General features: G+C 44.3%; 17 protein-coding genes, 1 long non-coding RNA gene, 2 other non-coding genes and 1 pseudogene across 32 annotated transcripts; 9 read left to right on the forward strand and 12 right to left on the reverse strand.

Moving 5' to 3' along the window:
- The window catches only part of LOC114802087 (protein Jade-3-like), a 5,008-nt pseudogene extending 4,122 nt beyond the window's left edge, over positions 1-886 (forward strand).
- Positions 887-5,507: 4,621 nt separating this feature from the next.
- On the forward strand, positions 5,508-9,379 carry plcxd1.1 (phosphatidylinositol-specific phospholipase C, X domain containing 1, tandem duplicate 1). Its single transcript, XM_029001088.1, has 7 exons — positions 5,508-6,086; positions 6,239-6,356; positions 6,696-6,838; positions 7,345-7,473; positions 7,913-8,068; positions 8,155-8,335; positions 8,423-9,379. The coding sequence occupies exons 2-7, from the start codon at positions 6,248-6,250 to the stop codon at positions 8,665-8,667; spliced, it is 963 nt and encodes a 320-aa protein (XP_028856921.1). The 5' UTR covers positions 5,508-6,086; positions 6,239-6,247; the 3' UTR covers positions 8,668-9,379.
- A 1,877-nt stretch (positions 9,380-11,256) lies between these two features.
- Positions 11,257-14,614, forward strand: plcxd1.2 (phospholipase C, X domain containing 1, tandem duplicate 2). 2 transcript variants are annotated; one of them, XM_029000940.1, is made up of 6 exons: positions 11,257-11,618; positions 11,702-11,838; positions 12,210-12,338; positions 12,425-12,580; positions 12,672-12,852; positions 13,433-14,614. In XM_029000940.1, the coding sequence occupies exons 1-6, from the start codon at positions 11,522-11,524 to the stop codon at positions 13,687-13,689; spliced, it is 957 nt and encodes a 318-aa protein (XP_028856773.1). In that variant the 5' UTR covers positions 11,257-11,521; the 3' UTR covers positions 13,690-14,614. The 2 variants fall into 2 exon arrangements, with proteins under 2 accessions (XP_028856773.1, XP_028856772.1); XM_029000939.1 differs by having other exon boundaries at positions 11,262-11,618; positions 12,669-12,852.
- gtpbp6 (GTP binding protein 6 (putative)) lies at positions 13,791-17,159 on the reverse strand. The gene is made up of 10 exons (XM_029000938.1): positions 16,515-17,159; positions 16,302-16,439; positions 15,749-15,819; positions 15,536-15,666; positions 15,358-15,428; positions 15,120-15,278; positions 14,740-14,948; positions 14,404-14,552; positions 14,162-14,314; positions 13,791-14,093 (listed from the first exon to the last, which is right to left on the reverse strand). Exons 1-10 carry the CDS (start codon positions 16,984-16,986, stop codon positions 13,970-13,972), a joined length of 1,677 nt encoding a protein of 558 aa, XP_028856771.1. The 5' UTR covers positions 16,987-17,159; the 3' UTR covers positions 13,791-13,969.
- Positions 17,160-18,054: 895 nt separating this feature from the next.
- nit2 (nitrilase family, member 2) lies at positions 18,055-20,419 on the reverse strand. Its single transcript, XM_029000941.1, has 10 exons — positions 19,992-20,419; positions 19,747-19,865; positions 19,528-19,648; positions 19,313-19,401; positions 19,132-19,225; positions 18,842-18,916; positions 18,683-18,761; positions 18,506-18,604; positions 18,356-18,411; positions 18,055-18,254 (listed from the first exon to the last, which is right to left on the reverse strand). Exons 1-10 carry the CDS (start codon positions 20,017-20,019, stop codon positions 18,160-18,162), a joined length of 855 nt encoding a protein of 284 aa, XP_028856774.1. The 5' UTR covers positions 20,020-20,419; the 3' UTR covers positions 18,055-18,159.
- Positions 20,420-20,698: 279 nt separating this feature from the next.
- tbc1d23 (TBC1 domain family, member 23) lies at positions 20,699-36,047 on the reverse strand. 3 transcript variants are annotated; one of them, XM_029001483.1, is made up of 20 exons: positions 35,831-35,895; positions 32,566-32,618; positions 31,788-31,899; positions 30,756-30,861; positions 30,088-30,292; positions 29,520-29,643; positions 29,276-29,400; positions 28,034-28,080; positions 26,738-26,841; positions 26,543-26,665; positions 26,300-26,392; positions 25,966-26,136; positions 25,829-25,871; positions 25,623-25,729; positions 25,383-25,525; positions 25,154-25,198; positions 24,428-24,516; positions 23,358-23,493; positions 22,665-22,859; positions 20,699-22,198 (listed from the first exon to the last, which is right to left on the reverse strand). In XM_029001483.1, coding segments are annotated over exons 2-20 (2,055 nt in total). In that variant the 5' UTR covers positions 32,568-32,618; positions 35,831-35,895; the 3' UTR covers positions 20,699-22,113. The 3 variants fall into 3 exon arrangements, with proteins under 3 accessions (XP_028857316.1, XP_028857315.1, XP_028857317.1); XM_029001482.1 differs by lacking the exons at positions 32,566-32,618; positions 35,831-35,895 and adding an exon at positions 35,968-36,047; XM_029001484.1 differs by lacking the exons at positions 25,154-25,198; positions 32,566-32,618; positions 35,831-35,895 and adding an exon at positions 35,968-36,047.
- A 1,127-nt stretch (positions 36,048-37,174) lies between these two features.
- Positions 37,175-42,949, reverse strand: tomm70a (translocase of outer mitochondrial membrane 70 homolog A (S. cerevisiae)). The gene is made up of 12 exons (XM_029000689.1): positions 42,643-42,949; positions 41,206-41,379; positions 40,916-41,042; positions 40,689-40,798; positions 40,315-40,463; positions 39,812-40,019; positions 39,468-39,602; positions 39,097-39,204; positions 38,900-39,016; positions 38,702-38,799; positions 38,469-38,591; positions 37,175-38,334 (listed from the first exon to the last, which is right to left on the reverse strand). The coding sequence occupies exons 1-12, from the start codon at positions 42,874-42,876 to the stop codon at positions 38,181-38,183; spliced, it is 1,737 nt and encodes a 578-aa protein (XP_028856522.1). The 5' UTR covers positions 42,877-42,949; the 3' UTR covers positions 37,175-38,180.
- A 5,278-nt stretch (positions 42,950-48,227) lies between these two features.
- lnp1 (leukemia NUP98 fusion partner 1) lies at positions 48,228-53,248 on the forward strand. The gene is made up of 4 exons (XM_029001032.1): positions 48,228-48,727; positions 50,427-50,660; positions 50,861-50,953; positions 51,799-53,248. The coding sequence occupies exons 1-4, from the start codon at positions 48,572-48,574 to the stop codon at positions 51,940-51,942; spliced, it is 627 nt and encodes a 208-aa protein (XP_028856865.1). The 5' UTR covers positions 48,228-48,571; the 3' UTR covers positions 51,943-53,248.
- A 1,512-nt stretch (positions 53,249-54,760) lies between these two features.
- On the forward strand, positions 54,761-59,792 carry haus5 (HAUS augmin-like complex, subunit 5). Its single transcript, XM_029000327.1, has 19 exons — positions 54,761-54,949; positions 55,033-55,095; positions 55,174-55,206; positions 55,319-55,343; positions 55,475-55,607; positions 55,966-56,125; positions 56,204-56,279; positions 56,359-56,453; positions 56,869-56,923; positions 57,036-57,145; positions 57,243-57,300; positions 57,407-57,546; positions 58,082-58,244; positions 58,323-58,403; positions 58,532-58,677; positions 58,787-58,883; positions 59,090-59,228; positions 59,309-59,441; positions 59,524-59,792. The coding sequence occupies exons 1-19, from the start codon at positions 54,852-54,854 to the stop codon at positions 59,624-59,626; spliced, it is 1,908 nt and encodes a 635-aa protein (XP_028856160.1). The 5' UTR covers positions 54,761-54,851; the 3' UTR covers positions 59,627-59,792.
- A 469-nt stretch (positions 59,793-60,261) lies between these two features.
- On the reverse strand, positions 60,262-64,436 carry fzr1a (fizzy/cell division cycle 20 related 1a). Its single transcript, XM_029000328.1, has 14 exons — positions 64,263-64,436; positions 63,495-63,596; positions 63,237-63,356; positions 62,951-63,017; positions 62,705-62,835; positions 62,540-62,622; positions 62,271-62,454; positions 62,140-62,205; positions 61,954-62,056; positions 61,677-61,861; positions 60,966-61,199; positions 60,778-60,882; positions 60,609-60,701; positions 60,262-60,356 (listed from the first exon to the last, which is right to left on the reverse strand). Exons 2-14 carry the CDS (start codon positions 63,561-63,563, stop codon positions 60,315-60,317), a joined length of 1,482 nt encoding a protein of 493 aa, XP_028856161.1. The 5' UTR covers positions 63,564-63,596; positions 64,263-64,436; the 3' UTR covers positions 60,262-60,314.
- Positions 64,437-64,865: 429 nt separating this feature from the next.
- dohh (deoxyhypusine hydroxylase/monooxygenase) lies at positions 64,866-68,999 on the forward strand. The gene is made up of 5 exons (XM_029001339.1): positions 64,866-64,931; positions 65,382-65,673; positions 65,758-65,834; positions 66,082-66,328; positions 68,015-68,999. The coding sequence occupies exons 2-5, from the start codon at positions 65,400-65,402 to the stop codon at positions 68,329-68,331; spliced, it is 915 nt and encodes a 304-aa protein (XP_028857172.1). The 5' UTR covers positions 64,866-64,931; positions 65,382-65,399; the 3' UTR covers positions 68,332-68,999.
- Positions 69,000-69,112: 113 nt separating this feature from the next.
- On the forward strand, positions 69,113-72,003 carry LOC114802594 (uncharacterized). Its single transcript, XR_003751746.1, has 4 exons — positions 69,113-69,593; positions 69,742-69,816; positions 70,396-70,449; positions 71,711-72,003. It is a non-coding gene; the product is annotated as an uncharacterized LOC114802594 (long non-coding RNA).
- A 9,630-nt stretch (positions 72,004-81,633) lies between these two features.
- nfic (nuclear factor I/C) lies at positions 81,634-164,029 on the reverse strand. Of its 4 annotated transcripts, none has more exons than XM_029000153.1 (11): positions 163,705-164,029; positions 141,251-141,782; positions 116,114-116,182; positions 115,535-115,609; positions 111,916-112,039; positions 111,111-111,235; positions 105,177-105,290; positions 104,057-104,241; positions 102,391-102,550; positions 99,175-99,257; positions 81,634-90,523 (listed from the first exon to the last, which is right to left on the reverse strand). In XM_029000153.1, the coding sequence occupies exons 1-11, from the start codon at positions 163,705-163,707 to the stop codon at positions 90,503-90,505; spliced, it is 1,491 nt and encodes a 496-aa protein (XP_028855986.1). In that variant the 5' UTR covers positions 163,708-164,029; the 3' UTR covers positions 81,634-90,502. The 4 variants fall into 4 exon arrangements, with proteins under 4 accessions (XP_028855986.1, XP_028855984.1, XP_028855988.1 ...); XM_029000151.1 differs by lacking the exon at positions 163,705-164,029 and adding an exon at positions 161,821-162,182; XM_029000155.1 differs by lacking the exons at positions 102,391-102,550; positions 163,705-164,029 and adding an exon at positions 161,821-162,187.
- Positions 164,030-177,501: 13,472 nt separating this feature from the next.
- trnae-uuc (transfer RNA glutamic acid (anticodon UUC)) lies at positions 177,502-177,573 on the reverse strand. Its single transcript has one exon. It is a non-coding gene; the product is annotated as a tRNA-Glu (tRNA).
- A 545-nt stretch (positions 177,574-178,118) lies between these two features.
- Positions 178,119-186,361, reverse strand: mfsd12b (major facilitator superfamily domain containing 12b). 4 transcript variants are annotated; one of them, XM_029000158.1, is made up of 11 exons: positions 186,063-186,361; positions 182,320-182,630; positions 182,012-182,222; positions 181,383-181,506; positions 180,994-181,197; positions 180,186-180,278; positions 180,010-180,102; positions 179,737-179,907; positions 179,565-179,659; positions 179,151-179,275; positions 178,119-178,861 (listed from the first exon to the last, which is right to left on the reverse strand). In XM_029000158.1, exons 2-11 carry the CDS (start codon positions 182,582-182,584, stop codon positions 178,830-178,832), a joined length of 1,413 nt encoding a protein of 470 aa, XP_028855991.1. In that variant the 5' UTR covers positions 182,585-182,630; positions 186,063-186,361; the 3' UTR covers positions 178,119-178,829. The 4 variants fall into 4 exon arrangements, with proteins under 4 accessions (XP_028855991.1, XP_028855990.1, XP_028855992.1 ...); XM_029000157.1 differs by having other exon boundaries at positions 182,320-182,694; XM_029000159.1 differs by lacking the exon at positions 186,063-186,361 and adding an exon at positions 182,721-186,026.
- Positions 186,362-188,288: 1,927 nt separating this feature from the next.
- On the reverse strand, positions 188,289-211,853 carry csnk1g2b (casein kinase 1, gamma 2b). Of its 4 annotated transcripts, XM_029000161.1 has the most exons (13): positions 211,705-211,853; positions 208,494-208,913; positions 208,118-208,382; positions 201,541-201,610; positions 195,766-195,914; positions 195,448-195,682; positions 193,316-193,401; positions 192,369-192,453; positions 192,136-192,284; positions 191,931-192,011; positions 190,811-190,912; positions 189,836-189,942; positions 188,289-189,450 (listed from the first exon to the last, which is right to left on the reverse strand). In XM_029000161.1, the coding sequence occupies exons 3-13, from the start codon at positions 208,343-208,345 to the stop codon at positions 189,396-189,398; spliced, it is 1,347 nt and encodes a 448-aa protein (XP_028855994.1). In that variant the 5' UTR covers positions 208,346-208,382; positions 208,494-208,913; positions 211,705-211,853; the 3' UTR covers positions 188,289-189,395. The 4 variants fall into 4 exon arrangements, with proteins under 4 accessions (XP_028855994.1, XP_028855993.1, XP_028855996.1 ...); XM_029000160.1 differs by having other exon boundaries at positions 208,118-208,913; XM_029000163.1 differs by having other exon boundaries at positions 208,118-208,913; positions 211,681-211,831.
- A 532-nt stretch (positions 211,854-212,385) lies between these two features.
- On the reverse strand, positions 212,386-214,904 carry dmbx2 (diencephalon/mesencephalon homeobox 2). The gene is made up of 4 exons (XM_029001527.1): positions 214,889-214,904; positions 214,327-214,472; positions 213,292-213,467; positions 212,386-213,183 (listed from the first exon to the last, which is right to left on the reverse strand). Exons 2-4 carry the CDS (start codon positions 214,463-214,465, stop codon positions 212,833-212,835), a joined length of 666 nt encoding a protein of 221 aa, XP_028857360.1. The 5' UTR covers positions 214,466-214,472; positions 214,889-214,904; the 3' UTR covers positions 212,386-212,832.
- Positions 214,905-218,819: 3,915 nt separating this feature from the next.
- rexo1 (REX1, RNA exonuclease 1 homolog) lies at positions 218,820-228,145 on the reverse strand. Its single transcript, XM_028999879.1, has 16 exons — positions 227,696-228,145; positions 225,221-226,989; positions 224,458-224,559; positions 224,130-224,337; positions 223,405-223,556; positions 222,971-223,108; positions 222,689-222,830; positions 222,383-222,508; positions 221,762-221,899; positions 221,564-221,677; positions 221,384-221,457; positions 221,010-221,120; positions 220,710-220,825; positions 220,485-220,623; positions 220,262-220,382; positions 218,820-220,056 (listed from the first exon to the last, which is right to left on the reverse strand). The coding sequence occupies exons 1-16, from the start codon at positions 227,880-227,882 to the stop codon at positions 219,968-219,970; spliced, it is 3,726 nt and encodes a 1,241-aa protein (XP_028855712.1). The 5' UTR covers positions 227,883-228,145; the 3' UTR covers positions 218,820-219,967.
- Positions 228,146-229,064: 919 nt separating this feature from the next.
- Positions 229,065-232,444, forward strand: LOC114801685 (60S ribosomal protein L5). The gene is made up of 8 exons (XM_028999881.1): positions 229,065-229,178; positions 229,621-229,690; positions 230,185-230,300; positions 230,389-230,523; positions 230,910-231,112; positions 231,804-231,981; positions 232,112-232,200; positions 232,292-232,444. Exons 1-8 carry the CDS (start codon positions 229,176-229,178, stop codon positions 232,386-232,388), a joined length of 891 nt encoding a protein of 296 aa, XP_028855714.1. The 5' UTR covers positions 229,065-229,175; the 3' UTR covers positions 232,389-232,444.
- LOC114802772 (small nucleolar RNA SNORD21) lies at positions 231,214-231,310 on the forward strand. Its single transcript, XR_003751786.1, has one exon. It is a non-coding gene; the product is annotated as a small nucleolar RNA SNORD21 (small nucleolar RNA).
- Positions 232,445-233,227: 783 nt separating the features above from the next.
- LOC114801684 (divergent protein kinase domain 1A-like) lies at positions 233,228-252,169 on the reverse strand. Its single transcript, XM_028999880.1, has 5 exons — positions 251,912-252,169; positions 235,990-236,124; positions 235,748-235,855; positions 235,280-235,456; positions 233,228-235,206 (listed from the first exon to the last, which is right to left on the reverse strand). The coding sequence occupies exons 1-5, from the start codon at positions 251,963-251,965 to the stop codon at positions 234,391-234,393; spliced, it is 1,290 nt and encodes a 429-aa protein (XP_028855713.1). The 5' UTR covers positions 251,966-252,169; the 3' UTR covers positions 233,228-234,390.
- Positions 252,170-284,832: the final 32,663 nt, after the last annotated feature.

Here is a 284,832-nt window from a genome sequence, read left to right on the forward strand (position 1 = left end):
CCCTGAAACTCAAGATGCCAAAAGTGGGCAATGGGAAAAGCCATCTCCAAATCAGGCAATGGACCCCTGTGCCCAGATAACAGTGGAAATGTTTACGACCGCAGTGGCAGTGGGGAAGCTGGAGGGGTGGGCAAAGGCAAACCTCATCTTCACCAAGGCAGGCGGGCACAGAAAGAGGACCGTACCAACGGCCTGTTGCCCAATTTGGGAAACTACCGTCGAGAAAGCAGCAGCGGTGGTGGCGGCAGCAGCAGCAGCAACCTTGCAGGCCCTGTCAAACAGTCAGGGAAACCTCTGGCACTTCACGCTGCACTCCTCGGGCACTCGTCCAATGGGAAAGCCAAGGTGGAGTCAGAGAAGGTCCGACCTCCGAAGTGTAATGGGGCTTTGGAGAAACCTAATGTGGTGGCCCAGAGAGACACATCGTGCCAAACACCTAGTGCACACGATTCTTGTGATCACATCATTGGGGGGAAGGGGAGTTTGCAGGGGAGTTTCCCAAGAGTCACCCTCGAGAAATTCACCAGGTCATTCAAAGAAGCCACAGTCAGCCTGGTACGGACTACTGGAAACCTCTCTCTCAAAAACTCCACCACCAAAGAGAGGGCGTGGCGCGAACCTGGTGGGGAGAATCAGTCGGGCAACCCCAGGCCCTACCCAGAGAGTGACGGCTACTGCCCGGACCTGGAGCTCAGCGACTCTGAGTCTGAGGTCAAGGTTAATCAGCGCCAGCGGGCTGGGAAAGGTCAACCAACTGGCACCACCTCTGCAAGCTATAACAAAGGAAGCATCCGTGGGAAACTGTCTGTCAGCTCCAGGACTTCAAAAATACAACGGTGACGACCTCGCTCTGTTCCTGCCACTTTGAAGACCCCAAAACTCACTGCCCCCCAGCCTGGCGACTTCTTCCCAAATATGAGCAGCACTAAAGCCAGGCTGGAGTCCCCCTGACTTACATGCAGTAGAGATCAGGTCTTTACGGTGGGGTGCCTGTTTCTCCAATGTTGTGGCTCACACATACCCACAGCCCGAGAAAGTGTAAATTCCCCCACATGGGACGTAACAGGAAATGTATGGCCTTGCGCTGCCTCGCTGTAAAACTGCACAGCAGTGTTTTATTTTTTTGTGGTGACTTATTTTTCTATGTTTAAACTGGTACCAGCAATGCCATACCAGGCTCTTCACGTAGGACAGACGGGCCTTCAGGTTGTGTCTTGGAGATATTGGTTGGGATATATTTTTAAAAGATCTAAATACTGGCTTGAGATAAATGTGTGGGGTTTCCATCTCTTCCTATGACCAACTTATGCAAAAATAAATAAATCTAAATAAATAATCGATGCGGTTTGTGAAATGTCACCTCTGATACTCTGGGTAGTCGGCAGCTTGGTTCTTTGCTTCTTCCTTGCTCCTCCCTGCTTTAGCATGCTTGCAATCCTGTCGCTTTCTTTCCTTGTTTAAAAATGAAACAACACGTCTGCTTATGAAGTCGCAACATTTTAGACTTGTGCTTCCATAAGTGTCTTTGCAGCAGATATTTTTTAATATCTGAGATAATCAGCTTTGACAAATTACAGAACATGCATCTTAGTGTCTTCCTTGTTCATGGAAAGGAGGTATCCAAGGCTTAGAAATTCTAATGTTAAAGCCATAACTGTGCATAACAGCACATTCCTTTTAGGGTGCAGTTCCTTTACGTCTGTACCACACAGATTCTACCACCACAGGGCAGTCTGGCATCATGGATCTTGCACTTTGAAGCAGACACAAAGCATTAAGGCATTAAAGGGTTTTTAATAATGCCATATTAAATGATTTACTACTACAATGTAGTTTTTTTTTTTTTTTCTTCTTCTTGATCCTTCCATTGTCGTATGCTGCCTTCAGTCTAGCTGTTACCTTAATGTTAAGGTGACGTTATACATTGCAGCTGTTCTGTAGTTTTGGTTCCATTTTACACCTCAGTCCAGACTGGGCTCAGGATTTGAACGTGTTGTAAGGGTTGTACGTTGGGAGAAAAGCTTACATAGTTCTTTTATTCACCATGTACTGTACCCATTGTTTTTTTTTTTTTTGGAAGGGAGCTTATTCTGTATCGGTCCTATCAGGTAACATTAGATCTAACAGAGGTTGCCCTGACCATAATTTCAATGCAGTTACAGTAAAGATAAATGTTTGGCCTCAGCTGCAAGGGATTTTTGTTGCACTCCATTATGCCTGTGCAGAAATAAAATAAAAAATGGGGCAGTCCCTGTCCATAGTACTTTAAAAAGTACCCCATGCAAAATGCTGTATGGAAAAAAAAAAAAATTGAACTTGGCATTGTAATCTGTGCTGTGCAGGTTGTGGCGGACATTCTGATTTAGTGTAGTGAAGAACATGCTCTGCAAGAAACCATGAAGAATGTTTCCTGTCTGCATGGCTCTTAACGTGAAGCACGCTCCTCTTCACGTACTGCTGAAGGAAACACTGCTGTTTTGTGCTGTGGGTATACACATGTTCACTCATTTCTGGGCTTTTTTTTTATTACACTGATATGATGTACATTGTGTTATGAACAAAAATGAAGAAGTGCTCTTCTTTTGAGGAGACTTTTGCTTTTACACTAAAATGACGAAATACAAGGAACGGGGAGGGACACACTTGTCCATTTTTTTGTCATTAAAGATATGTTTTTCAATAAACTTGAAGCTGAAATGTGTGCCTTTTCAGAAACTTGTGTGTCATTGTATGTAGGGCTGAAACGATTATTCGAAGGATTTGATTACAAAAAATGTTCGAGGAAAATTCTTTGCCTTGAGCCTTCGTTTAATTCGTCACCAAAGTCCATATTACGCCCACGGAGCTACGCAGTGCAGAGCTGTGCAGCACCGGTATCATTGTTCTACACTGACTGTTTTATCTGATGCGCATTTCAGAGATTTGAGGAGGCGCGATTTATTGGTGGAAAATGAAGATACCGGTGTGCATAAACGGCATACTATTTTATAAGGTGGACAACGTAGTGCAGTGTATACACTGTAAAACAGACCTGGCTTACCATAATAGTACTTCGTCAATACTACAGCACCTTAACCGAAAGAATCTCCAATACGATTAGTTATCGTATTTTTATGATTGCTAACTAACATTAGCGTTTCTTAGAATGTACATTATTTGTAATTATTTGTGTTATGAGTCGATAGTGATGAGGCATGATAAGTAGCAAATACACCACACACACACACACTGATAGGTTACATCTCAAAACACGCCTTCCCCATACATTAGGTAGTAATAATAAGGTCACAGATGGACAAATCTACATTCATTAGCATATAGATTTACTTTTGGGCGAGTTTATTGCATTTGTTGCACATCACAGCGGCGCATGAACTAAGACAAATTCTCTCTCTATTTTGCACATAACATTGCACAAAGACAAACATTCCACCTACTACCTCATCTGGATACAACTGGAAACTGAACTGTATTGTTTAAGTTGGATTATTAGTAATACTTGAATTGTTTATTTATAATTAATATAATTTATTTTTATTAAAATAATAGGCTAACCTACATCATGAATGTTTCACAGAAAGATTGAGTAAAATGGGCTTAGTTCTGGAGCCAGTAACCCAAAGGTTTTAAGCTTTGATCTAATAAAAGTATTGAGTTTGAATAAAAACATTTTGTGAGGAATAACAAGTATGATTATCCGATTAATTGATAAAAAAAAAAAATCAACAGAATACTCTATTCCAAAAATGTTCAATAGTTGCAGCCCTAATTGTAAGTGAGAACTAAGCTGTAACCAAGAGTCCAATGAGACATGCAACAGCAGTACCACAGAATCGAGGAGCAAGAGTTTCGTGGGTGAAAGTATAGTAGCCATTTCAAAAGAATTACAAAAAAGCAAGCTCAAATTTCTGCAATTAGATTATGGATGATCAGATGTATCACTTCACCAGAGTGAATAGAAAGTGCTGTGTATATTCACGCTTCATTGTAAGATTCATAAATGAATAAAGTGCAGTATTTACAGGTTAACCTGAACAACTATCTCTAGGAAGTCTTCAACATAAGTGGACCACCAGCCTGCAGACCATTAAAATAATGTATATTCTGGTTTTGCAAGTTGAATTGTATTAGTTGAATGGGTGTTCAGGGAACTGTAACTGCAACATATGGATTGTGTGTGAGCAATTGGTCAAATACAGTGCAAAAATATGTAATTGCAAAATAATTCACCCTTTTAAGCACATCTCTGTAGACATATTTATCATATAAGCCTTCATTACTATTTATTGAACAGTATTAGCTTGTTTTGAATAGTTACCCTGCATACAAGAGATATTTGAGATATTTAAGATGTAATTTGTCATTATTTCACATTGTTAGTTGTACTATCATGAATATGTTGACTGAAAAGCACATAAAAAACGAATGTAAAGAATAGTAATAGATAGTATCCAATATGTCTAGAAGAGATACTTTCTAGCGTTAGCATGCTAACCAGCTAGCAGCAGGTCTGTTTATTCCCCAGTTTATTCTTTTTTACTCTGTACCTTTAAATCTAAAAAAATATCTTCTGTTTTACTACATGTGTACTTATTTATCAGAAGTGGTAAAAGGCTGTTCCTATCTTGATAATATTTCACATTGCACCTAATGGACACTGGTCCTCTATTATAATACAGGGACATTCCTTCTGGAGACATTGTTAATTGTCTTGCTCAGGGACACTTAGGACTAGTGTTGTGTCGTAGGTTTCGAGCGATTCGTTCAATAGAATCACTTTCTCAAGTGACTCGTTCGTTTCTCAGTTCATTTGAGCTGTCAGCCGGCGCACTGCTGGAGGGATCGAGAGGGACACCTGAATCAACGAATCAATGAACTACACTCTTCTGAATCATTTTTCTCTGAGGGCGATCGTTGTTCTCATCTTTTTAACAGATTTAGTTCCCAGATAAACAAGCCTAAACGTTGGACTGGCAGTAATGAGGCGAGAGTGAGACTAGACAGAAGCGAGGGAGGGAGAGAGTCTGGGTTGAAGTTTCAAGATTTGTCACGTGTATTGTTATAGAAGTACAACACGCAGTGAAATATATTCTGAACCGCTCTGTTTTGACTGTGCATAGTTAAAGTAATAGTTACTTTGAGTGAGGTTTTAAAGAGCTTGGAAAAAACCTGACATGAAATAATGCAAAAATCATACTTCTACTTGGGACACATTTTGCAGACACTGCTGTCAAAACACTTAAATCTGTTTGTGAAAATTTGAAAGGGATGAGTTTCTATTGTAAATTGTCCTTCTATAAATTGAGTTGCTCAGTACTCAATAAAACATCACACAGTTCTCTACCTAGTACTAGTGATCTCATGGCTAATCCCTACCAAAAAACACAGTGCACTGTGCCGTTGTTATTTCTACAAAACTAACGTTGCCTGGAATAATCCCGCCTACATCAGGCGGTGGAAATGAAAGTGCCTCATTTACATATCAGGCCCCGCCCCGGACCGCTAATAATGGCGTCAGGTTAGAAGCGCATCGCCAGTGCAGCAGAACCGGCGTCATCGGCTCTGCGTTGTGCTGCGCTCAGCGTTTCCGGGCGCGGGGTGCGGGGAATTTCTCGCTCCTTTTTCCCTCGGTCCGTGTGTGTGTGTGTGCCGATGGCCGGCCGGCGGGGGAACTTTGCCTTTGGCTCTTTAAAGGGGGAGTTTGACGGCGCATCTGCCGATCGCACGGAGACCGAAACCCCGCCCTCGCCGGACTGACTTCGGCGTGGGGAAGCGACGGAACTCGGCACCCTGCCTCCACCTTTTTTTCCAGGACGGCGTTTGCTGTTTGGAGTATAAATGGAATATTGCGAGTAACACCGGCGCCTGTTTGTCTGCCTGCGTTGGGCGTGTTGACCACGGTTGTGGCTGTGAACATCCTGCCCGGTTCAACCTGACACCGCCGCCAATGGCCGCCGCCGAGATGTATATTAGCGGGTAGTTGTAGTGGACCCTTCTCCCCGAAGTTCGGCTTCTCCAGCGTCTCAGTAAAATGAACTAAGGCTAATCGGACCGGACGCTGCTTTTACCTTTCATACCCTTTATTCGTAAGTGTGGTGATTATGGCGATTTTGCACAGTAAAAAGCCCAGTAAATATCATTATCAGTAAATATCAAAATGAATGAATGAAAAGTTTGGGCCCAATGGCGCCTCTGTGTTGTGGAACGGATCTCATTGACACGCTGAAAATTCCGACAGGTTTTCGAGATGTCTGAAGTCTGCGAGGTGTCGCTGAGAGACCTGCCCCTGGACAACTGGATGGCCCACCTCCCAGATGGCCTGTGGGACGTGCCGCTTAGCAACCTATCCATCCCAGGTACCCGATTCCTAGCACTGACCTGTACCCCCAGGGTGTGTCTGTTTTTCTCAGGTGCGGGCGCGGTTAATAATAATTACACTATTGTCCCCGTCGTGTGCATTCTTGTGCATGAATGAAGACTATGCTGCTAAATGAGGGGAGAACAGCGATGCGTCACTCAGCCAGCGGTAACCCGTGAGGGGTCCGGTTGCATACTTACAGAATTTCCGCTCGGTCCTAAGTCGATACCTCCGCCCCAAAAGAACCTGTCAAACTCGCTGGCATGTGGAGGTGACGCTGACTCCAGCAGCCATTGTGTGGTGTTTGATAATGAGGCGTCTTTTGGTTTGCACGCAGGGAGCCATAATGCAATAACTTACTGCCTGGATAAAAACGACCGCTCCCCAGTGGACCTCACTCAGCCAGATGTGCTGCAGAAGCTGGACAAATACATGAAACCCCTGATTCGTCCATTTGTTTACAAGTGGTCTATTGCTCAGGTAAGCGATATGTGGCATTATCTGTAGATGGATAAGGCAGATCAATCACTTGCTTATTCACGTTCCATAACCACTTAGTCCTGTTACTCAGGGTCATGGCTGCCGGAGCAGGCGGACTCCGCACAAACAAATTCCAAGCCGTGATTCGAAATCACAACCACTACGCCAACCGCAACGCCACCGTACGGCTCCGTATAGTTGATCTTGTTCATTTGCTTAGCTGATCTACACACAGTATGGTTTACTCCCAATGTGCAGTCTTTCCCCTCACTGTGCTCAAAAGTAATCGATGATGGGGAGCATCACTATGGATTTGCTGATGCTAGAGGATTGCAGACACGACTGTGAAACTCTTGCCAAAACACATTTGTGTTGAAAGGTGATTGGCTCGACTCATGTCAGCGTGGACAATATACTTTGTGTGGCTGAAGGTTTTTGTTGGGGTCCAAAACGCGTGTAAAAATTTGTTGCAAAGTGTAAGTTTATCTGTTCTTATCATTTTAAAGGACTCCAGTGTGAAGGAGCAGCTTGACTGTGGCGTGAGGTACTGTGATCTCAGGATCGCCCACAGACCAAACGACAGCTCCACTGATCTCTATTTCTACCATGGAGTGTACAGTACAGTAACAGTTGAGGTACCGTCTGTGTTTGTCAGCGTGATATAAAGAAACAGGCCTAATAATGACTCAAAATGTGTGAACAATATAAGCTAATTTTGGACTGATCTATAAGGTATAATTTCAGTAGGTTCTATTATTTTATTCAATGTATTGAAATTCTTTCTGGTATTTCCAGTTAATATTCAGTATATAACATCCATGTCATGTACACTCACAGGTCATCTTAATGCATTTCACCAATAATCTTTTTTTATTATTAGGACCTTTAATAAACATGCCTAATAGATCTATTTTACAGATACATTATAAGAGGCTGGTGCTAATTTGATTACCCACCCGCTGCTTCATTACTCAGTGGTGGATTGTAGAGCCACTGCTGACCAGAACCCTGTCAGCTAAGTCAGTTGTCTGTAATGGCAAACTTACATGAATGTTGCATTGCCCTCTCCTACAGGCAGTGCTGAAAGAGATCACAGAATGGCTAGATGTCCACCCCAAAGAGGTGGTCATCCTGTCCTTCAGTCACTTCCTGGGATTGACCCAAGACCTCCATACGGTTCTCATCTCTACTATAAAGAACATCTTTGCTGCAAAACTGTGCCCAAAAATGGTATTGAAATGTCAATGGACAAAGCAAACACTTTTCAAATATTTATAAACTGTTATGAAACTGTTATTTTTATTGGACTTTGACAGGAGCTGGTAACCTTGAAGAACCTATGGAGCAAAGGTTATCAAGTTATTGTCTCCTATCAGCACAATGTTGTCAACAGTCATGGGGACCTCTGGTCCCATATTCCTTATTGGTGGGCCAACAAATGCAAAGCTGAAGACTTAATAGAAGAGTTTGAGCGTAGGAAACAAAACGGTCGACCAGGTAAGCTACCTGAATTGAACGCACAATTCCCTAACACGAATAAAGGCATTCTAATCCTTTCAATTTGTTTCAAACACTGTTGAACAGGGGGATTCTTTGTCACCGGTATAAACCTCACTGAGGACCTGAAGTACATTTGTTCTCACCCCACTGAGTCTCTGAAGGACATGGTGATGTCCACGTACCCCACATTGCTGGACTGGGTGATGGAGCAGAGGCCAGGCTCAAACACGGGCTCTGTCAACATCATTGCTGGGGACTTTGTGACCGAGAGCCAGTTCATACCGACTGTCATCGCACTGAATGAAAAACTGCTGAACCAGACCTTGTAATGTTCAGCTTTGCTGCTAGTTTTGCACAATGTGTTGCAGTTTTTTTAATTAGCATGAAGCAGAGGATGTTTGTTGATTCTTGGAATAGACGTGTATCTTATTTGCACTCTCAGTGACTATACTTTATTACATTTTAGGATTAGATAGGTTAATTAATGCACAATTTAAAAAAAAAACCATTGAACTACTGAAATGCCCAGTGAGGTCCTGGTGACCAGTTCATTACTTGTTATTAGTATGTTTACTATGGCACTAAATGTATGATGGGTAAAACCCAATCAGAGGGTTTTAAAGAACCTTGTGCATGTCTCCATGGAGCTGTAGCCGTGTAACAGATACAGATGAGCTGTAACTTGAGAATAGGCAAGTCATTTGGACATCCCCATGGATTTAAGCGGCACAAAAGACTGTTATATGAAGCACATACACACATTATGCACATGTGGCATATGCTCTCAGTTCAGTTCATATGCAACATTGCCTGATTAAAGCGAGCCCCGGGTGCCTAAACGCTTCAGGTTACAAAGCACGTAAAATGAGACCCAGGAACACACTACTACTTTACCACCACTACTGGTAGGTGTTGGATGATAATATTATGCTGCTATACACTCATGCACGATGTAACAAATAGGGAGCAGTGTAAACAGAGAATGCATGCATTTTGTTACAGAATGTTTTAAAGTGTTTCAAATAAACTGAACAAAATTCATTTTGTGCACTGTAAGTAATTACTCGGGGATGGTTTTCATGGCATGTCATGGCCGCTGACTAATTCCATCACTTTTTACAGTGAAGTCCATTTACTGAACACATGGATGACGTGTCTTGTTACAGGCTTACGACGGTTGCTGAGATGGAGCTAGACCCCTGAATCAGCCTTATGAATAAGAGGAATCGTGTAAAATAAGATCAAATAAGATGTAAAATCACACCACGCTTTGAAATCAGGCCTGTTGAACACAGTCATCCTGTGAACACAAGGTCAGGACATCCTTCCAAAAGCTAACTATGACTGTGTTAAAAGATCAGTGACCGTGTGCGGCTTGATCTGAACAAACATTCCCATGTAAACACACACCTCAGAAGGTTTACAGCTACCCCACATTAAAGCCAGCATAATGTTGGTTGTAGGACAGATTTTTTTTACATTCGTGGGCAAAAGTTTTGAAAATGACACAAACTTTCACAAATTTTGCTGCTTCACTATTTTTAGTTTTTGTCAGTTGCTTCTGTGGTTTTATTAACAATTACATCAAGTTTTGCAAAGAGTCAATATTTGCAGAGCTGGCCCTTTTTTTCAAGAGCTCTGCAATTCGCCCTGTCATGCTGTCAATCAAGGTCTGGGCCATAATCATAATCAGTGCTTGGGGTTTGTCAGAATTTGTGGGTTTTTTGTTTGTCCCTTGCCCCTTAAGGATTGACCATGTCTTTAAATCTTATTTATTTCACTTAATTTGATCTTATTGAGCAGTGGTGGCCTAGCGGGTACGGAAACAGACCCTTAATCAGAAGATTGACGAATCCCGAGCCACCAAGGTGCCACTGAGGTGCCACTGAGCAAAGCACTGTCCCCACACACTGCTCACCGGCCGCCTGTCATGGCTGCTCACCCTGGGTGATGGTTAAAAGCAGAGGACACATTTCTTTGTGTCACTGTGTGCTGTGCTACAGTGTTTCACAATGACAACCCCTTCACTGTCAAGTTCTCAATTGGATTAACGTCTGAGGAGTTTACTGGCCATGGACTTTCTTTGGTTTCCTTAGCCACTTAGTTATTTGGCCTTATTGCACGGTGCTCCATCATGCTGAAAAAGGCATTGTTCTTCACCAGACTGTTCTTGGATGTTCTTTATTCATGGCTGTGTTTTTAGGTAAATTTGTGATTGAGGCCACACATGAATGGTCTCAGGATGTTGGCACGAGACAGGACTTATGGTGGCGCTTACCTGTTCTTCTCCGGACAATCGGAAAGGGGCTTCATCAGAGAAAATGACTAGTTCAGCAGTCCACAGCAGTCCAATCCCTGTACTTTTTGAAGAATATCAGTCTGTCCTTGATGGTTTTCTTGAAGTGAAGTGGCTTCTTGACACCAGGCCATCCTCCAAACATCTTAGCCTCACTGTGCATGCAGATACACTCACACTCCTGAGCAAGTTCTGCACTGGTGGCACCCCGATCCTGCAGCTGAGTCATCTTTGGCGCTTGCTGGACTTTCTTGGGCACCCTGAAGTGTTCTTCACAACACTTGAACCTCCTTGAAATTTTTGATGATCTGATAAATGATTGATTTAGGTGCAATCTTAGTAGCAGCAATATCCTTGACTGTGAAGCACACCATTTTATGCAACACAATGTTGACTGCATGTGTTTCCTTGCAGGTAACCATGGTTAACAGAGGAAGAACAACGAAAAAAGTGTGAAGATGGAAGGCAAACTCACATCTCTCCCAAATCCTCATAGTTCTTTTGGGGCAAAGTATTATAAAATAAAAATGCATTCTTTGTAAACGAGTTATTAAATAATCAACCTGCCGGTCTGTGCAGTAACATCAGATGACAGTGGGAGAATCCACACCAGCGGCCCTGTCGCGCTGATCCCAGGTCAGTTGATACGCAGGTGAGCGCCTCTGGTCGGACGCACATTCCTACTCTCGGGTTGCGGAAATCTGCTTATCACATTCCGCTGGTGGGCGAGGCGGATAAAAAAATGCCGAGTGCCGGGAGTAAAGGCAGAGTAAAAGCAGAGTAAAGGCGGAGTAAAGCCGGGAAATAAAAGAACCAGGAAATAGAGCGCTGGTTCTGCGAGGGAACGCCGGGCTTGGAGAACGTCGATCAAACTCGATCAAAAGCAGATGGAACGTTGTGAAAATGAAACGAATTGCGAAGACTGGATGTCCCGTATGCCCGAGGAGCTGTGGGACACGTCCATCTTCAACCTGGCCATTCCTGGTGAGGAAGAAAAAGTCGCTCCATTAACGAGTCCCGTGTTGGTTGGATTTGGCGTATTAAAGTCATTTTATGATGAATTCCAGGAAGCCACGACGCCATGAGCTACTGCCTGGACATCACCTCCCCCCTGGTCCGCTCCGAGTCGGACACCTTCAGGGTCCTGGACAAACTCTTCTACTGCTTCACCCGCCCAGCCATCTACAGATGGGCCACCACGCAGGCACACGCTTTTACTTCTCATTACAAAAGCTCCTTTGGTTTTTACATGCAAGCTTCTTTGCACTTTAATAGGTCTTGTGGCTGTGGGAAGGAAGCGGACCTGCAATCGGAAGGTTGCCGGTTCGAGTCCCGAGCCGCCAAGGTGCCACTGTGCAGAGCACCGTCCCCCCACGCTGGCTGCCCACTGCTCACCAAGGGTGATGGTTAAATACAGAGGAAACATTTCGTAATCACTTCACTTTTTTCATTTCCGTTGTTAAACTGCAGTCGTTGATATACCCGTTTGGACTACAAAGCATTTGCCAAATGCCGTAAATGTGAATAGGACTGCGATGCTGCATGAATTTCACTGGCATGGCTTCCTTCATGCAGGAGAAGTCTGTCGTGGAGCAGCTGAAAGCTGGAATTCGGTACTTCGATTTGAGGATTGCCCACAAACCTAACGACCCTTCTGATGACCTCTACTTCACACACGTCATTTACACATATTTAACAGTGCTGGTGGGTATTTATTTTCATACCTGCATACATTGGTTGACACTCGGATACTATTAATGAACATGGTCGAATCGAATTGCATTTTATAGGACACTTTGCAGGAAATTGCGACATGGCTGGACTCCCACCCGAAGGAAATTGTTATTTTAGCTTGCAGACAGTTTGAGGGGCTGAGTGAAAAACTGCATGAAACATTTATACACTTACTGAAGAGGACATTTGGAAGTAAATTATGCCCTCGTATGGTAAGAAAGGCAGCATCCTGATATCAATATTCTATTTTTCCATAAGTGAATCAGTGCCAAGTGCTTCTGGATCCCTTTTTCCCCCCAGAAGGCCACACTGACCCTCAGAATACTCTGGGCCCTGAAGTACCAAGTGTTCTTGTCCTACGATGACCAGGCAGTGGAGCGCCATGAAGATCTTTGGCCGCCTATTCCTTACTGGTGGGCAAACCAGCGGTCAGCGGAGGGGCTGCTCTGCTACATAGAATGGCAGAAAACAAAGGGGCGTCCAGGTAATTACCTCATGCTAAAAAATATCCCCCCCCCCCCAAAAAAAATGCAAAAAAAGAAGTTTGTCCATCTTTTAGCTTCATTTTGGTGCATTTGGTGCAAGCAGTACATTTATTTATTCACAAATAATATTCACTTTCCGTAACCAAGGCAGCTGGAGCCTGTCCTGGGACACTGAGATCAGATTTCCTTTCAAAGGGGCATTTTGGTCAAAAGACTTAACTGGTACCTGGTATAACAATATTGCAATTACAGCTTAACTGTAACTATAGTGAGGCATAATAATAAAAATAATCACTGTTATTTACTCAATAGTAAAGAATAGTGCCAGGAGGGGACCGTCCCCACACACTGCTTCCTGGGTGCCTTTCATGGCTGCCCAGCTCACCAAGGGTGATGGGTTAAATGCATTACAATGACAATCAATTCACTTTTAGTGTTGTGTAATGGTAATAAATAAGGCTCATTTACCTACAGTACAGGCCAAACGTTTGGACACACCTTCTCATTCAATGTGATTTCTTTATTTTCATGATCATATGTATATATGATCAGATTCTTTTGCAACTTTGTCCCATCCAGGCAGCTTTTTTGTGGCGGGTCTGAACCTCACTGCTGACCGTGGTTACATCACAACACATCCACAAGAGTCTCTCCGCACCCTGAGCTTGAAAAACTGGGAACCGATCAAGTCCTGGCTTCTGGACCAGAGACCTGGAGAAAAACCTGGCTGCCTTAACATCATTGCTGGAGACTTTGTGGGTCTGATTCCGTTCTGCCATATGATCATTGCTCTCAACCATAAACATCTCATTCCTATGATTGTGAGCAAACAGTGAAACATAGGGACTGTACTCTGCAGTAAGAGCAAAAACTGCTGCAAACTTCAAATTTTATGAATTTTCTCTACCTCTTTAAATAACAACTTTGATTCAAAAGCTAAAAAAAATTAATGCTTTAATATATATGGGCATTGTTACAAGCTGCATCCAATATATGGTCAACACACATTATTGCACTAATTGTTATTTTTTTTAAATAATTCATTTTCTGCATAGACCTCAAAAATAACGCATGTTAACTGTATACAGTAGCAGTGTGCAGTAGAGGGTGGTGCCGTCATGTCTCCGGGAACAGCTTCCTGTAGCGGCCATACGCAGCCGCGCTAATGATGACCGTGACCTTGGCAGAGCGGTCATCTACAACTTCCACCTCCTGCACCGTGGCTTCTTTGTACAGCCAACTGTAGAAAAGGTACGACAGCATTCAGAAAGGCACTGCGGCCAAAGTCGTGTGCACAGATCTACTCGCCTCAACTGAGGGCCACCGAGATCCACTTTCAGAGCCAAGACTTGCTTCCCTGTGGATTTCACCACGGCCTCCTCAACCTTCTGCTTCAAATGTTGCAAACCGTGACCTTTCAATGCTGAAATAAGCAATGCGTCGGCCTCCGTGGGCTCATATCTGAAAACAATATCTGGTTTAGTTTGTTCTTTCATTCTTTCACGTGGAAAAAGTCAATCTGCACCCAAAACCATGAAAACATGTCATACCCATCAATCAGGTCAATCTTGTTGTGGACCTCTACAATAGACTGTAAAAGTTTCTCTGGGATCTGGAGGTTCTTCAGGACTTTTAATACATTCGCCTTCTGATTCACGGTTTCTGGGTGGCTTACGTCCCTAACATGAATGATCAGGTCCTGTGGGGGAAAAAAAACACACTTCTGAGAAGTTAAATAAAGTATTTAAGAAAAAGTAAAAAGGTGTAATCGTGTGGTCCATATCAGCTATTTGAAAATGTCAGTGACGCAAAGCTGGGCTCACTTATTCAATGCAAAGTAACAATATATGAAATAAACTATCCTACAAACCACCGGTGGTACGAACAGAGTGCACTACATCCTCCAGGGTGGCAGAATACGAGTCGATGAGTCTGTGGGGTAGCTGGGACAGGAAACCGATTGTGTCCACATAAAGCACAGTCATACGACTCAGTAGCTGCCCGGCATGGACCGTCACATCTAGGGTCGCGAAGAGCTGGTCTTTGGGCTCCAGTGCAGCATCACCGGTCAAAGCTTTTATGAGAGTGGTCTTTCCTGGTCGGGAAAAAAAAACACAAAAGGGACACTGGACCTCCACTTTCCACCAACCTCTGTACACGCTCCAACCGTTACATATTCAGCGAGATCCGGCTGTCCACAGCGGTTCTGACTACGACAGCTGGAGCAGTGTTTAAAAGAGGTGTGAACGTCTGTACCCAGCCCTACCACAGTTGGTGTAGCCCATGACCGAGATGACAGGGAAGTCCCTCTGTTGCCGTTGGGAGCGGAGCATGTGACGTTTCCTCCTCAGACGCTCTAGTGCTGCGCGGATCTTCAGCTCTCTCTCTTTCAGCAGCCTCTGCTGCACCTCCATCTGAGTCTCACCTGGTCACACAGGACAAGTCAGGTTAGCCAGCGGTACAACCCGACTGGCATCAGAGAAAGCGCTTTTCCTCAGACGTACCTGAACCCATGATGTACCTGGAACCTCCACCTTGCTGATCAAGATCTGCAACTTCATTCTTTAATCGGGACCTTAACAGAGTGGCCACAAATCACAGAATCAAGAATTAAGTTCCCTGGATGCATGTGCGGTTTAACATTCTAGCTTACGCTCCTACGTTTGGACGGGGAAAATTCACCTCAGTAATGGGATTTCTGCCAAGGAGATCTGAAGCTTGGCCTCTTTGGTGCATGCATTGCAGCGAAATATGTGGAGTACCACCGAATATCTGTCAAAGACCTTCACACCCCAGGCCTCTTGCAGTTCTTTCTTAGACACAAGTTGAGACAAACATTAAAAAAAGAGACGCGGTATGATGTCACTGCAACAGACGGCAAAGAAACCAGCTCACCTCAGACAAAGGAGACAGACGCTCTACGTTTACGAACACCGCTGTAACGCCAGGGGTTGCCCGCACCTTTTCTGAAAGAGATGATGGGACAGGCACTTAGACTTGCGCATCATGCCATGCCATCTGCTATCCTACCAAGCCCGATGTCCCAAAGGGACAAAACCTGTAATGAATGGTTACAAGTGGATTATTTGTAATATACATGGAGGAATAAACTAGCAATGTGGCCGTACACATGCAGAGGCACGTACCCTAGTTGACTGGGTGACTCCATAGATGAAGTGAAATGACAATCTGGGTGATTGTCATTGTGAGACACTGCAGCACAGCATGCAGTGACATAACGAAATGTGTGCTCTGCTTTTAAGCATCGCCCTTAGTCAGCAGTGGACAGCCATGACAGGAAGCAGTGTGTGGGGACTGTGGTGGTTCAGATTACGGGTTCAATTCCTTACCTGCCAAGCCACCACTGCTGATGAGTGAGTCGGGTTTTCGTGAGTGATGATGGGGTGTGTGTATCAGATGCAAGTGGATGCATGAGAGTCCCCCAAACCTGTGAGCGTCTGAAAATTCCCTTTCCCGAATATCCGCTTCTTCTGTGGTGTCTTAGTGGACATGATGATCTTGTCGACAACAGTCCAGTTCTTCAGGGTAAGGACGAGACCAACAGCCTCAGCCATTTGGAGCTCCGCTACAAACAACAAATGCACATTAGAATAAAATGATTTTTAGAGATTAAAAACGTGTGTCTGCGGATGTAGTTCACCTGTGGTCAGGTACTGCTTCCTGCTCCCCCACTTCACATCCGGGTGAACTATCAACACTCGGTGGTCTCCTTCAATGCCCGCCGGAATCTGCTGCTGGAAAAGCTCATCAACCTCGCCATCCGCGATCAAATCCTCCGCCTCATCTTCATCTGCAAACGTCACCGGGGTGCCTTCTCCGTTCCTGAACGAGCGCGATGACGTCGAAACGCCCTTCGAGCCATGCTGAGCGTTAATGTTATAACATAATGCTTTTCCGCGAACCAAACCTGGAACTAATCGACTGACGCGCGATTTCACACACCACGTGTAAAGCCTGCGCGGAAAACGAAGCCACAACACGCTCATACTGTTCCCGTCCAGCAGTGCACTTCTTCTTCGAGGGTTCAAGGCTGCCACGTCACTGTAGCGCCCTCTACTGGACTGGGGTCTCCTGAGTCTGTATGAACCTGCCCCGTCCAAAAGTTTCCACATAAGCAGGTAACTTGGTGTTCATCTTTCAAAGTATTTTCCTCGTCTGAAAAATGTATTGTGTACAGTTCATTGTCCATAGTTTGTTCATAGTCCATACACGTGCCTGTTGCTTTCGATAAACAAAAACTAAATGTATGAATGATAACAGTACAGTTGAAGACACAGACAAACTGAGTTACATAAAGTGCAAACGGGACACAGGCAGTGCGAGAGTAACATTTAACAAAAAACATGTAGACATAAATGCTACAGACAGCGCTAAACAGTGCAGAGTGTAAAGTCCCTGAGTGTTCAGGTGCCTGAGTGCCTGTGGGATGAAGCTCTGAGGTTCCAAGGTTGCATGCAGTAACAAAAGGATATTCATGTATGATCAGTTAATAAGAACATTCACTTATCACATTTGGTGTTAAGAGTCGAGGTAGATTTAAATTGAGCGACAGAAAGAAAGCTGATGGTGTCTGACATACCTGCAAAGGAAGCTGGGATAACGGGTTTTTTTTTTGTGAAGTGATTGTCACATGTGATACACAGCAGCACAGCACACAGTGCACACAGTGAAATTTGTCCTCTGCATTTAACCCATCACCCTGAGTGAGCAGTGGGCAGCCATGACCAGCGCCCGGGGAGCAGTGTGTGGGGACGGTGCTTTGCTCAGTGGCACCTCAGTGGCACCTTAGCGGATCGGGATTCGAACCGGCAACCTTCTGATTACGGGGCCGCTTCCTTAACCGCTAGGCCACCACTGCCACTGAGAGGTAGTAGCCTAGCGGGTAAGATGCTCTCCTATGAAACAGAAGACCAAAATGTCCCTAGTTCAAAACCCACTTACTACCATTGTGTCACTGAGCAAGACACTTAAACCCTGAGTAGCTCCGGGGGGGACTGTCCCTGTCACTACTGATTGTAGGGCGCTCTGGATAAGGGTGTCTGATAAATGCTGTGAATGTAAATGTCCATTTTGCCAATCGCAAACTGATTCCAGATGGAATGTGGACAGATCACTGCAGCAGATGCCAAATTGGACACCTTAAAGCTTAAAATAATGTCCCATAATTAATAAGACAGCACTAACAAGTAAACCATCTTTTATTGCACAAAGTACAGACCGCTACAGATTTACATTTCAAACTGTTCCACAAGAGGCAAGTCCAGGTCATGATGTAGCCTTCATGTTCAACTGTCCATCACTGCGCTCACTGTGTACAGGTCGTTCCGTCTCTGGGTGGTGATGGGGATCTGCTGACGCACAGCAGCAAGGTACTGCAGGTCTGTAATAAAGATCACAGACTGAGACTAGTTGTCCGTACCTTGACATGAATGAAAGGTGAAATATGCTGTAACAGTTCAAAACCTTTCAAACGAAACTCACCAATATCAGCATAAACAACTTCTTCCTGTGCACCCGCCTTTGTGATAACTTCTCCCCTATAAACAAATCACCCAAAAAAAAAACAAAAAAAAAAAACATATATATATATAAAAAATAATAATAAAACGCCAAATTATACATTAAACTAACCAGGGGTTGACAACTGTGCTGTGACCCCAGGCCACATATGAAGCAGCCTCATCTCTCGCTGGGGAAGCTGTGGCCACGTACACCTGGTTATCGACTGCCCTGGAGATGAAAGAAATGAGAATATTTCTTTATCTTTAATGATGATAACTGCAGACAAGTGATGCCTCTAAGGCTGACCTCCCCCTCTGCAGGAGCTCCCAGTGGGCCGGCCCAGTAGTCATGTTGAAAGCTCCGGGATATACCAACAGCTGGCACCCTGGAATGCACAAAAAGACGTCCAGGTGAAAACGCAAGTTTGCACACTAAATAAAATCTTCCGTCTGTATGTTCACTGACCTTTTTTAGCATAAATTTGCGCAAGCTCCGCAAATCGCATGTCATAGCAGATCCCCACACCAACCTTACAGAACGCTGGAGAGGAACAGAAGAAACTACTCTTTTAAAGAAGTGGAGCAGTGTGTGGGGACGGTGCTTTAGTCAGTGGCACCTTAGCGGTTCAGGATTTGAACCGGCAACCTTCTGATTGCGGGGCCACATTCTTTACCGCTAGGCCACCGTAGCCCCACTCTTAGTGGACCAGACCTGTGGGCAGATTTTAGCAAAAAATCTTTTGATCCAACACTCACGTGTGTCAAACATTGACAGGACACTGCCAGGACTGAGAGTCTCAGACTCTTGGAAGCGTATTTTTCCAGGGACATCTATGTCAAACAGGTGGATCTGCAGCAGACGTGAACAATTGACCACTGCGGCCTACTAATCATCAGACAAAATAACCAAAAATGAATGCAGAGAGGAGAGGAAAACCTTTCTGTGTTTTATCAACAGATTTCCATCTGGACCAAAAACAGAGCAGGTGTTGTACAGCTTCCCCCGGTCCTCCTCGGGGATGGAGCCTGTGTGAATTAACACACACACACACACACACACACACACACACACACAACATAGAGGAGTGTATTCTGCACCACTTCATTTTTAACAAGGAAAACAATTATCTTGTCTCGTGCTGAACGTCTTACCTCCAACCAGGAATATCTTATTTTCCTTGGCAATCTCAGACAGCAACAGAGTAGATTCGCCAGGGATCTTCTCTGCATATTCCGCGAAGAAGCCGGTGCCGTAAGGCGAGTTGAAACACTCCTGCAGATGTAAAGTCAGAAGGTTATTCGTCTGAACGCAGGGAACTCTTTATGAGCTATTGTCTGAACTGAAATGATGTATTCTGGTATCCCACTCACAGGTAAAACCACAATCTTCGCCCCCTGACCTGCTGCCTCGGTCACCAGGTTATGGGCTCTGCTCAGGTTGTCTGCTTTGACCTTTGACACGTGCAACTGAACGACAGCCAAGCGAAATTCTGCAAAGGGTCAGCTTTCATTCAGACCAGCCAACATAAACTACTCTACAGCTACTTAAATTCGTATTATAGGCATTAAACGCATTCGAATCTGCCATTTGCCCAGGCTACGTACGCCGTACTTACTCGACATTGCTTTTGCTATTCCTGACATGAGTCCTCAGCTGGCTGCTCTGTCTGCTGCAGCTCACCTCGCACAGGCTGTCGCGCAAAGTTAATATTTACGGCGTGAAGTTAGCTGCTATAACGTTTAACGCGACCTGAGATCCCGAGGAGCTGATGCACGCAGCCTGTGTAGTTTCTATGAGCCAAAGGTCGATCCAAATCGTCTATTTGTTCTGGTTTTGATGCATAATGAGAACAGAACGACGAAAGCGGCGTGTAAACGTGTTGTATGATACTACTTCCGGTTTCAGGACAACAACGTTTATGAACATGATTATGTTCCGAAAACCCGATCATTCTCACAGGCAGCAGCGCCGATATATTTCCAGAATTCGCCGATCGAGATCTTTGTTAGCGGTTAGTCAGTGTTTCGAGAATAAGCTTCGTTTCTCACAGATGTCAAAATAAAAGTCTTAACACCGCTGTCAAAGTTGAAGTTTCCTTTACGACAAACAGGAAAACGAAAACGACACGGACCGTGCTGCACTCGTCAACATCTGCACAGCACATCTGCACAGCAGAGTTGCCATTTTGGTTTATTATCAGAAAGTTTTTTTGTTCAATTAGAACGTTACATACACCTTGCTTAGTTTAAGCTTAAGATCAAATTGAACATGCCTCATTCTGAAAAAATATGTAATGAATCCAGAATAACAAAATGATTTTTTTTTTTAACCTGATTTCATTTATTTACAAAGAAAATGGGAGTTCATTTGTAAATTTACGAAAATAAAAGTGGTTAGAAAAATAACAACAGTATAAGGTGCACAGAACAGAAAATAAATGTCCAAGCATTTTTACAAAGCAGAACGCAGTTTTGCAAAAGAAAACAAATTCTTCAAACTTCTCCCAAAACCTTCTGCATAATGGAAGCCAGTCACAGGATCAACATATTACAATTTCTAATGGTTAGAGGAAAAAGGGGAGACAACATTTCAGAAACAAGCACGATGGGCAGAAGGAATAATGAAGAATGAGGAAAATGTGTTGAATCACAATTTAATGACAAAACCCGCTTCCCATTTTCCAAGTGCTTCCTGCATTTTTATGTTAGTTCTAAAGTAGCAAAGAAAGATACATTTCAGTAAAGTTACCTGGTCAACCAGGCAACTGGTCAGTTAATTGATAACTGCAACACCACCTCTTTCAAAACTGCTGTCAATTACTACAATGCAGGCAGATTCATTTTACAGTACACACAATACATATTTAATGTTAACCGTTCAAAAATATGCATCTTCCTTAATGCTATTTGCCACTTAACCATTCATGGGAAGAAAAACAAACAAATGAACATTAAATTAAAATAGCACATTTAAGCAAAAGACACGAGAGAGCATGTACATGGCCATCCTTTGACTTGTGCTATTGTTTGGTACTAGTCCTCTTAAATCCCAATCTATTCATTATTTTCTCTGAGTGAAAATAATGTGGGCAAACATTGCATTTGAGGGGAAAAAAGACCCATTAACAGGCCTCCAGCTACCTTTATCATGTTCAATACTGCCCAGATAAATACACATCCAACTCTATACAATCACATAAACATGCTGCTATTTGTGCTGTTTAACAACATGGCTACATGATGGATGAATATATAAATTAAGAGTGAGAATAACGAGAATGTCTGTGAATGCAGCCACCTCAGAGTAGACAGGTCCTCCTCCTGCACCATGGTGACCTTCGTGTTTGATGGCTGAGGAGTTGTCTATAGTTAAGGCTATTAAGACAGGAGCATCACCACTGCACTCAGATTCCACAGCCAATTAGTTGCCACTCTGAGATGAAACATCAAAAGTAAAAAATACCATTACTAGTGTTTATGTTTTCAGCCACGGGTAATCATTACAGAGGAAGCTGGTCTCTGTCTATCATCTGCCGTCAGTTTCAGTGAGGAGGACCCCGCAGGGGTGGGTAAATGTTCAACACTGCCGTTTAGCACACCGTCCAGAGAGTAGGCAGAAAAAGACAACGATAAATAGACAGGGAGCGCTCCAGCCCGTCTGTCCGTCAACTGACACAGTTTGACACATGGCAGTTCCCCATGTGGCCAGCAGAGGCGCTCATGCTCCAGCTGTCCTCATTATGAACTCTCCAGGGCATCAAGCACTTTCATTATCTGCTGCTTGATGGCCTTGGTGGCGTCCCCAGCATTAGGTATCAAATATCTGAAAACAAGGAAGAGTAGAAAAGCCATCAGTGCTCTGTAAACAATCAATTCTGCCAACTCATTTATAGTAACATTAAATCCTGGACATACAGTCAAACTTGATACAAATATTTTAAATGAAAACAAAAATAAACCAATCCACATGTGCCACAAAAGAGATATCAGACCTAACAAAAAATTGAATGGAAATAAAAAATACTTGTAAAAATAAAAGTAAAAAATGTGCTTGTGGGGGTTTTTGTATGGTACTGGGGTCTCTTTATAACGTAGGCAAGGAGTCAGTATTTGAAAATGTGCACACGCACACCTGCACGCAAAATACGCTTTATAAATCGTGCTCTACCTTGGAATGGTTCACACATGGATGTGCCACATATTCCATCCTCTACACGACTCCCCACTTCAAACATACATGGTAATCGCATATCACCTCATGAATCTGGTCTTTGCGTTAGACACAGTACCTCTCTACAGCCACAATCTCCACACCAGACGTGTTGCTGTTGCCAAACTTGAATGTTATGAGCTCTGGATGCTTCTTCTTTGATGTGATCTTCACCACAGAGCTGAGTGCCTGTCTGGACTGGATATAGGCAAACCCCTTGCGTGAGGCAATCTCTCTCAGGCAGTACATGTGCGTAGCTGTGATCAGTACGTGGCTGGAAAAACACAGAGGAGAGAACAACATTAAGGAAAATGGACAGTGCAAGACCAACAGAAATCTGATGTCTCGATTGTTCCGAATGTTTCAGAATGCTCAAGACTGAATCAGAGTCAAGATCCATTGTATAGCTTTATCAATGATGAAAATGTAAAATGTCATTAAAAATCAATTAGAATATGTGGCTATGTTATATTTGGTTAGTTCACCTTAAATTCAAACTTTCAGACACATCTGGAAACTCATAATTCGCCACACATTTCAGGGGTTGTATAACAACTTTCAAAAGGGGGTGAGGAGACAGCGATTCTAACCACTGATGATGATGATGAAAATATCTTATGTTACATTTGGTTAGTTCACCTTGAACCTCTTAAATTCAAACCCAAGACCTCAATTAGAACATTTCTGGGGTAAGAGTAATTATGAATCCAACTGAGTAAGAGATTAGTATTCATTCATCAGAGTTAGGGTTGGGGTTAGCCAGTAGACTCACCTGGGGAACATATGACCTGTCTCTTTCACCTCATTGCATGGAACATGATGCTTCACATCCGGCTTGTTGATCCACGTCTGAATATTGACAATCTCCTTGCGATCATCATCTGACATGGATGAGCTGTCAATTTCATCTAGTAAGAAAATGACAGTAGGATTGAGTAAAATGAAGAGGGATATTATCATGACATGTATATATGATGTACCATATAGGTAGTGTTCTCAAATGTGAGATTTCTTGAATGAAAGTGCTGATAATCTATCTGCCAGTTTAGTCTTGTAGTGGACGTGAAACAGAGAACAAATGACCTTGTGTTGCCAGATTGGGTGCTTCTAAAATTGCACGTTCTAATGAATACTAATGACACTGTTTGGCAGTCTTGATGACACATTTTTAGACAATTCTGGGCTAAAAAAAAACATCACCTAAATTATATAGACTACTCACAATAAGTTAGGGATATTGTTATTTACATAAGTGCTTTTCCTATTTCCTTAAAATTCAGAGCAAATAAGTAAAAGTTCCATTTGATATTACTAATAATGTAGGAGAAGAAACACCATTTTCATTAGCTTAATATTTATTACCCCAAAAATGTAGACAATAACAGGGATAACCCCAAATAACAAAAACAGTAGTGAGTGTGACAGTAGTGAGTTTTTCCACCATTTGCCGCAATGACATCTTGACATCGACGTCTCATGCTCCTCACTAGCCTCCTGACGTTGTTCTGAGGTAATGCGTTCCCCTCTTCCACAAAAATGCTACACACAGCTCTGCCAGGTCAAGTGGGGGTGGGGTTCGATCCTTCAGTCTGGTCCCATACACTTTCACTCATCACTCAGCTTCAGAGGGTACAAAATGCTGCATGATGCATGTCTCCTGCATATGTAAAGCTGCCCCATTTTTTGGGGAAATGGCCTTGCCTAACAGCCTTATAAATCCTTCTTTCTGCTCCTTGTACTGTCTGTCTGTTTTAAATGCCTTTTTTAAACCCTTATGTCTTTTGTACATTGTCTTTCACTGTGGTCCTGTGTTCAGCACTTCTAGTTGTAGTTGATGCTCACCTGTGTCATACTCTTCCTCATCTCCAATGCTGAACACTGGTTTAACACCTCTGTACGGCTTCCCCACACAGTCAGTACTGCTTACATGCCTGAACACGAACAAAATCGCACTTTACACGCATGCGCATCAAAACAAAGGGTCTGTTATACAGAAAAACACAGCAAAAAAAATTATACACTATTGTTGGTTATTTTACTTTTTTTTTTTTAAGCCAAATGTTAGTGCACAACAGTGACCAGGAGAAAGACAGTGAGATGGAGACCTGCTGAGTGAAGATCTCGCTCTGCCAGTATGCACCTGTACTGCACGGGGACATGAGCGTTGTATACATGCGTCTGCACGTGAGGACAGGGTTAGTGTGCTACTGCCGTGGCTATTTCAGCATGTCCTAAGACGTCAGTGTCTGTTTTCAAAGCCATCTGGACCAGCATTGGCTCTAATATGACACCACATTGTTTTTTTTTTTTGTCTTGTGATTTGGTTTTGATCTCGTATTATTAAATCTGAGGCTTCTAAAACAGACGTCAGGTGTCACACTAGATAAGGATGTTGAGAACATACACTGACGCCAGAGGCAGCTCTGTGCACCCCTGAGTGCATGCGGTTTTTAGCTCTATAGAGCTCCACAGTCATCGCTAGAGACAGGCACCCAGGGGCACCAGCACTATCAGTCATGCTGATAGAGGAGCGGTGGACAGACAGACGCTGGGGGTGGGGGGTCTTACCGATCCGGAATCCCCTTCTCTGGCCAGGGCAAATTGAAAGAGAGTCTAGCGTAGGATAACAGGGCAGAGCACATGAGGAGGACAAAGGATTTCTAATGTAACATAATTCAAACTGAAATTAAACCCTACGCATGACTGAATTAATCATGAACAAAGATTAAAAGAAAAAAAGAAACTATAGTGAAAAGATGGAGATGTTTTCTATGATTGGTAGAGATGCAGAACCAACCTGTCCACAGGCGTGGAGGTGTTTTCAATGAAGCTGATCACTTTCTCCTTCACATTGACTGACTTGGACTTGAGGGCAAAGGTCATCTTGTTGACCAAGGATTTGACTCCTTTGCAATCAGCTGTACTGTTCAGAGGATCACCCTTGAGAACAAATGTTGGGAATGTTTTGTTTTTTGTTTTTTTTTTAATCTACACTCGGATCTAAGAAGGTACATTTCCTAAAAGAACCAAGACTCACGTCTACAGAGCTGAGGCTGCAATGCGACCCTGAGGTGCTGACGATCCAGTGCACGTAAACATTATCTGGCCCTTCCACGTTAATGTCAGCAAGGTGCTGCTGCAGAGCTGCAGTCCCAAAACACATCAGATCATTCAAGTTGTGCCGTAAATATGGACTTGTTCACGCTGAGGGACTCTCTCTCTCTCTAAAACACACACACTTACCCATAAAACCCCCTTTAGCAATGCTTACATACTCTTTGTTTTTCTGCAAGAGAGCAAAATAGAAAACGGTGGGCTACGTAAGCAAAGTCGCCTTGAGCTAGTATCATACTGCCTATGAAATGCTTCATGAGACTAACCTGCAGGAAATGCGCCAGCACCATGTTCATGTACATGTCCTCCTCCTCTCGCCCACTGCCCATGAAACAGAGGTGCTCCCCACTGGCGATGGAGCCTGACTCCAGGGACTGCTTCTGCGCCTCCAGCAGAGATTTCACAGACAGCGCAAACTCAGACGGGTTCTGCAGCATCTTTACACACAAAATGAAAAAAGGCAGTCAGTACTGATACAATAGTTACTGAAATGGAGGCTGTCTGGGTCCAAAAACAACTATTGTGTTTTACTTTGACCAGAGTTTTGACCAAAATCTTTATCTGTGTGTACGTCTGGAGGCCGTTCATTCGCAATCATACCAGGTCAGAGTCAAGGTGAAAAGCTGTGGAGAGGTGGCCTGCGTTGTACTGCTCCGCTGGTCGGCAGTCCACCACGAAAAAACGCACTCCCTCCTGCAGGAGACAAACAAGACGTTCAATACACAATTATTAAAGCACACATGCACACAGGAAGCCGCTCCCAAATCTCCCAAATCTCTGTTCTTTTAACACTTGGAAAATTATTTTCGCTGCAGTTTGCTTGAGAAAGACAGGAGGACTCACCGGCTGAAGCTGGTTGGCCTGAAGGATCTCTGGCACAGACACAGGGAGACACAGCGCCTGGCTAAGGTCCATGTCTTCTTCTTTGAGAGCCACTAGACTGCTGCCAAAAAGGTTCTGGTTCTCCTACAGACAAGCAGGCCTTCTGAGTGACAGGGTTAGAGAGATGCATGGGAGATTAAATCAATGGCTTCTTACCTTTCTAAGAGAGATTGGGGTCTTGCTGTAGTAATACTGGGCCAAGGAGAACAGGTCCTCAATATCTTCTGCCTCCAGAAGAGATGGTGAGCCTTTAAGCATTTCTAGTAAACACAAAAACACACATAAAACCGGCAAGAATTAGTGCGGTCAATAGTAGCCTGTTAACACATGGAATTAGTTTGGACGATTCTACATGATATATTTTGTTGTTAGTGGAAATTGTTCATGTAAGATGATTCCAACATTTTCCGAAATAAGAAGACACCCTCCCAAATGATCCTATTATTGAAAAGTGACGTAAACAGTATAAGGAAACGTTCCTGGTGTGCAAACCAAAATGCATTTCCAGTTGGCAGCTGTAGTTGGTTCCTGGGTTGGCAGTTGGTTGATGAATGAGCTGATATTTGCACCACTAGAAACTTTGAATTATATATGAATCTGGACTGCACAATTTGAATTGTTCAATGTCAGTGACGCAAAATAAAAAATGCATACAAATCTGAATATCTTTTAATCTGCTGAGAAGTCAAAATGTTCTTGCAGCATGTTTACGTTCTATTGGGACACAACAATTTTAACTGCACATACCCAAATACATGCATGCAAACATACGATTGTCTGGTGAAAACCTTTTTTAATTCTAAAGTGATTTGGAAAAATGTGTCTATCTAAATTAAACCAGTCAATGACTGGAAAGCAGAGCTTCTTACATTTCAATGAAATGTGTGGCACAATAATCAGGATCGCATCCCAGGACATAGGGTGCAGGGTGTGGCACCAGCCCACTGCAAAGCAATACAAGTCAGTGACTTGTATTGCTTTGACAAGCTTTGACAAGCTCTGACAAGTCAGTGATGCAGGGAGAAGAAGATATATAAAGAGTGTTACATTTTTCAGACAGGATAAATGTAGATTCAAGTTCACTGGAATTCAGAGACAAACAAATATATTCAGACTCGACGGACATTGAACAATTAAAATTCAAATATCAGCCCACACTGGTTGTGCTGTAAGGAGTCAGGTGCTGGATGTAAAAGCATCAAAATTGCTAACTGGTGTGGTGAGGGCAGTTAAATGGAATTCATAAGCTGCATTTGTACTGTTAGTGTAAAATGTGGCCCTCAAGAGCTTCTGTGCCAAGGACACCGCTGTTCCGATATGAATTTTGATGTTACCACATATATACTTGTTTTACACTTGTGATCAAACCCTACTAGTAAGATTATATTATGGTATAGGAGATGGTGAAATAAGAGGAAAGAGTGAAAATGTGTAGGAGGCTTGAGGACATACTGATTATTTCTTCTTTGCTCTCTGCTTCTTGGGTAAGAATGCTATCTCTGAGGAAAAATCAGAACAACATGTGTATACCAGTGATAAGCAATCTTTACAAATCCAAGTACTGTGATAATCTCTTTAATAGACCGATCATCACAGTATACAGTTTTTTTTAGAAACACAACTTGTGGTGAATATTTTCACCAAGGACTAAATCTCACTGCCTTCTGACCATGTGCCTAATGTGAGTTCACAGTTTCACTCAAGTTAAGTCATTCCTGTTAGTTAACAGATTAATTAGGGCTGCACAATTAATTGAATTTAATCACGATCACAATTTTGGCTCCCACGATTAAAGATGCTTGTCGGTTTTATTTACATTTAAATAACCAACCACCAGGGGGCGAACAAAAGCATAGACTTAACAGAAACCTCAAATTGGGACAGCGTGAGACGTGCATAGCTCCACGCACAAGAAAGTGTCCCTAATTTGGGGATGAAAAAGTTGGCAACCCTAATAGATATATACACTAGATGTCACATTTAGCCTCTCAGCATGCATCAATACTGCCATCATATTTGGACAGGGTTCCAAGCTCATTCAATCACTCATTCACGGTACGAGCAAAAATGCTGGATGTAAGTGACACGCACAACTATAATAATGAGCAAACGAAGAATCAATTTTATCATCTTGTATGTTACGAAATTTGTGTTCAACAAATAACGTCTTTCATGTTACAGACCAGAGAATCTGTCTTCCCACCACATAGGAAAGGTGCATGCTTCTCTTCTGTTCTCTATATATTGTATAGTTAGTTCATTGTCTATAGTTCTGGACAAACCTATGCAAAATGCTTATGGTCTATAGTTATAGTTTTCCCAAATAAGCAGGTAAATGGATGTTCATCTTTCATATTAAATATAAAAAAATTAAGTATTGTCATAGTGACCTGCCTTTGGTCATCTCTTAAGCCAGAAAATGTTCACAGGCTGGTTTTTAATCGCTAAAAATCTGAAAGCCTGTTTGTTTAAAATAGAAAGTGCAATAAAATGTGTTTTGCCTAAAACAATGAATAACTATGATTACAATATTGATATAAAATAATTGTGATTATCATTTTGTCCATAATCGTGCAGCCCTAAGATTAATTATATATAAACACAGAATGGTGAAAAATCATAACCTCACAAACCTACTAATTAGTCAGGTCAAAATTTCCAGACACAAACAGAGCTGTAACTCTTGTGACATACTTGGCGTTAACAAGGATGATAAGCATGAGGAAGAAGATGAGGAAGGGGTCAGCCTGCTGGAGGTAAATGTCCCACATGGACTGTGTGACATCAGGAAGGCAGTCGCTGGAGAAGAGGCTGCCCAACTACAAAAGAGTTTATAGTTTATAAGCAGTCTACCTAAATGTACTTTTTTGCATAGTTTTTGATTAAGAATTCAGTGCTGTTGAAGCTTTAATAAAATATGGGTAAAGAGGTGGCCCACCCAGTTGATGGCATAAGAGTCCGGAGTGATCTTTTTGGTGTCAAGGTAGGAACAGAGCTCAGGTTCATGGTACTGCAGAAGCAGCCGGTACAAGTGGAATGGTCGACCCTTCGGCACACAGTCCCTGCAGGAAAAAAAAATTAGGACATTCCAAGGAGGCAACCACCTTGACTAGCATATATTATATATATATATGTTAGTAAATTGCATTTAAACTGCTGTGCTGATGTGACCCAATTCAGATTTCTAAACCACTGTAAACGTCAGAAAATGTACAGAATCCACTGTTTTATCCATTTTGAATCTAGGGATGGTTAAAGTGAGGTATTCAAATTCTAAATCTAACTGTGACTGCTGTAATCTGGTATGAGTTTTAACAGTCAGTATCTCCTGACAGTGGCTTCCTTAGCCAGATTAAGCATTACATGTCTCCCCAAAGCAAATCAAACGTTGCTGTTTGAAATGTAGGATTAGCATGTACCATGGCAATCAATATGGATGACAGAGATGAGAAAGAGTTAGAGAGAAACAGGGAATAAGAACGTAAGACATGTAACTGTGGCCTCACCGTGGGATGTATTTGTTCATGATGGCATAGAAGCAGTTGTAGAGGTCACTGCGCGGCATCCCAAGTCCCAGAAGTGGTTTGAGCAGGTGTGGCCAACTTAGCTCCGGGGTAAAAGTCACATTACGAGACTTACAGTAGAAAGTGATGACTGACTCGACATCTGATACCAAATCTCTTCCCTCCTCTTCCGGCAGCCCCAGCTGATCTGGATGTGAGTGAAACGTCAGGGTTACAACTTAATCGTTATGTTTTTTCTTAATTACAGCATATTTCTTAATATTTTGTAGTACAATGCTGAACACATTGATGGCATAAACTTCCCCAGGTTTAAAAAACCATGAACCAGGACAAAATATGTTATGATATGCTAAAACTAAACTACATGGAAGATGAAAGCGGACAAGCTCAACATGCTCTGAATGCAAGAGGACGGCAGGTTTAAGGGGAGTACTGTCTGCCGCGTCCTCTGACAAGTAGAAACCGGTTCACTGAGGAACAAGCTGGAACTCTTTACAGCTTGGGAGTTCTTATTAAAGACTTGCCAGTACAAAATCAGAGGCACCAGTGACAGTAAATCCAGTGGAATGAAGAGTCAGAGCAGAATAACAGTTCAGCGCTCTCTACAATCGGCATGAAAGCAGTGCAGTGAAAGAGAAAAGGCGAGTCACCGATCAGCTGCTGGCTTCGGCTGTGAATGAGCGTCTGTTCTGGTAGGTCCAGGGTCCCATCCCACGCAGATAGGCTGTTTCCCTTTCCAGACACATTCAGCGCAATCTGACAACAGTACAGACAGGAAGCACAGAATTAAAGCCAGAGCCTCAGTAGCAGAGTGGGGTGGTGAGGAAGAGTGAGAGAGAGAGAGATACATCAGTCAAGAAATACAAAATGACCAAAATAACCTGTAAACATGACCACTGTGTTGCCAACATAATAGAAATCTAAAACAGTGCAGAATCTAATCATTAAAAGTGAAGTGATTGTCACACGTGATACACAGCACACGGTGCACACAGTGAAATTTGTCCTCTGCATTTAACCCATCACCCTGAGTGAGCAGTGGGCAGCCATGACAAGCACCCGGGGAGCAGTGTGTGGGGACGGTGCTTTGCTCAGTGGCACCTTTGCGGCTCGGGATTCGAACCGGCAACCTTCTGATTACGGGGCCGCTTCCTTAACCGCTAGGCCACCACTGCCCCTAACATGCCTGACATCATAATAGCACAGAATAATTATTATGTTTAAAGTCCTTCTACACGTTGCTGGCTAATTGTCAATCAGAAACAAAAACTGGATACAATTGAAAATGAACAAACACCTGATAATGAAATGATATGATAATAGAAACAAATTACTGAATTCTTTGAGAAGAAAACGTAGCACTACATCTGCCGTAAGAGAGTCACTGCAGAGTCATACCTGCTTTGCTGTATCACAGCATGATTAACTTCTGCAGGATAATGTGAGCGTGTAAAAACGCGGTAGAAGTTGGATGATGCAACATGACAATGGACCAAAACATTGAAGCAAGCCCTCAACAGAACCGCTTCTAAACAAAAGTGGCAGAGTCAGAACCCAGACCTCAACCCAGTAGAGGTGGCATGGAATGACTTGAAGAGTTTAAGCAGTCCTGCCAGGAAGAATGGTCTAAGATTCCTCCGGAAGGATTGCAGGTCTGACACGCAGATACACAAAGGTCCTACCTTCCATGTCTTGGCTCTCTCCTGAGGTGACAAGTCCTGTGCCTGAACGATGACCCTCTCAGTGTCCACATCAGAGCCACCAGAATCCAACGCTTCAGCCAAATCCTGGTCCCTACAGAACAGAAAGGAGGAGTCAAACGCACCCAAATGTAGAGCTATAGTTCACATTGACACTGGACTTGAAGCCAGGAAGACCTCAACCCCCCCAGGTTTATAAGGAAAATACATGAAAATACAATGAAATACTGAAGACATGGAAGATAGGGGACATGCAAGCCTTATGAATAGCAGCTATTAGGCAGGCGGATCAGGCGGAATGTTCCACAGAGGCAAGGATGGGTCAAAGTCCCCAACGTGATAGCACGTTCTTGGAAGCTTTATCAACGTGCATCCTTAGCGCCTGTGTAAAATTACAGTGAAATTACACCTTTACTGATCGATCATGGGAGTGTAACAAGGAGGATTATCCAGGTAAAGGAAAATCCTGTCAAGGATTTAAATTTTTTTTTGTCAAAATAACAACATGAACGGTTTCATTTCATACACCCCATACACAGCAACTTGCAATGCACTGTGAATTCAGATATACTTGTACTTATTCAGATATACTTATACAGGAACATTCCTGCTATTTTGGAGATGCTGTGAAATGGTCTTTGTAAAAGATGAGCGGTGTCACTCATTTTACCTGTCAGTGGTTTTAATGTTATTGATTGATTTAATTTCAGATAGTCACTCATCATATTCATACACATTTAGATAAATAATATGCATTTACATTTACATGTTTTTCTCCTCATTGCCCAGTCTGGACAGTCTGGAATTGGCCCACTGATGGATTGTGCCAAAAGAGAAGAAGGAATGTATTTTCATTATTTGTATTTAAATCTAGAAAGAAATACAATGCTCTGATATCTGCTGATATCTTTGTTTAACAGTTGTTCCTCAAATGTCATCATCCCAACTGTTTCATATACTATATACAGTGGGTACAGAAAATATTCAGACTAAATTCTTTGTTCCTAAGAGCACAGTGGCCTCCATAATCCTTAACTGGAAGATGTTTGGGACGACCAGAACCCTTCCTAGAGCTGTTGTCTGTCCAAAGGGGAGAAAAGCCTTGGTGAGAGAGGTAAAGAAGAAACCAGAGAACACTGTGGCTGACATCCAGAGATGCAGTCAGGAGATGGGAGAAAGTCAACCATCACTGCAGCCCTCCACCAGTCAGGGGTTTATGGAAGAGTGGGATGACTGAAGCCTCTTCTCAGTGCAAAACACATGAAAGCCTGCATGGAGTTTGCAAAAAAAAAAAAAAAAAAAACACCTGGAGGAATCCAAGATAGTGAGAAATCCGATTCTCTAATCTGATGAGACCAAGATAGAACTTTTTGCCCTTAATTTTACATGGTACATGTGGAGAAAACCATGCACTGCTCATCACCTGTGCAATACAGTCCCAACAGTGAATCATGCTGTGGTGCGTTTTGCAGCTGTGGGGACAGGACGACTGGTTGCAATCGAGGGAAAGATGATTTCGGCCAAGAACAATGATATATCCTGGATGGAAACCTTCTCCAGAGTGCTCAGGACCTCAGACTGGACCGAAGGTTTACCTTCCAACAAGACAATAACCCTAAGCACACAGCTAAAGTAACAAAGGAGTGGCTTCACACTCCGTTACTGTTCTTGAATGGCCCAGCTGGAGCACTGACAAACCCATTTAAGCATCTCTGTAGAATCCAAAATATGACTGTCCACCAATGTTTACCATCCAACCTGCCAGAACTGGAGAGGATCTGCAAGAAGGAATGGCAGAGGATCCCCAAATCCCCAAAAGTGTTGCATCTTTCCCAAAAAGATCAAAATGAGCTACTACCAAAAACTGAGCAAAGGGTCTGAATACTTAGGACCATGTAATATTTCAGTTTTTCTTTCTTAATTAATCTGCAAAAGTTAACAATTCCGTGTTTTTCTGACAATTTGGGACGCTTTTGTGCACATTAACAAGAGAAAAATTTGACAAATGATTTTAGCAAATGGCAGCAATTTAAGGGGATCTGGATACTTTCCGTACCCACTGTACATCATGAGTTATAAGTAACTGTGCTTTTGACACACCAGATCCTGACTATCTTCAGGGAAATCTAACTAACAGGACACTGACCCTGGTATTCAGGTCTGAAGAAACAGACAGGGTGAGAGTCTTCACACAGCAGACAGACAAAGGATCTTGACCATGAATAAAGCCAGGTTAGCACAAATTATATTTGTGATTATAAGCATTCATCCATCTGCCCATGTATGTATCATGAGGCCACCAGGAGGGAAAAGGGAAGAAGGATGAGATCAGAATTCTGACCTCCATTCTACTGAAATGCAGTGGTGTGTTCTGAGGCCGGCTGATGAAAGCAAGACCTCATAGGACAGGATCTGATTCTGTGCTGCATTTTGCTTTTGCAGTGATTCCTCAAACCTATATCTCAAAAAGAGAGAAATGTTGCTTGCTGAACTCCTGTAGGAGGCACGCAGGATCAGGTGCGAGGAGAGAGCTGTGTCGGGTATCCGGATGCTGGACGGGTAACCCGACACGGCTTTCATGCTCGGGCGGCGGATGCACCGCAACTCTGTCTTTGCAGTGTTCGGCGCCTCTAGGCAGGAGAGAGAAACTGAGACACAGCTATACAGACGGACACGCAGACAGGCATCTGCCTCAGACCCCACCCATCTGCCGTGGAGTGGTGGAAACAAACCAACCTCAAACAAAGAAACAATGACAGACCCGCTCTTTCCTCTAGAAAACATTGTTCTCGGCATCACAACACTGTTGCTATATCCACTTAACCTGCACATGCACTGGGGCGTTTAATGATTGATAATCAATATCTTCTACTGTCAACAATCCGCCCAGAGTGCACTGTGAACGCAACGTCTGCTTTTTAATAGATGGTACAAATATTGTGGAGCCTAGAATTTTTTATTTTTTTGATTTCACGCATTGCATGTCTCAGGGCTCATTCTACATGGAGAGATTAAGCTAAATTCATGTACTGAAGTAAGAGAAAGAAATTTTCATTACACAACATCCTTCTCAGTACGAGCATACTTCTCAGTATGACTCTTACAGCATGACCGTCCTCATTCAGTGTCAGGAAAGCCAGTATTTTATTATAAATAAATAAATAAATAAATGCACACACTTCCTTTTCTTTACACCAGACACTTCAGAAGAGAAATGGCAAAAAGCATTCAATGGCCTGGATGAGCCATACAGACACATTTACTGCACTTTAACATATGAAAATTATAATAAAGAAATATTAAAGCACCTCATTTACATATCTGTCACACACACAGACAATCAGAAGGTTGCCGGTTCGAATACCGAGCCGCCAAGGTGCCACTGAGTAAAGCACAGTCCCCACACACTGCTCCCCGGGCGCCTGTCATGGCTGCCCACTGCTCACCAAGGGTGATGGTTAAAAGCAGGGGACAATTCTTTGTGTCACTGTGTGCTGTGCTGCAGTGTCACAATCTGACAATCACTTCACTTTCACATGGAAAACCCGGTGTTCCTTCATGGTGAAATTCAGTCCAGCAATGTGTGTATGTTTACATAATCCGCATATAGAAACCTAATTATAATATTAGAACAACATTGCATCTCCCACAATACAGGAACCAGAGGAACTGAAGTTCCTCACACACGGCGCTTCAGTCAGCAGAAACCCCCCCACAAGTACTAAAATCCATCCGCTTCCCTAAACACTTTAAAAGAATGTGCTCCGTAGCGTGCTCGTTTAGAAACGATTCTGTATAAAAACCTGGACAGTGGAAGAACATAACCTTGTAAAAGTTTACCAGACGGCCATCAAACCCCCACAAAGATGCCAGCCAGCCCACCATGATTAGATGGGATCTGTCTGCGTGCTCTGGGTGGAAACCTGTTGCTGGCCGGTCAGGTTGGCGTTTATCGACCGCCGTCGTCTGACCGGATTTTCATCAACACGGCGCCAGCAGAACAGAAATCACACCGCTCCATTTACCCAACGCCCTCCACACAGAGCTGGTATAACGCGCCGCACACCGCCGGTAACTCGTCTACAATCACGGTGTCCGCCACGCGCCACAATTTGTTCACTTCCTTAATAGGAAAAAGAACGTATTTCCAAGGTTTCTTTACCAGCTGCCGTGAAGAACTTCCTCCAACGCGTCCGCCATCACTGCGCTGCTGTCCACGTCACAGCTGCCGTAACGCGAGCGGCGTGTCGCAACTACGCTTCACGTCTGTTGCCCTGGCGACCGTGACAGGCGTTTGCAGCAGTGAGCCAGTCAATGAAAATGTACTTTAATTGTCGATTTAAAACAGTACCTTTAAAGATCAAAATGTATATTTTAGACGTCACAATGCAAATACGGAATTAAATAGTCAAATGAGCAAAAATTCGCTGACATTTTTGTAAACAGCCAATAAAATGTGTACCTTCCATCTTTAGAATCTTTTTCGAATTTTATTCTTAACATGACAAAGCGCAAGATAACCATGCATTCAAGGTTTCTTTAAATGTTCTAGTCAGGTCAAGTGCAACTGTTTTTTTAATCACCTCAACAAATGAAAACAGCAAGTCACTTCATTCAGAGCACAGGCAAACAACAACGTTCACCGATCTACATGCTTTTCTCATATTCCTCCTATCTTCTATATAATATTAACAGCTTAATACTACACCTAATGCAACATTAAGACAATGGGGACAGAGTCTCAAAGTTTAAGTTCATAAAAGCAAACATCCGATCAGTGTTTTATTCTAACCAAGGGACTGTTCCTGTTTTTTTTTTTCTAAGAAAAGTTTGCACTTGTACCATCACAGAACGACTGATCAGAAATTTTTACAACAGTAGCAAAGTTTAAAGCTGCATGTCTTTAAATAGTGCTGTTTTATAAAACTTTTTTTACCAGTTTGAACTTGTTACTATGGCAGTATTTCCCATAAATAACTAACTTTTTATGTTAAGTTTAACCTCAAAACTTCAGAAATGAGTTTGTTCCGCAGTTAAATGAAAGGCCTTAAATTAAAAAATGTACCTTAAAGAAATGAAATGCTTAAAACCTCAAACACCTAAACCCTTTGCAAGGATAACGATATAGGGCATCTACATGCTACATTCATAAGACTCTTTGTGTTCAAACATGTTGGCTTTGTCTGACATAACAGTACACTAAGGTGCAGAAAAGTCATGCAAAAGAAAATAAATTCTCCATATATAAAGTTCATGATGCAGGACTTCAAGATAAGATTAATCAGAATGTTGGCTTGTTTTTCTAATAAAAGCCACTGCCTGTGCTAATGGAATATGTTAGAAACACAAAAGGTCTGAGTCTTAAGCGAGTGATGCATAACCTAGTGTTTGGTCATTTATTTTTGACAAAACATGGGGGGGGGGAAAAAAAAAAATTATTCCCTGGGTATACAATGGCCTTCTTGCTCACAGATGGCCAGGACCTCTTTGAACTTAACAAAACAAACCTTTGTTACACTTAGAAGCTTTAATAATCTGGAGTTAAATGTCAATGTTACTAAAGATTCATACAAAGCACTAAACAAGAGGCCACAGAAACCCCTTTTCTTCTTAAACAGTTAGGATTCAGAATAATCTTATTAACATTTATTTATAAAGAAGAGTCTCACACATGCTGTACAGAATATAAAAAGAAAATAAAGCAAATCCCCCAAAACAAAAATGGATATATATATATATATATATATATATATAAAAAGCCCCATCTTTGAACCTTGCCTCAAGTCCCCTTGGCTTTAAACATTTTTAACTCCAGCAATACGCCAAACAAACGTTTACATACATATCTGGACTAATATTTCCCATACCATGAGAGCAGATGCTATGACATGGAGACGTTGAGACAGAACTGCTCTGAACAATACAAAAAAAGACAAGCAGGTCTTAATGTTTTGTTTTAGTTGTGTTGCATGTTTCAATCTGGCACGGCAACATTTCTAAATAGTCTTGGATGATTTCTGAAATCAAGATGTTATGGAATGTGAAACATCTTTAGAAGTAAAGAATCATGACAAGAGAACGTTTAAGCAATAAATGACAAGAGGACGCAGCAAATGACTGTTTCAGAAATAACTTTTAAAAAAAAAAAAAAAAAAAAAAAAAGTGCATTCTCTCGCTAGCTCTCACTCATTTTCTGTCTCTGAACAAACATATTCCACCGAGAATACTGAGGACATCTAAATAAATCACAAGATCGTAGAACATGTTCTGTCTGCCTTCCATCTTTTGACACCTTTTCAAAAATAAAACAAATGAAACATCAGCATTTACAGCAGAGTCAGGCTGAGCAGTGGAGAGGTGGGACGGGAAGGAGCATTAAAGTGTCGGGGGCTTCAGCCCATACTTTCTGGCCACTTCAGTCTGGGCGTAGGCTGCATCGCACAGAGAGTACAGATGAGCCATCTCCATCTCAGACTTGGCCAGGTTTATGGCCTTGTTGAACATGTCTATAGCCTTATCCAGATTTCCTCTGTGGAAACAACAATTTGATTGATGAGACATTTGTTTCATATTATTTCATTAATATGACAAGTCAATGGGTCATTTTTTTTTTTTTAAATAAAAACATTACTAACTAGCCCCTCAAAAATTGATGTAACAGACCTTTGGACTTCAATGGTTCCCATAGTTTCATATGCAAAGTCACACTTGTTGTCAATCTCAATCGCCTTGCTGATGAGCTCCAGGCCTAGGTCCAGGTCCTGTTTCCACTGGAGTTGGAGTAGACTACATGCACATATACATACACACACGATGAAGTGTGGGAAGACGCTGAAATGCTCATTTTAATTCGGTCCACACAAAGTTTAAAATAATGATCCAGAGTGATGACGCACCCTTTGTGGACATATGTGGTGGCGTTGTCAGGCTCCAGCTCAATACACTTGTCATACATTTCATCTGCCTTCCCAAACTGTTGCTGGTCAGTGAGAGCCTACCAAGGAAACATTGAGACGGTCAGATTAAACGCAGAGTAAAAGTATAGTGTCCAAAATGTAGACAAATTTATGGGAATTTTGATGGTAAATTCATACCTGTGCATATAAAGCATAACCCTCAGCACACTTGGGAAACCGTTTGATTACATCCTCAAAGCCATTCATGGCTGTCTGCACTTGGGCAGGGTTGTTTCCAGTATATGCTTGCCTGTACTGGAGAGACATTTTAATTTAATTTTTTTTTTTTACATGACTGTTACAGGAAACTTAAAAAAGGATGTGTATCTCCTCACCAGAGCAAAACACTTCTGCGCCTGAGCCAGGGCCGAATCGGGTCTGAGCTTGATGCACGCATCAAAATCTCCTACAGCCTCCTCCACCTGGTCCAACAAGATCTTCAGCTGGAGGACAGAGGAACATGTATGGGCACTGATGACAGCACAATTACACAGAATGTGAATGACAAAGAAGACTGCTAAAGGCAAGTAGGTGTACATAGTGAAACATGCAACTCAAACTGATATGTACAAGCCTCTGCATCTTTGGAGAAGAACAAAGTGCACAATACAAGAGAGCACTCAGTGCAGAAAACATTTGCAAAAAGATACAACATGTACAAGGAATTCACAAAGATCTGAGGGATCTTCAGATGAGAAGAACCTACCTGTCCCCGGTGGTGGTAAACATCAGCGTTGTGTGAGTCGATCTCAGCAGCACTGTTGAAGTCCTGTGTGGAGAGATGTGGCTGCTGTTGCTGCATGTACATGCTACCCCGCTTAATCAGGGCATTTGCCTGGAGCTGGCATGGCACAGAGAGAAAAACAACAGCATCGTCAGAAAGGAGAAAGCAGTCCAACGCACATAAACACACACACGTTAAGACACTAGCAATGCCAACATGCATTGCTAGTGACATATAGAATTTACTGCAGCTGAGCATCTTTATCACTTTATAGGTGGGTAGTTAGTAACAGGACACGGACGCATTTTGGCAAGTGCCCTGCTCACTTTGACATTTGCGTCCTGCATGTTGATAACGCGGTCAAGATCGGGCTGTGCAGCGGTGGCGTTGCCAATCAGCAGGTAGAAGGTGGCCCTCAGCAACAGGGCCTCCGCTGTATAGCGGCCTTGAGACTCCACCTCTTTGGTGCATTCGCTGATTATTTTGTCGTAGTTCTCCTCTTCCATGTACTGCTTGGCTTTCAGGTAGCTGGAACTGCAGAGAGAAAGCAGTCAACATTAGAAGAGAAATAAAACCCTATAATCAGCAAGAACGCATCCAGAACTTTTTTTTCTTTGAAGACCCTTTGACATGTGATCTGATTTACGCTTGATTCATGTTCTATACAATGTGTTCATTTTACTCAGGAACATTCCATAATGAACATAAATCAATAATTAGAAAAAAGCGATTGAATTAAACTTAACAAAACCTAACAGAAAGGGTAATGTTAGTAATTAGAAGGCACTTAACTTACACCCTCCCCCCACACCCAGAATGTTTTTCTGACCTCTCAGTGACCTCTGCAGCCTCGCCCTCTTTGTCCTTGTCCTCGTCCTTCTTCTCGCCTTTCTGCAGGGGCTGGGAGATGATGTCGTCAGTGAAGGAGCTGAAATAGGACTTAATGAACTGTGGGGAGGGCATCAGGGGCTCACGATTCTAGAGAATATAACAAAAAAAATGTATTCATATCTTGAGTCATAAACATGCTCAATGCAACAAGAGGAATAAAGATTAAGACAAAGTTGGAATATTCCATATGGAATAACAAATATAAAATTATATTTAGGTCTAATTACACTTACAATCTGTCTCACTGACACTCACTCAGAGTCCATTATACCACAAAACATTTTTTTGCTTTCTGAATACATAAGGCGTTACCTTATATTTTTCTTTTGCTTTCTCTTTGCCAAGCTGTTTCAGCACCCTGTCTGCCAGCAGCATGCTCTGCTGGTTCTGGAAGGCCTCGAGGATACAAACAGCAGTTACATCTGCAGGGGAACGTACAGGCATGAAATTCAGGCCGGACAACCAGCTCTGTCCCGCTGCAGGGGGTTTTCCCCTAAAAACCTCCACCAACAGGTAACACACGATTTCCTTAAACAAACCTTCCAGGCACTCCTTCCTGCTGTCCAGTTTCTCCAGCGCTTTGGCACGTCTGAACAAAGCCTTCACATATCGCGGATTAAGCTCAACAGCCTGAGAGCAGTCCTGCACCACTTCAGCCCATCGCATCTGCAAGAGGAGAATGATAAAAGCCATGTTTCGAATTAAGGTCAAATGGCTACTTCTTAACACACAGCCTTAAACTATCTTAACATTTTCAGTGATTCATATAAAACAAACAAAAAAACCCAAGAAAGTATAATCTGTCATTTTGACCTGTGACATCACTGACCTGCTGCTCATAGGCTGCAGCCCTGTTCTGGTAGAACGTGGACAGGTCACTCTTCTGGTCTTTGGGACACAGGTTGATGGCCTCTGTGTAGCACTGGATTGCGTTATCATATTTGCCTGCCTTGAAATATTTGTTGCCCTTACTCTTAGCTGACTGAGCACGGTCCAGCGGGGTCTGAGAGAAGAAAAGTGCAAATAGGTGTCCGACCATTATAAAACATATAAAATATCACAGAATCTTACATTGAGGTCTCTGCATCCAGATGCCCAAAGCAAAACAACCGCACAACAGTAAAAGTACAGTATTAAGGCTACAGCTTAGAAATAATATGTGAACTATTAACATTCAATACATGTATGGAATAAAATGAAACTGAAAATTCAATACAAATGTTTGCATTATGTGTTCATATAGGTGAGGTCTAATGACATCAAAAACATTGTATGATTACATTGGTCAAGTAAATGTTGCGTTTATAATGCTCGTAGTATATTAACCAGCAGTGTTTGATTAGCTCCAGTCATCAGGAGCCCAGCATGGCTCCGTCGTGCATTGGGCGTCTCAGGCTCAGCCAGTGAGGGGTAAATAGGGGGATTACGACCGTGTGAGGACAGTATGATCTCCTCCAGACTCCACCTTAATCCCAACCAGCTGGCTGGAGGTGCAGTAAAATCCCCTCATTGTCATACTCCGATGAAATCGAGCACACGTCCGATTTATATCACAAGCGGTATAAAATTCTGGCAGCGCTTCCCACGCCAAATAGACGAATCTGCTCGGTGCTCTTTGGAGCTCAGACGCTTAGCTGCTCAACTAATCCTCCAAGATAAGACTACGCGTGGTCTGCGGCCAGGCGGCAGCGACGAGCGGCCACTCTTCAGACGATAACGAGGCCGGACGAACCCTGGCCTCTGCACCCAAGTCCACAGAACTACCTTCTCCAGGGCGTCCCTTCTGTGAATGGAAGCCAACACACGTGGCTAACCAATTATCCCACTAATGAAGCCGATACATTATCGAACATTCGTTATAGCGCAGACGCCGCATTTATTTCCCATTTTTAATCCTGCGAAGTGAACCAAGAAAGCTGTCGGTCTGTCTAGGTGGCTAGACGCGGCTAAGGCAGGAGGTGCTAGGCTAAACCCGGCTAGGCCAGGCCGTGATCTGTCAGAACGCTCCGCCACGCAAAAAAAAAAAAAACGTTCACACCGGGACCCGTGGAGCGCAGCCCCGCCGAAGCCGCCTCGGCAGGTGACGCGGATGACAACCTGCGCGGGTTTACCCGGGTCTACAGCCGCACTCCACCCGTGTCCTTGACTTCCGCCCTTTCCCCTCTCCCTGTGCCGCGGCGCAGGTCGGGCTTGGCGGGACCGAAGAGCCGACTTGGCCGTCTTTCTGCCTCACTGCATGGTCAAAGTAACGGGACGGGGCCCCTACCATGTCCGCCGGCTCTTGGTTGGCGGGGCTCCGCTGGCCCTGTACGGGGCTGGCACTGCCTTCCGGCGCCTTCCGCTCCCCTTCGCCTTTACCCCGCTTCTCGTTGGCGCGGCAGCGGCTCCACAGGTACACGGCGCCGAGCCCCAGCGCGATCGGGGCGCCCACCAGGAGCGCCAGCTGCCAGCGTGGGAGACCAGTCCCGGACTGCGGCTCTACGGGCTTCGAAGCGGCCATGATCCACCACGCAACGGGCAGCGAGCACACACTACCACCACCGCCGCCGCCTCCTCTGGCGTCGGTACGCACGGCGGGGTCAAAGGTCTCAGCCCGTTGAATCCTGGGATACTGGCGCCGATAGCGGAACTACAACCGGGGCGTCGACATAGGGCAATTCCTGAGCCATTTGCTGTTTTAAACAATATATGTATAGCTTCCATACTCTAAATATCGCAAACAGTATATTGACATATTGTGGTAACACGAAATAGCGAAAAATTCAGAGTAGTGCCGTAAACAGTAAGTGATACAACAGTGCCGCCTAGTGGTAACTTATACTTACAGCATTCAGGCGCTGCATCAATTAGGAAATGTTGCCTGAATATGAATGACTATTAATTTTTTTAAAGTGCTCAGTCTCCTCTGTCTGTGGCCATAAGTGTCCCATTCTTTGACACGTCAAGGATGAAATCTGTACATGAACTCTCTCACTCAGTTTTTTCCTTGATACTGTACAATACAATGCTGTTGTTTGCAATAAACAGTCAGTGTAATGAAAAACACAAAATGTTCCAGTTCCTCTTGTAGAAAATAATGGTTTAAGGGTCTGTGTAAACAACTTAGATTTCTTGAATGTATTAAATTGTTTTTTTTACAGTGGATTTTGAAAGTCTGTTCATTGATAGCCCTCAAGAGTTCTGACACATAGTGTAAAATATCTATTATTTACGGATCATGCATCCCTAGTTTTGGATGAGCTCTCGGATCAATTTTCGCTGGAAGCTGAATCACACAACAAAATCAATTGGTGCTTGTGTCAGCACCGGCCTGAAACAACAAGGCTGTAGTGGAAGACACATTCTTGTACAACACTGGCGGATGATGGCACATCTTAGATTCGACAGTGTCAACTGTATATTACAAGACTGCTCTTCACCATACACTACAATATACTGTTAATGAACAATGGCTGAAATATGGGCTAAGGATGTGTTGGACTTAGGGCACTAGACATTTCGATCGAGTGAAGTGAGACCAGACTACACACAACTCATGATAAACCTATTAAAACGATGCCTCATGGGAAGGAGTTATGTGACAATCAACTGTGCCATGATTGCTGATTTATTGTGGCATGAGGGCTAATAATCAGATCTAAATCAGAAACACTTTCTTTTTAATTTGGCCTATTTAATTAGACGAATAAAAGTTAAATTGTCAAGATCAACATTTTTTTCTTGGTTGTGTTGCTTAATGTCCATCTACTGACTGTTTTTAACAGTAGCTACGCTGAACAAAGTAAACCATAGCTGACATTTGTTTCATGTTTTTTTTCCTCATTGCAGCAGTTAAAAAATATTAGTTTGCACTTTTAAGCTGTCAAATTTTTGCTCCTAAGTATTTTTTTTACTTTACTATAATGCTACTGATAGCAGGTTTGTTTGGTTTATTCACATTATGGCAATGCTATAATATATTCGGTGTGACAGGTTTATATATATTTTTTTAGTTTAGCCAGTGTTCACATTTGTTGTATTTAAAGAAAAATGGCTTTAATTCTTAATATACATAATATAAATGATACTTTGGAAATAATAAATGGAATAAATGGAATAATTCAGTAAAATGTAAAATATCCTGTTAAATATTAAAATTAACTTGCAAGAACACATAGTACTACAAAAGTCTCAGGTACCAGTACAAGCCATTGAAAACAAAACTGTCACAGCTGTGGTCACCCCGCCGAGCTGAGGTCGCCGTGTTCTGCTTCATTACAGCTTTTGGCAGACACTCTTATCCAGTGTAATGATTAATTAGATCTTTTGTATCAAATATATAATATGATATACAATATGAAGCTCTGCTTTTAACCATCACCCGCAGTGAGCAGCGGGCAGCCATGAAAGGGTGCTCAGTGGCACCTTTGGCGGTTTGGGATTCGAACCCACAACCATCTGATTAAGGGTCTAGCTTCCTTACCCGCTAGGCCACCACTGCCCCAGCTTTGTACCATCTTGTACAGTGAGAGGATGTCTAATGAATGGAGAAGTAAATTGGTACAGATTTTCAAGAAAAGGGGGATAAGCAGTAACTACATGAGACTGAAGTTGATCAGCCACAGCATGAGGTAATAGGAAAGAGTGTTGGGAGCAAGGTGATGATCAGCGAGCAGCAGTATGGTTTCATGCTGGGAGAGAGCACTACAGATGCTCTCAGGGTGTTGATGGAGGAGTACAGTGAAGGTCAGAATGAGCTGCACTGTGTCTTCATGGACGTGGCGAAGTATTATACAATGACAGGGAACTTCGAGAGGAGCTGTGGCTATATGGGGAAGTCAGGAGAAGTATGTAAAAGTGGTACAGGACATGTATGAAGACAGTGTGACAGCGGTGAGTTCTGGACAGATTGACAGATGAGACTAGACAGGAGTCCCCATGGACTATGATGTTTCCTGATTGTGCTCTGCAGTGAGAGTAGGGTGCAGGTGGATGAGACCTGGAGAGGTGGAGATCTGCTCTAGAGAGGAGAGCAATGAAGGTCAGTAGGGCTAAGACAGAGTACATGTGTGTGAATGACCGGGAGGACAGCTGGATGGTCAGGTTATGGGGAGTAGGGCTGGTGAAGGAGTAGGAATTCAGCTACTTGGGTTCAACAGTGCAGAACAATGGGAAGTGTGAAAGAGAGGTGAAGAAGAGAGTGCAGGCTAGAATGGGTGGAGAAGAGAGGCAGGAGCAATTTGTGACAGGCAGTGTGACTGAAAGGGATGGTTTACAGGACAGTAGTGAGACCAGCGATGTTATATGGGTTGGAGATGGTGACTCTGACGAAAAGACAGGAGGCAGAGCTGTACGGGGCTGTTAAAGATGCTGAGATTTATAATGGGGTGACAAAGATGGACAGGATTGAAGAATGCATGCATTAGAGGATCAGTTAGGGTTGGATGTTTTGGAAGTCAGAGAGCCGGGATTGCATTGGTTTGGACAGGTACAGAGGAGAGACAGGGGGGAAAGAGGAAGGCTTAGTAGGAGGTTTATTGATGTGGTGAGAGAGGACATGCAGGTGGTTGGTGTGGAAGAGAAGGACGTAGAGGACCGGGGGAGATGGAGACGGTTGATCCACTGTGGAGACCCCTAACGGGGGCAGGCAAAAGTAAAAGAAGAAAGAATGTAGCTTTGTACATATTTGTGGTGAACACTCATCCACTCAATAGGGTGGCAGTAGCCTAGTGGGTAACACACTTGCCTATGAAGCAGAAGACCCAGGTTCAAATCCCACTTACTACCATTGTGTCCCTGAGCAAGACACTTAACCCTAAGTTGCTCCAGGGGGGACTGTCCCTGTAACTGCTGATTGTAAATCTACAGTTGAAACCAAAAGTTTACATGCACTGTATAAAAATATTTTTTTTTTCTTACTGTCTGATATTAAATCATACAAAACCCTTTTAGTTTTAGGCCCATTTGGATTCCCAAAATAATTTCTATTTGCTAAATGTCTAAATAATGTGTGAGCTATTTTTTATTATGTTCCCCAAAACATTGACTTTGTTGTCTTTTGTAACCAATTTTGCAGTGTGCTTAGGGTCGCTGTCCATGTGGAAGACCCATTTGCGCCCAAGCTTTAACTTTTGCTGAAGCTGAAATCTGGAGATTGTGGAGGTCCACAATTCTCTTCCATATGTCTTGGCTGATTTCTTTAGACTTTCCCATGGTGTCACAAAAGGAAGCAGTGTGTTGAGGCGTGCCTTTAAATACATCCACAGGTGTTCCTCCATTCAACTCAAGTGGTGTCAGTTAACCTATCATACGCTTCCAAAGCCATGACATAATCATCTGGGCTTTCCCAAATAGTTTAAAGGCGCAGTAACCTTGGTGTATGTAAACTTTTGACTTTGAAGAAAGTACTAAAACAATCTCACACATTCTTTTGACATTTAGGAAATAGAAATTATTTTGGGACCTAAAACTGAAAGGGTTTTGTATGATTTAATATCAGACAGTAAGAAAATTAAGTCAAATGTCTTTTTATACAGTGCATGTAAACTTTTGGTTTCAACTGTATATGTTCTGCATACAATGTCAAAAGAAAACATGCCTCCAAACAGGGTTCAAAACATTTGGAAACTCAAAAATGCTTTCAGATCTTTGCCATAGTGTGATCCCTCTTTCTCTCCAGCCTAATTTGGAAACCTGAGAAACCATACATTCACGTAATGTTTTTTTTTACTGAATGCATTTCAAGCCAAATGTCTTACTAATTCCAAGCATTCCCCACCTTCCCATCATTTTTACTGCAAGTAAAATGTCTCATTTTAAATAACATGACATTTTTGTATCCTTCTTGGGAAATGTCATCACATTTTGTGATATGTTAATCAGTCACTGTGGTAAAATCAACTGAAGTGGTTTTATTGGGACGGTTCTTTTTTTTTTTTTTCCACATCGCAGCAACACAGATGGTTACCACTGGAGGCTGTCACAGAAAGAAAAATGTGCATCCCCAACAGGTGCTCTCTGCTCCATTTAATGCAGTGTGTGTGTGTCTGTGTGTGTACAGTATGCAGTGACAGTCTGGAGAACAAATGGAGCGGGCCAGTAGACAGAGCTGGAGGGGTGCGACGCTGTGCCCCAGATCAGGCTTTTATGAAGGGGACTTGTCATATCCCAAATGGGGTCAGCCAGGATACACTCTGTGCCATATGAAAAGAGGTTAATTACAATGTCACTTATCATTGTCTATGTTCAAACATGGGCACATATGCCAGAATTAGCCTATTTGAAAAAGCACTGCACAAGCAATGATTGTTTACAGGGTTTATTACATATTAAATAACTCTAAACTTCCTCATTTACCTTAAAAGAAACAAATTAATATGATTATGATTGATAATACACTGTAGCTTTGTACACGCAGACAGTGTAATATTGTATTGTAACAACCAGAAATGTGATATTATTTCATGTGATAGTCAGTGTAGTGGCTTGGTTTAGATAAATCAAGAAGGATTCAAATCACAATACAACCTCATGTCCACGTCCCCAAGAAGGATTTCTTCACAAGACCACAGTCACATGCAGGGCACACAATAACACACTCTTATATGCAAATATTTTGTCTACAAGTTCTGCCTGCCTTTCTCTTGCTCTCATCCACCCGCACAGAGCCCTCCATAATTATTGACAGGTTTGATGTGCTCAGCCAGCGGAAAGTATGGGAAAATTGGAGTTTCAGTGTGCAGTCGGAGCCCCAGGCCATGGGATCTGTAATGGAAAGATTAAAAGTGCCCATGCTGCCCCCACTCCCATCCCACTCTCCCCTCCTCTGTTCCCTCCCTCTATTCTTCCCCGCCCTCTCTGGTGCTAAATAGATTACAGTGGATTCACTTATTTAAAGACTTGGACTAAAGCTGGGAGTGTGTCTTTTTGGGTCGGCTTTCAGCAGCTAACAACTCGTTGAGGGTACAGACCCAAGGGATCCAATTACGGCAAACGTACCTCTCCGCTCCAGCCTCCAGTGACTGAGTAACACCATCTCCACACAGACACTCATACTCACTCTCTCTCACACGCTCACACAGCAGCCGAACCACCGGACAGGAAGCAGCAGCAGATCCAGCCCGGCTCAACCCCCCTCTTCTGGACCCGAGGAGCCCCGTACTGAGCTCCGCGCTCCAGCCTTCACGCTGTCTCTCCGGCTGCTGCCCGCGATCATCATGGACAATGATGAGGACGACGATGGTAATTTTACCAAGTGGATGAGCAGCTACTGGGGCCACGGTGCAGGGGAGGAGCAGGCCAAAGAGAGGAAACGTAGCTTCAGGAGGCCAACGCGTCCCAAGGCCGATCGCAGGGCATCACTACCCTGCCAGGTAAGGTCCACCCCAGGACAAGCTGAGGAAGCTGGGACACGCTAGCTTTTCGAAAATGTTCAGGGGATGTAAGCTTCTTCACTGAACTTGCATTGTCATGAAACTCTTTGATCTCAACATGACAAATGACCTATAATTAAAAACAGTGTTTCACATGCTTATTCATAACCAACTGTTAACCATTTTAACCATTTTAAACTGAGGTGGCATGGAGAGACAAGCAGTGTGATTTGGTGTGGTGACCTATTATCAACCCCCCAGCTTCAACCTCTCGGTTCCTGCACACACACAACCCTGTTGTCGCACGGAAATTCACACGCACAATACGTTCCCTCTCATATGCACACACCCAGTGATCAATAATTTGTGAACTGTACAAAGCGAGGCCTAGAAAGACATTGAATGGCAGGAGAAAAAATAACTTTCTGCAGCTCACATGCAATGAGCCATTGATAGTCAGAGCCAGAGTAGTTGGCAGGGTGTTGATCTGTCGATATCTCCCCCTACAGAGAATGTTATTACGTCCCAATGTAATTGTCTGCAGGATAAAAGGTCAGGGCCATCCTTCTGGCTTCAGCTTTAAATACCACTGAGGGTCTGTAGAGCTTTAGTCTCTATTTAATCTGGTCACACAACCATAGCTGGTTTAATTATGAGGTATGTAGAATTTGGGAACAAAATAACTTCTGAGAGATCACCACAATGCAGCATTTTGGCTTCGGGCTGCTGCCCGTTTCTCCTCAACTGTGAGAGAGACCAGTGCCAATCAGTGTTAGTGGGTGGAGGTATGCAAATAATTTTATTCCCAATGTAGTTATAGATGATATAGTTGTTTCATACAGGGTCAGCATATGTGTGTATGTACATTTGTATTTGGTCAGATTTCATATTGTCTTTGGTATATATCATTTGGCACTCTTGTTGAAAGTGAAATTTTGGTCAATTCCAAGTTTCTGGTGCCAGACTTATCATTTTATGCTGATGACACCATTCTACTATGATCGTTTGCACTTTAACAAGCTTTTAAGCACGGTTCTGCAATTTATGTAAATCCTGCAAACTACAGATTTTCTGCTAAACAATTTAGTTTATGATGGATTAATATTAATATTAGAGGAAATTAGCCTAGAAGCATTAGAGATACACAATATTGTCCTGAGTGATGAGCACCTTGGCTATATTTTTTGGGGGTAAAAATGGATTTGTTGATTAAGCGAATGTTTGTTCGCTTTTTCCTTCTTCAGTGACTTGAGAACGCATGGACACATGCCTGTGAAATGTGAGATGTTGAGTCTTCCCGCTGGCACCACGTCTTGATTGTTGCTGCCTGAGTAACCAGACCAAATTTAGTTGCATTTAGACATCTTTTAATATAACTGTGTTCATGCAGGCTTGAGAGTGTAATGAATTAAGAGCATTTTGGGTCCAAGACTGGATTCCATCATTCTGTGATCTATCCTGTGCTTAAGAAAAACCTATTTAATTAATGCAGTGGCTAATGAGTGACTAGGGTTTCAGGGGAGTAACCTTCAATTGGTGACCTTCAAGGTTTACAGTGTCACTGAACAAGAGTTTAATTTCAACCCTGTTTATTCAAGCAGTAAAAATTTGTATGAACACAATCATCAAGTTATGATTTTTCTGAATATTATTTTCCAACCATCACATTTTGTAATATTTTTTATTATCTTGTCCTAAGACGCAGTTGGATGCTATGCATCTCCAAAATGCCACCATGCTCCCTACGCTGGTCCACCTCAAAACTCGAGAGGAAAAGGAAGTTAGGTCTCACCCTCGGGCCCGTCGCGTTTCTTCTGATGAGAACAGTCGATCCAAGGCCTCAGCGACAGGTTCTGCAATCACCACCATCCCTGAGCTGGCAGAATCTTTTGAACGAAGGCTACGGATTCGCAACCAGAAACTCGTGTCCCTGGTAGATATATTGTTTTTCCCAAACATGCATGCACATATTATTCAGCAGTGCAATACGCACATCATCCGAAGTTTAACTTTTTAGGTTGAGCTGGCAATGATCATTATGAATCATGCTGTGTTGTGGATCAGCTTGCTTAGTATCAGGGTTGTTGACCCAAGACCCAAGTTCTTTCACTCTGTGCTCTGTGTGTGCTGCAGAGTGATGCAAATAACCACTGTCTGATCTGCCATGAAGACATGAGAAGTGGAGCAGTCCAAGATTCGCACTGCTCACATCGCTTCCACAAAGAGGTGACGCAACACCAAACAATATCTGTGTCTGTGCATGTTAAGCCCTTCTCCCACACAAAACCCCACTGGAATCATGATTAAGTATTACTAGAAAAACCAAGATTCCTCAGTATGTTCAGTGTACTATGTGAAAGTAAAAGTAATCACACAACAAAATGTATCCTCAGCCATGACAGGCGCCTGGGGAGCAGTGTGTGGGGACGGTGCTGTGCTCAGTGGCACCTCAGTGGCACCTGGGCGGTTCGGGATTTGAACCGATTATAGGTCCACTTCCTTACCCGCTGTGCCACCACTGCCCACCACTGTCCTCATGCAAAGTTGTGAGCTCAAATTCTGGATATGATTGGGATTGCATGCCCTCCCAGTGTTTTTCTCAGGATCTCTGGTTTGCTCCAACCACGCCAGGTGAATTGACTGCTCTACATAAATGTGTGAGTGAAAAGTGTAAAATGTGTGCAACTAGTGTGCCAGGATGGGCTCTGGCGGCTGCGAAATTGCATAGAAAACAGCAGTTATGGAAAGTGAGTGTGTGTATAATAGATTTTCAAACACAGAAATACAAAATATGTTGTTAATAAAACCATGTGTCAATGCAGCGCAAATAGAAAAAACATATATTGTCCTGCATATATGTACATAAGATATTTTCAACTACTCACCATCCTTGATCCCAAGCTCATGCTCATTGTTTGTCAATAAAACATAAGGCCAATAATTTAATCTCTAGGCATGTGCTTGTATTAAAATTGCATGACGAATTTATACTGAGCATTCCCCTTAGTAGATCTACAGTAACAAACATGTGGACATATCTAAACTCTGTCTCTAACTGGCTGACCATACAGGCATGGAAGCCCGATCAGGTTCGTCCCCGAAGCAGCTCATCTGCTGCTTGTGAGAGGAGGAAGTCTGGGGAGATGCCGTTTTCACCAGACCATGAAGAGTACTGCGTCCCTCGCCGCCAGCTCTCACTCCGGAGACAACGCTGATCAACACGGCCGAATCAGCCACCTAACCTGCATACTTCATGCCTAATTCTAACCTTTGATCTTACAGAATAGTAACAATACGTTTGTCTTTTAATAGAGCTACTGTGTGAAAGCATGTTTATTACATAGTCAATAGTTTTTTTAGTCCCCAAAAACCATCGTCCATGTGGAAACCTGCATTTCTATTTTGTCAAGACACACCTGTGCACATTTCACTTGAATCACACATTTCACTTCTGATGATAACTGCCTAGCGGACAAGGCTCATGGTTAATAATCATTAATAGGTAACATTTCCATTTTACACATCAGAAGCAACCTTTTAAGCATGTTTCAGCTTTTTTTTCAGAGTTTGAAGTCATCTCTAGGGATATCTAGGGTGAACACTCCTGTTCGATTTGTTGCAAACAAACAAGAATGTTCTAATCTGTTTCACTTCTTTTTTTCCTGTAAATGGTCATCCTGTGTGCCTGGTATCACAATCATGCCTTGCTCCAAAATCCGGGTCCTCTTATGATGTCCTCTGACTCTGGAAGAAGCCTGCAATGGAAATGTCACCATGCCTGAACCCTCCTATTGGCCATCGGCTCATGTCCATTGTCCCTGAAGTCTTCCAGTCCCCCTTGCACAACCCTCTTGTGTCTCTGCATTTACAACAACTCTGTTACAAGATCATGTCCAAAAACAGAAGAAACAATTATGATCTGTAATGAATGACTTAAATTCTGTCGTCATACTGTGGTTTTTGTAAAAGGAAATGACATAAACGTTTGTACAGTACAAAGCAAAAATGTAAAATTGTATGTGCATCTTCTTTATAAATAAAATTTACTTTTGCCAGGGTAAATACCAGCCTATATGTAATCCTGCAGCTGAGTGTGAGGAAACTTCTTTTTAACTATTAAAATTGCCAAAATAATTACCTAGGTGTTTACAGGTATGACATGTTCTTCAATGTGGAATTGTGCATCAATGTAAATTCATCCATTGCAGTTTGTATAATGTTCATTGTTTGATAATTCTGTTCACTATGTCTTGCAAAAAACACAAGTGCTTAGAAATGTCTATTGTAATGTAATGCCATACATCTACAAATTACTACTAATGTACTAATATATACTTCTGAAATATGTCATAAAGATGGCTGTAAGGGCTGTAAGGATGTTTGGGCTGTTTTCCTGTCTTTGTAGCTTCAGATGTGCATGAATGTACAATAGCGCCAGACTATTTCTGTAGCGTGTTTTTGTATTAAATTATTCTGACACACATACATGTAAGTGGAATAAAATTACAGTGAACTTACAAATTATGTGGTATGTATTTTTCACCTTAATGGTTTTACATGAGAAGTCATTTTATGATCAATTACGCATATGCTTCTATACACTACTCACAATAAGTTACTGGATGTCATACATATGGTGTTTGTTTCACTTCAGACATTTTTGGGATAGGGAGGCAATTGTATTGGGGTGACAGACACACCTCATTTTTTGTTTTCCATGTAATGGTCTCATTGTGTACAAGTGTGCCCATAATGGGGCCAATACCAAGAGACAACCTTTCTCAATGTGGCATCAATCTCAACGTTCTGCGGGTATAAAAAGCTGGTATTGTCAGTAGTCATTCCCAGCTCATCATTCAAACAGCCATGAACACACGACGTCATTTAACGGACGAGCAGAGTCACCTGGCCATGGTGAGCCTTCGGGTCGCAGGCAGTCAGATGTTGCTTGTCTCAAAGTGTCATCAGCAGACTTGCATCAAGACACAGAACTACTGACTGTCACAGCCGTCTGGCATGACGAGGCAGGTGAACTGAGACGGTGACAAAACTAGACGAGGAAGAAGGACGTCCGGTAACTGGTGAACATGTAACATAACAAAGACCCGACAGTGAACAGAAACGAACAGGGCAGCTTTATACAATTTGAACACAGGTGAAAACGATTAGGAAACATTACACATGACAAACGTGAAACTCTGGTCCGGACCCAGGAGTGGAGCCCCACTGTGACAGACGCAATGATGACCAGTACCTAAGGACCTATGTATTCAGACATTGTTATGCAACTGGCACATAGCTGCAGGCACATGTGAGGTTACTATGGTTTCCAGACAAACCATTTGCAACTGTTTCCACCACTTTGGCTTGAGTGCCAGACGACCATTGCAGGTGACTCCACTGACACCTGCAGATAACATGGTGCAGTCACTCAGAGATATCATAGAACCCATCATCATCCCATAATTCCACCAGGACACCCCAACTTTCTGTTCATGGATAATAATGCTCCACCACATCGTGGAAGAATTGTCACAGCTTGACTTCAGGAAGTTGGAGTGCCTCATATGGTACGGCCATCAATGTCCCCTGACCTGAACCCCACAGAGCTGTATTCTTACCCGCTAGGCCACCACCACGAATGAGTAGTACCATGAAGACTGCCAGGGTCTTTCAGCTAACATTGCTGGCCTTTTCTGTGGTGTTTGTATTTGCATTGTTCTGCATGTAGTAGGAGTGTAGTTTCAAATGAAAAAATACCTATATGCAGATTACATTTCAACATAAAATGATGCTGTTTTGAAAAACCGCTTCTATATTACATAATTACATACACGTCTGACATTTGAAAGAAACCAAGAGAGTAAAAATCCTTTATTCTGTATTCCACTTGGAAGGTTCATTCATTTAAAAGCAGGGTCTGTTCACGCAGACGCCCCATCCAGTCACATCTATTGTTTACATGTACGAACGTCATCACTGACGGCGGAAGTGACGCGTCTACGTTGGCGGAAGTGGCAGGCGGCGGGAAGTTGAAATGAGACCAGAAATAATCCGACGCTAATATCCGACAATCGCTGCACGCAGTCCACGCAGTCCACGCAGTCCATCTCTTATATTCAGAATGGGGGATAAAAGTCTTCATCGAGAGCTGAGGCGCTGGGCGACAGAAGAATTTAACTTTCCGCCAGAAAGCCTCCCGCACGAAAGCTACATGAAGACGTGAGCAAACACGCTAACTTTACAATTAAACCCTTTATTTCTTTTCCCTGCGTGGTTACGTCATTAGTCTACATTTGACACAGGTTGTGTGTGGGATCTGGTGCACCCATCTGGAAATATGTCATTCGGCATGTTTTTCAAGAAAAGTGAGTGATGTTACAACATCGTATTACCGAAGGGCCTTGTGTTTGAAACCACTACTAACATCTAACCCTTGAATGCAGGAAGGTGCGAGTGATTCGGGGAAATCTGCAGTGGTATCCTTATTCAATGCTTTCTTTGTTTGTGGATGTCACTGTGTGGCAATGGTTGGAGTGACACTGTAGTCATTCCAAAATCATCGTGATGTTCCTTAACCTTACTTCTCAGGTACAGAGTCCTGCAGGATAAAGAGGTAGGATTTTTTGCTGAAGAGAGTGCTACAAGAAATCTGGATCTATAGGGTCAAGCATTGGCGAGCTATGTAATAATATCTATATAATGATCATGTACCTCCATGCCCTGTTGTGCGGTGAAACGGTATAGCTGAAGAAGTTGGAAGGGCAGAGTGAAGCTGTGCGGTGCCAGGAGCTTCAGCAGGAGATCGAGCAGTTGACCGCTGAGTTGGCTCAACTGGACTCTCACATCAACGATGCTGAGGAGCAGCTTGCCGCTGAGGGTGAGGGCATCACACACAACCGCAAATAAATTTCAGATTGTTGCTGCCGCCCACATTCTTCACATGTACTTTGCCACTGAGTTCTTCTTGAGCAAGGAATCGTCCCCACACACTTGGGTGCCTTTCATGGTACTGGTTCTGTATGTCTGAGACTGTATTAAAATCACTATATCACATGCAGAGTTTAGACATATGAGATAAACTGTTTTTCTGAATTATAAAAATTAATTCTGCAATTACAGCTAGCTGTCTTGTTATTTAAAAATGCCTAGTTGATGACTAAAGTGTGCTAGTTGTGTTATATTTATGGCAGTACGTATTATGCATGGTGTGGATCCCGCTCGCCTTGTGTCTGCAGAACAATCAGTTAGCGAGAGTTGGGCTCGGTATGAAGAGAGTCGGAGCAGAGAGCTGCTGCTGCAGGCGTTCAGGCAGCGCTGTGTGGAAGACCGGCACAGGCTCTCTGCAGACACCAACGTATACAGCACGCGCAGACACTTTCTGGAGCAGCTCTCTAGGTAGGTGGCGGCTTCTCAGTATTTCACGATGACTCCGTGTTAAAGCATGTAACCGTTTTGTGTGCTGGTTCTTTGCAGGAGAGCAGAGGTTGAGTTGTCACTTGAGTCCCCAGCCTTGCCCGATGGGCTCAGTGGGGTGGAGCCACTTGTTTTGGTAAATTAGTTATCCGTGCTGTGTTCTTTTATTAGATAATTATGCCTTTAACCTGAGCATTGCCCCTCCTCTCACTCAGCGCGAAGTGAGAGGACTGTGTGAGGAGCGGGTGGCGTTTTATCAGACTCTACAGGCTGACGCTGAAAAGAAAGTGATGTCCACACCATCAGAACAGTATGTTTCATTATTTATGTATTCATTAATTCATAATGAGCCACCATCACCAGCCACCTACACGTTTACCAAGCGGTAAAGGAAGAGGCCCTGTGATCAGAAGGCTGTGGGTTCGAATCCCGAACCACCGAGGTGCCACTGAGCAAAGTACCATCCCCACACACTGCTCCCCGGGCGCCTTTCATGCCAGGATGGGTTTAAAGCGGAGGACACATTTCATTTGCTGAGCTGCAGATTTTCACTACAATGTTTCTTGCTAGAAAAGCAAAAGTGACCGACCCACAATTCAGTTTGACAGCACATGACATAACCCCGACATACCCAAAGTAGGGCATGAAAATATTCTTCCTGACAAGTGGGGAATAGTAGAAAAAGTTTGAGAGCGACTGCCTTAGACGGATCTCATTGCTTACAGGCTGACCCGAGACCAGATGGAAGCTGTGTTCAAGCACTGGATAAGTGCTGTTCAGGTAGGCCTGAGGAAGAAATGGACTGAACCGCCTTTTACATCAACACCGCGCGGCATCTGCTGTAAATTGTGAAATCAAGCTTTAGTCATAGTGATGCGAGTGTCTATTTCAGGATCTGCTGCAGACCCATCCTCCCAGTCACATACTGACAGCTCTGCACACACTGGCGTCCCAGCAGCAGAATGCAGTGCTGCACGAGATAACCAGTACAGATGTCCCGCAGTATGTCGTATTTATTCTACATTTTAATGGTGTTAACCTGCCGGCAATTGTAATGACTGTTCACGATTGATGTCACTAAATCTGTCATTACTGTCAGGCCTCTGAATTCTTTAAAAGTACAGGAAGAAATGCCCCCAGTTAAGAGTCTGTTCCAGGTGTGTATTTTTATTTATTTGTGTGACTTTGCTTCCATCAGTGTGTAGCGCACAACTCTAAAAGAGGACGTGTGTGTGTGTGTGTGTGTGTGTGTGTGTGTTATAGGCAGCTTGGGCAGATGTGGAGCAGTCTCTGATTGAGTTGGCGCAGGTCCGTTTCAGAACCGAGCAGCTGAGGGGAGACGTCTGCACTCTGAGGAATGAGGTTGAGCTGACGCTGTTGGCCCAGCTCACAGACACACAACGGTAGCAGTAATTCCATTTTTATTCTTTTTTTTTTTTTTTTTTTTTTTTTTTTTTGCTGTGTGGCCTGATACTGTCCTGCTGCCTGGTTGCTGATAGTATAGAACGGCGTAGCTCGTGGATCAAAAGAGCAGATAGTCAAGAAGCTATGCAGTCTGATGATCATCTCGCACAACACAGAGAACTTATTATGGAAGTCTTGCTACTAGTATTGTGGCTGAATCTGAAGACCTGTGTGAAGCAGGGACGTGAATAATGGAGCTGAAGCAGTAGGATGGATGTGTAGTTAATAAATGAACGTAACGTGTGGTGTCTCGTGTTTATTTGGGAATGCTAAGCTAATGAGTGACGTGGTCAGAATAAGTGATGTGCACAGACACAACATAACCACATGTACTACAGTTACAAAGTGCACACACTTTTCACAACCTATAAACAAAAGGACAGAGCAATCAAGGCAAGCTTGGGAGATACTCCAAGGATCCATGTGTCCTTCAAAGCACAATGAGATGCAGTGCAGATATTGTCTGGTTCTCAGGGCAGTGTTTGGTGAGGAGATGCAGAGAGTGGCCCAGGCGGCGATGAGATGCAGTGTTGAGGAACAGTGCATTCAGCTGGAACTACGATCCCAGGAGAGACAGGAAGAGCTCCGTAACCTACGGAACCAGTGGAAGAGCGTCGTGGACTTCAGGCAGTTGCTGGTGAGCAATGTCTTTTTTTAAATTACAAAAAAATCCTAATTACAAACACTGAATCTGTTGAAACGTGCTCTGTAATAGGAGAAGAGACAGGAGCAGGTCCAGGGACTGATCCAGATCACCTCTTCAACCAAGTCTGAGCTGATCAGAGTTCATGCTGAGGCACGTCATTTAGTGATGCTGTTAAGTAGTTTAGGCAGAAAACACAGAATAGTACCATGTACTATGGTACCATGCAGACTGAGACAGGCAGTGTTTTTAAGTTTGTTTTTTTTCTTTCTCTGCCCAAGATCAGAAAACTTGTGAAGGATCAGCTGGTCCCTCAGTTAGATGAAGTCATCCAAGCAGCCAGTGTTCTTCACAACTCTGTGTCCCAGGAAGCCAGGCAGTTTGGGAACGTATCAATGGCTTCTCTAGACTGCAGGGTTATTGAGGGGTAATTCTCTCGATGCTGCTTCCATGCTGCCTGCAGATACTGTATGTCACATCAATGTACCATACCATTGCATAAATGAATTAAAATGAATAATGTTGTTGCTTTTCAGGGAGCAGCGAGTTCCAGCAACACAGCTTTCCATTTATCGGCTGAACTCAGCAGAGTTCCGCAATCTCTGCAAATGTCTGGAGTTCCCTATCAACAGGGTGAGCTGTAAACTACACAGTTAGTGAGAGACTACTGTGGGTGGTTTTCCTGAAACGCTAGGTTGACCAGATTCACTGGGGTCTGCTAGGAGTAGGAAAAAAATTAAATAGTAGGAAAAGAGTAAGCGTCTAGTAGAGCTATTTTAACATGTGTGGCTCTGAGTTGTTTAAATGAACTGGTTTTGTCATGTGTTCTATACCTGCAGGCCCCTGAGGACCTCCTGTCCCAGGCAGTGTTCCAGCGCTGGGAGCTGCGCTTCCTCAGAGGTCTCCTGCAGCGTCACTCCTCCTCTCAGGCCCGCCTCCAGAAGCTCAGCTCCCAGCTGCCAGCACCAGACCAGAATGGTGAGAGGAATCAGGATCTTGGTCCGCTTGAATTGTTTGCCCACCACTAACCTCTGCTCCTGCTTCCTTTTATGCACCAGTCCTGCTGCAGCGGGTGCGTTCTGAAGACTCGGCCTTGCTGCAGACTCTGTTACCTCTGGCCAGGGAGCTCCTCCAACGCTGCAGCATGGGCCTGGCTTATGCCGCGCAGGTTAAGGTGGCTGTTCAGCACTGGTAAGCACTGTGTTCGGACCAGATCTGTATAATTTTACTCAGCCATTCAGGTTAACCCCGCCCTACTGTTTTTCATCTGTAGGTGGGAGCAGCCAGCTCAGTTCAGCCTTGGAGAGGTTCGCCAGGATGGACTGACCTTTCAGCAGTGGCTCCAGAGGTGGAAAATGGCTACCAAGGAATTCTAACTCAAGCCTTCTTCTAATGAATGATAGAAACATTTTTTTGTGTGTACATGTATGTGTGTATATAAGACTAACCTTACAGCTATTAAATGAATTCATTATGTACAGTAACGTCATGCTAAAATGTTCATTTAGTCATAGCACAATGCAAACAATATCCCTACTTTCAAACACCTTTCCAAATCTGGTTCATGGGATAATCTGATGATTTGGATCTTGCAGAAATGTTGAAGAAATGCAAAAATAATGTTCTAAATGCATAGACATGATTATTCCCACTCAGTTTAAGATGTATTTTTCAAAACGGTGTGTTTTTGGGAACAAACCCAGCTTTCAAATGATAAATGAAAGTGCGATATTGACTTAATGTGGCAGCCCAAGGAAATAAAATGGGTTAAAGTAGACTTGTGCGTTCACTGTGGTAAAGCAAACTGTTGAATTTTTTGAGGTCGCTGTTCTGTTAAATTCTGTACAGAAACAACAGAACATGATAACGGCACTAGTTAACAGTTTAAGGCGGGTGTTACACAGAGATTTGAATGTTTAAAAAGGTAATTAACATTTTAAAAATCAAAGTCTGTAAACAAATCCAGATCACATTCCCTTCCACCACTCCACAAGGAAGATGAAGCTACGTCTTCTATAGAATATTGTTTATTCCGTGCTGTGTCAGTCTTTTACTCTGCTGTCATCACCGTATTCTGGTAAAAAGGTTTAGAACAGACACCGATTCCTGAAAGTGAAAGGATTATTTAAATTAGTGTGGGTGGACAGATTCATTCTCATAGCACACAGCAATTTTTAAAATTATAATCCAATGATCTTTTTCAGTTTTTGGAACCTTGTGAAATTTGATAATTCAGTGTTTTGATATTTGTAATAAAAATCAGTTAATGTTGATCCGCACAAATATAATTAAAACTAATGGATATCAGTACTATAGGTTAGTTTAAATTCACAGACTGTGTAGCTGCTGCAGCGTTACCTTGGTAGAACGTGTTTTGCTGAAGACGTTCCAAAAGCGCAGAGTCTCATCTCCAGCTCCCGTCACAATGGCCTCCCCATCAGGAGACATCGCCTCGAAACACAGGGAACGGTAAGACCACAAACTTTCGCATTAAATGAAAGGCAAAGCTGCAAGTGAAGCAACGTACCAGGTACAGAACTCTGTAGGAGTGTCCGGTCAGCTTGGCTACTTGAGTGAGTGAAGGGTACTTCCACACTAAGATCTGGTTTTGAGAGTAGCCATGTGTGCTTACCTTACAAAAAGAAAACCACACCCTCTCCATCAGTCTACTGTCATCCACTCAATGCATATTATCTTCATCCTGAGAGAACATACCAGCTCGTTGGCGTGCTTGGACCATGCCAGGTTGCACACTTGGGAACTGGTGTCCACACACTGCAGGGGCTGGGCCGTAAGCGTGTTCCAGAAGCGGATGCAGCGGTCGGCCGTGCCTCCGCCCGAAGCCAGAAGTCCGTGCTGGTGAGGTGACCAGGCGATGGCCTTCACCGCAGCCAGGTGTTCTGTGTATTGCTGCACGGGCAGCATGCTCGAGTGGTTCCACACCAGCAGCTACAGGGAGCGAAATAAAGGATTTGAAGCAGTCCAACCTCAATTCAATCTCGATATTTTCACTCCAATACCAGGAACATATCACTGATTACTACTGCTAAAAAAGTCAAAATAATTACATAGTGATGTAATTTGTCATTGACTGGACAATTCTATGAGCTATCCAGCATGATATACTGATATTAAGTGTATATAAAAATGTAATACATTCCTGTGAAAATGCCAGAGTATAATAAACTGTACTCTGCAGACTGAAGCCCAGTAGATGGGGAAAAAAAGTGGAAGTGAAGTGATTGTCATTGAGAAACACTGCAGCACAGCACACGGTGACACAACGAAATGTGTCCTCTGCATTTAAATATTACCCTTAGTGAGCACTGGGCAGCCATGACAGGTGTCCTAGTAGTGGTCACATGGTTCCACGGTCACATGATTCAGCACCATAAACATCTTAACTGTTAAGCAGTTGTATCTCACCTTGTTGTCATTCCCTCCAGAGGCGAGCAGTTGGTGGTCCGTGCTCCACTTAAGGCCACAGACCTCCTGCCGATGGCCCTGAAGCCGTCGCTCTGACTGCAGTGGGGGCGTGCGGACATCCCTCTGCAGGATCATGCGGTCCCGACTGCCAGAGGACAACTGGTCTGCATTCCAGGCAAGAGCTCCTACAAACAAGAGATGTAATTTAACGGTGAGAACGAGACCTATGAACAAAATGGAAGTCGAACGTGGCTGTGCAATATGTTCTGAGGCCCACCAACTCTTGCTGTATGGCCCTCCAAGGCAAAAAGCTTCTTGCCAGCAGCTGCATCCCATATTTGCACAAAGCCTTTGTGAGTTCCTACAGCCACCAGATTACCCTTGGGAAGATAAATAAATTACAATTCTGAATTATGCCACTCTGACGTTTAACCATATTTAACCATAAAGGGTACAAACTCACTCTTTCTGACCAGCCGACAGATGTGACGGAATCCCCTTCCACAGACAAGTCACACAGGCGTGTTACCTGCACACAAAATCCCAAAATCAGAAGAGCAAGCTACAGAAACGGCAAAATGGTCAGGCAATTACCTGGCTAGTGCACGCACTCCACAGATAAACACACGTTCCAAGTCCAACACTGAGCACGTTCAGAGAAGACCAGTCAACAAGGTTGAGGTAGAAATCATCCTGGAGCTCAGGCGCATCTAGCACTTTGAAAGGGATCTTGGAGATTTTGCGCGTGGGTTTCCTCGGTGACCGTAACAACTTCTGGCTGTGAAGAGAGCAGTGGTGCGAAAGGTCACGTAACCACATGGTAGGCAGGGCACCTGAAGCCCAGCCAGAAATGATCAGTTTACCTCTTGCTACTAACAGGTGACAGGGAGTATGGGGACACGCTGTTGTCATCTTCGGGTGAGGAGCGCTTAGCACTAACAGAGTACTGTGTGTAAAAAGAGGGATTTGAGTAAAGCAGGAAAGAGTCTCGGTGCAGGTTAAACAGCGAGAAAGCACCAGATTCTTACACTGAACAGCCGTCTCCTCTCAGGAGTGGAAGGCTGGAGCCGCCTGTCTTCTGTCTGGGGGTCTTGGACCTTCTCAATGCCCGCCCCCAGCAGCTCATTCTTTAGCAGGGCAGAGTAGGCCAACCCGTCCGCTTTTGAGGTCAATCACGGTCCAAGAAAAGGAGGTGCACAGACATCCACGGGTTTAAACAATCAAACAGGGATTAATATAATTGTCTTATAGTCAAAAATGAAAGTCTCTTTAACCTTTGCTGCTGCTGTCTGATGTTGCGTCTTTTGTTTTTCTGGTCTGGCTTGGGGACTTATCGTTCTCCTGAGAGCAAAATTCAATATTAAATTAACACCATTACTCACAGTTACAGATTATATCTATGAACAGTATGATTAGATTAGATTAAAAAAACAATACTAAAAACTTCCATTTAAATTACACCAGACTGACCCTATACTGCTGCTATATCCCTTTTTTTAACACTGCATTTTATTTTATGAACATTATTTGCTGTGAAAATATGAACTTGCTGACAATCACATTTATTCGATGAAAGTTGATGCTCCAGTTGGCTCCAGCTCTAGATGGGATGAACCTGTCACCATGTTTGCTAGGCGATGACAGCGGGGATGACAGCGGGGACTTGGTGGGTGTCAGGTTCTGTATTGTGGACAACATCATCAAATATGAAACCATCAAAATCACTGGACACATGAGAACTATAAAGTGAAGCAGTAAAAAAAGGAAGAAAAAGAACATGTGATCAGTAAATTGTAATCTGTATATTACAGGCCTCACCAAGGGGCTGCTGTTCTCATTTTGAAAATGGATTTGTCGTAACAGGCGGCGTTCGTAGTCCTGGTCCATCCAGACGACTGGAAGAAGCACTTCGCAGGGACACTGTGGGGGACACAAAACAAACACTAACATATGATCCCCACGTGTTGGATGCGTACGTGGGATGTCACCTCCTCCTGCGCACCGAGTGCACCGTAGGGCACAATGCAGAGGAAAATGAGACATTAAATCAGTCACTTCGCTGTTTGGTTTTTAATAGTGCTTCCATGCTGAAAGCTAAAAAAATTAACCCAATCCACCGCATCTTACAAGTGCAAGGAAATTAGGTGCAGTCAGGAGAGGTGTGTAAAAGAAGACAACTCGCATATATACTGAAATAATACAATATATATAACCAAAGGGTGAGGTAGAAACCTTATAGCACATGAAAAGGTGGATGAAACGACATTAAGTTCCCTAGAAGCTGCTTGTCCTGGTTGTAATGCTCCTGTATCTCTTGCCTGATGGCAGCAGTTCGAACAGGTCGTAATCGGGATGTGACGAGTCCTTTATAATGTTACAGGTCTTAAAGCCAGAGCTGTAGGTTCTTAAAGAAGATGAATGTAAGCAGGGGTAGAAAAATATACACATTTTTACACACGGATCATCCTGCCATCTAATGCTATTACTGTGGAATTTTTACTAATAATGGAAACCAACTAGTTGGCGAGTGAGGCTAGGGTTAGCTTGAAAGCTAGTTTGGCTTGCGATCAAAAACGACCTCCTTACCTTTAAAAAGTAAACGTATAAACCAATCAACCGCTGGTTAGCGCGAAGCGGGTCCAAAGTGTCCTTGAGAACGCTTAATTAACATTTCAACTAATTTTGTCAATAAGATCGTTTACTGCCACCCATTTGAAAAGGAAGCTATTTTTACTGTTATTGATGCTCTCGCACAGTATTGTGGGTAGCGTTCGGGAAGTCTGACGTCACAACTTTCGAAACAAAACAAACCGGCCACGTGAGGGTTGTCGGGAGAAGGGTGCCCTCCTTCGTTGACAGGCTAAATTCGACCCAGACTTTCACCAAACAATAATGGCCAATGTTTGTTTTTTTAATTTTCACAATTTGTTCACAGGAAGAAGTATATTCAAGAGAAATATCTTGTGAGAAATGTTTCAGTAGGACTGCATTATGCTTCCATACGCAATTACTTTTTATATCACTGACTAAAAATGTGGATTTAACTTAAATTTGATAAAAGTCTAAATAATTGAAATATTAAATGCAGAGAAAGAAAGAAAGAAAGAAAGAAAGAAAAATGTGGTTTAGCCTTAATATCTTTGCGACTCCAATTCGCCAGGTGGCGCTGTGGGTTATTTCCTGGTAACAGTGGCGATAGTGGCGAGGAAAAAGGGACTGTCAGCGCTGTCCATGTGACAGACTCTATTTGGTTTAGTAAGTAATTTGCTCGTTGTAGTTTGTTTTATTTTAAGTCTATTTTGGGCCTTAATGGTCCTTTGATCTCAAAGTATGTGAGAGAATGAGTAAATAATGATTTGCTAATACATCACTTTAAATGCTAGCATGCTAAAATCGACTCATAGGCAAAATATGTTAGAAAACATTCAATACACTCGTTCGTTTTGCTACTTGTACCTGCCAAGATAATATTAGATTAAATGTTAGTGGCACTTTGATATAGTTCTACTTCTGAAGGACCAATTGCTGACAAACCTTACAAAATGACAGTGTAGCCACCACCTTTATAACATGCTGTGTTTTTCTGGTGTCATGCTAGCATTTCCTTATTCTCACTATGCTTTGTAATCGGTGTAATCTGTCTTTAGTGGTCAGAATAGAACAGGTAGACAGACAGGTTCATGATGTTTCCATTCTGCACTTCAGGATCTTCAAAGTGCCTCCATGGCCACGGACCAAGACATCACGGCGATTGGCCAGATACTGGTAAATCCAAAGCAGGACTTAACCTCACGGTTCAGAGCACTTTTCACCCTCCGTAACCTGGGAGGGATGGAGGCGATCAAGTGGATAAGCCAGGCATTTGTGGATGAATCAGCTTTGCTGAAACATGAACTAGCTTATTGTCTTGGCCAAATGCAAGATGAGAGAGCAATTCCAGTTCTGGAGGTGGTGCTGAAAGACACCAGTCAAGAGCCAATGGTCCGACATGAAGCAGGTGCCAGACTGAGATTCGATCCTATTAAGTCCTATTAACTATTAATTATTTTATTATATGTGTTTATTTACATTTTGTTTTTAGGTGAGGCTTTGGGAGCTATTGGAAATCCAAAAGTTCTCAGTCTCCTCAAGCAGTACTCAGAAGATCCAGTTATTGAGGTATGGTTACAGAATTAGCAAACATAAACTTAGAAATACACAATATGCATCATCATTCCTCCTCCTCCATCCTTCGGCTGCACCCGTTTGGGGTCGTCACTGCGGATAAGCTGGATTTGGCAAAAGTTTTCCTGGACTCAACCCTTTACCCAGGGTTGGGACCGGTATCAAGGAACACGCTGTCACGTGCTTCCCCAGTGTCTGTAAAATAGTAGTAGATCCTAACATACATGTTGCTATGCTCCAGGTGGCGGAGACATGCCAGCTTGCTGTGAGACGGTTGGAGTGGCTGTGCACTGGAGGGACTGAGGAAGAAGGGGCTGATGGGAACCCATACTGCTCTGTGGACCCCGCCCCACCTGCTCCTAGGAAGGCTGTTAAAGAGCTCAGGGCACAGCTGCTGGATGAGCATCTTCCTCTGTTTGAACGATACCGAGCCATGTTTGCCCTGAGAAACCTAGGGACTGAGGAAGCTGTGCTGGCCTTGGGCGATGGTAAGCCAATCCCTCAGAAAATTGTTGGGAATGGGACACACACATTAATGCAAAGTTGAATATTGTGGCTATATGGAAAGGTCATGTCAGTTCCATAAATATGACACATATTAGTAGACACTATCTAAATGAGGGGCAGTGGTGGCCTAGCGGTTAAGGAAGCGGCCCCGCAATCAGAAGGTTGCCGGTTCGAATCCCGATCTGCCAAGGTGCCACTGAGGTGCCACTGAGCAAAGCACCGTCCCCACACACTGCTCCCCGGGCGCCTGTCATGGCTGCCCACTGCTCACTCAGGGTGATGGGTTAAATGCAGAGGACAAATTTCACTGTGTGCACCGTGTGCTGTGCTGCTGTGTATCACATGTGACAATCACTTCACTTTAAATGGGATGGGGATCGAAAACCGGTTCTTGTTGAGAACCGATTCCCACTGTTTTAATTCTTTGGAATTGTTTGCCTTTTTTGCAAAAGATTCCCCTATTGATTCCAGTTGCCTCGAATGACGTCAGCACGTTGCGTAGCGTCATTTGCCCAACAGGAAACATGCCGCCTAAGTGGCACAAATGCTGAAAAGTTTGGTTATACTTTTTACGAGAAAGGATGACAGCAGGGCAACTTGCAAAGTAGATATTTCATCAAATACTACGAATATGCAAAATAATTTACTCACAAAACACATGATAACGTCAAATGAATGTCGTGTTTCTGATCCGCTCCGGACAAGTGAATCTCAACCCAGCAGCAGCCGTAATACGGCAGGTAACTCAGATGCTGGCAGTTCTGCAGTCTGCTGGTAGCTTTTCCTTTTACAGAGGCAGGGAAAAGTAAAATGACACAGGCCAGGATAGACGAATGTCACCAAGCCGTTTGTGTAAGTTATTAAAGATAATATATAAATTAAAGTTCTAAGCTAATTAACCTTTTTTAAATAACAGAATCGAAAATGAAATTGGAATCGTGAAAATCTTATCAATTCCCATTCCTAGTAGCAATGCTGTGCATGTAAATTGCCAGAGGCGAATTTCCCCAAAAGCCCTCAGACATTTTTATGTGTTTAATGCTAACGAATAAAAAATATATCAATTATAATGTGGAGTATTGAATGGACGCTTATATAGGCTGGTAATAGCCTAGTGGGTAACACACTGTGAACCAGAAGACCCAGGTTCAAATCCCACTCACTACCATTGTGTCCCTGAGCAAGACACTTAACCCTGAGCTGCTCCGGGGGGGACTGTCCCTGTAACTACTGATTGTACGTCGCTCTGGATAAGGGCGTCTTAAAAATGCTGCACATGTAAATGTAAATATATGGTTCTAAGGTGCCAGAGCCTGGAGTTGTAGCTTTCATATAAGCCATTCATCTTCACTACTGTGTTCCAGGCTCTCATATGTCTGCTCAAGATGATACTCTGTCCTGGTAGCTCACTGTAGTATCTGTTCTTAGGTTGACAGCCTTAGTGCCGTAGTCAGAAAGTGGGAGATTATTGTGATCAATACACGTTACAGCACATTGTGCGCACAACAAAATGTGTGTCTCGCATTTCAAGCAGCACCCGTTTAGCTTCATAATTTTACATCATAATGTAATCACAATATTTTCAGTTTCTTGCATTTACCCCCTTAAATCTAACCACTGTCCAATCAGATTTAAGATGTACTCTCTTTCCTCGATCTGCTTCTCAGGCCTTCAGTGCAATAGTGCCTTGTTCCGCCATGAGATTGGTTACGTTCTGGGTCAGATCCAACACGAGGCCAGCATCCCACAGTTGCAGGCGGCTCTGGAGAAGGCAGACGAAAACGCCATGGTTCGGCACGAGTGCGCAGAGGCGCTGGGCTCCATCGGCAAGGACGCCTGCCTCCAGATCCTGCAGCGTCACGTGCAGGACCAGGAGCGGGTGGTGAAGGAGAGCTGTGAGGTCGCGCTGGACATGCTGGAGTACGAGAACAGCTCCGACTTCCAGTATGCTGACGGCCTGCAGCGACTGCAGGGGGTCCAGTAAGAGACAGCCTCCCCCTCCATGTCACCCGGAGGACAACCAAATACGTCTCACTTACATTTGACAAACAGAAAAGCTTCTAATGGCGTTGTTGTCCCGCTGTGGGAAAGATTGTTTCAGTAGAACTACATTACTCGTTCTTCAACAAGCACTGAAGCACTAAAGTTTGGTCAGCGATGGAAAATATTCTAAATATTAATTAAACCACTTTCTTTAATAAGGAATCTGAGAAGCATAAACAAAGCCCTTTTCATCCGATTATGTGTTTTTAAATCCAGATTAAAAGGCAGACTTTGCATTAGTAGTTTTGTTAAGCCCGATGTCCTACAGCACTGAGAGTGATTGGAACCCCCGGACCCAGAGGCTCAACCTCCTTCATTAAGACTTCAGATGCCTGCTGGAGTCCTACCTGCACACTTAGCCAAATGGAGAGGACTGGTAAAGCATGTGCACAAGAGGATCACACGTTCACAGGATTTCCAAAAAATGTGTGCAAATTACATTTATTTTCCACAAAAAAGGTTATATTTTAGCTCTGTCTCTACATTATTTAAGTGGGTGGAATGTATACATTTAGTTATCTTATGTTGTTTCCTGTATACAGGTTATCAGTACCTCATTCTTGTAAAATTGAATAAACAGTCAAATAAAGTTTATTTGCTGGGACATAATTAATTGCTTGTACATGTGGCTCTAATGAATCCAAATATTTTAATGCATAAAATGGAATAGTTGTAGAAGCATTATTCACCATTACGTAATGTACATTTTGGATTGTACTACAGTGGGATTGGCAGCGATGTATGGAGGTGAGGTTAGATTGAGGACAGTGCCCCCTAATTCTGCTGAGGTAAGGCCCTGAACTTGGTTCTACTGATTGTAAGTCGCTCTGGATGAGGGAGTCTGGTAAATGCTGCAAATGGTTGAGGTGTAGTGAGGAGGAGGCGGAACGAGGAGGGGGGGACCACTGTAACCTGTCCGGGTGTCCATCGAACCATTCAAAAGGAGAGGGACGACAGAGACTGGAGCAGGAGCAGGACGAAACTCACATGATGCTGCACCCCATCATGATCGGCATTGTGACCATCAACACCACCATCACCGTTCTCTACTGGTGCTTCATTATCTTTGACGTCTTCTACAAGAAGATGGAAGACGAGTCCAAACCTAAGGACAATCCAGCCTAAACAAACCTCTTAGCTTGTTGGAGTGCTCTTTTTTTTCTTCTTGAAATTCCCGCTTTGCTTTTACCTGTGAGCCTACAGGTAACCTTTCTTAGGGTGTGCTTCCTCTCTAAGGGTCTTTATGCAGAATTTGTTGCTTGTTGTAATTATTATTTTAGTGTATTCCAGCTGTTACTGTAACATGCGACTCTGACTAAATGTGTGAAGTTTGAATTTTATGTGGAAATAGATGTCCTCCTCAACTTTCCAGCATATCTGGAGAACTGCCTGTGCCAACCACCGCATAGGAGATCATCACATTAAGGTAAACAGCAAATCAGTTTTCAGTATGTTATAATTTACCACCTCGGACCTTTATCTCAACGTACCATGACAATGTCACGGTGGTGCATCTCTTATCACATACTATACTTTTTACCACCTGGAGATGCATGATTTCATCAGAGAATCACAAGTCAATAGTAATTATATAATCAAATTATTTATATTAAATGGTAAACAAAATCTCACACATAGTTGTTGTTTATGACTGTTTTTATTATTATTTTACATATTTTATTTCTTTTTTAATATGGGCTCATGCAGACATGTTGATAGCGCTGGGCATCTTTGCCTTAAGCCACCCTGGGGGAATTGGCAGAAGCAGGGGAAAGTGTGTGCACGTACACGCCTGGAATAGGGTCAGATGGGCGTGTGGCGCAGTGGGGTGAACATCTGACACACTGTCTGGTCTGGAAGCCCACTGCTGTCAGATGAGCGTTGACCTGCCTGAACAGCCACAGCCTCGGCTCCAACAGAGGACAGCATGCACCCCATCAGGCTTGGTGTCATAACCACCAATACGTGGTTAACGGTTGTCCTCTGGAATCTCATTTTTTCCCAGATTTTCTTCAGGAAGGTTGAGAAGTCCCCCAAAGATAAAGAAATCCAAGTCTGAGTAAGCAAATCTTTCTTTCATTCTTTTTTTCATTCTGAGCAAAGCGCCGTCCCCACACACTGCTCCCCGGGCGCCTGTCATGGCTGCCCACTGCTCACCAAGGGTGCTGGTTAAATGCAGAGGACACATTTCGTTGTGTAACCGTGTGCTGTGCTGCAGTGTTTCACAATGACAATATTTTAACATAAAAATAATCACTTTTAAGAAAAGATTTTTGATATTATGATATTTTGATATTGTATGTAGGGTGGTAGTAGCCTAGTGGGTAAGACACTCGCCTGTGAACCAGAAGACCCGGGTTCAAATCCCACTTACTACCATTGTGTCCCTGAGCAAGACACTTAACCTTAAGTAGCTCCAGGGAGACTGTCCCTGTAAATACTGATTGTAAGTCGCTCTGGATAAGGGCGTCTGATAAATGCTGTAAATGTAAATGTAAATATTATTGCTTAACAGCGTGATTGTAAAATATTAAAAAAAAAAAGAAAGAATGTACTGTTAATATAATGGCTTGGACATGAATAAGACAGAAGCATATTGTCTGTAGTCCCATTACTTTATGTGTTGGTACATGGAATTAAATAAAAGCACAATCACGCTCACTCGCTTACTGTCCACAGCCTCTGAATCCAGACCAGGGCTGTGGCTTCCTGAACCCATCCTGTTTGGTGGGTGCGGCGGGGTGCCAGCCCTCTGCAGGGTGCAACAGCTATGCTTAACACCTGAATTATTATTCTTATGTCATGGCCATGTTATTCGCTGCAGTTGTTGAAACTGAGAACATGGAGAGTCACAGAGAGTTATAATAACTCAGGAGAGGAATCTGCATCTCTGCCAGAGGGGGAGGATTATGAGGGTCTGAATGACTGCAGAATATTCACTGCTGGTGCACTTTTGCATCAGTTCTGTATCATCTATATTAAAAACATCCATGCCCAGCCCCACACTGAGACGGATAGGCCTGGTTCGATGCAGAGGAACATCTTTGACAGGATTAAGGAGATTAAGACACCCTGCTGCTAACAGCATGGCTAATGCCTGATGCAAAGCTTTCACCTTCACGATAGGCGCTCTCAGTTTAAAGCCATTAAACAGCAGTGTCAGCGTACAGGTTACTAAAAAGAAAGGGCAGGTGAGGTGACATGGCTGAAATTGTTCTACCTTCAAAATGTTCAGCCATCCATTTCTCACCACATTCATGTGAAAAAGATAATGGTACTGTGTAATATCCTAAACGCTGTTTCTTATTGTATTCTTACAGACATGAAGAGGCATTCACATCATTTGAACGGAAGATCGTAATGAGGAAAAATGATTTCTGAGGGAACAAGAGAGACTCAATACTGTGGACAGTCTCCCCAATATAGACATAATAAGTGTTCCTCAGCATTTAATGACTGTAACATATAATATCTCTTCTGTCTCTGTATATTTGCTGTGGAAACCTATAAAAAAAAGACAGCAGTTCCATTCTGTTTTCTTGTGGATGTGTGTTATATTGAATGCCATACTGCATTTAAGGCAACATGTCTTGAATAAAGCCTTTTCTGGTAATTACTGTATCATCTCCTTATTATTATCCTTGTAATTACATGCAGCTAATCTCAGATGCGGGTCTGTTGATAAGAGGAGTAGAATTGCGGTATCGCTTAATCTCTGAAAGAAGTGACCACACAGTCGCCACATGACTGTGAAATCTGGTTAATGTTCACTGAAGTGTAAAATAATTGCACGGAGTGATGGTGAAAAGATCAAGATTGAGAATCTTCATTACTTTTCTGTTCAGAAATCATTATTCATCACAATGTTTTTAAACCACTTAAATGGATTTGTAAAGATTTTAGTTTCCACATTCATATCTCATGTTTGTGACCCCAACTTTGCAAATATAAAAATGATTTTTTTTTCTCAAATGTGACAATGAAACTAAATAAAATCAAACTTTTTTTATGGATTGATCTGATCAAATAAACCTAACATTTAAATTAGACACTGATCATTTCTTGTAAGTGAGCAAACTTACTAAATCAGCAGGGGTTCAAATAGTTCCTTCTCCCACTATAGAAGAGTAAGCAGCTATTATTAAATTTGTCTTAAATAATTGAATTAACCATAAATTTGTTAAATGGGCGTGTGGAACATCTGGGCGATTTTAGGGTATTTAAACATGCCTTTGAGAAGATGGCTTCATCATTCCATCATTAATGCCATTCCATCATTAATGCCTTTTTGAAAGGTCTTAATCCGGGCTCAGCGCCCTGTCCTTGACCCTGTCATATGACACTAAGTACATTAGCTTGTTGGTTTTCTAAAGACTGGCAGTGCCCAATGAATGTGGAACAAGAGCTGTAATTACCTGTGGTGTTGTGCTTAGGCATCAGAACAGCTCTTCCATCATGGACCACAGATTGTTCCTTCAGACGAATCTGCGAGTACCAAGGAAAAGAAAAATGTCAAGGTCTGTAACGTCTAGTTTCATTTCTCCAATTATGCAATTTCAGTAAAAATTCCTTCATGTTACTTGGTGCTTCCTGATTTGCTTTAGATGTAATCACAGAGTCACAATCACTTGTTATTTTCAGAAAGCAAATATATGTTGGATAAGATGAGCTCATCAGGAAAAGTGGCCTGAGAATTTCGCCTGAGAATTGGGAAAACCAAGCGATTTCAGATGCAATGGATTATGAATCCTCACATGAGGATTTTTTTGAGGAGTACAAACCTCCACCACGAGATGCAATCACACTTCCCAACCACATCATCTACTTTCTTCTGGCATCCTCCGCTGCACTGATCGCGCTCTACGCCATCATAAGACACCTCATTAAAGACCTCATTCATGATCTGGCAGGTAAAAAAGTACAGTTTTCTTAAGACCTACCTCAGTCGTAGGTCTCAGTCCGGTCATTAAACGGGCCTGTAATCTTCTTTACTCATTGGATTTTAGAAGGATCAGTACTCTTTGCCTGCAATAAAAACAAGCGACAAACCCAGAATGCATTTAGGTAGTATTATAGTATTACATGAATACATCTTAAATATAGTGAGTGAGTAAGATGCATATCTTGAGAATACACTGACTGCACTGCAGAAATATAAAAGTGTACATTCATTTGTATAAGGATGAAATATAACAATGCAGATTGCATTTGCTTTGTGCGTGAAATCCATGGGGACCTGATGATATGTGGTGACTCTGGAGGTGATTTGTCAGCAATGTGATAGACACAGAACTAGTTAAATCAGTAAATTAGAGCTGGTTATGTGAAGTTCTTATTCAGATTCCAGATCAAGAATATCTTTGATACTGTATCTTTAGATTTCCTGTTTGGGGAGCAGCCTGAGGAAGAACTGTTCAACCCCTGGGAAAACAAAGACAAGTTCCAGGTCGACTGGTGTCCAGAGACAAACCCTGAATTGGAAGCCATGGTGAAGGCAGAAGAGATCCAGGTTCTGCTGGAGGGAAACAGGAGCACTCCTGCCATTTGGATCATCTCAGATGGAAAAGAGCCTAAGGCTCCCCGCTCAGGGCCACGAGTGGCATTTGGGCGATTTAGTTAACCGGCCATAGAGAGGAATTTACATGCTGGACTTGTACCATGGACACTTCTACAAAAAAAATCCCATGCTGCATTCAGATATGCAGTGTAGAGCAGATAAACTGTGCGTGGCTGAAAAAAGGACTAGAACGAATCTTTTGATCGTGTGTTTTCATACAGACACTCTACATTATTAGATGAAGCAGGATTAGAACGTGGTTCACGTCTGTGTGGGTTAGTTGTCTGTAACCGAGCTAGGCTCTATACTTAAACTCACAAATCTGTAGAATCCTCCTCTTTATTATTCAATGACTTCATTTTTAAATGCAGTAACTACACTTATCAGGTCTTACAGATGTTTACATTAAATAATTTGACCTAATTTTGTTTTCAGTTTTCAGCCAGCCCATGTTTATAGATTACTATCATTGTCTGCTCATCATTAAAATGTTAAAAACACTAAAGTTTCTAAAATGTACGTATATCGTGATTTGTTGGCTTAGTCAGAGTCGGGATCTGTGGTGAGGACCCAAAGCGGGAGCCATAAAGCTGGTAATCTTGCACTGGCTCATTGTAAAATGTTGGCTCATTGATTGAGGATGAACTTTGGCCTCCTGGATAGACGTATCATGGTGATATGAGGCAAAACCACACTCAGACGTTACCGAGGAACAAACACAATGTCTCTCCTTAGATATATCCTGCCCTGTTTGCTGTTGGCAAGGTCTCACTGCCAGGCTCAGAGTGGTAAGTTAAACTAGTCCACTTAATTCTGTACCAACTTCTTGTCTTAATAAGGTTTAAAATGCTTTTTGTTAAGCATAAGGCTCAGAACTCAACATGACTAACCAATTTTTTTTTTTTTTCATGCACAAACTGTATTCAAGTAAGTTAAATGGAAACGTTAGGTTTATATTGCATTCATACTTATTCATTTGGCAGCTGAAATATGCCTGACTATGTCCCTGAAATATCTTGCTCAGGTACACAGTAGGAATAAGTTAGAGAGGCACAAAAGAGTGATGGTCTCACTTCTGTCACCCTTGATCTCTCCAGATGGAGGCCGAATTACCACAGCCAAGGGTGGGACTCTGCAGCCATGGCTGGTGGGTCTGGCAGCCGTCACCGGCTTCCTCTTCATCGTTTTTGTGCTGCTCATTGTGAAAAGGGTCTTTTTCAAGAAGGAGAAGTAAGTAAACTCTCTCAAATGTTTTCATCTAGCACAGTGACTGTGTAGATAGATCACGGAATCACCATGTTCACCTTACTGTTTTAGTACTAATGAGGCTGATAATGAGCTAATGGCAATTCTGTGTGTTTTATGACCGTCATAGTATTCATATCAGCACAGGCTATTACTGCTATTTACTGCTGTGCTTTTAATCCATGCAATAGTGCATTGACTAGACCTGTCACGTTAGTCTACGTTTGTCTAAAGAGGAAAATGTATGAAAAATTTACTAATGTATTAACTTAAAATTCATTACCACATTAGCACAGTAGTTGTAAATAAATCTGGGGCTTGTTTGCTAGTGCAAGGTCAAGAAAAAACAAGAAAGAAACACAACGTTTAATGATGTCTGCAGGGAATGTGAAGTGTCATTCCTGAATTGGCCCTGGCAAATATTTCTACCCTGTCGTGACCATGGCCCCCTGCCTGGGCCTTTTTTATTTAACTAAACCAAGTCAGATGAGCAAATTGGATATATGTATGAACTAGGCAACTGATCTCAGCTGGTGGTAGTGTTCACATGTGTCTGCTGTGTGCTTTTTTCAGGAGAAACAGGGAAGCCGAGTGCTATGAAAACAAGGCTATGACTGCAGAGGTGCGTGGCGACAAGCAGACAACAGAAAGGAGTGCCGACAAGCAGACTGCTCTGTAAAAGGGATTCGGAGCACAAATAGCTACTGTAAACCTATTCATTTCCATGACTTTTCTTTTCATGAAATGAATGAACAGGTTTTCAAATCCCCTGCCAGTGCTGGCACGGAGGTACACAGAGGGCTGGATTAAAGGCAAATATTTCTAACCCACTAATGCAGCATGAGGTTTTTCTTGTGTCAGCCACTAGATGGAATAAGACACTTATATCCGTTTGTAAAATTGCTCATTAATCTATATAATCTAGTGACTGTGTCCTTTCTGCTTAAATAAATAGTTAAACACAATTACTTGCTGTCATTGCACATTGGACATCTTAATTAAGAATAGATAGATTTTCAGGTCAGTTTGTAAATCTCCCTGGACCAATCATTTGAGTCGATTCATTATTTAATTATTATTTCCATGTATAAATGCAATACGTCCAGGTTAATTCCTTTTTTTACCCTTAAACATTCCCAGTGCACTGAAGAACTGAAACTAATTAACTAAGCTAATTAACACACTTAATAACACTGGCTGTAAGTTTGGGTTTGTTGTCCATATGCACAATTGATTTGTGGTTCATAATTTGTCTACCTGATGGATAAGCATCTGCCTGTATATTTATGAAACTTGCAAGGAACCTCTACCATGCTGTAGACACTCATTATTGCACCACTCTCCAGGCCTGCTACAGCCAAATATTTCACATTTTTAAAGTAAAGTGATTGTCATTGTGAAATGGTGTGAAATTGTCATCTGTGACACAATGAAATGTGTCCTCTGCTTTTAACCATCACCCTTGGTGAGCAGTGGGCAGCCATGACAGGCGCCCGGGGAGCAGTGTGTGGGGACGGTGCTTTGCTCAGTGGCACCTTGGGGGTTCGGGATTCGAACCAGCAACCATCTTTTGGTGTTTTGATTACGGGACCACCTCCTTAACCCACCAGGCCACCACTGCCCCAGTCCAGGGCACATTTTTCTGCACCACAGTTCCTATGTTTTGGCCTTGTGTCATTGTCGGAGGTATACATTTTTTTGCTCCAACCCTTCCATGATGACTACTTCTGACCAGACTTCCAACCAAGGTGTCTACGACCATCAAGATTGCCTGTTTCTTTGAACCCCAGTCCACTCTGAAATCTTTTTCTGGGAAAGACCTTGCTAAAGAAGAATAACTACCTTGTTTATAGCTGCTCTGTATTGCCATGTCTTTCACAGCCTCGCCTTGGTTGGAAAGTTTTAAGCCTCCTTCACAGCTGTTCTGTTTCATTAAATGACTGTGTTTCAGTTATATGTCAATCTGATGATCATTAGCACCTTTTTGCTATAATTGATTGACCAAATATCTGAACATAGTTCTACAAAATATTCAGTGAGAGTGTACCTAAGAAATAATGCTGGTTTAAAGCCATTCAGATTTGATTTATATTTGCTTGCCCTTTTAAATTGTTAAACAAACTATTATCATTTTTTCCACACCCGCCTAAAATTTTTGCACAGGGCTTCAGTCCTTACCTCATTTTTTTATTAATATACATTAATATGATTCTTAAATGAGATGTGCACCCCATCTTAGTCTGGATCATAGATATGGTTCTAAAGTTAACAATTGATAAAACAGAGCTCTATTTATATAGGCACAGCTGCCATATTATCCCAATTCTTTCTCTTTTGTCTGTGATCAGTAATGAAATATCCTGTGTATGATATAAGAGCGTTCGCCTGCCCGAGACCTCAGATCCACTCCCAGCTGGCTGCCTCGCCTCCGGCTTGGAACCAGCCCTGGTCAATTCACTTCACTTTCATTACTGCTTCCTAGTGACAATGCTGTAATATCTGGACAGTATGCCACTATGTCACCACAGGTATGGGGTGAAATGTTCAATGCAACTCCACCAGCTAATTCCCCCTGCATTTGTATCTTGATTGCTATTACATTGCAGAGAAGGAGTTCAATGCATGTGGTTCCATCTGGAACCATTTACCACAGTTGTTTTTACAAGGCATTCACATTATATACTGTAAATTGAGTTATTAGAAGCTAAGAGCAATATAATCTAAGAGCTACTCTTGTTTAGAGCAGCATCCAGTATACTATTATCTTAGAAGTAAATGAGTGTCTACAGTCCATCCTGAGCAAGAATTAAACCTGCACAGGGGTTAATGCAAAGCTGTTTTCCATGGGCATGTGTGCAGAAGTCCCCACCGTGTTCAGTGCGTTCGCTGGCTTTTAAATCATGCAAGCATGATGAAAAACGGCCTGAGTGAGTGCAAGTTCAGAGCCCAGAGATGAACTATACCATATGCAGCTTTAAACAGCTGGGATGCATCACTTTATCCAATGTATTTTTCCCCAAGTGTCCTAAATTAACATGAAATAATTTAGCCATTCACTGCAGTGGAAATAGTCTACTCACATGCATGACCTTGGTTATTAATACTTCTCATTTTTTATATTCGTGGGAGTATAACATTAACAACGGCAAAAAGAAAATCTATTAAAATATTGGCTAATTAGAAAGGTTTTCAGGTTTATCTTAAAATATGTCACATCCTGTGGAACCCTCAAATGTGGAGGCAGGGCATTCCACAGTCATGGGGTCATGCTGGAAAAGGCTCTGTTTCCTGTGGCCATGCAGACACTGGAACGTAAGCAGGGAGATCTTCTTGGTGGAGGTGGAGCATGGGGGGTGAGGTGCTCGTGTTTCCCCACTCAGGAATCCTGATGAGATGCACGTTACAATAATCCAGTCTTGATGTAACAAGGACATGCAGATAGGGATAGTGATCAGAGTTTAGCAATATTTCTCAGGTGGAAATAGGACGCTTTGCAAATGGGCTTTCAAAGGTGAGTTGAGGCTCAAAGGTAACACCAAGGTTGGTGACTGTTTTAGACAGGGGGATGTTCTGACCAGAGAAAAGGAAGCAGCAGGAAAATACTGTTAATGAGAGAGACCCATTATCAGCAGCAATTAGTCTTTTCTAAAAATAGAAAAACTTTTTCATGATATCTGAGTATTGACCTCATCATTATGTTTAACTTTTTTAATGAATATTTCTTATTCAATTTGGGATGTGCTCTATTCCAAGTTAAAAACAAGGGCATTTTTAAGTGACCGTAAACTTTAAAACAGTAAACTACTTCTTTCTTAAGGTTCTCCATGCTCGTCGGGCCCAGAATTTAAAGATCTAAAGAGTAAAGTATTGACTGAAACTAATGCTATAAATGTGCCCTTTCTGAGCAATTTATGTGCCTGTGTGATGATTAAGGGCCTCGGCTGAAGTGTGAACGGCACTCATCACACAGAGTAATAATCGCAGACCTCCCTTCCCTGGACCACAGACCCGCAGGCCAGAACGAACAGCCAGGGTGAAGCATGGACGGTCGGTGTGCCAGTTATGCCGGCTGCTGGACAGAGACTGAGGCCACGGACGCACTCCTTCAGGTGTCCTATTGATCCCGAAAGTCCCGACGACTGGGCGGAGTCTATGAGCGGTTGCTGGAACAATACATTATGTAGGGCAGCTGCCGCGGAGTCACGCAAGTGCCCTCATTCGCAGGCCAAGCACAACCCCCCCCCCCCCCGTAATTAAAATGTTCCTTTGTAAGTTTATATAGCTTTCATGAATCAGGGCTCAATTCCCTTCTCGCCTCGCCTATATGTAGCAGCTTCTTTTGCAAGAACAACTTCAGCTCGGCAGCATTTTGTTTTCTTTGGAACACAGTGATGTAATTTTCGGTCCAGGAGGAGCCGAGCAAACAGTGCGGTCCTTCAGGGAGTCTCCCCATTAGTCATTCATTCAGTGGCTTTGAATAAAAATGTCATAACACGGCTCACTCCGCGGTGCACTGTTTTCCTTTCGCTCACTTTTATTTTGCTACTCCCAAACATGACATTTTAGCGTCACTTATTGACTGATTTAGCAATGTTGGATCAACACGTGCACGTTTTGGAAAATGCATTTTTATGGAACCATCCTTCTTAAACACAACACCCCTTAATGTCACATTGGGGGGTTGCGTATGTCGGTATTGTGTGTGTGAAGCACTTACTGTTGAAGTTGCACTCGCTCACCTCCGTCAGAGCAAAGGAAAAAGAGAAAAGGGGGGGCGGGTTGGCAGGGCCTCTTTCAATCATTAAAATGAAATAAAACTCGACTTCCTTTTCAGAGCCGAATCTGTATTTTTCCAAACTCCTTTCCAGCAGGCTAATATCTGGGTAATGGATTGGCCAATGATTGGAGACAGGTGCCTTACATTCTGCTGCCAAGCCTAACTGGAAACACACCCGTCCAGTCCAGGCCGCTTCTCCCTTCCACTCGCTGATGTGCTCAACCAGCCTTCCCTTTGTCTCCTTTCAGAGAGCCATGCGAATGCTGCATGGCTGCGGTGTCTGTTTCCCATCACAGGACACTATTATTCTTATGTAAGAAAGAGAGACCAACCCTAGAGTCTTCGTTGTCATTTATGTTAACGCGTAGGCCGTTTTTTGGGGAATGTGCCCTGATAGAGGTGCTCAAGTTAATATTGAAATATTAATATTAAATGTGCCTTTAACTCTCTGAAAATAACTTATTTTTTCCTAATCAAAAGTCTTGATTATGCTAATGTAGTTTACAGTTTGATCCAGATTGGACTGCTGACATGTTGTCATTGGCACTGCTCAGCAGTGTCACCTACTGGCAATGAGAGGAAAATCGAGTTATGTGACATTATGTAGTGCTGCTGCAAATTATTTAAATATATATATTCTGGACAGAAATGAGTCTGATTCTGGGTTATGCTTGAACATATTTATATGTATATATATGTATACACATGCTGGGCAGAAATTAGGCTATATATATATACATACATACATACACACACATATGTTTTCAAAGCATAACCCAGAATGAGCCTCAGTCCAGAATAATTAAATAATTTGCAGTAAGAGCTGTGGGATGTGAATATATATTAAAGAAAATGAGGGCTAGTACAGAGAACCAGTGCACTATAGACCAAGGCCAGATTAACTGGTGTTGTTAACTGGCTTGTGTGAGTATGTGTGGACTGGTGATCTGCTTATGCCTGATGCCTGAAGAATTAGTTCCAGCCACCCTAAACTCAATAAGCAAAATTAGAAAATGTTCATGAGTATAATATGCATGAAACCACTGATATTTAATGTCATAAAATGCTGATATGTATCAGTTTTGTGTTGTTTTGGTCCAATATAAATAATTACATTAAATGCAGAAATAGATTGTTCTATATCATAGTATATTACAATTGAATTTGACGCAACAAACTAAAATGTGAAAAACATTGGAACTCCACGAGTGCCTAAATCAGTGTGTTTTACTGTTTATTGGGACAATTTATATCAGTCTAATAAATTAAATTTCTAATAATATAATAATAATATAATACAAGATTTTAAAAGATATTCTTTTAAAACTGATATATAGTCAGAACTCGGTTTACATAATGAGTGGGTTCCAGTGGCTACACACATCACTACACCTCCAAACCAAATTTGAGCATTTCCAAACGAACTGTTCTAATTTCTCCCACACCACCTTTCAAGCATAGCGGGGAGTGTGGATAATTTGCACCAGTAAGGCAGTGACCCGGCCAGCGGCGCTAAAATTAGCCCGTTGTCAGGCATGTTTTCTCCCTGTTCGCCGATGCTGGACTGGCCTGGGCTGTTGCAGACACCTCGCTGACACACAACTTTCACTAAGTGTTCTGGTTCGGTAACCATGTGATGGAAAGTAACACACACACGATCTGAGTTATAGCATAGCTTGTTTATTTTTATACTTTTTTTTTGCATAGGGAAACATACTCACTTCCAGTAATGTATTCATGAGCATTTTGCTAACCGCAATGGCTGAATATAATGTTATAATGAAATATTGTCAAAGCTGTAAATTTATTCCCCACACCAGTCATAAAACACATGGCATATTTAGTTTATGCATGAGAAATAAGAAGCTCCTTTTTCCCATATACCTAAAAAAATCTTGGAAAAATGATTACCAACTTTTGCTGAAACAAATTTAACCCTACAGTCATATGATCAGTTCAATAAGGAAAGAAAGTGATGAAAAGGTGTGTCCTAACGCCTCGTTCTGCTGGATCAAGTGGATTTATCAGAACTAAATGTCCACATGCTCTGTACTGGTGTGAAGTATGTATGTCTGTGCAGCAAGCAAGCGATAATGAGTAACTACTATGGTAATATTTTTTAAAGAATAATGAAGAATGAAAAAAAAATAAAATCCTTAAAATTTAACACTGCATTAGAATGTTCTCTGAGAAACATCTCAACCTCATCCCTTCTCAACCAAATCAACACATCTTCAAAAACAGCATGCTTAAAAAAACAACAAAAGAACTGAAGGACAATGTGCATCATCATGATGGGGGCACCTTAAATCAGAGCCGATACCAGATCTCAAATTCAATGTCTAATGGCCCACATTCACAATATAAGGTTTTAATAGAGCACATTCTGCAAAAGGAATCACTTACATGGCGAAAAGAAATCAGTATCTGCACTGTTGATGGTTCTTCTTTTGACGGGTGCCTGCCACCCATCATTGAAACCTATTCATTCTACATGGTAAGAAATCTGGGAAACATAAACCAGTCCAATAAAGAGAGAAAGTAAATTTTTTAAAACTCATACTGCTGAGAATGAAAACATTTAACCAGTCAAAAAGAGTAAGAAAGTTAGCAGTAAAATGACAGGCACTGCTTGTTCAAAGAATTTTTGGTATGTATTCACTTACTTATAATTTAGCAATTTCCTGCTGGTTTACTGAAAGAAAACAAAGTTACATTTTGGCCACATTTTTCTTATGTGACTGTACCACTTTATTCCATAAAAAAACATTAAGGGGAACTGACCGCCAGTTTCTGCAACTCTTTAGCGGTTTTCCCTACAGATTGCATAAAAAATGATTAGTTTAAGAATCAAAAAGTTGTGTTACAAAAAAGGAAAGGATGTTTTAAAATTTCCTGCTCTTACTGGCACAGCTCACCATCCACACAGCCAAGTGACCTCACCTGCACACACAAAGAGCCCATGCAAGCCATATATAGCGTTGGCAGAAGACGCCAGTGCCGTGTCCCTAAACAAACCCTGAAGAAACATGGTTGAAGTTTTCCAGTCAATAATAGAATGGCTTAGTCAGAATGGCTTTTGTCATTCATGTTTTTTTTAATTATTGTAACATCAAGTATAATAAAAACAGACGGGTGCGAATGAATATCCAAATGTCTTTTCAAAAGCCTGCAATTTTTTTGTCCTGCATGTTTAGTCCGCATAGCCCTTACTTCAGTTAAAGACCCGGCATCATAAAAAGGATTTTGTCATAAAAATTCTGCTTTTGTGCCCTGCTGCATATTGACTCCTGCAGAACTGGTATAGTGGAAAATGAATTTAGTTAAAATAACATGAATTTATGAGGTCAGTTTAGGGAGCTCACCATATCACCTTATTATAGTGAAGATTTATCAAGCTAAAAATGACAGCGAATGTGAAATGAAATGAGGAAGATGAGGCTCAATGAGGCTCAAACACAAACTAGCATGACACGGTAGCAAAATTCTGCTGGTGAGATTGAGGTAATGAGGATAAGAATGACCTTGACTTCTGAGCACAAGTCCAGCGTTACAGATACTGAATGCCAGCAGAATTAACCAGAAAAAGTTATTAATATTAATAGTTGCTGTGGTTATGCAGGTCAAAATTAAGGGACAGGCCACCTTTTTATTTTACCGGGTCTTTAAGAGATAGATAATTACAAGGTACCATTTGATTCCAGTCTTAGGAGTGTCTGGTATGAACACTGAAAAAGTGATAAGCTCCTTCATTTCGTTGCTGTTGTTTGAATCAAATTTCATAGGCTCTGTCCTGAAGAACTTGTCCAGCCCTTTATGCAAGAAAAACATGGCATCTAAGGAGTTAAACAACGAGGTACACAAATCACAGTAGAAAGCGAGGTGAGGAACACGGTAACACACAGGAACCTCACCACCAAAAAATTCCTCTCCCTCCTCCTCATTCTGTGGCAAACCTGAGTTTTTTTTTTTACTATATAAATCCGTCAGTGTCAGTGGGTGCAAATGCAGTTTCACACCTCCACCATAGCGACTTGTTACAAATCAGCTTTCCTCAAGTTGCCAACACTGTGAGTCTTAAGTTGCCATGCCTCATTGCTGACCAGACATAGTATGCACATCCCCGAAGACACGCTAAACATCACAGAAGGCCTGTTTCGGACAGCGCATCCTCAAGTTACAATATTGGGACATTCACCGTGGGACTGTGATGAAAAAGGCACTCGAGACAGAGCAGGACGTCCAACCTGAACTTACAGTACTATGCTGAATGTCAGCCCTGCCGGTGATTGTCCAAGAGAGGTCAAAGACTGTGGATGTGCCAGATCAAATCTCACTAATCCAAATAAGTACCATTAAAAACTGCCGAGGATGTAATGGGGAATTCATGCCAAAGGCACGACAAAATGAAACAAAAAAGGAGCAGCTATTTTTCCTCTTTCACTTACAATATGCCTTATTAGGTTGAGAAGTAGAAATATTTCCAGAGATGCACATCAAAAACTACTCTTAGACAAAAAACAAAACAAAACAAAACAACAATACCAAGATATCTAGTGCAATCTTCCAAAAAGTTTAAAAACCTTAATAGCTTGCACAACAAAAATAAAATCAAATTATCAAAACTGTTATTTCTGGGAAAAGAATGACAATGGAATTTGCATATCCCCTTGAAGGTGAACATTAGTTTAAAATGACGACAAGTGATGCTGAAGTTACTGGAGCCCACTCTTCAGGCTGAGAGCCCGGAAACAGGTACCTTCTTTAAAAAAGGCTCACACCAACCACAATCAGATCCCTCAGAAGGAATTCGCATTAACTGTGGCTTGGCCACAAGCTTATATCAGCTAAATGGAAACACAGAACGAGAACATAGATTTTTCATACAAAACTCTTTTTTATATGTACATTTATCTTATTAAATCATTCTACATGGTATACTGCAAGAATTTATACACAGGATAATGTGTGCAAAATGTAACAATTAAACAATAAGCACAACACAAAATGACACTATAAAATAGTTAAGGGTTCAGAAGTAAGATTGGATAATATTTTACATGCACCCATTAATGCATATTATTGTCAAAGTAAGTTCAGTCATCACCTGTGGCCATTTTTTAAAAAAAAAGGGGGTTTTAAGGGGCAAAAGGAACCTGCTGTACAAAAAAATGTTTCAATTATTCGGATTCTGTCTTGGGAGAAGGCGGTTACAAAAAAATATATATAAAATGAAAAAAATATAATAATAATAATAATAATAATAATAGAGCGCAGGGGAGAAGATGGCATGCTGCAGACCTATAGCAGGACCACTGTGCTGGGTAGGCTAGGATGGCGTCGGACCCCTGTCCTTGTGTGCCCAGGCCACACCCAGGTTGGAGGATTGGCAGAGTGAGAGAGATGAGAGAGTGTGGAGCAGTGCAAATCTTCACAGAACAGGTGCTGAGGCAACGCAGTCTGCCCTCGGGCAACAAGTGCATCTTTTTTTTTTTTACTTTCCATTCGGGTCTCTAAGTGTTGGAGGGAATTCAGACAAAACATAGGATCAGGTTGGATCAGGTTACGAACTGAGCTTGCAAATGTCACATATCATGATGCACAGAAAGATGTCAAGGATTAGTTTTGCATGGATGTATTATTTATTCCGATTTTCGTGCTCTGAGCCCCTTAATGAACAAATGGTCAAACTCTTGCCCCATCACCTGCCCTGCTTAAAATATAAAATTGCTTGCTGAGTGACAACAGCATCTGGTTTTGTTGCAGGAGAGTTGTATGTGTTTGATGGAATGCTTTTTTTTTTTTTTTGCTTCAGCACTCCACTTCAACCTGGGTCTGCACCGGGGCACATAAACCGTCATTTCCAAGATCTTAAGACGGGCATGTAAACAATACCTCTTGTTCTGCCTTTTTTTTTTTTTTTTTTTTTTTTTACTTAAAATGCTTAATAGCTACCAGCAAACCTTTATAACTACGAGCACTGCAATATCCATTGCTGAAACAATACTGTACACTGCATCACATGGCCATTAGGCCCCGCTGAAAAAAATTACACAATATCTTCTCTTATCCTTAATACTCCGGTTACACTATGCAGTAAGAAATTATAAATTACCATCTAATTTCTCATTTTAAAAAGAATGAAAAAAAAAATGCTATAGAAACACTGGTGACGTTTCTTTTTTTTTTTTAATCAGCATGGCAGCTGTGAATGAGTGAATTTGTCAACTTCCATTCAGATCATGGAGGCACTAATATAAAATTCAGCTACATGTTATCACAAAAAATCATATGACTTAAAAGGGATCATCCACAGTAATGGACGTTGTGCTGTGAAAAGACCACCAGTTTCTGTTTTACTGCCTGGACTTCATCTTTTAGCTCACAGCATGAGAGGAATTCCACAGAAAATTGTTGTAGTCTGGGTTAGACAGATATTGGAATTATGTCTATGGGAGTATCTAGCGTACTAGCATATCACTCTCTGGGAAATTTGAGATGGATGGACACCTCATGCGATATTGCATTTCTCAACAGTTTCTGTGCAAGCCTTCTTCGCAAACACCAAAGATACAAGTAGTGCTCGACTGATGCATTCAAGAAAAAATTCATTTGAATTCTTTGAGTTGACTAAAGTTAGCGTTTTTTCTTTTTTTCTTCCTTCCTTCCTTCCTGTCATTTTTTTTACTCTCCCACTCATCCAAGACTTGCAGCCCTCCCCACATTTCCAGACACATCTGCACTCATATTTACAATCTGGGAGAGACAGCAAAGTGCCATAGTAGATCAGATTATTCAAGTCCTCCTCAGTCAACTGATCACATTCTTTGCTCTCGCTTTCTAACTCATGGTCACTGACGCTCCTAAAGAAATTAAATCAGAGTACAGTCACACACACACACACACACACACACACTCACACATGTGAAGCGCAACACACAGCTTAACAATGGTAAATGCAAGAAGACAGTGTACATTCTACACAATAACTTGTCATGGAAAACTGAAATTATTTCCAGTCATGTTTCCCCCCCCCGCAAAATACTTCAGAATTCAACCTCCGCTCTCTACAAGGAAATACAAAAATCATAAAGTCTACCACAAATTTGAACACATGGCTTCAAACACATTAAGAACATGAACAACAAGGGGGCTTGATTTTCGTTACGGTTAGAGAAGTGCTGAGACAACCATTCCTGTATGAACTACAACAGTCTGAATCTCAGCAGCTCAGTACTTTACAATCCTATTCTGTGCAAAGACTCCTCACACTGTCAGTGACACGACACCTAACTAGCCCTGATCCCCACTACCAGAGCAGCAGCCTACACCACAAGGGGAGAAAATGACATGGCGCTGAATCGGATGTCTTCCTATTTGGGTCACACAGAGGTCGCACAAGATCCACTAAACTCTTCTTCTAAGTGATCAGTACATTCTAATTCCTTCGCAAAAAGTAATGATAAATGGGTAATTCAACTGATGACTACTGGTATTGCATATATCACATAGTATCATAGAAGCAGGAAGACTGCGACATGAGCAGAAAAGCCACAGGAAAACAGAAAAACAGACAATAAAATCATGAAGCTCAACAGGTAAAAAAGAGCACTGGTTTCATGCAATGGAAGGAAAATTACTGTTCTTATAAAAACGGGGCAACAGGTATAAATAACCCAGTTTGCAATTCCAAAAAAAAAAAAAAAAAAACTGCCACTAGTCTTATCTGTTAGATCTAATTGGATAATGGCAAGCAATCAAACATGCAGCATTATTGTTTTTTTTTTCCTTTTTTTGCAGCGACACTGGTTACATCAAAATAAAATAATAATTTACATTTTCAATCATGTATTATTGTTCTTAACTAAAGGCAAGGCACATAATGTGTTATATAAAATATCGTGCAAAGTAGAAGAGGGATAGGGAATAAAAACCAAAGGAAATGTGGTAAAAAGGTAGAACCCATCTGTATAATTGGCTCTCTGTCCCATGGATTTGAGAAAGGTTGGGGGGAAGCTTGAGAAGGGTACTAAGAGTATCTGCCATGCACCTGTGTCTGCTCTAAGGTGGTCTTTTAGCTTAAATCTCACTATTATCTTTTGAAAGCACCATGCATTTTATATATATAGACTGTATATATATAGTTACTATATATATATATAGTAACTATATATATATAGTTAGTTATATAGAAGATCATTTCATATAAGCACCATTTAAAACAAGTCATTGTATGTATTATCTTTACAAATCTGGGTTTAGGTTGCAACTCAACCAATTTTATGCTTGCCATAGCATAGCAAATAAGAGGGAAATTAAAAAGGTTAGGAGAGAGTAACCAGTGTGTCTGGATCTTTGCTGTAATCAATATCTCTATATATAGCTATGATATGTACTGGTTTTATCACGTTGATGCTGATAGCAGGGAAGGGTGTCTGTTCCTTCGCAAGTTCAGGAGGAAACATCTAGAAGGTGCATGTAAGGGTTTTAGGGCTGAGAGCTCTTCTCCATGATGGCTCTCCGCTCTCTATCACAAGCTTCCTGTCCCACCATTTTGTGGCCAACCAAAATTGGATTCAGGTTCATATGACCACAAGGAAAAGAAACAAGCAGTAGAACAAGCCAACAAACTAAAAAAAGGAACTCAAACTCTTGCAATGTCTTAGGCACTTTTCATGGCTTTGAGATTTGGGTTTGGAAGAGGAGTCTGAAGCCTTGATGTTGCTTTAGATCAGCTTCACAGATGCCTGTTGGATCAAGGTGGTAACTGATGCCAGTCAGGTGTCTGGGCATGCACAAGATGGTCCAAAGAAGCTGGTCATTCACTTCCTCCACAATGATTTCTATAAGCCATAATCCAGCCACACACACAAGAACAAGGGGACCCGCAGTGCTGGTGGCCTCCATTCCATCTGTGCTTTGGTGGCACAATTTGCTTTTCACAGTCACTTATCCAGTCAAATCTTGTGCCGTCTGCCTCAGAGATCACAATGCTTTACCATGGTTTCCAACTGGATCAATTATGATGCATGATGGTAAAGATAAATCATTAGAAAAATCATTTTCCAAATCTGCTTTTCTCTCATCTGATTGACATGTGGAGACTGACAGCATGGTTCAATTGTTCTGATCAGTTCAAGAAAGCTGATGCTTAATATTAATGTACCCTGCTGTCAAAAAAAAACAAAAAAAAACAAATAAAAGCTATTTCTAAATTGCAGCACATGATTAGATCAAAATATATCTGCAACATATATAACAAGTAGTGCAATGTGAGTAATTTTCAATGTAATTTAAAGTCAAAATGACACCTTAAAGTAAGACTAATCCTTTTCATGCCCAATACTGTCTTAATGGTGACATAAATGTCAGTTGGTGTTGCCCCGCAGAGTATAGACCAGTGGTTCCCAATCTTTATTCTTTCTCCAGGACCCCCCTTTTGTTGCTAAATTTTCCCCACTGGAATCTATCTGAAACATTGTAATTCATAGAAAACATCAACTTCAACGAAATAAATAATAATGTGACAAATCACCTTTACAGTTTCTGAAAAATGTCATTTGCTTGCTACAGTCCCCTTGGGAACCCCTGGTATATACTATGCCTCATTGTCACTGCTCATCACAAATGGTTAGATAGGCCTAGTCTTAGGTTGAGGGGCTGTAAGATTTTGAAAAAAACACAGTGGGCAACGGACCTACTTGTTTTCCTGTCGGTCAGTGTGTGCATGTGTGTATCTTTGTGCCTGTGTTTAATTGCGGCTCATTGTCACAGATGTAGAAATATAATATGTCAGTGTTTTGTTCTTTTTCTTTTGAAAAGGCCTACGTACACATTGCTGAACAGAACTCTCTCTCTCTCTCTCTCTCAAAAAAGAAAAATAAAAAACCCTAAAACAAAACGACTGACAGATTCATGATTGTCAATAAAACTGGATGAAAAGCTGACTTCCATCAAAATATTGAAGGTTGAAGGGAAGCTGTTCGCCGGTCAGAAATGCTCCACATCGCACCCAGCTACTTTCAAAGAGCAGGGATTGGCCTAATTCCCTATCCCATGGACAAGTGTCATCTCTCTTCCCTGTTGATTACGAAAATAAAGGATACTTATTTTGCATATATGAGAAAGCAGCACCGTAGCAGAGGGAGGGTTGTTGAGGAGGGGCATCCCAGGACATGGGAAAGCTTGCTGGGGTGCGCTGGGGTAGTGTCTCTGCCCCCAAAGTTTGTTTGGCTGCCCCAAAATATCCTCTTCTCTCCTCTTGACAACGTCTGTGTCTTTTCTTCTGCCTCTCTGACGACACTCAAAAAGGTGTACTGAAGCATCTTCTATATTGATATACATATTTAAATATATGTGCATGCATATATTTAAATATATATATAATATATACTTTATGTATATACACATATACTGCATGTATATGTGTATAAAATTCCCTCTCGCATCTTGTTGACTATTTTCTTCTGAGTTCCACAAATCTGATGTATCTCAAATCCAAGTCCATGCCCCTGACGTCTGTTCTTGGGTCGATCAGTTCCCTAGATACCAGGACTGAAAGAAAGGAAAAAACAAGAGAAAATTTGAATGAGTGATTAGCATTAGGATTAAATGTAGAATTTGCTACATGGATATATAAAAATGGCAGGTGACAAAGAACTTATCTCTCATGAGGATGAGTAATGGAACTAATTTATGCAACTCATTAAATATAATTAACATTCACGTTACATGCTTTCTCAGTAGGTGGTAGAGCTTTCTGCCAACATTTTCTCCATATATTAGATAAATTCACAAACATTGCAACTAATATCTAGGCCGTCCTAGTTACCTTTTATGCCCCAACCTCAACATTTTCAAAGAAGGTTTATGTCATTTTATGGAATTCCAGCAGCCTTTGGGACCACTGATGCACTACGACATGTAAGTTATTCTGGACCCTGCAGCCAGTGTAAGACTTACCAAAACAATCAATCAATCTCAATCTCTGAAGCTACAGGTTCGAGTGAAGACTCAGTCTCACTATATGAAGGATTTTACTAATATTTTAGAACCCTGAACCATATTAATTACTTTAATATGAACTATACTGTTGACAAACTGGTTTTGAGCTATATAATAAATAAATGGTGTCTGATCATAATGCAAACTCATAATGCAATATTAGAATTTAGGTTATTTTATGATCTTGAAATATTCACATAAAGAAACACGAAGCCAAAAGTATTCAAAGCAAAAAGTATAATTACACTGAAATACATAAAATGCGTAACATAAACTAGAACTTTGAAAACCTTGAAGAATACAATGCTTAGATATATAAAAACCTAATATATAAATAAAGCCGGACAAATCTGGCCAGGTCAGTGTAGATGGATCGCTCCTTCCAAGTGCTCTGCAATAAGTGTCTCCTCCCTTAATGGGCTCCAAACACTTAGCAGCAGTCAGGGCAGAGAATGAAATGGAGCCATTAAAAATAATATGGAGTAAAGGAGCTGTTAAAGCCAGTGCAGGATCCCAGCAGGAAGACGTCCAAACCTTTTAAAAAGCATAATAGGATTTTGGCTGCAGCCTGCAGACCACTGAAGTGGCTTAAAATTTGACAAGGCTTAAAAAAGAACCAAGAAACAAAGAAAATAAATAAATAAATCAAACTCTAGACCCTTTAAGCCCCCAAACTCAACTTTTCAAAAAAGGTTTACGTCATTTTATGGAATTCCAGCAGACATCTTTAACTACACCCTACTGTATTCATTTAAAAGGCTAAATATTATATACACACACACAGACACATGCACACACACACAGTCTAAAACCAGTCTAAAGAACATGAAACCAAACATCAGAGATCTTGTGGAGTACCCTAATGCCAACTCCAAATGTATTGATTATGATGTGAAATGATGTGTCAACATATGGTAAATAAAAAAATCTAAAGTGAAAAAAGGAAAGGCTATTTAGGTGTCCATGAGAAATGGGCAATGAGAAAACAGGAGTTGCGGGGAAAAGTGCTTGGAAATGGAGATTCAAAAAGAAGTGCTGAGGTCCAGGGAAATGAAACCCAAGCCACATGAAAGCCCTGGCGTCAGTGTTCACAGGGCCTGCCTGGCTTGTTTAATTGGAATTTCAAGTTGGAGTTTGCCAGTTAATAGTGAAGGCCGGGTTCGCCTGCCAAGAGAACAGGCTCTCAGGACCCTACTGTGTGTTGACTTCATTTGGGACAGCAAAGACTAAGACCACAGATTCAAACAGGCTGTGTATATGGCTGAATACAAATAAAAGGAACTATATTGGCTTCGGGAAGATCGAACTGGTCTAATTTTATTCATGTCAATTATTCAACTGCATGCTTTCCAACGGAGCCAGGGAAAATATGAATACCAAAAAACAGATGAGATTATACTTTAATAAATGCTGTGATTGTTGCTCATGCTTTGGCTTCAGAGAGGATATGGAACCAAAGAAAACTTTTATGTAATGTAAAAATGATCATAATAAAAAGGCAAAGGCTAAATTGTCCATAGGTGTGTGTTAGTCAATGGTGCATGACTAGTGTGTGTGCCCAGCCTGCAAGAGTCCCGCCCAAAATGGGCTTCACCAACTCTGACTCTAATATGGACTAAGCAGTCAATTAGTGAGTGAATGAGTATTAAAGTGCTTCCTCTGGCATTCTGTACACTGGTTTTACAATATTTGTGTAGTATATGGCACTTTTGTATACTAATTATACAAATGTGTCATGATGAGGACATTACCTGGTGTCCCGTGTCTAGTCTGCTTAATCTCCTTCGTTCTTATCAGATGTATTATGTTATAAATGTTCCTGTATGTTTCTAGTCCGTGTGCGTGCATTATCTAAATCCTGTCACCCGGTTCTGTGTCATTATTAAATCCCTGTTTTTTCCCCCCCAGAGTCAAGCGTTTGTGTCCCACCATTTTTACCATGGATCACACCAAAAATGGTAAGGACATCAAATGATTCGTGTAGCTATATGGACACGAACAATAGCAATCTGAGGTCTGCAATTGAGCAATAGGTTGTATGTACATTATATTTAGGAAAAATGCAGCTAGAGCTATGAAATTAGTTCATTAAATATTCCTCTCTGCGAAGTGGATCTCTGCTTTCTGTTAAAATTACTACATGCGGTTCTCATTTAGCACATGCTTTTCCCACTTATTCTACTGGAATAAATATATATTTAAGCTCCTCTGGAGCAGCCAGGCATGGCTCAATATATTTTCAGGTTACATTACAGAAACATCATCTTTTCTCATCATCACAGCCTCCAGTGACACACAAATGTTGTGATGACACACAATTTTTTTTATCGTTTACGGTAGCTTACAGATGGTCCACTAATGCAGCTTTTTGCACAGACATGGTCTCGTTGAATGACCCGAGTCACTTTACACCATGTGTATTTTTTGGGGGGGGGGTCACTGTGCTGAGTGCTGTTTAATGAACGCTTGGCTCCATCCAGCCACAGTGCTCATTCTGGCAGCAGCGCTGCAGTTTAATATAACCCTCAGTGACAAGCCTAATCAGAGCACAGCAGTGTGATGGGACAAATGGGGCGGGCTGTCAAAGTAGCCAAACAAACAAGTGTTGACGCTGAACAAGAACTGTCTCATGATATTACTAGTCACGTACATTTACGGCATTTATCAAACGCCCTTATCCAATCAGTAGCTACAGGGACAGTCCCCCTGGAAACACTCAGGGTTTAATATCTTTAGCAGGGACACAATAGCAGTAAGTGGGGTTTGAACCTGGGTCTTCTGGTTCATGGGCAAGTGTTTAAGCCACTAGACTACTTCCACATGGATGGAAACTGGGAGGCTCAAGCTCCAGATGAAATTTGTATAGCGATAGATCATGTCTTGAAATTAACAGATTTTGAGGTGGTGGTAGCTTAGTGAGTTAGATACTCCCCGAGAATCAAAAATGAGAATCAAACCCCACTTACTACCATTGGGCCCCTGAGCAAGACTCTCTCAAGGGGGACTGTAACTACTGAGTATAAGTCGCTCTGGATAAGGGCGTCTGATAAATGCTGTAAATGTAAAATGTATAAATGTATTATTTAACAGCTGTGAATTAGTCACAGTTTATTTCAAGAATCAACCAGCCTGGTTGATCTGCTGTGGCGACCCCTGCCATGGGTGGTCGAGGAAAAATAATTGGCAGGATTAAACACCTCTGTAATTAATATCTTGTTTCCAATGATTAATTATGTACTGGGACATTGAGCATGATGCGGGGACTCACCTTGGGGGGACACCAGCCCAGCGATGGGTGTATGGGATGTATGATGTGTAATAATGCTTGGTTGAAGTGTGGCAATGTCAGCAGTGTCATGAATTTTTTCCTGGACGGGACGGCAGTACGGATAAAATGTTTCCCACGCAGTCAGATTCATTTTGTGGTGGCGCAAGTTTACTTATTCAGCACCATAACTTGGAGCTTTTAGTCTGAAAGCCCATGATGGGAAAACAAGGCAATGTTTTGTGTGCACAATTTATATTTGAAAATTGTGAGTGAATTAGTTATTTTAATAATATGTTAACAGAGCAGGAGACAGCTGAGTGCATACACGTGCTGCATGTAGCACAACAATGAAATTGATTCTACCCAGTTTTTATTACAAAAAAAAGATCTGACTGTTGGGGAATGCTGAAATGGTGACATGGTGCCACAAATAAATATTTGTGATGTTTGGGTCATCCATCCTGTACTGCTGTGCTTTCTATACCTGGTTAAAATGTTTACACCAATCCACATAGTGCATGCCCTTTGACATTTAACACTGGAAAGAATCTGAACCCCACTCCCCCACGACTCCACCTCGTGGCCCAAATGATCCTTCCGAGGAAAACTATTTTGGAACCTATAAACCGTTTTTAATATTTATGGGCAGCTCAAAAAGAGTCTGGGTCTGACAGCCAATGCACGATGATTCATCAATTCATCATTCTAGCTCACCTTATCAACTTCATCCATTTTGTATTTTACTTCCCATCACAAGAAAATCAGTAAAATGATAACTGAAGGAATATTTTGGACCCTGATCTATTAAAAATAAATGAGGCATATTGAAAACAGGAGAGCTTTGGACCTAGAAATCTGTGACATAATAACTTTTTTGCTTGAATATTTTTGTTGCTGATATGGAGACACGTGTCTATTAAATATCTCTCTATTCTTTTCCTTCAGCTGCTCCCGTTAGGGGTCGCCAACCGGTCTGTATATCTTTTTTTTTTTTAGAACTTTGTTATATCGACATAGAATTTTCAGAAATCACAAAATACTCCATTACACAAAACCACTGAGCATACAAAGAAGTCCGAAAATAAAAAAAGAGGTCTATTCATTAAATAAAACTGTATCAGATCATGAGACTGTATCAGATCATTGATTTTAGCGCCAACTTTGATGCTTTGTTTGCATTTGTCACATCGGGCAGAGGTCAAAATAGGTTTATTTCAAGTAACGTCATGCCAAGGTGCGAAATTCATGTGGAGGCTAGGAACTGTATTAGTAATGATCTGCTGCCTGAAAACAGGCAATGTTTTGTGTAGTTTACAACTTCTCTAGTTGTTTGAACCGAGAAAAGGACAAGTGACTCCAAAATGACTCGAAATCGGTACAAAATTGCATTTGTTACCCTAGATTGGTTGGATTGGTTTTCTTTTCCACAAATAGCAGACCGTTGCAGTGTGATGCGCCCCCACCGAGAGCTTGTGCAACACTTAATACTATGTTGGCATAAAAATGTAAACATTGAAAAATTGATAAACATCTGCCATTCTGGTTGTTCCAATTTATGCACATAAATAATTTATATATACATATACAGTGGGTACGGAAAATATTCAGACCCCCTTAAATTTTTCACTCTTTGTTATATTTCAGCCATTGGCTAAAATCATTTAAGTGAATTTTTTCACCACACACAATGTACACACAGCACCCTATATTGACAGAAAAATACAGAATTAATGACATTTTTGCTCATTTATTAACAAAGAAACACTCATATATTTAACCCAGGTGCTGTCTATTTTATGAAGAACTCCAAGATGGTGAGAAAAAAAGATTCTCTGGTCTGATAAGACTTTTGGCCTTTATTCTAAGCAGTATTTGTCGGGAAAACCAGGCACTGCTCATCACCTGTCCAATACAGTCCCAACACTGAAGCATGGTGGTGGCTGCATCATGCTGCGGGGGGGGGGGGGGTGTTTTGCAGCTGCAGGGACAGGATGACTGGTTGCAATCGAGGGAAAGATGAATGCGGCCAAGTAAGGGGATATTAAGGGGAAATTTCGTCCAGTGCTCAGGACCTGAGACTGGACCAAAGGTTTACATCCCAACAAGACACTGACCCTAAGCACACAGCTAAATTAAGGAAGGAGTGGCTTTACAACAACTCTGTTACTGTTCTTGAATGGCTTAGCTAGAGCCCTGGATTAAACTGAGCATCTCTGGAGAATCTAAAAATGGCTGTCCACCAACATTTACCATCCAACCTGCCAGAACTGGAGAGGATCGGCAAGGAGGAATGGCAGAGGATCCCCAAATCCAGGTGTGAAAAACTTGCATCTTTCCCAAAAAGATTCATGGCTAAATTAGTGCTTCTACTAAATACTGAGCAAAGGGTCTGAATACTTAGGACCATGTGATATTTCAGTTTGTTAATAAATCTGCAAAAATATAAATAGAAAAATATAACAAAGAATGAAAAATGTAAGGGCTAAGGGGGTCTGAAAAGTGGCAGTGTTTGCCTAGCCGTTAAGGAAGCAGCCCCGTAATCAGAAGGTTGCCGGTTCGAATCCCAATCCACCAAGGTGCCACTGAGCAAAGCACCATCCCCACACACTGCTCCCCGGGTGCCTGACATGGCTGCACACTGCTCATTCAGGGTGATGGGTTAAACGCAGAGGACAAATTTCACTGTGTGCACCGTGTGCTGTGCTGCTGTGTATCACAATCAATTTACTTTGAGAAAGCATTGCACACAAGAATTCCACTCATTTGCACTATGTCACTCACATTTTTATATCAGCTCGGTCAGCCATGTAAGACAAGAACATGGAGGAGCAATGATTTCTAAACTGGTACACGCAATGCATTTGGTGAAAATATCAGTGATGTATTTAACGAAGGACAGTGTAATATCTGCCTGTATGGAAGTTGTTAAGAGAGAAAACTGGTTGTAACTACAGATCGTAAGTCGCTTTGAATAAGGGTGTCTGATAAATGCTGTAAATGTAAAGAGGAGGTGTTTTTAATATCAACAGTCTGGATCATCTGCAAATCTTTGGGTTCTGTCAAAACCTCACTCACCTCCATGAGATACGGGTCATGGAAAACATTTTTTATATTAATTACCTGTATCGCTGTCTAGACACTGGGTCTAAATTCGGACTCTCTGCAACACTTCATACAACCTCAATAGACGTGTTCTGCATTTGTACTTCCTGTCCTCCATTAGAAAACAGTTGGTTTAAGATTGCAGCGTGGGGCTTGCCGCATTCATTTCATATTCTAGACTGAAAAATTGATCGGAACTAGATCGGCTCTGTGTTTCAGATACCCAGTAAGTAAATTACGTCATTATCCCGACCACCTAGTGGTGCTTCCATTTATGAAACAGAGTGTTATGAATCAAGAGTTTGGAGTTTGTCAATTTATCATGTTTATGAAAAATGCTGATATTCAGTCATGCTGTGAACACATTCCCAAACCAATTTGCATATTAAGTATTGAATTCAGGGTTAGAAAGTCAACACAAAAAAAATGGAAAGGGAAATTTAGAACAAAAAAAAGTCCATGACAGCATGTAGCAACCCAAGCTTTATCTGCAAGTCAATTCCTTACATAGCTAAGGGAACACATTATTCAAATAAAACACACACACACACACACAGATAGAAGAAATCGATTTTCTAGTGCTGCACCACCTGCAAGCCTCTACTGCTACTTTCCTTCTCTGCCCCCTCCCCACCCAAAGTTCAAGTTCATCCTATGATTACATCATGTCTGGTTTCCCTTAGCAACCAGACATCTCTGGACGTGAGCATCCTGGCGAAAGCTCCTCACTAAAGCCTCAACACCACCCTTACAAACAACACATTTCATCTCCCGTGCTCTTGCATCTGTCGGCCCCACTCTGGTGGCGGCGAGGACAGGATTGTCTGAGGCTGTGCCGAGACCGACTGACAGTCCCCCAGACAAAGGAACACCCCCCCACCCCCCAGCCCCATTCAGCTGTTCACCCGGCTACACTAGATTTGCTTTGGCTTCTTTCTCTGTCTCTGGGATACCGTTGAAAGTGCGCAAACTTGGCACGTCCCGGACCCGGATAAGGGGCTGCGCTGTACTGTTTTTGTTGGTAAAAACTTTACTCATTGAACAGACACAGACAGGCGGGAGTCTCTGTTACTGGGTGGTTATCGGAGGTCCAGTGCTACTCACACACTCTCCTTGCTCAGCAGTCTCTCACCCTCCCCTTCTCCTACACCCCTCTGTTCCTCACAGAGGTGCACTTGCACTTTTTTCTTTTTTTAATGGAGCAGCAGGCACTGCAATGCAGCAGGACTCTAAATACCTCGGTTCTGCAGCGCCACAATGGGATGGAGCTAATTGACTGCCTTTCATTCCCTTTCAAATGAGGCTTAATTATAGCCCTTCGTTGAGACCCATAATAAAGCACCACACTCCTTCCACAGCCATCAGGGCAATTACCCAACTTTACATTCAGGGAAGGGATAATGAAAAACTGATGTTCGGTGCATACAACTAAATCAAACCCCAGGAGGCTGAGGAAAAAAAACCTTGCTTGCTGTAAAACGCATGGTCTGATTTTTTCACACTTTGTTTACTTCTATTACTCTTTGGAAAAACAAAGATTCAATTAAAAACCAGTGCAGATGTTTTCACACAAGTTAACAGCTAGGAGAGAAAACTGTAATTAATGTACGTTATGTACTTATTCCTAAGAGCCACTGGGACTGGCTGGCGTGTTCATTCACAGCAAAGCAGCTTCAGTTTGCATCTAATCTATAAATGAAGATGGAGGGAAGGCGCTGACAGTGATAGGTGCAACTACTGGGAGGAAATGACGTACACCTCAGCCGGACATGTGAAATAATGTGGCCTGGCGCAACAAGAGAGTTTCATTATTCTTGGAGTCACCTCATACCTGCGTTTGATACAGACCAGGGTCCCGAGAGCCAATACCTACGAAGGAGCGGTTGGTAGGTGGCGTCCCTGGAGCAGAGTATGCTGGAGAAAGAGAGAGAGAAGGAGAGAAGAGAGAGAGCACTATGAATTTTTTTGCAGCATGCTTTGAAAGCTTTTCCGACATTATGTAATAAAGTCTCTTCATTGGCACCACTCCACTTCCCTCACCAGCGATCAGACGTGAGATGCAGACACAGGCCCATGTGTTTCCAGGGCACGAACCAAGCCAGTGCCAATAAACATCCCCCCATTTTGTTTCTTCTTTGAAGAATCGATAACTGCATAGGCCTGATGAACCAGACCATTGAATACGACTCTGCCGATACAATTATCATATCTGTCCTAGACTCCAGTGGCAGGAATGATCTTCCTTGGCACGCCATCATTCGGAAATACCCTTTACGGCGGCGCCATAACAGCGAGCTAAATTGCCTTGCCTGGTAGGTGTGAACGGAGAGGGAGGGAGGATTCAGCCGAGCGGCGCACCATCTGCAGAGGGTGGGAGGCGCTGTCTGACTGCGCTGCGACGGCCGCAGCAGGCTCAGGGGTGGGTAGACCACAAGAGACGTGGGATGCTCTGCCGGCGTAATGCCTTGTTATGTAAATGGAGCGCCTCGTTAATGAATACATGTCTTAATCACTTGTAAAAGGAGCAAGCTGCCTGCGCCAGATAATTAAGAGGCCAGATGTTTTTTTTTTTTTCACTTCTATTCTCGCTATGGCAGGGAAAGCCCCAGTTCTGTTTATTCATATTTCATTTAGACCACTTACGAACACAGTGCCCACATCACTCAGCTCATTCACACTTCATCCAAAAGCTTTCAAGGGCGTGAAAACGGGCGTAACAGTGGGCAAGAAATGTGACAGCAGCAACAGCAACAATCGGACTCAATCAGTATAACCATTCAACATCTGTCCTAGGGTGTTACAGCAGATCATGGCTTGTAGTGGGACATATCATATGTCCTTTGTGTCACAATATGTCTTGACATGAAGTATACTGATGAAATATGTAATATAGAAATATAGAATTAATATTCCATATTTCTAGAAAACATAATACATATAAAACACAATATACAGAAAATGGCTTTAGAAACTTTTGGGCTTTAGACTGAGCTTTGTGACACCAGTTCGATCTCTGATCAAGTTGTTCTTATGCCAAGTACCACAGACAGCAGCTTGTTATGCGATTTTGTCACTATAAACCATGTAATAATGCTGAATGACACAGTGGCAGTACCACAAGACTTTAGCACTCCTGGGACTCTTCTCAGCCAATCAAAATGCCAGGTCAGAACACCATAAACGACTATGAATAAACTATTTAGCTGCATGAATTCTTTAGTTAGTCAGTGCTGAATGTTATCAGGTGTGTGATAAAGGGGACATTTAACCAATTAATTCAATTTAAAGGAAATTAGACAGCATCACAGATGCCCAAATTGGATGTGAGTGGTACTCTGGATTCCTAAGCATGAACTTTTTCTTTTTGGGGTTTATGTGTTTCATTCATAACAAAATATTAACATATATACAAGCATGCATATGCTGATAGTTCCTTATTTTTCCTGCCTTTATGCTTCGCCTGGTTACATACACTACTGGTCAAATGTTTAAAGAAATATTTCTTATTCGTAGTCAAATTACTTTTTTTAATTTTTAAAATGTACATTATTTTGAATTTAAAAATACCAAAATTATAATCTGTGTTTATAATTATATTGTAAAATAGGGACGCAATACCAGTCTTCTAACCAATGCCTAATCACATTACACCTCATGGGACGGATTCTTTACTGCTCCTCTAGAGTTTATCTTCAGACTCATACTTTTTGGAATTGATGCCCAACGTTCGTCGTTCGTCTAACTGCAGCACTGAAATGGTTTTTTTGAATGATCTTGTTTTTTCTATTTCATCCCAAGCTTGATGATTGCTGTGTCTGACATACATTACTTTTAAATGTAGTCTCAAATGCAAAACCGTATTAGGAAGCCCAATCAGCCACTACATTAGTAAGTCTTTGTAATGGATGTTAATTTCATGCCAACTGAGTGCACATTACCAGCTCATCAACCTGTGGTCTGCATTGCAACTTGACTCAAAGAGACATCTGGGCCTTGGGGTGTTCTTTTTTGGAGCCACTCTTACATTCTGGCCATATGCTAGAGCTCTAATGGGCAGATGCCTAAAGCTATTTTTAACCTTCCATTGCTCCACTTGCAAACAACTGTAATGAATTTATTACCAGACTGATGCACAGTCATCATGCCCACATGTCTTTTATGTGGGCAAAATTCACCAAATGTACCTGGAAACATTCAGAACCCCAAAGTTCAAGAGCCATTAACTGACAAATAATATTTAAAAAAAATCACACAGAATGACCTCAACCACATCTGTGAAATTTATGTAGTCACAGCTACTGTGAAAGCAATGAAAATAGCATGAAAAAATTTTGACAAAATTGAAAACCTTCACATACAAAAACTGACAGAAATTTCACCCTTTCAAATAAGACAACCATGGACAACAAATAATGCTAACTTAAATATTAAGTTATTCAGTGAAGAATAATGGGAGAACAATTGAGATGAGAAGTGACAGAGGACCAAAAGATGGAAGGGGAATTGTTGTTGTGTTCCCCCCAGCTCCACTGCAGTCAGTGAAAATATTGAGCTGTCCTCTATACTTCTTAATTAAATTATCATGATTAATGGCGCAGGGACGGGGACTGGCGCTGAATGTAAAGTACGGCGTTGCACAGAGCTTGGGCTGTTTATCTGCTGTACAGCAAAGACAATGCCTGGCCTCCGAGACACTGAATCATCCCATGTCATCCTTTCAGGGGTAAAAAAAAACGGAGAGAGTGTGTGATGAGTCAATTTACCGGTGTAATCAAAAACAAGAGTAAAACCATTCATATGCACACAGTACACTTACACATACATATACACACTATTCTGGCGGTTATTATTTTTATGGGGTCGTATGAAACTCATCTGGATGGTTCCTTTAACCAGATCACAGATTTTGAGCCAACCATAAATCACCTGCTGCTATTTCGGTTAAGATAAGATGATAGACCTGCTCTGGTGCCAGGGGTCTTTGGCCTGACGGCTAAGTGTCAGCAGAGGGCGGGACGGAGCGGCCTTGGGGTCTGGCCCCACTTACTGGGTGACGTGGGAGAATTGGCTCCTCCTTCAGCGGTGGTGGTGCTGGATTTGGAGTCAGGGGGTAGCGTCAGGCGGGGCATGCCGGGGGGCACTGGGGGTGCCAGCATCTGGGAGGAGATGTAGTGACTGGCCACCTTCACCTGGCCACTGCCGTTCAGCTGCAGATGAGGGGAGAGAGAAAGGGGGGGAGGGGTGAGCTTCAGGGCGAGCGGCACACTCACACCCACGCCGCTGCCGTCCCACTACTAAATGCGGTGCGGCTCGGCTCGGCTTTACTTCTCTCTCGTTCTCCGTCTACTGATCTACACACCAACTTTTAAGCTGCGTCCTGTTCACCCTTTTATGCAGCAGGCAGTAAAAAAGGGTCTCTGGGGGAATCTGAGACCCTCCCCCCGTGTGAGGAAGACTGCAGACTCACTGTCCTGTGATACGACGGCAGGGAGCGAGCCAGCTCCACCACGGCCCCGCCCGCTTGTCCTCTGCCAGGGGCCCAACTGCAGTTGCACTGCAGCACAGGGGGAATTTCAATGACTCTGCAGAACCAGGAGCGCCTGCTGCCCCCCACCCCATCCCCAATAACTGCCTGTCTTGCGTATGGGTGCCTGAGGAGGCGGGTCTGATGAATGGGTCTCGTTCCGTTTGCTGGCCACTGCACCGTGCCAGGCTCAGCGTTGGTGCCAGACAAGACAGGGCAGGGCGGGTGAGGGATCTCCTCCTCCGCCAGCACCGCCCATGCACCCCCGCCACCCAACCAATGGCCCCGCATCAACATGCGCTGTCACACATTTGTCTCTATTGCTGTCTCGGCTGGGGACATGCCCAGGGAACCGTCCTCCCGCCCACCGCAACCAGCAGCGGAAAAACGATTGGTGGAGAGCCGCTGCTGGTGCCGAGAGCCTGCTGACCTGTAGGTATTTATATAAAACATGTGATTGGCTGCATTATTATCAGCCCATGGCCACTGCTGGGATTACTGAGGATGTGTTTGGGGTGCAACACGGCTGGATTTCATGTGTGTCTCGTTCTATTTATGTCTTGGTGAGGGAACAAATTCCCTCATGAAGACCTGAACATCTGAAGTTATGTTTGTCCCCGCTGGAAACATTGAAATTTCATTCTAAGATTTGATTAAGAATGAATAATTTGTGTACCAGCCAGTGTGACCGTTCTCTACAGTATGTGGGTGGTTGCATTGATCTCAGGTTTCAGCGGAGGAACAGAGAGCAGCCGAGCGGGAGAACCGGAGAAAGACGGATTGGGGGATCACAGACCCTCCCCCGGCGTGTCCTGACTCTGAGGTCACCAACTGTAAACCAGCATGACTGAGGCTGAATGCGCCACAGGCTCGACACATACTTTCTACAGCACCCCTATTTTTGTAAGGGCCAATGCTGGCTGGGTTGAAACGGGGCGGCGCTCCGCTGCGGCTGGTGGTGTATTTATGACGAGGCCCTCTGCCATGTTATTTCAGGGCTCCATTAAATCCTCCTGTGTGGCCGGACATTTTTCTCTTCTTTCTTTCATGCCTCTGGTGTGTGCTGGCATGTGAGTTATGGCTGGCTCAGAACCGTTTTCCTGGTCACGCCGTCATAATCGTCTTCACCTCGTGACAGGCTGTGGTTCAGACTTACGGTAAAGAAGCAGTGCTGATGGGTGGAGCTTACCGGGCTGGGCTGTTGGTTGGACGGGTCACAGGCCAGGGAGACCAGGTCTTTGAGGGGATCCTGTGCGCTCAGGTGTGGGGGATAGCGGATGGCCGTGTGGGGGAAGTAGGAGGTGGCCGACTGGGGCAAGATGGGGGTGCTGGGGAAGTGCAACGATGACGAGGGGTGTGGACTTCTGGAGAGGCCTGAAGAAAGCAAAAGGAAAAAAACGAACGCTGCAGACGACCCATAACCTCATTCACATCCAGTTGTTGAGACACAAATTCCCTTCATGTGAGATTTATGAGTTTGAACCTTTACAAAAAAGGGGAAATATGCTGTGTTTATGCTGTGAGCCAAATGCAAAAAGATGAATGTATGAGGCACACAGTCTCTGTCTAACCTTGTTTTCACCTTGGTGTCTGTGGATTAGCTTTACTGCCGTTTTCTGAGAGAAGATAATTCATTTAATTTGGTAAGTCAACTCAGTGTTAATGTAGTAACTTGCTGCGGCTGACATCGCATGGCCAGTCCATTTAAACAGCATCATCTCAAAGACGGTGGAAGAATGCCAGCTGACCCTCCACTGCTAATTGCTCGCTGTAGTCTCTGAATAAATGGACAGCGCTACTTTCTTGCCTACTGATATTCAAACAAGACAACGTTATCTATGCTGATCCTTCATCTCAGCACGATAATCACATTCCGGCACATATGGGATTGCCATGTCCTATCTCTGGTAACAGAGGAAATGGCAGAAACACATAAACTGAGGTGGCTATCAAACAGAATGTGATTATTGCACTGGGTGGCCTTATCATATAGCATTTATAATGTGTCAAATGAAATGCATTGTGGTTTGTGTTTATCTGTATACACATATACATAAAAATAAATACACACACACGAATATATAGATATATAGGGGAGCAGTGTGTAGGGCCGGTGCTTTGCTCAGTGGCACCTCAGTGGCATCTTGGCAGATTGGAATTTGAACCACCAACCTTTTGATTACGGGGCCAACACTGACATGCTGATCGATTTGTATATATGATCTGTTACTGATGTGATGCGCATAATACAGGTATGATGACATGTGTGTTTGAGTGTTGTGTGTGTGTGTATGATATTGTCTGCTCACCACTATGTACTGCGATGACGGGCCGGTGGTGCTGTGTGAAGCTGCCGAGTCGAGGGGAGCTCTCCTGAGGAGATGGACTGTCCATCTCTGTTTTCTTCACTGTGGGGGAAATCCCTGCCAGAGGCAAAGTTAGAGAAAGGAAGAAATGGTTTGTTCCACACCCCATATTGCAGTTGATAGTAACAGAAGGCTGCAGAGATAATTACAGAACCAGGCCACAGGGTGGTGCAGTGAATTGGGAGGACATGAACTCATCTTGCTGCAGTGCATTGCAGTGTACATATGAGGTCATAACCAAAAAAATGGATTATGGACATAAACTAATATTTACCCCTGTGATCAGTAAAAAAAAACATTTCCAAGTGACAAAGTGCATTCAGGGCTCACAACAGGACCGGTTTTGTTTTTTTGCCTTCCAGAGTGCACTTATGAACCTCTGTTTCAGTAATCACTCTGAAATATCGAATGAAATAAGCTGTGTTAAATAAAATGCCAGTATCTGACATTGGAACAACAACAAAACTGGCCAAAGCTATTTTGTCACAAAGATCCAATTAGTCTCTTAAACTTTAGTCCATGTTATCTAAAAAACTTAAACAGATGTTCAGAAAATAAATGCATCTTGAAATTAAAGTACATTAAAGTAGCTAATAAACTACTTTAACTTCAGATTCCAGCTGGATTGATTCTTAACTATAAATGTTCAAGCCACACTCAAGACTTCATTTATTCATTTACATTTACAGCATTTACCAGACGGCCTTATCCAGAGCGACTTACAATCAGTAGTTACAGGGACAGTCCCCCCCTGGAGACACTTAGGGTTAAGTGTCTTGCTCAGGGACACAATGGTAGTAAGTGGGATTTCAACCTGGGTCATCTGTTTCTTAGGCAAGTGTGTTACCCACTAGGCTACTACCACCCTATTCATGTGAATATCTTTACTTATTCAAATTAATAGACTATTTAAGAAGTGTAACGATGAATGTAATCATAACACATATACACTGAATACATTATGATAATGAAAAGTCCACATTACCCATTATTAAGACAAACATTACCAGTCAACTGTGTAAGCAGAGAGATAAATACATCATGTCTGGAAGGTACTTAGTTTCAGAACCAGAATACACCTCCAAGCTGTGATGTGGCGCAGTATCAGATAGCCTGACATTAGTGCTAAAAAATGACATTGGGAGGAGTTGCACTGGAGAGTGATGGAAAAGCATATGTGGAAGCTCCGTCAAAACTGCTGGAAACAAACCACAGTCTGCTCATTCCTGAAGGCTAAAGGACCTAAGACAGTAATCATATGTAACCCTCCAAAATATCACATATTTAAATCTGCATAATTCCATACATACCAGAATTCGGATCATATTCATTTTTGAAGCCTATTTCTGCGATCTATGGGTGCAATCAGGCACATTCACAGGAATCCTAGGTTTCTAATGCAGTCCAACCCTGAAAAGTTGCCAGTTGGACTTTTCATAACAGTAATTATGAAAATTACAACATTTTGCTCATAATACTTATTCCTATAACATGTATAGTATAAAATGTATAGTATTACTACAGTGTATACAATTACGCATTTGTTTACATTACAGTTTTGCACTTGTGAAACATTATCTCCACACTCCAAGCCAATAAATCTACAGGACAATAAGGGCAAAAGAGCGGGCTGGGACTCAAAGTAGCTGGACTGAGTTGAGCCACAGCTTGATGCCTTCATGGGCCTGAATAAATGGTAGCTTTGCAGGAATTTCAATGAGGGAAATACACATACGCACAATGCAACATTGTTACCATCACCACAGAGCTCCCGTTTATTCGCTCTCTTTCATCCCCTTTAAAAAAAAAAAAATAAAAAAAAAACTTAATTCCTTACAACACAAATAAAGCACCAAGCAGGCAGGTGCAGCCGAGCTAAAGAGGTTCTAATTTTGCCAATGTTACCTTCTAAGACTGATTTGCTACCGTTTGCTACCGGCAGTGTAGCTCTGATATCATTTCAAATACAAGACTCCTGCCTCCCAAACAAACGCTACCCGTGCTGCTTCTTATCCCTGCATCCACTGGTATGAGGGCCTTCAGCAAATGAGAACATCAGAACCGTCTAGACAGGAAGGCCAGAGGTGGGCTGGGGCATATTCCTGACAGGGAGGTAGGGTTCCGATCCTTGACCTCACAGCTCTGGTGCCAACACCTTTGTTCCAGGCCATGTTGGACAGCCCAAGGGTTGCATTGGCTGATACTTAAATGAAAGGTACTCTATGCTGAATAGGCATGTATGAGAATATGTGATATTCACACCATTAAAAATCTTTTACAAGCATATAATATTAATAGCAGATTTTACTACCTTGTCCTAAGCAGAACTCACCCTGGCTCTATGAACAATTCAGGTACTGACCAAAAACAATGTGAACACACTAAATGTCTTCTGCAAATGTCTTTCATATTTGCATTGTGATTAACAAATTAGATCCAATTATATTTTATATTTTAAAATACTGAGTGAACATCCTGTCACTATTGGCTTCCTAATTTTATATTTACTCTTTACGGAGTGTCACGGTTTGATACAGGTTCAATTTCACAGCACACAAAACCTTACACTAAAACAAAGTTCATATAATAGATCTGCAGTCTTGATCAGTCTTTTCACTCTGAGATAAAAATTAAATATTGTATACTTTTGTGATATTCTATAAAGCCTCATGCCTTTTGCATTCTATATCTGTAAATAACTCCATATAAAGTATGATATAAATTAAGTGAAAGTGAAGTGATTGTCATTGTGAATCACTGCAGCACAGCACACAGTGCACACAACAAAAACGTGTCCTCTGCATTTAACCCATCGGCCTTAGTGAGCAGTGGGCAGCCATGACAGGCGCCCGGGGAGCAGTGTGTGGGGATGGTGCTTTGCTCAGTGGCACCTCAGTAGATCGGGATTCGAACCGGCAACCTTCAGATTACGGGGCCGCTTCCTTTACCAACCACTGCCCCAGTGTGTCCCTATGGTCCCTGTAATGGGAGGAGGTAAGATGTTCTGGATAAGAGCAGCAGCTACGTGAGTGAGCGAATGTAATAAGACATGAAGAGGAACTGGAATGTAAAAATACAGCATTTTAAGTAGGTAATGTCCATCCCGAGCTCCTCCGACTGTTTACTGTATGAGTAACACTGTAAAGGCAGCGTAGGTCTTCAGAGCGACAGGCGATGGGTAATTTCCGACTGCCCACGGAGCTGCAGTGTTATTTATGGCATACACACACAACCTGGGCACTCACACACCCACGCTCACTGACTAACTACAACTGCAACCTTACTTTTTAACACCCGGCCTTCTTACATAACAAAAGGGAGAAATGCAAAGGGGAGGGGGTCAGGGGGATGGCGTGTAAATTAACGGCGCGCCGTGCTCCACTCAGAGCTGCCTCTTTTCCTCTCAGTTAGAGCGCTTTAAACGGCACCGCTAAATCACGGCTCTGCAGCGCCAAGAACGGACGCTGCGCTGCTGAATGAAACCAGCGTAATGACACCAGACCACTGCACTGTTAGCTTTTAAACACATACAGGTGCACCGAAAACAACGTTCCCGAAGCCGAAAAAAATGAACAAATGAGGAAATACATTTAAAAATCTTTGCCGTTATGGCTAGGACTGTGTGGACTAACCTCGCTAAAGCCAAGGTACAGAAAACTAATATTCATACTTTAAAGTATGAATTGTCTATTGTGGGCAGTGGTGGCCTAGCAGTTAAGGAAGTTGACTTGTAACCGAAAGGTTGTGGGTTCGAAGCTGCTCACTGCTCCCCAGGCACCTTTCAAGCTTGGAACAAAGCAAGAAAAAAATATTTTTTTTTAAAAACCAAATGTCATGGACTCAGAAAGTGGGCATGGTTATCCCGCTTTGACGCTTTGTGTCTAGTGGTTGCGTGTTAATGCGTCACAACAGCTGAGGTCAAAGTTCAACGACAGTCAACTTTGACCGCCGTGTCTGCAGAGGCTCGCGGAGCATCGTTGGGTGCAGCGAAAGATGCTCTTCAGGCGTGCAACCCATAGAAAGCGATGGGATTCAGAGTGCTGCGCTGGATGGGTTTGGTCTGTGAAGGTCCTTAGTGGTCTCAGTTCACGAAATCTGTCATAGCAACAGAAAAACTTTAATCCATGAGGTGTGCACACACACACAGCTCCGTGAGACAGATGCCCAGGACAAGACACGCGGGCAAGAGGGGCTGCTGCCGGGAAACTGGCCTACAGGTTCTCTGTGCAGGCGCCACTTGGCTTTTTAAATTTTGCCGACTTTCAGTAAAAAAAAAAAAAAAAAAACACACGGCTTCGTGAATTAATTATGACCTCAGGCTCAGTTTGGGAAACCTGATGCCAAGCACACCACAGAATACTGAGCTGTGGGGTTTTTAGCTTTTGCAGTTTAGGAGAAGAATGGTCTGTTGTTGGCTCTTTTAGGGTAAAGCTCCAGCTTTCACATTCAGGTTAAAATGAATTCAGCCCTGAGGCATTTGTAACTAGAAAATCAAGCTAGACACTCTGCCATTCAGCATCAAACAGTGGATAAACCTTTGGATTTGGACTTTGCAGAAGAGTGTTTGTCCCGCTCAATGATCCTCCCTATCGTCGTTCAGGGAGGGTTTTTTTTGCCACTGTCACCTTTGGCTTGCTCAGTATGCAGGGCTCTAGATTTACTTTTTGCACTGGTTGCACTGCTGTGCATAACTTTTTTTCTTAGGTGCCCCACCGCAAAAGTTAGGTGCACCAAATTTTCTACAGCGTCGTATTTAACAACACAGTTTTACATGTTCACCTTTTATTCAGGCAATATTGCCTTGTAATTGATTAACTCACAACCTGGTTGACGAAATGTTCTTCTTTATTTGAAGCACAATTCTACATTCTACTGAAAATGTGCTTCACAATTAAAACCAAATCAATTAAATAAAAAGAAAATCTAAATTAAAAGTGCAAGTGTTTTAGTGAAAGTAAAGTGATTGTCATTGTGATACACAGCACAGCACACGATGCACACAACGAAACGTGTCCTCTGTATTTAACCCATCACCGCTAGGCCACCACTGCCCCAAATTTTTTATGGGCTTGAACTTGATTATCATCTTGGCCTAATGATCTGTTTGCTGCTGCCCATAGCTGCAAGGCAGCGAGGAGAGGAAACATTGGGCCAGTATATTTATCGCTTGATCTAATGTGTTTTATAGATGCATTGTGCCTTTTCAGGGTTTCAAGTGTGATGTGTGTAAAAAAAACTGACCATTAAAAGTGACATTAAAAAATGGATAAAATACTCATTATACATGCAAATCAGGTCGCAATTGTGACCAAATTTGGGGGTAACAATTTGGGGGCAGTGGTGGCCTAGCGGTTAAGGAATCGGCCCCGTAATCAGAAGGTTGCCGGTTCGAATCCCGATCCGCCAAGGTGCCACTGAGATGCCACTGAGCAAAGCACCGTCCCCACACACTGCTCCCCGGGTGCCTGTCATGGCTGCCCACTGCTCACCAAGGTTGCTGGGTTAAATGCAGAAGACACATTTCTGTGCCCAATGACAATCACTTTATTCAGTTCCTAATCAGGACCTCATTCATTAGGTGGAGTTGCGAGGTTTATTTAGTTATTTACATTCACCTGCAACCTGAAACTGTGATGAAAATAACTCTCTTACTGATCAAATGAAACCTCATGTTTCTGGAAATGTGGCATGGCTTCCGTAGGGCTGAACAACCTCCTTGGCCACCACTGACACCACACCAAGCAAGTTCAGAATGGTAGTGATCACCTGACACCTGAAAACCTCTAACTGAACGTCTATAATGTAGATTTACTAAATAAGGTGTAGGTCCATGTGTGTTTTTGGTGGGAAAGGAGGCTGGCACCAGTTGCCACTCACCTCCCTCCATTTCATCCTGCCAGTTGCGGGAGCTGCTGGCGGGGGAATTTGGTGATGTGTAGTACTCCCCTCCAGGACTGGTGTCAATGTCGTCCTCCATCGACCCAGACTTATGCCTCTTGCTCCTGTGGCCCGAGAGAAAGAAATTTGTGAAATGGATGGAAACCGAGAGCAGAGGGCTACACCCTCCACGGTTTTCTTGGCTGAGCATGAAATAGCTGGGCACCTAGCTAGAGACGGGGCCTTAGCTAACAGGCGCACTTTGTTCCAGCCCTGCTGTACGTTTACAGTCAAAAGCAAGCTAATAAATCACAGCTTGGGCTTTGGCTGAGCTCTCGAGAGAACAGTCAGACAAATCACATCACCCCACGATCACCCGAGGAGCTACTCATGCTGCTCGGGTCTCTCTCTCTCTCGCTCTGACTGAGAGGACTGCACATATAGACCCTGGCATCTACCTGCGGTATTTAGTGCAAACTGCTCTTCAGCCCTGCGCTGAGTATCTGGCTCAGCGAGATGCTATTGTGAAAATGTGTGTGCAGAATAATGCTTCTTGCTGTTTAATGCCTTTATCCTGCAAACACACACACACACTCACATACATATTTATAAGCTTTGTTTGGAGTCATCATTTAGAGGCTCAGTGTGTCACAGTGGTAAGTCATGTGTGAGTTTGAGTGTGTATTTCTGGGCTTGTATGAACATGTATCTGCATGCGTTGTGTACATGTGGGCATGATAATGCATTTGTTAGATAGATATTATCCTACATCCTCTCAAATGTATATGTGTGAGTGTGTGCTGACCCGCTGGAGGAGGTGCTGGGAAGAGTTCTCCTCATGCCCACTCCTGAAGGGTTGAGATCATAGGCCAGGTGTCCCTGCAACTCCCCCAGAGAGAAGTTGGGCCCGGCTCCTGTCACCACTGGGGCTGCAGGGAGAAAAGCAAGACAGCAGCAATGGCTCAATGCACGCCAAGAGAACCGAAACAGACGCACACTCACACAACAGCAATGTATATGAACAAACCATGTTGATTTTCTGCACACTGTCTGCATTAAACACTGCATAAAACACTTGATTTGGGTTTGATTGAAAGTCTGTGTCTGTACCTGCCACTCTAATTAGGGCCTGTGTGAGTCTGTGAACTGGATTAAGGGCACTGCAGTAATTCAGCAGCTTCAGGCCTAAACCACCATAAAGTGGTGTTAATACATGTATTTGCCCACAAGCACTATGGGTAATCTGCTACGCTGCTCCTTCCTATTAAAAGTGCTCATTCTCTAACTGGGATGGGAGGTGGGGTGGGCAGGCTGCACCAACCACTGCCATGCTGCACCGAGCAGCTGGGAAGACAGAGAGAGTGAAAAAGAAAGAGAGAGAGACAATGAGAACAATGGCCCATTTGTTGCGGCAGGTATGCCTATTAACGGCTGTGTGTCGTCACCACAGGTCCCAAGGCGATCAATCTCTGGCTCTCACTGCGCACACAGCCATGCTGGACGAAACAGAGGGAGGATCCATATAATGCATTCATATAGTTTAAAACAAGGAGAGTTTCTTCTGCTCACGTTCGGGCAACAGTCACGTAGGCTTACGTTTATTATAATATTCTTCAGCGCAGGCTTAATTAAAGAGGGTAAACTAGGCCAGCAGAGAATACATCATTCAAAGGAGCAGTGAACGTCTCGCAGGGTAAACATTCCCGTACGAGAGGCAGAACAAACAAAATGAAAGCCTTTAACAGTAAAGCACTAGTTAAATAAAATCATTATGAAATCTCCTGGGTGGGGATGAGCAACCACGTCAGGTTCATGCTGTTCTCTGGGTTAGGCTTAGTTCTGAGAGACAGGTGGTGACGCCCCCCCCACCCCTGAGCAAGCATGATGTCTGGGGGGGAGGAAGCATGGCTTCATCAGGAACAGACAGCACATAACAAATAAGAGATCAAGTTTATCCCCATTTATCAACCATGCCAGCTGTTTTTCTTCTCAAATCTGATCGACAGTGAGCACCAAAACAAATTCATTCTCTCTACAGGGTAGTATGGGATAGATTGGAATTAAAAACACAACAAAAAAGACTGAAATGCAGGGAAATTACAGTCTAGCAACTAGTCTAGTCACAACACTGAAATTTCAAACTCGACACAGATACTACTGACAAACACAGGGACTTTTAAATAATTAAAAAATAGATATATTTTTTTTATAAAGTCAAAACACCATACATACATATATATATGCACACATATACATACGCTACATAAAGAAATGAATAAATAAATGGATGAAAAAACACATGAATAAATAAAAATAAAAAAAAATTTGGAGCCAAACTAAAAAATTCCCTTCCCACTTCTCATGCCGCAGAAGTGAGCATTGAGCAATTAAAATAATTACGAAACACGGTGAGAGAAGCGAAGACACAGTCGTTCTTATAGTTAACTTACTTCAACAGGTAGCCTGTGAGGGGCTGCCCGCTGCAATGCCTGTTAAAAATTGGAGTCTGCCGCCATTTCAGTAACCCGGAAGATGCAAAACTGGAATTTAATTATCGATACCAGTGCTAATTGATGTCAAAATCAATACTAACTTTTAGTATCGATTAGCATCTGAGAATCAAGTTTTTGGACAACATTACTAGCAACAGACATGCCAAGCTTTAAAATCAAATTTTAAACATACCAGCACCATTGCGGATGTAAACAGTGTTCTCATGCACTGTCCTTTCTTTCACTTCAGGAATATTTGGCCTTTTATAACACAGAGAGGAGCAGATGATTCAAAATGATTAAACAACTGGGAATGTTTTCATGGTGCTATAGTGTCCAGAAATGTAGTGTGTTAGATCTCTCAGTTTTCCTAATTGGCTCCTCCCATTTCGAAACTTTCTGGGCGCTTCAGGGCACCCAGCTGGCGCCGGTTAGCCTGATTATGGGGTCCTGATCACTCACAGACACCGCTTATTAGGCTCGAGGACCCTTTAGAATTGTGTATGCCGGAGACAATGGTTGTTCCTGCGTTGATGTGTTTGCACGTTCATGTGCCTTCTGATATCCTGGTCACATGGTTTTGAGTTTTGTTTTCTGTCAGATTTGGCCGTCGTGCCCTTTTCCTTTCTGTGTAATAAATACCATTATTCTTCTAAAATGTCCAGCATCAGTGCCTCATCCCTCCTTCACCCAAGCACCATGACAAGCCAACACTCATTTAATGCTCGGTTTATTTAGACAGTCTTATCTAGCCCAGCATAAGTAGTACAGATTATTTTTTGCAAATAGCTGTCTTAATTATGTGCTGTCTTCCTGAAGGCCAGCTTTTTGCACAATACAGAGCGTAACATCAAGTATTCCTAAGCATGATAGTCGTGATACTCTATCAGCCAGATAATGCGCAGCATTAAAGCTCTGTCTCAATACCTCGAGATCTGTCTTCAAAGATAGCATCTCAATTAATCAGTCAGAAACATCTCAAATATGATGCCAACTCCAATTTTATTGGCCAGTTTACAAGATATGTATCTTTAATCAAAATGGCAATACCTCAACACAACAAATCATGTCAGTTATTTCAACACACTCATACATTTTATCTGCGTTGACAGTTATTTCATAGTTATATTAGTCCACAGACTAGCACACCTATACATGATTGGTTGTGTGCTGGGAGTGGGAATGACAGGTGACATAAACAATGAAGAAATTCATGTCTTCCTGTCTGGCACAGCTTCAGACAACTGATTCAAGGCAGCTCAGAAGCTACTGAGACACAGAACCAGCCGACAGTATATTCAGACATGGTGGCCGGTACACACAGGACATTTAGAGCTTATAAAGGCCAGCTTCAGCGTGGAGCCAGTAAGCATGGTGGTGAATGAAGGTTCGCACTGTGTGTTGCCAGCGATTAAGCCTGTAAGTGGATTGTGTTGGTCTCTGGTACTATAATCCCCAGGTCCATCCCGGTCCATGCCACGCATACACGATTTTGTTTAATAAGTGCATTATGGGGTTGCAGTTTACTGGCCGCAGAGTGCTGCTGGTGTGTAATGGACAGGGCTACTGAATGAGGGGCGGGGGACACCTTCTGTTTACAGGCGTTGCTCTGAGTGCATACATTACATTTTATACTCTATATTCCACTTCACTGGAATCACAAGTTACTAATTTAGACTACTAATACCCCATACCCAATATAATCATTTACATGGGCAGTGGTGGCCTAGTGGGCAAGGACGTGGTACCGTCCCCACACACTGCTCCATGGGCGCCTGTCCTGGCAGCACACTGCTCACTAAGGGGGATGGTTTAAAGCAGTGGTCACAATTCTTTGTCACCGTGTGCTGCAGTGTTTCACAATGACAAAAACTTTTCACTACAGAAGGTTAAACACTCTGAAAGACATCAATAGATAAAAGGAATTCTTACTTCTGGAGACTTGCACCAGTTCTGTTACGTTAAAAACCCCTGATGTCACAAAGCTCTCCTGGAATTCAGGGGCATCTGGAAAAGATGAGGGATTTGGGTGAGGGCGTGAGGAAGAGAGGGAAAACACCATCATATGCTTGTTGAAAACAACTGTGAATAAGAAGGCCATATGAATAAGAAGTATTTGCCACAGCCATAAACGCCCATGCACATGCAGAAAAGGGTATCTACATGCGCTATAGGGGGCGCTGTGTGTTGGGTATACCGCCACCATCAGTGAAGTTAATGTGCAGCGAGTATCTGAAGACGGTGCCCAGACTGTGTGGAATGGGTGGAGGGGTGAGTGGTGGAGAGAAATGCAGCACATTCTCCCCTGGTGTCCTCCAGGCCTCCCTAATAAACCCTGCCTATTACTGACTAATCATCATTCCCAGCCCATAGTGGATTTAACACACATTAAAGTGGGTCATAAATCAGGGCCGTATTACATTTCTCCATTTCGGTTGTTTGCATGTTGCCAGACTGATCAAACCGTACTCATATTGTTATCAGTGATTTGACCACAGTTTCCAGACGTACCCATTGTCGCTCTACTGTCCTCCTGGTCGGAGCCGATGCCGGTGCGTGGGCTGCTGCTCTGTTCTGCCTCTGTTGAGAGGAGCAAGATCAGTTTTTGAAACAATAACCACAAGCCACACTGTAAATATGAACATTTATTCACATAAATATCATTTTTATGACTTTCATTAGTACCTCTTTGGCATGATAAGATGCCAATCAAGAGACAAAATGGAAAAGCACCACCAACTGCATTAATACATTAAAAAGAATAATGACAAAGAAACCCGATCCAACCATTAAACCAAATTTTATTTTATCTTCCTGCAGCTGGCATATGCAGATCAAAAAAGTAAATAAATACGAGGCGTCCCAAGCCAGAGCTGGAACACTGAACAAGGGAACCCGAACATGCAAGGTTCACCACATGGAACCTGGCCCACGTTCAAAGCCAAACAACAGTTAAAAACCCAAAGCAGGATAAATAAATACAACTCGGCTCTATCTGATAGGCCCACCTCCACCGGCAGATCAAAGGTGTGGCAGATCTACCCCACCACACGTGGTTGAGTTTAATGGCCGACGTGGCCGTGCTTCATTACAGGCTTCACTCCTCCATGACCCCTGCCCCAGTCTCCTCCTTCTCCCGGGACGGGAAGCAAGGGTCACCGCCGAGCGGGACCAGTGGTTACAGCCAAACTATTACGGAGCTGCACTGGTCCAGTGGAGCCAAGACTCTCCTGGAATGTGTGTTTGTGTGAGTTTCAAACATTCCTTAATCTCCTGCTCCAATTTTCCCAAACATGCCAGTGGTGGGTTTTTTTTTAAGGAAAGTGGAGATTGGAAACACATTTCCAACAGTTGCTACTGATTTAACCTGGGGGGGGGGGAATGAACGTAGAGCTACCACCAGGAGATGGACAGGTGACTTTAACTGTAAATTACGGATAAGAATAGCTGAATTTTGACCTTCGCTCGGTACTTGGACAGCGTGTGTAAAGCAAAAGGCCCAAGAACAGAACGATAAACAAACATGTCCGTCATAGTCGCAGCTCTGAGCTCGCCAAACGCCGCGGCCTGCCAGCGATACAGAGGGAACGCTCCCAACGGTTCCTCTCGCTTCTCGTGTCTTGGATCTCCAAAGTGTTACTGCCAAGTGTTGCAGTGGTTTCTCGGCAAGCAGCCCTCAGACTAAGACCCTGGCAGGGCTGAGTGGAGGCCGGGAGACCGAGAGAAAGGGAAGCAAAATGGTGGACTGTTGTGGATACTGAAGTGGTGTGGCAGTGGTGGAGGCGGCCCCGTAATCAGAAGTTTGCTGTCCGCCAAGTTGCCACTGAGGTGCCACTGAGCAAAGGACCGTCCCCACACACTGCTCCCCGGGCACCTGTCATGGCTGCCCACTGCTCACTCAGGGTGATGGGTTAAATGCAGAGGACAAATTTCACTGTGTGCACTGTGTGCTGTGCTGCTGTGTATCACATGTGACAATCACTTCACTTTTACTTTTTTTTTTTGAAGGGGTCAATACCAGGACAGAAGCCTGAATAAAGGGATTTAATTCTGTTAATCGGCTATCGAACTACATATCACGTATCGTGTATCATGTATCATGTTCAGGGCTCCGGCATAACCGTCTATCTATGTCTATGGCAGCCCTTTTCAACACCAACGTGATGAGCGCCTGATCAGCTCAACCAAATCTCGTCAAATAAAAGGGTCCCCGCTGCGAAGCTTTTGCTTTGACAACTGGGAATTTGTTCAGGGTGTGGTCATTAGTTTCGTGAAGAAAATAAAGAACATGGCATCTTTTATTTAGAAAGGAAATTGGACATGAATGAAATGTTGCTGCGGTCTTTTAATGCAGACTTACTGGCACATTTGCAGAAAACTGCTGACACCTCAACAATTTGAACACACGAACACAAAATGTTTCAAATAGAAAGCGGTCCGAAGATCCGCTGCAGCGCGTGCATCGTCATTTTCCAGATGAAAACCATGCAGCGAAGGAACGCAGTGGATTTTCCAAGGCGAGACTATCGCCTCCATCTCCACGGCAGACAGGGAGCACCGCCGAGGTCCCCCTCCCGTCCCAACGAGACCTAGACATAAACTGCTTATTCTTGGCCCGGCACCTTGAACGATATTTCCTCTGTTTTGAATGAAAGCAGTGGCGCCCGATCTGAGGGCTGAGAGACGCCTGCGCCTCCCCGCCGCGGTAATGAGCTCGCCCCTTCCAAACTTCTGCTTGCTGTTTCACCGAGACCAAGTTCTTTTCCTGGTCAGCCATCGCTCAACGGCGGGGGCAGTTTCTTTTTTTTTTTTTTTTATTTTGGCAGACATTTCATGTGCAGAGGAGTTTGCTGTTGGCAGCCATTTTAGATTGCGCTTTTTCTCCCGCCTCGCTCTCCCTCTCTCTCCGAGAGCAAGAACAGAGAGAGAGAGAGAGAGAGAGAGAGAGAGAGAAAAGAAAAGTAGAACAAACCCCGCCGATGAGTGCCAGCGTGCCCCCGTGCCAAGCCACCGCGCTCAGCCAGCGAGCGAGAGGGAGGGAGGGAGGGAGGTTCAGGAATGCCCACAAGAGGCTGGCACAGAGCTCAGGGGCACAGAAATGAGGCGGGACGGAGATTACGAGAGACGGGGAGAAGGAGGGAGGGAGAGGGAGGAGGACGGACGGGCGAAATGGAGGGAGAGCGAAAGTTTAGCTGCGGCTATGACCTAATGCTAGAGCCGTTCCTCCGTACCAACTCAGCAATTACGGCGAGCAGCGGCGAAACAACATGGGGGACCGCGACGGCTGGGAAGGAAGGGTGGACGTGTGCCTACCCTCCACCGCGGGCGCCCCCCAAAATGCTCCGAGGCATCTCCCTTCTCCGTAACCAGAACTGCAGACAATAATGAGATTGCAGGGAGGCATCTTTCAGGGCGGCACGTGTTTCTTTACTTTTATTAAGTTAGAAGGAGCCCATTAGGACGCTGACTGAGGCTCGGAGACGCAGGGCGTGCTGCTGGAACGGTCCGTCCTCATTCACAACGTCGCCATGACTGATTCGCAAACGTCCACTTTTACAGCCAGCCAGCCACTGAGGGGAGAAGCACGGTTCCAGGAGCCCCAGAGGCTGCTGGGAAACAGGAAACTGGGCTACGTTGTGACTTGGGATGGCGGCACAATTATGCACAATCCGTCTGTTTCGTTGTGCTGCCACTAGGAATCTTTTGTGAATCAGTCACACCACCGTCGAATGAAGGCTATTAGTCCGTCGGTGCGTCATGATTACTATTTTTCACCATTCAAATGCCGCTGCGTTGGAATATTTCAATAATGACATGTCCCGTCTAGCCGTCTCAGCTCCAGTCAGTGACAACAGCAGAAACTGAAGCAATTTGGTGCTCCCCCGGCCCAGAAAATCAATTGGAAATCCAACTCCAAATGTCTCCGACTGGATTGGAATCGGAGGCTCAATCCAAATCCAATTTAGAACTGATAGCATCTCTGCAGTACGGTACCGGCTGCTGAGAGTAATGTACCTTTTACCAGTATCGACTCTGCAGTGGCAAGGACTTTATCTGGTACTGTGTAGCTTCGGATAGTAGCAAAACGAAAAAATCCCTTACATAAGTACAATTTACAAATGAGAAGAGTGAAGACAATAAAAAAGTGTGCAATACTGTTATGCTGTGGGGGCATACAGACCTCTTTAGAGGGGAAAGGTCACTGCAGATCAATACAAAGTGATTGATCCCTTTGCTATAATGAAAATTTCTTGATTGAATTGTATAATTTTTGTTTTCCAGGATACGTACGAGACCAAGAACCATGATTCTGCAGCTCAGGCCTTGTATCCTAATGAGGAAGTATCTTTCGACCGTATATGTGGTCCGGTCCTCCAGAGTTATGGGGACTGGTGGCTCATGAGACACTTAGCTCGCATTTGACGCGTTGTTAACCATTAAAAGAAACTAGAGTGGGTTTATCTGAGAGGACTGTGGCGTCCTGCGGTGTTTCGGAGAGCCACCCTCCACGCGCTGCGTGCCGTACCAGACCGTAGCCATCTGCTGAATGGTAACCGCGTTTCTGCTACAGCAGCAAGAATCCGCTGCTCTCTCTCCCCCTCGCCCCTGCAGCACCGCTAATCAATTTCTGATCTTCAATTTAATTTCAGATCAGATTTTTTTTGGTGCGGTGCGGATAAAGTGAATGCAGAGGACATTGACTGATTGTTCTTTGTCTCCCTCTGCCATCAATTTGTCTCTCTCGCTGTTTTTCCCCCCAGAGTCTGTGTCTCACACACACACACACACACACACACACACACACACGCACACACGCACACACAGGTTATAAACACCAACTGGACCCCTCCACCCATTCGATGGTCCCTATTTCAAACCCAAATCATTGCAATCATCAGAAAATGCCAAAGCTGTTTTATTCCGTCTAACACAGCAGATAAAGCAGTTCCACCCTTACAGGCATTTTAAATTATTAATCGTTTAATTTTCTGGAATTTATTGATCAATAAGCTCTGAGCTCTGAATCAGCACCCATGTTCTTTTTTTCCTCTGTCCCTTCATTAAGAGGAGGATTAAATCTATAACGTGACACGAATCGCACTTATAAAGTAAACAACTGCTGACGGCGCACATCTTCCCGGGTTCCAAAGTGAAACTTTGCACATCTTAAAGAGCGCTGAAACTCACACACACACACACACACACACACACACACACACAGTGCCGGGGTGCTGCTTACACATCCACGCGAGTCCTTGCAGAATAACGGGGCCCTCGGTCAGCGGCGGAGCCTTCTCCGTTTAATTCATTCGCAAAATCTGCTGAGCAGCGGAGAAACGGGGCGGCCGCTGCAGCGCTGACATTCAATTTATGCAGCCGTCCTTTTAATGCTCGCTGCTGCTGTAGTCGTCTCTGTAAGACCCACTGTGAAAAGTGCGCCGTGGACCACCCCGTCCCGAGTCCTCGCCGTAGTGAGGCAGTAGTGGCCTGGTGGTTGACAAGTCCCTGGATTTACTTGCTTGTTACTGCTTTTAAAAACACTAAAAATGATTTAAAGAAAGAAAAAAAAGAATAAACAAAGCAATTCAAGCAATCATCAAGAACGGAAAAGAAATAAGAGCTGTGCGGCTGCGGCCTGCCTGTAGGGGGCGCTGCACCAGTGACAGGCTGACGCAGCCTCGCCGCTGGTAATTGGGGCTGCTGACCTTCTCCAGCAGATTGCAGCTTCCTGTGGCAGCGTGTCTTTAGTGCGGCAGTAATAACAGAAAAGGGCCGTCAGTCAATCGGAGGCGCCAGAAATAACTAGCAGCTGGGCAGGGTGCAGGTGCGTTGTGCGTACACACACACACACACATACACACATAGTATTAACCCAGAAAGATCTCCAGGTCACTAGATACTGGCAAAAAAAACATATTTCATAAGGTACAGAAACCGAGGGTTTAACTTCCGAAGGGGCCAAGGCTTAATCTCCTGTCTTAGTCTTAGTCCTGTCAGTCCACACCGCACAACAGAAGGTCCGGCGAACTCTGGAGTGGAGGGACATTAACCTACCTCCTCCTTCACAGCCAATGGAAAGGCCCCTCTTGCATTGTGCGTACAGAATTATAAAACTCTATTTTCCCTGCTCCTCCGCAGGCCACAATATAAAAACCAGATGCGAACACTGTGTTCTTTTCAAGTTATTTTTGGATGGATTTCATAGACGTATTAAAATATATATTTATATAAAACTGCTTAAACCACCCACCAGCCCCTTTTGGATTGGTTATAAAGATCTCTCCCTGCAATTTAAGCCTAACATGTCATTTGCAAGGACCCATGCAGTGGTGTGCTCTCGAAAACTTGCACATGAAATAATAAATAATAAAGCTCATATGCACGATGTCGAATGCTTGCGCTCACACACACACACACACACACACACACACAAGTAGAATCACACATTGCAGTCACTGCACATCCCGATGTGGAAAAATGATATGGAACAGTGTGTTGTTCTGAGGTGCCGAACGCTGACCCCAGTTGACTGTGGCAGCTTCCCTGGTACCAGGAACGCGTGATGTTCTCCGACCTGGGTGGGCGGTGGGGCCTGTTTGAGTTGGAAAAAGCAGCCAGGATGGAGCCTGCCCACAGCCAGGACCCTCAACAGCGAGGCATTACCAACGCGCAGACTTTCATGCTCCCCTCATCTCCATTTGCCACAGATTCCATTTCAAATAGGCTTCTCTGGCTTGGCAGCAGCTCCATGTAACCATAACAAATACTAAAATCTATGCCTTTGTGGTCAGAGCCCCGGTTACACCTCTGATCCGTCAGAGTCGGAGACCCGCTGAGTTCAAGTGGACTGTTACTGGAAGGACAGCCCCGAGAGGCAAGGGCATTTCAACGGATGGCAAACAATTCCTATTTATAAAGCCTGGAGTAGTCATTCGACGGATAACAAATAGACTCCGCACAGCCATAAACATCTCACCAAAAAAAAAAAAAACCCAGGCCTATCCCGCTGCCTGGACCCAACAGAGCTCGGGTTCTCAAACAGGGCAATGAAGTGCAGCTTCCTGTTGCTGCAGAAGCTGGAAAATATCTGCACCTGGGTGGCCAAAACTCTTCTGCTTCCACATTTCACTGCTGCCTGAGAGAATAAAACGTGTGAAAGCTGCGGCGCTGCGCTGTAAATATCACGCCACTAGTAGCCGGTGTCACCGCATGGCCACAGGGAACAACGCGAGACACGGTGGTCCACACAGATCTGGTGGGGCGCGAGCAAAACAAGCATGCAGCTTTTTGGGAAATTGTCTGACATGTTCCTGTTTTGTTCAACTGAGGTGAGTTTTTGAAAAAAGAAAAGCGAAAGATCAGCTCGGTGAGCTCTGGGAGGACCGCTAATGCGACTCAGACTGCGCCCGCATGTTTATGTCATATGTGAGCAGAGAGCCCAGGGAGGGACGCCGAGGCTGTTAACTAACCAGAGCGGTTTGTGTTTGAGGGCAAGATTCTTGTCTTTTTTGAACCACATAAATCTGAGGGGTGGGCGGCAGGACAATGGAGGACGTTTATGGTCCAATATGTAGGCTGTGGGAGGCAGTTGTCCAGTGATCAAGCAGATCAGTTATGAATGTCATAACATACAGTGGGAGAAAATAATGGTTTGATCCCCTGCTGGTTTTATAAGTTTGCCCACTAAAACAATAAATGATCAGTCTGTAATTTCAATGGTAGGTTTATTTGAACAGTGAGAAAAAAAAAAATCATGTTAAAATAGTGATAAATTAATTCTCGTTTTCATGAATGAAATAAGTATTTGTTGGTGGCAGATCCTCTCAGAGCAATTTTTAATGTCCTGGCTGAGGGAAGGAGGTTCTCACCCAAGATTTGACAGTACTTGGCCACATCCAGCCTCCCTTAGATTTTGTTGTTTCTTCCATTTGTGAATAATCGCACCAACTGTTGTCACCTTCTCACCCAGCTGCCTGCCGATGGTCTTGTAGCCCAGTGCAGCCTAGCGTAGGTCCACAATCTTGTGCCTGACATCCTTGGAAAGCTCTTTGATCTTGGCTATGGTGCAGAGTTTGTAATCTGGATAGAGTAATTGCTTCTATGATCTGGTGTTTTTTATACAGGTAAAGAGTTGAGGATCTCCCAGTGTCAGCTCCTTATCTGTATAAAACACAACTGGGAGAGAGAAATCTTGCTGATTGATAGGGGTTCAAATACTTATTTTATCCATGAAAATGCTAATTCATTTATAACTTTTTGAAATGCATTATTTTGTATTTTCTGGATCATCTCTCACTGTTTAAATAAACCTACCATTGGTATAAATTAAACTGTCCATTTCTTTGTAAACGGGCATTTATAATGTATTATTTCTGTATTAAGTATTAATCACTGATTGACACATTATGATTAGAGACTTTCAGAATTACCCATAATTTATATTTGATGCCTAATATGAACTGGTTCTTATTCTTTCAGATCCCCATCCATTCATTGGAGCCTGGAATAATCTGGAAAACACAATGGAATAATATAAAATCTATAGGGTGTGTCTGCCTTCGTCAAATTGGGGTGTGTAGATTTTAGAAGGATTGTCCTTCAAATGAGTCCTTTATCTCATCTGGACCATAATTCATTGTGCACATTTTTTCCAGAACATGACAGTTGTATAGAGGAAATGCTGTCCACTGTTCCTTCATATAAAACCATTGACCATTGACCATACAAAAAACCATTGACTTGCTTTTTGTAATGTAGAATCTGACAGGGGTGGTGTTTTATCTGGAGATGTTGACCTGTAGGTTTGACCATTTCATTTAACAAAGCCAGGAGGATGCACCAAGGCTATAGCTCCTCCTAAGGATTCGACAAGCTGCTAAATGTGCATCAAAGATGGAGCAATTTTATTTTGGTAGATTCTCAGTACAGATTTTTGGAGCCGCAAATAAATAAACTGCTTTTCAAGAGCAATTCTACATTCAGTGGGGTGTAGATCTGCTGTATTCCAAAATGTTGGCTCTAAAACCAAGACGTATTTTCCTCCCTTTACACAACTTTTCTTAAGCAGACAACTCACACTCCCAGTGCATTGCGTAATTGCTGTCGGATCAGACAGCAAAATGGGCGCCAGGTTAGGGAGTCTGGGGCGCTCAGCCGGGGACATGTGGCTTGGCTGTGGCAGCTCCAGCGCGAGGAAGTGGGATTCCCCGCTGAGCGGAGTCTACCCCGTTCAGAGTGGCATTTGCCAGGACATGCCTTATAGAAATCTGGGTTTTGGAAGGGGCAGAATATGAGAGGGGAGGGAACGCAGGGCATACAAAACAGGGCAGCAATTAAAAGTGACAAGGCCCACGAGGTAGATTTTCATACGTTGGAGACGAGTCAAAATATCGGCCGTAAAGGAAGAATCCCTGGTGCCAAGTTCAGTTGAGTACATCTTGCGGTCGTGGAGGACGCACAGTTGTCTGTCTTCACCTTGAAGGAGCCGTCTGGGGCCCAGACGGAGGTGTCTCGCTTGTCGCAGGTTGGTGGGCGGGGTGATTATCAGGCCGGACAGTGCATTCCCTCGCAGGGCTGTGCTCGCAGATTACGCGTGGCAGACGTTAGAGCTGAATTCATATCAGATTTAGACGGAATTAGCGGGAAACGGACGTGCATTTATCCCCAACCTCAGCAGAGAAGTCAAGTCAGAGCCTCGAGTAACTTGGGGAAAAAAAAAAAAAAACGATTATTGCTGGAACAGCACCCGGTTTGAACAACGTCTTGCACTGTGCAGCTACTACAGTCATGGCGTAGTAGAAGTGTTATTGCAAACTCTCCCTGTCCCCCTGAACGGAGACCGACCTGCGCTAGAATAACACCAACAACTGGGAGAATATTCGCACGTGTTTGTAGAAAAAACACGGCCTGCGCTGGGACACACGAAGTAGGTGAGGGAGACAGGACGAGGGGGGACGGCGAGGGGGATGGAGAATGTGACGTTGCCCGTGTCCTGAAATGGCCTTTCTTCGATGCGGTGTGCCCCTCCCCTTCCATACTTCCCCTGTAGCTTTACTCCGCTACCCCGTCTTGTTGTAGGTTTGCCGCTACATGTGGATATGTGGCATGCGTTAATGTTAACCTCAAGCCATCTGGACTCCTCATTACATAAAAAAAAAAACTCCCTCGCTCCTTCGCCGCTGCGCGCGGTTCTTTTCCTCCTTGCCAGCGCTGACCCGCTCTGACAGTTTCCTGGGTCTCGTCCAGGCAAGAGACACGACCGGCATGAGGCAAAATGAACTCACCAAGAAAATAAATACTCCGCTCATGTGTCAGGTAACACCGGGTGGAGAGAGGGGGAAAGAGAGAGAGAGAGAGAGAGAGAGAGAGACTTTTGATCACTTTCTCAACAAATCAGCACAACTGTAGCATGCTTGCCCAAACACCACTGGGGTGCGCCTAACAGAGACAAAAATGGGTGTGTTCTCTGCCCATTTCAGATAGCTGAACAAACATTAATCTAGAGCAAGCAAGGTTGGCAAAAAAACGTGATGGGTTCCTTCCGTTTTTTGTACATTTTGCCGGGGCTGAGCACAGACCTACAATAAATACAAGTTCAGAAGGACATATAACCTATAAGGCTAATTTTATTTTTTACATTCAAACAGGATTGAAACAATATTCTTTTTGCAATTTCAACCCGCTCCCATTGGGACTGTGTTAAGGTCAGGAAGGGGCCATTCCAGGACAACGGTGTACCTTGAGTCATTCATTGCTGGGGTTGGCAGTGTGTTTTGTGCCACTGTGCATAAAGGTCAAAGTCTTCCTTTTTGGCAGTCTCCAACATGTCTTGTTTCATAATGATTTTGAAGAAATTCCTTCTGTACGGATCCTCTTCCTCTGGAATTGTGAATGTGCGATAAATTAGACTGTAGTGTCATTAAGCCCTGAGACATTTTTACACATGGTTTCACTGGGCTGAATGGACGTCTCTGTTGTGAAGAATAACTTTTGTCTAGCCACCACAGCTCAGATTTGTGGAAAATATGCTAAATGAATGTTTTCATACCGCGTCCTGATCTTTGCAGAGGTGGTGGCCTTAGAGGAGCTAAGAAACTTACTGGAGAATAAAAAAATGGATCTTTAATCAGTGAAGCTGGTGATAGGTAAATTAAATCAGCAGTGTGAGTCTTTCAATTTGAATTGGTATATACCCCACATCCTTTTTGTTGGTTCCAACAAGATGAGATGAATTATGAGGTGGTCTGTGGCCTTTTCAGCCCTAAATCACCAGCTTCTTGGGACGGTCTGGTAAAGAACTGAGAGCAAACAGAACTGCATCTCTACCCCAAACACTGCGTTCAGTTTCATATTTCACAACATTGATGGGTGATTCAGTGTAAAAAAAAAAAAAAAAAAAAACTGTAAATCAGCAAAATTTAAATTTTTGCAGATTTTGATATACTCACTCTGGTATCCACCTCCAACACACAGGCAACTCTGTCAGTAGCAGAGAGCTTTGAGGCTAACTGTGGGGCTGGCCAGTGCAGCATGGGAGCTAATAATAGCCTGGAAAACCCTGATCAATATGGGAGGGAGGGAGCAAAAGAGCTAAGCAGTCAGACAGACAGCCCGAGAGGCAGCCAGGAAACCCAATCCCCACGCCTCATGCCGTCCGTACGTCTGAGCCAGAGAGGCTGCAGGTATTCTGTTGATCTGGGTCCATTCCAGAGGGTGGGGTGGGAGTAGAGCTGGCCTGATAATGCTGCCTTGGGGCGCTGGCGTGCTCTTACAGAAACACCAACCCGAAATAAAAGTGCTGGAATGGCTGTGGGGCAGGCTTGGCCAGGCAAGAGCTTGTGGCAGGAGATGCAGGAGTGCTGGCCGGGCAGTCGGCCTGTCGGACTCTGATCTGCCTCGTCTGACACGGCAGGGGAAGCTGTTTATACCAGAGCCATAAAATGCACTCACAGTGTAATTGAATTTTTCTGCACACAGTGTTATATGACCCCCAGCCCCCTTTAATTCAGGGCAGTATATTCTCTGGAGATTATGGCCTCTCACTGGGCTCAAAATTGCAGCCAGGGAGATGACAAAATAAATCATCTTTTTCCGCATTGGGCATTACTTGCTCCTGTTTGTGCTTAGATTCTTGGGGTTACAGTAAAATTAATGAATTTAAATGAATTTCCAATTCAGGTATTCAGGTATTAAAAAGCATTTATGATAGGTAGACCACTTCTGCAAAATGGAGGCAGCATATGTTCCTCTGTGTAGGATCGTTTGATGATGAAACCAATCATTCAGGCCACTGGGCTGCATATCTCGCAGGGCGTATGGTCAGTGCCAGGTTCCGTCCACCAGCCAGGTCTTTCAGCTAAACGATGCTGTCGTCACAGCTAGGTGACCTGGAAACAATCCATCATATTCATATATACAACATAAAACAGGACTGCATTTCTTCATTAAAGTAAAAAAAAAAAAAAAACACACACGCACACACACACACACCACTTCTCATTCGCTTATCAATTCTGGGCTATTGATATAGTGTTATGCATATCTCCTGATTGTGTCTATATTTCGTATATGTCTACATGTCTATATTTATGGGGACAAGAACCATGAAAAGGGCTTTGGGCAGAGGGGACTGCATGTGGGAGGTGGAGGGTTTACTGGCGAATGCAGCTGTGTAACTCAACCCCCTCAAACAGCTGGTGCCAGCACTCCTCAAAAGAGTCATCTGACACATGCTTTATATTCCGAATAAACATGCATATGAAATATTTCATATTTTGGGTGGCCTTAAGCATATATGCGAAAGCTTTCCTGTTCTCAATCAGTTTAATAAGGGATGGGACCGAGGGAGGGCTCAGAGCGGGCGTGGTGTGCGGGGCTCCAGATATCCAGCTCAGTCGACTGCAGACCTCAAAGTCTTCATCAGCCCACAGACTGAGGTCACGTGACGTGGGGAGGTCCCACTGCTTCCATTTCACCATAAAATGTGACCCAGACAATATGGGGGAACATATTGAGGGTTTTGAACTTCATTACAAGCAATGAGATATTTGAAAAGTGTAATTTTAACCACAGAGTCCAATAAAAATATGAATTTCGTTTCTGTCATTGTTCATTAATCATTTCCAAAAACCAACACAGTTCACAAAAGTGTTTTTGGGGGGTGTATTTACTAACCAGCTTAAACAATGTATATAAAAAGTTTTGTGTGGATTGCAAATGGTTTGTTAGTTTTGATCTTAAAAAGAATTGTTAAATATCTCAATATCAAAACAAACCTACTGTCCTGTACACTGATAGACACCGATTATAAAGGGACATTTTGACACTTTAAACTCACTTTAAACTGACACTAGTTCCAACAGGTAATTGATCATTTATCATATTTTCTAAATATAAATGCAACTGGATAGATAAATTAATTTTTTTGTCATATTGGTTTTGATACATGGATTTTACTGCTGGTCTACGTCCACTCCGCCTCCCTTCTTTGTCTTCATTCCTCCTCCTCTCCACCAGCTGCTCTGACTGCTTCCAGCACGCGGCTGCTCCTTTAACAGGGACCGATCACCGCGGGGCTTTTCACTGCTGCGTACACCACTGCGTACACCCCCCCCCCAACCACACACACACTCACACACACACACACACACGCTCCAGGACATACAGACTGAACAAATCAGCAGAGCTGCTGGAGCCTGACTGAAGGTGCTTATTCAGCAGCGAGGGAAAGCGCCATCGACCTTCTGTGACCCTCGCTACAGGTACATGACAGGGGCTATACTGCGGGTCCTAGCGCAGGTCTTAAGTTACTTGTCACGTGGTGAGGTGACATTTCATATTCACCTTTTATAAATAAACAGGCAAAACATTACAACGTCAAAACTATCGCAGCTAATGAGGATGAGGCCTGAACCCGGTATTACGTTCCCTACAAGTTCTCACTGTTTGTATTGTGCACTTCACAATGCTCCCTACTGCTGGACAGAGCAGACACGATGTCCTAAAAATGTTCAGAACTTGTTTATGGAACATCATGAAATATTCTGAATAAGGCTCCAAGAATGTTCCAGAACATTTATATCCTTGGTGGAATGTATTGTAATTTAGGCGCAGAAATAAAAGCAAGACGACATGAATCACAGACTGTTATTTTCATTCAGAATATAGTTCATACGTCCAGTTAAAAATAAACATTGTTAGCTGGGATGAGTTTGGGTTTGCGTGATTAACGTCCACATCTTCTTTATCGCACGCTCTCGAGCAGAAGGACTGGTTCAGACTCGCTGCAGCAAGACCAGGGTCATTTCTTGGATTTGGCTTGATGGTTGATGGTGATCTTCACTGAGCCCAACCCACCATGCACGCATGATCCAGGGGTTCCAGTCTGGGCCCCCTCCTGCTCAGTCCTCGGTGCAATCGGTCAAAACCGGTTGCTGACGCTGACGTGGGTGCCATCCCGCCGGTGGCACAGAATCCGAAGCCATCCACAGACAGATGGATGGATGGCACCGGAGTGCGGCTCGACCAGTCTATGCCATTATGAGTTATTATGCGTATGAAGGATTACTTGGTCACAGAGGCTGGCAGACGTACCTGAATTCCCTCAGAGTTCATTTTCTATTCTGTGCCTGTTCTTATTTTATTACAAATTTTTGCATGGCGCTTCAGCACTGCGGGCAAGAACCTCCTCCAGATCCGGCGTCGCTCTTGAAACGCCAACTCGTCACTTCTGTCATCGGCTAACGAGATACAGGACAACAGAGACCAAATCTGAACACGCCCTGGACACGGCGAGCAGGGCTGCAAATGGACTTAACTCCACAGTGGTAATTATTCTCCAACATCAGACAGCTGCTTCTTCACAGCAGATGCAGAAGAGAGGGGACCTTTAATCAAGGCTTAACCAATTACCTGGGGGGTGAGGGGGAGTGAACGAGCCGGGAAAACCTAAACAGCCATATAATAGCCTTTTCTCTCTCTCTCTCTCTCTCTCGCCCCCCCCCTCGCTTAAGCTATTTGTCTCTCCTTTCCGCCCCACCCCCCCCATCACCATTCTCTCATCCCTCAGCAGATGGGCCGGATGCCAAGCATGCCATCAGTGACAGCGTCATTGTCAGTGCCACCGGTGATGCCAGCTGCCACTCTTGGCAACCTACAGACAGCTGGCTCTGTGCTGGCTCTGCGGGGGCCGCGGGGGTTTGGGAGAGGAGCTGAAGGCGGGGACGTTCGGCCGGCACAATAGGGGGCATGCTGCGCCGTGACAAGGGTGCCGTCGGCACGGCCGCCACTCGCGGCGTAACCGCGAGCCGCGCCATCACACAACCTCACCCTTGGTCGGGTGCAGGTGTGTTCTCGCAGTTAACATCTGCTGCCAGTCACCCCACTCTGTCCCTCGGCAGATGGATGGCTGTCGTTGCCGGCGTCACCGGCGCGGCCCCCGCCTGAAGAGATTGTTTACTTGTTTGTCTCGCGCACGGAGCAGGAGGCGCAGAAGGCCTGGCAGCTGCTTGGCATCCCCGTCCCTTTATATTTGATGAATTGATTTTTAAGGGTAACAGGAGAACAACAAAGCAGGTCTCAAATTACCAACCCAAACAAAGCGGCGGGGCCGCGCGCCGATAACGTCCCCTTCTCCCTGTGACCCGGATGAAACAATACAGCACCTAGAGTCACACGGGTGGGGTTTCGCTGGAGGCACTCCATGGCGTACAGCCTTCGCGTGCCTGCCACGGCAACAAGCGTGACAGAGCGGAGTACGACCTGAAGTCTGGTGTGGTAGGCGGCGGTGACCGAGAACCCCCTCAACCGCCCCCTCACTAGGGGTGGTGAAATGAAACTCCTAACGATCCTGCACCGATGCGGTGAAGAACATTATTGGTTACGTCATAATGACGTTTCTCTGTGATTTCCTGGCGGCGGAATAAAAATTCTAGATAAAAAGTTGTGCCGGTAGTGACTATGGCTGCCTGATCTGAGTACAGCACTGCTGTGTTCGATTGAAAAACGCCGGGTTCAGGTGTCCGCGTGAACGAGACCTTTGGCAACGTAATGTGAAGTAACGTCGATGGGATGCATTGTGACGCATGGTTTTTGTAATGAAGGTTCACGCCATTCTGCACTGCGCACCAGTGCCGGATTACCCTATACACCGGTGTATTCTTCACCGCTCATCTGATCCCTCCACTGTGCTGGAAAACGAAGGGGTGGTCTTCACGAAAAGCCGCATGTCCGCATCACAGTTAATGCAGAACGGGCGTGATGGTAATGAGGCTTCAAATACAAACAAAGATCTGCCCGACTGCCTGCTGCAAACTGCGTATTTGCACATGACCACAATGGCTGCGCAACAATATTTTTCTGCATTTTATCATTTGGACTGACTTTATGTGCCTTGCTTTTTGACCGTCTTGGCTAAAATCAATATTTACAATGTATCTACTGGCAATGAAGACCAACACGGAAAAGAACCCGCAAAGATGACCGGAACGACAAAAAGACCTCACTGTGGGCGTGAATGGCAATAAGACTGAGCATAAAGACATAAATACGAAGAGGGAAATGGTCTCTTGTATAAGTGGTGAAAGCGTACTTTGGTATATACTGTATGTAATTATGAAATTTGGAATACATTGTAATCCGGATTTACATCTTTATAGTGCGTATTGATTATGCTAGCATTATACTGACCACTTTACGCGAAAACCACTTTACGTAAATATTAAAACATTTAAGACAGTAGAATAGCACAGTATAAAATGTACTTGGTCCTGTTCAATATATTTTTACCAAAAAATGAAAAAAGAAATGAAATAAGAGTTAAAATATACTTATGGGGTGTCCTCAGAATGATCCTGCAAACCTCAATTCAGGCCCCAGACAACACATTACTCACTGGAATCTGATATTTATTGTTTCTAAAAATAAAAAAAGATAAAAGAATGTAGCATGCTGGGCACCCACGTGAAAAAAGGAAGACTTACGTAGGCACGTGCTTTCTGCTCTACGCGACGCCATGAAGTCAGATGAGGTTAACTCGGCCCTGCCTCGGAGAATGCCTGTAGCTCATATGAGAGCCATTAGGAAGAGAGCGCCATTACTCTGCGCGCAGACGCTGAATTAGTGAGTGCATTTCTTATAAACCGCAGGACCTGCGCAACACCTAAAGGGTTTGATGCGCTGTGTCTTTCGAAGAAACACTAAACATTCAGGCCACGCCGCAAAAACAGATTAATAGACGAGACCACTTCTAGTGGCCCGGTTTCATACGTCAGACCAGACTGCCACGTTTAGAATGCTGCTCATGCAATTAGGGTAAGTAGCTACATGGCTAAACAGCTATAGTGCATGTTCCATTTCAGACGCACGATGAGGTCACCTACAGACATGGAGGGGATAAGATATATGGGCCGAGACAAAGGAGGAAAGAAACCACGACAGAGCAAGAAGAAGGTAGAGCGGGGAGGGAAGATTGCTCCCAGCTGTGGAACCCTGGGAAACCTCCTGGGCCTTGCTGTTACCAGCACACATGCATTCGTCAATGCCTATTTAGTCCATTACGGAACACGTTCAGCAGGTCAGCTCTGCTCGCCCTGTCCAGCCAGTCAACGTTCTGTTCTGCGAAAAACGGGGGCTCGCACGACAGGCCCGGACCCTCCCACACACTGGCGCTTCATCATTAACGGTCCCCGGAGCCGCACCAGGCTACTGTAAACACAGGCCCGGCGAAATGAACGGCTGCCACGGGGTGATGGGTTCAAAACCTGGCCGAAACCTCAGGCAGATGCCGCGCTGCCCGACCTCCGCATGGCTCCGGCCTGCAAAGCAGCCACTTATGGCTCATTTGGCTGTCAAAGCGGTCTGCAGTCTCCCACGTTAACTGCGCGGATTAAAGGAAGGGTCCTAATTGCTTCCTTCGAGGGCAGAAAGGATTAGATCAAGAGAGCTGATGAGGCGATGATGAGCCCGGCTCGAAATTAGGCCGCGACGGAGAGTCTCTGAGGAGTCCCACCCCCCAAATGAGGAAACAGATATTTATGAGCTCCAGGAGATGGTCGGATTTCGAGGTACGGGTTTTCCACGGTGCTGAAACACTTTGAAAAGTAAAAAAAAAAAAAAAAGGATAAGATTCACAATCTACCGATTTAGCACACGGATCTCACGGTGCAGTCAATGTGCACAAAAGAGCGACGGCAGAACGAGTGCGGCTGGGCAGGGTGGGCACCGGGCGAAATGTTTATACTCTCCATCGCTGTCAAGGAAGCCTGACTCATTTTCAAAAAGCCACAACCACAGCACGAGGCTCACCGCAGAGGCGACTTCACTGCCGGGCCGTCCTGCGGGTGGCTTCATCTGCAAAGACCACGTCTGCGGCCCGGGGCGCTCACTTCTCAGCAGCGGGCCGACGAGGGACCGGGAGGACTCGGCAGAGAGACTGACACCAAGGTGAAGGAGTCTGAACAACACCGGAATCTGGAGCACGCGTGTGTATGTGGGTCTCCCACATGCGGCTGAAAAGAGGCCAGAATGTAGGTCTCCCGACATGGGTCCGGTCCGGGAGTCGCAGGTCCGACTCCTTCATGTCTGCCTTTCATCTGCCACTTCCATCCTTCGCCACTTTGATCAGCTGGGCCGCGCTTGAAGCCCTCCCAAACGGCGCCTTCAAACGGGGCCCAGCTCCCTGTTCTCCTTCGCATCGACAGCAGGGGAAGACCGGAAGGTCCAGAAACGGCGGATACGGGTCAGGGCAGAGGGAGAAATGCGGCTGATGAGAGAGCGAGCGCGGAATTTCCCCGCACAGACGGGACAAGCGGCTCGTCTCGTTATGTGTACCAGGGACAGAAACTTTTCGTATGAGTTCGAGCGTGATTTTTTCATACACCACATGAAAGCTGAGAATGAGTGTTGCGGGGGGGAACCTCCGAGCAGCGGAGTCCTGCGTCACCGAGCCCAAAGTGCGTCCCCTGCGCTGCGGCCGTCAACGCATCAGACGTGTCATTTATAGTAAACGCTGCAGATACGAAAGGGCAATGTGTTTCCCCTCTTCGTGAAAGAAATCGTAAACTGTCGTCATGGTGACACAGGAAGTTACAACTTGGAAATGATCACACAAGTCAAGAAAAACATTTTTTGCTTAAAAGTGACAGTGGATGCAGGGAAGCACTTTGTCCTCTGTCACTCCGCCCATATTAGTGACTAATGTGGCAAAGATGTAATTTAGCATGAAGGCAAATATTGTTCTACAGAATGAAAGTCGCGGGAGGTTACGCTCCGGCCCGGACGGGAGAGTGAATAACGAAAGTAAACACTTTTGTGGTCAACCTTCTGACATTTGCGTCACAGTTCAAGCCAAATTGTGACACAAAGGTCCCAGGGGGGACTGCAGGACTCCCCCCCGCTTTCTTCGCCAGGTTATTCTGCAGATATAATTCATCTGTACGTTGCTGTAGTGAAAGACACAGAGAGACATGATGATGACAGCTGTGGGGACACTGACAGGAACCCTGCAGGAGGGTCTGGTCCACAACTGTGCGGTTTTGGGAAAACATTGCATACACACACACACACACACACACACACTCTGTTTTTGCTTATTTCTATGATTTAGGGTTCGATAAACTGGCCCTCGGCTCTGAAAGACAGAGATGACAGGACGGGAGGGGCAGAAACCTGAAACTCCCACCGAGGCTGACCGGCCCATCGCCTCCCCAGAGAGACACGAAGCCACGTCTTCCCTCCGATTAACAGCGGGCCGCGCTGCTCGGTCCCGCTTGGCGCGGGACAATGCGAGGGAACGCGGTGACGTGACGGGGCCGCAGCTGCCGAGCCGCTGAAAGCCCCACGCCGGTGTTACCGCCACACACAGCCTCCACAAGCGTTCATTAGCGGGATATCCTGCTACTAGGCTGGATCCGGCTTTTGACCGGATTCAGACTATTTGAATTCGTCGTTGACAATATCTAATTCCATCTTGCCAACTGATAAGCTGTCAGCATTTAATTCAAATTCTTACTTGAAGCTACATTAGTACAAATCTACGTGTTTTTAATTCTAATTTCCGATGACTTACAGATGGCTGTACGATACTAAAGATACTAAACAATTGGTGGAAAGAAATAGTGAAAAAAGTTGGCTGGAAATGTAGCACCATTCTGTTCCACAAACGTTCTCCATACGTTCATATAAATTACACCTTAGAACGTTAGGTAAAGGGTTTTTCATCAATTCATATTTGAAGGAAGTTTTCTTTAAAATTGTCTCTACTGACAAACTGATAACATGCAGTGTCAATCATGACTATAATTATTAATGGGACTGATTACCTTGATTTGGGTTTAAAATATAACTGGCCAAAATGGATAATATGGATCAGGTAAAACCAGTGCATCAGTGATGTGAGGCCTTTAAAAAATGCTCCATCAGTAATACACCGTATGTAAAATCGTCTAAACTATGTGAAATGTATCCACAATATTACGCATGAAAAAAAATCTGCATTAATAATACAGAGTATGCTGAGCATGCTACAGGATCACAGGGGAAAGCTGAGTAATCTGCACTTCACTTATCAGAAGCAGACACCTTCACCAGGACAGAGCCAGAAGTGCGATCTGGCCAGAGCCGGGCTCCGTGCGGTCAAGCGTACATTTACACGGTAACCCGAAATCAACAAATGAAGAAAATACCAGACAAATGAAGTTTATTTCTTGCAAAGGCCAGGAAATATTCAGAAATGAGAGTGCATGGGGAGCTGCGTGGAGCCTCTGGGCGCCTTTGTTTGTGTCGACTCTGTGGCTCGCGCTGCACACCCATCAGCCAGCCGCATTTCTCCTCCTCCTCCTCCTCCTCCTCCTCCGAGGCTCCCGGCACAGAGCACCATCAGCACAAAGCCCGCTGGCTGCCAGCGCTCGCAGCCCATCGATCCGGCAGCCTGATTACCACACAGCTGCAACGCCTTTGACTTTCACGTGTGACCTCCCTCCTCCCTCCATCTCCACCATACCCTCCTCTTCCTCCCATCTCTCCCTCCCGCAGCAGCGGCGCAAACCGAGCAGTTCTGGCCACGGAGCAACGGAAAAAATGATGACATCATATTGTCTGGAAAAAGGAAAAGGTGGCATGAGGTGATATAGAATTATGGAAAGAAAATAACCGGCGCAATTTTGCAGCGCTTTACTCTTATGTACTGTAACAATAAACTCGAAATGACACAACAGGTCCAGGATGGTGTGTGTAACAATGACTTCAATTTTATGTTGACCGTTTTTATTCCACCTTCACCCAATGAGTCGCAGTAGAAGGGTGGAACAATGCTGTAAAGTGATTGGAGTTCATTTTGCATATTTTATGACTACATTGCTCAGCCCTCGACCAAGCAAGAAGAAGGATGAGCGAGAAGGGCTGAACACGGCCACCGTGGAATCGTTAGGTTACTGAGCGGCGGTGAGGGTCTGCGGCTCAGCACCGTATGGATTTCTCCTCGGCGAGTGCACACAGGCGAGGAACTGGGTTGAAATCCATTCGGATGGCTGCACCATTTGATACAGTAAACCGTAAACTGCTACATTCACCTTCCTCTTTATGTTACAGTTATTTCATTTATTTCAAAACTACACTGAGGTTTCGAGCAAATTTGTGATGATGATATTTATGGCAGCGAGCAGTACAGTAAAACAGTTGTGGAACCGCATATGTAAAAAAAAAAACACTAGTTTTACAATAACAATAGCTAAAGCAGGTTAAAGGAAGCGTGTAACACTTCAGGAGCTCTACAGCAGTATCTTCTCATCGCACCCTTACAGCCTGGCTGTACTTCTAGTCCTTGATCATAATGCTGCGTAGACAGAAAGTGTTTTGTCCCCATCATTGGGAATTCATATTCGCTGCGCTCGGTCTCAGACAGGTCTGGCCTTGTATCAGTGTGCATGCTAGTTAATGTAAATGTAATCATGTAAAGATTTCAGCCAGGACGGTATGATGTTTCTGCATCTATTTCGGTGATGCATCTGTATAAGCTGGTTTTAAAAACGGATATTAATATGACTGAATGACAATAATCAACACCCTGATGCTTTTGATGATATCATTTTCATCTTTTACATTCATCTCATGGGGTGAAGGGGGAGGGGCAGCCCAAACAGCTCTTTACTGTCAATAAAACAGACCACAGCTCTACTGGAAAACCCCGAGCCACAAAATCATCCGATCAACACAGACCACCGATTAAAAAATCTTTATGATGGTTTTGATTCTTGTTTTTTACATCTAGACTTGTAATAAAGTGGTAATTGTAATAAAGTGGAATTTATTAAATTGAGATCAGTTCATTCATGCCCTCATATCCCATGTTGCATATGTGAAATGATATTTTATGGTGCCATATGGCGCAGTTTGTCATTGAACGTGTAAACACATCCTGGACGCTGGCCCTTTAAGGAGATAAGGAAGAACACCTCCCCCTGTTGGAGGTTTCATGAGCGCTGAACTTGACCTAAAGTGACCCTCGTCCTCCCACCCACTCTAAATTTCCGTTGCCGGAGCAGTGGAGCACATTCCTCCACCGTTGAGTTTACTGAACATGTGTGTGTGTGTGTGTGTGTGTGTGTGTGTGTGTGTGTGTTTTCCTCAACACCGACGCTTCCATTGCAGACAAACGTGCACAGACTGAGATATGGTCCACTGGAGACAAAGTCTGTTCTGTGCACCACCGTTGACTGGGGAGCCGGCAGGGAAGGGAGAGTTCAGTGGCGGGTCAAGGCAGACAGGATGAGCTTTTTGGCCTGATCAGTCCTCAGTAGTTTTGGCTTATACCCCCCACCCTTCCTGAGACGTGCATTTTGTCAAATGTGTAAACCCACCACGGAATTTGTTTTGACATACTTTACGGTGTGTATATTTTTACAGCTGCCCCAAAGCCAGAAAAGAAGCCTCAAACAGACCAGCGCAGGGTCACGCGACGAAGCCGGATACGGCCGCGCTCACAGCCCGATCCCCATCGGTGCCGTCGCCTTCCATACGCGTTTATTTCGGAAACATTTACATTTACATTTTACAGCATTTACCAGACGCCCTTATCCAGGACTTACAATCAGTATTTACAGGGACAGTCCCCCCCTGGAGACACTCAGGGTTAAGTGTCTTGCTCAGGGACACAATGGTAGTAAGCGGGATTTGAACCTGGGTCTCCTGGTTCATAGGCGAGTGTGTTACCCACTAGGCTACTACCACGCGGGAAACATTCAAACGAACGTAAACGCCTTTGTCGCTTGTGAAGGCCGACGCTACCATAATCTGAAGTCAGGTTGTTTTCGTGTCCCTAGTTGAACCTGCCAGAGGCGGCGGGGTGGGGAAATGTGGGTGTTGTCCTTGGACTCCGTGCCACGCGGGACTCCTTTCCTGCAGCCTGCCTCATTAGTAGAGACAGTAAAAAAAAAAAAAAGACGTCGGCGAGCTCAAGCCACGTCTCGAGTCCGCGGACGCTTTACGCAGGCGAGCGCGTGTTTTTTTCCTGTGTCAACGAGAGAGAGAGAGAGAGAGAGAGCGCGGAAAAGTGACGCTACGCCTTTAAGAGCAAATGCTGACTGGCTGCCTTCATCCCTCACCCCATGCGCTCCGCCCCGCTCCTCCACCACCCCCCTTCCTCTGCGTGGCTGGCTCTCTGGCTCGCCCCCTCCGCTTGGAGCGAGAGTGAAAAGCCACAACTCCTTATCTGAGGCTTTACAGCCAGGAGTTTGGAGGCTATTAGGCAGGTCAGGTGACAAGCAGGCCGCCCCTCTGAACCAGACGTTTAAGGGGTGAAGGTCGCCGGCGGCATTCCAGCTGCCGCACCGTACTCTCCCCCGTTCACAGGCTGCTCCGTAGTGCTCTGTTGCGTGTTCTCAGGTAATTCTGCACTTCCGGGATGCTGGATTCAAATATTCACAATTCACAGACTTGTATTACCTACAGTGCCGGTGCAGCGATATATTGTCATATGACCAGTGATGTTGAGGAGACTCAAAATATTTTAGATTGCATTACTATATCGAATTTCAAAAAGACAATATTGATTTTAATCAATAGTTTACAGGCTTAATAAGAACTTTATTAAGCAGGACCCCAGAATAAATAGGCTATATAGTTAAGGATTCATATTTGCATCTGCTGGATACATTTCAAGTTATTTCTTTTTGTTCTTCTAGAAATAATGGCTATAAATTAAGATCAGGTAACTCCAGATGCCGCTTGTACACAAATTGGACATGTGAGGGTGTTCCTCTGTAATAAGCATAGGTAATACTCCCAAAAACTATACAGTATAAGGGAAGATGCAGACACTCTGGCAGTGCTCTTGTAATTCTGTATTTCTATTACCCACAAATCAAATTACACAATCATAATAATTGCTATGAAACATATAATGGCCTAAGTAAGACCATATGATATCAAGGTATTTAAAACTAAAAATCTTGTTTTTTTTTAATGTGAGCAATGCAATAAGAATATGATTTTTTACATATATGACAATTTTATATATAAAAATGCAGGCTTACAAAAATCATATTCTTATTGCAAAAAACAAGATTTAAAATTTTAAATCATATTCTTATTAGACACACACACACACACACACACACACACACACACACACACACGCACATAAATGTATATAAAGTCTAGAACAGGAGGGTGTCTGTATTTCTCTGAAGTTGGAGACTAAACACACAAGGATGAAAGCAGGAACACAATGGGAACCCCTGGAGCGGGCGGAGGCGGGTTGGCATTCGGCCCCTGTGACACTGTGGATGCTGAGTCACCGTGCCGGCTTGTTGTCTCACTCTCCATCATCGTGACACAGCGGCCGCTACGCCACGGCACCACCATTAATACTGCGGTGGCGCACTAATGCAACACAGTAGTGCAGCGCTGTACTGCTGCTAAACGCACACACACCTCAGGAGGAGAAAAGGAAACGCAAAAATCATACAAGAAGGGCTCATCTCACGGTGACATGCTCGTACCGACTGTGACAATGGTACAAAGCCCCCTTAGAAGGTCTCTCAGCCGACCCCTTTCACTGCACGTCAACGCAGGCTGTGGCACAGACTCAGGCTCCCAGAACCAGGCCACGCATCAGCTGGCGCCCAGCTTTCCCTGCTAACTACCAGGCTACACCCTTTTATACAACACTGTAAATTTTAACACATCTCTGAGGCTGGCGTTCAAAGCCATGCTCATTTAAAAATGATTTACAGCGTCGGGAGTTGGCTCCGTTCGATCCTTCGCCCCTCCCTCTGTCCTGTTAAACCAATGTTGCACTGTGCTCTGTGCCACTCAGGCCCTGACAGTAAAACTCTTGTTTAGAAAGGTCACTCACGGCACTCTGCAGAGTGTGACTGGATGTGCCGGTACAATAATGCTCTTTCTCGGCCTCGCAGAGCCACTGAGTCAGCAGAAGGTTTTACAAGAGCCCAGCCGTCTCTACTTTTATTTTTATTCAGGCTGGAGCATCTCTCATAACGAAGTCTTCTTCGCACTCTGCTGTTTGTCAGGTGGATGATGGACACGACCGCCACCTCCCTCGTTGCCAAAAAACAAAATGACGGTCATTTTCTCAAATCACGCCCCGATGCAGAAAATAAAGAGTAGAAAAGTGGACCTGCACGCACTCACCTCTCTCCTGCACAAAGTAGGCCAGGTAGAGGTCAAGCTCTTTCACCGATACGCTGATGTGGTGTGGCTGAACGCAGAGGATGGGGTTGCTGCACTGGCCACCTTTGACCAGCCGCTCTCCATCGGTGCTCTCCAACGGGATCCCTTTGAACAAGATGACCATCACCAGGTCCAGCCTCCAAACCTTGTCGGCCTGCCTGAGACAGTCGATCCTCCGCATTTTGCCCTTCTGGTCAGGGTTGGAGAGGACACAGCAGGGCGATTTCTTGCCTGTGATGGATAGCACAAAGTCCTCACGGCACTCCGGGCGGATGTCCTTGCGGAGCTTGGCCAGCAGCCGTGACGCCCACTTCTGCTTGACCTCGGGCTTCTCGCCCAGCAGCTCATCCTTGACCGCGCGTTCTTCATCCTTAGTCATCCTCTTCTCATGCTTCTTGAAGTACTTGCGCTTGCGTGCCTGCAGGTTGAACCAGGTGTAGGCGAAGGCACGCACATGCGGCAGTAGAGCCTCAATGAATGGATGAAACTCATCCTGCAGGAGAAGACAGGACATGTTCGTTTCAATTATATATCGGTCTGTAAAATGAACATTTACAGATAATACTGCTCAAAGGTCAACGGATTCAGCATTAAGGAGACGTATGGTCGGCATACCATGTGACTTGTGGCATTGACCTTTAATATCTAGCACACATCTGTAACATTTTTTGTATTAAACAGTGAATGTTTTGTGTGGAACCAAAAACCGCACAACATTTTGTTGAGTAAAATTTTTTTTTAAAATTCTGTATACATGTCATTACATCTAACCATGTCATTATGAGGAAACTCAATTTCCAAAGAGCTACCACTTGCTTACCAACCTGCTAGCTAGTTCGCTAGCAGAACTAGCTAAGTTGACATTTCAAAAATATCATACTATAAATGTTTGTGTGAGAGAAAATTTTTTTGCAGGTATGTAAATATTTTTCATATAATTCTGTTGTTTAGCTAGTTACAGTGGCCATTCTATATATCGCTAGCTACACTCGTTTTGTTGTGAACTGTATACACTAAATGGGAATTTGTGACTGTCATGGGTGTACTAGTAAATACAGGTAGCATTTGTTTTTATATTGGTTAGATATATATAACCATCCGTTTCTTTTCAGACATTCTGTAAAATGTAATTCACTCACAATACACCAGTGGGACGGTAAAAAATTTCCTACATAAGTATTTTCTCTGCTGCTATACATAAAGTCCTTACTTATCAAACAACCATGGACTTGATTCCATGCTAGAAACCGCATTCATTTGTGCTCAAAATGCCTATTGTAACGTGTAAAGCGAATGCGTAGACATCGTTGTGGACATCAACTCCACACAGTCTGAAAAAAGACAGTTGCATCCGTTCTGGCCCACCGTCCCCGATCTGGAAGATACGCCCCCGTGTGCAGCACTCATTGATCCAGTTATGTTTTGTTGACAATTTTCCCTCTTAGTAGTGAGAATTCAACAACTACAGTATGCATCTGGGTGCCTTTGAGGCAGAACACAAGCCACAGTTACTTTACTCAATAACTGGGTACTGCTCATTTGGAATTGCTAACTATTTCCAGACTGAAAATACAATTCATTATATATTTTTTTGCTTTTATATCGGTCTGCTTTTATTGTTGGTAGCCTAATTCTGAATCTGAAGTCTCCTTCCGAAATTCAGCCTTAGTGCAGAATTACAGCCACTTTCTGCCAGTCATACAATGAGGTTTCCCCAGGATGCATTGTTTCGGTGTCTGTAGCTTTAAATGCTAATGAGGAGGAGAGAGGCGGGACGAGGAGGTGAGAAATGACGTCATCAACACCATTCACCAACCACAAAGTTTGCCGCAACCAGGAAGTCGTGTTGCTGATTTTTCAAGAAAAAATAATAATTTGAGTCTTTGCGTGTCAGAACTAAAAAAACATTTGTACTCATTTTCACATCCACTCAGCGAGCAACTGCAATGCTTCGCATGTTTGCAAGCCATGACAGTTGGTGGACTTACATTTTTAGTGGAGGGATGGAAAATTCTCTAGTCGTGAGAAACGGGAGGTAACCTTTCCCCTTATGATGTCATAAGGGGACAAATTCCAGATCAGACCATCTGAGCTGCCACTCTCTGAACAGTGAAGCAGAATGGCCAAAGCACTCTTTACACCTAGCGCCATTTCTAGCCACTGCAGGACCACAGACTGGCTAGGGCAGATCTTCATGGCTGTGCCTATTCTCAGTGGTGTTGTGGACAAGTCCAGAGGAGCACACCGGACCACAGGAGGTCTTTGGGGACCAGAACGTGTGGGACAAGAGCACCCCACAAACTCCACAGGCCAACCAGCGGAGCCTAATTGGAAATGACTGTGGCACACTGCAGATCTCATGCAATAAACAGCCTGAACTGCTCTCAGCAGCACAACATTTTAAATGCTTCCAGCTGTCCCTGCCAGAGCTGCCGGCTTGCACAGTACAACATCGGTTTTAGATAAACCTTTAAAACCCCATCCTTCCCACACAGAACTTTCACTTGAGCCCGGATAACCAAATGTATTCTTTCCTTTGTTCTTGAAAAGTGACACTACTGCTTGCCAGGGGTAAAAAGAGGACACCTATATTCTACCTGAATAAAATATCACTTTCACACTGCATGGATTCTTGTAAAGAGCCAGCATTTGACATTTCAGCACATCCTAAAAGCATTTTTTTTTTTACCAACCGTTCACATGTAAGAGACACCAAAAGAACCTATGTTGCTCCCTTTATTTTACATGAAATTTACGTTTCACTGATTTGGTCAGGCTCCGTACACTGTACATTTTCAAGGGCAAGAGGCAGGGGACTTCACCCAGAACAGGAAACCAGATTTTCACATCTATTTTTACTCGGCAGCAACAGTCAGGCATAATGTGTTTATAATTCCAGCTTTTCCAACTTCACGTTGCAGAAGAAGTTCAAAGAACAACATTGTGCTGCAATTCTGAGGTCGAGAGTTCCTTGTCTTGGCCTGCAGAATGTACAGTGTGCATACAGATCTGTAATCAGTGGCGGAAGAAGGCCCGTGGAGCAGTGATACAGTTACTGTGTAAACTTTCCAGAGTTTACAAAGAGATTGGTAGAAACTGCGCTGATAGAAACCAGAGAGAGTCTGAAAAAAAAAAGACAATCCAATGAGGTTTTTCCCGAAAAAGTTTTTTCCAATGGGAACCGAACATCCAGACTGCCACTGGTAGAGCAACCAGGCCTTTTTGTTGAACTGAAAGAAGGCTTCAAACAGATTTCTATTCAAACACAAGAAATATAATCTTAATGCAAAAGTACAGTAACAGGAAATTGCTGATCAGCGTGTATTAAACGTTTGTGTGTATGTTTCACAGCCCCCTGGTTAAAGTTGCTCTTTATTATGTGCTCAGTTAGTTGTGGACAAGTCCTCGGGCAAAAATAAACATTAATTAGACTTTCGTTTCCAGTCCTCGTTTTTGAATCAGTTCCACGGGAGCCAGAACTCCAAGACGAACCCACACGGGCCTTTTGTCAGAGCTTGAGAAACTTATATAGCCACCCCTCCCCATTAGGCTCCAATGTTTTCATAGCGGCCCGCCTCCCCCACTACCTGACCAAATCTACAGCTTCCATCTGTGGAAGCCAAACGTTTTACAGGCGTCTCTGGACTGTCACGCAAACCTACGTCTGTCCCACCTGGACACTTAAGTCTCAGCACCTTCTCTAGGAATAAATCATGGAATTCCTCCCACATCGTTATTGCTTCTGCAGGGAAAAAGCTCTGAAAAGAGCCCAGGATCTCTGAAAGATCACCCCAGTACATTTTTACTTCACATTAACGCGGCAAATCATGCACAAGCACCGAACTGCGAACCAAGCGAGCGTCTACCTTCTCCATATTATACCTGGACGCTTTCCAACAGCAGCTCGGTCTGGGATCAATTTCTCAAATGTTATTAATAAACAGAATGGATGAATGGGCTCATTATTCTGGACAAAGAAAAGATCTTTGATCTCTGGCAAGGGGTTGGAGGGTAGATCCCAAGCTCGCTGTGCTATCAGCTCTTAGCGTGCACGGTCCGAGGAGCTCCGGCCAAGCCGGTGGCTACCGGAGTGTCCTGGAAAAACCCAGTCCGGCTAGGCTAGGCTAGGGAGACGTGGCCTACCCAGCTGTATTTATGCAGTAATTGAATCATTTTGTTATTGCTGGACCGAGGGAGATGTGTTTTTATTCCCCTCCGTTGCCTGGAAACCATTTTTATTATGTCTTAAACAGAGGATGTAATTTCTTCGCAAATCTTTTTCCGACCCAAGAGGACTTGGGAGGGGCAGAACCGAGAGGATGACAGAACGGGTGAGTTTTGGTCGGGACACATGGTGTCACCATGGCGATACTTATGCGACCAGCACATGCCATTTCTCTTATCCTCACTGCTCAGAGGCAGACTTGAAAAAGAAAGAACTTTTCTTTAAATGCAACTTTGAGGAAAAAGAACTTTTCAGTAAGTTAAAACCTGGGAAATGTGAGCTCCATGCATACTGAAAGCAGCATGCAGAAATAAAAAATAAATTTTTTTTTGACCCAGGCCAAAATATATGTTACAGAGTTCTGAATTCCAGCAGAGCGGCGATTAATCTGAAATGCCATTCTAAGCTCTAATGGCAGAACACTCTCCCCCCGCCCTGCCTCCATTGTTGCACTGCAGCTGCCAAAGGTTCTGGACAAATACTGAAGATACTTTCCCGCCTTCCTCTTCTCTCCCTCTTTTCTCTGCTCGGCTGGTTAATGGCACCAGAATGCAGAAACAGCTGACTGGCTGCAATCTGAACACTGCGTTCTCCTGCCGTCACATCCTCGCTCCTCTCCTGTCTGCCAACTCTAAGTCAAACAGACCAAAGTCTCCTTAAATCTGTCAAGAGTTTTCTCAGAGCCTGTTGTTCTGTTATCGAATGGCAGTGATATTCCAAAGATGTCTTTCCAAACTCATTGCAAAGAGCAACGTTTTAAACCACATGAGAACAATTAGGTTGAGAAAAAAAGTCAACTCCAGAGCTCAAGTTCATTCAGGATCCATGGCGCTTCTTCAAAGCAGATCAAGTGGAAAATATTATGATGACAATGATGCATAAGTACACAATAGTTCCTTCAGTTTTTCTGACCAGTGCTGACTTACAGAGTTAACTTAAAGTTGGTCTTTGCCATCGTCACTCTTGTACAGGGATTTAAATCTTTTACAGCTAGTGACTGAAAATGTCAGAGAGGAGAGTAGTCATGCTGAAGCGAAAAAAAAAAAAAAACTAAAGTCATCCTTCTCACATCCAGTATTCGATGCATCTCGAGCTTCTCACTCGCTAAACAAAAGTAGCCTCAAGCCCAGAGCCCACGGGACAGACCCCGGCCTGGCCCTCGCTGGGGAGTGGAGGGAATGTACAGCTTACGACACAAACTGGGTCAAAGAGGAGATGGTGTTCAATTCCAGAACTGAGTCACCAACACTGGCTGACTCAGTGCTTTGCCATGCACAATGACGAGAGAGAGAGCGGGTGGGACACAAACCCATCTTCTACAGAAAAAGCAAGATCCCTTCTGATCTCTCCATCTCTCGAAAAACCTTCGAGCAAGTGTTGATGGAACGTTACGCTCCACTCAAGACACCTATGGCAACTTTATCTGTGCACACACAGGACCAAGCAGGACCGGGCATTAAAGCAACATGTCACTGTTGCTGAAAATATGTCTCTGTGTTTCAGAAGAGCCAAATTATTGGTCTGCATCTAACAAACATAAATAAATAAATCGAATTGGGTTAAGAACTGTGTGACACACGACTCTTGGCAGAGACTTTATAATCGATCCAATGTTTCCATTTAACAGAACCACGCAGGAAATTTCCCTCTTCCACAAGTGAAGCGTATGTTTTATGTTTTGCTTTGCTTTTAAGTGTTATTAACACTGTTCTATCCCACCAACAATTAGTACTTTCCACAGATCCAAGCTTAATGAAGTACAGAGCTCCCACCCCTCCACCACAACGATGGTTTTAAGACGGTTTTAAGACGGTTTTAAGATGGTCCCAATGTCCAGGTAACAATGCTGGGATGCTTTGGAGGCCGTAGAGGGGTTCTTCTGAACTCTGAAAAAGCCTGGTGGGAATGTGCAAATGTGGTAAAAGCCAGCGAGCGCAAGGTAAAAAAAAACCTGATTATGTGTGTTTGTGTGTGAGGGATAGCGCCACACATGAAATGGAGATTTAATCTCCAGGGCTCCATTGATGGGCTTTGTAAAGAGCCGTCGTGGAGGCTGGGCCCGTTCAATGTATAATTACAAAAGGCGACCGTGTCATGTGAATGTTAATTAGTGGAAAAAAGAAGACCTTTCATACTCTGGCATGCAGGATAGGAGCAAGAGCACTCATTACGTCTGGCTATGTGGAGCAGCAGCTAGTGATCCCCTATCTTCTGTCTGATTTCCTTTGACATTTTGCGTTCAAATTCAATTGAATTTAGGCTGTTTCACAACCTAATGCTGTTCAACCATTTTCTGTCAAACCCTTTAACATTTGGGATTGCACCCACACACAAGCCTATGCTGCTCCCTTGTTGTGGTGTAGCAGGCTCTTCTGTTTGCTAAATTGACATCATAGCCAGTCATACCTTGTCTATAAATGACTGATGGAAGTGATACAAGTTGCAGATTATGGCTGACACATTCTGAAACAGGCCCTCATACTGCAAGCTGAAACAGTCACAATTTCCTGGAAATGAAATATGTGAATTGCAGGAGTGTATGTAAACAGTAAATGCACACATTGCTGATATGCAACACAAGATGTCATTAAGCTGCTTAAATATATATGTCCAAAGCTGGTATGTTGGGTCCAGTCATACTTCCTTCTGTGCAGACACCTGCAGAAAAGACCCCCAGTCTGAGCCTCTCAGGACAATGACAGTCACATTTTTTGCCAAACTGACTGGTGCCATGCACACACAGACAAACCCAAAAAACGTTCTGCACTACACACCCGCAGCCCTAGCCTCTCTTCACTTGCGCTTTTCAGTTCAAGTGCCCGGCCCCGTCTGCAAATCCGAACGGTATGTTGTTTTGAGAATGCTAAATGGGCCCACTTGAGCTGTGACCTTTGGGGTTGGGGACAATGGACATCCATTATGTAGGATTAGAAGGATTGCTAGTCCACTCACAGAGTCGTGCCGTCAGACAGCATCTCCACCGCGCCACCGTCCTCCCCACTGAGCACAGCTTAAGCTTGGTTCACGTCTGCGCCCCGGCTCAAAGGCCGGGGCACAGAGGTCGTGACCTCGGGGATTCAAAGGATTTCTGGGGTGGTGCACACTCACAATGAGATCACATGGCTGGTGGGGAGCCACTCCTCTTTTACACGGATGAAGTGAAAAAGTTAGCGCTGTTCACCCGTGTTTTCTCGATTCATGTCTTCAGCATGACCAGATCTGACCGAACATCCCGCCAAATTGAACTGAGACTACATTCACATTTGATTCATATTCATTTTATTGTCCAGATAATTAAACGTGACACAAGCACAGACTGTCTGCAAATTAAGACTCTGATCCATAATGGCACAATGGCTGCATTGTATACTGAAGGCACATATTTTAAAGCAAGTTGGCTATTATATAAAATACAATTAATAATAATAGTAATAACTGCAAAACAAAAACCAGCAATAAATAGAAAAAACAGCCAGTGGCGACACTGTAAACTGGTGGGCGTGTGAACATATGATTTCCCACGTGAAAGTCGAGTGAAATAAACCCGCCCAGAAGGGTGGTCTAGCCCATATGCACAGGTGCACACTGGCGTGTGTGGTAAATTAACAAAAAAAAAAAAAAAAGAAGAAGAAAGACGTCTACTGGTTACAGAAACTGCTGAAAACATTTACTGTTGTGCACAGCTAATGACTGTACTTTAATATATTTTATAAATCAGTATTATGACAGCGTCGTCCGTTCTTAATCCCCTCCGAAATTCAAAATTCCGTGCATGTGGCCTGTCCATCTGTTTTCTAGATTATGCAGTTCTTTATTTCATTTCAAACCGGATCTGATGGCATTACAGAGCGCTCGGATGGAATGGAGAATCCCTTTATGACTGACCCATTCTAGAGCTTTGGGGTATAACAATAAAACCATGTTAAAGATCGCACATCACTCATCTACACATTTCTTCCCAGAAATACTTTAGACTTAAAACCTTCACTTCCTTTTCAGATTCCAAAACTAACTGTAATTTGAAAAATAAATAAAACAAAGGTTTGTCCTAATATCTGACTGTTACTACAACTAGTTCAATTTAATCTTATGATCAATTCTGTTTAAATAATTTGCGGCTAAAAGTAAAGTGTTACTGTAGAAAACTGGTAATACTAGATGAATGTGCTCGCTCAAGTTATTGTCTTCCATATGAGACCACCCAAGTGAAAGTATGGTCATGACACCCTTCTTCCTGCCCTGAGGAAGGGTTTCCGTGGAACAGAGGGCCATGCGGCCTTCGGAATAATGAATGGGAGTCAAGCAGCTTCGCAAAGACAAGCCCGCCAGAGGGACGCAAGGAGCAATAAAACCAGGTGGCACCATGAAGACCACCAGCTTCCGAAAGCAACAAGTCCAACCAATAAAATCCATTAGGACCTTGTGACAGGACCAGTTCATCAAACTTCACAACGCCCCAGAAAACTCATATGGAAAATCGTTTAGCAATTACCATAATGATACCAAGATGGCCAAAAACTGTGATTTGACATTTGCTGTAATGTTGACTAATTGGGGGGGTGCTGACAGTGGAAGAGCCAGGCTCTTCGGCCATGACTTTTCTGCCTGTTTAATTACATTAGGACTGAATTGAATTGAATTTAAGCCCTGCTCTGTCTTCCCTAACAGACCACTTCTAATCGGGCCAAATCCTGTGGAAAATTAACTGGGTCCCCTCTTGCCACGGTCCTTTTGCCAGGGAAAGCCACTGAAAAGCTGAAATCACACTAAATATTCTTTCTGTTTGGGATGAATAATTCATCAGCCCAAAAAGATGAGGATATGGGGGCTTTCAATTATTTAAGAATTCAGAAAGACTGAGACCAGTTGACACAAGCATGCCCCAGTTTGGCACTTTGGGATTTTTAAAGACTTTACTCTTGTCCTAAACAAAGATGTATTCAGTACTGAGCCACTATTCACCTCATCAGAGCCATGCAACGTTAATTTGGACGAACGTGTCCCATAATGATAACCCCCTAATAATGATCTGCTTGTTTCGCTCCAGCTGTTGATCCCAGCGGGGATCTGCATCCGTTTGCCTGCTAGGACCGGGCGTGGATGCCTCCCGGCACCTCAAGAGCTGCCTTATTACAAAATAACCAGCGGGGGGAAGAAACAATGGCAGCCCTTTTAATGATGTTTCACAAAAAGCACATGAATAATCACAAATTAGCATGGGGCTTCTGGGAACATTCGTGAGACTGCATTTTCAGCAGGAGCACTGAAGGAGTTTATATCTAGTGTATGTCATCAGGATCCATCAGCACAGCTGGAGTGATCTTTGTAGATCTTTGTACTGATCTTTGAAAGCACGTGTTAACTATCTTCCACGGCATCCCCCTTACTAGCTTGCAGCTCACACCGTAAAGGCCGGCGGCGGAGAAGCGAATAATCCCGACTTCGGGACGGGGTGTCATATGAGAAGAATGTTTTTGGACACAGCGTAGCCAAGGCATCGCAAATTCAGAGCCGGTCTACGCTGTATCCGCATCTGCGGATACATCTGTAATAAGAGGCCCCTCTCACTGACCCTGGCCACGAGCTCCGTTCTTCTGGAACCTTCCGAACACCTCATTACATGGCTCGGAATCGGCAGCTCTCTGATAGTGGTGTCCTTCTCACCGCTCGCCTACCAGTTACATTCAATTACGTAACATACGACCCGGCTAATCTCTATAATCCTGGCCGTGCCACAATGGGGCGGCTCGCTGAGCTTTGAACAAAGCCTTCTTTTTCAAATCCCTTCCTTCTCAATAAGCATCACTTCTTCCTCTCTTTCTCAGAGAGCACTTTTTGCTGGTTCATGCGTGCCTTTTCTGAGAGGCAAATAATAAGCTATAACGATAATTTTTTTTCTAAACCAGCGTATAAATGCTAAATTCTGGCACATCACTTCTCTCTCCCATCGATGGAATGCAGCACTCCGCGAACCTCTGCAGAAACTTCGGTCGAAGCTGAATTTGGTTTTTTTTTTTTGGTGAAACACGCGACCACTAGGAGCAAGGCAGCAAAAGCGGGCTCTCAAACCAAGACGGAGGAGAAAAATGATCACAATACTCTTTCCCATATCAAATGATTTCATTTTCGATCAATTTTTTTATCACAGTTTTTCCTCATGTGGCCAGACTAAAACCAAAGATACCAGCGATCATAAACAGTTTATTGACATACAGAACCATGACCTCCATGACCTGATAGCTTTACATAGTGAACCAAATCACTTATTCCGGTGCCTGAGCAGCCCAGATGTCCCAACCTGCAAAAGCTCATAAAACCTGTAGCCTGAGGTGAAATGCATTTTATATTTTTGTTTTTTGGGGCACTGAAATCTGATTGGCTTATTTTGCTAAGTAAACCAATCAGGATGCACTGTGTCTGTGGAATATCAGATGCCAAAATGACTGAACAAAACTTACCTAATATTAAGCAAAAATAAAATTCTGAAAGAAATAAAATGACTGACATGAGAAAAAGGTCATATGAATGTTAAAACTTCTAAGTTGAATCCAAATTACTTATGTAATTGTGTAAATATTCTTTTTTTTTTATTTCATATCAGAATGCATACGACAACAAATTGATAAATTATATTAACCATGAACTGATACGACAAGGACCTTCATTGTACCTTCATCTTCGAAACTTCTAGGGCTAAACAACCTTTGGGGCACAAAGCTTTTACTGAAATAGCTGCTGGCCAATGATGGGAAGCCACGACGGCGCGAGACGTTTGTGTCAAAACTCAAGCAAAACTTCAGGCAGCGCAAAGACAAGAAACAGAGCGGAGTAAAAGCCAGCATCAAGACAATAAAAGAGCAAGCTGTATGCAAGAAATTAATACAAATGTTCACACGAAAACCTTTCATATGACTTTTTTTCTTGTGTCGTAATTTATTTATCGTATAACTCACCTATAAACCAGAAGACCACAAAGTCACAGGTTCAAAGGCCCTCGACCCTGAGTGTCTCCAAGAGGACTGTCCCTGTAACTACTGGTTGTAAGTCATTCAGGATAAGGGCGTCTGATAAAAGCCTTACATGTAAATGTTTGCTTGCTGTAACTTCTCAGGTATTTTATTCAATTTGCGGGTATCAGCAGACACAATCAATATGAAAGAGACTCCCGAAACCTCCAGGAGACTTCCAATGTCTAGCAGTCATATGTCTTCAAAGTAAGTAGCCAAAATGTAAATACACACACAAAATCTGCAAATGTATTACATTTTTATTGTGATTGTGAAAAATGGCCAATGCTGATCACCAAGTTCAAGCTGAATTTTATCATGACCATCGATTGAGATCGTATAATCAGCAAACCCGAGGTTGATAATAACAGTGATTATAGGTGGATTGTAGCGATTTAATTCGTTTCCAGGATGGGAAGGGGAGTGAAGCTGTCTGCTTTGATGGGCAGAGAAGTGAACCTCGAAAGTGAAGTACATGCTGTCTCTATAACAGTAATATTACTATATTTTTACTCAGTGCTCATGATACTCATGATACTGCATTGCACGTGGAACAAAAAAATATATCAATAACTCAACGAATTAGCACAACACAGCCTTGAGTGTGAATATATATATTAATGATAATTAATTAAAAAAGAGATGAAACTGTAACCCTATCTTGAGCATGTTATAAATGAGAGATTAGCTATATATATTAAAAGCAACTAAATTGAAAGGTGAGCACCAGGGTATGCTTTTTCTGAGGTTAATCATTATGCATTCCAAAAAGTGAAAAAACAAATTTTATTCCAGCGACCCATTCATGAATTTATGGACGTCAAAATTCTTGGATTTCTGCATTTATTACTGCAGGGAATCAGGAAATGTGAAAGTCATTAAAAGGGAAAAGTGTTTTGGAATGCTAGGTGCATGAACAATAAAAACCTGGGGTCTGATTCAGAACCTGGGCTCAGCCTCTCCGGCCGCTTACGAGTCATATTAGGTCAACGGCAAATGTTGACGTGCCCCGTTCATTCCCAGCACCCAGCCTCCTGGCGCGGATCCGAATTCACAGAGATCCCTGTCTGGGCTTGTAACAAATACACCTCTGAGGGTGCACCCCACCTCCCACCCAACTCTGCTTCTGGAGCCTGCTGGCCTGTTCACGAGCTGCACACACACACACACACACACACACACACACACACACACGCAGTGTCACATCTGCAAAGAGAAGAGTTTAAGCAGGCAGCACGATGCTCTTAAAGGCCTGACGTGAAGAAAGGGCCAGAATGAATGGATGCTCTGTGCTTCTGTCCTCAGGTTCTTCCACCCCTCCCGGTGGGGGATGGGTTTGCTAATGAACTGAAAAGCAAAAAAAAAAAAAAAAGCAGAAATATACAGCAGTTTATCCCTGCCAACCGTCCACTAAAGTCCCACTGAGACAGAGAGTGCAGCCCCCACAGGTGTCCATCCTGTGACAGCTCGACCCCCTCAGCCCCTGTCTGAGCCCCAGCCGGCCTCCTCTAAACGACCAGTCATTTCCCGCCGTGCAAAAACACCCACTTGGCTTTTCAGGAAGGAAAGACTGTTATAAAGTAGCCGCCATCGAATGCAAAACAGCCGCTACACCACACTGCTGTGCATCAACAGGATCATCGACATTATATGTTTCTTTTCATCGTTCAATAAGAGCACAGATCAGCATCACCACGTCTCCCCGTGTAACGTGAGCATATCATTTCAATGTTAAATCAACCAAACTCACGTCTGGGACAAGCTGTGAGCGGAGACCTGGGTCCAAATAAGAGCCAGGTCTGGCCCGGCCGCTGAATCGGCACCGGCAGCGTTTTTGTGACGTCATGCAACACATTCTCCACTCCGGCCAGCATGCCAGTTACTTCATTTCATTTCGAAGCACATACAGTTTAGGCTTCGTGTTTAATCAAAGCGCTCCATTTAATACAGTGCAGCGCAAGGCTGGATTGCAGGGCTGTGTGTTGGGAAGGATCTCACGATATGATACATATTCATGGGTCATGATACATTGTGATACTGTATATTTTGCAATATTCTACAGTTCACTGACAATGTAAAAACGGAGCTGATACACAAGATGCTGTGATCGGTCTGTGTGAATCAAATTACAGTAATAATTCAGCCAAAACAATAGAACTCAGAACTGAATTTTGGACTAAAATTGTATATAAAAAAAATCTCGATATTTGATCTCACTGTATCGATACAATATCACAACATAAACCCCTCTCTCTAACACCCCTACTAGATTGAATTGGCAGAACAAACCAAATGGACATTTAGCCAAATTAGAGCAACTAGGAATCATTTGTTTTATTTGTTTTTAAGAACAGAACGATGATGCAGCGTTCTGGTTACGGTAAAATGCAATTACTGTATAAAGGGATCTACTTTTAAACATTGATCTTGCTCTTGGAAAAGCTCAGAAGTAGAACACCAGGCAAGTCTGGCACAGTAACAGAAAGCTGCATATGCTTGCATATTGCAAAATTCCTTTGCTTTAAAAAAAAAAAGAACAACAACGGCATAAGGGTGGTAGTAGCCTAGTGGGTAACACACTCGCCTATGAACCAGAAGACCCAGGTTCAAATCCCACTACCATTGTGTCCCTGAGCAAGACACTTAACCCTAAGTTGCTACAGGGGGGACTGTCCCTGTAACTACTGGTTGTAAGTCGCTCTGGATAAGGGCGTCTGATAAATGCCATAAATGTAAATGTAAATGGCATTTTCAAATGCTGCAGCCTCTGACATGCTAAACAGACCCGAACTGTGGGAAATATATAGAATATATCATGGGAAAGGGTGAACGATTGCACAGGCGTGACTGTAACAATAGTAATAATAATGATAATAATAATAATTATAATAATAGAAATGTGAAATAATTAAATAGTGTTCTTGTGTTTGACTTTAGGGCATAAAAAAACAACAGAATGAAAAAATATATATCTGATATAATAGAACCTTGTAGCCAGTGAAAGAACATCATAATGCGATCCATGATTTTTGGGGCAACAGCATTTTGAGGGTTCATGGGGAGAAAAAATGCACTTGCTGTCATACTTAAGGGAAGACACAGAAGTGACAAGGTTTTTGTGGAGGCTGCTGATGTGGTCCTTAAAAAGGTAAATATGACTAAAGAAGTCTGCACTGCTTCTGTGAAACACTCTTTGAGGTCCATTAATTTACCTGGAAGCCGTTACACCAGCATTCAGAAAGTGAGAGCCCATGCTGCAGAGGGCACCAGCATACAGGCCGACAGTCCAAATGCACAGTCTCATGTTGAGCATATAACCTACTGCATGCATGTTGTATTTTATATACTTTCATATATATACAGTACAGGCCAAAAGTTTGGACACACCTTCTCATTCAACGCGTTTTCTTTATTTTCATGGCCATTTACGTTGGTAGATTCTCACTGAAGGCATCAAAACTATGAATGAACACATGTGGAGTTATGTACTCAACAAAAAGTGGAGACCTGACCTCCACAGTCACCGGACCTGAACCCAATCCAGATGGTTTGGGGTGAGCTGGACCACAGAGTGAAGGCAAAGGGGCCAACAAGTGCTAAACACCTCTGGGAACTCCTTCAAGACTGTTGGAAAACCATTTCAGGTGACGACCTCTTGAAGCTCATCGAGAGAATGCCAAGAGTGTGCAAAGCAGTAATCAGAGCAAAGAAACTACAATATAAAACCTGTTTTCAGTTATTTCACCTTTTTTGTTAAGTACATAACTCCACATGTGTTCATTCATAGTTTTGATGCCTTCAGTGAGAATCTACCAATGTAAATGGTCATGAAAATAAAGAAAACACATTGAATGAGAAGGTGTGTCCAAATTTTTGGCCTGAACTGTATACTAGGGGCGTTAGAAAATATCGATACAGCAATATATCGCAATATTTCATGTGGTGATTGTATGTGGTATTGTATCGCTACAAGGACATCAAATATCTACTCTCTATATACAAATTTAGTCCTCCGGGTGGTGCTGCCGAGCGCTTTCTTTAGTGAGCTCAGCAGAGATTATAATGAGCATGCAAATACAGCCTCCACTCCTGCAGATGGCGCTGTACATCTGCGCACTTTGAATAAGTGCTTGGCCATCCAGGAAGAATGAAATCGCATAACATGACAGGCCGATCACAGCATCTTGTAATTCAGCTCTTTTCCGTTTTCAGTGAAATATAGAATATCGCAATATGTGCAGAATCTCAATATATTGTGATGTAATCATATCGTGACCCATCGTGAGATCCTTGCCAGTACCCCTAATATATATATATATATACACGATTGAAAGAAAGTTGTAAAATCAACTTATTAGCCTCGGCCTTTTCTCTCAGACATGCCTTTTCTGTCATCTCAGTTGGACATGGCTTTCCAAATGTAAGATCTCAAATTCCTGCTGCAGAAAAACAAGGTTTATCTCTACACTAAACCAAGAATAAAAAACATATGGGGAAAGAACACCTGCGGTGCAGCGAGCCAGTGGCGCGTTCGCTCCATTCTCCCGCGCCACATTCGTCCCCACCGCCACTAACAAGGAATTCCTCTGCGCACAGACGTCATCCATTACCGAGTCAAGTGCAGAAGCGAAACAAAACCCAAAAAAAAACCCACAGTTTTAACATACCCCATGCCAACGGAGGAAATACCCCCCCCCAAAAAAAAGAGAGAGACTTAAAGTAACATAAGGAGCGGCACTGCCACCCCGTATAGAATTTTATAAAAGGCCGCGGCGTGAGGAAAAGGCTGCTGCGGACTACCAGAGGTGGGTTTAGATTTACAGATCTCTTAAATAAACACCACACTGTGCCACGCCAGCACTATTTTCTTGATGGCCTTCCAGTTGGAACGTTTCAGGGAGCTTTTCCAGCAGGAGCGGCGTTGCCAAGAGCCGTGGCTCGGCTCACAATGACCCACTACTGAGAAAGCTCTCCAGTCGGACGGCGGGAGCCCTGAAACCAATCCACCCCCGGTCTGCATTAAAGATTCCGTAATTGAATTCTGGCATGCGCCGGAACATATAATGCAGTTTCAAAGTGTCCCGATTCTGGGATAATCAGCTCCAGTTAGGCCATGAGATGTATTTTTTGCGGCTCGATTCCAAATACCCTTAACGTCCCTTCAAATTCCGGCCTTCTAGATCCGCCCGGAGCTTTCCGGACCGGCCAAAGAGCGCTGAAAATCAAAACCATCAAATGGACTCAATCCCGTCGCAAACAGATCACAAGACAGCAAGCAAACGTGCATACGGCGGAGCGCCGGTACCACCCTCGCTGCCTGGCCCAGCCTCCCGTCCGAGAGTCCAGGCGGAATTCAAACAAGGCTTCTCGCACAGCGTAAATATTTGGAGACGCTCACCATGCTCCCGGCCGAGGAACCTGGGTGTGATATGAACTGCAGCCAGCCCTCCGTAGACATCTGCAAGATTGGCCACATGGACTCCGAGAGCATGCCAAGAGTCTGTTGGCTTTTATAAGGGTGCGCCGGAACCCCCGTCCCTCCCCGGTGGACCGGCGCGGGGAAAGTTGCCCGCGCTGCTCTACTTTCGGAAACGTCCCCATTTCTCACTTCGGTGACATGAATAACTGAGGTTCTTTAAGTCGGGTGGATCATCAAAATAACTTCATTAATATGTTGACGGGCACGCAGGGAGCTGGTGCCACGGGGGGGAGTGGGGGCCCGTCCACGCCGCTGCCACTCAGGGCCTGTCAAAGGAAAGTGGGGCAGGCGTGTCTATTCCGCGGCGGCTCCAGCGAGGGCCGGCCCGGCGCTTGGCGGGGGCGCTCTGGGAATTGTGAAGTTTTCAGACCAGAGGTGGACGGGGGGGGGGTCGGGCCACATTTCAGAATTAATTAAAGCCCAGGCTGCTTTGTCTGACGGTCTGGTGGCCGCTCTTAAACCACCGGGGCGGCACCCCACACCGTATTCATGACGCAAGGCATCTTTATCACGTGCCGTTCGTTCAGCCAGACATTTACCAGACGTCCTTATACAGAACGACAATCGGTAGTTACGGTAGTTACAGGGACACTCGGGGACACTATGGTAGTGAGTGGGGTTTGAACCTGGATCTTCTGGTTCACTAGGCGAGTGTGTCACAGTTTTACTTTAATACAGTTGCTACGGTGACTCCTGGTTTAGGACGGGTACATCAGGCAGCGAGCCAACAGTCAGTTCTGGAAGCAGGAAAAACGGGCAAGCTTGAGGACATCAGCGTCTCCCACCCACCAGTGGTGCTGGACGACCGGACCGGGGTGCCCGCCTGGTGCGTTGCTGTGGACGGTGCCCGGCCATAAGTGCCCTACGGAAGGGAGTGTAACCGCGGTTTCTCATTTCACAGAAGTCTGCTGTTGCACAAGCTGCAGGAAGCCCTGACGCCTCGCATTCTGCTGCATGTGGGGACGTGGAGCTACGGACTGGTCAAAGTGCCCACGTTGACCTCTGAAAGGGTCTGCAGCGGACAGGAGCGGCTTATTATGGACTCATGAATCATAGATTATTTTTGACCATGTGGACGATATGGCAGCAGAATGGATGGGATGTTAAAGATGGTCCAGGAAGAACGTGGTGTTGTCTTGTCCTCCAAATCACCTACGCGTCACTCTTGATGCACGGAGGGACAGGATGCAACGGACAGCTGGACGTCTTGGTGCCTGACACCACAGGACACCAGACTAGGCAGGCGGTTTTAATGTTGTGGCGGACTGTTATACGGGAGAATGTTGAGGAAATAATGGGCCTCAGCTGCATTCGGAGCCGTACCGCGGTAACGAAGTACGGAACCCCGGACCGGTCTGACGTGTTTTCGGCACATTTTCAGATGTTAAAGCAGTTTGCGGGTTAGCGGCCGTCTCTGGCCGGGCGCTGGGCTTTCCCGCAGGGGCGCTAATTGCAGCTCCAACAGGACGAATCGATGAGAAACGGGGGCAGGACATCGCACGTCCAGCACTGTGGGAAGCACCGGAGCACGTCGGCAACCACGTTCCAAACTGGGTCTAACCCAACTCTCAACGCTCTGTCCACGCGCAGGTGGTTTTACACAGAAATGTATTTTTCGACACTGTAAAGATTCAAACCACTTTTTTAATGAGGATGATAAAAAAACTGTTTTTTTTTTTCATGAACTAGTAATCCTTGCATGGGCTGCATTTGCGAGTACGTTAAAATTAACACGTTATAGGTCTGACTAAAAAAAAAAATAATTTTTAAAGCTGCCTTTTTAAGTGTAAAAAGTGTAAAGAAAACACGACACAGGCGTACAGGCCCCGCGGTTCAGCCCGGGCAAGTCTGTCAGGCTTGTTTTAACCAACAAATTGCAACATACGGCACCTTAAGAAATTCAGAATCCAAAGAACGACTTTCAGAAGAAGGCCGGGCCTCAGCCCTGCCCTTGGGGAGCGCTGCTGACGGATTCTGAATGCAAATCCGAATTTTCCCACCTCTTGCCGGCGCCGCTTTTTATGTTTTAGGGCCGACAGATTCGAAGCAACTCAAGGAAACGGCTTTTTAAAAAGTGACCAGGTTAATGTCCCGATGCCCGCCTCTGAGCGGGAAAGTGCAAAGGCCCCTCAAGGTTTGTCAGCATAGCTGCAGTGTCTGGCATACACCCAGCCTCACACACACACACACACACACACACACACACACCGCTCCTACTAACTCATCAAATCCCACAGTCGTATGTATCAAGCAGGACAGTAAAATTAGAACGGAGTGTAAACAGAGTCAAAACCTGGCTTCCTCGGGTCCTGGCAAAGAACAAAAGTCAGGGAGAAGGCGAGAGAGAGAGAGAGAGAGAGAGAGAGAGAGAGAGAGAGAGAGGGAGAGAGAGAATGCTTTCCAGATCCAACAGCGTGAACATGGACGGTGCAGAGCCTGTTCTATAAAAACGCTGTTTGGCACATTTGCATACACACTTGTTGGCACAAACGACGGTGTTACTGACGACCCTCCATGATCACCTCACACTGGAGCAGTTCACGGACAGACGTATGCTTAAACTCCACGGCCAAACCATACAGGAACAAAATGATAAAAGAATATCCTTTGTGCTAAATATATTCAAATATCATTCATAAAATGTATGAAACCATGATGTAGTTTTATAAACTGCACATAGTGAAAATAAAGCCGGATTTTAGATTTTATTTTAGCAAAGTGGCAAAAGTATATTTGAGATATATATATACATATAATTTTTTTTTTGTGAATGCAGGATAAATATTACATTTTTTTATACAAAATCCTTATAGAATACAGCCTCACAGTGCAATGCACTGTCTGTGTACACAAGGATAAATAATTTTCACAATTCCCTTATTTATGTTTCAATTTTTATATTTTTTTTACATATTTGAATTTATTAAAATGATCTATAAATATATATATACACACACACATTCACACCAAGAATATTCAATAGATTGTTTTCACCATTATAAATATGCAAAACTATTTATGCAGACACCTTTCCAGCATTTAATGGCAAATATGTCCTTCGTTTTACTGCATGTGTCCATTCCAGTTCAGCACTTCACCAACTTTCTAACGGCACACTTATAATGCACTCGGCTCCACTTTAAACAAACATTAACACCAGGCCAGCAAATGCACCTTTTAAATGAGTTTCCTACGAGCGAACTGCAGCACCGTCATGGACCACGACTATCTACAATATCAGACCATATCTCATGTCAATACACTGTGCCAGACGTTGACCTTAAAAAACCCGGCATTTTTATTTCATTTCTGAAAGGCCAGCAGCGGGGATCCAGCACGAGAACCAGGTTCTGAACAAGGAACGAATTTCACTTTTCATTTAAATGGCAATTATAAAACTTTGGGGGGATACTGACCCATTCATTACTGTATTTAAATATCAGGACGTGTATGACTATACTTGCCTTTTGTATTTAAAATATGTCCATGGAATATAATACAAATATGAATAATGTGAATTATGACGAAAAGTTAATTATATATATATTTTAGTCGATCCAACTGTTTTAATTCACTGCAAATTCTCCTTTTTTTATTAAAATAAAGGAAAGTACCACTGAAGAGCCTTGCAAACAATTAATAAAAATAACGCAGTGAACTTTAGTAAAGTTGCAGATAATTCCAGCGCGCATCCCGCCCTTTTCTAAACCGACATCTCCTGTGCATCTGCGAGCATTAATAACCGCGCACACACACACACACACACACACACACACACACTCACACACACTCACACACACACGCCGAATAAACGCGGTACCTGAGTTAGACAGAGAGGTGAATACATCATGGTGAGGACGCGGCGTGGGACTGGCGGAGGCGGACACGTTACTGGAGCGACGTTCCAGCACTGTTCACGGTCACCATCATCATCATCATCATCATCACTGTCATCATCGCCATCAGCGCTGCCACCATCGCCACCGCCGGCTTACAGTTGACGCTCCGTTAAAACGTGTTGCCCTCCGACGGAAAATAGAAGCGTGACGCTTGGAAAAAGTTAAAGGCAGAAAGTGAGCGCGGCGAAAGTTGAAAAGTTGGAATAAGCCCCGGGAAAGGCAGGACGCGCGGAGGGCCGGGCAATCTGCTCCATTTAGGAAGCGCGGAGGGGGGGCGAGTCCGAATCGAAGAATGAGAAAATGAAAAAGGGGGAGGAATGAGGTGACGTTATGAAAATGGCCCGTCCCAGAAAACGCGTTTAAAGAAGCAGTAACCCCCGATGTCCGCGTGCGTGCGTGCGTGCGTGCGTGCGTGCTGCGCCAAACGCCCCGACCGAAGCTGAGTGGCTGGTTTGAAAGCAAAAGTTTCCAATGAACGCGCCGGGTTGCCAGGTTCGCGGCTCACACCGAACCGGGCCGGCCGCGGGTTCTGCTGATTGGGCTGTGCTCGCACGCATGGCGGCGAATGGAACTGTCCTGCCGGCCGGCTGCTGTCGCTGCTGGACGGCGTCGTCGCCGCGGTGGCCCGAGACACTTCGGTCCAGTTCCGGGCCATTTCGCGCGGCACCAGTGGGCTGAAATGCGCCGCGACCTGGCAACACGGACCACATCATTACAGCGGCGGCTCTTTTTTACTCCAACCAATTTAACACCGAGTTTCAAACCACCAACTCATACAAGATCATGAAGGTACTGGCTCTAAATAGTGCTGAGAAATAGAGCAGATTATTAATAATAATAATAGAAATAGTGCTGAGCAGGAAGGACAGGAAGAAAATCTACACAAATCTGAGATTTTCTCCCTCTTCCCAGCAGGCCAAAATAATACATCAAACCATGCACGTTATTATTATTTTATTCCATCTACACAAAGTGAAACGGTGTGATATAAACCTGGCCTGTGTTAGTATGGCAGCATAGCGCATTACAACGTAATAAGTGTGTAGAAGAGGGACGCAGAAGCGCGGAGATTTAAAGTTCCACCCATCCAGACAGCGAGGAAACCATGAAGCGGCCTTGACGGGTCCCATCAGCCCAGCGGGCTCCACGCGTTTAAAAACGGGGCCCAGAAACAGCCCGACACCGGAACAAAACCAGAATAAAAACCGCCGCTTTAAAATACTCCCACACGAAGGCCGGGGCTCGCACGGTCGCCGGCTCGGTTAATAAATGTCACAAACGCCGCGTTCAAAGTCGTTCTGGCAGCAGATGGATATTAATAAAATAAAACGGGAATATGAGGCAGAGGCGGAAGTTTTTCTCCGGACCCCGCGGTCTCGGCGTGGAACCGCGCCACATCGTCCCGGGGTGAAAGTTGCAGCCGCCCGGCGCGTTCCCAGCGCGGCTCCCGGGGACGGAGCGCCTCTGCCGGCGTGCGTTTCAAATTCAACCCGCGGCCATTTTCTGGCGGACCGGGGAGGCTGCTGGCTGTGAACTTGAACTTGGCCTCCGCCGCGGCGAGCACGCACGTCGGCGTGGCTGCCCGGCCGCGCCACCCCTCTCCCCGGCCCGCCAAAAAACTAACTTTCGCCGCGGGGCGAGGAGCCGACAGACCCGGCGCGGCGCCCCGGTCTCTCCGGACTCCCTCCCGGGGACCTCCGACACCGACTCGGGGGGGAGCGGAGGATGGAAAGTGGCGGACTCCGGTGCTCCGCGCCCCGCGGGATGAACGGCGGAGAAGGAGGAACCGGGACTCGGTAACGTACCATTTCCGAAGCGAAAAGTTACAGCTTTAGGGCGTGTTTTTCGGCCAGAAGCCCGCAGATCAGCGCCTGGCCATCCCGCCGCCGCCGCCGCCGCCGCCGGTGTGTGTGTGTGTGTGTGTGTGTGTTTATCGCTCCGGATCCATTCCTGTCGCGGAGAAGTAATCCCCGCGTCCCGATCCCAGTCCCGGGTGCAGGGCCGAGGGGGACCGAGCCCGAGCGGCCGCCAGGTCAGCCTGGAAACGGCGAGCTGCCGGACGGTGCTGGGTGTCGCGGCGGCGTGTGTGTGTGTGTGTGTGTGTGTGTGTGTGTTTAGGTGACAGCGTCTCAGTGTCCTTGTGTTTGTGACGATGTCACTTCAACCCCTCAGCTCAGCTTCTTTGTGTCTCTTTGGTCCGTTTTTAGACCCACAGACATCTTACAGTCTCATCGGACATGGGGGGCTTCGATTAAACAAGGCGGTGTGTGAGGGTGTGTGTGTGAGAGAGAGAGAGAGAGTGTGTGTGTGTGTGTGTGTGTGTGTGTGTGTGTGTGTGTATAAAGGGGACAGAACTTGACGGCGTAATTAAGAGATGACAGAGAAAGGATCGTTATGATGATGCAGCACTTTCACTGAGATTTACACACACACACACACACACACACACACACACACACACACACACACACACACACACACACAACGCAGGCCTTAATCAATCACGACCATGCTGAGTTGTTGCTGGTGTATGTGTGTGTGTGTGTGTGTATTGAGGTTGTGTATTGGCACGTGTACGTGTGTGTGTGTGTGAGAGGGAGTTGAGTGTATGTGGCGCCCCCTAGGCCATATATCAGGAAAAGCTCGCACCTACACCACTTTTTCCTCGCATGTTCACCACTTTTGTTTTGTACATGCACTATATTTTTCCCCGCACATACACACTATAAAATGTCATGTGTGGTGTGCATGAAAAAAAAGATGTGAAGCAGTGTGTGTGTGAGGAAAAAGTGGGGTTTGTGCAGGTAATATTATAATGAGGACCGTGCAGAGAGCGTTGCCATTGGTCGGCTTGCCCAGCTGGTCCCGCCCACAGGACCACGCCCGTGGACATCCAGATAGAACAGCGACAGTCCCCACCACGCTGTGGGGTTTTTTAAAGAAAAAGTGTGAAGACATTCAATTGACCTGATTTAGGGAATGTTTACAAAAGACAAAACTATTTCTAAAGTTCTGGAAAAAATCTTTAGTTAAAGTAATCTACATAATTTCTCTTTTGCTGATTTGTTTTCTGGATTGGGTTTATTTCTGTGTGGAGTAGTAAATTATTATTTTCAAAGAGACATTTTACTCATTCTTTTTCAGGGAAAAAAGTAGTTTTTTCCGCTAAACGTGATTTATGCCTCCTGGATGGGTCTGTGAGAGCTGCCTGGATTCTCTGGCCAGAACAGCGTGACCCCCGCGCCTTCCTTGGAGCGGTGCGGTGGTGTTATTATTTTCTTTGTGTATGAGCAGCGTTTTATGGTGTATTAAAAGTGCTCAGATGGAAGGACGTCCCTCAGGAGCACGGCGGAACATCAGATTTACTTTCGTAAAAAGCAGCCCATGCCCACGCGTGGATACCTGGTACCTGCTGGTCTGCCTCCGGCCGGGACCGGCATGAGCCAACAGTCCCGAGCCGACTCCAGTGGAAATTGGACACTGCAAAATGCATCTGCATGGAGCTTCTTTAGTCTTATTTATTCTTTTTAATTATCTCTGGATTTTTGTCCAGTGAGGGATTTTTTACTTTCTGGTTAAACTGGTTAAAGTTTGCTACTTATAAAATCTTGATCGAAATAGGATGAAATAGAGTCATGAAAGACATAACATTTCTAGGGAAGGAATTGAAATTCATCCTCTGCAGCGAGACCCGGGAAAGGTCAGTCTGTTGGTGCTTTAACCAAAATGTTGGCTGGAAACATCTGAGGGTTGGCATGAAGACCTCAAGCCTTAAGGAACGGTTCAGCCAGTGCACCGTTGTGCATGTTAAAATTTTATTCAATATTCATCTTTATTCCTTGCCAATAATCAGCAAGCTAAAAGTTAAACAGGAGGAAAGAGAACATGTTTGTTACTTAACCAGAGTATCCTGAGTATCATGTATCCGCTAAATTAACCATATTTTTTACGATTGCCTTTCCATCAGTCAAGATTTTGGAATATTTCACAGCAGCGTATGCGCGCGGAGCCAGGAAGGCTGTGTTGAATTCCGTGGAAAGAAGTGTGTGCCAGTTACCTGGAGACATGCACATTTCAGGGTCTCCTCCAGGGGACGCTGTGAGGGCGGCAACGTGTGGCGTCTCTGCCAAGGAAAGTGCAAAAAAAAAAAAAACCCAAAAAACGTTCTGCTCGAAAGTTCTGCCCGTGACCTTCAAAAAAAACGTATGATCTGGTGCGAACAGCATTTTTGGTCAGAAGAGCTCTAACAAAAAATCCGAATAAAAAGGATGGAAACTAATCAAACGAGTCGTATGAGTCCATCCTGCAACTTTCCTGAAATGTTACAGAAATGAAGCTCGGATGCTCACCCCCGACTTGTGGGGAAATACTCCCGCTGCTGGCCGAACTCTAGTACTTCCAAAGTAGGAAGCCGTCTAAATGTGTTAAACAGGAATAAACATCCTTTATAAAGTAGACGAATAACTCGCCGTGTCTGCATGCCGTACATGGGCCGGTAGTTCCTCCCTTTTCTTAGTCTGAGTGTTAGAAGGTGAAACGCGTGCGGGAAGTTCTCTTTCTGAACAGTTCTGCTCGCGACACACGTCGCAGTATCTGGTGCGGCGTGTAGGATGCCATCCAAGGCGAGACCTGAGAGCCGCGGGGCCTGCCAAGGGCGGCAGGCACACAGGCCGAGCGAGAAAAGGCGATACGTTCTGCTTAACTCCTGCCAAGAGGCAGACAGGCACAATTTCTCCTCTGCTTCTTGCGGGACCCCACGCCCCTAAATATGCTCAACGCCTGAATCCTTACTGAGGATTAATCATGAATGATTTTCCATACCATTGCTGGCATGTTGCCTTCACATTCATGATGGGCCACGCCCTCGCACTACAGACAACTTCAAATCAGACTTCTTTGTGCATTGTAGTAAACGTAAATGAAGATTCATTTCATGACACTTGTTTAAAGATGAATGATTATGAATAATGAATATATGATTATCATTATTATCCACTTCTCAAAAAAAGCTGTGACCGTTGTCATGCATAAATCTTCCAGCACTGGAACACTGAACAATATTGTTCCATATTTCTGTTGTCTGTGTACAGAGACCAGTTGCTACTCTGCGCTTGGAACAATTCACTATAAGCAGCTGGTAATCTTTATATGGCAGCATTAATAAATCCTTTTACAGCCCTTTACTGGGTGAGAAACCACAGAAATAAATATGGACGTCGCCCAGAGCGACTCCAAATCCTAATATCAAACGGAAAAGCCAAAAGTCCAATCCGCCGTGGACGGTCTCACCGCGGAAAACATTACCGGACCAACAGAACAAATCACCAAAGATGGGGCGCTGGGGTACACACAAAAAAAACACAAAACTGTACACTACCGTATAACTCATGTCCCTTTCATATTAGTACGTCCACTTAACAGCACGCTGAACGTGATTTAATAGGAAGTTTCTGGAAAATATTAGAACCACCAGGCTGCGACAGCCCTGACAGCGAAATTACAGGAGGCTGACTATTAAATCATTCATGTTGCTACAATATCAGCGTGTTATACACTTTATAATTGTTTCCATAGTTCATGCTAAATCTATTAATATTAATGTTATTATTAACGTGGCATTTAAAAAAATTTTGAAGCCCACATATGAATTGCAATTCGATCATGCTGAGCCGTACGAAAGCTTGGCCCCTGCCTTCACAAAGGCTGCTTACTCAGCGTTCTCACCGTGTCAATTTGCATAACGTGGGTGTGTGGGGGGGGTTAATTTATCATGATCCAAATGCCCTTTGGGACAGAACTAATGGTAATTAGAAAATGATTACTCTGCAGTAATGTGGCAGTGATTAGGCTGTAATAAGCTAATGTACCTTTACAAAAGAGCCACCACTTCTCATTAGACACCGATAAGCAACCTTCTGTCAAGGTTCCAAAATGTACACGTAAAATGAGCACGTTTCTTTAGCAGTTCTAACATCTACAATGTAGCATTTGTAATAATAATTCAATTTTTTGTGTTCGGACTTCTTTGTGTTCTAGCTCAGCCAATGGCTGTTTTTAAATTCAATTTTATTATCTTCTATTCAAACTCATTTTATTTAAATGGCCCTGAGTTTTGGATTGGTAGCGTAGGCAAGGGGAGCGTAAAATTGAAACCGGCCTGTACAATACGTCCAGGCGTATTTCAGCGGTCCGCCTCCGTGGGATCTCGCAGGTGTTTGAGGATGAGCCGGGGCAGGCTGTGAGGGGGCTGTCATCGGCTCCATCTCTCTGATTTGATGTGCAAGTACGGACCGGCCCGGAGGACACATACGCGCTATAGTATCACCACACACAAGGCCGGCCTTGTCTCATCGAGCATGCAGTCCTTCTTGATGCCGCCTGGGCTGAGGTGAGCATTTCTTGGAGATGTGTGAACTGCCTACAGAAGGTGACAGTTGTATGGTCGAACGCCCTGGTGTTAACGTACAAAACTGTAAAGTTGCATGTCCGTTTAGAATCGGCACAAGAGTGGTGAATGTCTTACCTCATAGCAAGGAAAGAAATTGTGGAATAAACTGGACACATCAGGGCATGAGGCTCATTGTGCAAACTCAACAGGACAGTTATAGCATCGTTACTGCAAAAATGAACGTCTGCTAATGATTGTCTGTAACATTAAATGGTGCTGATGATGAAGCCAGAGCATGTTTGCAGTTAAGCCTATTGCACAGGGTTCTTGGATCCGAAAGTGGGGCAAAGATTGTAATTTGGCACGATCTAACACAGAAATACTGTAGAATGCAGCAAAGCTGACATTATTGGAAGCATAAGAGATCCAGTGCATTCAAATTCCGAAAGCATTGTGTATTTATATATACGCTGTAATGGAAAGTCTATGGTTTCTGACATTTTGTAAGCAAAAATGCCCTTGAAGTCAGCAGTGCAGAGTGAAAATAAATAAAAACTCAACTGTGTGTGTCGACATTTGAATCGAATGCAAATCAGCGTGCAGGTTTGGAAGTGAAACAGAGAACTTTACTTCCATCTAGTGGCAAAAACATAACATTTCATAACTGAGAATCCCTTGGCTCAGATATAGGTGAGAATGCTTTGTAAAAATAGATCAATTATTTTTCAAATGTAAAGGTTGCTTTAAATCTCAATCACCCTTACTGTGTATTTACGATATCTGGGACCATTTACTGTATTCAAAAAAATAAACTAAATTACTTGACATCAATGACTGACATTCTCTAAATGCATAAAGTAAATTAAAAAATGTGTTTATTCCGTTTACTTCAACAATGTCACTTACTTTGATTTCAGAGGTTTACACTCGAAAACAGCAGCACACACAGCAGAGTCCCTAAAATATCGGGAACACAGGCAGGCTGAGCTGAGAACTGAGCTGGTTTGAATGAATTTTAAATACGTTTGTCTAACTGACATCTTCTTCGAGTTGGACACACCCAGATAATGTGCTTCATGGTACAAACTGAGCTTTAAGGCTGTCCAGTTGTTTGTCTATTCTTTTGGTCTGTGGTGTAATAGACCAACTACAAATGTGCAATACTAACAAGCGAATCACCAAGACGGTAGTTCGATTCAGATGTCCAAGTCAAGCGACATATTAGTTTTTATCGAAATAATCACACAGTACACATATTCCAAAATGTAATATTGTCTAACTAGCCTATATTCACCACACATTTTAAACACAGACAAACGTAAAATCAAAGTGAGCGAATGTCAAGCAGCTAAATGCAGCCCCAACGTTGCGTGCATCCTCACAAACCCTTCGCACAGATGGTGTGGGGATTACACAGGGACGGGAGTCAAAAATGTTCGCCCCTTCTAAGGGGAGGGATAATCTGCGCCCTTAAGATTGCCCTTTGAGCGCTGCGGGTCCAGAGCAGGGAGCAGTTCTTGTAGGACGTCTTTAAAGCCAGATGCTCACATCAGGAAGGATATGATTGTTTGGCAGAAACACTTCTGCTTAGCCCTGTCACTGTGGGCACATGTAACCTACTGGAGGACAGAACACTGTTTTTCGCCACAAAGCCTGAATTTATTGAATGTGAGGACCTTTACTGGTGCTTAGCTGGCTGTTCCCTCTCCTAATTTTAGCCTTGTTGCCGTTTCGAGTTCTCGGAATGATTCACGCCGGTTTCCAGACGTCTGAAGTCACGGCCTTGGACCACAAGCCCAGGCCCAACCTGACGCAGCTCCGAACTGCTGAGAAGGGACGGCCGTGCCATTTTCATGGCCTGTGTGTGGTTGGAGGCCAGTAAGAGTCGGAGTGAAATAGGCCGGGCCTATTTCCTCCTCTCGGTGCCCCAGACGCATGATGATGTTCGAATTATGTCCTGCTGGTCGGTGACGAAACAAGTCATATGCACTTCCTGTTTCTGCGTGACCTCAGTGGATGCTCCTTCCAAATTTGTACACATAGGAAGACCACAAGACCAGATGGCCGCCGGTATGAAAGGTCATATGTGAGTGGCCTGCCGCCTGCCAGTTTAGAAGTGCACACTGAGTACTAGATGAACAGAACAAACATTTTATTGTGTGTCACATGTTGTGTCTATTATAACAAGTGTTATATGTGAGCTGCTCCACTGCGCCTTCTAAATTGGCCCTCGGGGACAAATAAAGTTCTTTGAATTAAATTGACAATGTTCATTTAAAAAAATTATGCTTATTGCTAATGGTGACCAAACGTCTCCCAGCAAGGTGACCCATGACTGTGATGCACTTTCTGGCAAATCTCGATGACTTGTGAATGTAGGGTCACTTGTGGGTACCAGAGTTAATAAATACAAATGTAAGAAAGAAAAAAACCCCACCGCAGCACATCCGTCTTAGCCACCAGACCCCTGCCATTATTTAATAATCACTTCTTAGCGATTAACACTTCCTCCAGTGCTTTTAAACGCTGTTAAAGACCTCAGGGGAATCCTGCTGAAGAGGCACAGTAGGGGGCTTTAAATCCCAATCCCGAATTTGGATTTTCACTTGGCCCCGGCCCACAGCGTGCTGCTGCGTGGCCGCAAACTCGTCCAAACATTCGGTCATGTCTAATTTCAAAAAGTCAATTTGGCGTTACAGCCAAATGTAATCTGCTTTTCACAATTTCAGAAAATCCCAAATTCGGCCGCAATGTTTCTTTGATTAAGTTCGTTCTAATGCGTTGAGGACCTCAGATTTGCCTAAATCCTCGTTTTCTTGCGAAGCGGTACACTTTCGGAGTCTGCAGCCTACACACGTTTCATTTCTAACATTTTTTTCACCGTCATGCAGGAAGATTTACAGAAATGACCATTTTTGAATGGGCTCCAATCTGCTGCTAGGATCTTGATACAAGTTCGGAATCATGAACACAACATTCCCGTTGGCTTCCTGTCTCTGCCAGGTCTGTCTCCTCACTTGCAAATGCATTTATGGAAATGCCCCCCTCGACCTCAAAGAAATCCTCATCCTCCGAACCGACAGAGCTGTGCCTCTGGCCCTCGACTGGAATGCCCTCCATAACACCTAAAGGGCTCTACAATCCAGGACTGGACTGAAAACTTTTCTTTTTTTCATAGAGATTTCGGCTTTTAACCTTTTCTTGCACTTTTTAAAAATAAAAAAAAAACACTGTCTATGTCTACACATTTTAGTCTATGTAACAATTCATTTATTTTTTTTATTCAAATTCTGTAGGAACTTTGAGAAGTACAGCATAAATGAAAAGTCTTTTTATTATTATTATTATTATTATTATTACCATAACCATACCTGGTTGATGTCAATGTTAATGTCATAATCCTAATGTAATAGTGTTGTGATTTTCTCTCATCAGTGAGCCCACCACATAACAGCTCCTTCAAAACTGCTTTTCTGGTGTCCCTCCGTGGCACATCTTTTTCCTGTTTCTGTTGCCATTTCGGAATCCGTAACCGCAACAATCACAACATGTGCATCCCTCCCCCATATCCTGGAGTTTGGGAAGCGGAAGAGTAAGTGGTGCACATATGCTCACACACACAAATGCATGCTGGAACAAAACAACGCGCCGTTCACGAGACACAGACTGAAAACGTCTCTGTTCCCTTTATCAGACGGAGGTCTGGCATTCCATGTCAGAATCATTTTATAAATTCATATAAATTCTTCCTATAAACTGCTCCGATCCAGAATCCAGAAATCATTTAAAAAGAGAAGTGTCCGATTAAAGGAATGGGACGTTCTGGCGAGATGTGGCCTTCGGGCAGCAGTGGAGGAGCGGGATGCTTTAACTGGCGAGCAGAGCACATGTGTGAAACACCGGCGCGGCGCGACGCCTCATTTGTCACGCTGGGCCTGACAAACAATCAAAGTCCAGCTTTTTGATTAGTTATTAGTAGAGGTTCATGGCGGGTCTTAATTGCCAAGTGGATTTAAACAAACGCGTGGGTGGCTAATGCGGAAAAGCAGGAGAGACGGAGGATGGCAATCACCTTCGTAACAGAGACGGAGAGAAGGGGAACCAAACAATCCATTACAGGCGAACAAATAAGCAAAATTGGAGACTTGAGCGCTGAGCAAACACAGAGAATGGCAGAGGTAGCTGGCCGAGAGAAGAAAAGAGCTCTCCAGGTCCCTGCACTCGTCTGGAAGAGGACGCAGAGCCCCGTTTGACTGGTTCACCTGCCAGGTCGCGTTCCTCTTCACACAGTGCGGCGTGATCCAGGAAACACTTTCGCGTGACACTTACAAAGCACGGGCGAGTTAGGGATGGGGCAGAATTGTGCATAACTCTGTAGAGTTTTAAACTACAGCCACAGCTAAACTACTAAAGTAAACTACAATGGAGGAGAAATGGAGAAGTGGGACGAAGAACTGATCTGTAATTGTATCAGCATTAATAGAAGAAACTGTTCATTTTGAGTCAGAATGAAATAAATATTGTTTAAATATTGTAACTTTTGGGATGTTTTTAGCTTCGTTTCTGCCGTTTGCTCATAATCCATCATTATCCATTAATGATAAGTGGGTTGTCCTGGTACCCTGCTGCCATACATTAGAATGACAGTGACGCTGTAATTTGATACACTCGATAAGGCGTTGGATCGTGTAAAAATTCGTTGTGTCACTCACTCTGGGTCCCCAGCGCGCCAGCCGCACTCTGCAAACAGCCCCGGGCACCTCGTCCAAGTTAAGAGAAGGAAAAATGACGTTCATCACTCACCATCCACCAGGTCTTGGCCGTCATGTCGTAGCACAGCTGCCATTTGACAGCGCTGTCGGCCGCGCTGCCGCCCATGTGCGTGATGCTGGGGAGCTCCATGGACTGAGCGCCAGCTACGGTGGGCAGTGTCAGCGAGAGCTCCGACTCCGCCACGGCTCCCTCACACACACACACAGGCTCCGGCTCTGTGGCTGAATTTCCTCTCTTTCTCTGCCCCTCTCATCTTCACCTCCCCGTGGGGTTGCTCTGGAGATTGGACAGTCTGGGGAGAGTGGGTAAGGCCGGGAAGGATTACAGCACCAGCACACCAACGCACGGGGGTACGTTGCAGCGCAGGCAAGACCACCACAGTCCCACCACAAGCTGCAAGGCTGTGTCGCTAATGGCAGCTGAACTAACACGACACGAGGACATTTTCACGTGCAAGCGGGCGGGCGAGAGACCGAGGGACCCACGTATGGGAGAGCGGAGGGAGGCAGGGGCAACGTGGAAAAAACACGTTTCATACGTTTCCAGCCTCGCAGAAAAACAAAAATGACTGGGCAGTTTCTCAACGAGAAGAACCCGCCGCGTCGGTTCTAACAGTCCGTCCTACAAAACATGGTGCGGGTGACGGGTGAAGAAAACCCCCACTCAGACGGGCGAGGAGACGCACCGCCTTCAGATCCCGGAACACACAGGTAGAGCTTACAGCCAAGGGAGCCGATCGGGGCAGCAGCATCTCACCCATAATAACCGCACAGCTGGAGTCAGTTAGCAGGGCCGCCTTCCATTCCTCTCCTCCTTCTCCTCCTCCTCCTCGTTTTTTTGTCCAAACAGTGTTTAACTGGAAGAAAGGCCCTTATTACACATTCTTATTGGGCTGAAGGCGTCCTGGAACCTTTTTCGAATTATAATTTTTTTTTTTCTCTCTCTCTCTTCAAAGAGTGTGCAAATTAGATCGTTTCTTCAAGACCTTCCCACTCCCTGGGCTGGATCTAGTTGACCCCATGCCCACACGAACGGCGAAGTGAGGAGGGCCGTTTTTGTTTCTCCTGGAGTGGCACTTTCATGCTTGGTGCCGCTGCTGGTGGTAAAAAATGTAGCTCTGCCAAAGTGAAACGAAACATTACATTAAAGAAGGAACAACGTGGTTGACTTGAACAACTAAGTTCAAGTTCAATTGTCGGTTTTATTGTCGATTCAGCTACGAACAATGTTCTATCTTTAGAACCACGTGCTACATGTAACATTTACAGCATTTATCAGACGCCCTTATCCAGAGCGACTTACAATCAGTAGTTACAGGGACAGTCCCCCCCTGGAGACAGGGTTAAGTGTCTTGCTCAGGGACACAATGGTAGTAAGTGGGATTTGAACCTGGGTCTTCTGGTTCATAGGCGAGTGGGTTACCCACTAGGCCACTACCACCAGCAATCAAAGTTACGAGCTGCCATCCAGTGCACGTGTGCAGACATGGGAGACAGGCATTGCAAGAGTGACGGTTAAGGCAAACAAAACAAGTAGGCAACGGCAAAGACGAACAGCACTAAAAAACGGTGAAATCAATACCGAAGGCGGCAAGTAAAGCAAATAGTGCAAATACGGTTGTAATAGAAACATAGCAGGTTGTTAATATGTTGCAACAACATATTAGAGGAAGCGAAGTAAGCCAACGACACGAAGAGAGCGAGCGTATTAATGCCGAATAAGCGTGCCAGAGCAGGAGACTGGGTGCACTGGGTTAAGACACCTCTGCTAGCGTCCACTCCGAGCAGCAGGAAAGGTTTGGGGATGTTTTCAGCCGACCACAAGCCTGCTCTTTGACTTCACAAAAGGGCACGACAAAAGACAAAGTGCAAACCTCAGACCAGTGTGTCATTTAAAACTAAACCCTCAATGACAATGTGGACACGACAGTGACCACTGCGCACACACCAAAAAAACGGAGAAATGCATTGATTTATAATCTTAAAAGTCATGATGGCCATTTCAACAGCTATGCTGTTCTGGTTGGAAATTGCTGGGAATGTTTGCTTTACTGTAAATGCTGTCCGTAAAACGTAATACAGGCTTTGGAGGTGACGATGATATTTTACGAACGGAGCTCCAGCTTCAGCAGGTTTGATCTGGACCGTCAACAGACAAGCCGGGCTGGCAACGTCCTCCCATCTGCATTCTTTGGTCATCCACAATGACTCACGATCGGTCCCTGCTCTGACAATAATGACATGCTCGCTCCCTGTAACCTTTTCTCTCTCTAATTCTCTTCCCTGCGAACGTCTCGGGGTTCTGATCAAGAGCGTGCGGTGATGGTGCGGCAACACTTTCACCACCCCACCGAGAGGCTGCAGCCTCTTCTCACAAGCGAATGAAAACACATTAAAAAAAAAGATGAAAAGATTCCAGTTGCCCACACAAGAGGCTTTTTACAGTAGTTCATCTTGAGGGCTTTCTGTTGTTTTAGAACACTGAAAATACCCTCCTTGCCAAAAACCCATGCAGAAAACTTGGTGAAGTTACTCCTCTGTTTTGTTTCAACCGCCGGCCTCGGGGGCAGTTTTTTTTTTTAGAGCTGCCAACACTGTAGTGCCAGTTGCATTATGGAGTTACATAGTCTAAAATTGACATTCCACGAGAGCTCAACTATGCCCTTGGGAACGCTGTTCACATAGTTCTAATGGACAGAGATCCAACCAAACCAGTGAAGAAAATTCAAGTGGCTATTTGACCTGGGATCAAACCCAGAGTCTATTTTGATCCATTATATAGGAGGTTCTGTAAATTTGCATTCAACTTCCAGTAAGCAGAAGAACACCATCTAAAAAGACACCATGGCCAGCTCTGTCATTGAGCGTGTGGCCATGCTTTCCAACCCCTCTATTCCTTTCTCCACCTCTCATTGCATCGGGAGAAAGCCTCCTAATGTTTGACCAACAGGCCTATGCATTACAATCCCTTGAGAGGAGGAGGGAGAAAATGGCTGAATTGTATTTTTATAGCAAAACCAGTAAATGTCAAGTTGCTGTTTATAAGCTACACGCTGTATATCAGGCATTTACTGTAATTACACTATTTGTTGGGGCAATGGTTGGTTGGCCTCCTGGGACAGATCATAGAGTAGAGAAAAGAGACAGCTGCAAATAACTTTTGGCTTATGGAATTATTAATAATGTGTTGTTTAACTCTGTTTAACCTCTCTATTGAGTATATTGTTTTGAATACATTTTAATTGTGTCGTTTGGTAATGTTGATTTATCGGTCATTTCCATTGTATGTATGGAAATATCTGACTCCTGATACTTTCTGCCATGCATGTATGTATTCATGTATGTATAACGAATGAAATTTGATTGAATCCAAATTTTCCCAAGCAGAAAACTGTTAAAGGGAACAGTTAATGGCATCTTCATGCACGTTTCAGAGCATCACACAACTATCATCATTATGATATGTTTAAGGGTTAATGTAGACAGGCTTATCTACTTATCTAAAAATATTGCCTTAACTTCAGCTATGATTGTGACCGATCAACAACCAACTAGACATGCTGTAAACTATAAAGAAGGGCCTGAGTCTCCACCTTTCCCTTCTACGCGAGGCAACCCCGAACCACTCACTACACACCACCTCCAGAGAGCTACAATCACCAATTAGTGGCTCCACTAACCAGTGGGGATGACGCCTGTTCTTCAAATTACCCACAACCGCATCTCTAAACACTGTAGTGGGGGTACAGCCGGCCCTCTGTGGGGCTGTCTCACAAGACTCTTTCTGGGGGGAAATAATTAAAGGGCCGCTCTCTATTTGTTTCTGTTGATTATATTTCAGAACGTTCTTCCATATCAAATTAAACTGCCTCCCAAAATGTTGACTCACTGCACTAAAAAGCCCAGAAAACCACATAAGTTCACATTCTGGCATAATGAGGGTGAAGTTGTCAGTTTGTGGGAAAGGCTCTGTCAGAAGGAGCCCACCTGTGGAAGCTAGTTTCCAAAACATGATTCAAATGTTTCTCCCTGGATGCTTTTTAAAAAACCTCCAACCTAATGAGCATAGAAATAAGATTCACAATTCAATGCAATAATACAGGATACAACTTACTTCACTAGTTGTCAATGCAGCCTTTCTTTACCATAATTGTGAAATATAAAAAAAAAAGTAAAAAAAAAAAAAAAAGTGAAGTGATTGTCACATGTGATACACAGCACACAGTGCACACAGTGAAATTTGTCCTCTGCATTTAACCCATCACCCTGACGTAGCAGTGGGCAGCCATGACAGGCGCCCGGGGAGCAGTGTGTGGGGACGGTGCTTTGCTCAGTGACACCTCAGTGGTACCTTGGCAGATCAGGATTCGAACCGGCAACCTTCTGATTACGGGGCCGCTTCCTTAACCACTAGGCCACCACTGCCCCAAATCTTATGAACCTTCCCTGACCGGGATTCGAACCAGGGCCACGGCAGTGAAAGCACCGAATCCTAACCACTAGACCACCAGGGACCTTTTTTTTTTTAGGTATTATTACTGGCTGGCCTGCGTTTTTCATACAGCACAACTACATTTGAACCAAGTTACATACCAGTAAAACAATGACCGGGCTTGTTATAACATAATAAAAGGTACACAGAATTTTGTGGGCATGGTGAAGGAACACCATAAAAGTGTGAGTTGGTAGTAGCCTGGTGGGTTAGGCACTTGCCTCTGAACCAGAAGACCATAAAGTCACAGGTTCAAACCCCACTTATTACCATTGTGTCCCTGAGCAAGACACTTAACCCTCAGTGTCTCCAGGGACTACTGATTGTACGACGCTCCGGAATACAGGCATCTGATAAATGCTATAAGTAATGCGATAACTGTACAAACTGAAAATGAAAACAGTGCACTATGAGGAAGATCTACCTGTTTTGGTTGTCAAATTAATCAGATCTACCAGTATGATACCCTTGTTGAATATACTGTTTCACCTACTGATACACAACACTGTACACAATGTCTATACATGGATAGGTACAGTATATCTTAATAAATGACTCCATATATATTTATTTGGAAGCATAAAAAGACAAAGTTTGCAACACAATCTAAAGTCAAGTACAGTAGATTCACATAAAGTAACCTGAGACAGACACTCCCCGTCAGAACAGTCACTTGGTGTTCTGTAATAATCACCAATCTCTACCACCCCTTACCATGGCCCTCCAAAAACAAACAAGGTGCATATTTCAGTATATACGCATTTAAATAAACCTACACAGAGGATTTTAAGACCGTCGGGTAAAGCAATAACATGCACAGTCACTGCAGAAAAGCCACTGACAGGTGGCTGTAGTGTGACCTGTAGAGTGACCTGTAAGCAGACAACATGGACTCGATAATCAGAACCGGACCATGGAGCTAGATGATTGAAGAATTTGACCAGGTCCTTATTGCATTTCACACTCTGCTAACATCTAACATGTTCGTGGCAGATACCAATGGGAACTTTTAGCGGTATTGTGAAGTCATGGCAGAAGATTTTAATGTTGTGGCTGATCGTGGTATTCATCTACAGGAACGGGCTGCCCTCTTTGTTGTCTGCTTTGCTTGCTTGTTTGTTTTTAACCAGAGACAGGCTCCCTATCCATGTCATTAAAAATGCAGGGTGTCCTCCTCCAAGCCTCCATTCAGGGGACTTCCACAGGCAAGTACAACACAGACAAGTCCGTGTTTAGTCTGTTCGTGTTTGGAATGCCGTAGGAAGGTCCATTCTGTCATCAGTTACAATCCCTGTTTGCAGATGGAAAACCTACAACAGACAAGAGTCGGATTAAAAAAATATTTGATTCATCTTTATAAGCATTACTAAAATGGCAGATTAAGGTTTCATGTGAAGGAGCAGCAATGTCCATAACTTTTCACTTCTTTCATACACTACAAATTCTACAATGTGCCTGTCCCTTGCAGTCGACTGCATAATAGGCATTGTGAGAGACAACAGTGGCTGCCTTCAGAGAGCAAATTCTCTGAATTCAGCCAGAGTGTGATAGTGCTGATGCATGCGCTCTTGTTGGAGGAAATGGATGTGCACAACTCACGGAGTCGTATGGGCCAGACGATGACAATGCACAGGCTCAGGGCCGTGACCAAGCCCACTCCTCCAGTGACAGCCACCATGACAGTGTGGTAAAACCAAACACAGTCAGGGCAGCAGATTTGCGTACTGTCCCCGCAAGGTATTCAGCAGAAATGGAAAAAACATTTAGTAACTTCAGATTAAAAAACTTCAACTAATAAAGATGGTTAACACAACAACACATTACTAGCCACCTACTCAGCTGGCAGAATGAAATGGCAAATTAGAACTGGCATGGCTTGTGTATAAAGAACAACATGACTTAGTTTGAAGGATGATCACTGAATTGAGATGCTGTTATTTTGCAATGAAGATCAACAGATTTAGAACCTCAGGTTCAGAGACACTACACATCATTTAATGGTTTTGAACTCACTCGCAAGGATGAAGACCTTGAATAATCATCACTGCTAGACCATTGGCCACCTTGTCTGTGAAGCTCATTGCGCCGTACACAAAGGCCCCACTTTGCTGTGGAGGAGTAAATATGGTAATAGCTTACACCGTGCGTTACACCAAACAAGTAAAAAACATCAGGCACCACTAACCGTCTGATCACCAATCAGATTCGCTGTCAGAGACAGAGACATGACTAGTATTACGGCACTACCAGCACCCAGCAGCACTGCTGCACCATAAACCATCTTTCCCATGTTCACGTCAATGAGCACCCAACAGGAAAATCCCAGTATGAACAGCAGGCCCACAAGGTAAGTCATCTAGACAAAAAAAAACAAGAGCACCGTGATGCAATTTGTTAAATTCAATGTAGTGTTATGTAAAAATAAATGGGCCTGGGGCAGAACGTGCAAAAGACTCACGGTGATGCCAATCAACTTGCTGGCAGGTTTCATAACAAGAGATGATACAAAGCCACTTAGGTACATGACTAAAGGGATAGTTGCGATGAAGTTCTGGGATTGGGGGAGAACGTCAGGTTAATGCTGCCATTCAAATGATCAGCATCTCCAGAGCATTCGAACCACAGGGCCCTTACCTTAGGAAGCAGCAGGGAATTAGTGAGGTACATGGAGATGTACGTCTGGGACAAGTTCACAATCAGCCTGGTGCACATATACAGGAAAGCCACCTGAAAGCAGAAGAGTGTAAAGATGAGCTGGCTCATGTATCTGTGCCGAAAAACACTGCATCCCAGTTATCTGCATTATTATCTTGCTAAACTGAACATGTTAAGTGTCTCTGAAATTTCATGGTTTATTACTTTTTAAGAAATGGAGTAAATCTCATCGGTAAATTCTCCATATTGGTATAGACAGAACACATCCAATTTACCACTTATTGTGTAGCTGCTATAGGAATTAGGTGACAATGGCCGGACCATGGGGCCACATTCCCACATTCAAGAAAGTGAAAATGACACAGCACAGCACCCAGTGTGGACAGTGAATTGTGGTCTCTGCATTCAACCCATCCCCTGGGGGAGCAGTGTGTGGGGACGCTACATTTCTCTGTGGCAACTCAGACGCACCTTGGAAGCTCGGGATTTGAACCGGCAACCTTTCCTTACCCTCTAGGCCACCACTGCCCTATATAGTAGTTATGTAGTTGCAGTTGGGTGGAAAGAGTTAACAAATGATGAGAAAGCTTATTAGTTGTGTGGTTTTGCTATTCTGATGTAAACTGGACATAAAAATGCCAGAGAGAGTGTTGTAGAGGGGGGATAAGACAGAGCATGAGCCTCAGGGTCCAGAGATTGGAACCACCTTGCCTGTTGGCCTTTTGATACTGGTGGTATTCCACACCTCACAAGACACTGTTCTTCTCGCCTGATAGGACCTGATCACCTGATAAAATGAAGGTTCCTTCAGCCAGTGTTTCCACTGAAGCATTCGGGCTGGGCTCGGTGAAGAGGGCTGCAAAAGGGGCTGGTGTTCAGAAGGCCCATAGCCGTCAACATCACATGGAAACTCTCGCCTTTTCTCACGGGTGCCAAGGTGGAAGATCACTGAGAACACTGCCCCAATGCCCAGGATAATAAAGCCCAGGTTCTAGAGAAGCAGAACATAGAGATAAAGAATATACCATCATATTTTTTCACCAGGTTTCATACTTTGCCAATTAAAAAATGTGTCTCAGTAATCATGTATATTGTCATATACCGTGCAGTTACATTTAATAAATGAATAAATTACCATGCAGTTACATTTAATAAAATGGGTGGAAAATCGCTTACTCGGAATACAGGGACATCTGAAATGCTCAAGTCATCGGTTATTGAGGGATCATCATGTTGAGATTGGAATAGCAACCAAGCCACTGCATAAACCATAATGTTGGCCACGACAGTGCAGGCGTTCCTGAACGTGGAAGCACATAAAGTCATCGTTACACACTTTACTTTACTTTACTTGGCAGACACGCAGGGTGGTAGTAGCCTAGTGTGTAACACACTCGCCTATGAACCAGAAGACCCAGGTTCAAATCCCACTTACTACCATAGTGTCCCTGAGCAAGACACTTAACCCTGAGTGTCTCCAGGGGGGGGGACTGTCCCTGTAACTACTGACTGTAAGTCACTCTGGATAAGGGCGTCTGGTAAATACTGTAAATGTAAATGTATTTAAATCAATATATTTAACTATCTGATAAATGGCATAAATGTAAATGGAAGACGCTTTTATCCACACAGCAACGGCTTTCAAACCGAAGATCGGTGTCACCTTGTCATGTGGACAGGGAGAAGTGTCATTAACCATTTACCATGTGACTACATGACTCATCAGTTCGGGACAGTAGTTCCACTTCCACATTCAGACAGGTAATGAATGACAGCGAGTGGGAATAACAGGACTCTCGGGGCACCTGTAGGCGGTGAGCTCCACCTTGGCGTGCTCGTCCGACACCAGCTCGGGAATGAGCGACAGGTGCGAGATCTGCGTGGCCGCCCAGCCGAACTGGAAGATGACGATGAAGGGGGTGAAGTAGGCGAGTCCCACCCACTGCGGGGTGTCCGCGCTGCACCCCAGACACTGGTTGAATATGAACGGGAAGGACACGAGAACACTTGCCGTGCCTTGGGAGGTAAAAAAAAAAAATCATTTAAATAAAAGACTAGATCCACTAAACATACAACAGGAAAAAAAAACCAGCAGGTCCCAGTACGCCCTCACCCAGTAAATGCCAGCTCTTCCGCTTGCCGTAACCCCCACACCCCGGCGTCCGGTCCGACTCGTAGCCGATGAGCGGCGTGCAGATGCCGTCCGCGACCTGCCCGACGAGCAGCAGGATGCCGGCGTACGTGTCCTGGAAGCCCAGCACCGAGTGGTAGAAGACCAGCAGGTAGGTGAACCACATGGACGCGCACAGGTCGTTCAGGAAGTGTCCCACGGCGTAGCTGGCGCGCCGGTGGAGCGGCAGGGTGGGTGGCTGGTCCATCTTCAACTCGCTCTCAGACCACGGACGTACACGCTGGCCGCGGCGTCTGAGCGGTGACAGAAGAATTCTTTTTACCACCCAGTAACAGCCACTCGACGGATTTGTGTTTGCTGATTGCAGGAGATCAAAACGTGACCAGAGTTGGTTTCTGTCATTGCCAAGTCAGCTGAAGCGGTTTAAACGGGGTAATCCTCACAGCTCGGAAAAAAGGGGAAATGTTTGCAGCGCCCGGCGCAGAAGCTCTTATACGCTTCCTCCTCACAGTCACACCTACAAAATACTGTCCAACACCACTAACACGCCTACAACCTACCGTGTTACACTACAATCACACCTATAATATACTGTCCAACACCACTAACACGCCTACAACCTACCGTGTTACACTACAATCACACCTATAATACACTGTACTACACCACTAACACGCCTACAACCTACCGTGTTACACTACAATCACACCTATAATACACTGTACTACACCACTAACACGCCTACAACCTACCGTGTTACACTACAATCACACCTATAATATACTGTCCAACACCACTAACACGCCTACAACCTACCGTGTTACACTACAATCACACCTATAATATACTGTACTACACCACTAACACGCCTACAACCTACCGTGTTACACTACAATCACACCTATAATATACTGTACTACACCACTAACACGCCTACAACCTACCGTGTTACACTACAATCACACCTATAATATACTGTACTACACCACTAACACGCCTACAACCTACCGTGTTACACTACAATCACACCTATAATATACTGTACTACACCACTAACACGCCTACAACCTACCGTGTTACACTACAATCACACCTATAATATACTGTACTACACCACTAACACGCCTACAACCTACCGTGTTACACTACAATCACACCTATAATATACTGTCCAACACCACTAACACGCCTACAACCTACCGTGTTACACTACAATCACACCTATAATATACTGTACTACACCACTAACACGCCTACAACCTACCGTGTTACACTACAATTACACCTATAATATACTGTACTACACCACTAACACGCCTACAGTCTACCGTGTTACACTACAAACACACCTATAATACACTGTACTACACCACTAGCACGCCTACAACCTACCGTGTTACACTACAATCACACCTATAATACACTGTACTACACCACTAACACGCCTACAACCTACCGTGTTACACTACAATCACACCTATAATATACTGTACTACACCACTAACACGCCTACAACCTACCGTGTTACACTACAATCACACCTATAATATACTGTACTACACCACTAACACGCCTACAACCTACCGTGTTACACTACAATCACACCTATAATATACTGTACTACACCACTAACACGCCTACAACCTACCGTGTTACACTACAATCACACCTATAATATACTGTACTACACCACTAACACGCCTACAACCTACCGTGTTACACTACAATCACACCTATAATATACTGTACTACACCACTAACACGCCTACAACCTACCGTGTTACACTACAATCACACCTATAATATACTGTACTACACCACTAACACGCCTACAACCTACCGTGTTACACTACAATCACACCTATAATATACTGTCCAACACCACTAACACGCCTACAACCTACCGTGTTACACTACAATCACACCTATAATATACTGTACTACACCACTAACACGCCTACAACCTACCGTGTTACACTACAATTACACCTATAATATACTGTACTACACCACTAACACGCCTACAGTCTACCGTGTTACACTACAAACACACCTATAATACACTGTACTACACCACTAGCACGCCTACAACCTACCGTGTTACACTACAATCACACCTATAATATACTGTACTACACCACTAACACGCCTACAACCTACCGTGTTACACTACAATCACACCTATAATATACTGTACTACACCACTAACACACCTAGTCTACCATATTACACTACAAACACACCTATAATATACTCTACTACACCACTAACACACCTACAACCTAACATGTTACACTACAATTACACCTATAATATACTGTACTACACCACTAACACACCTACAACCTACCGTGTTACACTACAATCACACCTATAATATACTGTACTACACCACTAACACGCCTACAACCTACCGTGTTACACTACAATCACACCTATAATATACTGTACTACACCACTAGCACGCCTACAACCTACCGTGTTACACTACAATTACACCTATAATACACTGTACTACACCACTAGCACGCCTACAGTCTACCGTGTTACACTACAAACACACCTATAATATACTGTACTACACTACTAACACGCCTACAACCTACCGTGTTACACTACAATCATACCTATAATATACTGTACTACACCACTAACACACCTGGTCTACCATATTACACTATTAACACACCTATAATATAATGTAGTACACAACTAACACACCTACAACCTACCATATTACACTACAATCACACCTATAATATACTGTACTACACCACTAACACGCCTACAACCTACCGTGTTACACTACAATCACACCTATAATATACTGTACTACACCACTAACACGCCTACAACCTACCATATTACACTACAATCACACCTATAATATACTGTACTACACCACTAACACGCCTACAACCTACCATGTTACACTACAATTACACCTATAATATACTGTACTACACCACTAACACGTTTACAGTCTACTGTGTTACACTATAAACACACCTATAATATACTGTACTACACCACTAACACACCTGGTCTACCATATTACACTACAAACACACCTATAATATAATGTACTACACAACTAACACGCCTACAACCTACCGTGTTACACTACAATCACACCTATAATATACTGTACTACACCACTAACACGCCTACAACCTACCATATTACACTACAATCACACCTATAATATACTGTACTACACCACTAACACACCTAGTCTACCATATTACACTACAAACACACCTATAATATACTCTACTACACCACTAACACACCTACAACCTACCATGTTACACTACAATTACACCTATAATATACTGTACTACACCACTAACACACCTAGTCTACCATTTTACACTAAACACACCTATAATATACTGCACTACACCACTAACAAGGCTACAATGTACCATATTACTCTATGAGTATACCTAGTCCACAAAGAGAAATTACTTCTGCATACTATCAAAATGCATAAAAACCAAAAATACTACTATTACTACTAGTAGCACCGCCACCACTACCACTACTACACACACATATTATGTGATAATTGTAGTTGTGGTACAGTGCACTCCAGTCGACAGACTGCGGTTCACTAACAGAAACCAAAAATGCCGTGGGCAAGCGCGACACAAAATAGTGCCAATAAAACACAAAAAAACAATCCTATCAGGTCAGAGAAGCGAGGCGGTAGTGTAGCATACCTTGTTCACAGTTGTGTACGATGAGATATTACAAGAATAACACAAAAAATAAATAACCATGCGGAGGGGGGAGATAGTGCCCTGGGAGATAAGAACAGCAGGGCTGTGTTGTGTAGCCTTCCACTGCTCGCAAACTGAAAGCAAAACTGCATGCGTTCACTTAACAGAATGACGTGGGGAGAAGGGGGTACAGTGTTTTTTCTGTCCCCGTCAAGCCCACTCGTGGACCACACGCGTCGCTTCAATTCAGCTTGCTCAGCAGCTGTAGCAGGCCAGGTAAAACCACCATGTTCAGGTTTGTTCAGGTTTGTGACCTCACTGCACGACATTATCTTGGACATCCAGTTTAAATGAAATACTTCCCCCATTGGAAGGAGAAAAAAAACCTTGAACTTGATCACAATGTGGTCAGCCAGTAATTTGTGCAAAAGCCTGTGGAAAAAAATTAAAGAGGCTTTGTTTCTAAATCTGTAATATTAATAGGATGAGGATTGAGACCCTGGTGAAAGATATCATGAAAAGTATTAGAAAATATTTGGTAGTGAATTTTTTTGTGTGTTACATATAATGAACCTTTGTCATAATGGTAGCTATGTGGTAAACTAGACATTTTTTAACCTGTTTATGACTGATTTTCCTCAGTCAGGCTAATCCTGGAACCAAAGGTTACTAAAGAAATGGCTAAAAGACCTTTGGACGCGCAGACCTAAACGTTCTTATGCTTCTTGAAGTTTTAGTGTCTTTTAATGGAAGATTGGTGGATTTAAGAGTCGCCTACATTGGCCGTTCTGCAGCAGGGTGTAACAAATTCAGAGCTGCAAGTGTCTTCACAATCACCATCACATTGTTCTTACATTCTTCTCATTATTATGTGAATTCCTTATAATCAAGCTAGCTGATGTAATCCATTTTAATTCATTATGCACCATTATTATAACTGGTTTAAATAACTGTATTATAATATATGATAATAATACTGTATTGAAAAAGTAGATGTTCTTGAATAGCCTTAATCCAGTGGTGGCCTAGCAGGTAATGGAAGGTTGCCGGTTCAAATCCCAAAACACCAAGATGCCACTGAGCAAAGCACCATCCCCACACACTGCTCCCCGGGCGCCTGTCATGGCTGCCCACTGCTCACCAAGGGTGATGGCTTAAAGAAGAGGAACTGTACTGCAGTGTTTCACAATGACAATCACTTAATGGTTGCACCTTAAGAAAGATGGGACAGAATAAAAATAATCCTGATAATTACACAACAAGTCACTACTTTCGGCACATTTTGGCAGAGTCTATTGGCAACAGCAAAGAATGCTATTTGCACTTCAGTTGTGTATGCAATTCACAACCAGACATAGCACTGCACAATTTTTACACCCAGTATTATGGCTTCAATAGAGGTCCATTGTGCTATTGTATAATGCTACATTCTCATTCACAGGGGTGGCAGATTTGCAGATGGTTTTTTTTTTTATTTTATTGTGAATGCAATTGAAATAATGAAATAGAATCAAACAGTGTACATTTGCAACGTAAGCACTCCTGTTTTTACCCAGGTTTTTTTTTTTTGGGGGGGGGTCCCATCTGATTTGTTTCACAAGATGCAGGCCAACAGCGTAACAACGGCATCGGCAGCATTAACTTCAGGCGTCGCCTCAACTGTAAGGAATGAGAGTGGTGCGTTTTGGATTAAAGTGAGTGTTTTAGTGCACATGAAACTTTGTAAAATGTTCTCCCACTTAACGACGTCCACCGTCATCTTCCTCACCGTTGCCTAGAGTTTGAAACCAGCGCGTTATCAGTGCTATAGAGGAATATGAGTGTGCATGTGAAGATGCCATAAAAGATCCATGAGACACAAGTTCTGTCACGACTGTTAAAACAGCTTTGAAGCTTTCTTTAAGGGAGTAACATGAGCTCTTTATGACCACGTTTTAAAAGGTTGTCACATGGAAACATGTGAGTAAAATATAGGTAGTCAAGATGATGATGAGTTTTTCTATGATAGCGAATAAAACACACAAAGATACAGTTTCAGACATTTCTGAAATTAATGTGCGATAAATTTAAAATGAAGCATACAATAACTAACTGTATGTAATGTTTTTTTCCAGTGCCAAGGAAGGAATATGTGTGTGCAAAAAAAAACAAAACAAAAAAAAAAAACAGATCAAATCTGTCACAATCAAAATAAAATTAATATGAAATGTCATAGCGGGACAGTCAATCTTTTCAGCTTTAAATGTTTTACTTGGAAAGGCACAAACTATGATTTTCTGGTAAATTACTCTGAAGTGAGACATAAAACTGAAAGACAATTTGTTTCGGTTCCTTAAAAATTAACATTTCCGGCCCTTGTACAGATACCAGCCTTGTGTAGGAATCTTCCTAAATCAGTCTTTATTTAGTTGCTTTCTCGTCTGTTAATTTCAAACCCAAAATTATCACTGTTATTTTTTTCCAAAAGTGCAATAAGAAGAGAGATAATAACTGCAAGTCTCTCCATGTTCCACAGTACCTGAGGCCAGTGACTGTGCTACAAAGTCCACAATGAAACAGAACAAAAAGAACCAGAAAATGACCAGAAAAGGGGGGAAAAAATGAATTCCAGAACACTATAACATAAAAAGAAAGTTTTGCTTTTCAACCTTTAGGAGTCAACTTTGCAAACAAAAAAAGATTACATTTACAAAAAAAAAGAAAAGAAAAAAAAAAAAAAAAAGAAAAGAAAAATAAAATCTTCCAACTGCTGCTGAGATGAAATGCTTCCTGGTTCTTGATTCTTGGTTATAATTATGTTCATCGTTGCCTCCCAAATTGCCATAATATTCCACAAATAAGGTCTATTTCTAAAAAGGAACTCAATTCTTTCACTTCATCACTGATGTTTTCACTCTGATCAACGACGGCCAAATGTTCTGCATGGAATCTAGAATACAACAACTGTTTCAAACAGTAGGTTTTTTTTTTTTTTTTCCTTTTGTAATATTTCACACCATGGTGTTCGTGTACTGTAGTTATGGTTTTTCTTTTTTTAATGTTTTATACATCTCTTGTTCAATCCCCGTTGTAACACAAGTACTTAAGTTCTTTCTGTATTTTCTCACTGTAAAAGGAACCAGAGTCTGTTGTGTAGCCCACGTTTATAATGGAACAACAAGTTTCCTTCATGCCCCAATAGCAGGGGAGCATGGACGAAAGAAAGTGAAGGAGGGACTGAAAGAGGAAAGGGGGATGCTGGGAAGAAGGAAGGGAAGAGACACAGATACTTTGCTTCCATTTAAAATGTGTCAGTGACCAGAACGTTTTCAAGTTCTCTTCCCCGTTTTGTCATCACTTGTGCCGCTGGAGTGTTTTCCTTTTTCTCCTTTTGAAGAAACAACAGCACCTAAATGGACAGAGAACAAAGGTCACGAGAATGGAAGCACAATACTACAAGCATGATTTAAAAACAAGGCGTGGCTCTTCATGGGAAGGTAGCTAAAGACAAAGAGTGCTAATTCATCCACTGACAACGTTCAAAAGAGCAATTTGAAAAAAGGTCAGCTTTAGACCACACGTTGTCAAATAAATAAAAGAATGGGACTTGTTTTTACAGGTTTTTCTTTTAAATCACTCAGAGTATACACTGTATGTATCACACTGCTGATTCACACACTTGTGCCATTCTGAACTCACGTTTCCCGCCATACTGAAATGGACATGAACTCACATGTTCGACGATCAGGGCTACATTAACTGTGAATGGAAGAGAGACTGGAAGATTTTCTTACTTTGTATCATCAGCCACCTCAACCTCGGTTGGAGCCGTGATGGGGGCATTGGAGTGTCCTGCAGTCGGGTCATCGGTGTTCAGCTCTCCATTTGTAGAGCTCATCACCTGTACCAAACCAGACGGCAGCAGAATCAGCATCAAATAATATATACAAGTACAAAAATGATGAAATGCCTTCCCCTGTATATTTCTATGACATTCGTCATTTCATGTCTGAAAAAACTTTGAACGCCTGACATTTGTTTTTAATGAGTGAATTCCAAGCAAATTTACAGTGTTCACTTATTTCAAACCAATATTTAAGGGGCATTTCTTGTACTACTGACAAACACTTAAGCCCTCCTTAGCCCTTCAGGATTACAGCAAAGATGTCTCTTAATGTCAGTTATTATTAAAGAAAAAAGGTTCCGTATCGTATAAGCACACACACATGCTGGCTTCCTGTTTATGGATGCAGCACACAAAACATTTTAACAGGATAAGAAATTGAAGTCAGAAAATCAGCCATTGATGCTTTCATTTCCAGAATACTCATGTGAAAGAGAAGGAAAAAAAAACCCCAAAAAAAAACCCCACATTCAGCTGCCCAATGTTTTTAGGTACAAACCGCCACAAGGTGGCACTGTGGGCTGTTACTACATAAGACGAAGCCTGCGGTCCATGACGAAAGCAGTTCTCTTTTGAACATGGCAACAGGTGCCAAACGCTGGCGGAGTTGGCCATACGATGTCACTGCGTACAGTAGCAGCAAATGAAACATCTCACACTCCGCAGAGACAGGACTTTCACAGTACGTGCTCAGGACGTTTCCCTTCACTTAATGGCCGTACCATGTAGCTCGCGGAAAAGATCCTGATGTAAAGCAGTGCACTGCTAAACAAACATTGTGCAGGGGAAAGGGAGAAAGAGGAGAAGAGAGAAAAAGTGTGCCAAGGAATGGACAAAGCCATGCATAGCCATACGCAAGCAGTACCTGGACAGAGCCCCCCAGCCTATCAGCTGTGAGATGCGACCCCAGCGTCTCCTTATTGGTCACTGGAGTGGGCTGAGAGTGACTTCCTTTGGCCTCAGGCGACTGGCCAACCGCGCAGTGGATGGGAAATATGAGGACAGGTGGTGGTTTTGACGGTAGGAGTGCAACAAGGGAGTGGGTGGGTGTGATTTAAAAAAGGGGTGAAAAAAAAAAAAAGAAAAGAAAGAAAAACAAAACAAAAAATTACAGGAAATGTCAAACATGCAAAAGCAGGCTTGTTATTAATAACTATGTTAACTAAGAAGTTGAGGAAGAGAACCATGCAGAGAAAATTAGGAAGCCCTGGTCACACCTCTGGCAATCACAAGTGTCAACTAAGACATCTAAAGCCCAACATTTGAGGGAGAAACTGAAATTGTATTCTGTCTCTTGGATTGACCGTGAAAAATAATGGCTTGTATGCGGAGAATGTCATAAATAAACTGAACAATGACACAAAACAAAGGGACAGTCAAATGTCTCTCTCTCTCTCTCTCTCTGACACACACACGTAAATAATCTTGTTTTATCTGTGTAGCTGCCAACAACCGACCACACCATCGTAGGCAGTGTATACCACTCTGCAGTGGGCTACGAGGGGTCCTGCACGGCGTGTAGCCGCAGCAGAGGGAACGAATGCTTTCTGCAGCCCCCTACCAACCTTTGCTTTATGAGTTAATCATGAACAAACTAATGACGCACGTGGAAGGTTGAAGCACCGGCAAACCGCGGAACGCGTGCCGAAGAGCAGCCGTGGTGTGAGCTGCGGGAAGTGTGAGCTGCGGGTGCGGTGCCCCACCTCAGCAAACGTCAAGGGACGCAGCGCACTTCGGTAATCGTGAGTGGGATCAGACTGATGCGGCGGCGCACGATGAGTAACAAAGTGCTGTTAACAAAGAGCCCGTTTGTCATTATGCGGAACAGAACGAGGGACAGTAAAAGAGAAGAAAGAAAACAACTAGAAGGAAGAAGCAGTGGGGCGGACGAACAAGAGAGCCGCGAGTGTGTGTGTGTGTGAGAGAGTGAGAGTGAGAGTGAGAGAGAGAGAGAGAGAGAGTGAGAGAGAGAGAGAGACGCTCACCTGATTTTTGGTCTGCTGTGGTACTTTGTCTCTGTTGCTGGGCTGAGGCGTGTCTGTGGGAATGGGGCCTATCGGAGTGGGCTGGAAAGCGGGGTCAGAGGACGTGGTTACGAACGCAGAGCCATGATCCATCTGTTATTGTATACAATGGATTGCTGTGCAATTTTGTGTGTGTGACAGGAACTCATTCCTGAGTGACACTCACAAGAGGTTTGCCGACCCAGTCATACTCATAATCGAAGACATAGCCGTTGCGGTCGAAAAGGTCGGTGAACAGCTTCCGTAGGTAATCATAGTCCGGCTTCTCAAAAAAGTCCAGCCGCCTGACGTACCTCAGGTAAGTTGCCATCTCCTCTGAAGGAGAACCCAAAAACTACAGTTTAAAAGACTGATCATCAAATCACTGAAATAATAATAATAAAAAAAGCAGACACCAACCTGGGAAACTTTCACACAGCACTTCGATTGGTGTCGCACGCTTGGTATCGCCAATCTTCTGGTAGCGCTCTTTCAGCGTGTCCGCCTTTATACAAAAACCGAAAACACATGAGCTCCCCCAAGGCAACCTGACAGTGACAGTCATTAGTAGCCAATAATTTCATATGTTCTAATCTGCAGATCAAGGATGTGGCAGGTCCTTGGTGAGTGAAAGTGCCAGATTCCGGAGGCACACCGGCTCGCATTTAGGATGTGAAAAATTTCAGTAGTGCATTTCTAACACCTGTGCGTTTTGGGGAAGCTGCCCTCAGCAAAAATCTAAAAGAAAATCTGCAAAAACCAAAGATAGCCGGACATTAAACATACACGCACCACATAAAAGTTAAAATGTCCATATTTGAAGCATGGTCACTGCATAACCTTTGGAGACAGTATGTCCCCTTTGCTGAGAATCAGTTTACTCCTGAAGGCAGGTCCATCCGCAGATCTGCACATTTACTACAGACAGATGGATTGATAAACCTTTCGTACATCAGAATATATTAGCACAAGGTAATTGACCATTTTTTCATTAGTCACTTGTGTATTTTAAATTAGACTAGCTTGCTTATTATATAATCTAAGCCTGTGCTAATGTTTGCTGTAAATTAAAAAAAAAAAAAACTGTTAAAACCATCTTAATACAGCGAGCCAATGACAAACACGGCAAATGCTTTCATTCGTTTGGCTGTCACCAAGCGAGAATGTTCCCCTCAAACCGTGTGTGTTAATAATAGCCAATGGTAACCAGTAAAGTTTGTGGAGGGGCTGGGTCTTAGAATTATAACACACAAAAGCATAACTCTTTTCTGAAATTGGGAACCTCTCAAGGCCACTGGAAGACTGCGACATCTGAACACACGTGACCAATGGCAGAAACTGTACGTGTGGCTTGTAAAGCGGCATACCTTCAGGCCTTGCCAGGGCAGGCTGCCTCGCAGGAAATACATGAACATGTGACCCAGAGCCTCCAGGTCATCCCTTCTGCTTTGTTCTGTGAGAGAAATCAAGCACTGTGTTACACACAGTTCGGAGATTAAACCAGAACAGGTCTCAAGATAGGACACAGTTTGATATTCCCCACATTATCAGACATTTACATTTACAGCATTTATCAGACGCCCTTATCCAGAGCGACTTACAATCAGTAGTTACAGGGACAGTCCCCTTGGAGCAACTTAAGGTTAAGTGTCTTGCTCAGGGACTCAATGGTAGTAAGTGGGATTTGAACCTGGGTCTTCTGGTTCATAGGCAAGTGTGTTACCCACTAGGCTACTACCACCCTAGACAGTGGAGATTGGTGAGGAGCTCACAATACAATACGAATCCCGATAGATAGGTCACATTATATCACGACACACTGTGATATTCTACAGTTCACAGAAAATGTAAAAAAAAAAAAATAAATTGCTGAATCGGGCTGGATCACATAAGATAAGATAGGATGATCTTTTATTAGGTACTCACATCTTATTTACAAATTACATTAATCGTTCAGCCAAAAACAAACCAAGTCTGAATTTAATTTTAACTTGCATTTAAGATACTAGTAGTGGACACCATAAACATTAAAATAAAAAGCATAAGATTGAAAACAAGAAATTAAAGTTCCCAGTCAGTTATCGAAGGCTGGTATGGTGCTTGTAGACAACTGAGCAGAAATGTAAACATACAAAAAATAATGGTTAAAAAAAAAAGTGAGAAATTTATGTTGAGGCAAGTTCAGCAGCTGAAGTGCTGCATGGTAGCTTAAGCATACGCTGTGAAGCTAAATTAAATGGGTGAGTAAAGCATTTAAAATGTGGCATATCGGCAAGCTGCACTGCAATGGCCATGTTTGACTATGGCAGGGTTCCATTGCTCCACCACCCCTCCCTTTCAGCAACCAGGCAATGTTACTGCCAGTCTGGCTCTCATGGGAAATCAGTAGCCAGATTATAACGCAAAGTCCAGCCATCTTATTTTTCAATGCCACTCTTTCTGCAGAGACTTCTCGTACATCCTGGCCACAGCTACCTCTGTAATGTGTTTCCGAGTTGGGATCACATAGTGTGGCTGTAACCTGAACCCCAAGAAAGCACTTCTGGTTCCATCATTTTGAACGTGTAAGGCGAGGTGGATGGGAGTTTGTTTGTGGACTTATGTCGATATGCTTCATTTGTTGCTGTACAGTATTTGGACTGTACCACCCATAAGAATTCAATTTGTATACAAAAATATGGATATTTGATGTCACTGTATCGTTACAATATAGTTATGATGTACTGATTTTATCCCCCACCTCCAATATGTATATATCGGACTTGAGCAAAAAAAGGGGGGGCAGTGGTGGCCTAGCGGTTAAGGAAGTGTCCCCGTAATCAGAAGGTTGCCGGTTCGAATCCCGATCTGCCAAGGCGCCACTGAGCAAAGCACCATCCCCACACACTGCTCCCCGGGCGCCTGTCATGGCTGCCCACTTCTCACTCAGGGTCATGGGTTAAATGCAGAGGACAAATTTCACTGTGTGCACCGTGTGCTGTGCTGCTGTGCATCACACGTGACAATCACTTTTTTTTTTTTTTTTTTAAAAAGGTCTGCAGTCTGACCTGCTTCTCACAGAAATACAGTGTGTGTCAATGGGGTCATTTCATGGATGGGTCAGTATTGATCAAAGTGACCTTATCTGTTCTCATTAACAATGCAGAATTTTAAACTGGTCCATGGAAGACATTGGCTGTATGAGGGATGGAAGATTAATGGCAACTCCAGAGGTAGTCAGACTAATATAACAAATATTTTAAATGGTGAAATACTGTACTGTTTAATACTGGTGTTCATGGGCAACAACAGTCTCCACCACCATAAACTAACAGGGATCCCTGAAATGCAAAAAATGGACCGCCTCATTTTAACATGTCTTTGCGGTAATCCTGCAAACCCGGCCTTCATAGTTCTTTTTAGGAATAGAGCATTGGAAAAATTAGAACATGTATCTTCACTGTAAGCAGAAATTTGAGGTCTCGAGTGATCCCTCGTATTGTGAGGTGGGGAAGCTCACCTTTGCCCAGGTGTGTGTTGATGCTCATGTACCGCGCTGTGCCCGTTAGGCTCTTGTGCTCCCGGTACGGGATGTGTTTTTTGGTCTCAGGGTCGATGTACTCTTTGGCCAGCCCGAAGTCAATGATGTGGATCGTGTGTTGCCTCTTGCTCCCTGGCCGTCCCACCAGAAAGTTCTCGGGTTTGACGTCTCTGTATATCAAGCTCTTGGTATGAACATATTCCATCCGCGTTATCTGGAAGGTGGAAAGAGTGCATTAAAAAAAATAAATCCGGTATGATAGGCCACTTAATTAAATGGTCAATTTTTGTGCCTTACCAGTTGGATGGCTATCATAAGGACGGTCTTGAGAGAGAAAGTCCGGTCACAGAGGTCAAACAGGTCCTCCAGACTGGGCCCCAGAAGCTCCAGGACCATTGCATTGTACTTCCCACATGGTCCAAAATAATAGACCTGAGGAATGCCCTCTGTGAGGAGAAACCATTTGCATCCAATATGACATTTGTAACAACATGATGACAGACACACAAAATACATTATGGAATTAATACACTCAGGACGATGAGATCAATAAGACAAGACAATTTCCCATTCATATTCAGGGGACTGGGGTACACGGACTGAGAAATATTACGATTAACTCAATGTCCAACTAGAACACATGAACACTAAGTGGCCGTAGGGCGTAAGCGGTTACGCATCTACAGTTTGGTGTATGACACCTGGGTTCGATTCTCACTTCGCACAACTTTGTGGGGCAGTGGCGGCCTAGCAGGTAAGGAAACGGACCTATAATCGGAAGGCTGTGGGTTCAAATTGCTCAAACCGCACACATTTTTCGTGTCACTTTCACTGAATGACATGATGACATTAAAATGAACATTTAGTCATTTACTCTGGAACCAACTAGATTACAATTTTTTGGGACGCTCGTTCCAGTCAGGGACTGAGATAGCGCCGCAGGCATAAAACCAGAAGAGGTGTGGAGATGCTGGAAAAAAAACCCCAATCATAACGAACAACTGTACTGTACCATGGTGACAGTCACACTGAGCAGACAAGTGCTGAAGAATCTGACATGTATTTAAAACATGCATCATAAGCACTGCTTGTATTCACACAGCAACAGATATTATATTCACATGTTCAGAAACGGTGGGAGAGAAAGAAGGGGGCTGATGTCACACGAGATTGAGCTTCATTACGGACACACTCTGCTTTTTGATCTCGACCATCTCAGCTTCTCTCACATTTCTGGACTTTCCCCACTTCAAAACTACCTGCACCGACACCTGATGTGAACATCCCTGTGCCAGACCACAGACACCAGGCACCCCGATCTGTGCCTTGCTCAGAAAATCTGTGGTCTGAGCTTATGACGCAGAGCGCGGCCGAAGAGTCACTAACGGAAGTAAATGAACTGACCTTAGCTGTGCACACAGATCCGTTTCACCGATATGCAAATCTGGTTTTGGCATCAGATGACAAATGCTGCTGAGGAGAGTCAGTAGTGGCACAGTTTGGCACACAAAAATGGTGCCTTAGCCACGGTCAAGATGATAATAATAATAATAAAACCAATATGTATTTCGCACTATTCCACCACACAAAAGGGTGACCAATGATCTTCTGAGTGGCACTGACCAAAGATGAGAGCCACACACACACACACACACGGCAGGTCTAGCACCAGCTGCAAGGCGCAGGGAATGCGCGGCAGGATTAAAAACAGGATTTACCTGAAGCGCGCTGGCGGCCGCCTCAGCAGAGTACAGCGCTGACACCTGCGCGCGCTCCTGACTGCAGGATTTGCCTGGTGGGGACAGTGACTCATCAGAAAGCGCAGGTGCCTCACCGGCAACCTGGCAAAATGGACGCCAGACAAGCGCCACTCCAGACCTGGCCGCTTCCTCGGCATGAAACGAGCACAAAAAAAAAAAAAAAAAACTGTGGTAATGCAGCTGGCCGCCGAAAATATGTCTCCCCCCCCCCCCCCTCTCACTCCAGCATCAGGCCACACGAGAGAGCACTGTCACAAACAGCCATCATTTCCCTCTAACCGTGGATTAAAGAAGTCAATAAAATAACTAAATTACTGTGACAGAAAACAGAGCTCAGTGTTTCGATTTATAGAAAATAAGAAAATAAATACTATTTTATGCTAAAATCATCACATACTAGGCTTGTCACGATACTGAGATATCATACTCGATACCGATACTATGGTATGGTACTCTATATGCCATACTAAAACATATACATATACATAAAGAAATTAATGAACAAATAAATTAAAGAAATATGAGCAATTCAAGCTGTAATTGGGCCAGTAAAATTTGAATTCCAACTAGATAAGTACAGCATTTTAAAAGCCCCCGTTTCTTTGTGTGCGCTACACTTAGTTTCCCCTCCTCAGCATTTTTGCATCTCGCGACCATTAAAACGACCCCCCTGACAATGGACAACACTGGAATTTGCATATTGATGAGTGCTAATTGATATCAAAGGTGATACAAAATTCTTAATACCCGAGAATTGATTTTTTTTCTTTTTTTTTTTTTTTACATACACACAGTTACACAAACGCGGTTGCTTTCATTGTACCAACTTCCTGTGAAAAAGTGGCAGGTAGCCGCACTGAAACCCCTCACGCTTCAAAGAACCATGAAGCATGCGGTCTTCCATCACTTCTCCAGCTGATCTGGGCTTTCCCCTCCAGTAAGAACTGTACCGTACTGTGATACAGGTTGACGTGTCACTCAGTTTTTAACCATCCTTGTTCAGGATGACCTTATTAACAAAATGAATTATGTACTAAAATGCAGCAAGAGAAGGGTTCAAGTCCGTGAGGTTTAGCACAGCTCAACTACAAAAAAACCCCCACAGTCTCATTTCTCCAACAATCAAACGGCTGTGCAGTGAGGGCCATTGAGGGCAGGCCGCTCACGGACCACGATACTGTACCAGACACAATGGAACGCCAGTGTTCAGGACCGAGCCGGAGAGACACAGAGTATTAAACATTCAGCAGGCTGAAGTGCAACCGCTAGGAAAACAAGAACGTGATTCCATTAACGCTGCCACTGTTGGAACGGAGAGATGCGGCCATTCTGAAACCAGATCCACGGAGCCAGCAGACCATGGGTCAGTGGCTACCTCGCCCGGTACGATTCATCTACAGGCCCAGTGGACTCCTCCTCACGTCTGAAATATTCACAGACACACCCGCACTAAACTCCACAGACTGATGGGCTAATGGCCGCTGCACCCAGCAGCTCTCATCGTGGGAAAAGCTCTTTGGTGAAATCCAATAGCAGACAATTATGGAAAAAAAAAAATTCCCACATCAGTTCTGTGCAAAAAGACAGTGACTAAATAATTAATTGTGCCATAAAAAGTGTATGACTGTTCTGATGCACAACCGGCTCTGTACTGGAAGTTCGAGGCTCTCAAATCCACGACAAGCGGCATCTTAGCAGAACTGAACAGGATTTAAAAAACAAAAAAAAACCTCTTACCTCATCAGCACCAAAGCTGAGGAGGCATCAGCCCCTGCACTTACCAATAAAACACAATTATTCCACAAAATCATTTCAACAAAAGCCATTCTGGCTTAACCCAGATCTTCCCACCGTACTGCTTACGTTGTTTCGAGGCCAGGCCAGGAGAGAATTAACTCTGGATTAGCTCGTTCTGCATACTTTGTCATCATTTTGGCAGGCTGTCTGCTTAATCACACTACTGATATTTGGATCAACAAGAAAAAAAAAAAAAACGATTGGGGATGAGGGTTAAAAGAGATCCATCAAATTTCAAACGCAGGTGAGAACTCTGAGACTTGTGTCTTGTAATTCAAAATGAGAGCTCGGTAAGAACTTTTTAAAACATTTACAGACAGTTTAAAACATTTTTACTCCCACTCAGTCTTCCAGTCTTTTTCATGTTTAGTCCTACTCCCGAGTCGCCGCTGCCAGAGCCCGTCCTGGCACACTGGGTCCAGGGCGGGGGAGCTACTAGCCCACTACAGTGTGCAAGCACACCTATTTACTAGTGTTGTTTTTGTCAATTGCCAACGAACCTTTCTGATGTGATCGAGACACAGTGTAAATTCAGGTCATGTGATAACTAGAACCAAATATATCATGTGATATTGTTGCCTAACAAAAGCACGAAATATGGTTTACAAGATAAAAATTATACTAAGGGGTTAGGGTTAACCCTTCATCGTCGTCACATTGACGCACTTTCTTTACAATAAAGTGGAAAAGAAAGAGAATATAGCCAAAAAACATGGAACAAATATGTCTGGAATGGATGTATTATTATTTAATATAATAATTAGATTTGTTTTAATTATGCAATGGGTTTGACTCAAAGAAAATGTTTTTGTTCTAGGTACTTATAGTATATTGACTGGGTTTACTGACTAAAATGCTCAGAATTTGATGAGACTGAAACTTGACTAGACTAAAATGGAGGTGGAGGTGACTAATACTAATGAAGACTAAAATGACAAACGCAAAGACTAGACTAAAAGTAAAACTAAACAAGCCACCAAAAACTGTTCTAACGTGCATAGGAGGAAACCCGCAACCAACCCTGGGACACATAGCAGCACCACCCATTCCCCCACCATGGTAGATCTGTGGTAAATATGAGCCTTTGACTGTGCAGCATTGGGGGCAAATGAGATAAGCTGCCCATGCACAGCATTGTGATTCTAACCACCAAAAGCTACAGCCCCTTAAGAAAAGGCAGAACTAGTCGTGGATCAATATCACGACCGAGGAGCGATCTCGTGGCCTGACAGCACTGGCAGCGGAGTGTGGTGCCCGTTTCACGCCCGAGTGAGAACGCCACAGCAGGGTGAGACTCGGCAGCCCCAGGGCCGAGGGGTTCAGGCGAGAACGCCTCCAAACTCCCAGACAAGAGAAAGACAGGCAGCGGATTTTCGCTGAGTCATTACATACAGGATGTAAACCACGCTCGTGCAGACGGACTGATCTTTACGACTTTCCAAGCCTTCTCTGCTCGGTGTCGTTTTGACTTTACTCTGCTCCTGAGCCACAAACACCAGACACACACTTCTGCTAAAAGTAACACAAAGGGACGTTGAAGAGGAGTAGCAACCAGACAGGCCTTCTGAATGTGCACTGCATGGAAGGAGAGGGTTAACTGCTGCACAGTGCACAGACAGCAGTTTCTACCCCCTTTCCTGTGGGTCAAATGGAAGGAAGAGCTTCTCCATCGCGTTCTCCAGCGGCCATTGATGTGTAATTTGAGCGCTGGAGATATACGATAATGGCAGTGTGGCGTGGGGAGCCGTGCTATAAATAGGCTTTGGTAGGACGGCCCAGCCGGCCGCTCGGCTCCACGCGTCTTGGCTCGATCGCTCCCAGCACTCCTCCACAGGCCTGATGCTCAACGCTGGCGCGTGGTCAGATCTTCTCTCCAGCCACTCGTGCTTGTGAATGAGATCACTGGAGGGGGAGCAGGGGCGCGTCACAGAGCAGGAAAGACAGCAGACAGCGATCAAATGGATGAAGTCAGGATTTGTAAATGCTGCGCGCCCCCCTCCAGTGCAGTGGATTAAAAAAAAGAATCACAGACCGGCAACCTGACTCAGGAGCATTTTTTTGTAATTCATTATCTTTTATAATCATCTAAGTCAGAACAATGATGTTGCACAGTACAGCTGAAATGTGCTAAATGGACAGGCAAGCGAAGGACACAGTAAATGTCACGGCTCTCCGAACCCCGAATTCATTTGTCATAATTACAGGAACATAGATTGTGTCACGTAGGAGAAAGGCTCATTAAAAATGAAGCAGTTAGTGCAAGGCTTCGAGTCCTGTTGTCCAGAGTCCCTCCAGCACCCCGAACGATCCAGGCCTCCCACCTCTCGATTCCCAGAGCAGGGCGACCACATCAAAGACCAGAACCCCCTCCCCCACAGAGCACAGCGATGGAGAAAAAGAATAAACGCAGGCCGGATGGGGGGTTGGGGGGTCATTTCCGTCTCACCAGGGGTGGGGACATGTGAGAAAGGACAGGCACTTGCAGTCTGGCTACAGTGAGAGTGGCGGGGCTTACCTGAATTACCCAGCTGTTTATAAAACCTGTACTCCAAATGAAGCTGTGGTGCTCTGGACTTTATGGGTTCCTGGGAAAAGAAGAAATGAAGGCAATTAAAAATGTTGAATACCAACTTGAACATAAATGCACATAGGTTACATTAGGTAAACGGTCAGTGTTGGATATATCAGACAAAAAAAGCAAAGATAATTTAACAAAGAGCAGAACGATTGCATATTACATAAAAACGGCTATTTTAGGAGATTGATTGCAGTCGTTGTAAAATATAGGTTTTAATATTACATTTCTGCAGTTATCAGCCTGAAAAGTCAGAAACATCTGACAACTACAATAAATCCTGTGATCCAGCATGTTTTATGCAACGATATGTTAACATTTCTTTTAAAAAGACGAGGAGAAACTGCAGCTAAACAGTGGAGGACAATACAAATCCCCATTACTGCAATAACCAGACCTACTTTCTGCCAAATGTAACAGGTGGACATTTCAGATGAGCCAAAAAGGCCCTGACGTAAGAAAGTATCCATGAGGAGGATGACATAACAGCCTCTGAGCTCATCCCCCCAACACATTATGGGTCAAAGCACAAATCTAAATCAGCATCAGATTAATCCAACCTCACAGAGCCACTTGAAATGATGCTGGTCTGTTTCTGAATGTGACATATCGTCCCCTGAGCAAAAAATGGAGACATCTGAATACAAACAATGAAACAAACAAACAAAAAAATGTACAACTCTAAAGCAAACACAAAGACAAACTGTAATTTTTTTAGTAAATTTGACATTAATGGCCCATTTATCTGAACTCCTGAATGCAGATTATTTAAAAATTAGAAACAAGCTTTGAATTTAATTGTATTTCTGACCACACCTACATATAAACACTAGCATCATACATCAATATCCTCTCAGCATACGCACACTCAATATTAATCAAATATAATTAGAATAATTATACAATTCTAAGTTGTTTTACTGATCCATGAACGAGTTCTGCTTTGCCACAACCAGATGATAAAGATAATAATAATAATAACGTCGGGTCACCAAAATCTTTCAGCAGTCGTGATTAAACCACTCAACAATTTACCGTGTGAACAGTGTGAACCCATTGTATGGGTACGGTTTGTTGATCAGGCAGTTTCATTTCCATGACATGGCAAGTGGGTAGACTGCCGCTGGGTGGGACACGCCTCATCTGAAGAAGCCATCCGCAGGCCCTTCAGCCTGGGAGTGTGAGTGCTTGGCCACGGCGAGCTCCTGGATTTCGGCGGTCCTTGCTGATCTCCAGAAAGCCGGAAGCACTGCCAAGGGACTGTGCCATCCTCGGCCTTTCAGAACGCGTCACTGGCAAATGTTGACATCTTGTGCCACGTGCTGAGCGAGTTGGAAAGGACACCGGTCATATATAGAAATAATATAGGCGGGAAAGCAGATGGTATTAAACCACAGGACATTCTAAAGCGCTTACAGTGGGAAACCCGGGCTTATGGCAGCTTTAAGTGCTTAGATCTCAGCACAATCTGAGCTCAAATGAGTGCAAATAGCCAAACCAGTAGCCTATCTGGTGACCTGTCCCTCCCAAAAAACCAGGAGACAATCCATATTCCAAACATCTTGAGCTCACTGGTGACATAACATTGTTGAATCAATGGAAGAGCATTGCGTTTTGAAGAAACAAGCCTGATGACAGGATCACTGAAATAATAATGAAACATTCCTGACATATATTTCAGAATTGATCAGGAAATGAGGACTGTGAAATACACACCATGGGCCTTGTCTCAAACATTACCAGTTAAAAGCAATAAAAAGATGTTCCATTCCACCCGAAAGGGCACTCGAGGTTCAGGGACAGTCCGGGACGGTGTGCCGCTTCCTGGTGCTGGTTTAGGAGCCAACTGACCCCTGCTGTCAGACATGGCGTCGCAGGGCGGCCTCTTCTCCAGCTCAGCCTCCAAAAATAAAAGCCCAGGCCTGAACTCGGCACGGTAATAAATTCCCAACGACTAAAAACTTAATAAACGATCGCTAGTAAAAAAGAAAAATTTATGAAAAATCGAATAATATTCACAGCATACAGATTGGTTAACGCGTTCGTGTCACACATTCTGAGATTCGAACATAAATGCCAGTACTCAGCACCGTGTAAAACCGCTGCGAGCAGACCGGCCCGGAGGGTTGTGGTTAAAATAAACGTGAGTCATGTTTTTACATTTTGCCAATTCTAACCTGTCTGAAGCCACCCAGAACATTTCATTAAATCTCTGCATGGATTATAGGTGTGCCTGATCTCCTCTAAATCTGACCCCTTCCCATCACCGCTGAGAGGGATCAGCCTGGGTCTGCTGCAGCCGAAACACCACCGCGGTAAACGATCCGCGGCCATTCTGCTCCTCCCTTGCCTGGAAGGACACAAGCATTTCGCCCTCATCTCGCCCGGCTGAATGCCGGAGAACGGGGGCAGCTTTGGCAGCCTGGAATGGGATGAGCAGATGATTGATTTCAAAGGAGAACCACGTTGGTTCCAAGCGTGAGGTTCTAGTGAATGGGCGCGCGCCGCTGGGGGCAAGGGTTTCATGGAACGAGGTGTGGAGGATGCAACGTGAGAGAACAACAGCTGGAGGAGGTCCAGGCACCTCTACGGTTTCGGATCAGGTTTCAGGCCACAGATGGGGAAGGCAGCTGCCTCGGTCGGAGAACAACCCCCCCCCCCCCCCCCCCCCCAACATGTCCGGCTCAGCTGCCTCGGGCCTGAGAACGAGCCCTGGCACCGATGTCACCGGTGCTCCCGCTCTTTCCGAGGCGCCGAGCGGACAAAAGGGAGCTCACAGGCCGCTCGGCCTCTCCCGCCTCGTGTCGGGATTCCTCCCCAGCTGCGGCCAGCCAACCAGCTGGCCCGCGTGTAAATCACCACGCCGGCAAGGCCGGGGCGTGCCCGGGATGGCCGTTCGCGCCACAATCGTTTTACGGTTAATATATATGAAGCGCGAACCTTCACTGGCCTCGCTATTCCATTATCAATGCGTCACATGCTGTTCTCAAATTTCAACAAGGCCACCGAGTGCCCGGCGCAGGACGCCACGGTCACTACCAGCACTACTTTTTAAACAATCAATTTTATGCCGCCGCCAGAAAAATTAACAAGCAACATCATTATGACGTAATCAATTATGTCGATGCAGAACCGTCCAGTCACTTAAACACCCCTCGTCGGGATGGGTGCTAGAAGGCACTTAACATCTGAGGGGAGGATGATGGTGACACGGCAGCTGCGGCACAACACGGGTGAACTCTGATATTTTTAAACTAGTCAACATTTTGAACGAGCGGCAAATTGTTCAAATACGTGATTCAATTCCAACCGATCAAATATAGGAAAGAAAAATCTAAATTGTATAAAATAAGAATACTTTTCAAAACGAGGTGCACAGACTTGCAGGGTCAAGTGACCACACTTAATACAAAACCAGGCACATAGCAGACAAACAGAGAGAAATAGGGATGGGACAACAAATCAGTTCCAAAATCAGTTCCACTACTTTGGAGGTTTGACAATATGTGTCAGCTCAATTATTAGTTTTGCTCACTGATCCTAACGCTTGGAACCTGCTTGGACACGTTGGAAACGTTCACCAGGCAAATTTGGCCGGAAGTTCTAATGACAGTAATGACAACAGTAATAATTGGAGCTGCGATTCGTCTAGATGTAATGCGCCACCCCTGGGTGGGGTCTGACCTGTGACACGAAAATCATACGTAAAGATGAAGGCGGACCGTGAAGGAGTTTCAGTGGTGATTCAGTCAAATGGAAGCACATGACTGCCGTGTTCAAACACAGGAGCAACGTGTGTGTGTGTGTGTGTGTGTGTGTGTGAGATGCACCAGTGATTAGAGAGTAAATGGCACCGTAGATTAAATTAGTGCTTTGCAGCATGTTTGGGGCTGTTCATCCTCTGAATCAGCCCTGGGCTGTTAACACATACTAGATCATATTAGATCTCCCCGAGATGGTGGCAAGAGCCAGAAGGCCAAAACGCAACTCATCTGTTGCCACATTTTACCTTGCTGTACATATATAACTTTAGTCATTTTAGATTCCCAATACAGAGGAAATACAGAGCAAATAATGTTCTTAGTTCTGCTCCCAGTGTACAATTGGACAATTCATAAACTGTAATATCTTAAACTATGAAAAAAGGCTGATGAATATCCATCAATTAGGTGACAAAACTTTAGTTTAATACTAAAAGTATTGTCAGATTGGCTGGTTTTGAATCTGAATACAGGACTAAATTTCTTGTGAAAAGAACTTGGGGACGCCATTCCTATAGCGTGGTGGCAGCTGAATTCTTATCGGATAGTTTTTTTGTGTGTGCTTTGTAGCACATTTGATGATTTGGGAATGAAAGAAAGGATCAATAAGATGTCTGACGACACTAATTACTGCTGTAAGGGCATCACATTAACAGACGCCCTAATCTTACAAATCAGACAGGCCCCCATTGGAGCAACTCAGTGGGAAGGGTCTCGCGCAATGACACAATGACAGCAAGCGGAATTCAAACCAGTGACTTTCCTATGATTTGAATCGCGTAGTGCCTTCTTTTTCCCTGCGCTACACGACAGAACATTAAACGGCCATATGTTCCCTCCCACACGTGCATGAGACATTAATGGCTAAATTAAACACACATTCGTTTGAATATGTAATAATTGTCACCAAAAATCTGGCACTATGAATAATTTATGACACACCTTGAGCTGCAGAGTATGGCTTGAAATAGTTTCACCCTGAAATCGAGCACCTTATACGCTGCTCAACACAGCAAAATATTGCAATAGCCTTGACAAGCAGGTCTAGAAGCTATAAAAAAAAATTATAATAAAAATTATAAAAATAAATTTAAAAAAAGCAGGCATCAATATAAAATGATCCCATAATTATCCCATCCCTTTGCTGAATGAACGCTGGAATAGGTTCCGGAAAGGACCCTGGAAGCTGGCGGCTATTTTGAATTTAAGAAGCCGCTGGTAGTGTTAAACTATATTTTAATAGTGTAACAAGGTCACGGCACAGGGTAAAAAGGGCCAGGAGACGTTGTTTTGCTTCTCCCCTCACGAAAGACAATTTGAATCAAGTATCACAAACACCAACGACCTTGATTGGCTGTGCACTGGTCCCAACTAGACAGGAGAGGCAGACACCTGAGCAGGCTGAGGAATTTAAGTCACAGTCGTCGTCCCCAGACCCAGCAGGACGGAGGCTGAAGACCTCAAGCCTAAACAAGTCCTGGAAAAAGGCTAAATTACCTCCTGAAGTTGAAGTAGTTTAGACTGGCTTAGATTTGCTCTTAGGAGATTCTCACACAAGGGCCCGGATATGGTGTGTCCCCCCCCCCCACCTTCACACAAAGTGAACTGCGTCACTGTGAGAAAGTGCCCAGCTGAAGTAAAGACTAGCTTACTGTGTCGACATGGCCGGGTAACAAAGGCAACCTTTCACCAGGCATTTTCCCCTCGTTAACTGGCCTTTTCTTCTGAAGTCCATGCACCTCAACTCCAAATTCTCTTAAGCAGAACTGGGCCTGCGCCGCATTTTTATCCCGGGGACGCAGGACCCCAAACCTCCCGGGGAACTGTAGTGAAAAGTGAAAGCTGCATGATCAGAGAAGGACATGTGCAATCTTGGTGGCCGTCCAGGAGGGTAAACGAATACAACGTGACCTCAGCGGGCAGTACAACCGAGTCCACTCCATTCGTCATATCTAAACACACCTCACGGTTCTACAAAAGTAGAAAAATCCACCTTGCGCCCTGAGCTCATGGACGTGGGGAGGAAAAGATGGAAAGTTTCATCTTGAATAGGTGTCATTATTTCTGATTGGTCTGAAAAGACGTTCAAACTTTTTTTGTAGAAAGGAATTCCATTTTCCCGTTCATGGATTAAGCCTAGTCCTGCGCTAAAAGCATTTTAAAGTTCTGTTTTAGGCTAAAGGCCTAAATGGGAAACTGACGGAGGACGTTTTTGGTGTAAATCTCTGGCTAGACGGCTTCAAACGTTAACAAATCACTCGCTCCCTCTCGCGAATGCAGGCGGGGACACCAAACCAGCTCTTGTTTGCTAACATTATCAGCGACAACCTCTTTGGAAACACAATTGCATCAACACTTTTGTTCCTCCTGCGCCTACTTATCAATCCGCGGCATTTTATGACATGGCTCCGGGCGTGTTCACGTACTGTCAAAGCGGAGCCCGCTGGCATGCAGGACAGGTCGTTTCCAAGAATACAAGCGCAACGCGGACAGGGAAGTGACTGAAGTTTCCACTGACGGCTTCAGAGGTTTCGCCCGACTGACATCTCGAACAAACTCCTTAATTGACAATCAGTCCACCAGAGATTGACTTTCCCCCCCCAAACGGCATGGTTACAGTCCTCGGTCAATGCAACTGTGGACATTTTAGTTCTTCTGAAGCCAGGAGTCTGTAGACCCCATAAAATGTACATATAAAAAGATATTAGGTTGGTGTGTGTGTGTGTGTGTGTGGTTAACATACTGTGCTGCCTTACCAATTTGATGGCGACATATTCATTGGTGTAGAGATTCTTTCCCAGCCGCAGCTCCCCAAAGTTGCCGCAGCCGATCTTTTTCCCAACGCGGAAGTTGGGGCCGACCATGAGAACCCCAGAGTTGGTCCCTGCGCTGCGGCTCCCATGTCCAGTCCTGCTGCCGGCTGGCTTTGACATCCTCTTCCCTTCCTCTGCCTCTGCCTTCCCTCCTCTCTTATCAAAATCCATAAGCTTGTGATACCCCGGCCTCTCCACGATTACTCGCCTGCCATGCAAATCAGAGAGGTGCAGAAACTAGCAGGGAACTTTCGGGGAGGGAGGCAGGCCGGCTACACAAAACCGAGGGAAGTATATAGGAATATATACACACACATACGCAACGTGTTCCACAAAGAGTTTCAGGCAGACATCAAGCGTAGGGGTGTCCTCAACGTCTCCCCGAACTTTTCTTGTTTCAGTTTCCTTGTGACGACTTATCCTGTCCCCAGACTCAGTGGCGCATGCTTCTGCCGGAAGACGGCACTAGCACACAAGCGTGTACACGCTCACACACACACACAAACATGCACACACACGCCAGCACGTGCGTGCACACACATATACACACACTCACACACACAATCTCAGCTACTGGACCCAAAGCTCCAACTGGCAGCTTCCTTGCGCACCCCTCATCGCTACTTCCCAGTCATTCTTTGGTAGTGCTGAATACATTCTTCATGTCCTGCTGATGGAACAGATTCTGGAGAGAAAAGGGGTGACCACAAGGGGAAGATAGTCCTTTTCCAGCAGAAACCTGAAAGGGGGAAAAAAAAAAAAAAAGAGAATTAGAAATGGCAGAACACGGTACAGCAACCAAGTCTGCGCCGGTCCTACCCGACAAACTGTACAAAAAAACAACAAATAATTAACAAAAAAAAGCAAAAAAAAAAAATGCTAATGATTATATATTATATAATAATTTTGTTTTTTTATTCAGCCTGTGTGAAGTGGAGGGGCTGTTATGAACAGGAGAGAGCCCAAGCTGAGCCGATCAATGTGATGCACACAACTCCAGCATGAAATCAATATATCGGAAACTCTGCCCGTCAGCACTGTACAGTCATAGCCAAGTGCAAATTCATAAAATTGTATTTTCCGTAACGTGTTACCACCCGACCCTACATTTAAAAAAAAAAAAAAAAAAAAAAAAAGATGCAAAGAATGAAAGTATGAACGCGGTCATCAGCATCAGACCGGGCAGTTGCTCTATAACAGCCAGATGAATCACTGCGCTGAGCAACAATGGAATTAATTTTTATGATCCTCTAGATGTGGATGAATCATAATCAATATCAACTGAAACGCAAGATGGATTGATATGAGAAACCGAAGACTTCTATGACAGGCCACAATACACTGTCCTGAAATTATACACAACACTCAAGTAACATGGGTCTCAAAAAGCAAGAAAATGTCAAGGCAGACAGGGCATGTCAGTTTTGTACAAGAGAAAAGCTCTGATCAGGCATAGACGTCCACCCTCCACCTCTTATTGTGACCGGTGCTGCCCATACTTGTACAAGTGTGTAATATGCCGAACAATACGCTCTACAGGCAGACTAATGCTCTAGTCAGGAAATGCATTTAAGCTGATCAATGTCTGCCAAAAAGCAACTAAACGGGGTAGAGTAAAAGCGCCGTACAGGTACAGATGTATAAGGCATTCACACGTTCATCCCAAAAGCCCATTTGGAGGGGATTTAGGTTCATATTCAGACTAAAAGACAAAGCAGGTCGAAATATGAAGCGCACTTGCCTACCAGAAAAGTGAAGAGAACACCTTATGTGCCAGACAACACCTATAGAATCAGTCACGTAAATCCTTCAAGTTTAAAAATAAATTACATTTATAACTTGGTAGTATTGTCATTAATGTTTAAATACATTTCTGAGCCCCATCAATTAAATTCACCTCCAACCAGTGTCATTAAAAATTTGACGATTGCAAAGGGCTAGATAATATCTTTAGACAGAACCCCCACCATGGTAATAACGAAGTTCGTTTACTTAGATATTAAGTTAAAAGCCACTGATCATTTTTTTGTGGCAGACATGCAGCGGTTTAGCATTATGTTTTCTTGTATTGGCCCATTTAGAAAAACTGAGGCCTACCACCCACATAAAGTAGTAAATCGACTAAGATATGCTCACATGGCACACTTAGAACGTTATAACGTCTGACAGGAGGCAAATAAAACGCACAACAGGATGCGCGCGGCGTTACATTAGCAGGTACAACAATGATAATTAACCGTGCTAACATGCTACCGTGCTAACATAAAAGCATTGGAATCTTCGACTAGGAGTAGAGGAGTGCGTTAGTAGGCTATTTAATAAGTAAAAAAATAATCGACGCGGGGGGATGGCGGTTCATTAGCAACTGCTACTGATTTACCAGCCTTCCATCCTTCACCCTTCCAGTTCCTCCTTCCGAACAAGCGTTCGGTCCCGACCCGGACAGGGTCGCCTGGGGACTGCGCGGACTTCCATAACCGACGGGCTAGTCGGCTAACGCTGTAGCGACTCGAGGCGCGTTGACGATAAGCTGGCCCGCCCCGCGTTATTTCGCGATTTGAGGAGCAGGGCCGCGACGGAGGTCCGGCGGGTTGTTCTGCGCGATGCGTACTTACTTTTAAGAACGCGAGAGGCGCGGGGCTCCGCTCGGGGTGCAGCCCGGCGCAGCGCACGGGCCCGTCGGGCGAATTCCGCGGTTCCGACAATTAAACCCCACGAACGCTGCGTTTCAGGTTCACGTCGGACGTGACACGGTATTTATGAGACAGAACGCAGGCCCGCGAATAAATCACAATGGGCGAAATTTCACGGCGACCAGCCGCGGGTTAGCCTAGCCGGCTAGGCTCCGTCGAAAGATAACGCCAACTACGTGTAAACCTCAAATACACATTTTTTAAATGTTTAAAAGCAGCGCGGCCGTCCTTCTAATGTCTGGAAGCCATTTAGCGTCGTCGATGTACATGGTTTCAGCCGCTAAAGTAGCTAATGCTTTGTGGGTGGCCGTGGGAAAAAAAACAAGTGGAAAACTACCATTTGAAGTGGTGCAAAACAGGACCGACCGTTTAATACCGAACCATCAGGCTTTTCGTCGCCTCTCGGCGTCAGCTCGAATGTCGCCAGGCTGCTGCGGAGCGAGTTCGAAGCGAAAGCCCGAAAACATGAAATATTCACACGGGGCTGCTGGCCCATTCACTCGGCTAGCTCCCTTCTCGCCCGAATTAGCGGAGCGGGGGCCTTGTTCTCCGGCGCCGCCGCAGGCCGCTTTAACCGTAAAGCGGCGGCGGCGACGTGCGTGTTCCCCGCCGGCGTCTGCGTACTTACTCCCAAACACGTCTTTAACACGTTTTCGACCTGGCGACTCGCCTACGGTCCCCCCTCCCCGAAACCCGTAACGCGGAGCCAGCTTGCTAACCCTGGCTAGTTCGGGCTGGCTAGCTTCGGCGTTCATTTGCATCTCGGGCGATCTATCGCGATGTCCACAGTGTCATTTGCGAGTGAACGCTTACCACAATTTTTAAGGTGTATATTACCTCGTGGAACTATTTCTAAGCAGCGATCGTCGACATATTCCCGTCTTTATGCAACAGCAGCGCGGTTTCGTAGCCTTCTGCCTTCCTGGGTCTTGCTGTTGTCTCTTTAAGCCTCTCCAGTCGGTTAGGCGACAATCCAGCGTCACCCGACACTCCTCTCGCTGTCGCTGCGCGGCGGGGCCGACGTACCTCGCTCTGAGAATACGCCGCAGCGTCCGTAGCGCTCCGGGCCGCGGCGCAGCTGCGCATCCGCAGCGAGAGTTCTTCCTCGGAGGAGGAGGAGGAGGAGGAGCGGCGCGCCCGGTTCTAAAAACTCGGCCAGACAGGCTTTTACATAATAATCGCACCACAGCGTCGCGCCGACATTAATTTCACCCCCATAATAATACGTCGCATGTTGTATTTTCATTTTGTACATAAAAATATATATATTTTAAATTGCCCCAATAAATGGTGTCCCTTAATTTCAGTTATTCATTAACAACCCGGTGATAAATTCTGTGGCAATATTACAGAGTTGTGTATTTGATTGTAAAAAAAAAGTACATGTACATTAAACACCAGAACCAAATAATACAAAACAAATTTGACATTAAAAATATGCTTTGTATGATATTTATAGCACATTTGTGAAACAGACATTAAAAGAATTTCAACTCGCTAGGCATCCTATAGACCTTTCGTTCTAAAATGATCAAGCATTTCTTGCCTGCTGAGAAAACGACTAGTGTTTCTATAAAATGCAGATGTAGCCTGTCACATTTGACAGAGGATGGACGCATATTCTGACGTAGTACGATAACTAGTCTACTGGCTACATAAAACTCCCCACAAGCACCAGCACCATGTAACGAAAGCTCCCGTTCAAACGGTGTAGCCCGTTAGACGTTGCATTTCACACACGATTCCAAGGGGTAAAAGTCAGTAAGCTACACACATTAAACCAGCTCCTGCCTGCTCCACTTGTTAGTCAGATTCTGAACTTTGGGCTTTGCTGTCGGTATTTAGGTCTGGACTGTGCAGACCACGTAGCTGGAGTGTAGCTTGCAGCCTGAAAGAGCAGAGCAAGTTTATTCGTCCAACATGGCAACCGATCTGCCTGGGTCGTGTTGCTGCGTTAACGAGGAGTTAACGGCCATAACGAGGAGGGAAATGCAGGCTTGCCGTTAGCATCCCTAAAGTGTGATGGTACGGATGGTGGTGGTGGTGACGCTCCCCTCCCACAAATTGAATTATTGAAGCAGAATGTAGTCTTGGGTGGGACTGAGCTGCAAGGGGGTGTGATGAAACAGTTGGGGAAACTGTGGCCCCGTTATTTGGGCTCCTGGCAGGGGTAAGTTCATTTGTAGTTTGAGAGTCCTTATGCACAAGTCCAACATCTTCCTGTGCTTTTTTCTTCTCTTCAGAGCTTTGATCTCTGGTGGAAGGAACAAATTTCTGACCTTTGCGGAACTTGGCCCGTCTGTTCTTGAACCAGACCTGAAATATTTCAATGAACTTAGATTGGTTAAAAAATAAATGGTGATTATATAATTTTATTTTCAATATACATTCTGAATGATCACAAGCAGTATGAATCCTGTCTACCTGAATGCGCGCCTCTGGCAGATTGATGCAGACAGCCAGTCTCTCTCTCATGCCCACATCCGGGTACTGAGTTTGTTGAAAGGCTTTCTCAAGAGCCTGCAGCTGTGAAACACTGAAGGCTGTGCGGCTGCGACGCTGCCTTTGCTGACTCCCATAGCGTGCCTCAAGGATCAGCTCTGGAAACACACCCTTCAATGTTATTTCAACACTATAGCAGAATAATGCATGACTCTATTGCAGTTATGACACCTTTATTGGCATATTCTAAACCCAAATTTCCACAATACCCCAAGTCAAAATGCCAGATTCATGTTACCCTATAAATAAACACATAGGCCCTATTAATAAGCTTTGAACACATTCTGACCAGGGGTACTGATGGGTACTGATAGGGACAATCTTGTGCAGTTAACAAGTAAACCTTGCTTTAATAAAGCATATGTAGCTTAAAAATAATATATATACAGTACAGGCCAAAAGTTTGGACACACCTTCTCATTCAATGTGTTTCTTTATTTTCAAGACCATTGGTAGAGTCTCGCTGTAGGCATCAAAACTATGAATGAACACATGTGGAGTTATGTACTTAACAAAAAGTGGAGACCTGGCCTCCACAGTCACCAGACCTGAACCCAATCCAGATGGTTTGGGGTGAGTTGAACCGCAGAGTGAAGGCAAAGGGGCCAACAAGTGCTAAACATGTATCACGTGTATCACATGTGACAATCACTTCACTTTAAAAACACCTCTGGGAACTCCTTCAAGACTGTTGGAGAACCATTTCAGGTGACGACCTCTTGAAGCTCATCGAGAGAATGTCAAGAGTGCAAAGCAGTAATCAGAGCAAAGAAGAAACATGTTTTCAAGTACATAACTCCACGTGTTCATTCATAGATCTGATGTTTTCAGTGAGAATCTACCAACGTAAATGAAAATAAAGAAAACACATGTGTCCAAACCTTTGGCCTGTACTGTGTGTGTGTGTGTGTGTGTGTGTGTATATAAAAGTGAAGTGGTATGTACAGTTGCAGGTACCTGCCAGCTGCTCGGCCACGGAGATGGAGCTGCTGCTTCTGTGGTGGAGCTGGTACTGTGCTGCCATCTGCTGGTGGAGCTCATAAAACAGCGTGTGCAGCGGATAGGCCGCACCGGCGTCGAAGTACACCGAGTTCATCCTGCAGCTGGAGAAAAGAACGCGTCTTACGAACACAGTATTATTCACCACGACCCGCCGCGGGGGAATTTACGTCATCTTCTTCCTTTTTTTTAAATTGGTCGATGTAATTAGGTTATTACCCACAACACCGGCTATTTCAAAGCAGAAATGATTTGCGCATACTTGAATGGATTTTTTTTAAAAATAAAACGCTTAATGAAGGCTGCACTGCATACTTGATGCTTTCACCAGGGCACCGTAGTGTTGCAAATCATTGCCCGAATAAAGAAAACTGACTACCGCAGGCGAAGCGCGGCGATCGGTTCGAACACACCCGCGCAATCCCGTCAAATCCTCTCATCCCGGTTTTCTTTTAAAAAAAAATAAATAAAAATCCCTGTAGTCTAGTTAAAACCTGCAGAAAACGCGCAGCGAACTTACTGTCCTCCGGGCGCCGAGTCCACGGCGCGGGTTCCACCCCGCGAGTATTTAAGAAGCATTAACTCCAGCTCCGCGCAGCCATTAGCCAATAGAAAGGAGGGTATTATCTTGGATTAAGCGGGATGAGGGGAAAGAGGGGGTCCGGTGGCTCAAGTTTTTTTTTTTTTTTAGAAACTATTGAACTTGGGAGATTTAAAGCGAAGGATCTCCCCTGAATAAGCGAGCGTTCCAGTCCCTCCCGTTAAAACAATTAAAACAATGCGGCCCGCTAATCTCTGGGACCGGGCAGATTAAAACAACAGCCTTTGATTGTCCCTTGTTTTTTTCCACCCTCGTCTTTTCCCATTTCCTTAGTCGTTATCAGTCCAGCCACCGAGGCCTGTTTTTCAGAGAGTTTGTTTTGCTAACAGGCTCAGAATTTTAGCTGCCCAGGCAGGAAAAGAAATTACTTTTATGTATTCTTTTGTCATGTAATCATATGGCAATAATAAAAGAGTGCTGTGAGCATCTATGGCATTTTAGTTGCCAAAGATGCAATCTGTTTGTCCATTGTACGAGTTTTTCTACGAATGGATCAACGTTCACAATATGCTCATGTTCGGTTTCGGGGATACACCTGCGCACCGCACCGCGGACCAAAACATCATCTAAATACTTTCAAATAAGATCATCTTCCATAAACCTGTGCCGGCTTTAGGCGGAGAGGTTTAAGAGATGTAAATTGGCCCATAAGCCTGACACTGTGCTGCTTAAGGCCGAAAGGCGAGGCTGGCCGAGTGCAAGATTATGTTTCCCACGAGTATCAGCAGTGTTCCCAAGTCCTGGGGTGTGTTTCCCCCTCCTCCGCCCCCCTCCAGAGGGTAACACAGCCACCAAAGGCACCAGCCAACTCAGGAAGGTCTGGGGCCACTGGCTCAAAGCTGGAGGAAAACCCACGGCACCACGTCTGCGCCACGTCTGCGCCACGTCTGCAGCACGTCTGCGCCAGTCTCTGCAGTCACTGACTGCTGAGGGTGAATCATTTCTCCCGGGCCAAAAAGAACACATTCTGGTGACCACGAAAAAAATCTGCGTGCAGGCCATGCTTGTCATACATGAGCTAGTAGACCACAAAATGTACTGAAAGAAGCTTCTAAGAACCAGTTCAGTTGCACATAATGTTTAGCACTGTGACAATGGTTAATGCATATCTCATCTACAGGCCATATTGCCATTGATAAGCACAAAATCTCTACATCTTCCACCTGAAATGATAAACGGTATCTCGATTGTATCTAGGGTGCAATAAAAACCTGCACTTTTCTGGAAAGTTTTCTTTCGGCTACTTTTTCTTCCTTTTGAGATGTTCTTGGCTGTCAAGCTACATTAGTGTCTGATAAAAATAAGTCATTTAGAAGAGGCTCGGTAGAGCAGTCCCTGCACCCCATTAAAAGCTCTGAGCTTAGAACCCAAAATCCTTTGTCTCCTCAGCCTGCGGGATTAGGGGAGATTTACTGCTAAGAAAAAAAGTAGTTATTTCATGGCACTTTCATGATGAAACCTGGCCAAAGCTGTGTTGGCTGGAGGATTAAAACCACACAAAGACACTGGTTGTGTGCGACCCCCTCCCTGTAACCACCGCCCCGACTCTCTGCCCCCTCTGGACCCCCTTCACAGTCTCAGCCTCCACCCTCCCCTTCCCTGTGGGTTTAGCCTAAATGATAGATGTCTTTGCTGAACCTTCCCCACTGTTCTGCAACATTCAGAGTCCCTTCAACGTGTTGCTATTTGTTTTCCTCGGAACCGCGCGGCATCTTCGGCAGCATTTTGACGGACGGCCATCCGGAGACATCAACCCAAGAGCCCAAAACATTAGGAACCAGGAAATCAAACAGGTGACAGGCAATGGCAATTACTGGCTTGGTATACCCATCAAATACCCATTTTATAAGTAGGCGTATATTTCGGAATGTATAACGTCACAACAAAAACAATATGCATGATCATTTTCAATAAACTAGGAAAGACCAGGTAGGTAGAGAAACACGTCATTTAGAAATATGAGGATTTAATTTTTTTTTGGTGGCAACAGACAAAAAAGGGGCCCATGAAATGAAAAAAAAAAAAATCGTAAAATCCCACAAGGATGCCACTTACTCAATAGTTTTTACTTTTCCTTTGACCAGTTTGAAAGAGAGTGTACGGGTGGGGGGGTTTCATTTTGTCCTCTGAAGAGTTCCACAGTTTTTTTCTCTTTTCTTTGTCGTGGTTAATATGTCCTGTTCAACAGATGTTTGAGTTAAAGAGAAGCCTTTTACTCCCCTTTCTTTAATTACTTATCAATAGTGGAAATTTGTATTGACAAGCGCCTGTCAAGAGGGGAGCTTTGTTGTTGTCAGTTATCTGCGGGTGAGCTGCTTAGGGAAGCGGCCCCTTTGGACACCGACTGGATCGATTGCAGTGCAGCACAATTGGAAGCTTTGGAGAGCTGCAATGTTTGGACTGGAGCAGAAGGGCCCACGAGAGCCAGCCACAGCGGGGCTAAAGACCTCTTCATTCGGGGGGGATCGATGCGGCCGACTGGCCTTTGACCTAGAGTGGCAGGGGGAGATGGGGCAGTAGGTCAGCGAGAGCTGGGTCCCCACTGTGAGCATTCACGCCATTATCCCTGCTTCTCACCGGGACACCACACGCCTGCACCAGCGCTGGCCTCACTACAGCTTCCCCAACTACGGTATCAGCACCACATCACCAGGTGATTTGAGGCTAACGCTTCAAATATTTTTCCAGCAAGATAGTTTATTGAATAATTTTTTTTTTGCCTCCACATTCCCATAGATACTTCTGAAACACTGTGGCACAAGGTTAAGACCAGACTGATGAAAAATTCCAGAAGGTCTTTGTTCTTTGTTAAAGACCACCACGCTTCGCATGAACCTCAGTTGGAAAGAGATCAGTACTTTACATGAAGGTAAGACCAGGATGGGAACGAGGATGCCGAGGTGTTGAATGTGGGTTAATGTGGCTTTTCTGCTTTAAATATACAAGTAAACTAATAATTTGCCTTCTCTCTCCTTGTTTTTTAATGTCTCACGTAAAACTTATAAATCAGCAGTATTAAATTCTTGTCAATGCACACCAAACCAGTGAAAGCACCGCCTTTCTCTCAGCATGAGGTCCGAGCGTCCAGGACGCCAACACCAGAGCCCCTCGACCCCCAGCAGTCAGAGGTGATCAGAGGGACCTCACTGATCGAATTTGATAATGAAGAAGAGCCTAAGCTCATTCGGCCCACATGCCCAAATCTCCACAACATTCATTAAACAGAGCGAGGCCTGCCGCCTCCCAGGCTTCAGAACATTGTGTGCTTATTGATCCAGCAGGGCTGAGGTCTTTAATACCTGGGGTACTACAGCTGACAAGTGATGGGTGAGGTTCAATGGTCAAAGACATGGACCAGGAGAGGAGGGGCTGTTGTTCATTTCAGAAATCCAGCAACAACGTACTTTTTCAATAGTTAGTAATAGAGGATGTAAAATATGCTGTTTTAACACATATTACGGCACATGTAGGTTTTGTGGCTACACGTTTTTACTATTAACAGTTTTGAAAAACTGAGTTTAGTATAATTACACAATCGTGCAAAAAAACAATAGATATTAGCCACCCCCACAAAACTCCTTCTTAAATGTAAGTTAAGGGCTGCATTGCATTGTAACAATGCTAAACTGGAGTACATTAACTAGTTTTCTAAAGCCAAATGACACAGATCTCAGTACAAAACGCAAGATGAAGTAGGTGCTTCCCCACATGCTAAGAGATTTATTTTGAGTCATTAAAATAAGAATGGCCATTGGGAATTGATGCAAATTGCCAAATCAGCAGACCTACACTAATGCTTGACAAATAGATCAGCATTTTTCCTAGCTGCACAGAATAAGCACAACTAAGGTGTAGTCATTTATGATTTAATAGAAAAAAAATATACAAAACAGATGTTTTATTGCCTATTTACAACTTTATAGTGGATAATACATTGTTTAACATATTTAACAAACCCATACAGTTTCAGGTTACTGTATAATATCCATTTTTAATGCATCAACACAACTCAGTGGTGGCTACATGAGGAAGCAGTTCTACCTTAGGGATGGTTAGGACAGATCAAAGTGAGATCAGTTCTCAAGTCATGCACCCTAAGCAGACCTTGAGGGAGGAGATGAGAGAAGTCCTCTGCTTAACACTGACATTGACAGCCAAATCTACACACACGCACTCACACACACAAAAACCAATTCATCACAGTCATTACAACTGTTTCAAGTCTTCTTTAGATGTAAAAAACACCAACACCACATCCGACTATGTAAACATTATAGTGAGTACTAACTGTAGTACAAATAAGAATTTATTCACACACCAAGTGCTTTTCTGTTAGGCTTTAATGAGCAGTTTTGAAGGGGGTAAACAATCAATCAAAAATAGACCTTGCCTTTTCCTACAACTATGTAACTAGCTGTACTTATGGGGCTTTCAAGTATGTGTGTGTACTTCTATCACAGAGGGTCTCTACAGTGCAACTGGACATGGTCCAGAGCTCTAAAGTGGGCATTACCATGAAACCAGCCTAGAAACAACCCTCACTCAATTGAGGCATTATCATTGTCAGGGGTCATCTGACCGTCCACACAATAATAATTAAAAAAAAAAAAAAAAAAAAACACCAGATAAGCACAACCCCAAAAGCAATAGAACAGAAATGGCATGATTCTTGAACATGAACTAAAATAAAAATATTTTTTATACAGAGTTAGACTGTGTCTAAATCTGTGTAGGGGTAAACGATCATAAAATAAGAATTCTCAGAACTATAAATACAGCAGAAAACCGCATAGATTTCAGCTTTTCTTGCCCCAGGTGGTGAACACCAATTGACGTGACAAACTTGAACTGCCACATTATACCAGAACCTGTGACAAAGTCCTGGAAACTTGACCTGAATAAAGGCCTGCAGCACAACATTACAGTCCCTCTCTTGATCTTGCTCTCCCCAACTTCCATCCATATTTACAAATCGCACTGTAGTCCAGGGGTCAGAGGTCATCTCTTCACCTTGGCATCCTCTCGAATTTTCCACATCATGAGTTCCATGCAAGCGCTGGCATCCTCGCTTGAGTCGTGACCCTCCACTGTAAGCGAAAAAAGCAATGGTCAAATGACCAAAATTCAATTTAGTTGATTCTTTGCGGTTTTGATAATGGCTTCAGAAACAGAAATGAGGGAGTAAAACGCACACACTCAACAACCAGACCTCTGGTGAAGCTATTATACCCTTCATTCGCTCATCCCTGTAAAAACGTTTTTTCAAAGAAGTGTATGGGTAGAGAGCCTCACCATTGTCCTGGATAATACGTTTGAGGTAGTCTGCCATTAAGGTCCGAAGGGCCCGCTTGTAAGGCAAGCCAAGGCGATGAGGGAAGACTATGGCTGTATCCACAACAGTGCTGTGCATCAGCTGTGAAAGTAGAATGAAAAGTTTATGACTGCTAAACCACCTAAAAGAAATATCCATTGAGACTTTCAGGTGCTTATCGTGTCGTCCCATTCAGAACCTTACCTTGAGGGCCAAGAGGTCACTCTCCAAGCTGTGGCCGATGAGGATGGAGTCAGCACTGAACATGCTCAGCAGGACTGCTTGCACGTCCCGTAGGGTGATGGTGGTGTTCTCCAGGTCCTCCTCAGTCACTCCCGAAAACCTGTGCCATGGCCGTCAACAACACTCAGCATCTCATTGTGAAGACCATCTGCTGCTCATTTTTGTAATTTTTAAAAACATGACTACCTTGTGTTGTAGTCAACAACTTTGCTCTCGGGCTTTACAAATGTGTCATAGATGACCTTCAGGTCAGAGTTGATCACAGTCACCCTGGTCAGCTCCAAGCCTTGTCTAGTATAACACTACAATCACAAGCATAAGAAAAGTGATTTGGAAGAAACGTGTGGAAGAGGAAGCAGCATTATTTGTAATATTCTAGTCAAATATCTTTGGCAAGTTGAAGCCAAAACAAAAAAAAGACTTGACAAAATATACATAATCCTGTGCACTTCAAAGAAGGACATAGCTAGTAATATTCAGACTAACCATCTCGCAGTCGAGGGCATAAACTCCCGCATTCCCATCAGCAGGCAACCGCTTGTCAAAGGTCTTGACGTAACAATCCAGAGACTCCTTACGCCCATCCTGCACATGTTGCTGTGAAATATAGAAAAAAAACTTCATTTTCTTTTTCTAAAAAGGTGACAGAACCCCTGAACCCCTTAGAATCTTCACGCTTAAAAGATTAACAGCGACCTCTAGTGCATGACACCCGAAAAGCAGGACACTGTCAGTGCTGAGGCTGCAATCACAGTGCGAACTGGAAATAGCTCAAATTCAGATGAATATTTAATATATTAATAACTGTTGCCACCTGCTGCACATACAAGTAAGGAATTTATAGGAATTTAAAGATTTACCTTAGCCACCTGGCACCCCGGAGAGCCCACAGACCCAGAGCAGCAACTGTACTGCGTCTCCCAGCCCCCAGGCACTGTGCACAGACACACAGGGTGAAACGCTGCTGTACAGGCATGCAAACTAGCCGGCTTTTCATTTTTTTCCCCGAACTGGTAAACGGTCTGACTGTTGATACTGACCTCTGTATCGACGCAGGCGTCCCCAGTGGTGACTGCACTCCTCTTTTCGTACACAGTTGCCATTAGCATTGATTTTATACTCCGCCCCACATCTGCAACACACCTTGGAGAACGCTACGAGGCAAATGTGAGACCAGTAAGATCATCAATAAAACATAATACGGCTTTAAGTCTGTGCGTGCGAGTGCGTCCACCCACGATCTGTGATTTTCTTCTCAGTGGAGCTGTAGACGATGGCCCGGCCCGCTTTCTCAGGGTGCGGTCTGGGGTATCCGTGTTCGTGCAGCTGCTCCTCGGTCATCATGTATTCTTTCAGCTTCCTGTACAGAACTGCTCCTGAACACAAATGCAGACCCTTCCTCAGCTCTGCAGTCAGTGGTGTCAGTACTATAATAACAATACTTTTTTTAAAAATCATTTTTCAAAAATCATAATCATTTTTTATTCTAACCAAACAAGTAAACAACTAACTGTTTAAAAATAATACAGTGGTTAGATGATGACAGGAAGTTCATACATTTGGCTAGGAATAATAGTAATAAGAAGAAATATTTTTACACATGAAAACAACCACCCCGCTACTGCCAGCACCATGCAGCAACCAAACAAGTGCTGGCTGTAGTGCATGAGCAGGTTGCTAAGGTAACCGATGTGAAGTCTTTGTTCCTCCATGATAATGATTCCAACGTCTAATATTAAATGTTAAACATTAGTCCAGCATGACTTTGCCGCAGGTCGCTTGTGGAGCCCCCCCGTCCCCAGTCATGACTCCCCCACACTTTGAGAACCGCTGATCTAGCCTAAATCAGATGTATGTACCAGTGAGCTCCGCCTCCTGATGCTTCCCCATCCTGTTAACAGTGAAGCTGGTTTTGGCCGCCAGCCGACCACCCAGCACCTCTTCATGAGACTGGGCCTTTCGGTTAGCACTCATAGCTTGGCTCTCTGTGAAGACCAGACACAAAAGCGACAGATGTCAGAATACAATAGCAGACCAAGAATATATTAAAAGAATAATTTATTCAACTAATTCAACCAAACCAGATGCACACTGTGATTGCAGCATTTGTGCATGGTGGGTGTATATGGGTAGTTTGTACATGTGTGATGTGTGTGTACTCATACTTGTGGTGGTGGGGGTGGTGGTTGTGGGTGTGGGGGGCATGCTGCTCTTTGTTCGGAGCTTCTTTAGCGTGTTGACCGCCACGTTAAGGTAAATGTTCTTGCTGCTGCTGCGGTCGTATGCAACCTTCTCCTCATCCAGAGCCTGCAGCCACAAAACAAAGCATCCCCACTCAGTCTTACCGATATTGCAATACTTCAATAAAACAAAAAAAAAACAGGGTCATTAAGAAAAGAATTGCTTCATCAATGAAAATAACATCAAACTCTGACTGAAGCACGCACCATCTGAAAGGCAGTCTGTTCGGACGTGCAGAACTTCAGACATTCATCAATGAACATATTCAGGTAGCGCTGCCGAACTCCCGTGGGCACTTTGGCTCCAAATTCGGTTGGGATGACGGGGCGCTTCATCGCAGAACTCTGAGGTGGAGAGATGTGGGATTACAATGCTGTGAATTGATGAGGACACCGGGTGTCGTTTCCATTGTACCACCTACAGCATGCACAATTACAAAAGGTTACGCGATTTAGAACCACATGCCATTTTATACGAGTGCTACTCCCCAGGAAAATGTTCAATTAGATGTAGAGACCGCGTGCATGCTAGATGTGGAAATGTTCCACATCTTAACAGGGTGATCTTTGTAATGGGCATGCATCGCTTTTCAGATTTTTTGCACGGTAATCACAGCAAATTATTATTTGTCATTGCTCACCTTAAGCGTGGGTGTGTGTGCCACCCTCTTCTGCACAGAAGTAGACATGGTTTTGGAAAGGATGCCCGCGGAGGTGTGAGCTTTGACAGACAGGTGATCCGGGACGGTCTTGGTTGGGGACAGAACCCGGCTGCCTGTCTGCTTGGCCTCGGCTGGATCGGCACAACACAAACTATCCAAATCACACGACTGTTCGGTCATTTAAGTTGCCTGCAGTATATGATGACGAGAAGATGGCGATATCCTACCTAACCAGCCGGTGGATCTCACCACCTACAGCCCCCCAGCAGATAAACCCCCCCACCATCTGACGAAGTTTACCCCGCTTTCACTATGCTCGAAGTCAAGAAGTTGAGTAATTACATCTATTGTTAATGAAAGCGCTATTTTTTTAATATTACAATAATCTGATAGCAGGAAAACAATGATGCCAGTGAGCAGAGAGCAAAAATAGAATAAAAAAAATATTAGTGACTGAAGGACAAAATTACTGAAAATAATTCCTTTAAAGAGACTGAATTATAATATACCCTAGCGGTTACGAATGAGGGAATGAACTGAGAATTTGATCCAATCCGGTGGAAAAATAAATCAAACCTGTCTAACCCCTGGTCCTTACGGTACCAAAACAGCCAGGTTCAACTATTCCAAACTGAGTGGAAACCCAGGCAAATGGCGATCGGCGTATCTGAGCTTAATGAAATCCTGCTTTCAGAAGTCCTCACCCGGTTTGGTGACGGGCGCCGTGGGCGGTTTGGGCCGGTGGGCGACGCGTTTCCTCTCCCCCGGGAGGCTGGCGGAGCTGCTCGCCGTCTTCACGGCTGCTGCCAGCTGCTCCGCCTGCTGCTGTGCCATTTGCATGCGCCGGTAACAGATCTCCTGTGCCGTGGCCCTGCGATACGGCCGGATGACGGTGTTCCGCGACGGCTCGGCCTAGAAGACGGAGGAGGGAAAAACGTTACTTTGGCATTAACATTAATCAGTCCGGTGCAGATGACCAATCTGAAAAATGGAAGAGGCTTCACGTTTGGTGACAGGTATCGGTGCACTCACGTTTCCTTTGGCCTTGAAATGCGAAACGCGTTTTTTCTGTCCAGGAAACAGTGTGGTTAAAGTGCTTTCGGAAACGTCCCCGTCATCTTGCTCTTTAGAAGGCTGTGGCACCATGGGAAAAAGACATGGTTGACAAGTCATGTTTTCATTGGTGGAACTCTGGAACTCAGCGCCTGTCTCTACTCAAACCCTGCTTCAGGTGACTGGTGCATTTAACTTCGGCACCAATAACTTTTTATTGATTCATTTAATGACTGACCATTTCTAAATCTGTTGCCGCCCTTAAATGGCATATCCCGTTAAGAAAGGTTTGACGTGCTAAAAATTATAATATCTTTGGTTTCAAATAGCAGCAGTTATTTACCACCAAAAGTCTTTAAATATGTGTGTGGATAAGCTGCATCAAGCTGCATCTTCTGTGTCTCACAAGAAAGTCAAAGAAGTGAAAATGAAGTGATTGTCACTTGTGATACACAGTAGCACAGCACACGGTGACACAACGAAATGTGTCCTTTGCTTTTGGCCATCGCCCTTGGTGACCAGTGGGCAGCCATGACAGGTGCCCGGGGAGCAGTGTGTGGGGACGGTGCTCTGCTCATGTGGCAACTTGGCAGATTGGGATTCTGATTACGGTTTCAAACAGAAACCACAAAGGGACTCGAACCCTCAATCTTCCGATCCGAATTCAGACACCTTATCCATTAAGCCACACAATCTTTTTAGAAGAAACGATGGGAAGTACAAACTGAGTAAACATCAGTACCTGTTTAGCTTGTCTCCCTTTGTCTTCTGTCTTAATGTCATTAGACTCATTAAATATGCGAAGGCACTCTTCCATCGGGTCCGAGTCATATTCCACATCTGCCTGGAGGCTGGAGTAGTCAAAGCTGCCACAATCCTCATCGTCCTCCCCGTCACCTTCCTCCTCAGACAGACTATCAGACGACGAGCACTTGACCTCAGTCCCCTCCCTCTTGAGGACCAAACCCGACCGTTTATGCGCTCCAGCAGACTTTCGTACAATCCTCTCCTCATCTTCCTCCTCCGCACTCTCATCACCAAACAGATCTGCGTGGCTGAGAGATCTGGATTTTTCCTTCCCCAGCTTGGCCTCCTTCGAGCTGCTTTTCCTGCTCTTGTCCTTTCGACTGCTCCCGACTACCTGGCTTACCTTCTTCCTGTCCTTTTCCCACCCAGCAGAGTCCAGTTTCCCATTCTTTTGATCCCTGTATGTTTTAGAGTCTTTCTGCATCTTCTCTGACGTGTGTTTTTTGATAGTGCCCTTTTTCTCCATTTCCTTGTGGCTCTGTTCCCCTTTCATCTTTTCTGTCTTTTTGCTCTTGCTGTCGGAGCTCCTCTCATCCTTTCGACATTTACCATCAGACTTTTTCTTTAGCTTGTTTTTGTCTTCTGTGTTTTTCTTCGGAGTCTTCTCAATTTTCCTTGAGCCCACTTGGCTGGGTTTCTGTGACTTTACCTTCTCCCCCTTCTCCTCTTTTCTGACCTTTAACATCTTCTCACTCTTTGTCTGTATGTCTTTTTCTTTCAGAGTCTTTCCAATTTTCTCTCGAAGCCAGTCGGGGTTGGGTGACTCTGGGTCCTCCGAACTCCACTGTGAGGAGACGTCCTCGGCCTCCTGGCTTCTCTGCGGCTTCAGAACGCTCCAGGCACCACTTCTCCTGCTGTCCCGTGACACCTTCTGAGGCGTGTCTTCCGAGGGCCCAGAGCTGCCCTTCTTGCTTTGAAGGCGGCTGAGTGACGTCGGCCGATACTCCGTTCCCGAGCTCTCTCCTTCCGACTCAGAGAAGGCTGTGTACTTCTGGAGGTCCACCACCGGCTGTTCCTGACACAGTTTCTTTACCGTGGGGACGTATTCTTCCTCAATCAGACGCTTCCGTTTCGTTGTAAGAGGCGGGGCTTTTCTGAGCTCGGCTTCTGCAGCCATAGTCCTCTGCTCTTTACTGCTCATGCCAGCTGGTTTGGCTGAGAAGTTCGACAGAGGGTCATATTCCATGTCAGTGGGAGGTTTTGTAGTGTCCAGTGTGTATTTGCCCCTTAAAGAAGAAGAAAGCTGGGGTCGGCAGGGAGGAGTGGGGGGAATTGCCTTTTTGACCGGCGTTTTGGTGACAGCCGTTGGCACATATTCCAGAGAGCTGGCACAACTGTCCTCGCTCTCAGAGTCCAAGGTGTATTTACTGGAACGGGGAGTGGGATTATAATCAGTCACTGGCGTCATCTGATAACTCTCTGGATCGTACGCCAGGCGGGACGCCTCAGCAGAGGGTTTCGGGTGTTTGATTCCCGGCTGGGTAGAAGCGGCCACAGGTTCATACTCCTGGTCCCCGATTCGCGACAGTTTCCTCTTTGATCTCTCAAGTTCACTCTGAACCGCCTCAATAGCCCGGTTGACCATTTCCAGCTCCATAACACCCGGGTCCACTGCACGCCCTGCCGGCGACGCCAATCCAGGGTCTCCATTCTGATGCTCTTCTGGTCTCACCACCTCTGGACTGAACGGATCGTATCCTTGTTCTGAGGACGAGGAGAGTGAAGAAATTCAGTTGTAATGAAGGTTACAGCACGCATTGTTTTTTTTTTTTAGTTGAACATGTGAATAGAGTGCTGGTTTTTCAGAGGCACAACATGCAGCATGTGGGGAGTCTTCACAAAAGCCAATCAGAATACTCGCACTTAAAATAATCATATATCTACATATTTAGTTTGGCACCAGACGTGCAATCGGAGCAGAAAGGCACTTGTGCAAGTGACATTTTGACAGGAGGCACTTTGGATCACCCAGGATGAGAACGTATGGTGTGTGTGTGTGTGTGTGTTGGTGGTAGTAGCCTAGTGGGTAACACACTCGCCTATGAACCAGAAGACCCGGGTTCAAACCCCACTCACTACCATTGTGTCCAGGAACAAGACACTTAACCCTCAGTGTCTCCAGGGGGACTGTCCCTGTAACTACTGATTGTAAGTCGCTCTGGATAAGGGCGTCTGATAAATGTAAAATGTGTGTGTGAACGAGAGCGATGTTAATAGTTTCCCTGAATTACACACACTACGGTTTATTGGTCTGGTAAAAACGCTGCTTAGGTGCAAGGTTTTGTCTGGCAAATCGCTCGTGGGTCGGATCGAGAGCGTGTAATGCGGTGAAGAGCTGAGAGATCGTGGTGTGTTGTGCGACAGGACGGGACCGCGGTGCGCTTGCGTGTGGAGTGAAAACGCGATTCACCGTTTTGCCTGGAGGAAAGGTCCCTGGGCTTCTTGACATCGCCAGCCCCGTACGAGCTCCTTCTCTGCTTGACGTGTCGGAAGTGACAGTAGGGTCGCTTGCAGCCATCGCCGGCCGCCTCGCTGTTACAACTCTCGCTATGAAACGGGCAGTCAATCCCACGGAAGAAACCGGTGGATCTCAGCATGGTCTCCCCAAACCTCACTCATGCCCCCTGACGTCAGACGGAGTCGGTCCAGGTTAAGGTCTGACGCTGAGGAAGGAAGGCGTGGGTCGAGACGAACCCATAACTTACGCTTTCTTTCTCTGCGCTAACAACCAGCGCCTGAACGACGCCATATTTTATTGTTGAGTGGATTAAAGGCGCTGAAGGACCCCGGTCGCGCGCTTTCTACGTCACCGCGGCGACCGGCCAGCTGCCTGTACGTCTGCAGCCAGAGCTTCTCGCAGTGTGAGCGAATACGTAAACTCGTGCGTTTTTTCCCTTTAAATCAGCATCGAAGTCACACAAAAGCGAAGCGTACGCACGCCGTGCACGACCCCTCGCACCCATTATCCATTTATTCCCAAAAATCATGTTCATGACGACACGGTCGTTTTAACCTGGCTTCTCAACAGCGAGGCGGACTTTGAGGTGCAAGGCCGACAACTCCTAATCAAGATAGTTACGGAGAAACAAAAACAGGCCAAGAAGAGAGATTTATTGAGCATTTCCACGGAAAGATATGTGGAAAAGTAGCAAGAGTGCAACTTAGTCGTGGACCTGCTACAATAATGGACTTGGTAAAGACCCGGTAGAGAATTTCCTGAATTACCGCGCCACCTTAAATGAAGGAAGAGCAAAAAAACAAAACAAAAAAAAAAAACATACAAATAAAATTGGTCGCAAATCATATCAACCCTGGCAAATGCCTACATTTACCATGGGCTGGGTAAAGTGTTACCCTGCTTAATAAGAAACCCCATGAATACACTACACAAAATCTACATTCAAGATTATATAAAAAAAAAAAAACTCTTCTGCAACACTTCCCAGTAATTAATCCAGATTGAAGAGCTGTCCAAAAGATGCGACCGTCCTGCACATCCACGCTGAGGATCCGGGGTGAAAACGCGCTTCCCTTCAGTCCGATTTTTTATTGTTTCGCCAATTATCGACAGGTGTATCAATTAATTATGCAAATGACGGTCACTCCGCAAAATACAATGATCGGACCCATTACCGATTAGAGAACCGTGTTCCCTCTATTGGTCAGTAGTTAATTTCACCAGTTAATTTCAGCCGCGGCTGCTGCTCCAGATTCCCTCCGAACCGCTAGGGGGCGACGTGGGGTGTGCGCGTCTGGGGTTTGCCGCCCCGCCGCCAGCGTGCTATTAATCGGGCATGCGCACTTCATTCGTTCTTTTTCCCTTTACACGGAGTCGGAACATCATTCCGTGACTCCGGGCTCCTGCTGAAGGAGATCGCAAAGTCTGCAAAATGGTCAGTAAATCGCCGCGATACGCGGACGTTCCGGCGCGACAGTCCCCCGCCCGACCTCCTGCGCCCGCGCGCTGCTTTCACGCTGCGTGGAACGAGCGGATTGCTTTAGATTGTCGCCGGTCCGGGGTGGGCTGTCCGCCTCAAACGTGGCCTAATGGCTGCTGCTGCCGCCCGGTCTTCCTGCTTCCCTGCCTGCCTCCCTCCCCCCGGCGTCGTTGCGGGTTCCAGGTCCCGGCGCGACGTCGCCTTCCTCCGCCGCTCTCGTCTTATTTTGGCCGAATTGCGTCCTATAACCGGCCCGCGTCCCCGGATCGCGCTGGTTAGCCGCGGCTAGCTGGCTGGCTGGAGTGAAGTGTTCGCCACATGCACCACGTCTCCGTGTCAACTCCGCGCTTTTTAACGTCACCTGCTGTTTACGGGACTGTTTGTGTGTGTTGTGTAGGGATTTGTAAAGGTGGTGAAGAACAAGGCCTACTTCAAGAGGTACCAGGTGAAGTTCAGGAGGAGGAGAGGTGAGATGGCCTTGCATCGTCTACATTTACTTCTCTGCAAGGTTTAATTTTTTTTTTTATTTGTTAATTTTTTTGGGGAGGCTTTTAGAAAAGCTCCTTAAAGTGAATCTTTTCAGGGACCCTTAAACGTGTCTACTGGAAAAAAAATTGTCCCAGGATCAGAACTTTTCTACTTATGACTGCAAGAAATTATAACTTATTGGTTGAAACCTGAACCACCCACGATCTCACAGAGGATACCAAAAACCAGTTATATTTAATGGAACAGTTGACTGCACAACTACAGTTGAAGGCTCACATCTTTGAAAGATGGAGACCAGTTGGATAGGCCACTTATGTCTCTTAGGTTTTATATTTTTGCTTGAAATTTGTCTCTGATATTTTTGTCTAACTTTAATGTAAACATGAATCTTTATTTGAGGGCTCGGGCAAACTCTCACGACTTTGGTTATGTACGTTGACTGTCAAAAGTAAAATCCCCTTCTCTTTTGCAGAGGGCAAGACCGACTACTATGCCCGCAAACGCCTGGTCATCCAAGACAAGAATAAGTACAACACGCCCAAGTACAGGATGATTGTGCGCTTCTCCAACAGGGATATCGTGTGCCAGGTGGGTTCCTCGCCGCGGTCTGGATACCGGAACGCCACGTGTGATGTTCAGCGACATGGCCATACACACCTTTTCTGTTTCTGTCCAGATTGCCTACGCCAAAATAGAGGGCGACATGATCGTGTGCGCGGCCTACTCCCACGAGCTGCCCAAGTATGGCGTTTCTGTCGGGCTGACCAACTACGCCGCTGCTTACTGCACCGGTCTGCTGCTGGCTCGCCGGGTAAGTCTGCGGTTACCGACTTCTTCACACGCGTCTAAACCACCTCCGTATACTCTGCTCCGTAAAGCGCGCAAGACCCGTGCGAGAGACGTTTTCTCTACGTTCAACACTAGCGTAGTATCTGTAGTATCATCACGTAGCGACCCGCGTCACGTCGCTTCCGTATTCCAGCACCTCCGTTGCAGCCACATGTCTCCTTTTTAAAAAGTCGCGTCCATTTTCCTGGGAGGAAGGAACACTGTTTCAGTTCAGCTTTTCAGGGTTTCGTAAATTTTACTTTAACAATTTTTGGTGCCATTTTTTTTTTCTTAGATTCAGAGCAATTGGAAAAACCGTGGAAATTCTTACAAAAGAATATGTAAGAACCCGGCTTTATTTCTCTGCAGCTGCTGAACAAATTTGGCCTGGACAAGGTGTACGAGGGACAGGTCGAGGTGACGGGCGACGAGTTCAACGTGGAGAGCATCGATGGACAGCCAGGCGCCTTCACCTGCTACTTGGACGCCGGCCTGGCCAGGACCACGACCGGCAACAAGGTTTTCGGAGCCCTGAAGGGAGCAGTAGACGGGGGCTTGTCCATCCCCCACAGGTGGGTGCCCGGTGGGAGCGGCGCAGCCGTCAGCAGGGCTGCGGCCTTTAAACCTACATGGTTGGGGTTTGTTTCCATGACTACGTTCAGATCCCCCTGCTGCTTGATGATGATACGTTATTAGACTGAGCAAACTGTAGTTGGTCCTTCGTTTGCACAGTTGATGTTAGCCTGTTTCAAGACGGGACTGAGAGCAGCTTGGTTTAGGACTGGACACCCCGTGAAAGGATTCATGAAGAAATTTATTGCAATCTGATAACAGGAAATGCCTCCGGAAGTAGATCAGAATTTCCTCACAGTCCACTGAACATCACAACATGGCAACTCTGAGTGTAGATTTGCGGATGTTGGTGAAAGCGTGCCAGCTTGTGCAGATGCGTGCTCCGGGAACAGAGTCTGAAACTGTACGGCGGTGCTCTTCAAATGAACTACCTAGAAGCGCTGAAAACCATTTTTGTTCCTGGGTTTTGCATTTGAGGAGTCCTTCCCTCCGGAGGGCACTAAATGAACTCCATTGCAAAGTCTGGCGAGTATTTGTAGATGTAGGGGAAATTATTATTATTATTATTTATTAATACTTGTTACAAATCATATTAGGCTCATAAAATGTATATTCACATCCTACTTTCATGTGTATAAATTCTGCTGGATGAAAATAGAACTGAATCTTATTCTTCGAACCTTGTTTTAGCACCAAGCGCTTTCCTGGGTTTGACACTGAGAGCAAAGAGTTCAACGCTGAGGTTCACCGCAAACACATCATGGGCATAAATGTCTCGGAGTATATGAGCTATCTGATGGAGGAAGATGAGGACACCTACAAAAAACAGTTCTCCCGGTTCATCAAGAACGGAGTCGCTCCAGACAGCGTGAGTTTTAGCGAACCCTCTGCAGATAAGCCTTAAATACATTTTTCAAGTACTTCCTTCAATACTTGCTACTGATAGTTGATGCTGCATGGTCTAAATAAATAAGGTGAATTTCCCTCAACAATCACAGATTGAGGAAATGTACAAAAAGGCACACGCTGCAATTCGTGAGAATCCAGTGCACGAAAAGAAGCCCAAGAAGGAGGTGAAGAAGAAGAGGTGGGTATTTTGTGTGTAGCCTGTCTGGTGAGTGCAGCTTTTCTGTGTGTTGCCTGTCTTGTCTCATTGAGATTGGCCCGCTTGTTCACAGATGGAACCGCAAGAAGCTCACCCTGGCTCAGAGGAAAGACCGCGTGGCCCAGAAAAAGGCCAGTTTCCTGCGGGCTCAGGAGCAAGCTGCAGAGTAAACCGGCTCCTGATTAATGCGGAGAATCAGTTTGTTCTAATAAATATATGGAAAATGCTTCTTTGTCTGTGTGTGTCTATATATACTATCTAACGGTGTCCCACATTAAATTTTGTTAAAATTTGATTAGTTAAAATTCCATAAATAGTATCAATGATTATAATTTGAGTCTTGGTCATGTCAAGGAACAAAAAAATTGATTTGATCGCATTATTCGACACCATACAAAAACTACTAATGAGTCACTACACCCCTTGTGGCAAAAACTGTATGTGCTCCAAAATCTGCCATTTAAGTCTCATACATCAATTTTTTTTTTTCATAAATCACCTAGTCAACTTCAGTCCATTTCAAAATAAGTCATTTATTAGAAAATGATTTCCATTTAATAAATTTTAGGGATATGAGGCAATTGTTATTAAAATCTTGGTTGTGACAGATAAAAAAAATTATTGCATTAGTATTTTAAGTCCCATTTCATCTTTTTGCACTCTCGTGCAAATGAACACACTAAATCGGCCATAAAATACATGAATTATTTTTTCATTTTTATTTATTTATTTTTTTTCATAAATCATTATGGGGCACAAAATATTGATGTTTGAAGATTTTATGGCAGCTTTTGTTTGTGTAAGTTCTTGTACACAAAGAGTACTTGTGAGGGCTCAAAGAACCCTGGCAAAAGTAGTCGGGTTCCTAAATTCTGCCACTTGCTGTTTGTGAATGTTACCCTGGTTCACCCCTTGATGGCAGTGAAATACTGTCAATGAGCTTGGATGTTTTCCGCTGGTTGTCGTGTGGCAGGGAAACAGTCCAAAAAGATTCAAGACTGAACGGAAGTGACGTGCGATGATAAACATTTTATTTTACATCATGTGCAAATTGATCATGCTTCTTAAAATGTACGGCTTTAACACCATTGCAAAAAGTTAATCCTGTGTGACCACAGAATGTACCACAGACGTTTCCTTTCCAAGCGAGTGCGGCATCAACTCGCTGGAATGGCTCCTCCAACTTGGTTAAAAAGAATTCTGATATGAGGAGTTGTGGAGAGGTGAAAATGCAATCTCGATCTCCATCCCGTACAAATTAAAGCATTAGTTACCATTCACAGTTTGATTGTCCACTATTTCCTGAAGTGGTGAGGCAGAGAGCGTGGAATGAAGACCAGTCGGCCTTGGGAGGACGACTGTTCGCGGCAGCATTTTGCTCCAGTCGGAATGACCTGGATACAGAAGTGGGTTTCAGTCACATCAGGCCGTTCTCTGGCTTTAAATATAGTCTCGCGCATTGCAGTGTGGGAAAAAAAGGGGCTTGGTCACCAGAAGTAGTTTTGATCTAGGCTTGGATGACTCCTGCACTCTTTTCGGAGCACTGCACACTTTTTTAAATCAGTGGCAGGAAAACTTTAAAGTGTGGCGTGCTTCTTCAGGGTCAGGATCCAACGGCAACGGAGTCACTTTCAAACTGGCGCTACGCGCTAAACGCGGGCTTGTTTGCCGGCGTAGGAAAGTGGCATCAGAACTTGTATAAAGGATTCGAACAAGAAAGAAGCGCACGGTAGTTATTCTGAAGAACCACCTAGTCCTTCTGTTGATGTGTAACGGGTTTAAAGTGGGAGGAGCCTAACGATTGACACGCCACTTCCTCAGCCAGGATGATTTAAACCCGCGACCCATCAGTAGGTCACACGTGCAGACATTGTGCTTCTTTCTTGTTTTATCGAATTATTTACGCCCATCCCGAGGACGCCTTTGACTACATTAGTGAACCAGCCTGGCGCATAGCACTTAGTGCAAGTTTGAAAATAGTGTCCTAAAAAAACTTCACTTCACTCGCCGCTGTATCAAAAACATGAACATAGACCGAGACAAATGTAGACTGTGTTGATATGAGGACATAGCGGCAGAAAGGTTTGGGCAAGTGTCCCTTGTGTTTTGAAGTCCAGTAGAGAATCCCTGTCAGAGCCAACATTACCAGGCCCTGTTTCCTCCTCCTCCTCCTCACTTTGAGTCTTTTGTGTGGGAGATCTTCTTCCACAGCAGCGTTTTCAAGTTGTTGAGAATGAGCGAGTGCTCCATCTCCATCTGCTCGGTGGAGCCCTTCAGGGCGATGCAGGCATACAGCTGCTTCTCCAGCTCCTCGCGCACGTCCGCTGGGGCTCCTCGCAGGAGGTAGTCCTTCAGCGCCCCGCAGGCTTTGGCCAGGTTGGGCCGCGTCACCTCGGTGGTGCAGCGCCGCTTGGTCAGGTCACAAGAGGTGAGGCAGTCGGCTCCGTACAGGCAGTCGCCGTCGTCCTCGCAGTGTCTCTCGCGCATTTCCTCCTGAAACGCAGCCTCGGGCACAATGCGTCTTGCGTCCACCACCTTCAGGTCGTGTCTCTCGGTGTAGCCGAAACCCGCGGCGCTGACGTCGCACATGAGGAAGCTGCCGAAGGTGCCGTGGAAGACGTCCTCCACCAGCTCCAGCAGGCCAATGGAGATCTTGGCCTTGCGAGGCCAGGATGGCGTGACCCACTGATCCATTCTGCGCTGCAGGCCGGACGGGATCCACAGCGCAAGCGCCCAGGGCAGGCTGAGTCCGTAGAGGGGGGAGTAGGGGACTTTCTCCACCACGTACAGGTCCCCGCAGAAGCCCAACAGTTTTGGCGTGTGCTCCCTGTCCTGCAGAACCACCGCCAGCAAAAACTCATTCAGCTGGATGAGGGCCCAGGTGGAGCGTGCTTCCGACAGAGAGATCTCCCCGTCCTTGTTGGCGTCCGCCACTCCGAGCACCAGGGTGACCAGGTCCTGCAGGTTAGCCTGGTCTCCCACCTTCGCCTGTGGAAAAAAAGGAGACGGCTCTCAATGATCATTCCCTCTTATTGCGGTGCGGGCTGCTTCCGCCTCTGACCTTTAAATGGCTGAGGACCATCTCTTTAAACTTCTCCACAGACGTGCCCTTGGTGGGTTTGTTGAACGAGGTGGCCTCCTTCCTGGGCTCCATTTCGGCTCCCAGATCGTGGTGAGGGACCTCCTCCATCTGGCACTTAATGATTCCCTCAAGGTCTCCCCAACTCCCAGAGTACACCTGGGCATGCAATCACAAGCAGAATTCCGGAATGAGCTGACTTATCGGAGACGTGCAATATTTACAAAGGATGCAGCAAAAAACTAAAGCAGCACAGTGTGCCCGGGGAGCAGTGTGTGGGGACAGTGCTTTCACCGGCAACCTTCTGACTACGGGGCCACTTCCTTAACCGCTAGGTTACCACCGGCCCATATTTACGGTTGCAAATCATAGACAATAATTCTGGTGCACCCATTAGCACTGGAATAAAGTTCTTTAGAAAGTCAGCGGAACGTCGGTAAAGACTCTGACCTGGTTATTGGGCTTGGCAGACAGGCACTTCCCAAAATAAAGAGTGTTCTTCTCACAAAGGCTGCTGCATGCTGATCCATCGATGACCCCCTTCCTGTATTTGTCACACTAGGGCAGATGGGTACAAACAGTGGTTAAAGTATGGTTTTTACCGTGCCCGATGGATTGTGTGGCGCTGCGAGGAGTCTTTTTGACAGTAAAATTGAGGAATGAGACGAGTCCAGACTACAGGTCAAACTCACAATGGCGTTCTTGCACTCGTGTCCACGGCACAGCTCTGTGTATGACGAATACTCCACATAGACCACCCAGCTGCCCACGAACACTGCCAGCCAGGAGAAGAACAGGTACTTCATATGCAGGTAGGAAAAGCGGGCCTATTGAGACAACAACAGGACGGGGAATATACCAATGTATATGTATATATATATAAAACCCACTTTATTTTCTAATGCAAAAGAGAAACCATAGTGAAAACGTCTAAATTCATTGCCAAATCATTGCCATTTACCATTCCAGCTTGAACCTATGTGGCCTAGACATTCTGTACACGTGACTGGTTACTATATGCAGACAAAATGAATAGGCCAAGGTTCCTTGGTAATGGACAGCACAGATGATGTGACACCAGTTGGCACCGAATCTTTGCTGTGGTGTAATTAAAGCCACCTTGCTGCACAGCTCCATACTAGAAGCAGCATTCATATTTTAACAGACAGAACACAGATTGGATTCATTGTGCTGGGTTTTTCGCCTGTTTCTAGTACATCGGTTAAAAAGTTGTAGGTGTGATCTTCAATGATGATCTGCTTTTGATTCTCAAATTCAGAAAGTCCCTTCACTGCACTGGCTGCATTGTACTGTACTGACTGACTTTGAGATTCTTCTTTAAGCTTTACATGGACTTGGCTCAGTATATTCCTGTATCTGGTGTCTAAGTAGTTTTTCATTACACACTAACACAACTATTTCCTTGACTTTTTTTCTCTCACCATCAACTTCCACATGGATGGAGAGCCTCATACGCAGAGCATCCTGGCACAGATTGATCTCATGAGGAATCCTTGGCTGTGCAGAATTCTCCAGCCTCTCACCTGCTTGATCTTTCTATTCATGCCTAATTCTGGGCCAATAATCTCTCCAATATACAACCTTGACAATCTTCCACAGAGAACTACGTTACCGAATCTACTCCCAGGACAGTTCATGAGCCAAAAATGTTTCTCAAATGACATGCTTGATGCTCCCATTATAAAACACTGTTTTCCTTGATAAATCATTTTCATGACATCTGCGATGCCGCATACAGGAGGAGGCATTCAAGTATGGAAATACATCTATAGTACAACTCACACTCTTATTTCTTTCTTTAAATGAGCTCTTTCAACATGAATGATTCATTCGACGCTGCCTTCAGATATAAAGGAATACAGCAGAACACATTGGATGGTACACTAGCAATTCTTCCTGGCACATTCCACTAATCACAGAATACAAAAGAGCATTGCGAAATTGGGAATCAAAATAATGCATTTTCTGAAAACATTCTAAAAAACTGCAGTTGAGAGGCTCAACTGCAGCATCACAGCAAGATCCTAACTGTGAGATAAAAGCTTGGTGAAGGGAAGGCACTCCACAAGCCTATAAATCTACCGGGACCTCACTGTCATCCCTGCTGCCTGACAGGTTGTATGAACTGATATAAATAGCTGCAGCATCACAGCAAGATCCAGATGCCTCATGAAATATGAACATTTCACCCAGATTTGGTGTAAGACCATTGTGAAATATGAATGGCATTCACCAGTGAGGGCTTCACCAATTCCTGATATGATATTTTACAGAGACAGAAACCTAATGGTCATGCAACTGTGGTCACCAAACGATGACCAGATTGTGCTTTTAAATGTCTGAAGAAGAAACTGTAAATAGCAATATATGTGAATATCTCCATATTTCGTTGCATGGGCAATAAATAGATTACACTACGCCCGTAGTTTCATAGAATTTCATTGGACAAGATTTTTCCATTGATACTTTAATACAATACAATACAGAACAATACAGAACAACACATTTATGATATATTTATAACCCAACTTAACAGTTGCTGCCACGGACAGATTTGTCATTCAAATACATCCAGTGCACCACAATGTCCATCATCTTGAAGACATAAATAGAAAAAAAAAAGACTCGTTGTTACCAATACTGTATTTCATTGTTTGGAAACTCATTACGGACGTAATAATCTGACATAACGATGATATAATCAACCACAGTGGTGCACGAGGAGTCATAAAATAGTGGGAAGTAGAAAGCTGTAGTGTATGAAGCAACACCATCTGACTGTGACTGTCACACTTTAACAAACCAGGAAGAACATTTACTAGTCACCCTAATCCAGAGTGACACCCAGAGTGAGTTAAAGGGACAGTGTCTTGCTCAGGGACACGATGGTAGAAGGTGGGGTTTGAACCTGTGTGGTCTTCCGGTTACCCGATAGGCTACTACCACCCTGCACCCAGAATTGATCAGATATGGCAACCAATTCAACAGTGCAATGTGAGCAACCAGAAGAAACGCTGGTGAAGGTGCAGGTGACGGCCAACAGCACACAACAAGCCACCTCTGCAGACAGAGTGTGACAAGGCCATTCCTGACGCAAGTGCTTACAGGGACAGGAACAATGACAAATGGCTGGGCTGGGGTGAGAGGCTGCTGTCTCACCAGTGCGGAGAACAAATATGAGACGTGAATGTATATGTAACCACAGCAACCTGCTGGAAGAGCGGCTATTCTGGACAGCGGATCAAATCAAGAGAATGACCTTTGATGAAGGGATGGTCAGCTTGGCTATGTGGCTTCTGTAGTTTCCTACAACACCCAACATGGAAGAGTGGATAGTGAGGCAACTGATCTTCATGCTCATTCTGCGTTACTGTGTACTTCACTAAAAAACAATACACAATCCATACCGGGATCATCTGATAAATATTTGTATTAAATATTTTAAAAAATATCTAGGCTGTTAGATGGTTGGAGTGGCAAATACTGAAGGAGGAAATTGGGAATGTGAAATAGCATTCAGTCCAATATAAATATAAGCAATTTGTGTTTCATATTATAGTACATGGAGTATACAAACCTATTTAAATATTTGTCTCGGACAGGTAAGATGGTGAAGACGTTTGTGTGTAAGTAGGTCTGTTGGGTAACTATGAACCAGAAGACCGCAAAGTCACAGATTCCAAGCCCTAATTGTGTCCCTAAGCAAGACACTTAACCCTGGGTGTCTCCAAAGAGACTGTCCCTGTAAATGCCAGAAATGATTTGCAGTATGATTTTGGCATTACAGTCTAAAGCAAGTTGCAGGGTATGACGCCACAGCACATTATGCACTTTTACAGTCGGTTATTAATAGTGTTAATTGTTTAATTGGTTGGACCAGACATCTCTTTTGGGTTTAAAGAGCATGTTGGAGCATCCAATACACTAGTGGTTCTCAACCTTTTTTTTGCACTATATATGAAAACATGATCACCAAAATGATTTTATGTGACAAAAATATTGTTCGAAGTTTGTTTAATACACTTTTAAAAATGAATTGTAAAACCATTTATTATTATTTTATACATTTTTAATGTATTATTATTATTTTTTTATGTGGTCAGCATCGCGGGCCGCATTTGCACTTGTGATGGGCCGCAGGTTGAGAACCACTGCAATACACTTACAATATTTACAATGTACACCCATTTTTCTCTGAACAAGTTCCAACCATTTTCATCTATACAATATTTGCCCAGGTGAGTATTTTGCTTTGCTCGTGTTAACCAAAGGAAATGAATGGTCATTCTCAGAGTCAGTTGTGCCATTTTCAATTGTTTCAGGTGCAGGAGATATCTGGATGACTAATGTTCTTTCAGGAGCCATTTACTTCATCCATTAATGATGCACACGTCTGTCACTCGACAGTGACTGACCTGGGCCACCACTCCCCACCCCCGCATCCCACTCCTCTTTCATTCTGCTCCACTGATGTAACTATCAGTCTGACTCTGCCTTTGTTGCTCACCCTCACGCTGCAGCCCTCGTCTGAGGAGGCATGACAAATACTGTTTCATGCCTTTATCCATTTATTCCCTGGGCTTTTTGATCCACTTACATACAATAAAAAACAGACTATCATATTTTAGCCACTAATTCAGTTTAATATAAATATAAATCAATATATGTTGGGTAAATTTAAGACAGTAGATTTTAGTCCATAGTCCATTTAGTTCAGCATCACTGAGCAGAACGTAAGGGGACTGTACCTGTAATCGGTGTCTAAAAATCAAAATGATGTGAAATTCATAATATTCAATATTCTTTGGTAATATATTGTTTAATGCATGTTTTGCATGTAATTTTATAGATTTGTTCATGGATGCCATGAATACGGTGGTGAAAACTGATTAAAGACTGTGGGTAAGGTACATCACAGCAATTGTTAAAGGACTGCACAAAACGAATGCTCCTCTGAATAGTAACTCCTTGTCGGTGTTTTCACCACAAGGTAGAATTTCACAATTCCCCTTTCCACTCCTTCCACGAACATGCCGGTCATTGCAGCTAGAGGGAAGTGTGCCCTTGCTGCATCGCCACTGGTTATCAGACGCTTGATTGAGAATAATGATGGATATCACCAGGGCTTGGGAGTCGCATCCATCCTGTCCCCCACCGCACACACTTGATCCCTTTCTCCTTGATGCCAAAGATTAGCCCCCCCACCCACACACACTAATTTAATTGCATGACAGATTTCATGCTACTGGTGGTAGTGGCCTAGTGGCTAACACACTCGCCTATGAACCAGAAGACCCAGGTTCAAATCCCACTTACTACCATTGTGTACCTGAGCAAGAGACTTAACCCTGAGTGTCTCCAGGGGGGGGACTGTCCCTGTAACTACTGATTGTAAGTCGCTCTGGATAGGGGCGTCTGATAAATGCTGTAAATGGAAATTATTTCATGTCAGCCCATTACTCTGCATATCAACTGAGCTCTGACTTATATATCAGTGTTCACAATAGTCTGTCTTACTTCTTGCTGTTTTGCTAGCTTTTCACCTGTGGTTGTCAGTTGTGAAGGGACGGGACGTTACTGCAGGGCCAAGATAAAAAAATACTGTCACAAATTTTAGTGTTTTGCTTAATGACCTTCTCTGTGTTGTGGGCACAGACTCTTCTCCATTTCTTTTCAGTGGCTCCTGTGAGAGGCTTACCACAAATCATTCATTACGTTCTGTAAAATATCTGCACTCACTGTCTAATATCAAATGAAACACTTCCTGCCCCAGAAACCAATGTGGAGAGTCATCATCACAGTCCAATGAGTTGGACAGAGCGCCAGACTTCCATCATGTCTCCAAAAGGAGGTGAAAAACATTCTTCCAAAGGCTTCTGGGAAGAATGAACTCCTTACAGCCTTTTAAAACCTAAAGTTCCATGTATTAATAAATGCAGCCAGTGCATCAGGGCCAGTGCATCAAGTCTACTAAAAAATATTGTTTGGGAATGAAACCAGTACTGAATGAAAGTGTGAAGTTAACGTAACTTGTCTAAAGAACAAAAACAAGTGTTTAATTAAGCCTCAAATTACAGGCTCCTCTACTGGTATCACATGACTTGTTTATTTCTCATAAAATGTTCACTGAACAATCTAAAAGAGTGTTTGTCCATTAACCTCTCCAAAAACAAGTGGCAAGGCCAAACCAAACGGGGTTAACTCCCAGAGGCTTTTTGCAGCTTGATGGGGGGTCCCTGGTGGCAGGATGTGTTTCCATGGTACCGTATCGGTTACAGTGTCAACATATTCTCCTGGCTGGCAAGCAGATCCGGCGTGAGAGTCTAATCTATTGCTAGAGTATTGCAGTGTGTGTGCATGCCTCCGCTGAGCGTCCCAAAGCACCAACGGTGCCCAGAATATCAATCAGACTGAGTGAGAGCTAAAACACTCCACCACCTGCAGCCTCAGAGCAAGGGGGTGTGAGAAATCGCACCCCAACTGCTTTTATTATTAAAGGAATAGCCACAGCACACTTGCATCAAAACTTTGAATGCAAAAAGAAACTGGTTCTTAAAACACAAATTAAGTTTCTTTTTTTTCCTTGTTGAGATCTATGGTTGAAACCCTCAGATCTACAGATACTTCTCAGGTTCAGATCCAAAAAACTGCTTACAGATTTCCATAGGATGACACCAATATGGCGGTATGGGTAAAGTAAAAATGAAAAAGGAAAACATGCCTTCTCTTATTATATTAAATCCCCTTTCCAGTCTGTATGCTTCATCACTAACAGGTGTTATTTAAGGGTACACGGTTGTACAGTTAATCAAGAGGTAACAGGGCTCCCATGTGATCCGAAATTGGCCGAGTGCAACTAAATGGTTTCCTTGGGGGGCCTAACATTTCTAATCGGAGATGGCATCCAATATAGAATGTGGACAAATGGAAATTCCGCATGTAAAAGAGGTATAAAACTCTCTACCCAAAGCGCTGTATTAAAACCACTTCAATCTGATGTTACCTGGCAGGCATGGCGCAATAGAGGTTAAAAGAATGAACAATTTCTAACACCATTAGATTACTATTGAAGTTACATGTAAATATTGTATGTAAAAAAGGTACCAATGTACCAAGAAAGGAAAGGAGAAAGGGATAGAGAAAGAGAGAGAAAAGCCAGGAAAAACAGGGAGAGCAGACAGGCCCAGAAACTGGAGGGAAAACACCCAGTTCCCGATGGAAAGGAAAGGCCCAGTGTCCACAAGAGAAAATTCTTTTATACATTTGACTCCCAGGAAGTTGCCACAGACCAATCAGAATTTGTTGTTTCCGCCCTGTCACGCCCTTGGCGTCTCTTGTTTGGGTGGTGCCGTGGCCAAGTCAAAGTGGGGGACCCCAAACAAATGGTTGGCCTTTCACACCTCTTGCTCGGGGGAAGGCCGTTTGACAAAGATATGGAGAACACGGAGGTGATGAACCTCTACGCAAGACAAAAGTGCAGAATGTGATGGACTTGCGACTTCCCATCTTACACGCAGAAATCCACTGTTTTCCAGTAATGGCAACAACATATGCACAATAACAGCAGTAATAATCATTTTCACTCTTTCTGCGTGTCACATGATGAGTTGATGATGAGAACAGAAATATTAGGAACATCTAAATTTCGTGGCAATGCACTAGGGCAAGGAATGCAAAAGGTTAGACTGAAGCCCAAGGAAAACCCGAATCTACTGTCTTGGAAAACATATATTGATTATGTACGATGCATGTAACTATTGCTTCAGTTGACATTAATGGGCACTCTTAATAAATTAGGTCATATATTTATAATTTCAGTGAAGTCTTGACACTGCATGCGCCTTTAATGATCAATTTGTGACCGCTTACAGTTTACATGTAAAACTTGTTTAAAACTGTTTAATTACAGGAAGTTGCGGCAGCTTCTCTTGTTAAGCATTCTTACAACCTATACTTGCGTATTATGCCACTTAATAGCCGGGGAATTAGGGAGCAGTGGTCATCACACAAATGTTCCGAATTGATTACTGTGTGGGTGATGCCAACCACATCCATCACGGAACCATCATGGGCGTAACACTCAGACGAAAAAACAAGCAGATATTCACCGTTACGTAAATCAACAAGCAGGGGTAACCACGTCAAGATACGCAAGCGGCATATTCACTTTCAGCCGAACGCGGAGCACATTTGCAATGGTATTATTTTCCGACTTGTCTCTTTATTGTAGCTTTGAATCAGCAGACAGGTATGGATTCTACTTCAACCACTTTGCATTTTACATTTACATTTGCAGCATTTACCAGACGCCCTTTTCCAGAGCGACTTACAATCAGTAGTTACAGGGACAGTCCCCCCCTGGAGCAACTTAGGGTTAAGTGTCTTGCTCAGGGACACAATGGTAGTAAGTGGGATTTGAACCTGGGTCTTCTGGTTCAAAGGAGAGTGTGTTACCCACTAGGCTACCACCACCCCTTTACAGCGAGAGTTAAAGTGTGTAAAACAGGTGAGAAGGACTGGACAAATACGGCTCCCCCCAGATATACAGTTACATGCTTGACGGCGAGAGACACTCGAAGTTGAGGGTTTCTCGAGTAATACTTGTCTCAGACGGACATGTTGTCCTGCCCGTAAGTGGAGAGGACAGCAGTCATTGATGGTCTGTGCTGACGCTAATGACCAGCCCACTCGTTTTTTTTTTCTTTCCACTTGGAGAAAAACAGAAGAAGAACCACAATGTGACCCCTGCAAGCGCAATCTGCCCCAAGCGGCCACGGCCGTGGTGGCTTCCCACTCATGCCATCTTGGAGGAGCAGGACCAGACAGGCATCCGTTGTCGCTAATCTTCAAACCCTCTCTTAGACTTACGAAAAACGAGGAGGGGGCAGAAAGAGACAGATCAAGTGGAGAGAAATTCTGCACTGACACTTGTTTTTGCTGCCTGCTCACCACTCATCCATAATTCATGATCATAAAGCGATTCCCTCAGAGCTTCCTCCCTAATGGGCTTCCTCTCCTGCTGAGCGGAAAGAGGGAGAGAGGCGGAGAGAGGAGGCAGAGAGAGCGAGCAGGATTTAATGGACAGTTTGTATCAGACATTCAAAAAGAAAAACTGCCGCCTCTAATATTGTGGAGAGGGAACATTCGCAAGGCGATAATCAGGATGGGATGGATTTGGGGGCTTCTGCACCAGTGGGTTCCCCCAGCATGCTCACTCCCTTCTCCCGACAGACAGACACTCTGACGGAGAGAGACATCACACTGTCTGTGCTGACAGATGGATATTCTGACTCATCCTTCGCAGGATAGCGGGTCATCAAAGCCCACGTTTCTCGTCCCGGCACCGACTCAGCACTGCAGCACGCATCAGCCTGTAGTATTTCCACCATCGGCAACAACAGAAAAAGGTACACAATGTAAAGGGGGTTCGCAGGGGGTTCAGCCAAGCACAGCAGTATTTCCTGTCCAAAGTGTTCAAACTTACATAAAAAATGATAAAACAAGAATAAATCAGAAAAATATGTATTATAGCAACATGATATATTGTGAAATAATTAAACACATATTCATATAAAGCTCATTTGTTGTGAAACATATTGTGCTCTGCTATATAAATTTTTATTTTTACTTTTACTGTCCTTTTTACTCAACAACACAGATTTTATTTCATTTCAGCACTTTTTATTCCAAAACTGAACAGATTATTTATAAACCAGCCTTTTATTTTAATATGGTGTTTTTCCAGATGGCCTTTTTATTTCATAACGCAAAATAGCAGAATGCAATATATTTCACAATAATGAGCTGTATATCAAAATGTGGTTGATTATTTCACAATTTTATGTTGCTATTATATATCATTCTCTTATGATATACATGTATTCATTATTTATTTCATGATGTTCCATACCTCTGTGCCTTCAGCATGGATGGAAAAATCAGCTTAATAAATACAGTTAAAAATGTTTATTATTATTATTTCAGTAAATGATTCTGAACAGGACACCACCTGAGTCCTCTCCTGGATTACCCTCGGCTGCCATATGTTTTGACCTCGATGAACCCGTGTAGTGAGCACACGTCTGCCCAGTCCCTGCCACCCGGATTACAACTCCTTCCAGTACCCGCCAGCCACGGTAAAGAACTCACCGGCCAGATCGGCTGCTCTCTGCTCCATTCCTCCCCCGGATGCTGCCCGGTGGCTGCTCTCTCACCTCCGGCCACCGCCGGTCAAAGCACTTCTTCTCCCTGCTCTTCTGTCAATAAAGACTGTGTCCAGTTCCAGAATGTCTGCGGGCGTGCCTTCAGACCTGTCCTGTGACACGTCCCAGTCATTTTAACACAGTAGCTCAGAAAGCAGAGCTATTGAGCTATTATGGAGCAGTGGTTGGCCTATCAGGTGAGGAAATGGACCCGTAATCAGAAGGTTGCCGGTTCGAGTCCTGAACCAAAAAAGGTGCCACTGAGGTGCCACACACTGCTCCCCGGGCGTCTGTCATTGGCTGCCCACTGCTCAACAAGGGTGATGGTTAAAAGCAGAGGACACATTTTGTTGTGTCACCGTGTGCTGTGCTGCAGTGTTTCAATGTCAACTGTTCTTCACCCAACTTAATTCAGCAGACTAAACATAGCGGATTCAATGTTTCATTTTTTGAAGTAATTAAACTACAACATACAAACTTCAGTGAAAAAATGTTTTAGATCTTTTTCAAGTTCACAATTTTTATTTTTGTGTAAATTATATTTGAATCTCATTAAATCTTATTCACTCACACTGTAATTCTTGTGTATACGGTACTTGACACCTAGAACAGGCGTTCTATTTTTCTCCATCCAGAACTGACACTGGGTAACTGCACAGCCATATTTAAGAAAATGTGCACCCCGCCCCACATTAAAGGATCCTTGGCATTCTCAAAAACAGATCTGCCTTCAAAGCAACGCACATTCTCACACTAACAGCTGCCTCAAGTGTCCGGAAATTCTGGTCGTGCCTTCAAACCAGCCAGCGCATGAGTCATAAAGCAGGCAGGGTACAGTACCATCGTCTCAATCTCACATCCGCCACGGTCCCTGTCACCAAGGCTGCTCTGGCCTTGCTTTGAAACTCTCAGCTCTCGGAGCGCCAGGATAAAGTGTTTTGTCAATAACGTTTAAAGTGAAATTCCTCACTTTAGGCGCAGTCCCTGCAAAACTGGGCCCAGCACTAATGAAAGTGTTGAACAAAGCATGGGTGAAATGGGCTTAATGTGCCACACTGTGCAAATACTCTCAATTAGGGCATGATTTTGGCCCCAGGGTAATAATTATGTGTACTACACAATGTTTATAACCTTGATATGAGAGGAAAATTAAATCTGTGAAGCGCTTTATATTGCAGTCCTTTGCAATCTATAAATAAGACCAAAAAATATATATTTTGGAATCATATATTGGAATGTTGCTTATATTGGTACGTTGTGTTTCTGTTTTCCCTTGAATCAAATTCAACTTCAGTCTCCCACCGCCACTGCCTACCATTACTTGGATTCAGGGGACAGGACTTGTTGCTGTCCGCCCTCCGTAACCTCATTTAGCTTCTCCGTTGGCACACTTCCGCTCTACTGTGCTGGAAGCTCAGTGGGCCAGCCCGGGTGCCGAGGTAAACGAGACCTGGTTCGAATAGAGCGCCCATTGGGCAGAGCTCCGCTGCTTCTAATGAGAGAGAGAGAGAGAGAGAGAGAGACAGACCCCCCAAGGGTGTGACAGGTCCTTACAGTGTGAATTTTAAAGAAGTCCGGGGTCTAAAAAATTAAGGAATCACACGCTGAGAAGCCATTTAAAACTTAAACGGAAGTGGAGTCTCGGTTTTGTGGAACTGGGTGCGTTCTGCCATACACGACCACAACAAATCCAGACACACAGCGCATTCCTTTTCTTGTTTACAGCTCCGAGGGGAAAGTGCCTGGACGGCCAGACAGAATTTGATGGAACACCTTTATATGGGCCACTGCTTCTCAGACGGGGTGCTGTATTGTCGCGGCCATTTTCCTCTCACACACTGTGATTTCTGCACTTGTCGCTGCAAGAGATTTCCCGATAGGCTTTCTTTCTGGCTCCCTCCCTTCATACATGGCTGGGCAGTCACCACTTTCCCCCCCACAAAATCCATCCTCGAAAGTCCTACTTTCCAACTGCCATAAATTCAGAGTGAAGAAGCATGAGACAATGTGCTGAACAGTCATTTGGAATATTTTTCAAAGACATAAATGCATTCTTTGCATAATATATCTTTATCATTCACAAGGTGCAAAGTGTTCTCCTTATATTAAACAATATGGCCCACTGAGTTACTCTGTAATGTAATATTCAAATAGAAAGACAAGCTGTAACAACAGATTTATATTTTAACACCACTGAACAATCTTACTTATAAATATGAATGACATCTGCTTATTGTTGCATTTGACGTAGTTACTATCAGGGGGTCACAGATGTGTATTTTATACCTCGCATTAGTTAGTATTTTCACGTCTGTGAATGCTAAAGTCTTAGCAGCACATTTATTCGGTGGTAGTAGCCTAGTGGGTAACACACTCGCCTATGAACCAGAAGACCCAGGTTCAAACCCCACTTACTACCATTGTGTCCCTGAGCAAGACACTTAACCCTAAGTTGCTCCAGGGGGGGACTGTCCCTGTAACTACTGATTGTAAGTCGCTCTGGATAAGGGCGTCTGATAAATGCTGTAAATGTTCTAAGGCCACCATGGCCAAAATCTTGAAAAATGCTAACCATATTTCATGATTAAAAATGTATACACGCATTATGAATAAATTATTCATTTGTTGCAACAATATTTTGTGACGACATATCATTCGCTTACCATACCATTAGCAACATTACTTTTCATTTTATTAATGTCATGGTTAATAACCTAGATTAGCCTTTTGAGCATAAGCCCTGGACTTTCCTAAAGTATGGTAACATTGTCCAGGGGTTCAGACTGTAGATGCTGTATGCTGTATTTATATATATTTATTGTCTTAGCAAAATGATAAAGTACATTGTTAAAAATAGTGCTCCACTCTAGATTCAAATTGTCTTTGATTCAATGCGTATATCAGCTTGTTATTATTAACATATTTTTATATTCATAATCAAGAATTTTCACATAATGTTCATTCTGCACAGCCAGGAAAACTCTAATGTCCCTTGAGCTGATGACTTAAAATAACTTTGTACTTAGCAAGTCATCATTGTGCCTAAGACACGGATTAAAATAGGACTTTAAATGTTGCCTTGCACCTCCGCTTCAGTGCCTGTACCACATTCCTAATTAAAAACTCTCATCTGGTTTTTTTTTTTTTTTTTGCCCGTGTCTTTTCCTGCTGATGACATTGAGACGATATCCACAAACAGAAAGCAGGAAACTGAAATAATACTTGTGTTTCCACAAGAATGAAATGTTATCAGATGTTACATTAGTCGTCCATATTACTAAAGCCTTGGAATTACTGAAAAACCTCACAACTCAAGGTCGGCTACGAACACCGCAAAAGTAATGCAGTCTACATTGAATTGTGGCTTCATTTGTATACCACAGTGCTAATCGACCACCTTACATAATGATGGATTATTGTTTGGATTTGTATGCACTGATTTGCACTGAAATAAAGACTGTTCTCTGAATAATTTGTATCTATTTGTAATTGAAACCCTTTTAAACCCTTAATCCTAAGGCTTTGCTCTGAATCGGTAAACTCGCCAGCGTGCCTGCATCAGTGGGAACCATGCTTTTGCGCCCGCGCTTAAATATGTTTTCACCTTGTAGATTCATCGTCTGTAACGTGACAGTTCTGTGACACTAATCCTGTCTCCTTGTCACTGACAGATCCGGCTTTCCTCCATCACAAATTCTACTGACTCATTCCGTCGTCCAATTCCTCCATCAAGATTATCAGCTCTGTCACTGACGGTGGATTTTCAGAGGAGAGATGATAGCATTTGCTATAACCGAATTGAAATCGCCCGGCTCATCATTTTGCCTTTTCTTTGGGAGCCGGCGTGTACAGGGACAGTGAGAGAGGAGTGACGTCTGACTGTGCTGAGCCATCTTGGTCCACCGTAACACAGCCTCCAACGTCTAGAGTTGAATCCGTGATTTTGCAAACCTTGTCTTTGGTTATGTCAGCTTTTATCTAGTAGTTGTAAACCTGTGGTCAAAAAATCCAGGCTAATATAAAAACTTTGGATACTTTTTTTCTTAAAGTGGCTCAAGTAAAAGTAACAGAGTAAAACCATTACTACCCACCTCTGAAACTAAGTATATAAAACAGAAATGGAATCATATATTGATTTACTGAAATCTTTAATGAAGGAGAAAATACATTAATGGGGTGAATTGACTATTATATTCTTGCAATTGTTACCATGAAGAAACATTACCATCCTATTAAAAAGCCTCATATATAATATATATTGTTTAATATTGGCTTATCCCTTACCAATAAGCAACAGTATTCAAAATGTAGGTCTAAGAACTCTAGAGACCAAAATGAGCTCTCTACCCAACAAGCACATTAGCTGAAAAAAGCCTTTAGTGGATATTTGGCTCTATCATGCTGTGTGTCATTAGGTTTTTATAGTCCAACCCAAACCTATAGTCTAGAGTTCCAAAGATGCTGTATATTAACAGAATAAAACTATAAACCACTCAGAAATAGATTACGCAGAGAAACAGAAATACAGTCAAAAAGAGACTATGAAATATGAAAAAGCATGACCAATACGCTGTCAAGAAATGGAATTCTGCATTGATAACTGTTAGGAAGTTCATATTTATGTTAGGGTAAAGAATGACAGAGCAAAAGGATTTTGCATATAGAGAGAGCTATGGACTATACATCAAAATTGTTAGAAAAATTGAGTTACATGTCTGTGTTGGACAATAAAACTTGTTTGAAATATTGAGTACAATGATCATACTGCCGTGATATTTAGACAAGCTGAATGGCCAGTACAGTATTTATTGAATTGCAAGGGGATGGAAAACTATTTTTGAACCTACCTGACCTATTTGAGGCGTATGGACTAAAGGCATGTGGACTTACAAAACACACACACACACACACACACACACACACACACACACGGCACTATGCGTCACTTTTCTGTGATCTAACCTCAACATTTGGAATAAGGGCTGTCAGATGTGGATAACCCACACTAAGCCCCAGACAGCGTTTTGGATAAACGGGCTTGCTGAGACAGCTCTCTCAGCTGGACGGTCTGACTCCGGTGCCCTTTCCTGGATACGGGCGGTGATTAGGCCTGAGATAATGGTGACGAACCAAGATGAAGATGTGCAGAGCGCATCTACTGGACAGAGATGGAGATGACGGTGGAAAATGATCAAATCCCTCTCACTTAAATAAAAAATATGATAAGACACGTTTACTTTACAAGCACAGCTTTGCCCACGTGACTGAAGAAGCAAATTGTATCCGGCTCTCATTAGGCACAAAATGGCCTCAAAACATCAAAATCCAGAGCAGAAAGACGTCGTGCGGCTGCTGTGTGGAGTAGCCAGGGTCCGTGCAGAGCGTAATGTCAGAAGGAGATGAGACATGACGCCGTACCATCACTAGCTGAACCTTCCATTCCTGGAATGCATCGATGAGACGACACGATTTTAAGGTTTCAGATGGTTTCCAAAACCTCCGTTCTGAGGCAAATCCGCAGTTCGCCCATTCCTATGTGCGCGTGTGACAAGCAGATATCCAGCTACGGCCACCGACGCACATCCATTTCTCGACCTTATAGAACCCCCATCGCCACTGATCAATTCACAAGCCGAGCGAGAAAGTCGAGCGGGCAGAATTTACGGTGGTGCCACCATGTACCAGACCTGTTTTCCCAGGACATTCCCACAGATGCACGATTGACATGAGATCTCATGGCTGTTTACGGAACAGTTTACAGAACTGGCGAGTGTGTCGCCGTACAGTCCCGTACGCAGCCCGTAATCTGAGCTCCGGCAGGTCTTCTTCTGGACAAGACAACATGGGCCAGCCATGCCATGATCGAACTGCAACATGCTGCTGTCTCTGTGAAGACATCCAGTGATGGAGACACCTGCTTGAACTGCAGAATGCACCTCATACACTATCCGTATGTAATAAAAAAAAAAAACACGGATGGAATTATGCCATTTGTTTAGCGTATTGAAATTAAAAGGCAATTTGGGACCCAGATTCGAACCCAAGACCGCGTGGCCCTTCAAAATATAATTAGAAAATAAAAAAAAAACCCAACAAACCCAGGCCCCTTTTTTTTTTTTTTTTTTTTTTTATAAGAGACCTGGTTCTATTTTCGGCGACATATCCTAGTTTGTGGAACGCAGACGTATGTCGTGCAATGGAGGTGACATTTTTATATATATATATACCGCCTGCACGCTGCCGCCGGAACAGCAGGGACCGTGGACCGTGCACCGTGGATATTCTGGCCACGTCGGTTCTCCTGGCCGACCGCGGAACCTCCGCGCAACACCTCCTCCCACCCGACATTACCGTCGTGTCCCTGCGTGGACCTGCCGCGCCGGCCCCTTACCTGGATGTAGAGGGGCTTCCTCAGCCACGGCCACGGCGACAGAGCCCGGGCCATGGCAGACGCACCGCATCTCACGCCGCGCAGGACCTGCGGAGAACCACGGCGAGCGTGGGCTTCCGACGTCGTCACGGGGGGGCGGGGAGGTGGGCTGCACTTCTCTCGCGGCGCCGCTAGATGAGGAATCCACGCCAGTTGTCGCTGTCGCTCTGTAGCCAACGACGTGACGTGATCCTGATCTTTTATAAAAGCGGGATTTGGAATTGTTCTGTGTGTGTGTGCGTGTGTGTGTGTGTGTGCGTGTGTGTGTGTGTACGTGTGTGTGCGGAGATCGGATCGCCTCTGGACCTCTGAAGGCGTCTTGTGCTTTTCTCAGCAAAGCAGATGCCTTAAACGTTCAGCTTCCTTGGACACGTTTTCTAGGTAAATATGCCACGGATGCTTGATCAGACTGAGATCTGGAGGGTCTGGAGGCCGAGTCCCAGGTTCAGGCCACGCACGTGCAGAAGGTCTCCATCCCCAGCAAACTGGCGCCTGGTCTATAATAACCAAGCCACTGGGTGAGGAAACCACCAGAATGACATTTTAACTCAACAAGATGTGATGAAAATTGCCAGCAGTCGGACCTGGGTGTGTGGGTCAGCACCTCGATCCCCCTTTGAAGCTCGTCCACTGGTTCGAACTTACGGTTTGTTTCTTGAAGGTCCGAGACCCACACTTGTGGATCCGACTGCACGAAAGGCACGAAGCCCAACAAAACACTCTTTCCCCCAGCGCTAAGGTATAACAAAGAATGTATTTATCTGTGACAAAGTACAATGCAACAATTCACTACAGATAGCAAAACGGAATTCCGGGCCTACGACTTAAATCTTTCTACAACACAGATGTTTATAGCCTCTACTTTTTTCTTAGCTCTTTGTTTCCTCCACGTGCTGGTAATTTCCCATCATCCGCTCCCCGTGAATGGGGCCAGGGGCGTGTGCGCTTGACAGTTTTCCATGCTGCATCCTCCCATTTCCATAGCAACTTCGTTTGCTGCCATCGCAGTCTTTGAACAGCTCCACCATGCGTTGGGTCGCGGTTTCCCAGCCTGTGATACGTGGTGGTAACGCCCCTGCCAAAAAAGCATAGGCGAACTTTTGCAGGTGCTTTTGCTCGTGGTCCTGTGGCTTTTCACAGAACAGAGACATGTTTTGCACGCACACACACACACACACACACACACACACAGAGAAAGAGAGAGAGAGCAGGCCAGTCATGTGCTTCCTGTGCACATAACAAAAAATTGCAGAGATGTCTATCTTTAGGCAAATACTGAAATGCAATGTTTAAATCCTTTAATCAGGATTAAAGTAATGCAGTTATACGTATATTGAAGCAGGTTATATGTTGCTTCGGCAAAATTGAACATGTGAAAATCCCACAACAGACAGCTTCCCATCAACATTTTCAGCAGTTCGAGCTACAGTAGCTCTTCTATTACAACCTGTCCTGACTTTTTATTTGTTTGAATCACACTGTGTTGTAAATGAATTGATTAATCTATTTTGAAAGATTGATTTACATGGTATTGTCTTCTGCTGACAGCAATGTCTTATGCTCTAAAATGTCTCAGTGCTTAATAGATATTTAATCCCTATGCAATTATGCACGACTTGAAGAAAAATACATTTAAATGCAAAGCATTATATTTTTGTTCATTCTTTCTGGCCTCAACAAGTTTTATCACATACAGTCAGCCGACAGGAAACAGAGAGTCTACTGCAGAACACAAAACCAAGTAATGGCAATAGAAACTGAAATTATCCTGAAAGGCAATTTAGGAAATTGAACTCATCTGACTATTATAGATGGCGGCATGTTTGTTTTTACTGAAATTATATTTCATTTTTTGAGTGATGATTTCTGATATGCTAATGTCTGTCTCATTTATACGTGACTTAAACAGATAAATATGCAGGAACTGAGGTACGGCACCTCTCCAGTTGTGAGAACATCAAAAACAGACTTGGATGCAACTGACTGAATACAGAACTTGTAAGCCTTTTACAAAGACAGAAAAATAGAAGGAACAAACCCTCTAACGGTGTCTAAAAGAACACAATGTCGGCTTTCCAGGAGCAAACTCCGCTATGAGAACGGAGCCACCGTACTCGTTGCTTTTTTTGCTCTCGTTTTGAATTCGTGAATACCAATATGTGTGTTACGAATTAGGTCCTGTCCTGTCGATGCTGAAATCTGTGGACAAGCCTCCCTATGGTGGCGTGGACACATGAACTGTTAACATAGGACAATTCAAAAACCTTGTTTATGGTCTCTGTCACTGTTTTTTGCACCAAAACTGTTTGAGGACATGTTTGGAGCCGATGTGTGATCTTGAACGAGTTATTTGTGGTCAGGGTTCCTGCCTGTGGACCTGCAATGACAAAAAGCCACTGGAACAATCAAACTGGTCCACAGTAGTGCAGCTATATTCCCAGACAGGAAAAACAGTTCTTCTCTGCCCCAGGCCAAGACGCCGAGGTTCTGAGGACAGAGAAAATGGAGACACCTCCTCATGGCCAGACAGGAGCTGCACCTGGAGCAGTGCCTGAAGAAGACTGCCGGGACCATGGTGGTAGCCACCCTCAAGGCACGTCGCCACCTCCCACATCTGCAAGGGTCGGGATGCAGGCTCGCCAAGCAAGGCTCTTGTCAGGTTGCCTCCCTTTACAGCTTTTTATATTACACACACGTTGCATTCCACGGGCCTCATGGTCACCGAGGGTAATTAAGTCCACCCACACCCATTCTCCACCCCAAGCTTATAAATATATAATAAATATGCCATACTCTTCTCACTCTCCCACTTCATCATCACTTGTATTAATATATTCATCTGTCGCTGATTTTATTGCTTTTTTAGAAAGTAGAGTGTCTGAGGGAGCCATCCAGTTTGTTATCTGAAACAAAGAGAAGGTGCAATGTTTTCCCCTTCGCTCAATTTCTTTCTCTTTATTTTTTTTATATAGAAATGCATTAGTATAAAAGTTTCTCACTTTGGTGTCATATGATGAATTGGGGTGCAGCCTTTCACAGCAGCTGGGAGATGAGGCAGGTTTTATGGAGCTTTAATGGCCTATGCAGTTAATGGGCTGTGCTCTCATGGCAGGGTGGGGAGGGCATGCAAAGCCTTGTCTGCCACCGCCACGGTGTCCCAAACCTCGAGCCAGGTAGTAATGGCCTGTTGAATTTGTCATCTGTCAGCAATATTTCTCAGAATTAGTGGCACCGCTATGTTGTTCCATTGTGCTTTTTATTGTTTCCACACATTATACTGTTTGTTTGCACAATGAATATTGCTATAGTTTCCCATTAATATTTAATTTGACGAATTACATTGTAGCCCTTCATGATGTATAGTCACTCACTTAATATCCATTACTGCTTAATCACGGGTGCTGGAGCCCATCCCAGGACACTGGGCACACACCATTAACTCATATGGCCAATTTAGAGTCACAGCATAGTGTGGTCCTATATACTCACTAACTCACTTCCATAACTGTTTAGTCTTACTCATGGTCGCGGATGCTGGAGCCCATACCATCCTGGGACACTCGGGACTCACCCACAGCCCACTGCAGGGCACACCCACTCACACGCACAAACCATTCAGTCACACCTTTGCATGCCTTTGGATGGTGGAAGGAAATTGGAGAGCCTGGATGAAACCTGTGCCAATGCAGGAACACACACACACAAGGCCTATATATATATATATATATATATATACACACACACACACACACACACACACACACACACGTGCACATATAACAAGCACGTGAAATGTAACCCAGGACAAGCAACAAAAAAATTAATAACAGTATATACTGTTATACACTCTAAAAAGTCATTAATGGGACCTTTTGTCATTACTTAAATATATATGTAGTTGTAAAATGAAAAATCAAGTTCATAAATACTGTTAGAGTTTTTACTTTCAATTTTTATTTTACTAACGTTACTGTTATACAGACCATTGTCTTATAATGTTTAAAAGATCACAGATGTTGTTAGCCACGACGCTAACGGCAATCTTTTATGGCACTAATGTAGCACACTTGGCTAAATTAATAACCAGTGCGGGAGAGGGTTGTGTTCGTTCACTCCTTTATTGCACAACTGCAATCACACACGAAACTCAGAATGAACAGAGCGAACTCGGCATGCCCGCTACTCCGGAGTTAGTAGAGCTACTGCCTTTGCTCTAATTCAGCGGCCATGTAGAGCACTCGTCCTACTGTTCCTTTGGTGCTGCCCTAGTGGTGGGTGTTCGGGATGACATTTGCAGAATACAGGAAATATACATTCAGTTTTGCCATGACTCTGTGCCCAAACATGCAGGATACTTGAAAATACAATGGGGAGGCCCAGAATGATCCCTACACTAACGCAGGCTTCTGTAGCGTGTGAGTTCTAAAGTTGAAGCTAGACAAGCAAAGTTGATATCACTGCAGTGTTTGCTGTTAGGGAAGTAGTGATTTCTTTGTAAATGGAAGCCTGTTTATGTTAATAACTGTTAGGTAACGCTAATGCTAGATTCCGCTTTTTGCTTCTATATGTACATCAACAGCACAATTTAAAATCATTTAACTTTATTAAAAATCATTAACTAATTTATTTCCCTACTTAGGTCTTCAGTTACTTTGCTGTGTGCCTTGCAAGGACAAAAACTCAAGCCTTCATCTTCTCCTGGTATCCTGGTGTCATCCTGGTGGATGAAGGGGTTCAAGTTGAAATGTGGTCAGCCTTCTGAAGTAAGCGTGAACAAACATGGAGTAAGACAAAAACATAAAGTATGGATTGGCCTTGCAAAATCTGTAAATATGCAACCTCTACTAGAGATGAGTTGTTGAAACATTATAGGTTACGTCATATCCCCGGTGTGCAACCTCTGCCATGTCCTTACCTAGATTGTTTTTGTTCATTTAAATCATGGGGTAGCCTGAAATCACATATATCGAGGAAACACTCAACTCACTCAACAAGAGTGAGAACCTCTGAAATTCTCAGTTTCTGTTGCCAGTTCTGTAATGTGGGCACATTTTCCACTGAAAAAGAGTATTTTGAACACCTTCGTCAACATTTGAAAAAGCAAGAAACTGTCTCCTGTGTTTTCAAAAATTTCAGTTTCAAAACTAATATTTATGGAACATTTGCTTCACATAGAAATCGCAAGCATACTCCCCACTCATTAGATGAGTTTAAAGATGACGTTTTAAAGAGGTATGAAAACCCTTTGCAAACAGATCAGTGCAGTGATTTTGTTAATCAGGAAGGTGAACAGTCTGACATTGATGAGTTTAGAGATGATGATGTAAAAGTACTGCCAAAGTTGATTGAAAGTAGCTTGGCTCATTTGATGTTGAAATTAGAGAGTTCCTTTCATGTTCCCAACCGATGCATTGATGAGCTTGTAGAGGAGTTGCATTTTATTTCTCATTCAGCCTCTGGTCCCATCATGAAAGACATTTTATTGTCTTGCTTGAAGAGACACAACTGTCAAATTGATGAAGCCATTGTGTCTGAAATGGTGAACGACATCTGTGGTGCTAACCATATTAGCTCTGCCCTCCGTGATGGTGGTTCTCTTTCCTCTGCCTTCAAAAGAAGAAAGTATTTTAATGAACACTTTTCTGTCGTGGAACCGATTGAGTATATTCTTGGTGGAGAGAGCAGCTTCCAGTATGTCCCCATTCTAAATTCTTTACTTCAGGTTCTTAGCAGGAAAGATATACTAGACCTGATCTTGAGTGAGGCAGAAGCTCAGAGAACTGTGTACAAGTCATTTTATGACGGCACCTTTTACAAAACCAATGAGCTGTTCTCAAAAAGTGACCTTACAATTGCTCTCAATCTCTATGTGGATGACTTTGACGCTTGGTACATCCAGGAAAAAACACAACATCATATCTGTGTATTGGGTGTTAGCTGATGTCCCCTCATTGCTCAGATCTAAACTAAACTCAATCTTCTTAGCAATTCTGTGCAGGGCTGAGTATGTGAAGAGGTTTGGTTACAGTGTTGTGTTGGAGCCACTGCTCAAAGATCTTGTGTTCTTAGGACTGTATGTTCCAGCACTGGGCAGAAGAGTTAAAGGCACAGTGTTTAGCGTGGTTGCAGACAATCTTGGTGCCCATTCTATAGGGGGATTTGTTGAGAACTTTTCCGGTTCATACGTCTGTCGATTTTGTCTAGGTGAAAAGTCACAATTTCAAGATGGTGAAGTGAGAACAGGGGCATTCCCACCCAGAACAAAAGAACAACACACACTGCATGTTCAGACTTTACAGGAAAATGATAGTTTGATGCATGTGTATGGAGTGAAGAGACAGTGTGCACTGACAGCAAAAATGAAATATTTTCATGTTTTGTCAGGATATCCGCCTGATGTGTTGCATGATCTCTTCAAAGGTATAGTGCCCCTAGAAATAGCACTGTGCCTAAGAGTATTCATTCACAACAAATACTTCACTCTTGAAGAGCTGAACAAATGCATCAAAGAGTTCCCCTATAAATGGTCAGACAAAACCGATGCACCACAGCCTGTCCCTGTGAACTTTGCCCAACGGAAAAGTGTGGGTGGCAATGCCCACGAGAACTGGGCTTTGCTGCCACTCTTGCCACTTATGGTTGGATCGAAAATCCCTGAGGGTGACAGAGCATGGTAAGTGCTTCTTGTGCTCAGAGACATTGTTGAGCTTGTTGTAAACCAAGTCCACACAGAGGAGACCATTTGCTTCCTGGACAGCAAGATATCTGAGCATAAACACAGGTTTCTCATGGTTTTCCAAGAGCAACGCCTCATCCAAAACACCATTTCCTTGAACATTATCCAGAACTTATCAGGGCTTATGGTCCTCTGGTGTCACTATGGACAATGCGGTTTGAGGCAAAGCACAGCTTTTTCAAGCGTGTTGTCAGACATACTCGTAGCTTTAGAAATATTCTGCTGTCACTTGCTATGAAGCATCAGTTGTTGCTTGCTTATAACCAACATGATTCCAGAGCTGTCAGACCTTTACTACAGGCTACAACACTGTCTACAGTGGATGTTCGTGTGCTGAGAGAGGATATCCAAGAAGCACTGCTGGCCAAGTTTCCTGGTGAGACATGTGTCCAGATAGCCAAAAGTGTATGTTACAGGGGCACCAAGTACACTAGTGGAATGATCCTGGCTAATGGTTCCACAGGTGGTCTACCAGATTTTGGGGAGTTGATTCAGATTGTGGTTTTGAAGGGCAGTGTTGGATTCATAGTGAAAGGTATAACTGCTTGGTCAGTTGAGCATCTGAGGAGCTATGTGCTTGAGAAAAATGGTCCACTGAAAGTCATAGAGCCAGCTGAGCTATCAGACATGGTCCCCTTAATTTCTTACATCTTTGGTGGAACAACCATTATGACTCTTAAGCGCAGCATTTGTGTTTCATAGATTCAATGATACAAACTCGCATTCCTACTATTTTCAGACATGGCATATAGTTAATGGGCTCCTGATTTCCATACGTAAGGATCAAATTGTATATGCTCTTTACATTATTCACCATTTAGCTGTTACTAAGAATTACAGAAACATGTAAAACATTTTGTCTATAGGTTGCATAATGTCACAATCGGCTCAACTCCGAGTGATCCTTGCAGATCACGATGTCCGTAAAGTCGTACTACCATCTGGAATCCCTGAGATGGTGGATGACCTTCACTCAGTCATTCGTGATACCTTTTCCATTGGAAGAGACTTCTGTCTTCACTATAAAGATGCTGATTTTGGTTTTTCACCCTTGTATCTACAACTGACCTTAAGGACAAGGACACAATCAAGATTGTGTTTCTCCAGGACCAAGAGCCTACAGTAACCTTAACCTTAAATGATGTGACTGACACTAATGTGACTAATGTGACTGATCATCCCCCTGAAGAGCACTTTGTTGACACCTCATCTGTGTCAAGTAATGACACACAGATTTTTTCTTCATCTGAAGATAGTCAAGGGCACCGTTACCAGCGCTGGCCTGTTCAGTTTCCGATTCCAAGGTTTTCTGACCTCACAGAGATCCAAATTCAGTCAGCCAATGAGCGCTTCCAAAAATATGGGACTCTTCTCCCTACAAAAGATTTCATCCACTGCTTCCTGACATCCTTGGAAAACTAGCAGAAGCTATTTATAAGTATACCGCTTATCCATCAAGTCTGCAGATCAGTGAGGTTGCAGAGGCCCTGACTCTAAAGCATCCCTGCCTGAAAGAACCGGGGTCCTTCAATGGGTCCTATGGATGGGCGCAGCGTCTAAAATATAAGATTTCAACAATTTCAGAAGCAAGCTTAGAGGTCTCGGCTGCCCTGAAGTTGAAGTAAACTCACTGAAGAGGAAAACAAAACATGACCAATATCCGGCAAAGAATGTTAAAAAACCAAAGAAGGCTGAGGTGAACTACCTACCCCCTCATGCTCCAGGTGAAAGTAGTGAAAGTTTGGAAAAAGAGAGAGTCGAGCTCCTGAGTGAAGTGATGAACAGGGACAACTCCAGGGTGGTAGCTCAGAAAATGGCCAAAACGTTCAGCCTTCATCGGGAGGAAATAGTGAAAGAGGCCCCTGCCATCAGTGACTTCATGAACCGCTGGCCTGCACTTTTTAGTGAGGCACAGGTGAGATAATAAAATGTTTCTTAAATCAGTATTTTTGTACTGTGAATTGATAAATTGTGGATACATGTCCACAAATTGAAGTCAAATAACAAAAAAAAATTAGAAATAAATACATTTAGACCCAAATCATTTGAATGTATACAAATACACATTTGTGAGGAATTCAAGAGGATAACAACAGTTAGCCTTAAATCAACCTTTCTGGCCAAGCTTGACCAATGCACCCCAAATCTGATGGCCTTGACCCAGTCAAAAGGAGGAGCTGCAGGCTTGAAGATAAGGCAGATTAAGGACATGCTTCGGCAGGTATAATGACTAAATTTATTTTGAATAGACCTTTATTTTAATCTGCCTCACTGTTTTCATGTCAAATGTCGATATGGTTGCTACGATCAAGGTCCATTGTATACCAACACTATTTTTTTTTCTAATTCTTCTTATTTTGGTTACACTTGAATCTGATTTTTAATGAACACCGTATCTATTTTTCCATCAATCCGGACAACACAGTTGAAAAGCGCAGAGAAATTGCCATTCGCTGCCTCATAGTCTATCTTGGAGAGAAGGAGGAGGATCTTTTCAAACTGTACAGCGTAAGTACTTGAGTACTTTTTTAGGGTCTGTATGAGGGTCTGATTTTCCTTTCAGGGGTGAGTATTATTAGAGTATTATTATTTGATTTTCTTTTAAAAGTTAAAAAACAAAAACATTAAAAACAAAGTTTTTAAAATTTTTCATTTCATTCCGTTATGCATGTCATCCTGAAGAGCTTGAGCTATGTATTTTATGCATCCTGACATCTTTTAATTTCTCTTACAAGGATGTGGAGGAGCTCAACGCAGACCTTGCAATGCAAGTGATGAAGATTGCTATCGTTGGTGATGGCCATGCAACCATCATAGTTGAGGGATTCAAGAACCTGGAGGGGATTGATGTCGCCAGATCATGTGCTTTGCTCATGGGAGTAATCTACGCTCTTAACCTTACCTATCCCAAGCACTTGAAATTGACCTATGAAGTATTTCAGAAGCTATGCCTTGAGCTTGATGGACAAAAAGCCAGCTCTAAAGTAATGAATCTCAAGTTTGGTATTTTCTAGAGCAGACTTGATCGACCTTTCGTGAGGGAAAGTTTCACATCACACACGCACCTGTTCTTTTTTCTGCATTTCTGGTGCCAGTTCATGCATTGGGTTTTACCAAATTTTATAACAATGTTCTTCAAAAGCTCATGTTTTGTGTCTAGCCTACAAATGCTGCTGTTTGCACGTTTTTAAGGAATTTGAGCTGTGGTTAATTTCTCCCTCTACTTCTGTGTTCTGAGGGTATTGGTGTGTTTTGAACTTCTGTCATGGCCAACGCGCCTCCAGCCCACTAGAGGGCGCCTCACCAGCCTGGGAGACGACGACCCGGAAGAGGAAATGGAAGCGGGCGGTGGCAAGTATAAAAGTGAGATAACCCCAAGGAGACAGGCCCGCTCTTTGTATGAGTTTACTCGCCAGAGACGCTAGCTCTCTCACCCACGACCCAAGATAATTGTGATTTCCTGAAATACGACCTTCGCCTGCCCACAACTTCCCAAAGTATGATTGCAAGTACATCATCGAATTCCCCCTGTGACAGTAAGAGCGGGCCATCTCCTGACGTAGCGGACATAGGGTCCATGCAGGAGACACTGGACCAGCTGATCACGTCCCTGCAGCTGCAGCAAGCCACGATCCAGGACCACCGCGACATGCAGCTGCAGCAGCAGCGCGCGCTTATTCAGGTTAGCTCCACGCTCGCTGATCTGTCGGCGCAGATCCAAGCGCTGCAGTCTCAACCTGGTGGTCCCGGTCTTTCAGTGTCCGCGGCCGCGGCTCCCCCGCCACTCCCACTTACGTCTGCACTGGCGGGCCTCGCACCGCCACCGCTTTACGACGGTAACCCCAAGAAATGTCACGGTTTTATAACCCAGTGCCGTCAATCCTTCAGCTCCAAGCCGCACACCTTCCCGATGACGAGACGGCGGTCGCGTATATTATTACCCGGTTGACGGGACGCGCGCTGGAATGGGTAACGCCGCTGGTAGAACGACGTGACCCGGTCTGCCTCTATGTCCCCGCCTTCCTGGACCGCCTCCAGACTGTGTTCCAGGGCGAAACCGGGCGGCGCGCTGCGTCGCTGCGGCTCATGCCGCTGCGGCAGGGAAATCGGAGCGTAAGTGACTACGCGATTGAATTCCGAACCCTGGCGAGCGACAGTGAGTGGACGGACGCAGCTCTCCCCGTCGCGTTCTACCAAGGCCTCCGCGAGGCGGTGAAAGACGAGATGGTGAATCGCGATTGGGGAACCACGCTTGACTGCATAATCACGCTGGCCACGTCCATCGATCGACGTCTCGCCGAGCGCGGCCGAGAACGGCGTAACCACGCCCCTTTCCCTAGTGCTCCCACAGCACGCTGGCCGGACGCTCCGACGACTCCGCCCCCCCTGGACGTCGACGAACCCATGCAGCTTGGCCGAGCTCGTGCTCACCCGAGGTGCAGAGCCCCCTGGTGAGCACCAAAGCCTCCCCCTGCTCCACCACCCGCTGCTTGTTTCCCATCACCATCTGCTGGAGGAGACCCAAACCTGGCCGTTATGAGGGACAAGCTCTGGTGGATTCTGGGGCAGCCATGAATCTAATCGATATCAACCTGGCCACCCGACTCCAGCTCCCGGTCACCCGGTGTAACCCACCACGTGCAGTCAGGGGGCTGGATGGAAGCCCGTTGGGCTCGGGTCGGGTCCTGTTCCAAACCAAACCCCTACTAATCTGCCTCGAGCCCAACCATATCGAAACCCTGACCTTTTATCTGACCACGACTCCCCATGACCCCATCGTGCTGGGTTACCCCTGGCTGACCGCCCACGAACCCCACATTGACTGGACCACAGGCACCATTAAACAGTGGGGACGCCAATGCATCCGCCACAACCCTCGACATGCCACAGCAGCGAATCATCCTTGTCCCCAGAATGTCGCTATGGGACGACTCGGCCACACCCCTCAACCCAAGCCATGTCCCCGAAAACGTGGACCCTTCCAAGTGCCTCGCCGCATCAGCCCAGTCCTCCACGTCTCCCACCTCCGCCAGGCTCACCCATCCCCTCAGCAACCCCCCCAGTCTCCACAGCGACTCGACGGCTCTCCGGCCCACACCCTGATCTACCGGGCCCGTCAGGTGCCGGGCCTAAGAGGGGGGGCTCTGTCATGGCCAACGCGCCTCCAGCCCGCTAGAGGGCGCCTCACCAGCCTGGGAGACGACGACCCGGAAGAGGAAATGGAAGCGGGCGGTGGCAAGTATAAAAGTGAGGTAACCCCAAGGAGACACGCCCGCTCTTTGTATGAGTTTACTCGCCAGAGACGCTAGCTCTCTCACCCACGACCCAAGATAATTGTGATTTCCTGAAATACGACCTTCGCCTGCCCACGACTTTGAGAATTGCCTGATCCCCTGGAAACCACGAAAAGAACCCCGACCGGAACTTCCTGGCTACAACCTCTACCTGCCCCTGACCTTGAACCTACCTGGCCCATCGGTTAAGACGGGATTCCATGCTCCCCTACCTTCCTGCCGCCCAAGACCTACTCCCGTCCAGTCCAAGATCCCGGACCATCCTGAAACCCGCCGTCTTCCGGTTCTCCTCTGCCCCGGTCCTTCCCAAAGATCCCAAACTGACTCCCTGCTGCGTGGCAGCGCGTCCATTGCTTCCTCATTCCTCGCCGGCCAGGCGCCCCCGGTCCTCCTGCCCCGCTCGCCCAGTGTCCTCTACCGGTACGACGGCTTATCCCCACGCCCAAAGTATGTCTGCAAGTACGTCATGGAATTCCCCCTGTGACAACTTCATATGCAGTGCCCTCTTTAGCTGCTGTTAATCTGGAAGGTGAATAGTCAAAGATTGATAAGAAAAAATATGATTATGTAAGAATACTGGAAAAATTGAATGAAAGAAGCTTTGCTCATTTTATGTTTAAATTAGTATATTTAATGTACAGCAATCTGCCACCTCTTGTTTTGATTCACTTTCATGTGTTCAAGTCAAAGAATGGTGATCCATGTACAGGGTCTTACTACATTTTATAACACTGTTCCTCATAAGGAACAGTGGAACATATTTTGCATCTCCATGCTGTCAGCTGATTTCACTCAGCCACCTTCAAACCACCAAACAAAGAAACACAACATCCTCATCTTCAGATTGTGTTATAATCATTTAACTGCTTCTTGCTTCACAAAGACAGCAAGGTTCTGTAGCTACACCTCATTTCTGGGGGATCCCTTTTCTGATGGTCATGACACAAGAGAAGACTCAGCACATGGTAACTTAATTTCATTTGGAAAAAAGTTTGATCATCAAGTATCCAACTGTCTTAGAACCTTGACTACTCAAGGTTATAGTACAACCAAACGACCAAGGTTGTAGTGTTGAGAGACTTAGCCTTCTGGGAAACAGGAAAATGCCCTTATTATAGGAATCTCTTGCAGGGATCATATAGGGATCATACTAATTATTAAGTTAATGTTATTTAGAAATTTGTTTTATTGTGACCAAAAAGCTACTTCACCATACCTAAAATATCATGTTGGATCAACTTACATACCTGCATTCTTGTTGACAATTATTAAGTTCATGTAACTTAGAAATGTGTTTTGTTGTGGCAAAAAAGCTACTTCCCCATACTCAAAAATATTGCTTTGAATTAATGTAATTCTGCCAGGAGTTGGCTTAACTTAAAAATTCTAGTGGAAAACGTTAACATATCTTTTTGAGTCAAACTAACGTTTCATTTTTTTACAGTGTATGTGCACATGTGCCAAGTCAGCCTCTTCAGTCTCGAATATGCTTTGGGAACCATAACCCTGTTTCACTTAAGCAGATTTCCATGCATATACATGTGTGGCTGTATATGATTCCCGCCTGGCTGCTTGTGTCTGTGTTTGTGCCTGGTGGCAAGGGCCAGTATCAGCAGCTGCTGCCCTGCTGCGGGCGGTGGAGCTGGAGAGGACCTGACAGACATATCTAGCCCAGGAGCTACGGGAGCATCTGGATAACACCCTGGAGGAGGTGTCCTGTTTGTCTGGCCCAGCACAACCTCCTCCTCTAGCAGCTCCGGGCGGAGATCCAGGAACGGGTACACTCACTCCACGATTTCAGAGAAGAACACTCACCCTCACAAATAAAATATTTACCTTCATATGTAATATTAAGCATTTTTTAATCCAAATTCCCAGTGAGGACCTACAAAATTGCTTTATATTTACAAAAATACAACGCACGCCATGTACCGCACCAATATTTTATGGCATTAGTCTAGAGAAATACTGCTGGGTGCTCGCCTACTTCTTTTTTCCTTCCCGCATTTCCCACTCATAGCTAGATGAATACAATACTTGTGTTTTGCTGTAATGCAACTGAATACTGTAAATGTGGCTCAAACGACCACTCCCCCCTCGGGCAACATGAGTTATTGCAGCTGTAAGAGAAAAGCTGCTGGCTCTGGTGCGGATGCTGTCAGTCTGAAGGAACCTCACTGTCTTGACCGAGAAACCTTGAACTCGTGCACTGCACACATTCCTCTGGCACAGATTCCTATGAATTTCTCCATTTCGGTTTACTTAGCAACAGCCCAAATTGGTAAGACAGCATGCCGACTTTAATGCCAATGCTCTGCTCTGTTACTCACAGATAAAGGGGCTTATCTCTGTGTTTGTTAGGGGAACTGTAGCAGAGTCCAGCTTTGGACGTAAAGAGATTTTTTTCCCCAGAAGGCATCTGTATAGACCAAGCTCCAAGGTTTGTCAAAAATGTGGACCAAGAATATTCATTTGGGTGCATATTATAAATACACAAATATTGAAGGAAAACGCTCCCTTATATTTGTTGGATGTTAATATACAGTATTCTATGGCTGATACATGGATTAGACACTGAATAAGTTGTCTGTTATGTAACGTTGCTGCAATAATCTCAGTGTGACCGTGTTAAAATCTTTGCAAATATAAAAAATTGTTGCTGTGCCGTTTTTTTTTTTTGGAATAGTTGGTGTTGATGACATTATTTATGTGAATGCTCACTCACTTCTATAGGCCGCTCTCCTCCTCGTCCCGCCTCTCTCCTCCTCATCAGCGTTTAAATCTACAAACACTGAAACGGCACGTCCTGTGGAAATCTCATTGTGGGACTGGCTCGAAGTAGTTGTGTAATTGTGCACCAAGGCTGAATTTTGTGAAAGATAGAGTATTAGGGGACCACTAAGACCGATATCAAAGCAATAAATAAAAAGTTAATGTCAGGGAACCCTTAACATGGGTGCCAAACTTTCTCCTACTCCCTCATGGATGGGTGGGTTGGTCATGTCACTAAATGGACCCCTCTTGTGGACAAAGATAACCTTGTTTCAAAATACAGATACAACAAAGTGCTGTTCGTGTTCTCGTAAAAAAATTATCTCTGCATCTGTCTGTGCAAACAGGGACACTTCTTGAATGTTTGGGAATCTGCAACCACAAAATAACACTGTTAACAAGAGTGTTTTATGCTCAAATATCCTGATTTCCTGTTTTTTTCCTATTTGCTGGTACTGTGATCAGTTGGTTCTCCTGTTGACTGGTGTATTTATGTATTGCTGCTCGGTCTCTGGATCATAAGAACAGTAGACAGACACCAGAGTGACAATAGAGACAGGAGTCAAAATAATAATGAAAAAAGAAAATGACATGTAGATAACGTACATATGAAAAATATATTAGATTGTACATCATTAGAACCAGGTCACAAATGGAAATACATAATTCCGTGATGTAAGGAAAATGTTCATTGCAACAGTTAATATTTGATGCAGAGAGAGGCCTACTGAATAATCTTCAGTGCTGTGGCGTTCACACACATAAATCTGTTACACAGCCAAACTATAAATAGTTGATAAAGAGTTCAGAGCAACGTACCCTTGAATTTGAGGACGGGACATTAATCACGTGTATGAAGGGGATTTCGCCGACATCTTTTCTCCCAGGCTGAACCAGCTGCTGCTGTAGGGATGATATGCCACGGTGGATTCTTTAAATTTATTCTTACTTTTGTTGTTTTAACTACTCTTCTAACTGTATTTTCTGAGATAGACAGAGAGAGAGAAAAAGAGAAAAGAGTTTGTCTCTTGCTTTCAGCTAACCAGGGGTGTCATCACAGCATAGTCTCCGGACAGACACTGACCCATTATCAGGGGCAGTGGTGGTCTTTAGGGGCAGTGGTAGTCTAGCGGTTAAGGAAGCGCCGGTTTGAATCTCTATTCGCCAAGGTGCCACTGAGGTGCCACTGAGCAAAGCACTGTCCCCACACACTGCTCCCCGGGCGCCTGTCATGGCTGCCCACTGCACACTAAGAGTGATGGTTAAAAGCAGAGGACACATTTCGTTGTGTCACCGTGTTTCACAATGACAATCACTTCACTTAATCTGTTCTGATCAGCTCTGGCCTCCCACCTCTTTGTCCTTATGTGAGCTCTCACACAAGTCCTCCACTGTCACATGAGACAGAAGCCAACGGGGGGCCTTGAGGACAACTTGATGGTTGTTAGTAACCTCATGGTCAACAAACTTCACTACCCCAACAAATTCCGTTTCAATACGCTCTCCTACAAATCCTCGCTCCTATAGCACAAATGCTCAGTCCCATTTCTCCCAACCTGTATGTCGTAATATGAATCCACAACCATATCTTCCATTTTTGGTAAATGCACGCAGTTCTACTTCCAAGCCCAACACCAGTGTGTCAGCAGTGCACAAATTTATGTCTTGAAACCATGGCCTAGTTTAGAGCCTGTCTGGCTGATCACATGTGTCAACAGATGCACACTGGTTGAGTCATCTGACTCAGGAATCTCTCGGCCGAGAGCTGGTAGGTCTGTCCATGGGGGATTGCATTAGTAGGCCTACTGTTTATTCAGCGCTGCTGGGAGGAGGGACCCTGTGTTTATGAAATGTTTTAGTGCAATGATGTGGCCCAGAGGGACTCTGGATCAGTGCGCTTGTGTGCTCCTTTTATTCGAGTCCTGGTGCTGGTGTACTGTATTTTAGTTCTGTTCCAGTATTATGCTCCCTGTATGTGCTATTTTTAATAGCATGAGGGCATTTTGTTATCGCAGTGTATCCATAAGGTGCAGACAGACACATGGAATATTATTTTTTGTTGTGCTGCTTCTGTTCTTCTTGCCACTGCTTATCACGACTAAACTAGATCTGTGGACATCTTTCTTCTGAAAAATATTCCATGATTTGGTGTTTTGATGCTGGTGGTGGACATGCTGTCAGTTTCATGCCATTCAGTGACATTCGTGTCCTTTGAGGCCGGCATGATCCTGGGAGACAGCACTTCAATCAGGGAAGAAACATTTCAAAGGATATAGGTGATCAATCTCTATCTCTTTGTATTGATTTTTTGGTGAACCAACCATGTCAGCATTTATTAAGCTTCCTCTCATGATTTCTAGTTATTCTTGACCTTTGTCTCTCATCTATACATTACCATATAAAAAATCTCTGTTTTCATTAGTGACTAATGCAAGACAATGATTTTTATATAGCTTGTACTGTCCACTTTCTGCCGTGACAATGTAAATTTCCCTCTTGTGGGACTAATAAAGGGTCACCTTATCTCTTATCTGACATTGTCACGATCCGGTCCGAAAAGGGGTTACCGGACCGGAGTTTCAGTGTTGTCATGTGAAATGTTCTCTAATCGTTCTCACCTGTGTTAATTGTATAAAGCTGCCCTGTTCGTTTCTGTTCGTCTTTCATGTTATGTTCCGTGTTCACCCATGTCAATGTCTCGGATGTCTCCCCTATCCTGTGATTCACCATTAAATCCCAGTTTCGTGATGTCAGGTGATAGCGTCCTTCATTCCTCGTCACTCTCCGTCCTGCTCTCTGTGCACCTGCCTTGTCATGCCCGCATGGACGTGACAGAAAGACCTGACCTACATTTGGACGCCACCTGATGCAGCCCTGCTGAGATCGGAGGAGCCACAACTCGCCGGGAGGACGCCGCCAGCTTCCTTGTCCCTGGCCTTCCATGGCTTCTTGTTCAGCAGGGTCCCGACCCCTGCCTCCCAGTCCCGTGTCTGGCGGCGTTGAAGGTGAGGAGCGGCCATTCAGTGGGGCGAGCCGGAGACTGACGGAGCGGCGGACGCATGCGGATGGCGGACGAGGTGCCAGTACCAAACTGGCCCGAAGCCGTCTGCGCTGGAGAACCACCGCTCGTCCATCTGGAATACTGGACCGCTCATTCAGTCATTTATCATTCCTCTCTGTTCATCTCATCCTTTCCATCCTTGTTCACGCGAATTTATTCCACTCGATTCTTCTTGTCCACTCGAACCATTCAGACTCTGTGTTTGGACTTTCCTCCCTCCTTCATGGACTGCTTTGTCTGGCCCGCCAGGGGTCGTGCCATAGGAGGGGGGATTCTGTCACGATCCGGTCCGAAAAGGGGTTACTCCGGTCCGGGAACCGTCCCGGATGTCTCCCTGTTTCGTGATGTCAGGTGAAAGCGTCCTTCATCCTTCATTCCTCGTCACTCTTCGTCCTGCTCTCTGTGCACCCGTCGCGTCATGCCCGCATGGACGTGACAGACATAAGTCTTTTGAGGTTTAGCATCATTAATTCTGCTTTTTGGCCACCTGCTATTCACACCATGATCATTTTGAGTTAAGATGGAGTAGAATATATTTCACACATGCCACAGAAGGAATGTAACATGTTATTTTTGAGTTTTGAATATTCTTGAATATCTTATTTAAGAAAAGGGGGTTATAATTATTAAACTAGAAGCCAAAATTCCAGGGGAAATTTTGATGGGTCTGTCCGGGCATTGGTCACAGCTGCGGGCATGGGATTTGTAAAATGGGGCTTCTTTACTGTGGTACTGCAGTATCACTTCAAAGAAGTTTTATTTTACAAATCCGTTGTTTCTTTACGTTTGACGGTCTTCGCGTGGCGGTCTTTAACGTAAGACATGTTCTTTTTTGCCATTCATAGCACAATAATAAATGGTCTGTCTTCCTGACAGACCCAATTAGTTTGAAACCATAAAATATTCTGCAGTTTATGCACGTCATGCTTTATGCAGTTTTACTCCCTCTGCTGGAGTGTTAGTCATAGTCTCTGTAGATGGCCCTGTCACGCTCATCTGGAAACAGCAGATGGAAAGAGACAAAGCCTGAGTTTGAGGAGCAGGACAAGACAAAAACAAGGACAGTCCCTTCATTTCCTGAAGAACCGCTCATCGCATGACATCCTGGGAAAGAGCAGGCCGTAAACCTGTACATGACTGGGGTATGTGTGGGTGGAAGGCTCAGGACATCGTGAATTAGACACAGAGCATTCTGTTCTAACACGTTAGTTCCTCTGAATCCGGCCTAAATTCAACCATGACTGTATAAAACACAATCTGCAACTCACAGTTGACAAAACTTTCTCCATATTCTTGTGAAAGCTTGATCATGAATGTTTGGTAGCTTTGGTAGTTCTTCAGACGTTCCTTAAAAATTTCTCCTTCTGTGGCCCATTATGTTTACATCCATATATGGAAGTAAAGTAACAAGAAGAAATCATCAGGCACCATGCTGACATCAGGACTTGTTAGGTAGATATTTTTGCCTTAGCAATAGATTAAGAAAAAGAAATATAGTTTTTTTTATAAGCCAACTTGCACTAGACAAAAGCAATTTGTCCCTTATTTGATTGTATGATATGTATGGGGCATCTTCAGTTTATGCACACAGCCCCATTTTTGTGTATAATGACAATCCAGAAGACATTAGTTGATTATGATTTAAAAGGATGATAAACAACTGCCATGCCTTTTATCAGGTTTATACCTATGCACTAGAAATCTGAATAGCTTGCCAAATCAAATCAATATGTACAAGCTCTGAAAAAGTATAGTTTTTTTAAATATGCAATACACTTCACATGCAATACATATGCAATCTCACATCCTGCAGCGGATGGTTCTTTCACTATGATTAATTACAGTTCTGGCCTCAAGTGAAAGAGCAGTCTGAGAAAAAAATGGAACAGTCTTGTACTGAGGTGTGATTCTATTGTTTGGATGTCTATAAATGTAATGCTTCTCACATTTTTATCACAAAGCAAGCTAATATGGTGAGCTCTATACTATACTGCCTTTCTTTTTCTAGTCAACGCTGCAGAAGGCCTGACCTGGTTATGCTACAGCACTTATTTTATTATTTACTAGACATGATCCTTCTATTCCTTCTTAAATTTGTTAAAGAACAGATCTATTTTTCCCGCTGTTTCATTTCTGTGCCTGTGGTAATTAAAGAACATTTTGTGTTTTGATGTGTTTCGAGAAAGAGCTGGAGGAAGCCGTGGCCTCTGATGTAGTGAGAACAGAAAGCCCTGGAGGCCATTCGGCAGGCAGAGAGACACGAGGGAGAAGCGGCACGGCTCTCCTCCTGGTCCCTCTCTTGAGACACATCAACAGAATGTCCATACAGGCCTAAAAGCAAACACACGCGCGCACACAAGGCCGTCAATTCTTTCTCTCTTAGAAGCTCCTAACACTACCTTTCAATAGTGAAATTGGATGTTATGTAACAGGACATTCGAATGCCACTGCAGACTCACAAGGTCACGTAAATCTGAGATCTGTTTCTGGCTTGGATGAAAACATTCCTGAAATCGTGCAATGTTTGCCATGGCAATACGGTGAAAATGCAGATGCTTCCCCGACAGCTGTTACCACGCCACCGTCTGCGGGGTGACGCCAGCCGATAGGAATATTCATAAAGGAAACGTTTGCAGAGACATCGTGTTTAGATGAAGAGGCTTAAAACGGGTCCTGGACCGTCTGTTGCTGCGCCATCTGCTAGCATGGCACACAGAAGCAGATGTGGACTGCATGGTGGGCCAAGATGACTCAGTTAAGAAGGCGTGGTTGCGACAGGAATGACTGGTCACGGGGTCACGTTGCAGTCAAAGGATACATGTTCTTATAAATAGCATTGTTCTATGTATTTTTTTCTATGCATTTCTCTAACTGTCCTGTTTATGGAAGACAGATGTTTGGCCACATCCACATTCACAAATGTGAAAACGACAGGAGCTAAATTGTCTCTGTTAAGTAGCTCTAAGGAAAGACTGAGCTCATTGCTTTCTTTGTTGGCTGCGTTGTAAAATAGCAGTTTGCCTAAGGGACCCTGGGGTCCCATGACCAGCAAGTCTCTATGTACGTATTGTTTGTTGGTTTGCTGGCTATTTCTTGCCCTGAATTTACACTATTTAAGGCTTGGTTCCTCCCGACACATCAGATCAGCAACTGCTGTAGAATGACCGAGGGGAGCCTGCAGTTGTGTGCACTATTTTCATCGAACGCATTGTATTTTCGTGTTAACACCCAGATCTGAGCGTTGGGGCAGAGTTGGGTCGACCACTGTCGACATGAACAAACTTCATGCTGAGCTGAGCGAGCGGGAGAAGGAGCGGCTGATGATCCGCAGGGCTAGTGGAGCCAAAGCTTCCCAGCTGGCTCAGATGGAGAAAATGCTTCATCAGACCAAGGGCCTTCTGGAGAAGAAGACGGAGATGGGTGCATCAGAAAACCAAACTAAAGAAAAAGCTTACGGGGACAATATGGGTCTGTATCCTTTGGCTTTTTTTTTTATCCATTTGGTTCTTCTATAATGTTTTGTTAATAATAGTCCCATTTTCATAAATGCTTTCTTTGTTATGTATATATGGTTGAAATCTGCTCGTGATATTTTCATGATATTTCAATGATTTCTTAAAGTGGAAACTATGTGGCACTGTGTGCAGTTCCAGAGATCTACATATTCTCCACACATGCATGAATGGGTCTTAATTCTTGTGCTTCTGCCACCTCAGTGCACGACCTGGAGGAGAAAGTGCAGCGCAGCAAGCGCGACCGGCGGAACTCGCTGCACCGCACACAGCTGCTGGAGAGCCAGATGAAGACCGTGCGCGGCGAGCTGGAGAACACGCTGGACCACCTGGAGGAGCTGCGCAGCAAACTGCGCCGCTCCCAGCAGAACGCGGAGGAGCGCAAGGCTGCCATGGAGAAACTGGCTGCGGGGCTCAGATGAGGCTTGCTGGCCGCCTCCTGCTTCAGGCTGATCCAGGAGGCCGAAGGTCTCCCAGCCTCCCTCCCCTAGCTCTTCTGGCCCTCTGTGATCCTTAGCTCCTCTAAGCTGCCCAGATCAGGCAGCCACCTGCATCAGAAAGTGCATTTATTGTCTGAAACTGTTGCACCCCGTTGCCCTGCAGAGTCTCTGTGGCTGTGAAAGGGGAATCAGGGTGTCTTTTTTTTAAAAGCACATCAAAAAACTTTAGTTTCGTTAAACCTCCGAAATCTATATGGCCTTACACTTTAATGTTTTTCCATTATCTGGTTGTGTTGTCACCTCCCAAACATTTTTTAGTGACTGATCTGGTTCACAAACATTGCCTGAATTTACGATCCTGGAAAAGATGTTTTCCAAAGACTGTATTCCAGTGTGTGGTAAACAACACAGATCTCCCCTGAGAACACACCACACAGCCCACATCCATGGATCGCTGCGCGCATGACGTCCATCTCCTTTTGTCTGTACAGAACCCAGCATGCTTTAGTGCACACCTCCTCTCCTTATGATGGTATGAGTGTGTAGCGGGATTTTTGTGGAGTCTCTGGTTTGATTTCAAATGTTTTATAACAAAGTACATCATATTTTGGCATGCCCTGAAGTTCATACATTATGAAAAGCAAATATCTGTGCATTATCCATTTTATTGGTGGATTGTCTCAGCAGATGCCCAAGATCATGTATTTGATATCATTTTTATGAGGCCGATACATCCCCAGGTCTGCATGAATCCTTAATACATTTCTAGATCCCACTTCAAATCTATAACTGTACAGCCCATCCAGAGAGACCAGCGTCATGCATGGAAGTAAAGAGAAAAGGCCTTAAACCAGCCAGTTTTTTGTTACAACTTCCACTCTCGACACTCCACTCACTGTGTGCACTATCATCTCCTTTCAGATGCAGCTGTAATGAGCTTAACGCTTTGGTTATTTAATGCAGTGATTAATTTGTTTTCTGGTAACATGTTATTTAATCTCAGCCGATGAAGTGACCACATTCTAATTTCTTAAGCAATCACGTGGAAGACACGTAGCATAATCATGGAAAATCCACCATCACAGTTTTTCAGAAAGATCAAGTCTTTGGCCTGCATCAAGCAAATAAAACAGATGTGCAAATGATTTATTTGAACTTGGAAAAAATAGTCAAGAACCATAACCCCAGTAGAAGAAATGTGGTAAGAAAACAACCTGGAATGATGTGATGGGAGATTGCATAAGATCAGCTTGGCAATGGACAGCTGAACTCTGTTTAATAGTGAAAGTAAAATTTGCAGACCAATATTTTGCAAGATTCAATATGTGCATGAGATGCAAACCAGAAATATTTTACAATGCCTGTCATCCAAATGGATCAAACTGAACTTAACCTTTTCATATTCATAAATGGGTCAAAAATGGGATAAGCAATCACATAAAATACATGCATACCCATTTCACACATGCATGTTTAGGTCAGAACTCATTGGCCTGTTGGAACATGCAAGGTCAGAAGTAGAATTCAGTAAGCACATGAAACTGGTCAGATATGGACATGTCCTGTTTTTAAAAATCCTCACTGAAAAGGTACATAACACAAGAGAAACAAGTTTGACATCTAGTTCCGTATTAGACCCAGATCCAGATTTATACATCTACATTTTATCTAGCAGATTAGTCAAATATTTAGGACAGCAGAAAAATCTCCGAAAGATTTCATTCCCAGGCTAGGATTGGTCCATGAAGTCCTCATTGTTCATTAAATCCCTGTTATCATTTAACTGGAAATCTGACCAGTTTTATGTGCTTACTGTCCACTAGGTGCAGCTCCTCATTGAAGGGTTGGGGTCACTAGAGCATTTAGAAAAGGAGGAGTAGGTGGCCACTGGACAGAAAACAATAATTGTAATGGATATCAGATACAATAGCACTTTTGAATATTGTAAATATAAACAATTAACAATAATTTCAGTACTACATATAACATATTAATATTTCTATAATAATTCATCCAAATGTTAAACGGAATAGATGAATGCATATAATAACTTTTGGTTTTAGATTCTTACATTTAGATTTCAGTTGTCACGTCTACGGACTTACGAGGGAAGGAAGCGCAGAGGTCTGACATACTGGGAAGGGGGTTTTATTCATAAACAAACAAATACAAATAAACAATGGCGCGGTGGCCAAAAACGGGAAATAAAAGGGAAAAAACACAAACTAACCCGTAGGCGTGTGGCGATTGCCAGAACTCAAAACACATAAAACTAAACAAGGTCAAGTTCGTGCATAGAGTTCACGAAAATGCCAGCGACCCCGAACGGGCGGAAACTTCCGGCATTTATGGGGCGTCAGGATTGGATTCCGGTGTGGAGCCCAGCTGCAGGCAATCCTGACAGAGCCCCCCCTCCAAGGGCTACGTCCTCGGAGCCCCAACAGTACCATCAGTGGAGGCGGCGGGGTGGACGGCGGCAACCACAGGGCTCCTGCCCTGCTGTACCCTCCCCTTGGAGGACCCGGTCCCTCGGGCTGGCTCCCCGGCGTGGTCAGGCGTGACGGCCCCGGTCCCTCGGGCTGGCTCCCCGGCGTGGTCAGGCGTGACGGCCCCGGTCCCTCGGCTGGCTCCCCGGCGTGGATCAGGCGTGGCGGCCCCGGTCCATCGGGCTGGCTCCCCGGCGTGGTCAGGCGTGGCGGCCCCGGTCCCTCGGGCTGGCTCCCCGGCGTGGTCAGGACACATGGCGGCCCCGGTCCCTCGGGCTGGCCTCACGGCGTGGTCAGGGTGGCGGCGGCCCCGGTCCCTTCGGGCTGGCTCCCCGGTCGTGGTCAGAGCGTGGCGGCCCCCGGTGCCCTCGGGCTGGCTCCCCGGCGTGGTCCCGCTTGCGGCCCCGGACCCTCGGCCTGGCTCCCCGGCGTGGGTCCCGTTGGCGGCCCCGGACCCTCGGCCTGGCCTCCCCGGCGTGTTCCCGGCTTGGCGGCCCCGGACCCTCGGCCTGGCTCCCCGGCGTGGTCCCGCTTGGCGGCCCCGGACCCTCGGCCTGGCTCCCGGCGTGGTCCGCATGGCGGCCCCGGACCCTCGGCCTGGCTCCCCGGCGTGGTCCCGCATGGCGGCCCCGGACCCTCGGCCTGGCTCCCCGGCGTGGTCCCGCATGGCGGCCCCGGACTCCCGTACCTGCACACAATAGCAGGGCCCGATCCATCTGGGTACGTGTGGGCCCTGTCTCCACATGTCCCCTCTGACACGTCTTGTGTCACCCCCCTGCACCCGCGCAGGGAGATTGTCCCAGAGCCTCCGGCGACTGTTCCAGGCACCCCAGGCTGGTGCCTTCTGGGACTATGGCAGCCCCTCTCGCTGCACGGCCCTGGTGCCAAGGGGGGGGCATTGCCAGACCATCCGGCTAGCCCCTTCTGCGTCCGTTGGGACAAGCAGGCCCTCTTCCTGTCTGTCCCAGCTGGGTCCTCATGCCTACCCGGGGGCTCTATGGCGCTCCACCCCTCTGGAGGCAGACGCAGGCCCATGCCTGGCCCGCCCTCCTCACTGGCTACCGGAGGACCCAGCTCCATCGCTTCCCCACCTCCCCTCCCCTCAGGAGGAGTCCCCAACCCGAACTGCACCCCCCCAAAAAATTCTTTGGGGGAGCACCCCCCCCGGCTGGACTTAGGGGTACCTTGGGGCTTGTCCACCTCGCCTTGGACCAGCACATTCGGGTCAGGAACCTCCTCCCTGGGGTTCGGCTCCGCGGCTGGGTCGCCATCTGGTGGACACAAAGAGGGGAAGTGGGGGCGACATACGGACACATATGCCACACAGACACACACAGACAGAGACAGACAGAAGAGAGGGTCGTCTGGCTCCCTCTCTGGGCTCTCCGGGACCTCCTCAGGGGGCACAGCCAGGATCTCGGGAGGAGCAACCTTCTCGTCGCCCACCAGTGCTGGGTCTTCTTGCCCCGGATCCTGACTGGCACTGGATGTGGTGGAGGGGCAGAGTTCGATCCCTGGCTCAGGCCGATCAAACTCCGCCCTCAGTCTCTGCTGGAAGTCCCGAAAACTGCTGTCTGTCTCTCCCTGCTGCCAGAGGGTTGTGCTCCAGCCCCATGCTGATCCAGTCAGACACGTGAGGATGGTAGTGATCTCGTCTGTGTCTGCTGCCCCACTGAAGGGTCCCGGGACAATTGGGCGGTCCCACACGGGGCTGGGCACGTCGCTGGAGATGGTGGTAGGTGTGTGGTGTGGAGGGGGGTGGACGTCTTCTCCAGCAGGTGTGGACGCTGGTGCTGCGCTGCCATTTCGCTGGGGAACGTCCGGGCAGAGGGAAGGCGGGTCGGCGACTGGAGCAGGAATGGAGGATTCCCTGCGAGGCAGTCCCGGCAGCGCAGTTGCTGGCTGGCGACCTCCCGTCGCCCTCTTCCACCAGCTTTCCTCACACTGCTGGGAGGGACGTGGGTCTCCACGGACCTCGTGACGATCCTGGATGGGCGCGATGGGCGGAGCCATCCCGGCACCGACTGCCCAAACGGCGTCATCCTGGTCGTCGTCCGTGTCCACCTCGTACCCCCGGAAGTCACATGGGTCATCACGGACGCCGCGATGATCTCGGACGCGCACGCTGGGCGGAGCCATCCCGGCACCGACCGCCCACCGAAAATCCACGTCATCATCGCTTTCGTCATCCGTGTCCTCCCACCGGTGACTCCGAGGGTCGTCCACCCTGCGGACATCCTGGACCCATGGCGCGATCAGCTCCCATGGGCAGTACTCTGCCCATTCGGGCTGGAGGCTGCCCACCTCCTCGCTGGAGGAACGCCGCCGTTGTTGTTGCCGCTTCTCACCCCCCTGGAAGTGACGTGGGTCCCCACGGACCTTGCGACGATCGCAGACTGGTGCGATGGGCGGAGCCCAACTCTCGTCTCCCGTGCTCTCGTCGTCGTCCGTGTCGTCCCAGTCCACGGGGAGCCTTGCCAGCAGAGCGCAGAGTTCTTGGCTCGACATGCCGAAGATCGTGGGGGTCGCATCTTCTGCGCTCGCTGCCCACGTCACTTCCTCGCTGCTGCCGACGCCAACGTCCTCGCTCCGCCCACTCACCCGCCGACGTTGTCGCTTCCGGGTTTCGCGGAGTTTCCCGGGGGTGACGTCATCACGCGGCGCCGCGTACCACGGCTTCTCGGGGAGAAAACGCTCCACCAGAACGGGCGGCGCGTCTCTCCCCTGACGTCCGCGTTCGCCGCGCCGGGCTGCGTCCTTCGCGGCGTTTCTTCTCCTCTGCTTTCCACCTCTGCGCTTTTGGGTGGGTCGCTGGCATTCTGTCACGTCTACGGACTTACGAGGGAAGGAAGCGCAGAGGTCTGACATACTGGGAAGGGGGTTTTATTCATAAACAAACAAATACAAATAAACAATGGCGCGGTGGCCAAAAACGGGAAATAAAAGGGAAAAAACACAAACTAACCCGTAGGCGTGTGGCGATTGCCAGAACTCAAAACACATAAAACTAAACAAGGTCAAGTTCGTGCATAGAGTTCACGAAAATGCCAGCGACCCCGAACGGGCGGAAACTTCCGGCATTTATGGGGCGTCAGGATTGGATTCCGGTGTGGAGCCCAGCTGCAGGCAATCCTGACATCAGTTTAAATGTTAAATTCTAAGAATATTACTTACATGTTATGTTATGATGTTAGCTAAATGAGAAGAGCACTCATTATCATTGCAAGAAATTGTACCCTATGTAAGGCTACTAAAGATTAGCAGCCACATTTCTATTAAGGCTTTACATGATGGCCTTGCAGGTTAAAAGCCCTTTTCCTGCCGCCACAGTAAAGAGTATCCTTGTGGAAGTTCCGATTGTCCTGGCCACTTTTTATTTCACATACACTTGTCCGCCATCATCCAAACTCATCTTTGCAGCAGAACACTGCAGTAAACATGTCCATAGCGGAAGGATGTGCCGGAAGATCTCTGTGGTCGAGTCGGGGGATCAGGTCCCTCAGCGCTTCCAAATCACCGGGTTATGCAACTCTGGTGTTAATGTGGACCATGTTTACGTACACATAGTAGACACACCACTACACAGCTACTGTAATGGCGACTCTCATTCAAGGCCTCTGTGATCCACATAAGGTTGTCAAAAAAGCGATACTAATGTTAATGTTAGCTATTAGTAATTCACTGTCCATTATCATCGCAGCAGTGGCTAACTCTCACACGATTCCCATTTCTCACGCTGAAAATCTATTTTATCTATCTGCTCTGGCTGCCCATTGCGTCTGGCCAAACACCACTTGCAATGAACAGGCAGAATCAATCGGCAATTTAGAAGAAGAGGAGGGAGGAGAACGGGCCCGAGGTGTTGAAGACAAGTATTCAACCAGGTTTGTAAAAATGCCAGCATGTGGTGTAAGTATGTTCTCAGTTTCTTAAATGTTTTGTGTTGTCAGAATATTCAGGGCTCTCAAGTGTCACACAGTGTGACAGTCACTCTGACAGTCTTCTTGTCACGCACTCCCGGCGCACATTGTATTTCTCATGTGGAAAAATAATTTGTATGCAAATATGCCACAAAATATGCCTTTGAAACTAAATTATGCTGCTAATATGCCTATAAACAAGCACATGTCCGCGGAGGTCCCATAGCCTGTCCCTTAAAAGAAAGGGCCTACACAAACAGCAGTATTGTATCTGGGTAAAATGCAACACAACAACCAATGAAAAGGCATCCTGGAAATCTTCACATGATTCTGCTACATGTAACGAAATCTTCCGAAAATTTAGTTGACCCCATCCATAGGAGCTTCGAGCAGCACGATAACGTGACACAGAGAATGCAGAAGTGAGTGACTTACCGAGCATCTTCGCAGGGCCCTGTCAAGTCACGCCCTCTGTACTCTCTTCTATGAAGGCCTGGACCCTTGGATCAGCAGCGAGATGGTGAGTCGAGAAATACAGACCACTTTCGGTGCCCTGGTCCAACTGCCACTACGGATCGACTGCCATCTGCTGGGTTCACACCACCATACCACGACCAGCCGGATCCCCACCATCACCAATCCCCAGTTGCCCAGACAATCTGGGGGAACCCATGCAACTGGGCCGGACCGCCGTTACCAACCACCGAGAAGAATCAACGTTACCAGGAAGGTTTGTGCGCTTCTTGTGCTTTCTCTGTGCATCACCGAGCCACCGTTTGACTGGGAAACGTCCCACCCTGCTGATCTGAGTCACTCGGCCACACCACTCCTGCCGTCTCCTGCATGCCACACCCTACCTGCTGTCTTGGAATGGGGGACCCAAACGGAGAGGACCACCACCTTCAGCTCCCTCTCAAAAGCCTCCGTCATCCAGTCACCATCACCTCATTGCTGTCCACTCACGAACCACATCTTTTCATCTGTGCTCCCTCTCCAAATCCAAATACCAGGCCATGGAACAATTTGTAGCCCTGCACATGATTCTGCTACATGTAACGAAATCTTCCGAAAATTTAGTTGATCCCATCCATAGGAGCTTCGAGCAGCACAATAACGTGACACAGAGAATGCACTTTCGGTGCCCTGGTCCACCATGTTCCTGGGCTTGACCATCTCATCCCAGGGCCTGGATATGGAGCCCAAGAAACTCACTGCAATGGTGTAGTGGCTCCTAAAAATGACACTCAAACAGAGGCAGCAGTTCCTTGGGTTTTAGCAAATTTCTACCGACACTTTGTCCATGGTAATAGTGCAGTCGCAGCTCCTCTCACCGCTCTCACAAAGACCTCGGCACGCCCTTTCCACATGACCCCAGCCGGCATTCCAAGTGTTTCACTCTCTCTGCCAATGATTCACCACAGCACCTCTCCTACAACATCCAGATCCTGCACGAACTTTCATTGTTGAAGTGGACACGTCAGATGTGGGCGCTGGCACCGTCTTGCTTCCTTTTACTATGTACTCCCTCTAAGCCCAGTTTAAATGTGTATCTGCTGGTCTGCTCTAAATTTTTCTCTATTTGTACAGTGACAATAAAGGCATCTATTTTTCTATCTATGACAACTTGACTGCTGTTAGAGAACGTTGCCCAGATAATTAGGTCATCTGTGCTCCCTCTCCAAATCCAAATGAAAGTGAAGTGATTGTCACATGTGATACACAGCAGCACAGCACACGGTGCACACAGTGAAATTTGTCCTCTGCATTTAACCCATCACCCTGAATGAGCAGTGGGCAGCCATGACAGGCGCCCGGGGAGCAGTGTGTGGGGACGGTGCTTTGCTCAGTGGCACCTCAGTGGCACCTTGGCAGATCGGGATTCGAACCGGCAACCCTCTGATTACGGGGCCGCTTCCTTAACCGCTAGGCCACCACTGCCCCCATACCAGGCCATGGAACAAAAAAATTGCATGTTAGCATGCTAACGTCAAAAATGCTAACAGGGCTTGGCCAGGATGAGTCACAAGAAAATTGGTGACGTTTGGAGCATGTAATAAAATTAGCATGTTAGCATGCTAATGCTAGCATGTTAATGTCAAAAATGCTAATGGACCGTGGCCACGATGCATCACATTAAATTAAGGTCTTTATAAAGTGTCCGAAAGACCAGGCTGTCCTAACGAAATGGACTGAAAGTGGCCGAAGGAGCAGCGGGTAATAATAATGTGACTGATTGAGCAGGCGGTCTTAATAATGTAGCTGATGGAACAGGCGGTCTTAATAATGCGGCTGATTGAGCAGACGGTCTTAATAATGGGTGATGGAGCAGAAGGTCTGGAGCTCTGACAGAACCCGCCGTGTTCTTGGTCACCTCCCTGACCGCCCTTTAGGTGGTCTTTAGATTATGTGACCTGCCAGCTCCTGGTGGTTATTATCTTATTCCACTTATGGATGATAGAGGTCACTGTGCTCATTGTTTCTGTAACATTTCCCAGATTTTAACTATGTTGTCTCGGCGGTCTACAGAAAATTCCTTTGACTTCATGCTTGGTTTGTGCTCTGACATGAACTGTCTACAGGTGTGTACCTTTCCAAATCAGGTGCAATCAACTGTTCTTTCCACTGGTGGACTCCAATTAAACTGTAGAAACATCTCAAGGATGATCAGGGGAAAGTACTGTACTTTAAAATATATATCAAGAATTCTTCATATATATTTTAAAGAAGTATGATTCTGATGTAACGTACATCAAGACTTCTTCATTAACATTTTAACACAATCTATTTTAACATTATATATATGATAAGTGAAGATTTTTTCCTATGCATTGTAATGTAATAAAGTTCTTTTATAAAGAACATAAAGATATCCTGTTCTTTATGAAGAACATGGAAGTATTTAAATCCCTAAAATCACATTTAAAAGTTATCATAAAATGAAGAATTGTAGCGATAATTCAAAAACTTTACAGAACGTAGTGGTGGACAATGGACTGATGAGACAAGAATTAAAAAAACAGGAGGCAAGAGAAATAACTCATAAGAAGAATTACGACGAGTTGCATAGCAAGTTTACTGATTTGCATAAAAAGTATTTACAATCCCTTCGGAATCTGAAGCTAGAAGAAAAGCGCCACGAGACTACAAATCAAGAACGAGAAAAATTCTACAAGGAGACAATGGAAATATCATATGAATATACCCAACTGCAGCAGAAGAATTTGTGCCTGTATGCTCAGGTCAACCAGCTACAGCATGAGAAGCAAAATATAGCTGATCGTCTTTGCAAATCATGCAAAAGAATGGTGGAACACATGACAAAAGCCCCAGTAAAGCCCACTGCGGATGACTGTGAGAAACAGGATGAAAAATGGCAGAATTCCATTCTTAAGAAAATGTCAGTCAGTCTTGGGCTCGTCGCTTTTGCATGTACAGCAGTCTTTGTTTTCATGCGCCTCAAGCCTCTCAAGATCTGAGGATGAACAGGCCTTCGCAAATGGCAGCAACAACACTTTCCCTTTTGTGGGCGCCAGTTCCCCCATACCTGTGACTGACACGTGTCCATGTGCTCTTACACAAAAGTAAATTCCTCAAAATACTTATTTATGAAATAAAATAAGCAATACAAAAAAATGTCACTTTGTCCTGAGTGTCATTGTTCCGGCCGTGTGAGGGTAACCCGGTCCCCCAGATTACCGGACTGCTTTCACCTGGTGGTGTGTATGAATACTGCCCTCTTGTGTTCATTCCAGCAACGCACACCCATGCGAAGGACCACGCCTGGGTCCTGCTTTTCACCACTGTCACGCCGCCCATACCCCCCTGCCGATACGGGTGTGGGGAGTGTAGTAGACGCGGAGTTTGGTGGCATGCCAACCAAGGACGCGCCGTGGATGCATCCTATCACGGTGTCGACCATGAGGTGGTACCCCGGTCCGTGTTCGGGGTAAGAGGTCGGGAAAGAGTTTGGGATGGAATGTTGCGTGTGTACAGTAGTGGCCAAAAGTTTTGACAATTTTCAAGTTTCAAAGGCTTTTATTTTCAATTACATCAAGTTTATGCAAAGAGTCAATATTTGCCTTTGTGTTGGCCATGGATTTGGATGGCAACCATTCCTTCATAATCAGTGCTTGGAGTTGGTCAGAATATGTGGGTTTTTGTTTGTCTACCCGCTTGAGGATTGACCACTTAGTTGTCACTTTGGCCTTATGGCACGGTGCTCCATCATGCTGGAAAAGGCATTGTTCTTCACCAAACTGTTCTTGGAGTGATAAAACATCTGGTGTATTGGAGCCAGAGCAACAACCTGACTCTCAAAGTCACCAAGACCAAAGAGATGGAGATGATTGTCAACTTCACGAAGAAACCGACTGTCCCCACCCCACTGCACATCGGTGGATCGACGGACATCAATACCGCTATTGAGATCCACAGCGTGAAGTTCCTGGGTGTGCACATGACAGACGACCTCACCTGGAGCCTCAACACCAACTCCACCACCAAGAAAGCCCACAACATCTGTGACCTCCGTCCTCCTATCCTCACATCATTCTTCCAGGGAACCATTGAGAGTGTTCAAAAGACTGTGTATAAACCTCTCTTATATCTTGGATGGTTGCGAGAAGTTGCTGTCGGAGGATGGTTTGGTACCGTTCTTTGTT

This window comes from Denticeps clupeoides, chromosome 13, assembly GCF_900700375.1.
Source record: "Denticeps clupeoides chromosome 13, fDenClu1.1, whole genome shotgun sequence".
NCBI classification, from domain to species: Eukaryota; Metazoa; Chordata; class Actinopteri; order Clupeiformes; family Denticipitidae; genus Denticeps; species Denticeps clupeoides.

Excerpts from the sequence above, each read along its gene's own strand:
- lnp1 (XM_029001032.1), top strand. The coding sequence starts at position 48,572 with ATGGACAATGATGAGGACGACGATGGTAATTTTACCAAGTGGATGAGC. Across the intron at positions 48,728-50,426 it reads GGGCATCACTACCCTGCCAG|ACGCAGTTGGATGCTATGCA; the intron begins GTAAGGTCCACC and ends TCTTGTCCTAAG. Across the intron at positions 50,661-50,860 it reads ACCAGAAACTCGTGTCCCTG|AGTGATGCAAATAACCACTG; the intron begins GTAGATATATTG and ends TGTGTGCTGCAG.
- haus5 (XM_029000327.1), top strand. The coding sequence starts at position 54,852 with ATGGGGGATAAAAGTCTTCATCGAGAGCTGAGGCGCTGGGCGACAGAA. Across the intron at positions 55,608-55,965 it reads GGAGCAGCTTGCCGCTGAGG|AACAATCAGTTAGCGAGAGT; the intron begins GTGAGGGCATCA and ends TTGTGTCTGCAG. Across the intron at positions 56,280-56,358 it reads GGGTGGAGCCACTTGTTTTG|CGCGAAGTGAGAGGACTGTG; the intron begins GTAAATTAGTTA and ends CCTCTCACTCAG.
- nfic (XM_029000151.1), bottom strand. The coding sequence starts at position 161,850 with ATGATGTATTCACCTCTCTGTCTAACTCAG. Across the intron at positions 104,242-105,176 it reads CGTCATCGCAGTACATAGTG|GCCTCTCCAGAAGTCCACAC; the intron begins GTGAGCAGACAA and ends TGCTTTCTTCAG. Across the intron at positions 99,258-102,390 it reads CAATTCTCCCACGTCACCCA|CATACTCTGCTCCAGGGACG; the intron begins GTAAGTGGGGCC and ends CTCTTTCTCCAG.
- dohh (XM_029001339.1), top strand. The coding sequence starts at position 65,400 with ATGGCCACGGACCAAGACATCACGGCGATTGGCCAGATACTGGTAAAT. Across the intron at positions 65,674-65,757 it reads AATGGTCCGACATGAAGCAG|GTGAGGCTTTGGGAGCTATT; the intron begins GTGCCAGACTGA and ends TTTTGTTTTTAG. Across the intron at positions 66,329-68,014 it reads TGTGCTGGCCTTGGGCGATG|GCCTTCAGTGCAATAGTGCC; the intron begins GTAAGCCAATCC and ends TCTGCTTCTCAG.
- fzr1a (XM_029000328.1), bottom strand. The coding sequence starts at position 63,563 with ATGGACCAGGACTACGAACGCCGCCTGTTACGACAAATCCATTTTCAA. Across the intron at positions 63,018-63,236 it reads TCAACTTTCATCGAATAAAT|GAGAACGATAAGTCCCCAAG; the intron begins GTGATTGTCAGC and ends TTTTGCTCTCAG. Across the intron at positions 62,455-62,539 it reads TCACCTGTTAGTAGCAAGAG|CCAGAAGTTGTTACGGTCAC; the intron begins GTAAACTGATCA and ends CTCTCTTCACAG.
- tbc1d23 (XM_029001482.1), bottom strand. The coding sequence starts at position 36,005 with ATGGCGGACGCGTTGGAGGAAGTTCTTCACGGCAGCTG. Across the intron at positions 25,730-25,828 it reads TGCTAAAGGGGGTTTTATGG|CTCTGCAGCAGCACCTTGCT; the intron begins GTAAGTGTGTGT and ends TTGGGACTGCAG. Across the intron at positions 22,199-22,664 it reads GAGATTGTGGCTGTAGAGAG|ATATTTGATACCTAATGCTG; the intron begins GTACTGTGTCTA and ends CCTTGTTTTCAG.
- LOC114801685 (XM_028999881.1), top strand. Across the intron at positions 229,691-230,184 it reads GAAGTTCAGGAGGAGGAGAG|AGGGCAAGACCGACTACTAT; the intron begins GTGAGATGGCCT and ends TCTCTTTTGCAG. Across the intron at positions 231,113-231,803 it reads GGCTTGTCCATCCCCCACAG|CACCAAGCGCTTTCCTGGGT; the intron begins GTGGGTGCCCGG and ends ACCTTGTTTTAG.
- dmbx2 (XM_029001527.1), bottom strand. The coding sequence starts at position 214,465 with ATGAACTCGGTGTACTTCGACGCCGGTGCGGCCTATCCGCTGCACACG. Across the intron at positions 213,468-214,326 it reads CGTGGCCGAGCAGCTGGCAG|AGCTGATCCTTGAGGCACGC; the intron begins GTACCTGCAACT and ends GTGTGTTTCCAG. Across the intron at positions 213,184-213,291 it reads TGCCAGAGGCGCGCATTCAG|GTCTGGTTCAAGAACAGACG; the intron begins GTAGACAGGATT and ends GAAATATTTCAG.
- plcxd1.1 (XM_029001088.1), top strand. The coding sequence starts at position 6,248 with ATGTCTGAAGTCTGCGAGGTGTCGCTGAGAGACCTGCCCCTGGACAAC. Across the intron at positions 8,069-8,154 it reads CAAAACTGTGCCCAAAAATG|GAGCTGGTAACCTTGAAGAA; the intron begins GTATTGAAATGT and ends GGACTTTGACAG. Across the intron at positions 8,336-8,422 it reads GAAACAAAACGGTCGACCAG|GGGGATTCTTTGTCACCGGT; the intron begins GTAAGCTACCTG and ends ACTGTTGAACAG.
- tomm70a (XM_029000689.1), bottom strand. The coding sequence starts at position 42,876 with ATGGCCGCTTCGAAGCCCGTAGAGCCGCAGTCCGGGACTGGTCTCCCA. Across the intron at positions 41,043-41,205 it reads CTGCAGCCTATGAGCAGCAG|ATGCGATGGGCTGAAGTGGT; the intron begins GTCAGTGATGTC and ends CTCCTCTTGCAG. Across the intron at positions 40,799-40,915 it reads CAGGAAGGAGTGCCTGGAAG|ATGTAACTGCTGTTTGTATC; the intron begins GTTTGTTTAAGG and ends GTTCCCCTGCAG.
- plcxd1.2 (XM_029000939.1), top strand. The coding sequence starts at position 11,522 with ATGGAACGTTGTGAAAATGAAACGAATTGCGAAGACTGGATGTCCCGT. Across the intron at positions 11,839-12,209 it reads ACAGATGGGCCACCACGCAG|GAGAAGTCTGTCGTGGAGCA; the intron begins GCACACGCTTTT and ends TCCTTCATGCAG. Across the intron at positions 12,339-12,424 it reads ACACATATTTAACAGTGCTG|GACACTTTGCAGGAAATTGC; the intron begins GTGGGTATTTAT and ends TGCATTTTATAG.
- rexo1 (XM_028999879.1), bottom strand. The coding sequence starts at position 227,882 with ATGCTGAGATCCACCGGTTTCTTCCGTGGGATTGACTGCCCGTTTCAT. Across the intron at positions 222,509-222,688 it reads CACCACCCCCACCACCACAA|AGAGCCAAGCTATGAGTGCT; the intron begins GTATGAGTACAC and ends TGGTCTTCACAG. Across the intron at positions 221,900-222,382 it reads TCAGGAGGCGGAGCTCACTG|GAGCAGTTCTGTACAGGAAG; the intron begins GTACATACATCT and ends ATTTGTGTTCAG.
- nit2 (XM_029000941.1), bottom strand. The coding sequence starts at position 20,019 with ATGTCAGGAATAGCAAAAGCAATGTCGA. Across the intron at positions 19,649-19,746 it reads CGAAGATTGTGGTTTTACCT|GAGTGTTTCAACTCGCCTTA; the intron begins GTGAGTGGGATA and ends TTACATCTGCAG. Across the intron at positions 18,762-18,841 it reads GCAAATTTATGCTAAAAAAG|GGTGCCAGCTGTTGGTATAT; the intron begins GTCAGTGAACAT and ends TGTGCATTCCAG.
- gtpbp6 (XM_029000938.1), bottom strand. The coding sequence starts at position 16,986 with ATGTGGAAACTTTTGGACGGGGCAGGTTCATACAGACTCAGGAGACCC. Across the intron at positions 15,667-15,748 it reads GTCTGTCTCCTTTGTCTGAG|AAAGAACTGCAAGAGGCCTG; the intron begins GTGAGCTGGTTT and ends CTTGTGTCTAAG. Across the intron at positions 15,429-15,535 it reads GCAGAAATCCCATTACTGAG|GTCCCGATTAAAGAATGAAG; the intron begins GTGAATTTTCCC and ends CACTCTGTTAAG.
- LOC114801684 (XM_028999880.1), bottom strand. The coding sequence starts at position 251,965 with ATGGCCCGGGCTCTGTCGCCGTGGCCGTGGCTGAGGAAGCCCCTCTAC. Across the intron at positions 236,125-251,911 it reads GGAAGCCCCTCTACATCCAG|GCCCGCTTTTCCTACCTGCA; the intron begins GTAAGGGGCCGG and ends TTGTCTCAATAG. Across the intron at positions 235,856-235,989 it reads ACGAGTGCAAGAACGCCATT|TGTGACAAATACAGGAAGGG; the intron begins GTGAGTTTGACC and ends CATCTGCCCTAG.
- mfsd12b (XM_029000158.1), bottom strand. The coding sequence starts at position 182,584 with ATGGACCAGCCACCCACCCTGCCGCTCCACCGGCGCGCCAGCTACGCC. Across the intron at positions 181,507-182,011 it reads GTGGAGCTCACCGCCTACAG|GAACGCCTGCACTGTCGTGG; the intron begins GTGCCCCGAGAG and ends TTCCACGTTCAG. Across the intron at positions 179,908-180,009 it reads GCAAGTTGATTGGCATCACC|ATGACTTACCTTGTGGGCCT; the intron begins GTGAGTCTTTTG and ends TTTTTTGTCTAG.
- csnk1g2b (XM_029000161.1), bottom strand. The coding sequence starts at position 208,345 with ATGGATTTTGATAAGAGAGGAGGGAAGGCAGAGGCAGAGGAAGGGAAG. Across the intron at positions 195,915-201,540 it reads TAAACAGCTGGGTAATTCAG|AGGGCATTCCTCAGGTCTAT; the intron begins GTAAGCCCCGCC and ends TTCTCCTCACAG. Across the intron at positions 195,683-195,765 it reads TTATGATAGCCATCCAACTG|ATAACGCGGATGGAATATGT; the intron begins GTAAGGCACAAA and ends TCCACCTTCCAG.